General features: G+C 47.2%; 1 protein-coding gene across 1 annotated transcript; it reads right to left on the reverse strand.

The window, feature by feature from the left end:
• Positions 1-55,143: 55,143 nt before the first annotated feature.
• LOC138566882 (phospholipid scramblase 1-like) lies at positions 55,144-240,043 on the reverse strand. Its single transcript, XM_069644603.1, has 8 exons — positions 239,806-240,043; positions 111,894-111,964; positions 88,617-88,876; positions 88,209-88,236; positions 85,536-85,720; positions 65,448-65,612; positions 60,775-60,936; positions 55,144-57,878 (listed from the first exon to the last, which is right to left on the reverse strand). Exons 2-8 carry the CDS (start codon positions 111,904-111,906, stop codon positions 57,837-57,839), a joined length of 855 nt encoding a protein of 284 aa, XP_069500704.1. The 5' UTR covers positions 111,907-111,964; positions 239,806-240,043; the 3' UTR covers positions 55,144-57,836.
• Positions 240,044-288,358: the final 48,315 nt, after the last annotated feature.

Genomic DNA, 288,358 nt, shown 5'->3' on the forward strand with positions numbered 1-288,358 from the left:
TTGATGGAACAGCCTTGCGGTTCACCGTGCTTCCAAAGTGATTCTTTTTACGAAAATGAACACCCTGTGTACCATAAAGGAACAGCGCGTGACTCAGGATGAAACGGAACAGTTATTGCGGATACAGATAAAAGAAAATAAATGGCTTCCGGAGTTCATATGTCAATTGCTGAATATTCTCTAAACATTTAATGTCAAATAAATATACTTTACCAAATGTACCATGTTGCTGTTTCATTTTAAAGTACAGTTTCATATTCCCAATTGTGGCGCGCTGTGTTGTGAGTTGATCTGTGTTGGTTTCCGGGTTCTGAGTGGAGTCGCGCAGAAGACGACTGGGCGCGTTTGCCTACGCAGCACAGTAACGTCACGGGGAGAGGCGGGGAATATGAATGTTTTGATAATGTCAGGCTCAGGGGCGGGGGAATTGATTTAGTGCCGCAAAAGCAGGTCAGCCAGGGCGATCGGGGAAGATAGGATTATCAGAAAATGACGGCTCCCTGGTGCTTGTTTTCGCGTGCGTTTAATGGACGAAAACTCGGGTAAGGTCCATAGGAAAGTTTTCTAAAATCGAGCCACTTAGGCTTAAAAAAACATGGCCGACCCGTAGGGACAATACAAATTTTTACTAGACCATGCCTTTAAACAAGGCTGCATCCTAGCCTCCACATTATTTACCGTTTACATCAGAGATATGAATATTCATTTAGAATTGCCAAGATCTTTTCCACCTAAATTTGGTAAATCACTTGTCTCTTGGCTACTTTATGCCGATGACCTTGCATTAATTCACCAGACCCAAATAGGTCTACAAAGAAAATTAACCACACTAGAGAGCAATGCAGCAGCAAATGCCTTAACGATCAATAAACAAAAATCGAACATCCTCGTAATGCATTCTGGCAAGGCAAATCAAAATCGACTTTTAAGTGGACAATTGGCTCGCTTCCACTTGACATTATACATGAATTTAAATACCTGAGGCAAAATATTAATAACAACCCAGTAGACACACTGTATAAAAGGGAATGAAAGTTCAAAATGCAAACCTTGACCTCCAAAGGCAAAATAATACAAAGAAAGTATGGGATATTCTCTTATCTACCTGCCATCACCTTTTATAAACAAAAAGCAATACCTATTATTACATACGGGGCGCAAGCCAAACCTCCAGAGAACCACCCAAAATGGGATTTTTTTAAGGCATCTACTAGAAAAAGATTCTATCTCTGCAATAGAGCATACTCATTAAAATTATTCCCTACGAATTAGGCTTAACATCGCTCAGTGCTACTGTAGCATGGCAGTCCCTAACTCCATTTAGAAAATATTTAAAGAATCAAACAATTCTATCTAGCCTATTACCACTTCCTGCTTGCGCCATCGAGGGCAAACAAGACAAATCATTAGAATCCTAGAAAAGATATTTTATCACCCACATGTAGAACGTCGATATTGAACAACAACTGCTGGTAGACAACCCTAATCGTGCCAAAAAAACGATGGCTTGCTGATTGGATCTTAAATTGGGATAATTGCAAACAATATAAAACTTTCAACAATAGAAACTTCCAAATCAATTCGCTGTACCAGCAGCCAAAATATTTAATGAAATTCCCTTATCATAAATACTCCTCTGTCCTGTTGAGACTGCGGTTTAATTTATGGCCCACAAAAGCTCAACTAGCATTGCGATCAAAAGATGCGCGAAGTGACAAGTCATGTATATTCTGTAACCTTCCAAATAGTATCGAAACGTTGGAGCATTTGTTTGCTGAATGCAACAACTTATCACTACTAAGAAAAGAACACTTTTATAAATCCTTTAAGGAATATTCTCTACTTTCTCAACAGCAAATGTAAACCATATTTTTCTAAACCTTACAATGATAAATTACCTATTATGACTGACCATTCACATTAAAGTCAATGCCCACGAGGTAAATAAAGGTCGTAAGAGCAAAGCAGGCTTCACGTAAATCGCACACCGAGACCCCATCCCAGCGAGGAACTCTTGACAAGAAATAAGTTCATACACCATGTAAAGAACAAGTAGGAATTATGAGTCTTAGTAATGATGCTTAGAAATGATCCAAAAGAACTATCGAATACAATTATGATTACTATGAATTCTTGTTTTTCTGTTTTCTGAATTTGTGTTAGGTCCATTCTTGTTTGATATCTCAAATTAATTGTTAATATTGTGCGCTGTGCCACCTTAAGTACAAACAATCTATTTGATGCTTGCCGTTTCTTTTTTTAATACTCTACGATGAGGCTTTTCATCTAATGCAAAATGATAATGCTTTTAAATTGTATTTTCCTACTTGTATTTGACATTTTTTCTTTTAACTGTAATCACCGTTAGAAACAGCAGTTACTGTAATGCAAATAACCATGTATTTTATCTTGATTTTTATGTATGTATCGTGATTTTGTCTGATGTCATTTATATTTTGAATTTTACATTTGAAAGGTTGTTATCCACAACCAAAACAAATAAAGAATGTAGAACAGCACCACCTCACCTCAAATGAAGAAAGGGGACCACAAGTCCCAAGAGCCCCTGTGATTACTAGAGTAACTCTAATTCAGGGAGTATAATTAGTCCACAAGTCATCGGTAAACTCCAAACGCACATTAGTATTAAAACGTGAAATGTTCTGCAAATATAAACCACGAAGTCAGTGGAGTAACTTTGCTGAAAATGTTGGGGGGGACATGACATCTGAAGAAAAGGTGCCCCAGCCAAAGGAATGGGGACAAAATGGTGTGTCATGAAAGTTGGGGGGGGGGACAAACACCCCTGTCCCCCCCTAAAATTACGCCCATGCACGAAGTAGACGTGAACAGCAAGCGCCCTACAAACACACGTTGCAGAGAAGAAGGGAACCACAAGTCTTCAATAGACTCAGAAGGAAGGAATTAGACCGCCGACGTACGGGGAAAGCAGCTTACCTTCCGAGTTCGGGCCTCCCACAAGCCATATGGCCTGCGGAAACAGCTGCAGAACACGGTACAGCTGTGTCCACACTCACCGGTAGTTTCAAAATGTTGCTGACGGCCCAGTCCATGCTCAAAGCCGGATATTAAACAATTTATAGACAAACTACCAGAAGGGTACAAATAATGAGTCAAGCTTTCAATTAAATCATCACAGGAGGCCATGCCAATCAAAAGATCCAGGCAGCTCGATGAAAGGCGCAGCTCACAGAGGCACCCACTTGCTGAGGTGCATAAAAGGGACTGGGGAAACAAAATAAGGGCGATATTTGGGAGCCTGCTATGCACCGCTTCACGGGCATGGGGGAGACTGCTACCTGGAATGAGGTGGTTAACTGCTGGAGAGCAAACAATATCGAGCCTCCTTAAATCAAGGACCACCTTAAGGAGGAGATGGAAGGACAGGGCAAGAGGATTGAGGGAGGAAGAGGAGGGGCTACATGAGCCCACAGAGAATTGATTTAGAGGGAAATAAAGGAGGTTGCACTGGAAGCTGGCTCCTGAGGCTCGCAGGGGCCGGTAAGCCTGCTGACACTCTACCGGTCCAGATAAAGACCACAACATTAACCTGCTCTCAGCTGTGCAGTAGATGCTCTGGTAGATGCACTAATCCTGGTGACCATGCATGCCACCAGGATTAGTGGCGCACTGTGTGTGAAACTCAGCGCTGGTTCTATCACCCGGGACGGCATGTAGAGTGCACACTTCCTGGAGGAGCTGAAAGGAGAAGAAACCCTGGCAGAAGAGATACATATATTGTCTGTCTGAAAAGGACCTAGAGTGAGGGGGAGCGCCTACTTGTTACCATTAAGAGAATTGTGCTGAGCCACAGATGTTAAATATTAAAGGTATTTTTACTGCGCACCGTCACCAACGGAATTGGTCCCCAGGCACTCAGACGGATCTGCAAACAAGAAGGCGGGATGGGTTAATAAGGTGTAGAGGGAGTAGGATAGTGAGAGAAGTGGTGTCCTGTTGGCAGCTTCAATTCGGTATTCACTGTGCGCTGAGCTTTGGTGCGAGTTTTGGATCGATAGTAGTCCTCGTGTGCTGTTGGTGTGGCTTATGTGTTAGTTTGTTGTTGCAGTGTGGTGAAGTGCGTGCGGCTTGCTGTGCGAGAGGTGGTTGTGTGAGGTTTTGTGTGAGTTGAGTATGCAGAAATTTGAGCTTTTTGGTTAGTGGGTTATATGTCTCGTAGCTAACCATCGCAGTATGGCTAAATGCCTAGATTTGAGGATCCTCTATGGTGGGGAGACCCAGGTTCCCTGCATGTACAGGCATACAGGTACACTACGCTTCACCATACAAAAGAGACAGATGGTGTGCAGTTATAATGTCGAAAACATTTGGTCGAATTACAAAAATGTCCCAAAAAAATTTGAAAAAAAAATTTGAAATGCTTTTTTTTTTATTTACATGTTTGTTTGGGTTCGGCAAGTAAAAAAAAGGTTAAAACAGATTTTTTTTTTTTAAAGGGGGTTGGGGGAAACCCCCCCATTTCATACAAAAAACAAAGAAAAAAAGACATTCGAATTTTTTTCCACATTATGTTTGACATTTTGACTTTCGACAAAATGTTTTTCGAAATTATCACTATAAATATATATATAGTGGAGAGGCCTAGGTTTCATAATGTATTACGGTTCACCATATAGTAGGCAAAGATGGAGGCTATACCTAGATTTGAAAGTCCTGTATAGTGGGAGAGATGCTTCGGTACCACGATTCGTGGGTTTCAGCATGTATTAGACAGAGATGGAGACAGAGATGGAGGCTACACCTAGATGCGAGAGTCCTGTAGAATGGGTGCGATGCAGGTTAATGTTCACAATTGTAACTAAATGTGGCCCTTGCTATCATTCACAATTATGTCTAAGTGTGGCACTTGCTAAGATGTCATTGAGAGGTCTAAAAGGGTCTAAAAGGGTTGTGCCGATGACCAGGGGATTATAGAAAGACCCAAAGGCATTGATTGTAATGAACACTAGGTTATGGAAACGCCTGAGAACAGCAACATGTTAAAAGGCATTAGGGAGATGTTTATTTATAGCATAGATCTGGACTTTAAAGCAAAGGATTGCGAATACTCTTGTTTACCAACTTGGAGAGCATTTACATTGTATGCATAAGGTTAGCCCTGAGGCTAAAGGAAGGACCTGCAAAAAGCAGGTTTGAACCTTTATGTTGTCCAATAAGTTAAGACTTTGCTTAATAGAACAGAAGGTCCCTGGAGGGACGTAGGCTAGATGGAATAAGACTCGTATGCTTAGGGTTAAGAATCTTAAATTGAATAAAGTCCCCTTCCTCACAGTATCAGAGGCAGCTTCTGGTGCCAGGGATGGTGGATAATAGGACACCCGCCGGAGGCTTGGGGGTGCACGGGCACCAGGGAGGAATCAAGAATCATCCTGTGCCTTTCTTATCTTCTCTGACAGATACGTCCTTATTTATCTGAAGCCAATAGAGCATCAATTGCAGCTGCGATTGTAAATAAGAAACTTGACTACTGCAATAGTCTCTTTATTGGCACCACTAAATCGAATACAAAGAGTCTTCAAACAATTCAAAATGGAGCAGTCCGGGCGGTTTGTGGTCGCCAATCCCACATTAAAGAACACTGAAAAAGACTACACTGGCTATCTATTGAGCAGCGACTGACCTTTAAAGGGCTAGTCATAATCTTTAAATGTCTATTAGGCAGTGCTCCAGAATATCTTAAAGCAAGATTAAAAATAGCAAGACCTAAACGTAGTTTACGCTCAAACAATCAGATGCTGTTAATCCAACCACGCATGATCACAAAAAAACTAGGTGGAGCAGGTTTTGCAGTCTGGGGCCCAAGAAATTGGAATGTGACCCCAATCCACCTTAAACAGAGTACTACTCTGCAACAGTTCAGGAAACGGCTGAAGATGATTCTGTTGACACTGTCCGTCATTTGACTAAGAATGACCCTTGAATCCTCCAAATGCTTTATGTTTTCTGTTGTTTTTGTCCATGTGAGTGCCCTGAGACCTTTGGGTGAGAGTTGCGCTATACAGGAAAATATTTAGTTAGTTAGGGGGGTCACCCCCGCTGCGCCTCTGCTTGCTCAGTTACTGAACCGCACTTTGGGTCCCCATCCTTGACACTGCTTTTCAGATTCATGCCTTATTATTTTTAAATCATTTCCGAGTCTCTATCTGAGGTTAAAGTGGGCAGGGACTAAAGGGAACGACATTCCCTTACTTTCCAGGGCAATCCTTCATCGTTCCCTTACTTTATACGATCGAGAATACCGTTGCTGGACGGCAACTTTAACAAAACTACTTTTTGTTTTTAACACAGGGGCCTCGAACCGGAGCACTGCGGATACGAAGCCAGTGTAACATCACACAAAGCTATCTCACATATGCTGTGGCGTTATTTATTTCACTAGACTACGTGCAATATGAAACCCATAAAGCACCGCGTTACAGCGATCTGCGTATGAACGGCTGCAGGCTCATCCTTGTCTGCAGGCAATGAGAAGGGCATGTGTAGCTCGCCATGTTCTTTAAGAGCTGCGAATGGTGGATGGTGAAGGGGAGGCTGCATAAAGGTGCATGCTGAGGGTGACAAAGGCACAATAATGGGGGTCATTTAAATGCCTTTTGTTTCGTGTATTACTACAACTATTGTAAAACAAAATGATGCATGGGGGACCCAGGTATGGGGTTTGAATGGGGCTGTGGGGGCGTGATGGTGGGTATGGGGAGGAGAAAGTGGGGTGGGGCGGGGCAGAGGGAACATAATTCCACTACTTTTTTTGTTACTCCCGACAAAAAATGCACACAAGCATCTCTTAATGTAAAACTCTTAGAACTTCCACCACATTGACGACGGTCACTGAGGGCATTCCAACCACATTGAGGCCATACAAATGGGGAAAGATCGCTATATAAATAACAAAATACAATACAATACTTCCGACCTCTCGTCTCTTTAGGTATTTGTCCAACACACCATTCTAAATTAATTAAGCCACTTAAACTCCATCTTGATGGCACCAGTTGTGTCATTTCTCGACCTTCCAACTATGGACTGTCAAGATGTTGCACTTATCAATGTTCCACATGCCACCATTAAAAGTCAATTAAACCTTTGGTGTCCCATTTCTTGACACAACTACTATGGGTTGTATTGTTACTTGGATTGATATTTGTAAATCACACAACTGCCATTAGTGGCCTGCACATCTCTCCCAATGCGCTGGTGGGAGTTGCAACTTCAACCCCAGATATGTTGACAATGTCTGTGTGTGTGGGGAGCAGGAGTGAATGGGGCCAGCAGTGGTAAGCGAGCAGCTCTGCGACATGGCATTGACGTGTTAGGAAACATTTGGAACCTGCCACCTGTTTATTTACGAAGCACTGATCATACACCAAACAACTTAGGGTTCTACCTTACATGGGGAATTACCCAAACAATTAATAGAAATGTCTTCCCGCAGCCCCTGGACCTGGGTGCATTACAGACTGAAGTTATTCTAACCCTCCAGCCAAGGCTCACTTTCCTAGGCTTGAGCACTCATCAGTTATCAGTTATGGGCATCATTATGAGTTTGCCGGTCCACAAACAACGGTGCCTGTAAGCTTACCAGCACCGTTGTTTCCGGACCGGCAAACTAAAACTCTGCGGACGGGTGCAACCGCCCACAGAGTTTTCATGGAAGCACCGGCACCGTTGTTTACAGTGCCAGTGCTCCCGTGGTCCCCACGCCCATAGGAATGGGAATTATAATTTACCGGCGTCTGACTTTCCGGACCACCGGGGTCTGGCGCCAGCCAATCTCTCGGTTAGAACTCCCATCAGGCTTGCCCATCCCTTTTCTCTCCTTCAGAAGTATCATTGCCTTTGCAGGATCTGAGCCACAGCACCTACCAGGCTCTTGTTTCCCTTCCTGTCCTGACATGGAGGGAGAGAGAGATATAATGTATTATTTATTTATTTTATTTTTACATTCATGGCAGTGCGCTGAACCCTCGGATATCTAGACGCTAGTTACATTGAGAAAGGAAGCTGTTTAGGAATAAAAGGTCACAAAATGTCACACAATGGATGTGGCCATGTTAGGATGGTGCAGAGGAAGAGTAGAATTAACTGCGTGAATCCACACACTGCTCCTCTCAATCCCTCTTGCTCACTCACCTCCTTCCTCACTTCTCCAGAACGCCTTCCTAATTCTCACACTGATTGACTCCTACTCCTTTTTATTATATTTGTTAAGTTGGGCTCCTGGGAATGGTCAGGGTTCTCTGGTTCTACAACCACCGGCCCAAGCTGTGTTCTCTTATCTGCTTAATATTCTTAAGTGGCATGGCCTCTCTGATTGTCGTGATCTTTAATCACTTGGGGCTGCTGACTGAGGCTAAATAACCACTGCCGGTCCACCATCCGGCTCCCTGCCTGTAGGGAGCTTCAGCAGTGGCATTATTATCACATATTGTCAGTTTCAGCTTAACCCTCTAGGTGATCTGGCGATAAAGACAGTGCAGACGAGGCTTATCACAAGCTGTGCCCTCCCTATTCAGGCATAGGGAGGGAGTGGGAATGGGCATGAAAACCCCTTGCTCATTTTACAGTACGCAGCCTCTTCCCCTTCGTTCCTTACCATCAGGGCACTGTAAGAAACCTGGTGGTGTTCTCCCACCTACTCCCTCAGGATCCTCTAGTCAGATGGCCAGGGAAGGGCCATCGCTTTTGGATCCCAACCTTGGAGGTGGACAAGTGAGGGAGAATCACCTGAGTGGAGGGATTGGGAGAAGAACATCCAAGGGAAAGACATGGTATTTCCCCCTTTTCCCATTCCACCTTAAAACCCTTTCCCTCAGCTTTCATGGGGTATTTCCATACCTGTACCAGAACCCACTCCCCATTTCCAACCCAATACAGGGACGAGGAAGAGGCAACCAGGAGTAGTGAAGATTTCCCATAGGAAAAACTTGGGGAATATAAGGAAAACCGGCTATAGAACGAACTTAAGCTGTCCTATTGCTAGAGTCAGGCATTTACCGATTCTCGTTCACACCTGATTCCACTTCACTGCTTTTCCAACTATAAAAGGTGTGGTTCTAAACAGGGTGTTGAGCGAGTTGGGGGCGTTGTTTGGACCAGAGAACAGCTGAGGAGAACGACATGCCAAGACGCTGCTCCAGTGTTTCTGAGGGTTTGCTGCGTGGTTAGGGAGCCGTGTCTACAAAGTGCCGGAGTGAAGCATCCTGCAGCATGCTATTGGCGGTCTGAACATTGCTCGTTCCATTGGGAACTGTGCCGGCCCCAAGAGTGTCCCATTGCTAGAGTCAGGCAGTGTCAGTGTCAAGTACCTGGTCTCGGCGGGCCTGGGCGTGTTGTCGTGCTGTTTCCTTCTTGGCCATTCCGGTGTCCTCCAGTGTTCCTGCAGACTATGGTATGGTCTTGGGGTTATCAATTATCATTCACATCTGACTCCACTTGACTGCTTTTCCAACTATAAAAGGTGTAGTTCTACACAGGTTTTTGAGCGAGCTGGGGACGTTGTTTGGGCCACAAGAGCCACGGAGCAGAGAGCAGCAGGATCTACGGCCCAGAGGAGAATGGCGTGCCAAGATGCTGGCCCAGTGTTTGAGGGGCTGCAGCATGGCTAGGGAGCCAGAGCGAAGCATCCTTTAGGCTGCTATTGGCGGTCGGAACATCGCTCATTCCCCTAGGACCTGTACCGGCCTCAAAGGTGTTTGAGGGGCAGGTGGTGAGACCCTGAGCTCAGGCCCGCATAACCCAAAGGGACCCCTCGTCACCGCGATGCTGCCCGGGTGAGTCTCGTGAAAGTAAGAGAGAGAGAGAGAGACTCGGGAGCATGTGGCTGATTGAAACTGAGCGGGCGAAAGAAAATGCATAAAGCGGCACAGAGCGGAAAGAGGAAAGAAATGTAAAGAAACCAGGCGAGCTATATAGACTGAGTGAGGAATGAAGAGATAAAGAGAAAGTAAAAAAAAGCCAGAAAAGCAGAGCATTCAAGGGGCGCGAAGTGAAAGAACTTTAGCAAGAGACGCAAAGGGATAGAAGGGTGCAAGCGACCCAGTAGAGTGGAAAGAGAGTGCAAGAGTGCACGCGAAAGCTGGAGAAGGTGCTCAGAGAAAGTCAAAGAAGGTGCCAGGGGTCACGAGAAAGAAGTCAAGAAAACAGAGAGGGGTTAAAGCTCGGAGTGGTCACGCTTGAGAGGAGTAAAGAACCTGGCGTTTTCAAAAGTCTCAGATGCCACCCCTTTTAAAGAACTTGAAATAACTGTATATGAAAGAAAGGTACATCCTGGCAAATTGAACTTGTATTTGAAACTTGGAGGATGGCCTAAGCCTGGGGAAGGGAACCCTAAGGCCTATCAAAATGGAAGTTTTATTATTTGGTGTTACGAAAGAGCTGAAGCTTGGGGAAGGGAACCTCAAGACATTAAAGAACATTGACATTTGTTTTAACTATGAATGTCCTATGAACAGTCTTTTTTGAGTAAACTTTTGAAGCTAACCAACCTACAAACCGTTGAGAAGACCACCGGAAACCAACCCTGGTTTTCCTATTTTTGTTAAACTACTACTTTTTACTTTTATAACAGTTCCTAACACATTTTTGCTAAAGAGAGCGGGCAAGCATAGGTTTAGATCAGACAGAGTTTTATTTTGTATTTCAAGACTTCAACGGCCCTTAGAAACATCAGTTGAGCGAACCAACCCTTTAGTGTTAGGGCCAGTTAGGCATTACACCAACCCAAGAACTCTAGTAAAATAAAGGTTTTGTAACAATTATCTTTGAGTCTGTGGGGCTCATTCCGACCCTGGCGGTAGAGGGTTACAGCACCGGTAAGGATGCTGGTGCCGTTAACCCCCCTACTGCCCTATTACGAGGTCCCTTAGCGGGTCCCACCAAGACCGGCTGGTGTTACCAGCCTGTTTTAGCGGGACCCGTTAAGGGTCCATGGAGCTAATAACGGGCCCGCAACTTGCGGGCCCGTTATTAGCTCCTTCCCCATTCCCATTGAGCCCTATGGGGGCTCAAATGGGAATGGGGAATGGTTTTCGAAATGGGGACTTACCGGGTCCGCATAGGTCCCGGTAAGTCCCTATTCCGACACCAAGGACCCAGACCCGAGTTTGGAGGAAGCCATGGTGCTAACAGCACCATGGCTTCCTCCAAACTCGGAATGCGGCCCTGTGTCTCTCTTGATACCATGCCTGTCATACCGAACTGAATGAAATAAGCTAAACGGCATTTATTGAATACCAAAGTGAATGAAATAAACAAAACTGCACGTATTGAATACCGAAGCGAAAGGAAAGGCAAAACTACTCACTTTGAATATTGAATTGCATGAAACAACCCAACTGCCAACATTGAATTCCAAATTGAATGCAAATAACAAACCTACTAATATGGAACCATGAACTGAAAGAAAATAAGAAACTAAGTTGGAAGAAGGACTCTGGATGCAGAGTTGACGTCAAGGCTGAAAAAGTGCATAATGTAGAGCTGCATTTGAGAAATCACTTGTATAGCTGAATATTGAACTACTCAAAGAGAACTTGGAAGTTCCTGGTTGCGTTATCTATAATGGATGGATTGTGCGATCGAACAATGCTCCCAGACCAGAGAACTCATATATGTTGAATAATTAACTGCTGAAAGCGAATGCATGGTTCCTGGTTACGTGACCTGTAGTGGGTGGACCGTTTGGTCTAACAACTGCACCAAGACCAGAGAACCCCTATGTGCTAACAAGGAAGCTTGCGATTGTGCCAAAAGGGAAAACTACAATTGGTGCACATAAGACTTGGGGAAGGGAACCCCGAGCTGTAAAGAATTATTGAAACTCAGTTTAAAGACAAAGCTTCAAGATACTTCTTTTTGTGACATCTTTTGATTTTGAACTTGGGGAAGAGACCCTTAGACGTGCTGGCCAGGAACTATATTGAACTTGGGGAAGGGAACCCTGAGACGTGCTGCCCAGGAACTATATTGAACTTGGGGAAGGGAACCCTGAGATGTGCTACCCTGAAACTATGTTGAACTTGGGGAAGGGAACCTTGAGACGTGCTGTCCTGGAACTATATTGTACTTGGGGAAGGGAACTCTGAGACGTGCTGCCCTGAAACTATATTTAACTTGGGGAAGGGAACCCTGGGACGTGCTGCCCTGGAACTATATATAACCTGGAGAAGGACATCCTGATTTTCACAGAGTTGTGGAACTTTATTACTTCAAATCCAAAAGAAGGTAAATTGAACACTGTGGTGTACTTGTTGACATTTGGGGAAAAGAAGCTGATGATTAAGCCGAGGCTGGAAATAGCTCAGAACTTTACGTTTGGAACACTGTTTAGTTTATGGTTGACATCCATACACATTGTTTTGTCTTAGTTGTGAGGGTAAGCATAGGTTCTAGATACAGACAGACTTTTCAGTTGAACTTACTGACACAGACTATCCTTAGTTTCTTTCGGTAGGCAAATCCCACCTTAGCATAGGGCCAGTTAGGCCTTATGCCATCCTGACAGTTTCATTAAATAAAAAACATTGTTACACATTGCATCTGTTGTCTGTGTCTCCTTCTATGATGCCAACCTCACAAATGGTGTGGGATATGGCTCTACTGATACAAGTTGAGCAAAGGCTGCAAACAAGGCTGGAAAATTGAATAGCACTATAAGAAAAACCCAATGTAAGGAATTATTTTTTGAACTTTGAAAGGCTAGCCAGCCAATTCAACTGGAGGGAGGAATTACAAATGTGTTATCTAGGGCCAATTTTGAGAGGAGAGTTTCAAATTTCATACCAACTACTAAACTTCCCAAGAACCGCCACTTTCACTGAGATTAAAGAAGGACTTTTACAGCGGGTGGGTCAAAATAGTAATTTCTGACAAAAACTTTAAAATTGGGATCAGGAGAAACAGAATTTGGAGAACGGGTCAAAAACACTGTAATTATGGATGGGGAGAAAAACACTACCTGAAGTATTAGAGACTTTAAGTTTGGAACAGTTTATTAATTATCTTCAGTGAGCAGTTTTACAAGAAAATAGATCTACCCCCACACTAGCTATTAAGACTGCTCAACATATGTCTGACGCTAATAAGTACTTTCATTCTTTGCATAAATCAGAAGAAAGAAGAGAAATTAAGGGACCCGTAAACACCCTTTCATCCCCAAAGAGAAAGTCGAATTCCCCCATCATTTCAGAGATTTATATAGTGGGAAGGCATCAGAATAAAAAGGAGACCAGAATCCAAATCCAGAAAAGACATGAAGCAAGAGGATGTAAAAACAACAAAACCCCTAATACCAACCAGCTTTTTATGTAAAGAACTGGGACATTGCGTCTGAAACTGTCCTCAGAATAGAAAAGAGGTACCCATAGAGATTGGGAGTATGGTTGGGGAAGAATGGGACTTCCCCGAATATAATGAAGTAGAAGTTCAAAGTAATTTCTTCTGTGGAACCTCTTCTCAGTCCACCTAGGAATCTGCCGTAGTTAACGGACTCCCAGTACAAGCCCTAGTGGATTACGGTAGTAAACAAACCACGGTCAGGGCTGACCTAACATCACCTGAAAAATTCATGTGCATGCATGGAGATCAGGAAATTTACCCCAAATCAGTCATTCCCATTCAAGTAAAAGGGATGACTATCAACTTTCCTTCTGCCATTATTCACAGATTACTGGAAGAAACCATTATTGACACCAACTTCCCTAGTTTTCCATCATTATTACATGAATCCAGTCCCCCACAGACCTACTTTTTACCATCTAATACTTGGCAAGGAAATTTGTTTGAAACAAACAATGATGTATGGTATTGGATTAAGATCCATAAAATGTCAGTGCGAGTCACCCCCTCAAAATCCAACAAATGAAATCCCTTGTGTGGGAAGGTGTTCTTATAGGGGAAGGGTATGTGAAAAATCTGAGCGTGTTCTCACATCTACTCCCCTTGCAACCTCTGTACAGGTGCCAGGGAAAGGCCATCGCTTTTGGAGCCTCCCCCTGGGGGTGGACAAGCGAGGGAGGACCACCTGTATGGAGGGTCCTTAGGGATTGGAAGTGGGCTGTCCTTAGGTAAGATGCAGTATTCCCCACCCTCCTGTCAGGAGGGAACCTCTATCCCAGAAGTGGTTATGGGATATTGTTCACCATATTCCCTCGTCTCTGAGAAGGGGAGGAGATATTATCACCCCAGACATGTTAGAAACAAGAGGAGAAGGATTGGGGATGAGGTACCTTGGGACACAAACAGTATCCCCTTTATTCTAGTGACAACCAGCCTAACCCTCACCGGACCTTTATGGGTCACTGTAGAGGAGTTCTCCTTTATTCCCCTCAGTGGCGAGACAAGGAAGAAACAACTGAGAGTAATGAACTGTACATAATTTCCTCACTCTAGTACTGAGACGAGGAAGAATCAACTGAGAGTAATAAACACCACTTACTCTCATCACTTTGCTACTGGGACGAAGAAAATGCATGAAGGTCAGGCATGTACTTTTAATCAGAGTCAGGCAGCATTGATTGATGGAATACACTTGCATCCCATTGAAGGACCACAGGTGTATAAAAGGTGGAATGCAGAATAACCTAAGAGTAGCAGGGGAAGAAGAAGCAGCAGCAGGAGGAGAAGAAACATGGGGAACTTGGGCAGAGATCAATTTTATACCCAGGGCCATGCTGGAGAGCGAGCAGTCAAGACTCCAGAAAAGATCCCGGGAGTCCTGCCGGTGTGACTGTGCAGGACGGGGAACCCCCGTAAGAGAAGGGAGGCAGCAGGTGCTGCAGTGGAACGGAGGAGGAGCTGAGCACAGAGGCCGGCGAGTGCTGAATGAAGCACCCGGCTAACAGGTTTTTCTGCTTGGAGAAAAGCCACCAAGAGGAGATTCTGGGTTCTGGTAAGTGTCGGGGACACTGCAACCACCTGGGCGCTCCAAGGGACCGTGAAAATAGTAGCGGTCCACCAAAGTAAAAAAAGTTCACATTTATTGAATACCAAATTGAAGGAATAAAGCAAAACTATATTTATTGAAAATATACTGAATAGAATGAAATAAGCATAATGCATTTATTGAAAATACTGAAATGAATGAAATAAGCAAAGCTACATTTATTGAATACCGAACTGAATGAACCAAGCAAAGCTGCATTTATTAAATACCGAACTAAATGAAATAAGCTAAGCTAAATTTACTGAAAGGAGGTATTCAGAAGGAGTGCAGCATAACCGGCATTGTGTGCAGCAATCACAAGAGTGAAATAAACAGTAACACCAATGTGTTTTTTGTTTTCCCAGAAGAAATACTTAAATTGAAGTTGTGAAGCAAAAGACATTGCTAACTTGTTGGAAGCTAACCCTTACCACAGAAGTACTTGTAGTCATTTTTAGTTGGTCCTGGCAGGAGAGTGCACCACAGCCAAGAATTTTGTAGTAGTAGGCCTGGCAGGTGAGTGGACCAGGTGGTTAACAATCTTGAAAAGAAGTTGAAGAACCACTAAAGTGTTTTTGTGAATTCTTAAATAATCATCCTGACAGATTAAAATTGCTGAAGTGAGTGTGTATGAACTGCTGAAGGTGCTTCTAAAATGTTTAAAACTGGTGTGAACTGTTGCAGAATGTTTTCCCAGAAGAAATACTTAAATTGAAGTTGTGAAGCAAAAGACATTGCTAACTTGTTGGAAGCTAACCCTTACCACAGAAGTACTTGTAGTCATTTTTAGTTGGTCCTGGCAGGAGAGTGCACCACAGCCAAGAATTTTGTAGTAGTAGGCCTGGCAGGTGAGTGGACCAGGTGGTTAACAATCTTGAAAAGAAGTTGAAGAACCACTAAAGTGTGTTTGTGAATTCTTAAATAATCATCCTGACAGATTAAAATTGCTGAAGTGAGTGTGTATGAACTGCTGAAGGTGCTTCTAAAATGTTTAAAACTGGTGTGAACTGTTGCAGAATGATCCTCAAAAAGACATTTTTGTTGATCCTAATGAAATAAGGAAGTATTCGTGATTCATGGAAAGAAGTTGCTTTGAAGTGGAAAGAGGAAAAGCCTTGTTGAACAAATCTGAACTATTAGAACATTTGTTGTCGCGTTGGAATAAAAAGAACTGCATTGGAACTTTTGTTGCCGAGTTGGAATCAAAAGAACTGCTTTGGAACTTTGTTAGAAGACAGGATTTCCTTATCCTTTTGGAACTGTTGAACAAAATCCTACTTCAATCTTGGGAAGGGGAATTCACCCAAATTATAAGGAGAAACTGTTATCATGATGTGAGCTTAACTGTTATATGTGTTGCTTTTGAACTGCCATAAATTACCTTGATCAGTTGGTGTATGTACAAGTGTGTGGGACAGAAACCTTTTGTTAGAGTGTTTCCTTTAGTTTATTGAAGGCAGGGAAATCCTCATTGGGGTAGGGATAGTGGTACGTTTATCGAACCTTTTGAGTTCATAAAATGGCATTGTTTGAAAAATCTTCACAAAGTTGTCCGCCTCACATTTTTTACCCCTCACAGCAACGAGCCATTAGGAATTCAGGACCTATGAGGTCTTCTTCTCTGGAAAGGGAAGAACACCTCGTGTCTCCTCATGCGGTCATCACCTTTCCCCCGATAGCCATCTCCTCCCATGTGATCCACTCCCATGATACCAACCCCAGGGTCAGGAACAGGATCAGGTAGCGACTGCCGTCCTCTGGCCACATGAGAGTAGTTCTCCGGCTGGGGATCAGTGATGACTCTGCAGGATTCATCACACGCGCCAGTCAGCTGCTTTGCTGGTTTAAATTTCCAGGCCACAGGTATGCACTAACAACTAGAGCACAGCTTGTGCTCTTGGCCTCCATTGATCTGCATTACTTGGCTCACCTTCTTTATCACAATATTCTTGTATTTATGGGATTGGATGTACATTCTTGACGGTTTGCATGTAAAGTCTGGGTTAGTGATCTTTAAGGGCAAGTCAGTACTGGATGACTTTTAGGTATGATCTGATAAGGTGTTTTCATGAGTATTAAAAAGCAAGTCAGATTTTGATGGCTTGCATACCGATCTTGTAAAAAGGTCTTCACTACTGTTCCTAGGCGGATGAGGGGAGTTATGACACTATGCCATTAAGGCATTGGGCATGGATGGGGTATCCTCAAAAGAAAAAGGGGGATACCATTTCTCGTCCGAAGGTGCCACGATACTCTCCCAGTGTCACGGCTCGCTCCCTTCGCTCCCGTTCCCGCCACTTGGGGGCATGTTTTGGGGTTTCTTCCCTACTGGACATTTCCTCCGAACCTTATGCTACAGTGTCCTGATGAATTGGGAGCGCTAAAACCTTATTTCCCAAATTACTTCCCTTCCGGATCCATTTCAGGTTTTTGGCAGCCAGCATGCTACTGCTACTTTAATCAAATGACTATGCTTCCCAGAATGCCTGGCTCACTGCCTCACCTCCTCCCTTGCAGGACAAGGCTGGGTGGAGGATAGGCAACACCTGTGGCTGCAGGTGCAGCAGGCGACACGCCTGAGGGGTGTGCTCGTTAAGCAGCTTTAAAAGCCTCAGTTTGCTTCAGTCCAGCGCTGGTCATTGTTGCAGCGTTCCTGTCTTGACTGGTCCCTTGTTCCTGGTTCCTAGTTTTTGTGCCTAGTTTCTTGTTAGTGTTTCTTGTTCCTTGTCCTGGAATTCGTATTTGTATGCCTAATTGATTTCTGCCTTTTGGAAATCCCTTTCTCCCTTTCTCTGTCTGCAGGCAGCCTTTCTCTGAGCTTTCCTTTTGCTGTAGCCCAATTGCCTGTGTTCACTGTTTCCTAGAAATTGTCCTTTGCTACTGAAAGACTTGTTGCATTAATCTTTCCTTTACAGGTTTAGTTTCCTGCCTTTTCACCTTGGATGGGTGCGAAAGTTTCCCTTTTGATATTGTTTTCACTGCTCCTGATCCTTGCCTTCTATTGGGATCCATGCCATGTTTTCCTTTACACTTTTACATTTATTTCCTATTTTATTATTAGGTGTGGGAAGCTGTTGTAACTAGCTCCTGTGTGATTATCTTTTGTTTTCCACACTGTACTATTCCTTCATGCCTTTCTTCGACCCATGAGTCTCTTCCTCACCGAAAACCTGCCTATGGCTCTTATAGACTGCGGCCTGATTCTATTCATTCCAGTCCTTCTGCTTCTGCCCGTGGGTCATCGTTTCCGTCAGTGCCACTTCTGAAAACAAAGCGCTCCTGTCATGGAAAGAAGATGTTTTGTGCGAGTAACGGCCGCCTGGAGTCGGCCGTGGGAGGGGGTATAGTGTCACGGCTCGTTCCCTTCGCTCCCGTCCCGCCACTTGGGGGCATATTTTGGGGTTTCTTCCCTACTGGACATTTCCTCCGAACCTTATGCTACAGTGTCCTGATGAATTGGGAGCGCTAAAACCTTATTTCCCAAATTACTTCCCTTCCGGATCCATTTCAGGTTTTTGGCAGCCAGCATGCTACTGCTACTTTAATCAAATGACTATGCTTCCCAGAATGCCTGGCTCACTGCCTCACCTCCTCCCTTGCAGGACAAGGCTGGGTGGAGGATAGGCAACACCTGTGGCTGCAGGTGCAGCAGGCGACACGCCTGAGGGGTGTGCTCGTTAAGCAGCTTTAAAAGCCTCAGTTTGCTTCAGTCCAGCGCTGGTCATTGTTGCAGCGTTCCTGTCTTGACTGGTCCCTTGTTCCTGGTTCCTAGTTTTTGTGCCCAGTTTCTAGTTAGTGTTTCTTGTCCTGGAATTCGTATTTGTATGCCTAATTGATTTCTGCCTTTTGGAAATCCCTTTCTCCCTTTCTCTGTCTGCAGGCAGCCTTTCTCTGAGCTTTCCTTTTGCTGTAGCCCAATTGCCTGTGTTCACTGTTTCCTAGAAATTGTCCTTTGCTACTGAAAGACTTGTTGCATTAATCTTTCCTTTACAGGTTTAGTTTCCTGCCTTTTCACCTTGGATGGGTGGGAAAGTTTCCCTTTTGATATCGTTTTCACTGCTCCTGATCCTTGCCTTCTATTGGGATCCATGCCATGTTTTCCTTTACACTTTTACATTTATTTCCTATTTTATTATTAGGTGTGGGAAGCTGTTGTAACTAGCTCCTGTGTGATTATCTTTTGTTTTCCACACTGTACTATTCCTTCTTGCCTCTTGACCTGGGTTTAGGTATTTAGTCATCCTCACTCTTTGCCTTTACTGCCTTCTGGGTTCTTGTTTGATTTACAGGGTTGTGGGTTAGTACTGACTTTTGAGTGGTCTTTCCGGTCCTGGTGAATACGGACATCCAAGTGGTCTTTCCGGTCTTCGTGAGTACTGGCATTCATGTGGTCATTCCGGTCCTTGTGAGTACTGTTTCCAAATTCTTTATTCAGTACCGTCTAGAGTGTCAGCTTACAGATTCTGTCCCTGCTTGCCCTCTACGTGGGCTTAGCGCTGTCAGTATCTGTAATAGCATAGCGGGTAAGGAGTTTGCCGACTTTCCTTTCAGTCATAAGGAGGTTCTAAGTGCTTACCCTACATTCCTTTTCATATAGTTGTATACACGAGTCTTGGGTATTGAATGCACGTTGTTATATTCAAGGTTGTTTACTGTGTATTTTGTGCACATTTCCCCTGCCATATCCATCGCCTTCTTCCTTTCCTGACACCCCGGGGCTGTCTTCCCCATGCGATCCTCCCTCATATAGCCACCCCCATGGTCAGGATCAGGCTGCCATCCCCTGTCCACATGGGGAGAGGTCACCGCCGGGAAAGGAGTGATGACATGCATCAGATTCCTCACACTACCCTTATATATCATGTGTCTGATAAAGTCTAGCCCTGTCCATGACGTATATATAGAGCCGCATAGCTTCCCCCTGCCACAAATAAGCCAAGAACCAGGCCGGGGTACAGACAGAATATACATGTATTGAATAATATGTCCAATGAATATTTGCACCAAATCATTAAATACACAACCTTCCCTGTGGCACGAAACAAAGCTTCAATACCAAAACTCACTTTTTGGGATTTCACTTTTGTGTCTCATGTACTGTAACACAGGCCAAATAAACAGTTCAACCCTCCTGTCCCACAAAAACCTCTGAATGTCAAAATTAAACTATACTGTGAAACATTACAGAATCATGAACTTGGTAATCCTTTTCTGAAGCTGGATTTAATTCACAGCGCCATTGTTCATTTGTGTAAAACACTTTCTCACAAGCAGTGCACTTGACTTATAATCTCTGTGCGCACATGCAAACTAGCAATGTGAAAGCACATCAAACTTTGAAAAACAATCACACATGGAACCTTTCCCACCTTCGCCCTGAAGCAGTTCAAAATCTCACTTCTAATCAGGGTCACTTCATCACTCTCCGGAGAGAGCATATATTTCAATTAGGGACTTCACTTTATTTCATTTAGCAAGACAGTTTTCTGCCCCAGCACCAACATCCCTGACATGCAGTGTACATATATCGCCTCTCTGCTTTAAGGCCAAGTCTGAGAAATGGTGAACAACTTAGGAATTTCGTTTTTGGACAAGGACACCCCTACCCTTGGGGAGTTTTTGAGTTGGGTATGTTCAATTATTTTAAAAGACTATGGGCCTCATTACGAGTCCAGTGGTAGCTGTTCCAGAAAAACCAGCAGGCTGCCGCCGGACCCGTAATACCATTCAGCCTCCGTGATTGCTGGAATCACCGGGGCATTACAACCACGGTGACCCAGTAATTCTGGAGGCGGAATTCTGTAAATCCCCATTCCCATGGAGTGCCATAGGACTCCATGGGGATGGGGATCATGGAAACACTGGTTCCGTCTATGACAGAGCCGGTGTTTCCATGTCCGCCTGAAGGCGGGTGGTGTTGCACCTCCCGCCTGCAGGACTCAGAATCAGCCGGTCCAGAAACAACAGTGACGGCGGATTTACCGCCACCGTTGTTTCCAGACTGGCTGACTTGTAATGAGGCCCAATAACTTGAATTAGCACTAGGAAAGAGGATGTGGTTTCAAACTGCCCCAAGCCCTCCCCCACATTCAATGGCTATACGGGGAGTTCATTAAATTATTATTCAGTAAAATATGCTACAGGTCTACTCAGTTTGCCCCCCACCCACTAATTAAGGGGAAGATATTAACTCAAACAGATCCCCCTTCAGTCGGGTATAGCCACTAGCAGTCATTACTCTATTTAGCTCTCCCTACAGAGACCCCCCCATCTGTCTGTTTCCCTCGATTCCTTCAGCAATCTCATAAGCAGTTCCAACCCAGGTAGTGTCAGGCAGTCTCCCATACACTGCTAAATCTCCATTAATCTTTCCACACAGATGATTTTAGGCAGATCTCTTAATTTCCCAGACAGATCCTTGATTTCTATTGTGACACCTTATAACTACATAATCAAACCCATCATACGCCAGCTTATTGGCTATTCCTTTTCATTGGTCAACTATTCTCCATCCCCTTCTTGCAAGACTGCTTTTTCGAATTCAAGTCAATCTACCGGACTTAATAACATATTTCTGGCGTCTACCCGATGTTGCATGTGTGAACGACAGATTTTTGTGGATAACTCGTAAAATATAATAGTACTCAACATAGCATTTTCTAACAAGATATCTAATTGATTAAACTATCACCTCCTGTATATCTGCTTTTTTACACGTCATCTTCTGGGGAGTTACTATCACATTTTTGGTTATACTTTGTTCCCAAGGTTGAGTTTTTATAAGAGTTGAATCAATACAAAGGTTTGTTTGAGTGTGTTACAGGTGGGAATTCCCCTTTTCCCTCTCTTTTGAATATGACGGATACAAATTCAACCTCATAACAGAGGGCAATATAAAGAGGGTGACACAGGAAGTGTTGGGCAAAGCCGCTCCGGTCTACGCCCCGGAGCTCCGAGGGGGAGGACTCAGTGAATCCAAGAAGACCGATGAGTTTGTGAACAGACGCCGTGTTCGTGGCCACAAGAAATTCAAGTAACTGAATTCAGCGTCCCCACCGCTTAATGAATGGAGAGGCTGAGGAAGTTTAGGAAGTTAAATCCGGCGTCCTGCCACTTAACGACGGCTGAGGATGACTTCTTGGGAGCGCACAGATGGATTGTTCTTTGTGGGCCTCTTGTGAGCCTCAGAAGAACTTTTACTGGACCTGAGTCGGAGAAGCAAACAAATGTGATTGAGTGACTGACCGAGGGTCAGCCACTCTCTCCATTCCTATCTTTCCGGTTCTCACGACCTCGGCCAGTGTCCCTGAGGTAGGGCTCTGTCCCAAGGTGCTGTCTAGCTCTCCTAAGGGGGAGCACTATTGAGTTTCTTGTATCTGGGGGGTGGGGATGTACGTGTTTTTTTCTATCAGAGTTGGGCTAATTGGGGGGGCTTAGAGGTGGTATTTTGTTTCATTCAGGCCCAGGGGGGATTAGTGTTGGTGGCCTTGCCCAGTGGCAAGACCAAAGTCGCAGGCGACCCAGGCGCCCAGGGGGGTGAGCGGTGAGTTAGGGGGGGTGTGTTGTTACTTAACGCAAGATTCAACTTTTGCAAGCTACCAATGTCCAGTCCAGTCCACGGGGGAATTGTCATGCATTCAGAGAGAGGTAAGGGACCTAGCCCTGGAGGGATTGCACATCGTGATTCCATACCCGTGAGATATATGAGATTTGTGCAAGCCCCCAATGGATGACACAAGGCACACCCTGGCGTTGGGTTCACTAAATGTAAGAGGTTTGAATTCCCCTCACAAAAGGTCTCTAGTGGTAAGGGAATTCAATCGGTTAAAGCTGCACTTCATGTTCCCAAAAGAGACCCACTGGTTGAAGGGAAGGGAACCAGCTCTGAGAGCCATGTCAATAAAGGAGGTTTACCATGCCTCCGGCCCATCCAGGGTCGGGACCCCTTATTCACATATTACTCAAAGGTACATGATATGTTCTCGAGGATAGATTACATCCTGGTAGATTCCCCCCTGCTGGAGCGAGTGAGCGAATTTGTGGTCAGATCATGACCTGGTGAGGGTCCAAATTCGGGTGTCTCTTAAGCCCCCACACAATGGTAGGTGGTCATGCAACGACTTGCTGTTACAAGACAAAGAGTTAGCTCATGCACTCCTCATGGCGATGATAGAATTTTTTTAAATGAATGACAATGGGGAGGTGGGGAGAGCAGGGTTCTGGGAAGCATTCAAAGCCACGATAAGGGAAGTACTAATAGGAATGGGGTCAAGGAGAAAAAGGGAAATGGCTTGTGAGGAGAAGGTCCTTAAAGAGAAAATTGAGGCTATCCAGCCGGGGGGTAAACTGAAATCGCAAATGTTTCCAGGGAAATGGGCCGAACTGCAAGAATATAGAGCCAAACTAAATGGCTTCTTGGTTAGCCAAACGGAAAGAAAATTAGCCTTCTTGAAACAAAAATATATGGAAAAAGGGTAGAAGGCTGACAAGATACTGCCATGAAGGTTGAGGGAGCTGAGGAATAGCCGGAGGGTGGACGCGATTCGTTCGACTGAGGGTATGAGGCTCCTTAAGGATAGCAGAGGATTTCTGAGTATTCTACGAGACACTTTACACTTCAGAATATAATGGAGACAGGTCCGAGGTGGACTGCTTCCTTGACTCTCTCCCGATTCTGTGTCTCCCGCCAGAAAACGTAGAACCCCTGGAGGCGCCCATTACTGCCCAGGAAGTGATAGATACAATCAGTGGTATGAAAGGGGGGACCACTCCCAGGGAAAATGGTTTTACGGTGTCCTTCTATAAGAAATTCTGTTCCACCCTGGCACCGTTCATGGCCAAGCTGTTAAACTCTGCGCTGGAGATGGGCTTCCTCCCACAGTCCATGCTAGCTGCCCTAATTGTAGTTATACCCAAGGAGGGGAAGGATGTCATGATGCCTACCTCCAAGGAGCCAGGTCCGACCCAGCAACCCCAGAGGCAGGCATCATTTCCCCCAGGGAAGTGCCAGCGGGCCCAAGCTGGGGCCCTTTGAACACAGTCCTGGCGCCTTAGGCGCCAGGCTCATGTTGGACCCCTGCCTGGCGCCTTAGGCGCCAGGCTCATAAAGCTAGACATGTGTTCAAGTGTTTTAAGGTGCACTTACCTGATGCAGAACAGGCTGCTACATCCAGGCCCTCTTGAGGCCTGAATGGAACTACTTTACCTGTGGAACTACTTTCCCCTGGGTGTGGTCGGGGAAGGATACATACCTGATCGGTGGAAGGATACATACCTGGAACTTCTGCCAAAGCTATTTAAACCACGCCCGATCAGCAACTCACGCTTCGCGTTGTTCTGCTCCTCGCAGCTGGACGCTCACCGTGTCAGCTCCTGCATCTGGACTTCAGCCACGCCTGTCAGCATCCTGGGTCACCTGCTAAGAGAGAATCGGAGAGAAAGAAGACCTTACCTGCTAAAGCTGCATCACGGAGACTTCACACCGATGATCCTGAAAGGGAAGACATTATTTTAAAAGCATTTCGCTTCGATCGCTGCAGCGCTGCATTTCACTCACCTTTCCTGGGCACCTCCATCTTCAGCAGCGATCATCCGGACCCGCAGCCACTTCCCAGAGCCTAAGAGAAAAAGACAAGAACACAAGGTGAGAGAAGGAAGGGAATAGGAAAAGCTCAGTTTCCTTCTAAGACTTACCTGTTGGGTCATTCCCATTTCATTTCGGGTCCTGCCGCTTCCTGGCATTCCGGACCCCGGCCCCTATGGGGAAAAAAGACAAAGACATTGAATGAGCGAATGCAAAGACATAACCCAAACGCTCATCCAGAACTTACCTGTCATTTACTGGAACTGCACGTTTCACTTCGGGTCGGCGCCATCCGGCATTCCGAACCCCGGCCCCTAAGGGGAAAAAGACATAAGCGTTAGCGCTTGCTGCAATAAGACAATGAACATTATTATTAGGCTTGAACTTTTGAACTTACTACAGAATTCTTACAGCGCCTTACCTGAATAGTCAAGCTTATTTGAACTCCCATCCAACCTCAATCCAGTGAAGTAACTGGGTATCAACGCGCCCCTGCATCAGAAGCAGAATGGAGAACTCATCCTTCCAGACCCTAAGGTGAGACTTCACGGGGAATCGAGGAAGGGTATCGTGGAGGGTTGGAAGGGAGTGGAAGGCTTGAGCATTATTCCGTCAGTAGGTAATACTCCCTTTTCACGCACAGGGGAATATTCCTGCGAGCCAGTGAGTCCATCTTCAGAGTCCTGCGCTTCACCATTGAAGAAGCATCAGCACTCGAAGCCAGACCTGCGCCTCCGTGGGAATCAGGTGAGCGTGACAGAACGCGAAGCCTACCCACAATTTCCCACCCGGGCGCTATGGAGACTTCCGAGACAGATCAGCTTGCCCAGCTTTTGGGGGAATTACGGGCAGACGTGCACTCAGCCCGCCAGGAGACTAACGCTATCAAAAGAGAACTGATCCTATCCAAGGAAAGAACAGATGACCTGGCCAAAAGGTTATTGAAGGCCCAGGCAGGGCACACTCCTTTACCTAATTCCGGAGATACTTCCACATCAATGGGTTTGAATAACCCGGTACAAATCAATCTACCTGGACACATGCCTTTGGCCCCGCCTGAACGTTTTGCGGGGATCCCAAGATATATGCCGTCTTTATGAACCAATGTCGTTTACACTTTCTATGCAGACCCGGGGCCTTCCCTAACGACCAGACCAAGGTTGCCTTTATACTGTCTTACCACAGTGGCAGTGCTGCCGATTGGTCTATTCCATTGGTAAATCAGGATGATCCCATTCTCCAGAATTTTCAGGGTTTCCAGGCCAGCATGGAAAGATTGTTTGCTCGACACTCAAGGACAGGCCCTTGATAACGAACTGCTATCCTTACGACAAGGTAATCAGGATCTCCTGTCCTACGTTGCCACCTTTAATAGACTGGTTGTGGAAACTGGATGGCCAGAAAACAAAAGGATCACATTGTTTCATCGAGGCCTGCGTGGAGAGCTTAAGGATGTTCTAGCTCAGATAGTAGATCCACCCCAGGTCTGCGCAGACTACATAGACTTGGTGGTTCAACTTGATCACAGACTTAAATAGAAAAGCAGATCGGTTCAAGTACGAAACCCGAGTACCGATCAAAACCCACGCTAACTCCAAGAGTACCGACGTATCCGAACCTATGCAAATCGGCGGTGTTAAAGGACCATTAACACAGAAGGAACGAGAGAGAAGGCGGCAAATGCATCTTTGCCTGTATTGCGGGACTTCCGGTCACTTTCTTCGAAATTGTCCGGTTAAACCACCTAAGAAGGTGGTTGGAGCCACTGATAACGATTTATTCACACCTGATTCGGGAAACGACCTAGCCCGACAAGCGTAGGGGTCCGCTTGCCGAGCTTGAAAACAAACTCTTTGACCTCGCATTTTGTCATGCCAATGGTGCTCGTGGACCCAAAACAGCCTCAGCTGTTGCATGCTATAAAAGCATACATCGACAGTGGAGCTATTGGAAATTACATAGACCGTGAATTGGCTTCCAGGATTAAGCTCCCTCTCCGCCCGAAAGTAACCCAAGATGTCATTACTACAGTAGATGGAACCGAAATAGCCTCAGGGCCTGTAACGCATTCCACTGTTGAAATGACACTGGTGGGTCAGGATGGACATCGGAAGCAATTGTGTTTGATGTGATCAAGGCCCCACAATTTCAAGTAATTCTTGGAATTCCTTGGTTAGAAACACATAATCCCAGAATTGACTGGCGAGCAAAGAAGATAAGTTTTCCTGATTGTGAACCAACTTGTTACCCAAGAAATCCAGTGATGGGTCTAGCCTCAGCAACTTCCTCCCCTGTACAGCTACCGTCAGAATACCAAGAATTCCAAGACGTTTTTCAGAAGGAACAGGCTAACACGTTACCTCCCCATCGGTCTTATGATTGCCAAATCGATCTGGTACCCAATGCTCAACTACCTTGTAGTAGGATTTATGCTCTTACGGAACCTGAGAACCTACATTTGCGTCAGTATTTAGATCAGTACCTAGCCAATGGTTTTATTCGCCCGTCCAAGTCTCCTGTCTCCTCAGCTCTGTTCTTCGTGCCGAAAAAAGAGGGCGACCTTAGAACATGTATAGACTATCGCGCCCTAAATCAAATAACGATTAAGAATCGTTATCCTCTGCCCCTGATCCCTGAGCTTATCGACCAGGTGAAAGACGCTTGTGTGTACACCAAGTTATATCTTCAAGGAGCTTATCACCTGGTGCGTATAAAAGAAGGCGACGAATGGAAGACTGCATTCCGCACCAAATTTGGGCTCTTCGAATATCAGGTGATGCCCTTCGGTTTGTGCAATGCACCTGCCGCCTTTTAGTACTTTATGAATGATGTTCTTCGGGAACTTATCGACGTCTGTGTCATTGTTTATATTGACGACATCCTGGTGTACTCCTCTTCAGAATCCGATCACAGAAAACATGTTAGGGCAGTTCTTGAGAAATTGCGACAGCACAGACTATTTGCAAAGCTCGAAAAATGCGTTTTTCATACCACAGAAGTGGAGTTTCTCGGATTCATCCTGACACCTCAAGGAGTCCGAATGGACTCGCGAAAGGTGGACGCCATCCTCAAATGGCCATCTCCTAGCTCGGTGAAGGGAGTTCAGAGCATGCTTGGCTTCGCCAATTTCTATCGAAGATTCATCCCGGAATTTTCCCGATCAGTCCAACCCATCACAGCTCTCCTAAAGAAAAACAAATGCTTTGAATGGACTCTTGAGGCCGAACAAGCCTTTCAGGACCTGAAAACCAAATTCACCTCTGCACCTATATTGAAGCACCCGCACCCAGATCTCCCTTACATTGTGGAAACCGATGCATCCAGTTCGGCCATGGGAGCTGTCCTGTCGCAAAGAGACCCAGAAACTAACCAACTACACCCTGTGGCCTTTTGGTTCAGGAAATGTTCTCCTCCTGAAATCAACTACGCAATTACCGACAAAGAGTTACTGGCTATTAAATCTGCTTTCAAGGCTTGGCGTCACTACCTTCTCGGGGCAAGACACACCATCACCATAATTACGGACCACAGAAATTTACAGTATTTAAAGACGGCCAAGGCTCAATCTTCACAACAACTCCGATGGGCTCTATTCTTTGCGGAATTTGATTTTGTAATTACCTATCGCCCTGGCTGCAAGAATGGTAAAGCGGACGCCTTATCCCGGATTGGCATGGAAGAACCCAATTCGAGTTTAGAACCTGTGCCAATCATACCTGAACAAAGAATCTTAGGCCTAACTTCTTTGCAAACTATTGAGGACATCCAAACGCAAGTAAAACAACTTCTGGACTCTTCAGCCTTACTGGAATGGAGTGAAAAGGGTCCTCATTACACCGTTAAGGATGACTTACCCTACTTCCAGGAGCGGTTGTTTCTGCCTAGTAAAGAATTGCAAGAACTTGTTATTGCCCATCATCATGAATCATTAATGGAAGGACACCCTGGTATCGCTAAAACGGAGGAAAAAATCAAACGCTAGATGTGCGGCTATCCACCAGCCACCACCCCCAGACCGACGGACAAACCGAGAGAACCAATCAGACTCTCGAGCAATTTCTTCGGTGCATGTTACACCAATCCGAGTTAAATTGGAAAGAGATCCTTTGGATCGCAGAATATGCATACAACAATTCAGTGCATTCTGGAACCGGACAAACTCCTTTTTATACTTTGTATGGTCACCATCCTCGGACCTCTGATCTAGATCCACCTCTGACCCTGGAAATGCCCGCAGTAAATCATCTGCATTTCACAATAACCCGGGCCTTCAAAGAAGCTGCAACTCATTTACAGAAAGCCAAGAAAAAGTATAAAGAAAACGCTGATTTGCACCGAAGTAAAACTCCTCCTTACCAAGTAGGAGATCAGGTATGGCTAGCAACGAAACATTTACCCCTCAAGGGCCCGCGAACCTTCAATCCCAGATTCATAGGACCTTATCCCATCAAGGCTATAATCAATCCCGTGGCCTTTAAACTGGATTTACCATCTAACATGCGTATTCATCCAGTTTTTCATGCATCACTTCTAAAGCCAGTACAACCAGGGACCCGACTGTCCAAGCCTCCAGACCCAGTTCAAATTGAAGGGGAATCAGAATTCGAAGTTAAAGACATTTTAGACTCCAAGATGTTAAAGTCCAAACTCTTCTATCTTGTTGACTGGAAGGGATATGGACCTCAGAAGAGATCGTGGGAGCCTAGTAACCATGTTCACGCACCTCGATTAATACAAAGGTTCCACTGGAGATTTCCGAACAAGCCAAAACCCCCAGAGGGAACAACCTTGGGAGGGGCCTTGGGGGGTGGGGGGGGTACTGTCATGATGCCTACCTCCAAGGAGCCAGGTCCGACCCAGCAACCCCAGAGGCAGGCATCATTTCCCCCAGGGAAGTGCCAGCGGGCCCAAGCTGGTGCCCTTTGGACACAGTCCTGGCGCCCTAGGCGCCAGGCTCATGTTGGACCCTTGTCCTGGCGCCCTAGGCGCCAGGCTCATAAAGCTAGACATGTGTTCAAGTGTTTTAAGGTGCACTTACCTGATGCAGACCATGCTGCTACATCCAGGCCCTCTTGAGGCCTGAATGGAACTACTTTACCTGTGGAACTACTTTACCCTGGGTGTGGTCGGGGAAGGATACAGCTATTTAACCCACGCCCGATAAGCAACTCACGCTTCGCGTTGTTCTGCTCCTCGCAGCTGGACGCTCACTGTGTCAGCTCCTGCATCTGGACTTCAGCCACGCCCGTCAGCATCCTGGGTCACCTGCTAAGAGAGAATTGGAGAGAAAGAAGACCTTACCTGCTAAAGCTGCATCATGGAGACTTCACACCGATGATCCTGAAAGGGAAGACATTATTTTAAAAGCATTTCGCTTCGATCGCTGCAGCGCTGCATTTCACTCACCTTTCCTGGGCACCTCCATCTTCAGCAGCAATCATCCGGACCCGCAGCCACTTCCCAGAGCCTAGAGAGAAAAAGACAAGAACACAAGGTGAGAGAAGGAAGGGAATAGGAAAAGCTCAGTTTCCTTCTAACACTTACCTGTTGGGTCATTCCCATTTCATTTCGGGTCCTGCCGCTTCCTGGCATTCCGGACCCCGGCCCCTATGGGGAAAAAAGACAAAGACATTGAATGAGCGAATGCAAAGACATAACCCAAACGCTCATCCAGAACTTACCTGTCATTTACTGGAACTGCACGTTTCACTTCGGGTCGGCGCCATCCGGCATTCCGAACCCCGGCCCCTAAGGGGAAAAAGACATAAGCGTTAGCGCTTGCTGCAATAAGACAATGAACATTATTATTAGGCTTGAACTTTTGAACTTACTACAGAACTCTTACAGCGCCTTACCTGAATAGTCAAGCTTATTTGAACTCCCATCCAACCTCAATCCAGTGAAGTAACTGGGTATCAACGCGCCCCTGCATCAGAAGCAGGATGGAGAACTCATCCTTCCAGACCCTAAGGTGAGACTTCACGGGGAATCGAGGAAGGGTATCGTGGAGGGTTGGAAGGGAGTGGAAGGCTTGAGTATTATTCCGTCAGTAGGTAATACTCCCTTTTCACGCACAGGGGAATATTCCTGCGAGCCAGTGAGTCCATCTTCAGAGTCCTGCGCTTCACCATTGAAGAAGCATCAGCACTCGAAGCCAGACCTGCGCCTCCGTGGGAATCAGGTGAGCGTGACAAAGGATCCTGCCCTGTGTCAACCTTATAAACCCATCTCCCTGCTGAACACTTATATTAAAATACTGGCAAAGCTATTGAATGATAGACTGGGGCAAAGATGTCCTCGCTGGTTCATGGGGATCAGGTGGGATTTATGCCGGGTAGGCACGAAGCAGATAACATAAGAAAGACCATAAACTTAATGCATGAATCCAGACGTAGGGGGCTGGAGGCACACCTGATATCCATAGACTCAAAAAAGGCATTTGATCTAGTGGAGTGGCAGTACATCGGTACATTTTTACAAAGAATGGGGCTCTGAGAAAAATTTAGGGGATGAATAGCAACACTATATAACGGTCCAACTGCAAGAGTGGCTGTCAATGGCAGGGTCTCCTTCCCCCTCTAGCTCACTAGAGGGACGAGGCAGGGCTGTCCCAGCTCCCCCTTGCTGTACACTCTTAAAGAACCTCTAGCTTTTGCCATTAGACTGAACCAGGAGATTACGGGAATTCAATGCGGGGAATTAGACTTTCAGCTTTCCTTATTTGCCGATATTCTCTGCTACCTGACGAATCTATCAAAATCACTACCAGAACCCCGAAACCAGATACAATCTTTCGGCAGGTTCTCGGGCCTGAAAATAAATCTCTCCAAATCAAGCATTATGCCCATGGGGGGAAGACGACCGGGAGACCAGAGGTAGAAAGACAGTAGGTAGTATGAGGGTTGATAACTCGTCCTCCATGTATCTGGGCATTCACCTCTTTAGAGACTTGGAAAAATTAGTTGAGGTCAATTATACTCCTATCCTAGAGAGAATGAAATCAGATATTCCGCACTGGGGCCACTCACCCTCTCTTGGTTTGGCCGAATGGTATCTGTGAAAATTAATATTCTCCCCCGTCTCTTGTACTTATTCACAGCTCTCCCCACGCCCATCCCAGAGTCCTTCTTTGTGAAATTACAGGGTATGGTTCACCAGTTTATGTGGAATGGGAAGAGGCCTAGAATTAAGTATGCGACTCTGACTCGCCCCAGAGATTTAGGGGGCTTCGGCCTCCCAGACATCAGACTATATTTTAAGGCAGCACAGCTACAGGAAATGTTGGAGCACCTGAGGGATGACATAGGTACTTATTGGACATTCATTGAGGATACACATACTCCCCCAAAAAAAGTAAGAGACCTCCTATGGACATGTGCCAAAGAGATCCCGCCCCATATCAGAACTCACCCCACTTTGGCAGGGCTGTGGGGCCTGTGGAAATTTAATAAAGCAAACTCTCTCCTCGCCTCCTGGCCCCTGAGTTTTTTGTGGGACGCCCTGCTGGATCTCAGTAGCAAGGGCTTCCGTAACATGCAGCAGTGGTCAGACATGGGTTTGGTAAGAGCTGTAAAGTTGTTCATGCGGAATAGCTTCATCAAGTACGAGGCATTATCAGAGGCCATGGGAACGAATCCCTTGTCTGCCTTTGAGTATCTTCGCCTGAGGGGTATCTTGACAGACCCCAAGTGGTATGCTGATGTTTTCCGAGTCCTCACTCCCCTTTGAGAAAACTGTCTGCGAAGCCACCATAAGGAAGGGAGTGCTGTAAGGATTTATAGAGCATTAGTTACAGCTGACCTAGAGGGGAGGCAGAGTTTTAGACAATGCTGGGAGGCAAGGGTTGTGGCAGAAATATCGGACGAAACCTGGGGAAAAGTTTGCGTGTACAGGGAGCCCGCTAGCATTCATTTACAAACGATGAAACACAACTTTAAAATTCTCCACTCCTGGCACGTACCCCTGGTAATGCTATCCAAAATGTTTGCAGGACCTTCTCCACTTTGCCCAAAGGAGTGTGGTAAGCGAGGAACGTGGTACCCATTGTGGTGGGAGTGCCCGTCCATGTAAGTTTACTGGGCAGAAGTCTTGAGCTGAATCAAGGGTCTGGTTGGAGTTTCTTCTGCGTTACACCCCCTTGAGATTTTGCTAGATGTCCTGTCCCCCGATTACGAAACCTCCAGGTTCCCGAAAATTGTAGAATCTATGTTACGGGTCGGAAGGGTAGCACTGGCCCAGAAATGGAAAAGCAAAACTGCCCCAACCAACAAGGAATGGCTATCTAACCTGGGGGATATCTTTACATATGAGAAGTTGTCAGCGATTGCCAATAATAAAATGGAAAGTTTTTTTGTCTGAGTCGGGCACTGTGTTGGTAGAAGAAGGATGTGAGGGCATTAAGCTCTAACCTGAATGGTGGGCCAAGGTTTTTGCAGAGCCACTGTTCTCCTGGGTCAAAGGAGGCACTTGTAGTACTCGGGCACGATACATGGAACTTGCAACGCCAGATAAAGCTGAAGGTTTGGACTCAATTACTAGTCTGAAGGTCCCACCGGATGGTCGGTCATGGTAGCTCATGTGCAGGGGCAGGGTATCAGGAGGGAGGATGGGGATAAAAGGTTTTGTTTAAGGTGCTGTTTTTGCTTGGAATACAGTGTATTGCTTAATGTAAAATGTCCAATAAAAACTAAAGTGAAAAAAGGTCTGTTTATAACATTCCCATGATATCTGGGTTATCTTTCTATGACATACGGTTCCTTAGAAAATCAACCAAATCTGAACTTCAATGTAAACTAATGGCAAAATAATTACATATATGCATAAGCATATTCTGTTTTAATGGCATCTGTTTTCTTTGTTGACTCAGGCTGGTGTAAATGAATGTTCATATTTATATCCTCATATGTACATTAACTGGACTCTGGCCATGGAGATTTGTTTCCCCATGTGTATATTGTTCTTAACTGAAAAAAGTGCCAATGCTCCACTTCACATTATAATATACCTTTAAAAGGTTTAGGCTAGGAAGTTTCACCGTACATAGTTCCTATCCTTCTAAGCCGCAAATATCTTTATTTTTCCATGCTGTTCTGTGTTGCGAAAAGTGCCTTTAATTTTTTGTCTACCATATTAAAAAGGTAGGCGTCTGATTTTAGCTCTTTGTCATTAACCATGCACGGCCCATTTTGTCATCTTTACTTTCAATTTGAAACAGCATTTTTATAGGGGTTTTCAATCTGCAGAAGGCCCACATTTCCATGGCCTCTCTGCTTTGTAAAAGGACATAGGGTTTTCATGTTTCGAAAATGAACTAATGGGCTTTTTGTTTGTCACACCTTGTCACGTATCTTGCTGCACAGTGTGGTCCTAACTTGGCTTTCAGTTATTTTGATCCTTCTGCCATTAAACCCCACAACCCTGTATAACATAGTAGACCTCAAAGGCTCTTTTAAAGTCCTCCACGCGAAACAAGACCCGCCTCATCGATCTTTAGTACTTGGAATAATTTAGCAAAATTATTTGCATTATTGTGTCAGATTACTGACTCACAATACAAACAACAATATTACTGTGGTGCCAAAATAAATCAATGTCCAATCAAGGTTCTATAAAAATAGGATCTTTAATTAAAACTGGCAAAAAAGCACACAACTAATAAAAACACCTATCCCTGTAAGGAAAAGGTGCTCTGGCAATTGATTCCAGCATTTGAAGTCAATGTTACTGAAGATGTCTTAAAAAAGGTAGAGCAGGGGAGCTTACAAGTCACTAGGGTCGTTTGGACCAGGGATACAGGGCCACTTTAAACACATTTCTTTCTGGTCTTTCAGGGCTCAACAGCATTGAGTCCGGTGTGACAGAATGCCATCTGTTGAAGGCAGAATAGTCTGAGATTTTATCATATTTGGGTTAACACAAAATCGTGTAGGTAAGTCTGTTTCTGAAAAGAAGGTCTGCTAATCAGACCCTCCCTTTCATAAACTCTGCGCCAAAATTATAGTGCTCCCATATGCCTATGCTGTAACCAGTCTCCTGACATCTACAGCTCTACAGTGTCACAGAGCAAGTTCAAAGGCCACATGGGCTTTCCTACCTGCTGCTGGGATCTGGGGCCTAACTAACACTTGAATTTAAGTGAGACTATGGGGGCCGAGGTGGGTGTTCAATCTCCTGAACATCTGATCTAAATTATCAGAAGTGTATGCCATAGTCAAAATGGTGGCACGTAAATCTTTAAATAAAAGCCAGGCTTTCTTGTGGCAATGTGAGTGCTAAGAGCAGGCAATTGCACAGTCCCAGAAATTTGATATCACAACAGTGTTAACTTTTTAGGCAGGGCCATGCTATAACAGGACTGTTATTCATTAGTGCCTTTTCTAACTGTGTCCAGTACATACACATTGTACAATAGCCAGGATGCGGTCCTCCTGCAGTAGGGGGTAACATCAATCCTCAGGACATAGGAATCTCTCGTAGGAGGTCACCTAGGAACCAGTGCTTCAAAGGCAGCACTGCCATAACAAAGCCACTCTCACACCAGTGTGTTGACTACTGGAATCCCTTTGATGTCAGGAGCCTTGGGGAGGTGTGGGACTAGAGTAGTGTGGAGGCATCATGAAGATTCAACCGATTCAAAGTTCAAAACAAAAGGGTTATTAACTCAAATGTCAGGATGTTTAAAAGCCTAACTTGCCCTACGCTAAGGTGGGATGTCCCTACCTGAATGAAACTAATGAAAGTCTGAGCCCAAAAGTTCAAATTAAAGGTCTGCCTGCATCCAAAACCTATCCTTGCCCTCACAACTAAAGCTAATCAATGTGTAGGGATGTCAACAATAAAAGAAATGGTGATCAACACAAAGTTCTGAGCTTCTCCCAGGTCCTAACTTCCTTGTCAGCTTCCCTTCCCCAAGTTATCAAATGTTCCACAAAAGTCTTGAGATTACCTTTCTGAAGTTTAAAACTGTTCCGTAAATCCTTGGGGCACCCTACCCCAGGTTCAAGGCACCACAGTTCTACACATCCTTGGGATTGCCTTCCCCAAGTTCAAGGCCCACAGTTCTAAAGAAAAGGGTCTTTAGGCTTCTGCCCTCATGACAGCATTGCAGTTCATCAAGTCTCATGGCTCCCTTCGCCAAGACTTCAAATTGCCAACTTATACTTGGTTTTTAATGTTCAACACAACTCTAGATCAATCTGACCCTCCTTCTAGATTGAATTGCTAGTTCACTTAAATTCTCCTTCTTTGTTCAATTCAACAATGTCTTTGGTTTTCACAATTGAGGACTCACTGGTCTAGGTGCAGTTGTCAGACCACACGGTCCACCCATTACAGGTCGCGCAACCAGGAATCCTAGGCTCTTCAGCACACACAGGTTCTTCTTTATCTATCCCTGTGTACAGAGTCACACTCACTTAGCTTCTCCTGAATAGCCTCTTGGCTTTGCCACAATGTGTCACATCTCCTTTTGCCAGTCTTTGGCATTGCTATACTGCATTCATGCACAAGGTTCACTTCTTGGTGGGTTTATTTCTTCCCAACTTTCTGTTATGCTCTTTTACAAACTTTCACAATTGCTTTCTCATTTCATATGTTGCTTTCAAATGGGCAATTTCCCATTCATCTGTTATCGGCTCGTAGATTTGCCCATAAAATGTCCATTCAGTTTGGCATTCAATATAAATTATTATTTACTTCACCGCTCAATTTACCTTCAGCCTGTGGCTACGGGTTGGTTTCAATGTGTGCACGCTTTTCTGCTTGTTCTGCATTTGTTTCGGTGACACACAGCCCCCTCTGAGCGCCCCGATCTCGAGTGACGTTCCCCTTCACTCACCAGTCTCTGGCGGTCCTTTCTGGCTGCCCCGATGGCCCACTTCTGCTCTGTCTGCTGGCTTGACTTTGACTGCAAGCCCAGCTTGCACTGCTGGTGCTTCTGTGTTCACCGGCAGCTCCTCTTCTCTTCCGTAGACACTTATGGCGACTTTGTTGCTTTTCCTTTCCCCTGCAGCTCCAACTGCGTCTTTCCGACCACAGAGGCCCCCACACCTGTGGAATTCTAACTGCCCAACTTGCCCTGGGCTCCACATGTCTTTGTGATCGTCTGCTGGCATCCTGGCTTCCTTTCACGGCCCACCACGGCTGCTTCTTTTTGTACAGGATCCTCTGCTGGACTTTCCCACAAAGGCCCCCCTTTTGTCTTTCTGCTGCTCTTTTCCTCTCTTCTTATACACATGCAACCGCTTGACAGGTTGGCAGTGCGAGATCCCAATTCGATTTGCCTGACTGTAACTAGAGGGACATGCCTGACCTTCACAGTACTCTGCAGGCATCTTCCTCGTCCCAGTACTAGAGTGGTGAAATGAGTTGCTAGTGTTCACTACTCCTAGTCGCCTCTTCCTCGTCCCAGTTCTGTCATATGTTGAATGTGGGAAAATGGGGAGAGATGTTTTACAACAGGCCATAAAGGCCAGGAGAGGGTTAGGTTGATTCTCAATAGGGAAAGGGGGATACCATGTCTCTCCTGTTTCCCCCTTAAAACTTCTTTTCTTCACCCTCTTACTGGTAAGATCTCCTGGCCAGTGGGACAGGGATAGCAATACCCCATAACTGCATCTGGGATTGAGGGTTCTTCCTGAAATGGAAATGAGGGGTACCGCGTCTCACTTAAGGACGTGTCATCCCCAATTCCCAACAACCCTCCACCCAGGTGATCCTCCCTCGCTCCTCTCCCCCCGGGTCAGGATCCAAAAGCGAGGGCCTTCCTTGGCCACCTGAAAAGAGGATCCAAGGGGAGTAGATGTAAGGACGCCCTCAGGTTTCTCACAGTAGACAGAAGGGAGCGGTAGGTCAGGGGAATGGCTCCAGAATCTTGATTTCCTTCAGGGCTCTCTTCCTTATCCTGGCCCTCCCATTTCCTTTAGGCAAGGTACTCTAGGTGTGATATGATAAGGCAAAGTGTACTTGTTACAGAAACCTGGATTGGACCCCTTTCAGCAGGCTTACTTTGGCCCAATGCCCTGTAACATTTTGCCTTTAAAAGGTGAAGGTTACTGCCCATCATTCTGATTTATATTTGAACTATCAAGAGGAGGATACATTTTAGGACCCTAGGTGGAGTACAGTCAATGCTAAAGTCCTCTGCCATAGAGATGACAGGAGGCATCCAAGGCAGCGGAGTGCTCAGGCCCCTACACATCCACAGGGAAAAGTGGGCGACACTACGGTTTGACGAAGGCGTCTATACTGGCTGTACTAGAACCTGGATCCTGTTCACTGGAGGCGAAGGATGCCCTGTAATTGTAATTCAAGATCCCTGGAGTGAAAGTGCAGAAGGATTCAACTTGTCCAGGAATCCCAGTATTGGGACTCCCAGCAATCACAAAAGCAAGGAAGTGACCCCAGTCTCTACCTGCACCTCCGAACCACGTTGGTGCCAGTTAGGAGACCTTAAAAACACTGTCCAAACGGCTGCACAAGAACCACGAGAGTCATCTCCGACCTTAATGCTTAGCTGCCTCTGCATCTCAAGTTTATTTCAACACTGAAGCTCTGTGTCCCCGCATCCGAGACTGCAGTGTCTTCGAGCGTCCCTACTCGGCACTGCTACCTGATCACTGTCTTCTTCGAGTGCCAAGCTGAGTGCTACCCTGTTGCCGTATTGAGGAGCTGAGCCCACTTGTCCCGATGAGTCACCGCTTCTCCACACCCAAGGCTGCAGTCTTCCAGTGCCACCCACTGACATCTGCTGCCGTCCCCAGCATCTTCGACCCTAAAGTCATCACCACTGCTGAAGTGCACTGCATAAATGAACCTGGTACCACGGCTCCCGTTTCAATGCAGAGTGGGCGGGTAGCCCTAATCTACAAGGATTCCCTCCCTCTCTACGTATTCAACACAACCACCCTCCCAAATTGTGAGTTCATATCTGCCAATCTGAAATGCTCACCTAATGCAACCATCTCATCTACCGATCCCCTGGCCCCCTTGCTACTTACCAGCTCCCTGGGAGCACTCAATTGATCACTAGCCCAACACACACCAATGCTTGCATGCTTGACTGGATCCTAGATCAAAACAGTAATGTCACCATCTTATCTAACCTCTCGTGTCGATGGTCAGACCATAACCCCATCATCTTCTCCATCCCCCTACTTAACTCGACCTAGACCCACTGGTACCAACCCTGGCACCAAATCAGCAGCCATCATGGCCCGTAGGACACGCAACTTGTCCAGTGACCAAATGATCCCGCTCCTTGGGCTGCCGCCCCCCACAATCCCATGGCCCCATAGACCTGGTAAAACACCAACTCCCTGCTCAGCAATCCCCTTGACACCCTGGCTTCTCTTAAAGCCCGGAAACCAAACAATGCCAAACACCTCAATTCCTGGTTCACACATGAACTGAGAATCTCCCGCGCCAACAGAAAAGAGCAGCTGAAACAGCCTGGGGTAAAAACCCCTCTCAAAACAACAACTCATTTCAACTCCACCTCACGCCACTACAGAGAAACCATACACACTTCCAAAGCCAATGCTTATAATGACAGAATTACCAAGGCTTCCTCCTCCTCCACAGAATTATTCACAATGGAAGCCCCAATTCACCCGACCACCCGTGGCAGGGAGGCATGGTATCACAAGTATGACACTGACACAAACGGTACAATTTGTAAAACCTTTATTAAAGTTTCTGGGTTTGGAAAAACTCCTACTTTGCCCTATAACTAGGATGGGAATAGTCTACCATCCAATAATAAATGAAACAGTCCTAGTTGAGTCCGTCAACTCAAAATGGTCTATACTAACAACACCTAATGCCGGCCCTATATCTTGTAAAGAAAGTGTGTAAAGGAGAATATGTATGCAAAGGGAAATCAGTGTTCAAATGTAAACAATAAATGTGACCGAGTCAGCTCTCCTCCCCATTTTGGACAGCATGCAGTAAGGTGGTCCCCGTAGACAATATGACGCACTTTGGCTCAGGTTCTTAACACAAAGGCAGTTCAAAATGTGGATCGAGGCCTGCCTGGCCTTTCACGTTAATGTCTCTTTCCAGCTTTCAAAACACAGTTGAACAAAAAGTTCACGTTGGTCTCCCTCTGTCAGGCTCAGACCTCTCAAACCAAAAGTTCAACAAAAAGTACTTGCCGGTCTCCCTCATTCGGGCTCGGGCCTCTTAAAGCAAAAGTTCAAAAACACTTGCAGGGGCTCCCTTAACCAAGCTTAATTCAAATCCATTAGGGGTTCCCTTAACCTAACTTATTACACGTCCAGTCTCCCTCAGTCAGACTCGGACCGTTTCCTAATGTCAAAGACTTTCAAATATGCGTAGCTTTTAATACAGACCTCCGCAGGACCACTTCGACTTTCCCTCCGGCTCACACTCCTGTGTTATTTGCCCCAGTGCATCCTGGTCTGGGTAGTTCACTGTCATGAGCACCAAAGTTCACCTTTTCTCTGGGTTAATTTTGATCCCTTAGCTTGTACAGTTCATTCACTTTATCGCTGAAAACATTTAAACTTTCACAGAGACTTTCGAGTGGGCTATTTCCTTTCACCGGACCACTCCGGTATTCGGTATCGCACATTTCACAGCTAACCTTACTTCAAATTTCATTCACAGGTCTGCCTTTCGTCGCGTCTCATCCACATGCATGCTGCCTTCAATTGTGCGATATAATTTTGCAACTTCTATCTTTCTTGAACACACACCGGTCTTTCATGTTGCTTGTCAACTCACTGCTGTGTGCTTTTCTTTGTTGCCTTGACAGTTCTTCAGTTCATGAGTCAAGGTTAGTACCACAGGCTTGGCCTCACCTCCCCAACTCTGCCGTTCACTCAGGAGGGTTGCTGGCGTCCTTGAAACACAATGCAGCCTTCTTGTTTGGGATGCAGCCTTCTCCAGGTGTCTTCCGCTGCCTTTTGGAGACAACAACCTCCTGCAGAGAACTTCTGGGGTTTTCAACCCATTGCTCTCATCCCTCTCGAACCTCGCTCTTCTCCAGTAGGTTCCCCTCTGCCCCGGAATTTCCGCTTTTGCCCGTGTTGCACCTTGCTCAGAGTGTGTCTCTATGTTCCGTGTAACACCCGGTCTGCGGGATAAAAGGAAGGATACCAGGCACTTGAAGCCGCACCAGGGATCTCAAAATTAAAATAAATGAAAAATCGGGTCCTCGACGCAGGCCGCGCCGGGGATCACGAAAATGGAAAAAGAAAATGGAATCAAGCCGGGGATGAGGGGAGAAAAAAAATACTAGAGTAAGGGACCCTTGTGCGTGTCTACGCAAAGGTCCCTTTACTCAAAAAGAAAAAAGATACAGTTGCAGGCCCGAGCGAAGCACCGGGTGTTAATTGGTGAAAACCCTGCAATAGGGTTCTTGGTGCTCCGCTCAGTACCTATAGCCGTAACCACTGCTTGGGCCCTGTAAGCGCTCTCCTGAGAGGCAGGGGAGCACCCTAACCAAAGCTGCTGCCCCGCAGGTGGCTCTCATTCCGGGGTACATTCAATCACTGGCACTCCCCATAGTTGGGGAGAGCCTTGAATGTGGTTTAGCCCTCCTGGGGCTTAATTTAAAAATAAGGGCCACCTCCCTTACAGGTGGCATGCCAGACCTCGCTGGGCCCCACCTGGCAGACGTGGCCCAGGTGGAGTGAGCAGTGTGGGGCCCCCCCCACGCTACCTTCGAGTGCTGGGCTGCATCTGACAGACGCAGCCCAGCCTACATAAAGACTTGAAGACTTTGGGGCCTCCAAACAATGTTGCTGCTGCTGCTGCCTGCCACCCACTGCCCGGAGAGTCACCATCAAAGAGCGCAGGAAGAAGTAAGGAAGATCAAGCAAGCAGCAAGGACCTTGAGACAGCCCTGGCCAGGTGGTTTTACAAGTAAGGTATTTTCAAATAGTTTAATACATTTCACTGTAGAGACTTTGTATTTATTTTTAACAACATTTTATATTTTTAAAGGACTCTTTTCATATTTTTGTGGGTTTTATTTTAGTAACGCAACTGCTTAGGAGAATTTAAGTTGTTGTCTAGTGGTTAGCCCTTTTTGTTAAAAATTCACCAAACCCTGCTGGTGTACTGGAAAGGTATATACGAAAGCTTAAAACAACTAAACTAAAAAGACTGTACATCAGCAATCCTTTTGTCCGCCTCTCCTTGTGTGCTTCAGTTACTCTAACCTTGTGTTTCCTCCTTAGGGGTATTTGGAGAACCGACCTGCCCTACCCTCTTGAGCTTCCCTGCCCTTACCTTCTTTCTATCAAAGTACACCCGGGTGATCTCGAACCCTGGAGAGTGGGGTTTGGAGACAGTTAAGAGGCTTGTCAAGTTATAAGAGAAGTTTTATATTGCATGCCCGCCCTTCCCGTCTCCCTACAAGGTGCGCTGGAGGATCACCCCGCTACATCCACCTTTTATCCGTGTGAGGAGAGCTAATTCGTATCAGATGTATGCACTTAAAGTCAAGTGCCTGACTTTGCCTGACCCAATTAGCAGGACAAGTCCAATGTGATATATAAGGGCTAGCCTCTGTAGTCTCATTTGCCCTCTTCCTCTGCCCAGTGTTTGTGTAGGAAGGGGGCGGGGAGTTGGGAAATTGGTGAATCCTAAAAAATAGGATGGGTTAGGTGTACGGGAAAGGGGGTAATAACGCATCTCACTATCGGTTGCCTCACCCACACTCCCTGAAGACCCCTCACCCAGGTGATCCTCCCGTACTGGTCCACCCCAGGGTCTGGATCCAAAGGCGATGGCTGTGCCCTTGTCACTGAGAGAGATCCCGGGGATTAGTAGGTGAGACACCCTTTGCTTTCTTACACCACCATTATCAAGGACAACACTTGGTGTAACACGATCCAAGACACCCTCACCAACAAAATTGCTTCTCTCCAAACTAAGATCACTACTAAATGCGCAACCATTGGATCAGTCAATATTAGCTCCAAACCCTCACTGCAGCCCACCTATCTGTCTTGACAGATACCATCCAGGCCCCGCCCTTCGAGTTCAAGCCCACATGTTCCTTCACTCTTGCCAACATCATCAAGGGCCTGAAACCCAATCATTGCGCCGCCATAATCAACTCCTCCTTTGCGTTCTGCTCTGTTCCACCCATCCTCAAACAATCACGGGACTCCGCGCTCCTCAAAAAATCTTCCCTCAACCTTGCCATTCACACTAATTATCAACCTATCACCACGGTCCCATTCCTCTTGAAAATCCATCGATAGGGTCACCTATTTACAAATTCAGGAATTTCCTGAGGCACACCACATTCTGGGAACTCGTAAGTCAGGCTTCCGGCCCAAGCACGGAATGGAAACAGCCCTCTTGGACCTGAAAAACAAGCTAGATGCAGCCAATGAACGAGGTACCCTCTCCCTCTTCAACCTCCTAGACTTGTCAACGGCATCCAACCTTGTCACCATCAAACTCTATGCCATCACCTCTCATCCTCAGTCCACTTCTCACTTGCCGTGACAAAGTGGATTGCATCCTTCCTTGCGGATAGAACCTCTCGGTTCTTCGCAGGCTAAGCTGCCGCGTACCCCACTCCAACCCTCTGCGGTCTACCATGAGGCTCTTGTGTCTCCCCCACCCTATACAACATATATACCAAACCACTTTTTGATCATCTGAGCTTGCTAGGCATCTCATACATCAAATATGCCGACAAGACACAAATCCTCATCCACCTCTCTGGCAGCTTTGACCAAGACGCCACCAAGGTGAACATGATCTATGAAACAGTTAAATCCTGGATGGCCTCATATAGCCTCTGCCTTAATGACGAGAAGACTTAGATACTCCTCATCTGCCCCCCGGTTCACCTAGCCAAGCTGCACCCTGCCTACAAATCCTTTACGATCGATAGTCACAATATTCCAGTGGCCTCCTCTGTGAAAACCCTTAGAGTACACTTGGACTTCCCACTAAATATGTCCCGCCAGGTCAATCACATTGCTTCTACATCAGGCTACGCCACCAAACTCATCACAGCCAGCAAACCCTTCCTCATCTCAAAGAACCGGCTATAAGTAGCTTGTGCCCTCATTTGCTCGAAACTAGACTATTGTAACTCCCTGCTCAGCATCACATCCGGCATAAACTTGAGCAATCTTAAAATAGTACAGAACAATGCCCTGAGAGCAGCCCTAGACATCTGCAAGAGAGAACACATCTCAGTGGCCAGAAAAGCCACCCACTGGCTCCCAGTGAAAGACAGGGTAAATTTCAAGATCCTTTCCATCACTCTCCGCTGCCTCTCAAACTATGCTCTGCCCTACCTTGTAAGCAAACTCAAAAAACACTCCTGCACAAGACCTCAAAAACTGGCCTACACACACCGCCTTGTCACCCCGAGATTCAACCGGAAAAAGGGAGGCGGCTCCAGCTTCCCAGTCCAGGCTACCACTCTCTGGGATGAGCTGCACACACACTTGCGCAATGAATGAACCGTCCTATACCACCTTCAGGAAGAAACTTACATTTTCAACTGCCATTTGACCTCTCCCTCTCCCTGTTTTTGTTTTGTCTTTTGCCACTACTGTAACCAGCGCCTAGTTAACTACGGGCTTGGTGCGCTCTATAAATAAATACCCTGCCTTCATGCTGTTGAGCCCCAAAGACCAGGACATAAGATACTGTGAAGAGACCCTGTCCCCATAGTCCACTTAAGGGACCCTAGTGACTTTTAAGCCCCATTTCTCTATCTTGTTCTTAAAAAGACATATTGAACAGTGAAGTTGTCAATTTGATTGCCTGGCTACCCCTGCTCATCCACCCAGAGTGCCTGTTCAAACTCTCTTTCTTTTGCAGGGGTGGGCTATTCTAGTATTTTTCTAATTAGTTGATTGTATTGCTTGATTAGACTTTCTTTTATTTCAGACTGCTGTACTTGAGTTTTTTGGGTTGCTACTGTTATCAGCTCACCCTTCCAAAAGGTATAGCCTGTCCTCAGCTGGGACTACCACAAGGCAGAGGCGAAACACCTTTCTGGCTGTGCCGGTTTCACCTTTAGGATTGGGATCACTGCTGGTTTAGTAGTATTGTGAGGCCCAGCAGGTGGTTAAGCCACTAATCATTTCGGTACTCCTGCAGAGCAGTAGTCATTTCATCAAACCAGGCTTTTGTGAGCTTTGCTGCAGTTCGAGACAATATAGAGATGGTTTGAGTCAAGAGTCCCAATGTTGAGTAGGTGTAGAGACAGTTCGAGAGAAGGGCTCCCAGAGGATCGAGTTGATGGTCGAGATGGTTTGAGAAGACGTCCGTCAGCGGGTCAAGTCAGTGTTTCGATTGTCATCCGCAATCGCTACCGCGGGTGGCGGCTCCTTCCATGTTGGAGGCTAACCGGCAGGTAGAGCGGTATAGTCCCTTCTTTGTGTCTAGTATTGATTCGTGGCCAATCCCAGCACTGCCGGGAGTTTACCTGCCCTTCAAGCCCGGCAGTCGCTGCGTTTCAACCTATTGCTGGCCCTCGCTCCAGCGGCTCTGGTTCTTGCGCTCCCCCAGCGTCTTGCCCTCTGCTCGCCTCGGCGTGCGGCGGGTCTTCTCTGTCTGCTTGTCCCCGGCCCTGGGGATAAGGCTTCTTCTACGTACCTGTTGGCCGTTTTTTTGTTTTCAGCAGCGGCCTCTCTTTTCACAGCCTCTTCTTTGCCGATCCCTCGGCACTTTCACACTTCTCCTTCTAGTCTCGCCGCTCCGGCGGCGGGCGTTTTCTTTCTTCTCTCCTCTTTGCCGCTTTTTTACCCGCGGCTCTCCAGTTTTCCCTTTTTTTCCGTCTGTTGCTGGTTTTTCTCTTCTTTAGTTTCTCCACATGCCTTTAAGGTCCTTGGGCCGGTAGTTGTTTAGGCTCCCTTCACCTCTCATTGGTGTCGCATTGGGCTTCCCTCCCTTGTTCAACCCAGCGGACCTCGCATCTGCTTCCAGTCCTACAGATTTCAATCTTGGATCTCCACCTACCTCGTTACCAGAAGTATCCTAAGGGTTTTTTCCCACGTGTGGGTTTTTTTTCCCTTTGTCCGGCCTGATCCCGGAAAAGGGGCCCCAGGACGGCTGTATTATCAGCAGTCACTGTGGCTTCTCACCGAGACAGGCAAGTGCTACCTAAAAAAGAACGGGACTATCTGAGCCGGCGGAATCTACGGAACACAGGCCACTCTGAAGACTCAGGTGAGGAGAGTGTGGAGGGACGGGAAGACGAAAGGGTTCGACAGCTTATGCAGTCACAGATTGAAACGCCACCAAAGACCAAGATGTCAGCCGAAGAACAAGTTCAGGAGTTATGGAAGGCTTTTCAGGCCATGTCACTGGAATTACAGGGGGTAAAGACTGAGAATGCCCTTCTAAAACAGATGGTAGCGGTCCGGGAACCCTCACATCCCCCGGAATTGCCTCCCATGGCTCTATCTTCAGGAAGATTTGATGGCTCACCTAAGAGGGTAAAGGAATTCCTGGAGGCCTGCAATGTGTACTTCACCTTCAGACCACATACGTTCTCCACGGACCAAGCCAGAGTAGGGTTTATGATTTCAAATATGACAGGGAATGCTTTAGCCTGGGCTACTCCGCTAGTTACAAACAGTAATGCTATCTTACAAGATTTTTCGGGGTTCCGGAACCTACTGAAACAGACTTTCGAGCGACCTGAATTATCTTTTACTGCAGGTGAGGACCTGCTGGATGCACGACAGGGTGCTCTAGACATGCTGTCATACATCTCCACCTTTAAGACATTGGCAGCAGGAGCGGGATGGTCCGAACAAGCACAATATGCTGTATTCCGGAGAGGGTTGAGAGATGAGATCAAAGACGAGCTAGCCAGATCTCCACGCTCCCCCACATTTCCAGACTTACTTACTGCCGCTCTCCACATCGAGTACCGCCTCCAAGAGAGAAGGGCAGAACGCCGGAAGCAAAGAGGATCAGGAAATCCCATGAACCCTCGTTCACACTCTCCCTCTGGACATTTCTCCTCCACTCAGAGCGAAGAACCGATGCAAATCGGAGCTACCAGGGCACCTCTGTCATCAGCGGAGAGACGGCGAAGAAGAGAAAGAGGGTTGTGCGCCTATTGTGGTTCCGATCAACATGTACTGAAGGATTGCTCTGAGGTACCGGAGAGAAAGGCGGGAAACGACTACCCTCGGCGTCAATAGGGACGGGCAGCCGGGGGTACTCAGATCTTTTTCAGCGTCCCTATGTCACGCTTTCGGTGACGGCTTCAGAATCCCAAGAGGATTCCAGACTGATGGTACTATCTATTGCCTTGAATCTAAATGGAAGACCAGTGGAAACATTAGCCTTATTGGATTGTGGAGCGGCAGGGAATTTCGTGGACACTCTGTGGGCTGACAAGATGGGACTCACTCGGATAGTTCGCAAGGTGGGTCAAAAGGTGGAAGGAGTGGACGGTACACCCTTATCATCTGGACTAATCACTCATACCACTGAACAACTCTCCGTGGTCATCAACCAACACACAGAAGCCCTGCAGTTCGACATTATTAGAGCCGCACATTTCCCCATAATTCTAGGCATTCCTTGGCTGCGCAAGCATAACCCGTATATCAACTGGACGGAAAATCGACTAAGTTTTTGTTCCACGTACTGTTCAGTCAACTGTCTTCCTTCCGATTCTAGGGAGGATCAACAGTCGGTTAGGGTTCTCTCCAAGGATCATGTGGGTATTCACGCGCTTCCTAATTTGGGTGTTCCAAGAGAATCTCCATGCCCGGCTACCTCCTCATCGGCCAGAAGACTGCTCAATCGATCTCGAGCCTAATGCACTGGTTCCATTTGGGCGCATGTGCTCTCTCTCTCAGGCCGAAAAGAAGGTATTAAGAGTCTATCTGGATACCAACTTGGAGAATGGTCTTATTCGACCTTCAAGGTCACCAGCTGGCGCCTCTGTTCTTCATCAAGAAAAAAGACACGACTGACCTCAGACCCTGTATCGATTACCGGGGCCTCAATAAGGTTACAATCCGTGATCGGTATCCCATGCCACTCATAACCGACATTATTGAGGCAGTACAAGGGGCTCGAACCTTCACCAAATTGGATCTCAGGAACGCATATCATCTGCTTCGCATCACTGATGTGGACGAATGGAAAACGGCTTTTCGAACTCCATACGGTCTTTTTGAGTACAGAGTGATGCCATTCGGCTTAGTGAACGCACCGGCTGCATTCCAGAGATTCATGGATAGGCTATTTTCAGATCTGCGGTCAGTCTCGGTTATAATATACCTCGACGACATTCTGATTTTCTCCCCTAACATGGAGGAACATATCCAACATGTCACCCAGGTTCTGTCTCGCCTTCAGGAAAACCAGTTGCTGGTCAAGGGCGAGAAGTGCAAATTTGCGGTATCCTCGGTTCACTATCTCGGATTCATTCTTTCCAAAGAAGGGGTGGCCATGGACCAAACCAAGGTTGATGCTATTCTTGATTGGCCAGCTCCCACTTCAGTCCGAGAAGTCCAGAGATTTTTGGGATTAGCAAATTACTACCGCAGATTTATCTCAAACTTTTCGGAGGTAGTATACCCGATTACACGCCTACTCAAGAAGGAGGCAGTTCCGTTTTTTTGGTCTGACGAGGCAGAGAAGAGTTTCGAATTTCTCAAGAGATTGTTCTGTACTGCCCCCATTCTCCAGCATCCTGATCAATCACAGCCATTTATTTTGGAGACCGACGCTTCTGCGGTAGCAGTACGAGCGGTATTGCTCCAGACCATCCAAGGAGTGGAACACCCCGTAGCATACATGTCAAAAACCCTTTCTCTTAGCCAACTCAACTATTCAGTCCTGGAGAAAGAACTTCTGGCCATGAAACTTGCCTGTGAAGAGTGGCGCCATCTCCTACTAGGAGCCAGACATCCATTTCTGATTAGGACCGACCATAAGAACCTCAAGGGACTACAAGAATTGGAGTGTTCTAATTCCAGGCAGGCCAGGTGGGCCCATCATTTTGCACAGTTTGAATTCCAAGTCTCGTATATTCCGGGATCACAGAATAGTCTGGCGGATGCCTTATCGCGCAAAGACTCCACCAAGGAACACCTGGAGACCAAAAGGGAGTCCATGTTCAAACGCAACCAAATCCTGGCCTTTGTTGGTTCTTTTCTAAAAGAGGTGAAAACTGCTCTCCTTCAGGAAAAGCACCAACTACCCCTACGTATTACCTCTCCTTTTCAACAAAGAGGAAACTGGCTTTTCTACAAACAGAAACTGTACATTCCCAAAGGTTCTCTTCCTGCTAGAATCCTGAAGTGGAGTCACGACTCTCGCTCGGCAGGCCATAGAGGGGCCGAGAATACCCTTGAGCTTCTCTCTAGAACGTTTCTTTGGCCAAACGCTAGAAAAGAGACATACGAGTATGTCAGGGCTTGTCCAATTTGTGCCAGAGCCAAATATCGCCTGGGAAAACCTTTGGGTCTGCTCACTCAGGTCGAACTCCCAACACGCCCCTGGGGTCTTATATCTACCGATTTCATTGTCGATCTGCCGGTATCGGAATCCTGTACCTGCATCATGGTCATGGTAGACGCCTTTTCGAAGTTGGCACATTTTTCTCCCCTTCCAGGGCTGCCCACTGCGGCTAAGATGGCAGAGGTTTTCTCTCGAGACATTTTCAAGCTACACGGTCTCCCCGATAAAATAATCTCGGATCAGGGAAGTCAATATATCTCTAAATTTTGGACCGCCTTCTGCAACCGTTTGGGCATTGAAAGAGATCTCTCTTCAGGGTTTCACCCGGAGACCAACGGTCAGACGGAACGCCTGAATGCGACCCTGGAACAATACTTAAGGTGTAACATATCTCAACAACAAGAAAATTGGGTCTCGCTGCTTCCCACGGCAGAGTTCTCGTATAACACCACCAGGCATTCCGCCACGGGACTCTCTCCTTTCTTCTGCTCTTATGGGGTTGACCCTCGTGCCGTGTTTCTGGAGGTCCCCAGTTACACCAACTCCCCGACAGTAGAAGAGGTGTTAGGGAATATTAAGGAAGCCCAGACTTCAGCTATGCGGAGTTTGGAGGTCAGCAGAAGACGGACAAAATCATGTGCCGATCAACATCGGAGGGAATGTCCGGTATGGGGGCCAGGTGATCAGGTGTGGTTGTCCACCCGGTTTCTTCCCAGATGGACAAGGCCTTCTAAACTGTCTCCTCGTTTTTTGGGACCTTTCACTATTCTCTCTAAAGTCAATCCTGTCACTTTTCGCCTTAGGCTTCCTTCCTCTCTTCGCCGCATACACCCAGTCTTTCATTCCTCTCTTCTCAAACCTTACTATCCTGACCTTCACCATAGAACCATTCCCAGAGCTATCCTGGCACGGTCCTCGGAGCCTGATGAGTAGGAGGTATCTCAGGTCCGTGATTCCAGGTATTATCGCGGACGTCTTGAGTACCTCTTGTCCTGGAAGGGATACCCTGAGTCGGAGGATTCATGGGAACCGGCTTCTCAGGTTTATGCTCCAAGGTTGTTGGCGACTTTTCACCGCCGCTATCCAGGGAAGCCTGGGGCGGTTAGGTGGGGAGGGGGTCATACTGTCATCCGCAATCGCTACCCCAGCGTCTTGCCCTCTGCTCGCCTCGGCGTGCGGCGGGTCTTCTCTGTCTGCTTGTCCCCGGCCCTGGGGATAAGGCTTCTTCTACGTACCTGGTGGCCGTTTTTTTGTTTTCAGCAGTGGCCTCTCTTTTCACAGCCTCTTCTTTGCCGATCCCTCGGCACTTTCACACTTCTCCTTCTAGTCTCGCCGCTCCGGCGGCGGGCGTTTTCTTTCTTCTCTCCTCTTTGCCGCTTTTTTACCCGCGGCTCTCCAGTTTTCCCTTTTTTTCCGTCTGTTGCTGGTTTTTCTCTTCTTTAGTTTCTCCCCATGCCTTTAAGGTCCTTGGGCCGGTAGTTGTTTAGGCTCCCTTCTCCTCTCATTGGTGTCGCATTGGGCTTCCCTCCCTTGTTCAACCCTGCGGACCTCGCATCTGCTTCCAGTCCTACAGATTTCAATCTTGGATCTCCACCTACCTCGTTACCAGAAGTATCCTAAGGGTTTTTTTCCACGTGTGGGTTTTTTTTCCCTTTGTCCGGCCTGATCCCGGAAAAGGGGCCCCAGGACGGCTGTATTATCAGCAGTCACTGTGGCTTCTCACCGAGACAGGCAAGTGCTACCTAAAAAAGAACGGGACGATCTGAGCCGGCAGAATCTACGGAACACAGGCCACTCTGAAGACTCAGGTGAGGAGAGTGTGGAGGGACGGGAAGACGAAAGGGTTCGACAGCTTATGCAGTCACATTGAGTCAAGGCTCCAGCTGGATCGAGTCAGTGGTTAAGACACAGCAAATTCGTTGCTCCTAAGCGGTCTAGCCACTGATCGGGCCGAGGCAATCTGCTTCAATGGGTCGTCATTGAAACAGCTTGAAGAGTAGGTAAGCAGTAGAGTGTCAAAGGCAGCACTACAAGTCCTACAGCAGTTCGAGGTGAGTCGATCAAGGTCGAGCTAGCTCAAAAAGCTGGAACACAGGTCCTGCGCTGCATCAAACCCCACATTGCACTGCAGCTCCCAGAAGGTAACATTCTCAAAAATCTAAATTCTGGGCCGGAACCCCCATAAGTTACAGATGTTCTGAAAACCGCAGATAGTCTCCATTCACTACGGATCAACTGGTCACTATCACCCATAAAATGCATCATTTTGTAAGACCAAAACCCTGACTGGATTTCCGGAATGTTATTGGAAATAAGGAGCACGATGGCAAAAAATCGTCAGGGACCATGTGGAACTGGTAAGAACCTTAGCAAACACCTTCCTAGGGTTCTCAAACAGATTTTAGAAATCCCCAAGTCATACTCCAGCATAAGAGAGGACAGACTGCTGGTGACCGGCACAGAAATATTTGCAGTGTCTGTTCAGCCAACCCCACAACTATTAACAGACAACCCAGCAAGGAAGTCTCCAGACACGTTGCTTATGCAGAGATATGAGAAGTGACCCCTCTCTACTTTTCGCCATGAAAAAATGATTTTGTACACCAAGCCACAGTTATAACTAAGTTGTCTGGAGGCATGGAGATTTTGAGACTGCTAGGGGCCCTTAAATAAAAATCTCAGAAGCGACAGGCCAGGAATCCCAGTATCCCTCTAGTAACATCCTTAAAATGCCAGTGCTTCCCAGAAAAGCCACAAAAATCTCAAGGAGGAGGAGGCAAGTAACCTATATGAAAGCACTGACTTGGACTCCAAGTTGGTCGTGCCATGTCTTGAAACCTTTGGCTATTTGTACAGGCAAGGAAGGGTCAATCTAACAGAATGCCTCCACCTACCCACAAAAAGAGAGCAGGAGCTACCAGTGTTTGTCTCAGATCCTGAGGAAGCAGACATGCTTTTCACTGCTACCTTGCTACAAGGAGAGGATACAAGCTGGAGAAAGGTAGTGTTGCTGCTGTCCCCTATGCAGCAGATTCTTTGGCAGATACAGGGTGGAGACCACAACACAAAGAGAAGAACCCCTGGCAAGAGTGCCATAATATCAACTGCCTGTAAATGACCCTGAATAAACAGGAAGAAATACTTGTTCCTACCAGAACAATTCAGAGGTCTAGTAGGAGACCTGAACCACGAATCCTGAAAACCAGAAGTCTTGGTGAGAGCTCCGAAAGTAGTTCTGCTGAGAACTCGAGGTCATGGGGTAACCTCAGAGAGAAATCAAGCTTGTGGGGAGACCTCAAAAGACAAAACCCAGGAATCAGAGGTCATGGAGAGACTGCTGAGAAAATTGCGGTGAAAGCAGAGGTTTCTATGTTTATCCATCCCAAGTGTTTTTCTGCATCTTTTTTGCAGAAACCTTTTTTGCTTTAAAAAATGCAATTTTTATTTTTATTTGGGCCGTTCCCTCCAAACTCCCCTCCCTATTATTTATTCCCTATACTCTACCCCACCCTACCCCTTATATGCCCTAACTTGCCCCCCCTCCATATTTTAGAATGTTTTTTTCCCTGCAGAAATATTTGTCAAAAGGCGCCGTGGAAAATAAACGGGCAATGGGTGAACGTTGTACCAAGCAGAGGCTGTGAAGAAACCACAAATAAATTCCCAAGGGGGACCACACGCCGTTAAAGAGAGCAGAGGCTTGATAGACGATAGACTTGTGTGTACCTCAGGAGGGGACTGTACTAAAAAGTTGACGTATGCTTTTTTTGTTAAGTACGATAGGACTTGGAAAGACTAGGTTAATGAATGTTTCTGTTTGTGAAACTTGGATATTCTTCTTCTGTTTTAGCTTAGGGTTGGTTACACAGGAGGCTAAAGGACTTAATACAGATTGAGCATTCACGCTTGCCATCTCTTTGTATTTTGGTTACTAGAATAGGGGATCTCTAGAGGGACAGACTTACAAGACTAGGTTTAACACTCTGTTTGCAAGACCTCACCATCTTGTGTACAAAGCGCACCAGGTGAAACCCCACTTTGTTGTTCCCTCCATGACACTAATTTATATAGGGAATCCTTCAGGTTCCTAACAAATTTTCCCCTGTTCATCCAAACCCCTAACCCTTTTACAACCTTAAAATGTTATCTGCCAAAACATTACCATTGTCTCGGACTGAGTCTTACATCCACATGACACGCTGCCACAGAGATCATGCAATAGATAGAGGGGACATGCACATGACATGCATGTAGAACAGGAAGGTGGCCACTTGCTTGTAGCACAGCAGTTTTAGAGTGCCATGTTCATAAAATCACTGGTATTACTACATATTATCCCCACCAAAAATATCACTGTATATATGGTAGGCTGGAAGGGCCATAGGCGATATTTTGGGGTGGGATAATTTTGTGGTTTTTTTGGGAGCTTGGGTTGCGTTAGCGGCCCCCGCAGGTTTCATGCCTTAATATAGCCGCAAAAATATGTCGATATTTTTGTATGCCAATATTATTGCGGGGATATTAAACACATGGAACCAAATCATCTGACTACTTAAATTAAAAATCCTACACAGATCCTGATCCACCTTTAACCTCAGAGGAACACTAATCCACACACCCCGGATAAACCCCTCCACCCAATTACACAGCAAGGATTCACAAGGCCAGCACCCTGACCAAAACAAGCATTGGTAATGCCAACAGTCTGGGCTTTTGTGGGCATCTCATAGCAATGCCTGCAAAATGCTTAATATTTTATACACATGGTCAATCATTGGGAGGGCAAATAACCAAACACCTACAAGCTTTGTGTCAACTCCAACATACAGTACTCACACAACCCCAAGAGATGAAACAGAATGTACCAAAACGGAGGCGCCCGCAACTTCAAGTAATCACTTCTACGAGAAAAACATAGGTTTCAGCTCTACGCTACAAAAAAAATAAATAACACATTATCCCAATTCTGGTCAATCACAGATGGATGAAATCCTGATTCCATCTCAATGGGATACAAACATATGACCTATAGATTGCATTCTGTCCTCGGTCAGCAGCATTCACTCAACCCAGCCATCTAACCTAGCTAGCAAAGCTACCATTTTTCCGTCGCCTCTTACCTGCCTCTGTCCCTCACTTCCTCTGCCTCCACTCTAGCACTTCACCCATCATGGCCACATCCTAAGCGCACCTGGCCGTACTGCCTACCTGCACTTAAAACATTTCCAATGTTGGTTGTCCTTAATCTATGTATGTTCACCTATCGGAGTGCAGCCTAGGAGCAGCATCGAAGGTGCAGAGATAGTGTGGGGCATTTCTGTCCTGGTGTTAAGTGGGTTGGACATGAGCGTAAAATGCTGGCAAGCCTCCAGATTGGCCAGCGATGCCTGATGACTGGAGAAAAAGCAACCCTGGGTGTTCTCTTGCCAAGGAGAAAACAAGATGCATGTAGCACCTGCTGTAAGAGTGTCCCTTCCAGGAAAGCGCTACACTAGAGATCACTGCTACATAGCAAGCCAATTAGATTGGGGAGAGGGGCATTGAGAAACATGCAAGTCTCACTGCAGCTTATGAGTGCAGATATCTGCCATAAAGCCTAACTTCATCACAGAATGGCCAAGTAACCACCTTTGGTTGACCCGGAAATACTTTCAGGAGGCTGAGCCCACACACTTACTGGCATTCTGTTCTCTTGTCCCATGGAGGGTACTGGAGGAGAATTCAAGTATCCTGTGTCTTCAGGTGAAGACACAAGAGTTCAACCTCATGTCTTCGTTGGGTTCTCAGAGTCACCTGGGAGGTGGGTTCATCTTGCTCACTGGGTGGCGAGGGGAAGATGAACATTTAAGTTTTCATATGTTTCAATCATGGAGGCGGCTAATCAGTGATACACAGCATCAAGCGTAACTTGCAAACATGTCCCGGGGACTGCCCTGCCCTACCGGCAATACTCACCGGCGACACCTTGCATCTCTATTATGTGGTATTTGCGCTTCAGAACAGGTGAAATGCTGCACCAGCCGACAGACTCGCTTGCTGAGAAAAGGGTAGCCAGCCAGCAAGGTCAAAATTGCCTTAAACCAACGGAAATGCTTGCTTACCATTTCTCAATCAGGTGGAATGTTTAAATGAAAGTTTCCAAGCAGTAAGAAGACACTTCTACAAGCAGTTAATTTATTCTGGAAGCATTGACATTGATTTTCCCATTGAAAAACAAAACACATTTTCAAATCAGGCCCATAATGTATAGTAACAGATAGCATTGCCAAACATTTTTATTTTTGTGTGTCTTTATGACTTGACTGAAAAGCTGCAGAATACATAAAAGATTTCCTCTATGATGACATTTTTCATTCATATACGTGTATTCTTCCTTCCAAATAGGGAAAACAAAGTTACTGTCATACTATTTTTGGTTCACATACGTATTTATATGTTTGACATTTCAGTTTACAATGTGATTTGTGTACAAAATCCCGTGAACACACAGAGGACAGTGCTCAAAATCTGTAAGCACTGTCCTCTGTGTGTTTGCAGGAGTTGGCTTGCACTTTGGATTTCTAGCTCCCCCCTGCCAGCATGCACCACGTTGCCGGAACGGGGAGCTAGAAATCCTGAATGCACGCAAAATCCTGCAAACACACAGAGAACAGTGCTCATGTCGAAGAGGATCTCAGGTCTAAAAACCCTGAGATCCTGTATGACTTGAGCACTCTGGGGTGACATGTCTTTGTTGCAAGTTTCTTATTTGAACACTTTACAGGTGGTTTCAAAGCAGCAGGGAAGGAAAGCAAAGGAAAGGGAATGCATCAAAGGACAAAAATAGAGGTGGGGTGAGCCAGACAAGTATGTGTGAAGCCGAGCACAACCAGTTGGATTGCGGGGCCATGCGGGGCAAGCATCTGCATGACCCTTCTCAGCTAACAGAGGCAATCAGACATGTATCACAACATTGCTCATTGTAAGACATTGATACATATTAAAATTGATTTAAAAAGGACGAGCAACAGCCCTAGATATATTTAAAAAAAACTGACAGAAATAATTACTGCTGTCGAAAGTATTGTAAACTACTTTAGCTGTTTTAAAAAAGATTATTCTCACATGATTCAATGTATCATTTTATTTGAATGCAGGGTATCTTTCCTATTCAAAGATGACTGCTAGTTTTGGCTTGTTTCCCGAGAGCTTCCTTAGAGACAGTCATTCAACATGGCTATCTCCATGGAAGAGCTCAGAGTTCTGAGATGGGCAGGAATGGGTGGGATTATCTACAGGGATTAGCATGGCTAGGGGCAGGGAATGGGAGGGGTTCAATAACCTAACAACTGTCTGTCTATCCCTCCTCAAATGCCATCTCCATTGGAAAGAATTACAGACCCTCATTCAAATCCCATATTTGAAGCTCTTATGCTAAAGCTCTTAATTTAATGACAATAGTTTCAGCTTAAAGGTAGCGCTTTCAGCGCCACCTAATAGCCCATACTAAAAAGAACAGACAAGTGCAATGGCATTTTAAATCAACTAATAGGATCTCCAACTTTGATATGGGAGCCTCGTTCTCAGAGCGTTATTTTATGCAAGTGAAGCACTTGCTTCAAAAAGATGCGCAAGATTAACAAAGTTAGTGAGATTGCGAACATCATAACATCGACGTACACATGCTCACACCATTTGTGAACACTAATGCACAACTGTGAATTGCGGGGCACTGAGGGCATTTCCATTAATGGAAATCACAACCTATATTCACAAGGGTGAAATGCTTGCCCATCATGTTGAACTGTGCTCCAAGCATACGTATGGATGCTGGAAGCCAATCATACTTTAGTGTGTGCAGCACTCGAGCCCAACACTAATGCATGCAACGGGGCCAGTCAGTGCATCATATGCGCTGGACCATGGCACCCAGAAAATGCGCAGATCGCTTCCTTCATAAATACAACATGACTTACATGTTTCAAAGAAATGGGCATCAAATAAAAGGGCTTTCTTTGCAGTACTTTCAGATGCTCGATTCTTTGTGGATCGGGGGGGGTGGGTGTTAAGGCAAGGGAGTGGGCCAAACAGAATTGATGTCACTGTTTCAAACAAATGATGGTTTGAAAAGGCTAGAACATTCGTGTTGGTAGTTTTCTGTAGGTTTACTTCACATGTCAACACATGTTTCGCACCTGACTTGTGATTCCACGGGGCTCATCAATGAAAGCATTTCATGAAGTATCTGTGATACTGTCACATTATACTCAAATCAGAAGAAACGAAGTATATGCAAGTGGTGAACAATGTGATGCTTACATCTGGCCTTAAAGCAGTCTATGGCTCTAATGGCCATGTTTCAAGTAAAGAAAGTTTACAATGAGTACATATTTTTACATTTACATTACAGAATATATTTACTATTTACCAAAAGACATGGTACAAAGCAAAATACATAATTAAACATGCATATAAAAAAATAAAATCATAGGTACTAATATTTGCAAATGCAAACAAGGAGGCTAAACTGGAGTATGAAGTCCATCCAACACCTGAGTGCCCATCACCTTATTTATAAATAAGGCTAGTCTTATGTGAGGCCTCGAGATGAGGTCCCATCTTTGCTGCAAAGGATAGGCACTGGCCCTAGAGAGCATTAGACAGGTTTGCACCCTTTCCTGTATGCCAGTGTGAACCTGTTACAGCCTGGCCATCGACTTGCTTGCATCTGCAGGGGCACGTGCGCGCCAGCAAAAGCGACAGAAAGAACACAGGTGGTGAGAAAGAGTGGTGCCATCACAAGCTGCTTCCCTCTTTCCCATCTTGAGAGCGGAGCGTCCGTGGCCAGAGTCCTCAGGAGGCTGACAGTACTTAGCTATTATTCCGCCTTCTCTCATCATAATACAGGAAGTCCTATAGGAAAATGCAAACAAGTTGTGATTATCCATAAATCAGATACTTAACCACTCATCACTACATATGGGCCTCCACCACGACGATCCAATCAGTGGCCTTCCAGCCCACCATCTTTCGCAAGCTCTTGCTCACTGTGCATCCCATGGAAAACGTACTGCTAACATGCCCTCTGATTATTAAGACCCCTCGCAACTGAAATATACCAACGGGCTGTGATGGCATCCTGGCGGCAAGATGCCTCTGCACCCAACCATGGCACTGTGGAGGCTGCTGAAAGCATTTACTTTTGCTACGAGGGCTCCACCGACAATGCTTGACAGCGCATCTCTAGTAAGAGTAGGGTGTCTATACTCACAAGCCTAGCGTGTTGATTGTGCGCTCAGGCATTCAACAGCACAAAATCCCTGGTGAGGGTACTGAGTGGCACAGCTGTTTGCCCACTTCTGACATTACAGCATAGGCACCAGTGATTGACCCTTTAATATCTACAACCTCAACTGAAACGATATCCACCCATTAAGAGTCATATGGAACCGTCAGGGGATGGGTAACATTTCTAAGGAGGTTACTCGCTATGTGCTAAACGCCAATATCCAAGGCTGTTCTCCAGACATGCCGTCGTCCCAGGCCACATCCAATGCCTGAGCCTTTGCTCTAAAGAACGTGGGAATGGGATGCAGTGCTCTACTCTCAGCATATGGAAGTCTGCAGGTGGCCAGAGAGCTGGGTTGCTTTGCCAGGGAGAGGAGTCAATGGTTTACGTTGGACGATATTCTCTATTCAAAGCAATAAGATCAAGAAAACCATCAAAAAACACTGGGGGATCTTTAAAAACGATATCAGGGTACAAAATCTGTTCAGTGAATCACCGATGTTTGCCTATCAACAGAGTAGGAATCTCAGAGATGAATTGGTTCAAACAAGACCACCCCTTAAAGAACCAATGACTCAACGAACTGGAACATTTCCTTGTCTCCACTGCATCAATTGTAATTCAATCATTAAGGGCAATATCACTAATCATCCAAGAACATGTAAGAAGATTACCCTTAAAACGTTTGGAACCTGCAACAGTACCAACATTATCTATGGCATCAAATGCCCATGTGGAAAATTTTATGTAGGTCAATCCACAAGAACGGCCAAAACACGATGGAATGAACATCGGTCCTGCATTCGGAAGGCAAACACTAACTCGGCTGTAGCACGCCATTGGGCTGAAAATGGACATAATGCGACACAGATTAGATTTGTCATTTTAGAAGTACTAACGAAAAACAATCCACATGAAGATTTGGGCCAGCGGCTTAACCGCCGGGGGGACTTTCTGGATAGACAAACTGGGCTGCTTAGCGCCTAATGGACTCAATGAGGAAATCAATTACCACTGTCTATGATCTTGTGTTATTCCTACTGTCATGATTGGTATGTTCCTAGATAATACTTTATACAGTGTTATCAGTGCCCATATATTGTGAACTTTGGATAAACTCTACTATAATTCCTGGACTCTTAGTCTGGGACCAAAGGTGCCGTCACTCGATGATACCAATTACTGAAGGTATGCACACTGTTGTGCAATACAGATACTATTTCTTATTCTATTTACCTCCTTACTCCATTGCTGCACATCCTGGACCCTGTGTCTAGGACCCAAGGTGCCGCCGTAGGACGACACCAATGGCAGCGGAGTTTATTGTCATTAGCATTACTCTTTACCTGTTTTTTCATTTGTCATTTTACTCTGTCAGTACAGCCTTCTTGCACCAGTATTTCTTCTATTTCTACTATACTCTTTTTACATTATTTGATCACTCTACAATTCCTCATTCGTCCTTGTGAGGTCTGATAAATGTCTCAATTCATTTATTTCAAGCCTATCGGCCTGATTACAGCATCTGTTATCGCCCGTGCGCCCTTCAGGCCGCGATGCGGTCACGTGTCGTATTTATGAAGCGTTGCCTCGGCAACACTCCGATGCGACAATGGCAGTCTGCTTCATGCCGGCTATGGGAGAACAGCCCCGCTCCCACCCTCGGTACGGTAAAACTTCCATCACCTTTTAAATAATCTTGATTACGGATGAGAACCGCTTTCAACAATGGGTTTCTTCTTTTTCCAGCAATCGTAATTGCAGGCTACTTTACTGCGCTGATTCCTGTCAGGCAGTTTGATTTGGTCACCTCATGGCCGCTACACTTTAGTTTGCCACACTCAACATTCTACCTACCTGTCACAGGTAACTGCCTCTTTTTCTTTTTCATTTAACTGATAGTTACCTATATACAATAGTGACTCATTGGCTTTATTGTATGTTTTTAACTTTACCACGATGATGTATGACACCAATATGCAATTATGCACTGTTTTGAACCGTTTCCTTTGTTCATGAATATGTAGGTTTCATTTTTAGACTGGCCCTGATGAAGGAAATTTATTTCCGAAATGCATTGGCAAATTCGGTCTGATTGATTAATTAATTGTGGCAAACTCTTTCTCACTAAGAACATATTAGTGACCACTCATTTTTTTTAGATCATTTTTTTGATATAAACTATTTTGAAAAACAACAGATCTTCTCGTTTATCTTTTTGAAATTTCAAGTATATTTTTGACTTTAAAGCTGAACTGTTAGTAATTTTGAGTAACCTCAACCCAGGTTGGGTAACGTAGAGAGCGGCTGTGTGACTAGGTATTTTACTTGGTCTCTTGCTTCACATGGATTTTTGAGTTTGGGTGTCTCCAAAGTTGTCACAGCCAGCTCCTTTTCAAGTGTTTTGAGATATATTGCTTGAAAAGTTTTTTTCGTGCACTAAATTTGAATACAAGAGACACGCGGATTTACTACCAGTGGTGCCCATTCACTACACTTTTTACGTTGGATGATACTCACAATAAAGAGGCCAGTAGACAACAGCAGGGCCTTGACCTTGACATCCAGGTCCATGGGGAACTGCACAGAGTAGTGGTCGTTGGAACTGAACATCTCCTTGCGGAAACCCCTCCACACCTTGGTGATCCTTCCCACAGTGTGGGATTCGTTGCTGGTTTTCACCTGCCAAGAGATGGATACTGTATGTTAGCCCCTAATTTGCATCCATTCACATTTCAGTGATCGCGGTCAAACCCTGCCTCCACATGGGGATCATCTCTGGCAACTTTAATTTCATCCTGGCATATAATGTTACTTCAAGCCCACCCTAAGTATGGGGGTGGCCGACCTATCCCTCCCAGCCATAATACGTATTGACACCAGCAAAGAGTAATTACTCATCCAATTGTGGGTGACTGTCTGTGATTGCAGGTGGGCCGGCAGGTAGTGAAGTTAGGAAGCTTAGACCAGCTCAGCCCTCGATATTGTGGAGGTTGAGGAATTATTAGTTCTACTGCATCTGCTCCGGCCTGTAGAGCGCATTCAGGGAAGATCTGCATGTAATAAAGGATCAGTGACACACGTCCTTGGACATTCAGGAAAGGAAATGCCCCCCTGCTTGTGAAGCAAAAGGCAAGTGGGAGTAGATCTGCAAGCATGGATATATCGGTGTGGCCTGCCTGTGTTTAGAAGGGTTAACCAAGAGACCTTTTTGTATTTGAGATCCTGTGCAATGTTCTTGTGTTATTTGTGGTCATTAGAAGCCAGGCAAGGGATGTGGCTCTCGTATACATCATCCTACATGTGCAGTCTGCTTGTGTTTACAACTGTTAACCAAGGGACTGTTACATAGTGGGTGTAGTTGGGGCAGGTTATGGTGTTAGACCAGAATAAAGCAACCTTATAGTCGAAGGATATGTATACTATGTTGGCCAGAAGCCAATCGCATCATGTGACAAACATCGCAATCCTAGAATCGCCAATGTAACCAAAGGGCATCCATTTTGTGAAATGTCGGCCATCTGCTTTTTTCTTTTTTGTCAAAACGCTTTGCAGATGTATTCTATGTTTTAGACTGGCACACCGTGCGAGGCCACGGCTTGAACGCCGATATACTAACACAGACAGGAATGTCAAACTGTGCAGAAATGCATTGTTTTTCTCTCTCACTAAGTCCTTGAAGTCGAGCAGAAGCTGCATCTAATCAGTAGTCCAGGTGCCGGGTTGTCTTGTGATAATTGTCAATCACTGAACCCTAGCCTGTATGTCATGTATGTGGGGGGGTCGAGTTGCCTTAGCAAAGGTTATGTCTAATGTATATATATATTGCTGCTTGAGCGCTGTTCGCTCTCTCTCGCATCTCACAGTGTTTGTGAACACAAATCGTGAGGCGGTGAGACCCAGTCGGCCGACTGAGAATACTTTGAAATAAACCAGACTTGTTTGGAAAACAAACATTTTAGTATATGGTTATTGTGCCTTAGTTCCCATATGCAGTCTTTATGGCCTAGCAATGGAGCCACTTGGTGATCACTTGTGTTTAGAAGATGGGCTTTGAAAGTTATCTAATGTTTTGTGTATAGCTCATAGGAGTTGAAAAGATTTCTAGGGCATCCTAATGTGGGGTGGGAAAGACACCAATGATTGGAAATGTATCCATTTTCAAGAACTGTGGAGGGATTTCTTTATTTTCAGTGTGGGCCAATGGGGTTTTTATGTTTAGACTAGACTGTGATCTCTCCAGAGGAATTTGGTTCTGGAGATCTCTGGAGAAGGTCTGGTATAGTGTGCCCTAGCCGGAGAGTCAAGTGAGGTATCCGAGGACCCACAAACAGTCCATTTTAAGTCTTCAGTTAGAGGAGTCCAAAATCGAAGTGGGTGGTGGGCCACTCTAAAACTAGGTCAAGCTCATGCTTAATATTGTGCAGTTCAATCGTTTCCGAGAATCTGGAAGGAAATAGGTAGTTAGGATCTGGGGGACGACTGGGTATCACAGTGCAATAGAAAGACACCTTTTGTTGCGCAGTACTGATGCACAAAATAGTACATCACCATCACCGAAAGTAAGCTTGGGGATGAGTTAGCCTAGCAGTACAGTGCCCTTATAGATTAAAGCAATACCAACGGCAATACCCACCTTCTACCGTGGTGCAGTCATACCATCTTATATAATAGTTGGTAGGGGACTGGGTCACCAACAGTGAGATTTGCTTTAGGAGTAAGCCCGGTTTTAGTGAGGAAAATGAGGTCAGGCCTTTCAGATAAGATAAGGTTATACATTTCAGGTCAATTTATAAACTGGGATCTGGCATTGGTCATAAGGCAGCATTTCAATGTATTAGGGGTCCGAATCCTGTCGCAGTCTAGCGGGAAAGAGGGAGGAGCCAATGTCGTTTCTGTCCATAAGGGCAGGTTGATGTGTTTGTGGTTACTCGTGGTGGCAATGCTTTTACATGTTCTTGATCATAGTTGGGGTTTGACATTGTGTGGAAGGTAATGGCTTTATAGTACTGTGTTGATGAAGCGCTGAGACGTATACAAACAGAACTGTGAATGTGCATGGTTTGTGTGCACTAGAGGCATGAACGGGCACAAATTTGCTTTATACATTTGGTTGTATTTTTCGTACAATGACTGTTTGGCAGGTGCGCCCTCTCTACGTGTGGATCTTTCAATTTATATGGGATGGTATTGTGATGAAGTCATCAATGATCCCCACCCTAAAATCTCCTTCCATGTAGCATGGGGAAGGCAGCCGCTACCTGATCCTGACCCAGGGGGTGGCATTATTGAGGGAAGAGCACATGGGAGGAGAGGTTTATAGTCATAAAATCGAATGCAAAAATGTCAAAAGTCCAAAAATCGAAAAAATAATATGGAGAAAGAAAAAAAAAAAAAAAAAAAAAAACGAATCTTTTTTAATACGTTTTTTATTCAAAATGGGTGCTTCCCCCTCAGCCCACACCCTTTTTTTTTTACTTTTTTTAATTTTATTACATGCGGAACCCCCCAAAAATATATAAATAAAAATTAAGTTTTCGAATTTATTGTAATTCAACATTTTTTTGAGATATTATGACTGACCACCGGGAGGAGATCACCGTCGGGGAGAAGTGGCGACTCCCTAGTGAGAGATGCAGTATTCTTCTCTCTGTAAAGATGAAAAGCCTCTAATCCCCAAAAACCTGATTGCATGCTGTCATTTCGCAAGTCTCTTTATGAATAATCCCATAAACAGACTAAGGTTCACACTTTCGAAACACATGGGTTGCATTTAATATCCCTTGATTATAATGGTTCCGTCCTGGGTACACAATTCCACAAGCATTTGTAACATAGCCTTGGAAAGTTTAAGAACAATATGGACTTCAATTCCCAACACGTATGGTAGTGGAACGGAGAAGAGAGAAGTCAATGTGGAATAGGAACAACCTTAAGCTAAAGACGCAGACTAGTTGTTCTAAGGAACATCAGCTGCGCGGGAGATTTAAAAATGCCTCTTGCCATATACTGTGAAGAGGAGGTTGCAGTTCAAATTAAGGAGAAGGAGCGGAGAGCTACAGAGGACGCGGAGCAGGAGACTAACTCCAAGGCCAAGTCACAGAGGCGAACCGTGCTGAAGGAGGACGCCGCTCATAGGCACCTGCCTGAAGTAGTCACATACCGGAGGAGAAAGACTACGGTGAAAGTCAGCTGCAGCAGGACCTGATGAGATGTGGTCTTGCAGGACGGAAAAGGTTTCCTTGGCGGAGGTGCGAGAGACCGACACAGGAATCAATAGATACTTTGTGTAACCAGGGAAACCAGCCCGACAACGGTTCTTCCTTATCGATACACATTAAACTGATGAGTCAACCAAAATCAGTTGGGGCCCCGGGATGTGTTCTAAAGTTGAATGATACTTGGGGAGGCAATCTGAATACCGACCAAGTAGAAAAGAAGGGGAAAAAAAGTGTACAATTCCCCTCACATGAGATGTCAGTTTGGGGAAACTTGGAACCCGCATTGCTGCCAGCCAAGAGAATTTGAAGAAGAGACAGATATATGTGGACATCAGGTCAATTTTCTTTAGCTTTAGTTTGATAGGTATGAACATTCTTAGAATAGGGACAGATAGGCTTTTATCCCATCCCCCCTTTATTTTGAATAAACATGACAAATGTTGAGAAAATTTAAACATTGTGTCCGACTCTCATTTCTGACCCCTCACAGTATGTTCACTTCTGGTCCCAGTGGACACACATGCACTCCTCAGTGTGGCCATGGTACCCGTCAACAGCACATAACCAAAGAAAGGCGTCCATGCGAGAGTCTGGCAAATCCTTCATCCCAGAGGTATAATAATCCACAGGCAAGGTCTCCGGAGGCTTGATCCTTACAAACACAATTCCCAGCCTTAGTTCAGATGAAGGGCTCGTCATTGCACGTGCAAGGTTAATGTCTGTCTACCCATTGCCCTTACTGTAACGTTGCTGGATACATAAATATCGCAACATTGAACACAGGAGCGTTGAAGCAGCCTGTGAGCAGCATGCATCGTCATAAAAAATGCCATTTAAAATTGATAGAGTTGATGCACGCCACAATATTTCACACAACTATGTTGGGTGACTATACAGAGTATTTCTAATTACAATCCAAGGTTGGCGAAGGTCTTCACATTAGACCGTACACAATCATTCCCACAACCATACCTCAAAGTTGATATCACTGAAGGCAGGACTGCCGAAGCCGGGTCCCACAACCTTCAGCACCATCTCCTTGGCAACATTCAGGATGGAGAAGCTGATGGAAAAGGCCTGCCAGTTCTTGACGACGTAACCAATCAGAACGCCAGATGTGGGAGAGTAGACCTCCAGCTGAGTAAAGATTTCAAAGACCTCTTTTAGATTTAATTGTACACATTGATCTCATTAAAACATACTGACAAAGTGGATTCTACTAAGATATTAAACCAAGGACAAATAGACACACTTACTAGGACATTGTAGCAAGCATACGTGTGCACCGAAATGGAGAGGTGATATGAAATCAGGTGATGCATTGCAAACTGTAAGTCGATGCGCGCAAACAGGATAGCTTGATGAAAGGAAATTGGAAGTTAAACTACAGCTTCAGGGACAATTGTCTCTGGAATGTAAATTCTCCCATCTTCCTGAAAACTGGTGTAATAATCCTACTTATTTATGATGCGCACTGATATGGCTCATGGTTGGCAGGCACACTTAGATGGTGAACTTGCTTGCTATGGATAAGGATGTCCAAAGGGCCTGGGCAGTGCTACCACCTGCCTACAAGAAGAGTCCACCAAGCTCTTGCCCATTAAATATGTGGAGTGAACTTGTTAGAATGGAAAGGAGAGGTGGGATTTATAGGACTCTTAGCCACCATGCCTCAGGAATGGAAGTAAGCAGTACTTCTTTTCGAAAAGGATTGAACATCTGTTTATGTATGAAGCAGCAATAAATAAGTATTTCAGCAAGAACAAGCTAAATCTTCATCATGAGCAATGGATTACAGTTCACATGCCACGAAATGCAAGCATGCATGCATGAGTAGACCAAATATAATTCATTAAAGAGCAGCACTGTACCACCCACACTGGAGCAGGGAAGTTGAAAGTGCCTACAGGTTCAATAAGGAGAGCCTACAGTGCACCTATGTTAACATCAAAGCGAGACACATTGTACCAATTAAAGCCATTTCAACAAATGGAGCCACATAAAACACGGTCACAGAAATAAACCTGGGCATGGGGGGGATGTTGCATGTGCAGCAGTGCAAGTCCAAACTTCCTAAGTTTATAATCTTTCCTAACATAGCGTGAGAGCTGACGAGGGATACCAACCCAAGCATCGTAGTTTCTACAATACCAGTTCCCCATGTGATTACTTCCACCTAAACAGGAACTCTGATATGATGACGGCCTAGGACACTGTTCTGCCTACGCCCCAGACAAGAATGACAGAATATTCTTCCAGCAATTGACAGCTGATGTCTGCTAGTCCCAGTTTACAGTCTGCTCAACAAGATACATCACGCCAATAAGGTTTAAGAACATGGAGTCATTTTTATTACCACTCATCATTCGTCCTGAAGAAGGCTTCTTACAACAACACAAGAACTCACCACAGGAGGTGGTTCATTCTACACAAGACAGGCCGAAACACGTCGACACATAATCCTGACATACCACATTGACGAAATGCCATCACTTTTTTCTCAATAAGGAACTGGTTGCATAAACAGCAGTATATATTTTCCCTTTCTGCTGCAGAAATATCCCAATGGCTTACATTTTTTTTTAACCTAAAATATTGAAACATCTTTTGGCAGAAATCACCAAAGAGAAATGAAAAACTATTTGATGTATGTTTTATAAATATGTTTTGAAACTAACTGTGAAAGACAAATAAATGTTATATATTGTTTTCTAAATCGAGGGGGTTGTATGTCCACATAGTTTTTGAAAAATCAAACAAAGAAATGTAAATCAAAGCAAGGTTGCATTAAGATCAAAAATGGGAGATAGGGGTAGTTAGTGTTTCACTTTTTCTGCATAGTTCTCCTGCTCGGTTACAACACGTTTCCCCCGTTAACAAAAGTATTGAGCATGACCTACCCTTAATTTTGTTAGAATTGAAGACATTCGCACCCGGGGAAAAGTGTTCAGCCAATGAGGTGGCTGAGAAAGCAGGCAAGATCACCCTGTGTACCGCCTCCTTTTTCCTGCCACTCGAGGCCCTTCCCTGAGTGGCACCATCTTGATTGTGGGGAGGCAACCATATCAACACCCACCTCTCCGACCACCAAGGACATACTGCAACCTTTCCCAACCCACCTGCCTCCCTCACCCACTTACCTGCTGGACCAGAGCCTTGTTTTCAGTTCCCAGCGCTCCTCTCGCCCTCGGACACCATGGAAATAGAAAAAGCACTACACCCCTTGTCATATGAAGGTGGCAATCTTGTTTTTTTTTTACTGGTGATCAGGCTCGCGCAATACTCGTAGAGCCCCCTCGTAAAGAAACATCTAAAATCTTTCCACCCCAGATGAGCCCCGGGGTGCGAATAGAAATCCACTGCGTGCAGGGTAGGCGTACAGGGCTGAAAACTTGCAGAGCCCTGACCGAACCTGGTCATTACCAGCCCTTTACAGACTCCTGAGCTGGGGTGAATGCTACAGTCGCTATGTCAAATAAGTAAATGCTCAGGCAAAGCAATTTGAATATGCCCGGACTCTCTAGCTGTACATTGTCAGCGATTTCCTAACTTTCCCTCCACTATACAGTGGTTAGTGTCCAAAAGGGGTTCCTTTGATTTGCTGTAGAGACACTCTGCCTGATTTGGTCTCCTTCCTCATCATGCCCACTTATTCTTCTTCCTTTCTCTTTCCTTATAGACTTTATTCACTAATCTCCCCCACCCGACTCCTTTTGTATTCCTCTGCCGTCCCCATAACCTCTCACTAATTCTAAGCCTCGCCTCCACCTTTAGGTTTTTTTGCTCTTTTCTCCATACTACAACCTCTACACTACAACTCCCAGCTCTACACTACAATTCCCTCCTCCACACAGCAACTCCTCCAGCACACAACCACCATGGAAGAGATTGTGCCGGAATCCATCATTCATGGTGCAGAGCAGGCACTAGCCCAAAGATTGAAGGTGTGAGGGAAGTGTGGAGCGGGACGAGGGGGGAGTGACAGGGGATATCTGATGACCCACCCCTAAAAAGACATGAGATGTTAGCTGAGAATGGTTGTCAAGCGAAGTAGATTAAAGATCAAAATAAAATGAATCGGAGTTGGGTTTTGTTGTATGCGCACACCATGAACGGCATGAACGCTCAGTGTTTGCAAAAGTTAAGGGTGTGTGGTGCCGAAGAATGGTGCTAGCTTCCGATCACTTATGCCTAAAGTCCTCCGCAGTGAGAGCCTCTTACATGGTGCACCAGTGGACATTCCAAATGGTCGAGAAGAGCATATGAAGGAGGTCCCCTGCAGAGGCTATGGTGGTTTTGAGAGGAAGAGAAAGGAGTTAAGCAACAGTACAGGAGAAATAGAACGCAGCTGCCGGATGGAAGTGCAAGATAAATGAATGGGTAGTCCAAGTGAGGGACAGGCTTCTATCTCAGTGTCAAAATGGGTCAAACCTTTCACAAGCAAAAGGACTGGTCTACGACTCCAGAGCCACATTTCTTTTTCAAAAACTTCATTTAAACTTCTACAGGTATTATGCACATGTAGTTACAGATTAATTGTTCTCCATGCATGTCTTATACACATCGCACAAATCAACCACACGGTAAGATTACATTGTTGTATCGTCTTGTACCTCACTTTCTGCCAGGTATTGTGCATACCTGTCCCAGATGTTTTTACGTCGCATTGCGGGATGCATTAAGCGAACATACAGTTCTTAGTTATCATTACCCAAGATCATATCTTCATCCCAGTCAGCCGTGGTGGGTGGGATTTTGCTTTTCCATTTTAAAAGTATGGCCCTTTTCGCGAGTAACAGTCCTATGTTCAGTAGTTTGCGCCACAGCGGGTTCATCTTCCCTGTGGCTCCCAAGAGGCAGAGCGTTGGGGTCCATTCAATAGGTTGGTCTGCCATCGCATCCATCACCCCACATATCTCTGCCCAGTATCTCTGTAAGTGTGCACATGACCTGAACATATGGAAGGTGTCAGCCTCCTCACTCGCACAAAATTATAATTTTTATCAGAGCAATGCTGCCCATCACTGACATAGGGAGGGACTTCCAGCGCTCCATTTTAAGGCTTAGGGCGTCCACCAGGGCCGCATCATTCAGTGTGCTGGATAGCTGTGACATTCTTGCTACGCACACCCCCAGGTATTTAATATGTATGGGGCTGTCATGATGCATACCCCCGGGCATCCAGACCACGTCCATCAGCCCCGGGAGCAGGCATCATGTCGCCTTGAGAAAACCCAGCAATCCCTGCTAGGGGCTGTCTGGGTTCAGTCCTGGCGCCTATGGTGCCAGGCTCATATGGGACATCAGTCCTGGCGCCATAGGAGCCAGGCTCATAGGTGCAACCTTACCTGATGCAGACCATGCTGCAAGAAGATCCAAGCCCATGTGAGGCCTGGAAGGGAATACTTTACCTTAGGGACCATTTTGTTACTCGGGTGTGGTCGGGGAGGAATACCTACCTGGGACTACTTTGGAGGCTATTTAAGCCACGCCCGAAGAGCAGCACACGCTTCGCGTTATTCTGCATCCAGCAGTGTAACGCTCACCGTGCCAGCAGCAGCACCCAGCCTTCTGCCACGCCAGCCTCGATCCTGGAGCACCTAGAAAGAAGGAAAGAAGCAAAGGTTAGAACAAGAGTATTACCCGATTTCTTACCTGATTCCGGATTCATCGCATCTTCAAACCAGAGGAAAGACTTTGTTTTAAACGCGACGCATCGCGAGCAGCAGTGCTGCGCCATACTCACTGTTCCACGCAGCATCTCTTCGATCCGGCGGTGTCTCGATCTTCACATCGCCAAATCCCGGCACCTAAGGGGGACAAGAAACAACAAGATGAGCAGAGAGAACAGACAGAGACAATCTCTTTAGCCGCCATATGCTTACCTGATTTTACCGCCGGAGGTATAATTCATCAGCACGCCACATCTTCTTATGCCGCACCTGTAAGATAAGGAGAAAGCAGCAAGTTTAACCCTTGGCATTATTTACCGGACAGTGTTGCATAACACAGACTTTTACCGGAGCGCTTTCAGCTGTCAATCTTCTTATTGGGTCAAAGCTGCAAGATAAAAGAGAAATTGGACAGGAGTGAATTCCAGACATTTTGAACTCTTACGAACTATATACTTACGGATCTTCGCCAGGCCCTTTTGGTGTCAGGATTCATCTACAACTCTTCCAATATCTTCAGGCCAGTGAAGTAACTGGTCATCAACGCGCCCCTGCGTGCTTCGCAGGATGGAGGGTTCATCCTTCAAGAATATAAGGTGAGATTGCTGAGAGGGCCCTTCAGAGGTGATTAGTGGGGAGGACAGTGGGGGGTGCTATCACTTGAATCCACAAGTGGCTAAATCCACCTCTCCACTTGTAGGGGAATATTTCTACGGGCCAAGCAGACAAGATTAGGAGGCAGATCCAGTCAGTCATCGCTGCACTACGCATCACGTGGGTGGAGGCTGCAGCAGTCCGGATCCGACCGACGCCCCTGTGGGAACCAGGTGAGCGTAACAGAACGTGAAGACTATCTACAAATCCCCACCCGGGCGTTATGGAAACCTCAGAAACCGCCCAACTGGCCCAACTATTGGGGGAAACATAGGGCGGAAGTGCACTCCGCTCGCCAAGAGACTAATGCCCTCAGAAGAGAACTAATTGTATCGAAGGAGCGCAGACAACTGCTGCAAACTCAAGCTGGACAAGCACCCCTACCTGGTTCCAGGGGAAACCCAGCTCCTGTGTTATCGAGTAACCCTGTGCAAATAAACCTACCAGGAAATATTCCATTAGCTCCGCCCGAACGCTTTGCCGGAGATCCCAAAAGGTTTGCCGTGTTTATGAACCAATGCCGCTTGCACTTTTTATGCAGACCAGGAGCCTTCCCAAACGATCAAGCCAAGGTAGCCTTTGTATTATCATATCTCAGCGGCAGTGCAGCTGATTGGTCAATTCCACTAGTTACTCAGGATGACCCAATTCTTCGGTATTTTCAGGGCTTTCAAACGAGCTTGGAAAAACTATTTGCCCGGCACTCCCAAGGACAGGCCCTGGATAACGAACTTTTGTCCCTATGACAGGGTAACCAGGATCTGCTAACCTATATCGCAACCTTCAATAGATTGATAGTAGAAACCCGGATGGCCTGAGGAAAAACGAATTACACTGTTTCATCGTGGACTTCGGGGAGAACTTAAAGACGTTTTTGGCTCAAATTGTGAACCCACCTCAGGATTGCGCAGAGTTTATAGACTTAGTGGTCCAGCTGGATCATCGACTCCAGAATAGAAAGGCCGATCGAGTTAAGTGTGAAAATCGGGTAATGGTTAAATCCAACGTTGCCCCCAAAGGCACAGATGCATCAGAACCTATGCAAATCGGGGGGGGGGGGATCAAAGGACCTTTAACTCAAAAGGAAAGGGAAAGAAGAAGACAGATGCAATTGTGTCTGTACTGTGGAACATCAGGACATTTTCTACGGGATTGCCTATAAAACCACCCAAGAAGGTGGTAGGAGTTGCTGATAAAAGTCCAAAAGAGCCTGATTCGGAAAACGACCACGCCCGACAAGCGTAGAGGTCCGCTTGCCGAGCTTAAAGAAGGACACTCTGACCTCGCCTCTGATCATACCAATGGTCCTAATTGATCCTAGACAACCCTCACGTATGCACGCAGTAAGGGCATATATTGATAGCGGGGCCGTAGGGAACTATATGGACCACGAATTGGCTTCCACGATGAATCTACCTCTCTGCCAAAAAAAAAACCTCAGATGTCGTCACCACAGTCGATGGAACTGAAATAGACTCTGGGCCTGTAACTCATTCCACCGCAGAGATGACACTATTGGGTCAGGATGGGCATCGAGAGACTATTGTGTTTGATCTAATCAAAGCCCCACAGTTCCAAATAATACTGGGGATACCTTGGTTGGAAACACATAATCCTTGTATTGATTGGCGAGAGAAGAGAATAACCTTCCCGGATTGTGCACAAACCTGTTACCCAAAGAAAAATCAGAACGCAGGCCTGGCCACAGTAACCACAGCAGTCATGCAACTACCTCCAGAATAACAAGAATTCCAGGATGTCTTCCAAAAGGAACAGGCAAACACCTTACCTCCTCACAGATCGTACGACTGTCAAATCGATATCATACCCGGTGCACAACCCCCTTGTAGCAGGATCTATGCCCTTACAGAACCTGAGAACCTTCACCTACGACAATACTTAGACCAGTACCTTGCAAATGGCTTTATTCGCCCTTCCAAGTCTCCTGTATCCTCAGCTTTGTTCTTCGTGCCAAAAAAGGAAGGTGACCTTAGAACGTGCATAGACTACCGCGCACTAAATCAGATTACGGTAAAAAACCGGTACCCATGGCCTCTGATCCCCGAATTACTAGACCAAGTAAAGGATGCTTGTATCTACACTAAGTTAGATCTCCAAGGGGCATATCATCTAGTACGTGTAAAGAAACGCGACGAATGGAAGACGGCCTTTCGCTTCAAGTATCAGGTGATGCCCTTCGAGTTGTGCAATGCACCAGCAGCCTTCCAGTATTTTATGAACGAGGTCTGTCGTGAACTCATTGAAGTCTGTGTTGTCGTATACATAGACGATATCTCCTCCTCAGAATCAGACCATGTTAAGCACGTACGTGCAGTCCTTGAGAAAAAACGCCAGCACAAGTTATATGCAAAATTGGAAAAATGTGTTTTTCATGTTACGGCGGTTGAATTCCTTGGATTTATCTGGACTCCAAAAGGAGTCCGAATGGACTCACAAAAGATGGACGCAATTCTCAAGTGGCCATCACCTAGTTCAGTTAAAGGGGTGCAAAGCATGCTCGGATTTGCCAATTTCTACCGCAGATTCATTCCGGACTTCTCACATGTTGTACATCCCATCACAGCACTTTTGCGAAACAACAAACGGTTCTTGTGGACAGAAGAGGCTGAAAAGGCCTTCCAAGAGCTGAAAGCGAAATTCACGTATGCGCCTGTCTTAAAGCATCCATGCCCAGAGCTTCCATACATGGTGGAAACTGATGCATCCAGTTTAACCATGGGAGCTGTCCTGTCCCAGAAGGATCCTGAAACTGGTCAACTACACCCAGTGGCATTTTGGTCCAGAAAGTTCTCGGCACCCGAGTTAAACTATGCGGTTACCGATAAAGAGTTATTAGCCATCAAATCCGCCTCTAAGGCTTGGCAACACTATCTTCTCGGTGCCAGGCATACCATTACTGTAATCACCGATCACCGGAACTTGCAGTATCTAAAAACAGCCAAAGCCCAATCATCGCGCCAACTTCGATGGGCATTGTTCTTTGCCGTATTTGATTTTGTGATCACTTATCGACCAGGCTGTAAAAATGGCAAGGCAGATGCCTTATCCCGAATAGGAATGAAAGAAGCATATGCAAACCCGGAGCCTATAATTTCTGAACAAAGAATTCTTGGTATAACTACTTTACAGACACTAGAAGAAATTCATTTAAAAATCCAACAACTCTTCAATCCAGCAGCCCTGCAGGACTGGGTAAAGAAAGGCCCGGATTACTCAGTCATCAATGACCTAACCTATTATCAAGGACGACTATTTCTACCACACAAGGAATTACAGGAACTTGTCATCTCCAATTATCATGATACCCTAATAGAAGGTCACCCAGGTATCGCAAAAACCAAAGCCAAAATTAAGAGACAATTCTGGTGGCCCACCTGGCGAAAAGATATAAAGTCATTTGTGATGTCTTGCGGCATTCGCGCTCAAAACAAGAGTCAAAAGAAAAAACCAGCTGGCCTTTTACAACCTTTGGATAGTCCACCTACACCATGGCACACCTTATCTTTAGACTTTATTACTGATCTACCTCCATGTAATGGATTTAACACCATTCTAGTTATCGTGGATCTTTTTTCCAAGATGGCCCACTTTATTCCTTTGAAGGGATTACCTTCTGCTTCAGTCCTGGCCAAGGAGTTCCTCGAAAACATCGTCCGAATACACAGGTTTCCTTCTGTATTGGTCTCTGACTGAGGTAGTCAATTCATTTCACATTTTTGCAAGAAATGTTGCCAATTGGCACAAATCGACGTAAGGTTATGAACCAGTCACCATCCCCAGACCGATGGTCAGACGGAGAGGACCAACCAGACCCTTGAACAGTACCTTTGTTGCATGCTTCACCAGACCGAAAGTAATTGGAAAGCTATTTTATGGATTTCCGAATATGCATACAATAACTCTGTACATTCAGGAACCGGACAAAGCCCCTTTTATACCATATATGGACGCCACCCTCGAACCTCAGAACTCGATTTGCCTCAGCACTTAGAAATGCCTGCAGTTAGTCATTTACATTCTACTATTACACAAGCCTTCAAGGAAGCGACAGAACATTTGAAGCAAGCAAAAGAGAAATACAAGAAAAATGCTGATCTACATACAAGTGAAACTCCACAGTACCAAATTGGAGATCAGGTTTGGCTAGCTACAAAACACATACCTCTGAAAGGAACTCAGACTTTTAATCCTAGATATTTGGGACCTTACACCATTAAGGCCATTATCAACCCGGTGGCCGTCAAACTGGAATTACCCTCCAATATGCGAATTCATCCTGTCTTTCATGTTTCACTTTTAAAACCAGTTCAACCAGGAACAAGATTAACCAAACCATCAGATCCTATCTTGATCGATGGAGAACCTGAATTCGAGGTGAAAAATATCCTAGACTCCAAGGTGGTTAAATCAAAACTTTTTTACTTAATCGATTGGAAAGGTTACGGGCCACAGGAAAGGTCATGGGAGCCTAGTGACCACGTTCATGCACCACGATTAGTGAAGAGATTCCATCGGGACTTCCCAGACAAACCAGGACCAAAGGGAGGAACGACTTTAGGAGGGGCCTTGAGGGGGAGTGCTGTCATGATGCATACCCCCGGGCATCCAGACCACGTCCATCAGCCCCGGGAGCAGGCATCATGTTGCCTTGAGAAAACCCAGCAACCCCTGCTTGGGGCTGTCTGGGTTCAGTCCTGGCACCTATGGCGCCAGGCTCATATGGGACATCATAGGTGCACAATTACCTGATGCAGACCATGCTGCAAGAAGATCCAAGCCCATGTGAGGCCTGCAAGGGACTACTTTACCTTAGGGACTGTTACTCGGCTGTGGTCAGGGAGGAATACCTACCTGGGACTACTTTGGAGGCTATTTAAACCACGCCTGAAGAGCAGCACACGCTTCGCGTTATTCTGCATCCAGCAGCGTAACGCTCTCCGTGCAGCAGCAGCATCCAGCCTTCTGCCACGCCCGCCTCGAATCTGGAGCACCTGGAAAGAAGGAAAGCAGCAAAGGTTAGAACAAGAGTATTACCTGATTTCTTACCTGATTCTGGATTAATTGCATCTTCAAAGCAGAGGAAACACTTTGTTTTAAACGCATCGCATCGCCAGCAGCAGCGCCGCGCCATACTCGCCGCTCCATGCAGCATCTCTTCGATCCGGCGCTGTCTCCATCTTTACATCACCGAATCCCGGCACCTAAGGGGGACAAGAAACAACAAGGTGAGCAGAGAGAACAGACAGAGACAATCTCTTTAGCCGCCATATGCTTACCTGATTTTACCGCCGGAGGTGTAATTCATCAGCACGCCACATCTTCTTATGCCGTACCTGTAAGATAAGGAGAAAGCAGCAAGTTTAACCCTTGACATTATTTACCGGACAGTGTTGGGTAACACAGACTTTTACCGGAGGGCTTTCAGCTGTAAATCTTCTTATTGGGTCAAAGCTGCAAGATAAAAGAGGAATTGGACAGGAGTGAATTCCAGACATTTTGAACTCTTACGAACTATATACTTGCGGCTCTTCGCCAGGCCCTTTTGGAGTCAGGATTCGTCTACAACTCTTCCAATATCTTCAGGCCAGTGAAGTAACTGGTCATCAACGTGCCCCTGCGTGCTTCGCAGGATGGAGGGCTCATCCTTCAAGAATATAAGGTGAGATTGCTGAGAGGGCGCTTCAGAGGTGATTAGTGGGGAGGACAGTGGGGGTGCTATCACTTGAATCCACAAGTGGCTAAATCCATCTCTCCACTTGTAGGAGAATATTTCTACGGACCAAGCAGACAAGATTAGGAGGGCAGATCCAGTCAGTCATCGCTGCACTACGCATCACATGGGTGGAGGCCGCAGCAGTCCGGGTCCGACCGACGCCCCTGTGGGAACCCGGTGAGCGTAACGGGGGCTCCATTGGAGCCCATGGAGGTTCTCGTTCTGGGTCGTCGCTTCAGTCAGGGGGAAAATCTCTGACTTAGTCACATTTAGTTTCAGGCCCGAGTATTCCCCAAAGGTTGTGACCACCGTCAGTATTTTACCAAGGTTGCTTTCTGGGTTTCTTACATATAACAGTAGGTCATCAGCATAAAGTGTGATGATCTCCCTTCTTCCCTTTAGCATCAAACCAAGTCTCCCATATTTGGCCTGGAGCAGATCCGCTAATGGCTCTATCATGAGCGCAAAGAGAAGGGGGGACAAGGGGCAACCCTGATGTGTACCTCCCAGGAGTTCCAGCACCTCCGAGAGCGATCCATTAATACATATTCTCACTTAAGGACGCGTGTAAAGAATCCTGCTCCACCTTATGAAGTTCTCTCCGAATCCATAATTCTGGCGAACCCTAAACAAAAAAGGCCAGTAAACCGTATCAAAAGCTTTTTGCATATCGAGCGTGATTGCCACAACCTGTGGTTCTTTCGGCACAGTCGCCAATATATTATGGCAGCATCGTATATTCATCGCTGTGGATCTGCCTATCACAAAGCCTGCCTGGTCCTGATGTACCATGTATGGCATGAGCGGGGTCAAACCGGAGGCGAGTATCTTGGCGAAGATCTTGGCGTCAGTGTTCATCAATGAGAGGGGCCTACAAGAACCACACTCCTCCAGGGGTTTCTCTTGCTAAGTAGTAAGGTAATTATGGCTTCTCTCGTAGTGCTTGGAAGTTCCCCTACTGTCAGGGCTTCCGACCAGACTGCATGCAGTTTGGGAGTGAGGAGGGCAGAACATTCTTTATCGAACTCTGTGCCCAGGCCATCCGAGCCCAGAGCTTTGCCGTTGGGCAAACTTTTTATGGCCTCCACTATCTCAACCACGGTGATCGGGGCCTCGAGTGCCTCTCTGGCGGTTGTCGACAGGAGCGTCGCCGGTATACTGGCCAGATATCAGTCTATCTCTTGTTCGGTGGCCACGCCCTGGGCGGAGTATAAGTGTCTATAAAAACAAAAAGTGTCCTCCATCTCGGCCTGATCGGTGGTCACCACTCCATCCGTGCGCGTTATACATGGTATGGCTGTGTTCCCGTGCTCGTCTCTCACAATTCACGCCAGAAGTTTGCCGGGGCGTTCCTGCTCCCCGTTCCGCCTGGCATTTGCGGGTCTATCAAAGTACCGGATCTCCTGGTCTGCAGCTTTTGTAAATTCCTCTCTGTGTCTTAATTTCCAACCCCAATTGGGGAGACGGGTTATGCACATATCACTCCTGCAAGCTTGCAATGTCCTTTTCGCGCCGATTGGGTTCATTGCGAATATCCTTCAGATCCCCGAACTCCGCAGACATCGCAGTGCCCCTTATGCAAACTTTGAATGCATGCCAGAGTATAGCCTGGCTCGACACCGAGCCTTCATTATGGGCAAAGTACTCCTCTATATGTTGGGTTAAAGCGGATTTGTAAAGTGGTCTGTCAGGGCAGCTGCCTTGAACCTCCACAGAGGTCGGTGGATTTTCAAGTCTGGGACCCGTATCGATATCTGTATTGGGGAGTGGTCCGAGTATGTCCTTGGGTGTATACCGATGCTGGTGACCCAGTTGATGAAATTGTGGGACAATAGCCATACGTCCACCCTAGAATGCATGTTATGCACTGAAGAGTAGTATGTGTAGGCCTGTTCCAAGCCATGTAGTGTACGCCAAGGATATCTCAGGTTGAGTTCAGACATGTGGGCCAGTATCATGCGGGCTGCGCTCGTCATAGCCTTGGGTTGCTCTGATGTACGAGCCAACTGTGTGTCGAGGATGGTGTTGATTTCTCCACCACATATCATGTGTGCTGTGGGGTACCTGGACAGCTTCCCAAAATGTGCATTGTAAAAGGCGGGGTCGTCAATGTTTGGGCCATAAACAATTATAAGCAATACTTCTTTTTCCTTTAGGCGACTGTGTACTAGGACAAATCAACCTTCCTCATCGCTCTCTGTATTCAGGTGTGTGAATGGGACGGATCTATGTATCAATGTCATTATTCCCCTGGATCGGCTAGAATATGACGTGTAGTGCATCTGCGGCCCCCAGTCAGGAGCCACTTTACTGCCTGATGGTTCACTAAGTGCGTTTCCTGGAGGAATACAATCTTGGGGCCCAGTCTGTTAATATAAATCATAATTTTCCTTCTTTTTATAGGTGAGCCCAAGCCTCGAACATTCCAACTCAGTAAGGAAATGATATCCTTGTCCCCCTTAGCCATAGTCACTTGGGTGTATTATGTTGTGTGCAACGTATCCTCTTAAGTGTGTGTTCTTTGCTTCCTCGCATGTCATAACCTATGTTATTGTGCTTTTGATCCCCCCTACTCCTGCCCTCTCCCACCCTCATAGTTCCCCAAGCCTCAACTATGTCCCCTTCCCAACACCCCTCCCCTTCATTATTTCCCATCATGCGTCCGCAGCAGGGGGTATCTGCTGTGCCGTCGCAGCCAGGTAACGTGTTTTCCGGCTGTCTCAAGCTGCATATTCCTATAACACATTCAGAATTTCTTGAAACATCACAATTCTCTCAACACTGATTCCAAACTTCCACAACAATTATTAACAGCTAACATGAATGTATACAGAAGTTAAACAGTTCTACAACTTTTCTGACATCTCTCGCCTCTTAATAATGTCTGCGTCAATTGCGACGTCATAATTGTCGGCGTCTTCTCTCGCTCACTGTGCAGGAAGTGGTATGCTTGATTCGATGAAACTTGTTGCCGCCTGTGGGAACGTGAAAAAGTATGTTTTGTTGTTGTGTTGTAGCCTTAGCCTTGCGGGGTAAAGCAACGCGTAGGGCACTTCCCTTTCTCAAAGTAATTTCTTGACGTCACTAAAGTAGCGTCTTTCCTGCTGTACGGCCAGTGTGTAGTCCGGGAATATGCAAATAGTGTTGGCTTCCCAGCGCAGTTTTTGTTTGTCTCGGGCCGCCCTTAACACCAGATCCCCGTCCCTGTAGTTCATTATGCGAGTTATAATGGGTCTGAGGTAAGCCCCTGGTTTGGGACAGGTGCCATTGACCTGTACGCTCGCCCCACAACAAACATTGGAGACCAGCAAGGGTCCCCATGAGATCTCTCAGAAGTGCTTCCACAGCGACCTCCATGGGACCCTTGAGGGCCTCTTCTGGGACCCCGATAATGCGTATGTTATTACGCCGTGATCTGGCTTCCAAGTCTTCACATTTCAGCTTAACAGTCCCAAGATCCTTCGCCATGTCTATCACTGTTTTGGAGGGACTGCAGCGCATCTTCTGTGGTGCTAATGTGGGTTTCAGCCTCCGTTATGCGGCCCGTAGCCTTCTCCAGATGGGTTTTAATGGTCGCCACGTTCGCTGTGATTCCATCTAGTTTGTCGTTGAGGGCCGAGAAGCCCTGCTGCATCGCCGCAAATACCGCCTGCGGATCCATGGTCGTTGCTGTTGCAGTTGGTTCCACTAACGGCGTCTGTTCGTTAGCCATAGTCTCAGTGGGGGGTTTCTTCGCCTGCCTTAGGGCCCAGTCCTTTTGGCATCGGCCAATACCTCACAGGCATTAGTCACAGGTCACAGTTAAGGCAAATGTATTTTTCATATGGTACGTGCTGTTCACTACTAGTTCAAAATCTGCCAAATTGCAGAAGTGCAAGGGAGCAGTCCACTCTATGCTACAGGAGTGCGCCGCTGTGGGGGGGTCCTTGGTTATGATTGAGCAGTTGTCTCCTCTGTTAATCCAGACTATATTTGCGCACTATATCAGTTATGCTTTTCCTGCTGATGTAAGTGAATGTGTCATTCGTTGGCTTGTGGATCTAGCTTCGGAGTGCCACTCCACGTGTCTGTGGTAGTCACTGGTCATTAAATATACATTGCGCCATAGCTCTTTTATCTCCCAGTCTCAGAACACCTTTTGGCCACGTCTTCTCCTTTTGAAAGGTCACACAGTAAGGTTGCGTAGATGACCTGCCCCAAAAATGTAACTAAAAATAAAGGAGGAAACAGCCCAGCCGTTGCTGCTTGGGGGTCATCCGTCCCCACCAGCCCTCTGCACGCTAAAGTTCCCCCTTCAGTTGGTAGAAAGCAACATTGCTGCTTATCGGCACTTTCCTGCGTAGCATACTTTCAGGGGGGCTCCCCCTTGCTCAAAGTCAGGGGACGGGGACGGGGAGATAGTGGTCCATGTGCGTTCGCCCTGCCTGACCGTATATCGCCAGTGTCCAGAGGTTGCTTCACGTTTCCCGGGGTGCCTTGTATGGGAAACTGCGTGTGTCGTTACGCAATGCCCTCTACCTTATCCCGGCTGAGCCGTATCCGTTAGGCCTCGTGTTCCCCATTCTTTTTAAAGTTCGGATGTCAGGCCTCATGCGTGCAATCACTGTGGGGCATGTCGTGAACCCTCCCCTGAGGTCTTTGCTCAGTGGGGAAGTGGAAAGCAGTGCACCGTGTCGTAGCTTCTTCGGAGGTCCTCTACGGATCATCCGTCATGTCTCCTCAACGTGCACCTCTGAACCGCGGAGAGCAGTGCCTGCTAAACATTGTCTATTATGTGGGCAGCCCTGTTGCTTATCCTGTGCTGTTCTTTCGACCCCAGGTCGGTGACATATTGGGTTGGGCTCGCTATCCAGGCAATGTACTGCCTTAAGGCGGTCCGTGGTTTTGCAGTGGGGCCTACGCCTGCCCCAGCAGGCACAGAGTGTAGCAAAGCGGTGTGTCTTACCTGCTTGATGCTGTGGAGTGTCGGGCCATCCGCGAGGGCCGCAGCCACGGGCAGGCGCTCTACTGGCACCCGCAGCGCCCGCGACCCTCTTGCAGGTTGGGTCCAGATGGCAAAGTGTAGCAGTAGTAACGTCCGCCTACGCTCGTGGCGGCCCCCCTCCAGCACTGACCGTCGCACGAATCAGCCTGGAGCCGCCTTCGAAGCTTCTGCGTATCTCAGTGGGGCCGTCAAGGTCCCTCTGTGTTTCACAGCCGTTCTACCACCGAATTACACCAAACTTGGACTGCGTCTTCCGTGAGGTTTCCTGCTCATATGTCTGCAAGCTTGAGGAAAACCGGAGCTTTATTGCCGAGTTATGTTGTTCAAGGCCCACGCGGTCACAGGAGCTCACGCGAAGAGGTGCATTCCGTCATGTGCGCAACAGCACCCCCCCCTCCAGAAACGAATTTGAGGCATTTTGTTCAGGTATATTAAAAGGATTTTGTAAACAGTAAAAACGTAGTTAGCATTCCCGACTGATGCCTTTTTAGTCCCTTAAAAGTGTACTTAATTTTTTTAAATAGCTACTATTATGGCATTCCAAAAATTATTTGTAGCTAGTGACTCCCATAAATGAAAAGAAGAATTTCTATGATTTAGGCCCTCTTCTGCGCTATATAGCAGGGTGCCTCTTTGGGGAAAATGCTGCACACGCCACTGGTCTGAACACATCACCTTAGCAGAGCATATGGAATAACTGGTCAGACTTACACCTTGTTTTGCGTTGTTCAAAGTATTGGCTTGATTTGACAAAGAGGCAGGTTTGCTGCTTATCTGGAGCTCTGGACAGGTCTAAATTGCTGTTATGCAGCGTGAAGAGCATGCAACAGCATTCAAGATGGTGAACACAGCAGCATGGCAGCACTTTGCAAACCAGTGGGTAAAATCAGAAGAGACAGAAACATATGGAAGAAGGACAGACCCCCTCCAAGGACCCCTAATAAGGAGAATCCCACGGTGGATGCTTCCGAGCCTGGTCGATGCTCACTGTAGTCTTTACCGGGCATGACCATCGGCAGAATTGGTGAGGCTTAACAATGCGTTCCCTGTTTTACAGTGAAAGCAGAAGTACATCAACATTCAACATAAACAATGCCAATAAGCAAACAAAGCAATGCACAATTAAAAAGAAGAAATATGTAAACTGGGGAGGAGAACATGCCATCCCCTCTCTATAAGCATCAAACAATTACATATCTTCCAGGTTCCACCATATCTCCTCTAAAATTCAAATTACTCCAAATCTGAATCAAGAAATCCTCCCCATTTGTCGTCTAAATATTTGCCTTTCCTCTGCTGTCGCAAGGCAACCCTCTCAATATTGCCAATAGTGTACATTTCCTAGAGCCACATATCCTCTGTTGGGTAGCCGCAGATTTCCAGTTTCGTAAGATAATTCTCTTGGCAATCTCGACAGCTCTGTCAGACTTGTGTCCTCACCCAAAATTAAAGTTCCAAAGTAATTCTCTGTCCACACCAAGGATAGTGTTCATCACACTTTTCCAGAATGATTTTACTATATAGCAATCCCATAACATATGCTCCCGAGTTCCTACTGACCGGCCACATCCCCAGCAGGCGTCCAACAGGCTCAAAACCTGCTTGCACATCTTTTCAGGAGTCCAAAAAACCCTATTCAATAACTTCACCTGACAAGCCCTTTCTTGAACATTGATTTCCAAGAAATATTCCTACAAAGTGCCTCTCATCTTATTACCGTCATCCCATCTGGAAGGCACGCCAACCAGGATTCCAGGAGTTTTGTACTCCCCGCTGAATCACCACTCAGGGGTTTGTACATTGCTCAGGCCATGAGTTCATGACCTCACAAATGGCCAGTGGAATCCAACAGGTCAGACTTCAAGAGGACCATCATTGGCACAACAGATTTAAGGGACCTATTCTCACCTGAGTCTGATGAATCTGATTCCCTTCTAGAGCTTCTGTGGGATACCTTTTTAGTCTTTGTCTTGTCTCGAAGTTTGTCTTTTAAGAGATAGGGTCGGTCCTAACTGTATATATATTAACAAAAAAGGACAAAGCGGCAGACAAGAGGGACTTTTCCCAAATATAGAGAGAAAAGCCTGTAGGCATAACAACCCTCTGTTCCAATTATTGACTCTTTGCTGTAGTGAGAGGTACTACGTAGTAAATAGTTGGGTTCCAGTGATATGTTGGCAAAAGGAAAACCCGAAAGCAGTTGCTGAGTATATTGTAAGCTAAGTTAGAGCGAGTGTGTATATACTTGCAAGGCATTAAGATACAGCAGGAGTGAAAGAAAAGGAGTGCCCTGAGTAGCGAGGTCAGCAAAGTAAAAGAGCAACTTCCAAGAAGAAAATAACGCTATGAAGAGAGGCAGAGGAGGGGTAGCGCAGGAGTGTTAGCAAAGGAAGGTAAAAGACAAGACATGGGACCTGATAGCAGAAAAATAGAGTCGCACCCAAAAATCCAAGCAAAGGGGGTTGCAAGCTGCTCTCCGGATTATAAAAGAAACAAAGTGTTAGGGGGCACTATATTGGAAATAAACTAAACCGCTACTTTCGGTGGCAGTGAAAACGCAATGGAGTAGACGGCTTCTCTTCCTCCATCTGTGCCACAGTGACCATCCGGTTGCTGTGACACCTATACTCTCCATATGTGCAACCAACTAGGCTGTACTTAACCACCAAGTCACGCAAGAAGAGCCAGGAACCCCCTTCGAAAAGGTCAACTAATTTTCTCACTCCACCCAAATACGAACTGGGCCAGAACAGTACTTTACTGTTGAGTCTTATCGAAGGATTCATCCAGATCAATGCTGAACCTGTCTGATAAGGTGCACCATTATGGTTGGAGAGATCCAGGTGTACTTCTTGGAGCAAGGAGTAAGTAGGAGTTTAAGCTTTAAGGTCTATTATGACAGAAACATGTTGTGAAGAATGCGGATGGAAAGAGGATGGCAGAGTTAAAGTGAAACTACCAGGATTTGTTAAAATGGGCGTTTCCTTTTTGTCTATACCCTGGAGAGTTGTACAGAGCATGGAAAATGCCATTAGGCTGTTTGATGGGAGAACATTGAACAAAGGTCAACTTGTAGTGTGTAAATAGCACTTAATTATGCTTTATGAAAAAATGGGAGACGCCTTTAGAATTGAATGCATATCAGTTACATGACAACCACTACTGAACATAGTTGTGTGATCACAGTGATATTTGACACAAGAAATGATCAAGACTTCCCTCGTACCAGTACATGAGTGTGAGCTGCAGTTCATTTCGACTCCAAAATGTCATCATTTTAGGGTCCCTAAATGTTCCATAACCTTAATGTAGCTGAAGATGCCCACATTGAAATGATCAGATTAAGCCTTGCTCCCAGCCTGGTACATTTTCAATGTAAAACATAGTTGTCTTCGATGTCAGTTGTAAGGCTCTCAACCTTCTGAGTGTTGAACACTTCAGGGTCTCTGAATTTCTGCATGGCTGAAGTCACCTCACCCCTCATCCCTTGAAACCTACGCTTTCTGGCCAATTGCCCAATAACTAGCATTCTGTTATCGCCATTACAAATGAATTCAGCCCTCCTGATTTTTAAGACACCGGATTTACCCCCAAAATGTTTCATTTCCTTTTCCTGGCACTCTGCAGTTTCAATTCCTAGTTCTGCGTGTGGGCCATAGTTGATGGCAAGTAATGACCCCTTCCATTGCCTCTTACATTGACTTTCTTTTACCAAAATTGGATTCAATCTTACATGTTAGCAGCCCAGTCATAAATAAAGCCCCACCCTGATCCTATTATGTCTGCGAAATCCAAGGTATCCTCAGATATGATCTCTTTCAGACAGGCTATTTATTAGCTGTGCCATACACTTTATGCGGCATACACTTTACATCATCATCAGTAGCATTCGTTTGTTGACAGTACTAAAACCTACCCTGCACCACACACAAAATGCAGTAAAACAGTTGTTGGAATAAAAGGCAACCTAGAGTTTTTCCACAACCATGAAGAGGCACTTGGCCAGGTTTACTCACCTCTTGCACCCAGTTACAACACTGCGAAGGCAAGAGGAGGTGAAGCACATGGCTCTGGGAGTTGTCGAAGACCCGGATGTCTATCTGGGGGCCCCAGCACTCCTTCTCTTCCGTGGCGTGAAACATCTTCTGACTCAATGAATTTAAGATCTCGTACTCACTGAGGCATTGGAACATGCTTCGACCTGCAATGGCAAAAGAGTGGCAGATGAGGCGTGGCACTCGCGGACTAGCCCACCACCTACACCGACAGCTTCCGGTCAGGCATTACCCGACACTCCCACCATGCTGGGCATAAGGCTTCAAGAACTGCAGAGTGCTCTTCTCCTTCCGCCACACAGGGGCGGCACACTCCCACATCTGTTTCATCGTGATTTCAGTGCAAGTTCTGTCATGAGAAAATCGGTCAGGCCATATGATCACCTTGTGCATCAATCACAATTATGATTAATGCCAGCACAGTAGTGACACCTGGTGGAGGAGCAGAATAGGAAGAATAAGGGGGTGTCCCGAGTAGTTCGATGTGCTCCTTCGGTTATTGGACATGGGAGAAATTTCTCCACGCGGCTTTCAGATATCAACTTCCTCTCTACGGATGGGTACAATTCGTGCATTTGACTTATTCTTGGATTTTGGTCCTTTTTGCCCATCAAATGTCTTGGCAATCATTTTGAAAAAAGTGTCAGATAGGTGCAAACTCTAATCAAGAGCATAGCGAATGCTCATTAGAAATTGACGCATTGGCATATAAATATTCAGACACTCATTCGTGCACAGCTTTCTGCCACAAAAACAGAGTAAATATAAAGTTGAAATGTAGAGCAAAAGTTGGGTAAATTGGGTGAGAGCTTGTGAAGTCACATGGCTGTGCACATTTGCTTCATCCTTGACTTAAAAGCTGTCATATGGTCAGGACATCATGAACCTTTGCCAAATGGGCACACCGCTTTCAGTTAAGCTTACCTTAGGATGACTAAATAACCTGTTTTTTTCCAGGACGGCCCTGGTGTCTTTGGCAAAACAGTCAAATGCCAGCCTTTTTGGTTTTTGCTATTACTTGGTGCTTAAACGCCACTTATAAGCTGAAAGTATTGCATTGGAGTACAGTGAGGAGAGAGATGGCATGTGAGGAGGGGCAGACAGCTTGTGTGTGTTCTTTGATTATTTGCCGACTACCCATGGCCATACTAATCATTCTTGCCATCCCCACCCACTACCTGCTCCTTGCAGCCCAAACAACATCCTTCTGGGAACACTTTGAGTTAGTTCTATCAAGTACTATCATCTAACTTTGGCCTCCCAGTATTATTTCTAAACAGCAAGTGGCTAAATTGCAGCTGTAACTATGCTACTGGTGTCTCAAAGAAGTGTGCCTTCTGCCACTTGATTGATATCTACTCCTTGCACTGCAGTCCTGTTTAAAACAATATTCACAAAGCCAACATATATGGCTTGCGTATTGGTATTAGCTCGACATGAACTGATAGCCTATGCCCAGGGAATCCCACAGTTGTCCAAGTGTTGCCATTTTATGGGCAAGTACTAACAGTGTGGCAGTGCCTGGGAAATGCCTATTCCATGCCTTTACAAATGCGAACGATTGGCTTTGCCAATGCTTGATTAGGAAAAGATTTGAAGAGAGAGCCTCATAGCATTTCTCTGATAAAGGGCGAGTACAGGGCATGGTACAGCTGCAGGGAAAGCAGAGGAAATGAAAGAAAGAAAATACAATATGTGATATATTACATACTATTGAGCAGTCAATTCACTGGAACAAAAGGATTGGTGGGTGAAAAGGAGAGGAAGGTACAGAAGTAAAAAAATGCATGTAGACCTAGCCCACCAATAATGGTCCATGTGGGCAACCATCAAAATAGATCATTAGTGCACCCAAACACTCTGCAGAAAAAGACCCAACACGTCACTGTCAGTATTTCAACTATACAAATTGTGCCTGGAAATGTTGCAATAACCCTAAAAGAGCAGCAAAAGAGTTTGAAGAACTCTCAGATCTATCTGGAATTTAAACAACTCTGATGCCAGTCATTAGAGAGTTTTAAGAGATCCTACAATCTATCTGGCATTTAAAACAACTATGATGCCAGTCATTAGAGAGTTTAAAGAAATTCCAAATCTATCTGGAATTTAAAACAACTATGGTATCAGTCATTAGAGTTTTAAGAGATCTCAAAATCTGGAATTTAAAAAGACTAGGATGCCAGTCATTAGAGAGCTTAAAGAAATCCCAAATCTATCTGGAATGTAAAACTATGATACCAGTCATTATAGTCTGTGGGCTTAGCCGTTCTGTTCTGTCAAATGTAGATTTCAGTGCCCAGAATGTTCTCTCTTTTCTGGGTCTATTATATGTACTTTACAAAATTGCCCTGGTTTTTAAGATGGTCATCACAGTTCAGCTGTGCCAGTCTGCAAATGTTACTGTTAAAATTCAGCAGCTAGACAGTTTAGCGAGACTCGCCCATGCCTAGGGCTTCATGTTCTACTTCTTCACACACCCATATGTACCTGGCGCATCATTTGCTCTGGGTACGTCATGGTGGGCTCATGTACATATTTGTGCATGCGTCCATCTGAATATTTAGTCTGGATCAATACCTATGTTTTGTGTATGTCATGAAATCTGAGAGGAGTACAAGTAAACACTGCACTTACGTTTCTGATGGATTAAAACTTGGTTAAGCTGTAAGAGATAAAAAAAAGAATAAATTCACTATGCAGAACGATGCTCACCGGAAAACCATGACTTGCCAAAGGCGCTTAACACGACCTGGGGCCTCTAGGATCTATGAATAAATTGGACACCGCAGAGAGAGGAGTTTGGAGACCGACACAAGGAAGGCATGATGGAAATAGAGACTTTTGGTGTAGAGTGAAGAAATTAACAAATATAGGAGGGTTCAAAGATCACATGGGACCTGCACCCCAACCTGCAGAGGAAGGAGGGATGCAGAAGCTGGCACGGGCATACCATGCCAAAGCTGAAAGAGATAGAACAGTGTAAAGTTCAGAAACTTTAGATACTAACAATTGCATAGAGAAAAGGAAACAGAAAAATCTCACCTGAGTCAGATACTCCAGCCCAGGTGGTATGTTGGGCAGCGCCGGCACATATGGAGCAGGCAGAAAGCTCTGTGGGTCAGGTTGTGGGTGTCCCTGGGGATGTCCAGCACCAGTGTTCGGGTATCCTTGAGGCTGGTTTAGGGGTTGGTACTGCATGGCACTAGGAGCAGACTGTCCTTGTGGTTGGTACTGGGGTTGGTACTGCATGCCACTCGGATCCAGTGGACCTTGAGGCTGGTACTGGTATGGAAGGGCACCACCTAAAGTAAGGACAGGCCAATCAGTATTAACCATTGCCACATCTTTCCACCTCCTTAGCCTGAACAGCTGTGCTTCCCTCCAATATATTGACTCCACAGTGAGCCCGGCTCAGGCCCAGTTTTTTGGGCTTCCATCTTGAAGTACCATGTGGATTTACAAGTGTATATTTTATGACAGCAGGTCCACGCTTCTAATAATGCATACAGCAGTGGAGTTAAAAAGCAGCTTATGTCTAATATTTGTGGAAAGGGCAGCCATATTGTCCATGGGTGGTAGGTGGATTTGTGGTGAGGGATACATGTGAAAGAAGCGTGTGGTGATAATGTGAAGAAATGCCCCACATGATAATTTTCATGTAACAGTTGGACCAGAAGAAGGGGTGATACAAACTCTTCTCAGAAGGTCTTCGCGCGTGAGTTAAAAGGCTGGAGTTAGCTCAAGAATTTGAATGTTGCAACACTTCTAAACTAACAGAGAACTGAAAAAGGGATAGTCCAACAAAATTATGATCTAGGGAAGGGCGTGGGTGTTAAGCGCCAGTTACCTTCACAGGGTCCGGTGTCCTGCAGCAACAGATCTCATACAGGCCCCCACCCCTGCCCTCTTAAACCTCTGACTGAGCCTGCAGGGTAAAGCCCACGGCAACGGTGCAGGTGTTAAGCACCCGTTACCTTCACCGGGTCTGGGGTCCTACAGCAATAGATGCTCTCCAGGCCATGCCCCCCCCCCCAGCTTTCTTAAACCCTTGACTGAGCCCGCAGGGTGTTGCTGTGATCAAAACTTCTCTTACACCTAGGTTCTGCAGCTGTAGTACGAACTCCAAATGGCACTCTACGTTGGAGTTGGTGGAATGGTGGAAACAAGAGCTGCATCCTAAGTGTCTGAGTGGGAGTGTAAAGCTACACCAGTCTGGTCACTGTCAACTTCAATTTGTAAAGTGAAGTTTTCTTTCATTCATTCATCCTATTCAACAATTACCATGTTGAAACAAAAAGCTCTGACAAAGAAACAGTTCTTCCATCTTGAACTTGTGCCGTGCCCCTGATGATTTAATAACGCTTTCACAGCCCAGGAGCTTGCCCACTGCCCTAGGTGGAACCAACCCCAGTGCTGCTATAGGGGGCGGGGGGGGGCAATGACAGTAACAGGACTACCACACTCTCCAACACTCAGACTCTAAGCAAGGGTCTGCTGTATACTTTTGACATTTTTAAATCGACCACTCGGAGAGGAGAGAAGCATTGCAACACACCTGCCATTTCCCACACCTCGAGTTTGGGTGAAGGCGAATCGGTGCTCTCGTGGTTAGCACTGTCCAGCTCCTTTTCAATGATGTGCAATGGGGGAGTTTAGGGGGGAGTGCACGGTGCAGTGTTGCCGATTAATAGAGGCTATTGGGAAGCGTGTGTGATCGTCCCAGGCCTGCAAGAGGTTCCGAATGCAGCAGAGGCCTAACCGTGTGCTGAAGACACTTGGAGGGGGTATTAGGGTTGCGGGTGGTGCCGATGGAAACTGCATCTTAGATCGAATATTATGTGATTAAGTGTAGATTGCATTATAAAATGAAACACCATCTTAGAAAACAGCAGCCATCTTTAAATCAAGGCCTGGCGCTCCGCTACAGCCAGGCAAATAGGTCTGGGTGCAAAAAATACAAATACCTGGGGGAATGTAGAAGCTGGTTGTAACCTGGGCAGCAGTGGGAAGGGCCAAATCCACGGGATTCATAAAACTCCTATTGTCTCATATCAGCAACACGTGTAACCCTGAAAGAATGTGCCCGGCAAGGCCATGAGGGGGCCGAGAGCTCCCTGTGAGCAGTTAACCCACGTGAAGGAGGGCACGAGCCTCTGACCTCCCCCAGGCCACACCGTAAGTTATAGTGCCCAGATGCCCCTATTCCAACATTTCTGAGTACAGGTAAGTCTCAGACCACTGACCATAAAGATGTTAGATTGTGATATGATATATATGATATATTTTATTTGTATTGCGCTCGTACACAAGTGTTTCAGAGCGCGACAGATTGCCAATCTATCAGTAAGATCACAGCAGAACATCCCAGGCCCCTGCGATTTGTGCTGTGATGTGCCAGGGAGGGGAAGTAACACTTCTAAGCCTGGGGTGGGAACTACTGGAACAGCACTGGCGCGTCTGGAATCGAGCTGGGGTTTGTAAGATAGTGTGACCTGGAAAGTAGCATCTGCGCCCATGTCTGGAGTAACAGGTGCACATTAGGCCTTGGATAGGGCATGCTATGATTTGTAACGTCTAATTGCCAATTAAAGAGCTGTGCGCCCGATGATGCACTAAGAAGGACAGAAGGATAGGTCGAAAAAGCTTTCTATCCCTACCTAATCCCTAGCATAGGAGATTTCCTTAGGTAGCTCTGGTGCAACGCTTATAAAAAAAGGGGATAGGAAAAGATGGTAAAGAGAAATCATTTTTGAAAAATCGTAACAATTTGAGAATTGTTATATCCCTGTATATCCCAAGACACTGCCATTATCCTGAATGGATATGGGCGAAAAAGTGTTTAAAAAGAGTCAAACGCCTAGGGTTGAAGCATATAAGGACAAAAAAGGAACAAGTTACTTACCTGTAACTGTTGTTCTCCAGCATGGGTCTGGCATGGATTCACATGCTCATGAATATTCCCCGTCGTCAGGCTGGGAATCCTCGGTAAAGAAAAAACCAGTATCAGTTTCGTTTCTGATCTGTCTTTCGTAGTAATAACCAATCACTGGTCTCTGCATCATACTGACCACAGCCAATGACTGCCCTCTACCTAAGCACCGCCTCTGGCAGCCATCTTCAGATTTGGAAGCACGTGAAGTGGCAGTATGACCAAGTGAAGAGCCGCAGAGGGGTAGGCGGGAGGGTTCGCATGTGAATCCATGCCAGACCCATGCTGGAGAACAACAGTTACAGGTAAGTAACTTGTTCCTTCTCCAGCATGGGGTCTGGCATGGATTCACATGCTCATGAATAAAGAATACATAGCAGTACACACATGCACAACCACGGGAGGTGGCAAAGGCTCAACATTAAGCATCACATCAACTCAACATTAAGCATCTTACCTCCTCACCAGGCTCACCTCAGGCGAACAGGTTGCGCAGCACTGCTTGGCCGACCCTGGACTCCTCCCTGGAATCCCGGTCGACGCAGTAGAATTTCGTGAAGGTGTGCGTCGACCTCCACGTAGCAGCCCTGCATATGTCCAGCAGGGGCACACCAGATAGGAACGCCGTGGTAGCTGCGATCGCTCTGGTGGAATGGGCTCTCGGACGGCCAGGCAGCGGTCGGTTTGCCAACCGGTGACAGCACATGATACAGCCGGAGAGCCATCTGGAGATGGAAGCCTTCGAGAGAGCCTTCCCCTGATTGACAGGTCCAAAGTTCACAAAGAGTTGTGACGTCTTCCGAAAACCCTTCGTGCGGTCCACGTAGAACTTCAGCGCTCTAGCTACATCCAGCGAGTGCAAAGTCCTCTCAGCCGGCGACGAAGGCGACGGGAAGAACACAGGTAACACCAAGGGTTAGTTGAGGTGGAAGTCCGACGGTACCTTGGGCATGAAGGAGGGGTGCGTCCTGAGCACTACCCTCGTGTCGTGGAAAGTCAAGTACGGGGCCTTGCAGGAAAGGGCCTGGATCTCTCCCACTCGTCGTGCGGAGGTGATGGCCACAAGAAAAGCTGTTTTCCACGATAGAAACTTCAACGGGGCCGAGTGCAGAGGCTCGAACGGAGGTCCCATGAGCTTGGTCAGCACCACGTTGAGCTCCCACGCCGAGGCCGGAGCCTTCACCGGCGGGAACGATCTGAACAGTCCCTTCATGAACTCTTTCACCAGACGATGAGACCACAAGGACGTCCGGCCCGTGGTTCTGGTGTATCGGGAGATCGCAGCAAGATGAATCTTGATGGACGCATGTGCCAGACCAGCTTTGGCCAGCGTCAGCAGGTACGGCAGTACTTGGGGAGCCGTAATCCGTAGAGGGTTAATCTTCTGTGCGTGGCACCAGACAGAGAACCTCTTCCATTTGTGTCCGTAGCATTTAAGAGTCGAGGACGCCCTGGCCTTTGCAAGAACCTCTCTGCAATCGGCCGGTATGTCGTATCCTCCAAACTCTAGTGCTGCAGGAGCCAGGCCTGCAAGTTCAGCGACTTCGGGTCGTGGTGGAGGATGGCGCCTCCTTCCCTGGAGAGTAGATCCGCGTCCGCCGGCAGCTTGATCGGCGGGGACGCTGACAAGTCCAGAAGGTCCGGGAACCATATCTGCCTCGGCCACGCAGGTGCGACGAGGATCATCCTGCACCGTGACCTCTTGAGCTGGTTGACGAGCCGGATTAGCAGAGGCAAGGGAGGGAACGCGTAGAGGAACAGGCCCTCCCAGGGGAACGAGAAAGCATCGCCCATGCTCCTCGTCTGGGGAAACCTGCTGGCGAACCTCCGGCACTTGGTGTTCGTCGCCGTCGCGAACAGGTCGATCTGGGGTGTGCCCCACCGTCGGAAGAGGCGATCCACCAGATCCTGCCGTAGTTCCCACTCGTGGCACGAGCGCAGCTCCCTGCTGAGTGAGTCGGCGATGGTGTTTTTTATCCCTGCCAGATGAAACGGCACCAGAAAAATCCCTTGGGCGACGGCCCAATGCCACAGGTCCTGCGCCTCCTTGGACAGCGCTGGGGACCTGGTTCCGCCCTGTTTCCTGATGTAAAACATGGTGGTGGTGTTGTCGGTGAAGATCCTCACCACCTTGCCCTTGAGGGACGGAAGGAAGGACCTGAGGGCCCAAAACACTGCACGGAGCTCCAGGACGTTGATATGTAGGGACTTCTCCGTCGGGAGCCAGAGTCCCCTTGCGTGCAGATTTTCGGTGTGCGCTCCCCACCCTTCCAGGGAGGCATCTGTGGTCACAGTCTCCTGGTGGGCTGGGGTCTGGAAGTCCATGCCCGCCGTCAGATGCGCGCGGGTGCCCCACCACCGTATCGCTCGTCGGAAACTCTCGTCGAGCTTGATCCTTTCCTCGAAGCTGCCCGTCGTCTGGATCCAGCGCGCATCCAGGAATTCTTGCAACGGGCGCATCCGGAGCCTGCACATGGGAATGAGGTAGATGCAGGAAGACATCATCCCGAGGAGGGACTTGATGGACCTCACTTTGGCCGCGTCGGCCACCAACATCCGTTGCACCTTGCCCAAGATGGTCCTGGTCCTCTCCTCCGACGGGGAGGCCAGAAGGGACACTGTGTCGAGCCTCGCTCCCAGAAACAGTGCGACTTGCGCGGGCACCAGGTGGGATTTGGCGTAGTTCACGGAGAATCCCAGGTCCGTGAGGAGTTGGACGGTCCTTGCCGTGTGGACCACGGCGAGCTCCCTCGTCTTGGCGCGGATGAGCCAGTCGTCCAGGTAGGGGTAGACGTGGATCCCCTCGCGGCGCAGCTGCGCCGCCACCGGTGCAAGGCACTTGGTGAATACCCTGGGTGCCGACCGTAGTCCGAAGGGAAGGGCTTTGAACTGGTAATGACGCCCTTGGACCACGAATCTGAGGAATTTGCGGTGCCCCTTTAGGATGGGAATGTGGAAGTAGGCATCCTCCAAATCCAATGACGATAGGAAGTCTCCTTCCTCCAGCTGACCCAGGACGTGCTGGAGGGTGACCATCCGGAACTTCTGCGCCTTGATGAACTTGTTCAGACGTCGCAGGTCCAGGATGGGGCGCCATCCTCCCGTCTTCTTCTTCACGAGGAAGTATCTCGAGTAGACTCCGGAGCCCCGAAGCCTCTTTGGGACGAGTTCGATGGCGCCCTTTCTGAGCATCGCCTTTACCTCCAGGAGAAGTTGAGGGACGTGAAGTTCTTTCCTGGCCACGGGGGGGACGCGCGGGCACCTTCTTTGAAACTCGAGCGCGTGGCCCCGGGCCAGGGCGTCCAGCACCCAACGGTCGGTGGAGATGGACTCCCACACGCTGACGAAGCCCGCCAGCCGGCCTCCCACCGGGGTGCTTCGGTGGGGGCCCGACCCCAAGGCCGGTTCAATCCTGCTTGGACGCGGCCTTGCCGCCTTGACCTCCTTGGCGACGACGGCGGGGTCCGCTAGACTTGCCTCGTCCTCTGTAGGCCTCTTGCGACGACGAGCGGGCCGCTTGACGGTAGGAAGCGAAACCGCCGCCGGAACCTTTGGAGGCGCCCTTGCCTCCGCCGCTCCGAAAGGGCGTCCGTCGTTGCAGGACTCCAAGGGCCCGGGCCGTCTCAGTATCCGCCTTGATGGCCTGAAGGGAATCGTCCACTGTCTTCCCAAACAGGTTGTTCCCGTCGAAGGGCATGTCCAGGACTCTGGTCTGGACGTCCTGCCGGAAGTCCGTAGCTTTGAGCCATCCACGACGTCGAAGGCAAACACCGTTGCCCAGCTGGCGGAATCCAGTGTCGGCGATGTCCGTCGCCACGGTGATGGCGTGGTCCGAGGCCACCTCACCTTCCTGCAGGATCTCAAGGGCCTCCGCCCTCTTGTCGTCCGGCAGAAAATCAAGCAGGGGAGCCATCTTGTACCAGAGCTCCCTGTCGTAGCGGGCCACGATAGCCAAGGCGTTGGCCGCTTTAATCGTCGTCGCTGCCGACGAGATGACTCTACGCCCCATAGTACGGAGTCCGGGGTAGGCTGCGCCCGGAGGCATAGGGGGGCCGTGTCCGGGACCCGGTACTTTTTCTCGTACCGGTCTCTTCTAGCTGGCGTCGTGGAAGGGTTCTTGAGGAGGGAAAGGCCCTCATCCCAAATGTCGTCCAACAGAGGCACTGCGAGGACCGTCTTCCTCTTGGCCTCGCGCCGCTGATAAAGGAAGCCTTCCTTTTTCTTCTCCTCAGGGCAGAGTTGGAAAAGCTCGGAAGCCCTGGAGATCATGGAGTGGAAAGATCCGATCTCGTCGGGCGGAGAGGCCCTGGTGGGAGGCGACGACGGAAAATCCTCGTCGTATGCCTCGTCGTCCGTACCCGTCGCTGCCGTGTCAGTCCCCGTATCATCCCCTCGGGTGGACGGGGAGGAGGGCTGGAAGGGGCGCGACGGTTGAAAAGGAGGTGGTGGATGGATCCTTCTTTTCTTGGTAGGGGGAACACCAGAAGGTCCCGGTTCTGGATCCCCCGACGGGAGAGGTTCCTCCGTCGGTAACGGTAGCCTCGTCCTTATCTCGGAGCATAAGGACTGTATGGCCAACAAAATGGCCGCCGAGTTGTCTTGCGGCGCTGGCAGAGGGGAATCCGACGGGCGAGCAGGGGCCCCGTCGGTATCCTCGACGATGTCGTCGTCGTCACCTGCGTCGGGGTCCATTCCGACGGGCTGGCCTTCTTCCACGCCTAGGCCGTGGCTTAAGACCTCGATCAGTTCCTCTTCTGAGGTTGAGGCCGACTCTACGACGACGCCCTGCCCCCCCTTCTTCTTCCCCACGGAGGGTTTCACGGGGGTCCTATCGATGGGCACAAAGGAAGACTCCCTCCGAGGAGGCAGGGAGATTCTGGGCCCTGAGGTCGCCACCACTGGTGCAGCCACCACAGGCTGAGCCAGGGCCGCCGCGACCGTTTCGATAGAGGGCTTGGTCAGATGGATCAAGGCCTTCACCACCTTAGGTGCGCTCACCGCCTTATCCTTGAGGGAGGGGGCACTGCCACGCTCCTCCTCTGCCTTAGAGCTCGACCGGGGCCTCTCCAGGAGCTTCGCCGGGTGCTCGGCCTTCCTCTTACCCGACCCAGAGCGTTGGCTCGTGGTTGATGGTGCCGGGGAGGGTGCGCCCTGCCTGGCGCCCGCAGAGCCCGACCGTTCGGCGCTCCCGGTGCCAGCGGACTCGCGGTGCTTGGCCTTATGTTGGGCCCCCGTCGCCGGGGCGCCCTCAAAGGTCTTAGAAGACCGCTCGGATTTCTTCTTCTTCTCGCCAGACGGGCTCTTACCCTCCAGCCAGTTGGCGAGACGTTGATGGCGGTCCTTCATGGTCCGTTCCGACATGTTGCCGCAAAACGCACAGTCCTTCTCCACGTGCGTCTTGTCCTCATGAAGGCAGTAAAGGCAGAAAGAGTGTTCGTCCTCCTTGAAGACGTTCTGCAGCTGGCATCCAGGGCAGACCCTGAACAGCTTTCCGGGCGTCGAGCTTCCCTTCTCCTGGGCCATCTCCGAGACAGGGCCTGAGAAGCTTCTGGAGTCCTCCGAAGTGTAGCTCGACGAAATCTTCACCCTTGAGGGGCACAGATGAATCCGACACGGGTCCCCGTTGATCGGATGTAGGATCGGTGGAGCTTGAGGCTCTTTTGACCGAAAGAATCGAAGTTTTTTGTAAAAAGCGCGAAAAAATAGCACTAACGCTCGAGAGCAATAGCACGAGGATCCCAACACATGAACGTGCGGTAAAAATCTGAAGATGGCTGCCAGAGGCGGTGCTTAGGTAGAGGGCAGTCATTGGCTGTGGTCAGTATGACGCAGAGACCAGTGATTGGTTATTACTACGAAAGACAGATCAGAAACGAAACTGATACTGGTTTTTTCTTTACCGAGGATTCCCAGCCTGACGACGGGGAATATTCATGAGCATGTGAATCCATGCCAGACCCCATGCTGGAGAAGTCGACCTTCTACTTTGGGTCCAAATTTTTAATATCCTGTAGATAGATCGAACCGTCCTAGGGTGGCTCTGATTTAAAAGGTCTAAAAATCAAAAAACTCAAGTGAGGTCCTGCAGTTAGCCAATGTAGTGCTACAACAGGTGTTTCCTATTCCAAATGAATTTTTTCACAACGAAGACACAACAGCCCACAACATCCGTCCGAAAATTGCTATATGTTGAACTGGGTGTGGGACAGATAAAAACACATGTACACGGTTGTTCATGATCTATGTAGAGCTAATTTTGGCCTCCACCATGTCACAACCTCTGTCTACCGGTTTCAGTGGTGTGTATATATACAGTACAGCCCCTTTCATCAGGACAGTCTTCTTTAAAAAGCAAGCAACAAAGCAAATTGGTGGTAATCACTGTTCAGTCAGCAGTTTCAACCACAGGGTGAATACTTTACCGGGATATTGCTGCACAGGTTGCTTTTGTTTTTTGCCGAGTCACCGGCCGTGGAGATGCTGCGCGGTCCGGCGCTGCTAAGACAAGAGCCGCAGTGCCGGATCACGCAGCAACTCCACGGCCGGTGCCTCGGCAAAAAACAAAAGCAACCTGTACAGCGATATCCCGCTCTTTGACATTGTGTAGCTGGACATACACGGATATCAGCCTTTATTTTCAACGAAATGTATAAATCTTTGAAACACACCTGACCCAGGGCAGCTGGAAGGTTTTCTTCTCGACCTTCCCTGCGATGGTGATAAGAAGCAGGGTAAAGTATTCACCCTGTGGTTGAAACTGCTGACTGAACAGTGATAACCACCAATTTGTTTTTCATCTGTCCCACACCCGGTCCAACACATTGCAATTTTCGGACGGATGTTGTGGGCTGCTGTGTCTTCGTTGTGAAAAAACTCATTTGGAATATGAAACACCTGTTGTAGCACTACATTGGCTAACTGCAGGACCTCACTTGAGTTTTTTGATTTTTCGAACTTTTAAATCAGAGCCACCCTAGGACGGTTCGATCTATCTATGGGATATTAAAAATTTGGACCCAAAGTAGAAGGTCGACTTTTTTGTCCTTTTATGTTTCAACCCAAGGTGTTTGACTCTTTTTAAACACTTTTTCGCCCATATCCATTCAGGATGATAGCAGTGACTTGGGATATACAGGAGATATAACAATTCTCAAATTGTTACGATTTTTCAAAAATGATTTCTCTTTACCATCTTTTCCTATCCCCTTTTTTTGTAAGCGTTGCACCAGGTTTCCTAAGGAAAGCTCCTATGCTAGGGATTAGGTAGGGATAGAAAGCTTTTTCGACCTATCATTCTGTCTTTCAGACCTATCTTGTATTTCCACAGTCACTGTGCACCAATGTTCATCTTTGGTTAAGGGATCACTCACTGCCCTTTTGAAAAAACATACACAGTTGTGTGTTGCCCTGTATACTATCATACTTAGTGCCCTCTTTGTTATGATGCGCTAAGAAGAACCCCACGTAGACGAAGACGGACAGGAGAAGCTGGCACCAATGACCTGGCATCCCCTATAGAGCAGGCCCGCCTATGTATATGGTTGCGCCAACCAGCTACGCCGATTTGTAACCTATGTGATGTACGTCAGTTGTGACACTTTTTTCTTTATAAACTGTCGCCCATGTTGACTTCCTCAGAGCACTCTGTGGCACATTGCGTATTTGTTTTTTATGCAAATAAACCTTGTTCTCGTTGCAAGAGGTGTGCTGGGCCTTTCTCTCTATTGGGTTGTATTTTCTTTGGTGTGAGCATTGAGGGGTCTCTCTACAAGGCTTCAAGGGAGAGTGTGCAGACTAAGTGGCCATTGTTATGCAGGGAAGGCTATCTGAGTATGTAATTCCGATTTCCAATAGATTTGCTTAACTCAGGGAAGATGTGAGAGTTGACTGCAGTCTTTGTGCTGATACTAACCTCATCACAACATGTGCAGTCCAACACAAGGAAGGGCATCTCACACCTGCAAAGTCTGGCCCCATGTCATGTACTAGTCCCCCTTGCACAGCTACCACCTTCAGTCCATCTGCAATATATATCCCCCAAATTAGCTGGAAACTTGGCGAATGTGATCAGTAGGGATAAATACACCATTGTCCTGACTGAGTTGGCGGCACTAAACAAGTTATCTTATCTTTTTTTTAAGCTCATGGAAGAAGGGTCGCCACGGTGGAGCTACCAACTAGTGTGGAGGGTGTTCTAGAGGCACCCAAGACATCAGAGGTAGTATCTCCCCAAACCTCAGATGGCAGTACTAATACGGTCAGCACTTATATGGCCAGCTTTGCATCCACTTGTGACATAACAGAGAGTCAAGGGATTGAGAGTGTCAACTTTCATCTCTTCCCCGATAAAGGGCCTCAGGCTTCAAGCCATTTAGCCTTTCCCATCCATAACCTAAGTTCAATGCATCACACAGGTCTATTGCTCCGGTTTATCTCAACTCAGCAGTTAGATTGCACATTAAGTGCTAATACTATGGTGGACACGCTAGCTAGGAGGGTTGACAGTTCTACGTCAAACTGCGCCTTACACAGTGACTCCCCTGGAGTCTCCAGACCACAGTCTTGGAAGGGCAAGAAAACTAGGCTAGCGGCATAGGGACACACAGGGGAGAGGGGGGGGGGTCCTATTTCTGCACCAGGTTCCCAAATTGGCCCCAAATCAGCTAGAAACCAAGGAAGGCTTCATAAATAAATGTACCCACCAGTTCCGTGCTGTGCGTGGCTGCATGTCATGATATCTTTAGCTACACCAGGTTGCACTTGCAAGGGGAAGTGCATTTGATTTCATACGGATAGAATTCAAAGAGTTGAGAGTGCCTAACGGTGTATTGGGTATTGATATAAGATTGTTGCCCCGCCTAATTGCACTATAGACATAGTCCATTTCCCGCTTAATGCTAATTATTCCTTTGCAGTTAGATCGCAATGCCCCATGCTCACTGAAGCAAACAGTGCCACTGGGGCAAAGGAGATTGGGCAATTTCACCTTGTCAAAGTAATCATTGATGCTACCCGTTTATGACCTTGTAATTTTGCTATGATATGTGTGTCCCTGAGATGACAATGCATGATGGGCTTTTCATGCTCCTGGATCATAGGTCTCCACATGCACTTTTAGATGGCACCCAGCAAGTAATTTCACAAGGTGAACACAAATGATTATATTCTGACATTTTACATCAATTCCCGGCCCATTTAATAAAACTCTGTGCCCCCACATTGACACCAATCATCACCAACTTTATTAATGCTTCATTCCATACAAATACAGTCCCCGCCAGCATTAAAGAAGCTTGGGTCACCCCCCCTACTAAAAAAACCAACACTCGACCCATCCATCCCCAACAATTACCGTCCAATAACGACTGTCCCATTTCTCCTAAAAATAATAGATAAAATAGCATACATCCAAATCCAAAACCACCTAGAGCAACACCACCTCCTAGGTGCCAGACAATCAGGATTTCGCCCAAACCATAGCACAGAAACGGCACTCCTGGATTTGAAAATCCAGATTAACACCTCTAGAGAAGCAGGTAAACTTTGCTTACTTATGCTGTTAGACCTCTCTGCAGCTTTCGATTTAGTAGATCATTATAAACTGCAATTGCATTTCCAGCACTGGCTCATTTGCAGCCATGCACGTTTAACAGAAACATAAAACAAAGCAAAATGTAGAGAAACAAACAGTACAGGATGCACCACTGTCCCCTCAAATGTGGCATAGTTAGATCTATTGGATTATCAAACTGCTACACATGGCATCATTTTACCTGTGCTCTGCTCCATGACCTGCAAATGCCACATCCAAATCAAGCTGTTTGATGTCAAGTGTGGGCAGTCGTACAAGTCCAGATTACTTGGCATTCATGTCCCTCTAAAGTTGTACTTCTAGTGGAATGAGCATACAAACCAGGTACAAGAATGCAAAGAAACAAAAGCATGACAAACCGCTCATGCATGACATGCTGTGCAGGGAACAGATGAACCATCAATGCATGACATGCTGTGCGGGGAACAGATAAACCACTCCTGCATGACATGGTGTGGGGGGGGGGACAGATGAACCATCAATGCATGACATGGTGGGGCGGGGGGACAGATGAACTACTCCTGCATGACATGGTGTGGCGGGGGGAACAGATGAACCACTCCTGCATGGCATTATGTGGGTGGGGGGGGAACAGATGAACCACTCCTGCATGACATGGTGTGGGGGGGGAACAGATGAACCACTCCTGCATGCCATGATGTGGGGGGGAACAGATGAACCACTCCTGCATGACATGGTGTGGGGGGGGACAGATGAACCACTCCTGCATGACATGGTGTGGGGGGGAACAGATGAACCACACATGCAGGACATGCTGTGAGGGAATAGATGAACCACCCATACATGACATGCTGTGGGGGAATAGATGAACCACCCATACATGACATGCTGTGGGGGAATAGATGAACCACCATGCATGACATGCTGTGGGGGGTACAGATGAACCACTCATGCACGATGTGCTGTGGTGGGTACAGATGAGCCACTCCTGCATGACATGCTGTGGGGGGGGTAGAGATGAGCTACCCTTGCTTGACATTGTCTGGAGGGTGCAGATGAACCGGTGTGGGGGTAACAGATGTACCACTCCTGCATGACATGCTGTGGGGGTTACAGATAAGACACCCCTGGATGGCTTGCTGGGGGTGTGGGAGTGCAGATGACCACCATGAATGCCATGCTGTGGGTGGAACAGATATCTCCTTCCAAACCACCAGACACTAAGTAGGTACTGGTAGGAATGAGCCAATAGGTGTCCTGTCTTGGCTTTTTAGTCAAACGTACCACACATTTAATGTTTTGTAGTCCCAAACAGAACTACAAACCCCATACTGAAAACTGCAGTTGACAGGGGGTTGGATGAAAGTGTCAGACATGTCACAGGTATCACATAGCAATATTCAAAGCAATTAAATCATGAGTTGGAGTCGCATTAAGTACATGGAAAATAGTGTATGTGGTAATTAACTAAAGTGTACTGTAAGGGAGGCATGGTATCACAAGTATGACACTGACACAAGAAGTACACGTTTCAAAACCTTTATTCAATTCTTGAGGTTTGTAAAAACTCCTACTTTGCCCTATAGCTAGGATGGGAGTAGTCTCTACCATCAAAAAATAGTCCTAGTCAGTCTATGTCAAATCAAAATGGCCTATACTAACAAAACCTAATGCCTGCCCTATCTCTTATACATAAAATGTGTAAAGTGGAATGTGTATGCAAAGGAATGTCAGTGTTATAACACAAAGGATCAAGGTGGCCGAGTTATCTCTCCTCCCCACGTTGGACAGCACGGAGTAAGGCAGCCCCTGTAAACAGGATGTCGCACTCTGGCTCAGTTTATCAAAAAAAGGCAGCTCAAAACGTGGGTCGAGGCCCGCTTGGCCTTCAATGTTAAAGTCATTTATTCTGACTTTCCACAAGTTCTTTCACAGTTTAACAAAAGTTCACGTATATTTCCCTCAGCAGGGCTCGGACCTCGCAATCACAGCACTTGCATGGGTTCCTTTCCCAAAGCTTTATTCACATTTGTTAGGGGTTCTCTTCCCCTAACTTATTTCACATTCCAGGTCTCTCTCTTTTGGGCTCGGTCCTTTCACTGACGTCGAAGACTTTTGAATGTGCGAGGCTTTTTCTATAGACCTCAGCAGGACAACTTTGCCTTTCATTCATGCTCCAAGTCACTTTATGTTATTTTCCCCAGTGTCTCTTGGTCTTGGTAGTATGATAACACAATCAAAAAATGTCAAAGAAATCTTTCTCTTAAAGCATACACCTTTTCTCTTCCGTTTCGCCGGGCTTAATCTTGACCATTGCGCATTTCAGAGTTCGTTCACTTTGCCGCTTTATAACAAGACATCAAAACATTTTGCGAAGACTTGAGTGGGCTACACACTTTCGCTGGACCACTCTGCTTGTCTGTGTCACTGGCTTCACAGTTATTGACAACTTAAAAGTTCATCACTGGGTTACTTTTTTTAGCGTCCCATCAGCATGGGCGCAACCTTTAACTGTGAGGTACACTGTTGCGGCTTCAATCTTTCCTTGTGTGCATTCCTTTCTTGTCTCTGCGGCTTTGCTTGACGAGTCAAGGTTAATACCACAGGCTTGGTCTCGCCTCCCCAACTCTGTCGTTCACCCGGGAGGGTCGCTGACGTCCTTGAAACACAATGTAGGCGTCTTCTTGTCCGCGATTTGCCTTTCTCCCCGTCTCCTTCACGGTTTCCCGGAGGCAACAACTTCCTGTAGGGAACTTCAGGATTTGTCTACCCTTTGTTCTAGTCCCTCAATCGGTTGTCCTGCTCCAGTGGGTTCGCCTTCGCCCTGGAAGATCTGCTCCTTCTCGTGTTCCACCTTGCTCAGAGTGTGTTTCTATGTTCTGCATTTTATCCGTGTGGGGAGAGCTAATGGGTATCAGATGTAAGTGATTAAAGTCAAATGCCTGACCTGATTAGCGGGACATGTCCAATGAGATATGTACGTTTTAGCCTATTTACCCTCAGTCACCGTCTTCCTCCACCCAGTGTTTGTGTAGGATGAGGGGAGTTGGGATGTTGGGGAATCCTATAAAATAGGATGGGGTATGGGTTCGGGAAAGGGGGAATATCGAGTCTCACCATCGGTTGTCTCACCCCCACCCCATGAAGACCCCCCACACGAGTGATCCTCCCACACTGGTCCACCCCAGGGTCTGGATCCAAAGGTGATGGCTGTGCCCTGGCCACCCGAGAGAGAGATCCCCGGGGACTAGCAAGTGAGACACCCTTTGGTTTCTCACAGTACCCTATGCTGTACATTCCATTTAATTTGGTTGGCTTAGACCTTAACATCCCATCTCCTCACTTTCTGCTGATTTGATAAGGTTTTGAGTGTTGAGTTATTGTTACAACTGCTTAAGGCAAGAGTCTTTTGAGATACCTGTAGTGTGGTAGTTCCAAGTGCTGTGGCACAGGTGCTGATGTTCGCTCAGCTGTGTGATCCTCTGCTGCAACCTTTGTACCCAGACAATCAGTAGTTTTTCCCGGCCCCATGTTCATGGGGTTGTGGCTGGAGAGTTCAGGGTTGCAGGGCGAGGCATCAAGGTGGCGGGTAGATGTTCGGAAGAGGTCAATTCCCCCTTGACCTGTTCTTTCTGAGACCCTGTGGGACAGCATTTGTGCTGAAGATGACTTCTATGATAACACCTCTTAAAAGGGTGTTGAAGCTGTACTTTGGAGAAATAGATTAGAACAACTTCTAAATTGCTAACATACTTTTCATGTGGTATGATTGTAGTTCCTCAGTTTGGAACTGCAGGAAGTAAGGCATGGACAACCAAAGATAGAGGATTTGGTGGCACCTTTGTATTGCCTATGACTCTGCCAGTATAGGTGCAAGTGAGAACAGGAACGGGCCTGTCCACTCGAAATAATATAGGCATTTAATGGCAAGTTAAACTGAACAGAATCTGGGGGTTGCACTCTATTAGTGTGACTGCATGCCTTTGCAGGGTAGCCTTTACAGGGAGCTGCTGGCTTCTTGCTTCCCGGCCTGGACCACAAAATACCCTGTACACCGGGTCTTAAGGTTGCAGAACAGATTGAATAAATGCAGAGTACTCCTTACTCTCTTCTGCCCAATATGAAATCACACCTGATACCGGCAGAAGAAGGTTGTTTGTTGGTTTGTAATTAACTATATGTGGAAGCTGGAGGCAGGGCCTGTTGCACCCTTTATTCTGCGTCCAATGCATTTTGGTCACTCTTTACCTTCGATAGGGACTGTTAAAAAAATAGTATTGGACGTGCTGATAAAGAAAATTGGGGCCACCGTGTGAAAGATGGCATATATTTTGATACACAGGTTGCCTAAAGCATCAGACCAGAGACAAGTTACTTTATCATTGAGAAGAAAGGTATGCAACATTTTATTTGAAATAATGTATTTTTTTTGGGCTATAACAATGCCTGAAATATGATGGTAGTAAAATTGAAATGCCAACAAAGAGACACATGCTTTCATCATATTATCACACAGATACAGAGAGCACCAGATTGAATGTGGGATAGAAATTGGGGACTCTCCCCACCCCCAGACAGAGAAACAAGAAGCTTGGCATATTGCATTGGTAAACTACTGTTAAACATGTAATTATGTAAAGAAACCACTTTCTGGTAAAGATACCCAATATTGATATGGCTTGAAGATATGGTTTCTTTTTCTATAACAGTCCCTGAAGAAGGTCAAGTATGACCGAAATGCATTGGACGCAGAATAAAGGGTGCAACAGGCCTGCTTCATAAAAGTCTTTGGAATAAAGACAATCATTTTGTGAAAAACTATAAAACCTTTTTGGAGTAGGATTTAAAGATACACATGGAAAACTGAAATTGAATACAAATGGATCACCACATGGGTCCTTCCACTCGTCTGGGACACCTAACCCAGGCTTATTCTTGCTATATTTCTAACCACCCCATAGTGCAAAAGGGGTGGGACCTGGCGACCGGACCAAATAAGTAACGAACTTACTGTTCAACATTGTCTCTCTCAAAACAAGAAGAAAAAGCAGTGCCCACCTACCCCCATTAGAACATATTTCATTGATTCATTCACGTTTTCCGATTTATATATTTTGGATTAAAATAAAAACTACAACATATTTAGTTCCCTCGCTAGACCCTTCTAGCTGGTCTGGAAAAGTGCATCAGTAACAGCTACTGGGCCCACATCACTGTTACCTTTGGTCCTGCATTTATAAAGGGAAATTAAAACTTCAATTATATATAAAAAGTGCAGAGCCAGACATCTCAAATCTGAACTTTACCACACAGGTGCTCTGTTCCTGCAGATTATTTTAGCAAATAGTCGGAATGAAAAAGTTATATCACAAGTGATAAACAATCCAATGGATAGCACTACCCGGCACTGCTAGTTGGGATGCCTAGTCATGATTATGCACTGAAAGTTTCTGGCTAGGACATGCCTCTGGTGGTATCACACAGTAGAACAGGGTTTACCTTTGGTTCCCCGTGGGCATGGAGCATTGGATCTAATAGAAGGCAGTTTTAAAATACCAGCTAACTCTTGGCAATGTTCAATTATCATTCACATTTACAAAAGGGTACACCGTATGAGCCGGCTAAACTATCGCCCTGTCGCTCTTTTAGATGCTGAAAGCAAAATGTTTGCATCATTGATTTTGCGTGGGAAGTAGAGAGATGTATGAATAACACTGGACGTTTGGAAACATTCCAAACAGATTTAAGAGGAGGATTGGGTACCTCCCTAAATGAATTTGTTCTAAATACCTTTCAGCAAAAAGCTTGGCAAACCAATGTGCCGCCTATTTCGCATGCATAGATTGTGCACTTGCTTTCAACACAATAAATAGAGCAGTCCGTGGAAGAAATTGGATAATTAGTGTATACCAAAATCCTTGCTCTCTATTCTTGTATATATCCATTCAGATACTTATCTGCAATTTAAGTTGGATAAGCAAGGCTCTCTTTCCAAAAATATTCGTACCCATAGGGGTTTAAGACAAGACAGCATTTTGGCTCTCTGTCTTTTTAATCTAGGTTTCTGATATAGGCTCCTTTTCAGTTTCTTATTCTTTTCATTGCCCCCAAGATGAATTATTTAAAAATAAATTGCTGTTGTATGTTGACAATGTTATACTTTAGATCACACTCTTTTGGGTCTCCAGCATCTTTTAAATGCCATTAGCCAATTTGCAGATTGTAATGATCTTGTAATTAAAGCAAACAAGTCAAAAGGTTTAAAATGTAGTGCTAATTCGAAAAAGCCTCTTAAATTCTCCTAGATAATTGTAAGTACTCCATTAGAACCAGTAAATCAGACTAAATATTTAGGGTTTTAATTTGACCTATTAATGAAAAAGATTTTTATCAGGGACTATCAGTAAAAGTTATGACATTATTTCCCAAATGCGAGGGATTAAAAGAGTTTTTTGCAGGTTTTCCAGAATTCCTTTGATAAACGTTTTATATAGCCTAAATTATGCCTAAAATCCTTTATGGACTAGACATTAATTTCTGAACTAATTATCCTAAACTGGAAAGCAAAGTATGGAAAAAAGGTTTACCCTACTAAATTGTGTCCCAACGGCAAATATTTGCTATGAACTGGGATTGTCTTTAGGGGTTTTACCAAGATACTTGACTAAATTTCTGCATGCATTTTGGAGAGATCAATTTTTAAGCTTTAGATTTAATCTGTTCCCTACTGGCAAAATATGGACTGTGCAGAATTGAAATATGGACACTGGAGAGGTTTTATGTTTTTGTGGAAATACAATTGCTACTCAAACTCTAAAACACACATTGATTGAGTGCCTCAAGTTAGTTAATATACGCACATTAATTTGGGGAAAATTCATGAATCAGAATGACTGGCTGTATGAGGATGAGTTTTGGCTACGTTTATCGAGTGGAAATGAAACTCTCCTCAATCACCATTCTGAAATGTTTGCAACATATAAGGTTGATTCATGTCTAAGGTAGGGTAGGTTTAACTATCCTTGTTTTCTGTGAGTGCTTGTTGAGAAGGATTATATTGCTGGTTTATTCTTGATTTTAATGCCCCCCATGTAAGTGAGAGGGATATATTTTGTTAAGCACGTATCACTTTTCCTCTTGTACTTTGGAAATTATCATCGTGCTATAAAATGTTTTTAGTAATCAATTTTATTGATCCACTTGTTTTAATTATGTTAGCGATAATATATTTCTGATATATTGTTGGATTTCATGTTTTGTGTAAGGTTTGTTGTGGTTGTAAACCAATATCATCATAAAAAAAAAATTGAAGGCAGTTTAGGAAAAGTGCACCTTTTGCAGGACCCCAAGTCTACCCGTCATTAATAGACTTGATTAGTAGCCTACCTTATTCAAAGGGTGATTCATCATGCCAGCCCTACCAATATTCTAACGTGTTACCTAGATGTTAAATAATTCTCTCCAGCAGACCCTAAACTTAATGAGCTATGTTACCATCGCTGGAAGGTTTAAGTATATTCTGTTGTGGTTACTTGGACGCACAATACGGATATGTAGAAGTATGTTAATTTTCAGATATTCCCTTATGCTAAATCAGTCACGTTCCTGGATTTGAACATATAGACACAGCTGTTTGTCTACCTTTCATTAGATAATGTACTGTGCAAAAGGACAGAGGTGCATTTTGATTACAACTACTTTGCTGGATGGCCTTGCAATTGTATTACAGACAGGAATCGCTGCTTGTGCTCCTTAGCCAAATCAGAGTGCAGCAAGCCTATTTTGCTTAACACCCTTTTATGAAGGTTTTTATTTTTGTCAGGCTGCCTCACCATGTAGTTTGGTCTTTGCAAGTCAGCTTAATTAAAACACAGTGCTAGTTTAGCTTTCGAAAGCCACCTATGCAGAAAACACGTGTGTAAGATGGGATGGGACGGGTTGCAGCACGAAGTCAATATTATACACTGAATAACTAGAAAATAACCCTAGCTTCCTGACTTGACCAAACTAGGCCATCCTGGGAAATATCATTGTTGTCCATTATTTTCCTTAGAAGCAAAATTGAAAGCACCTAAAAGATTCTTTTAGGATTACCCTGCACAAAACAGTGCTACAAAATAGTATGCATCTTTCTTACAGTACATCTTATCGGCCTTATTAACAGTCTCCTTTTAAAATGACCTTCAACAGGTTAAGCATGTCACAGAGGGATCTGGCGATATTCCAGACGAGTACAAGGGTGTATTTAAGGGAGCCCTGCATGGACTAAAGTTGACAACTTCCTGGAGCAAAGGATTAAGATGTGAGCTAATTTGCATACCCACAATGCAAGGCTTTGAGCTGAAGGTAAACTTCCAGTGAGGGGTATTGGCTGGCGATGTATTGTGCGTGACTTGGCTCAAATGGCTTACACTACTTTCACCATTTGAAAAGTAAGAGATCCTGCCAGTACAACACATGTCAAGGCAGATGCCCACGACCATGACAGAGGATGCCATGACAGTAGTCAATATGTGACAATGGAGCAGGCGCTTTGGCGTTACCAGGTGGTGGGCTCCAAACTGAAGCAGCCAACAGGTCAGGTTGCGTGTAGACTTACTCAGCCTCTACAGAAACATACAGGTTGACTGCCAACCTCTTTCCAGGAATCAGGACATGGTGTTGTGCTGCGCATTTCCGCACTTTGGTATTTGAAGATGGTGTGCAACCAAATTAAGCTGCTTGATGAATCTATGCTACTAAGGGCCCTTTTGGCCGCCGCGCGGGGTGGGTACTAGTTCCTTGCAACACTGTTTGCCTGCATTCAGGATCCGCCATCTTCTAAATGATTATGCTCTAACTCTTTCATACTGTACCTGCGGCTCAGACTTTCCAGGCCAATAAAGGCATGAGTGCAGTTCTGAAAAAGAGCATAAGGTCAGAGTGGGCATGGTGTTGGATGCACAGAAATAAAATAGGCTTGACACTGACAAAATAAAAAAAAAGGGTACTTATGAGGTGTAAGGGCGAGTACATGCAGCATCATGTGATCAGAAAACCCAAGCCATTACCTCCTACAGCAATAGGGGATGCTCCTGCACCAGAAAACAACGCATAATTTCAATGTGTGATGACATCGTCAATAATATTGGAGCCTATTCAAGGGATAGCAATGTTAAAGGAACTGCTCACATGATTGCTTTAAACAGTTGCGCCATTAACCTGGAGCACGGACCAATGCAAGTGATTTGCTGAGATAAAGCAGAACATTAACAGTGTTGGTGGAAGTGCATACAAAAGCACTTGAAGGGAAAGAAAATGCAGAAATGTTTCACTTCCAGAATGCTGAACGACACAGAGAACAGCTATTCTATCATCAATTCTCCAGTTTCGCAAATCTCTCAAAACCTGGCTCTTTAAACAACACCTGACCAAGGACTAATTCCAATGAAACGCAATGGTTGTAGAACCGGGGCAGCCTTGGTGGAGCACTGCTTTTAAAATAAGAACCTACCCGCCAATATTTGTGTACAACCCATTTTCCGACCCCCGAAACTCTGTCACAGTGGGGTGGGTGCTTTATACATGGAGGGATATGTGAGCATCGCCACTGTGGATTTATTGTGGTCATAATAATGATTATCCGCCGACCCGGAGGCACTTTGTGGACTATGGATTTGTGATTATTGGCACCCCGAAGCAGATATTTGCTCCTATCAGGATATTAAACACCACTTCACAGTTCATCGCAGGACTCTCTGAAGAGGCAAGATTGCCACATCAGCACTATGGGCAAAAGTCCTGTGGTGTAAGATGATGGCTTGGATCCAGAGCCACACATTTTGCAAGTGCAACTATCTGAGCTGATTCTCAAGAATAGCTTCAACTTCCTAAATGTCTTTAGATAAAAGACAAAGAGCTTGTAGCCCTCACAGCCAGCAGGTACAAGTTTTTCATTCCTTGGGACTCAAATCTATTCCCAGGTGTCTAGGAACCATCCCATGCTAAAGAAGTGGAAGTTATTTAAATGTAAAATTGGTGCCTTCCATACGTTAATGAGTTGCTCTCCCAGGGTGCCCTCCTGAGATAAGTCCTTCGTATGGTTGCTCAGGGCACAATGAAACGAATATGCTTCCCGAGCACTGACAATTTTACAGCGTCAACACCAAAGGGTCCAGAAAAAAAGATGGCAGCCCTCTCTGTGCAAGTGCATCATTAGATTAAGGCAATAGTATGCGTTTCCATTCCATAAGAGCTTCAAGATACTACCACTGTCCGAGGCGACTATTGTTCAGGAATATAAGAAAGACACAGAAACACCAGTGGTACCAGTTGATAACTCATGATTCTACTGGCTAAAGTTGAGGACCTATGATGTTTTTCGATTACAACTCCTATCTGCCATAGTGCACAGTCAAATTCATGGGAGTCCTAATACAAAACATCTGCAGGTTGCAGACTCCTGGGGAAAAACCTCTTAAAAGCAAATATTTCAGGCCTGGTAATATTGTTCCAACTCGTGGCGGTAAACTCACAGTCCATCCAAAAATACTTGAAACATTCCAGACAAAATAACCTGACTTCCCTAGATTGCCCAACGGTGAGGGTAAGATTGTCAAATAACTCCATGCAGGAGGAACGATATGTCCCACTTCTAGGCTTTCCCTTCTCCATCAATTGACTGCTGGCAGTTGTAGTGTTGGGTCACTTCAATTGACTACAGTGTACTGAAGTAAAGACAAAGGTAAAATGAGACCAGGAGTGGAGTAAGGCGTCACTCATGATGTGGTGTCATCTGGCAGTCCTAGGTAAAGGGTCCTTACAGCAGACCCATGCTGGGGAAGGGGGGTGCACGTACCTTGATATGCCATCCTGTCAAGTCTTGCCTGAATCTTCAATGTCGGACTCTGGGCGCAAATCGCAGGTCTCCTAATCCAACACAAACAAAGGGACATTAGCAAGTTACAGAGTGCTAGAAAGACTGCAACTTAGTGCTATAAAGCCGGACTGCTAATTTGCAAAGTAACATGTGTGAGGGGTCAGCAATGCGGGGCAGACAACTTTGAGGCTTGTTCAAAATATGCCATTTTATTAAATAAAAAATGTTATCAAACGCCTCACTATCCCTACTCTGATGAGGATTTCCCTGCCTATCAAAATAAAATAACACGATGTCTGGCCCTCACACTTAAACAAATGCACAAAGAAAATATATGACAATTCAAATAACATCAACAAAGATATTCACAGTCTCTTTTGACAATCTTAGTAACCTGGATGAGCTCTCATTTGCCAGGATCCAAGGTAAACCAGCTCCAATTTTTAACAAAAAGAAAAAAGGAAATCCATCATCTCTTGATGTCTTCAATGTCAAAGTAAAGTTGTATTTAAAAAAGTTCCAATAACAGAAAAGCTTCTCCTCTTGGTGATAAGACTTTCCACTTCACCAAAACAGCATCAATGTCGTTCCTAGCCACAATGCTTTTAAACAACTTCCAGTTGCCCAAGAAGAATTACCACAGTTCAAAGGAAATACAATTTCTGTAAATGTTAATGAAACACAGTTCTTGGTTAACAGTTGTTAGGTCTCTCTTTACAAGATTAGGAGTCACAGTAGGTATCTTTGTCAGGATGACTTCACAGCACTTCTACTTCCACTTCAACAACTGCACCTTCTACAAGAATTTACCATGAGGGCCTACTTCTTTGCCTCATAGTAATTCCCCTTCATTTGTGCTACTGAAGTCTTGCACCTACCTACAACCGCATACATCACCACAATGTCAGTACTTTGTGACACCACTGCAGCTTCAGTACTTTGTGAATTTAAACTGCATTAGTAATGACAAGATTCACTTATGGGTACTTCAACACCTTCACGTAGACAAGGCACTCTTCCTCTTAACAGATGGCCAGCCTCTTTTCCTTTCTTGTCTACCTGCCACAATGCGCCACCACAACTTCAGTATTTTGTAATTTAAAACAGTTTTCAGATAGAACAATTTGTATTTTTTTTTTTTATTATACTTTGCATAGCGTCTTTGTCCAAAGCGCTTTTAGAAGAACAACGGTACAGAGTAATGGTCAGTAGTGGATGTCAGCATTCAGACACTTCTGGTAACAGGCAATTAAGGACAAGGAAGCAGGTGAGTTTTCAGGGAACAACGAACAGAGGGTAAGTAGTAATGGAGCAGAGAGACAGAGGGAGCAAGTTCCAATGAAGACGAGCAAGGAGCTGAAAAGAACGAAAACGTGATTGAGCACAAGGGTTGCAGGGACATTCAACCTGAAAAGACAGGAAGAGCAAAGAGAACGAGATGGAGTGTAAAAGAAAAGCAGAGAAGCAAGATAGCCAGCGGGCGAGCCCGTAGAGAGATTTAAAAATTAAACAAAGAAAGTGAAATTTAAGTTGAGAATGGAAGGGTAACCAACCAAGAGAAACAAGAGATGGAGAGACCGAGTCCCGATAGGAGAGAAGACAAAGTAAGCGAATAGAAGAATGATAGATTGATTTGAGAGTAGCAAGACGTGAACAAGGAAGACCAAAAAGCGTAACAGAACAATAGAATAAACGAGAAAAGATTACTGAAGAGATGAGAAGTTTCGTAGCATGAAAGGTGAGAATGGGACGAACTCTACGAATATTATAGAGATGAAAGTGACAGGAGTGAGATGTGAGAGGGATATGATAGGCAAAGAAAAGGATAGAATCAAAATAAAGACCAAGGTTATGCGCAGTGGGAGAGATAGACAGAATAGAGGGTGGAAAAGAAATAGACAGGAGGAGGTTTTGGGGGAAGAGTTTTAACAAGAAAGAATAAGACCTCTGTCTTTCCTGCATTTAAAGTGAGGAAATGGGAGGCCATCCAAGATTTGATGGCAGAAAGACATGTTGAAACAGTGAGAGGAATATCAGGAGTGAAGGATGAGAAAGAAAGAAAGAAAGAAAGAAAGAAAGAAAGAAAGAAAGAAAGAAAGAAAGAAAGAAAGAAAGAAAGAAAGAAAGAAAGAAAGAAAGAAAGAAAGAAAGAAAGAAAGAAAGAGCTGAGTATCATCAGGATAGAAGTGATGCGATAATCCAGATTATAGGAGCAAGTAATGAGGTATATAAGGAAAATAGAAAAGGACCCAAGACCAACCCGTGGGGACACCGTGATGAAGCGGAGAAGATGCAGAAGTGTTACCACCCCAAGAGACAGAGAAAGTTCAATTAGACGAGTAAGAAGAAAACCACAATAAAACAGAACCCAGAAGACCAAGAGAAGAGAGCGAGTCCAGAAGCAAAGAGTGATCCAGTGTCAAAAGCTGTAGATAAGTCAAGAAGGATAAGAACAGAAGAGAGTCTAGAATAGCGAGCTGTGAGGAGAGACTTAAGCACAGAAATTAAGGCTGTCTCAGTGGAGTGACGGAGGTGAAAGCCAGACTGAGTGGGTAGAAGGAGACACAGTCCAGAAACAAACGTAGAAATGTGTGAATAAACAAAGCACTCCAGAAGCTTGGATGAAAAAGGTAAGAAAGATATAGGACAAAAGTTTGAGACAAGAAGAGGATTGACCGTATATTTTTTTAAAATAGGAATAAAAACTGCATGTTTGAAAGCAGAAGGAAAAGTGGAGATATAAAGACAGATATTGAAAAAAGAAACAAGAAATGGTACAAAGAGGGGGTAGATTTTAGGAATAAGCAAAGAAGGAATGGAATCCGTAGGGGCAGCAGTATGGTGAGCTTTGGCCAACACAAGTGCCACATTGGAGTCAGAGACAGGAACAAAATTAGACAAGATTCACTTTCGGGTACTTCAACACCTTCAAATAGACAAGACTCTCTTCCTCTGAACCTTCCTTTTCAGAAGGGCAGCCTCTTTGCCTCTCATTTCTGTCTGCAACCAGCAACAACCTAGAATTGCCTTTAGGACACACTTCGTTCTTCTTCCTACTGTCTTTGGCAATGTAGGTTATAACAACTTCAAAATAATGTTTATAAGAAGAACGTTTACCTTCCCCAACCTTGCCTTTATCCTTCTGCCAACTGTTAGCCAGAATAATTACCCAGAAGCCCTGTTGCCATTCTCTTGGCTTCAAGTAATGCTTGCACACATTTTTCTTAGGTAATGCTGACGTTCTATTTGACTCTCACTGTGGTTTATCCTGTTCTCTGGCTTTGGAAAAGGGTGGTTTCAGTCTCAATTAAGGAATACCTAGTTCACTCTTGGCTTGGGCAATACTTGCTCTCTCCAACTTCAAATATAATGTTTAAGCTCTTGACTTCTTTTGGTAGCAACTGTTGACTGAGTTAATAAAGATTCAGAAGTCACTCTTCCTCCTAGAATCTTAATTAGGCCCATGCGACCACTTCTTCATGTGCTTTACAGAGTTTTAAGTTTAACAATTGCTTTTCATAGCCTTTGGTCTTCACACGAGTGAAAGAGGAGTGAAAGAGACAATATCCACTCACACGCGAGTGCTACAATTCAAGTGTCCCATTGTTAAGGAATCAACTAACAACTTCGCATCACTTCTGCTCTTACGTGAGTGATTATTAAGCTGGATACTGTTGCCGGCAGTGCTTGTACAAGGAATCAGAACGCCAGGTTTAACTCACTGGCTTCTGTGTTCCTTTCTCTGCCTGCTGCTCTATTTCAACTTCTGGCTTCACTTGGGACCCACGCCCTTCCTCGCTAAAGGCATCTCCGGTCTGGCCACTCAATTAAGGAGCCTCTATCGCTCCCGAGACCCATAGCTTCACGACAGCTGCTCAATGCGGTCTCTGACACTTCTTGCTGCACTATCTCTGCAATTAGGCTCATATGGGGAAAGGCAGCCTTCCTGCACGCCTTCCGCTACGCAGTCTCTGCACACCAGAGTTTGGGGGAACAAGACCCTCACAGGACAAGGAGGTGAAATCTGATGCATCAGAGTCCGGGCATCCCTTTGGTTCTCCCACTTCTGCCTGGATTGCTAACACTGTGCCTTCTTCCTTCTGCTTCTGCTACTACTGCATACACTCCAGCAACAGTTCCAGCTCCTCCTAATTGCCTGCACCTGAGGGGGTCTTTTAAGCCTTCAGGTTGTCTCATGTGTGGGTTATCAGGCTAAATTGCCCGGCTACTACTACAGCATGACTCTTGAGCCTTCTTCCTCGTCCCAGTACTTATGGCATTATGGGACCACAACAAAATCAGTACTTTTGAGTAACTTCTTGGTTTTAAGGGTAGATTTATTTTCCTTACAATTATGTAAGGATGAACCATGCAAATTTGTTACAGAGGAAGACAATTTATTTAAGGCAATATTTCAAAATTCCTTTCCATTATACTTATGGGAGTAAAGGGGATTTTTATCCTGAAGTACTTTGAAGGGTCTTTCTATTGTTAAGGCTTGTTCAGGTTTTATGGCATTTGTGTCCAGAACCACAGTTCTTATCTGTGTTTCAGATACATCATAATGACAGTACGCCATTACCTATTACCTGTTTTGGCAACTATAAAAGGTTGTTCCTTTTAAAGGCCAAATACTGTGTCTCATCCCACGGGAACTCCTCACCACTCTGGGCCTTGTCTCCTCCCAGGTGATATTCACGCAGTACACCACCCTCAAGGTCAGGATCAGAAAGTATCTGCCTTTCCATGGCCACCTGGGATGAGACTTTAGGCAGGGATCCATAGGATTCATCACACATGGAATGTGGTCATTTTTAGACAGAATCCCTGCAGCTTAGCCAACTTTTCCTACATTGTGCACCTCAGAATAAATCTGGAGTGAATGTTCCAATTGGTCTATATATGAAATAGATGCAGCATTCGGGGCATGCCCACAGAAGGTGTACACCTAGGTCTATATGATTATGAGGAATTGGAATAGGTGCACTGGCCTTTCCTGCACCCAGCCCTGGTCAGCCATCATAAACCGTGTCATCATATGAGGGTGGGGGAGGGTGCTGGGCTCCTCGACCTGCAGGGCACCAATCGCCAGTAGGATTTTCACAATGACCAATAAAATGCTAATAATCTCCATTGTGATGTCATACATAGGCTGGGCGGATACCCCAAAAACCTGGTTGGATTTTAATGGGCACAGCACTAATCTTGGGGCAGTTCGAAGTAACCAGCATCTTGTCCACGCTAGCTCCCAGCACTCCCTATGCCCAATATAAATGGAAAGGTTGACAAATTGGTTAGAGATACACACCACCTGGGGGTGTTCATTGGCAGAAGAGATTCAACTGATCAAAATGGTGCTTATATACATCTAACATTTATTAAAAGGCATGACGCTTTTTATAGCCTGTCAACATACATTGCTTGCTTGCCCCGTATATTTCACGTTTTCTGACAGTTTTGGATTTGTGATGAAATCAATGGAGTCATCACTGATCTCCCGGCGGTGACCTCCTCCCATGTGGCCAGGGAACCGCAGCCGCTACCTGATCCTGACACTGGGGGCGGCTATATGAGGGAGGATCACATGGGGGGACCTCAGAGGAGATGTCATGGTGTCACGCTCGGCCGCGGTTGGCGGCTGTGGAGACGCTGGCGATGGGGCGGCCATTGATTTGGACGTCACGCTGACGGCGTCCGCATCCAGCGGTCTAGTTTTTTCCGCGCTTCCCGGCGGAGCCTATGTAACGTCACCTAACCCGGAATCCAGCGCGTTGCTACCTTCGCGTCAGGCTTCGGGTTGGTACGCTACAGTTTTCCTTTCCGTGGCTTCGCCACCGCATTCCCCCGGCTGCTTCGCTCCTTCCTCTCTTGTTCCTCCTTCCGTTCCTCGTCCTCTCCCTTTGTCTCTCTCTCCCTCATTGACTACTGGGACCCCCTCTTAAGCACTCTCATTGGGACGCGTTCCCTACTGGCTCCTTTCTCTGCTTGCCGTTCTGCCTTCCTAGGTAGACACTCCTGTCTCTGCCCTATTTAGCGGGCGCCTCGAGCTCCATTTCGACATTATCCTGATATGTCCTGCAGTCTTGACCAGAACCACCACTGACCTGCAAAGAAGGGGTTTTTTGTGCCTTTCAGGCTTTTTCCCCTACACCGGTCTACCCCGGTTCGGGGGCCCCCTTTTTGCCCCGAGTTTGAGGGACAGGGTGGCTTCCTCTCGGGGTAGGTCCTCTCATCATACCAGAGAACAGGAAGTCTGGAAAAGGAGATTCGGAGCTGAACCGGAAGAGATACCCCAAGGTGAGCAAGAGGGTATTGAAGATAGAGGGGGATCAGGGGTGAAGTTAGAAGAAAGTGGGAGTACACTTGACAGATTGCAACGCCCGGAAGTAACAATGGCCACCCCTGAACAGGTACAGGAGTTAGTGGCCGCAGTTCAGGCCTTGAACGTTGAACTACAGAACGTTAAGGCTGATAATCTAACCTTGAGACAAATGATCACTTCACGAGAACCCAGGGATCATGATTTACCTCCCATGGCTTTATCTACCGGCAAGTTTGACGGAACCCCAAGGCGCCTCAAAGAATTCCTGGAAGCATGTTCTATGTATTTTACGTTCAGACCTGGTCTGTTCTCCACTGATCACACCAAGGTGGGATTTATGGTTTCCAACATGACAGGGAACGCCTTAGCTTGGGTCACTCCCCTGGTGTCAAACAATGATCCTGTGATAAGTAATTTTGGTGGATTTGTGACCTTATTGCGCCAGACCTTTGAACAGGACGAGATCGTCCATGTAGCAGCAGAAGAGCTATTGGATGTTCACCAGGGTTCCAGTGACCTGTTGACGTATATCTCCACTTTTAAGCGCTTGGCTTCCACCGCGGGATGGCCAGAACAGGCCCAGTATACTGTGTTCCGTCGTGGACTGAAGGAGGAGATTAAGGACGAATTGGCAAGAATAGCTCGTCCAACGACCCTGTCGGATTTGTTTTCCATAGTCACCCAGATTGAGTATCGTTTGAGTGAACGTAAGGCAGAGAGAAAGAAATATAAGTCCCCTGTCTCCCTCCCTCAAGGCACCCATTCGGTACCTTCTCTAGCTCACCCCAACAACAAGGAAGAACCTATGCAGATTGGGTCTACCAGAACTCCTTTGTCATCCGAAGAGAGAAGACGCCGTAGAGAATTGGGACTTTGTATGTATTGCGGCTCGGATTCCCACCTGCTTCGGAATTGCTCAGAAGTACCGCCAAGACGGTCGGGAAACGAACGACCTCGGAACTGAAGGGGACGAGTGAACGAGGTCGGACTTTTAGTCCCTATCTTACGGTGACAGTGACGTCACATTCAACTACGCTGGACTCACGTCTTATGGCAGTTCCCATCCAATTGACTACACCGAAGGAAGTTCTTACCACCATGGCCTTGGTGGATTGTGGCGCTGCAGGAGTGTTTATGGATACTATGTGGGCACACAAACACGGTCTAACACTTGTACAAAGGGAGGAAGTCCAGAAGGTGGAAGGAGTCGATGGGTCTCCGCTTTCATCAGGTCCTATCACCCACTCCACCGAAACCATGATGGTTCGCATCTTTCACCATTCGGAACAGTTACAGTTCGATTTAATTCGAGCCGCACATTTGCCAGTAATACTAGGAATCTCCTGGCTGAGGATGCATAACCCACTAATAGATTGGACACGGAACACTTTGGCCTTCACTTCCTCCTACTGTAGACACAATTGCGGTATCCATCCCGCAGAAGAGCCGGTACAGGTCCTTACTCCACTACAACAAGGGGTAAATGAGATTTGTAAAGTTCCCCAAGAATTGACCGAATTTTCTGACCTCTTCAAGGACAACTCAGTTTTGGAACTACCCCCACATCGGCCGGAAGACTGTGTCATCGAGCTACAACCTGATGCCCTGGTGCCATTCAGCCGCATGTTCTCCTTATCTCTTACGGAAAAGAGGGCCCTTCGTAAATATTTGGATTCCCATTTAGTTAATGGCCTTATTCGACCTTCCAAATCACCGGCAGGTGCATCTCTCTTCTTCATACCCAAGAAGGATACCTCAGAACTGAGGCCCTGTATTGATTACCGGGGCCTGAACAAGGTCACAATTCGGGACAGGTACCCAATGCCCCTGATAGCTGACATCTTGGAAGCAGTCCAGGGTTCCACAGTATTTTCTAAATTGGACCTTCGCAGTGCCTATCATCTCCTGCGAATTAGAAATGGGGATGAATGGAAGACTGCTTTTCGGACCCCGTTTGGCCTTTTTGAGTATCGGGTGATGCCATTCGGCCTGGTAAACGCACCCGCCATATTCCAACGCTTTATGGACCGCATGTTTTCCGATCTGCTATGTTGTAGTGTCATTGTTTATTTGGATGACATTTTGGTGTTTTCAAAAACCAATTCCGAACACGTGTGTCATCTTCGGACAGTATTCCAGCGACTACGCTCGCAACAGCTATTGGTCAAGCTTGAGAAATGTCTCTTCTACCAACCTTCTATTCCATACTTAGGGTACATCCTCTCTCAAAAAGGAATCAGTATGGATCCCAGGAAGGTATCAGCCATCCTGGATTGGCCAGTTCCAGCATCCCAAAAAGACGTCCAACGGTTTTTGGGGTTAGCTAATTTCTATAGAAAATTTATCAATCACTTCTCACAGATAGTGCTTTCAATCACCGCCCTCCTGAAAAAGGACACCAAACCTTTCTTTTGGTCGGAATCGGCCAACCAAGCCTTTTTAGATCTGAAAGGAAGATTCTGCTCCGCTCCAATTCTGTCTCAACCGGATCAGGACCAGCCCTTCATAGTCGAGGCAGACGCCTCGGCCCACGCATTGGGAGTTGTTCTCCTTCAACTTAAGGATGGCACAGAACATCCCGTAGCCTATCTCTCTAAAACCCTTTCAGCTAGCCAGAGGAATTACTCGGTAATAGAAAAAGAACTGTTGGCCCTCAAAGTTGCCTGTGAAGAATGGAGACACTTACTCCAAGGCGGCACCCATCCTTTCGTGTTACGCACGGACCACAAGAACCTAAAGGTACTCGGAAGCATGGAGTGTGTCAACTCCAGACAGGCCCGGTGGGCGCATTTCTTTAGTCAGTACGATTTTGATATAACCTACATACCAGGCACTCAGAACTGCTTGGCCGATGCCCTATCCAGAAGACAGTCTTTCGAGCACCTCACCCCCCCAATCGGGAACCCTCTGTTTCCTCGAAACAGGATTGTGGGATTAGTTTCTTCCTTTCTGCAAGAAGTCAAGACGGTAACCAGACCGGACTTAGTCACTTCAATACCTGGAAGTCTGCGCCCACAAATAGGTTGGTCGGAAGGACTTTTACTAGTGGGTCAGCGTTTGTATGTTCCCTCCGAAATCCTACAGCGGAGGGTACTGGATTGGGGCCATAACCATATGACAGCTGGACATAGAGGAGTAAAAGGAACCACTGAGTTGATCTCTCGCTCATTCTTTTGGCCGTCACTATCTCAGGATGTGAGAAGACACTGTAGAACGTGTACGGTGTGCGCACAGAATAAGAATCCCACCTGCAAACCCTATGGGTTATTGACTCAACCAGAACTACCCAACAAACCCTGGACTCAAATTTCTACAGACTTCATTGTAGACTTGCCAGTATCCCAGGGTTCGACTTGTCTCATGGTTACCATAGACACGTTTACTAAGATGGCACATTTTTCTGCATTACCAGGAATACCTTCTGCCCCCCAGATGGCGGAAGTCTTTCTTAGGGACGTATTCAGACTCCATGGTCTTCCCGATAAGATAATCTCTGATAGAGGCACTCAATATACATCTCGTTTCTGGGGAGCCCTATGCCACCGACTAGGGATAGAAAGGGCCTTATCATCTGGCTTTCACCCCCAGACCAATGGCCAGACGGAGCGAATTAACGCCTCCCTCGAGCAGTACCTTAGGTGTTACATTAACAAAAATCAGGACAATTGGGTTAGCCTTCTACCCACGGCAGAATTTGCCTACAACAACACAGTACATTCGGCTACGGGTCTTAGCCCTTTTTTCTGCTCCTATGGGGTTCACCCTCGTAGTATACTTCCTGTGTTTCCCTCACCTTCTAATATACCTACTATTGAATCTACCTTGGATCGCTTAACTACCGCACATTCTACCGCTCAACGGAGTTTGGCTTCCACTAGGCATAGGTATAAGGTTTTTGCTGATCGGTCTCGCTCGCCTTGCCCTGATTGGAAGGAGGGTGATCGAGTTTGGTTATCAACCCGATTCCTGCCTAGGTGGGTGCATTCGACCAAATTGACCCCCCGATTTGTAGGGCCCTATAAGATCAACAAGAAGATCAATCCTGTGGCCTATAGATTACAGCTTCCCAAATCCATGCACCGGGTACACCCGGTCTTTCACTCGTCCCTCCTTCGGCCGGTTGATCCCCATATCTCAGTCAAGAAGGCTTTTGGATTGTCCGGTAATACCAAAGACCTGTCCGAAGAATATGAGGTATCGGCCATTCGTGATTCCAGATATCGCAAGGGCAGGTTGGAATACCTGGTTTCCTGGAGGAACTACCCTAGTTCAGAGGACTCCTGGGAGCCTAAATCCTATGTTCGTGCACCCAGAATGGTCAGGAGTTTTCACCGTGCTCATCCGGGTAAGCCCGGGGGAACCAGCCTTGGAGGGGGGCATACTGTCACGCTCGGCCGCGGTTGGCGGCTGTGGAGACGCTGGCGATGGGGCGGCCATTGATTTGGACGTCACGCTGACGGCGTCCGCATCCAGCGGTCTAGTTTTTTCCGCGCTTCCCGGCGGAGCCTATGTAACGTCACCTAACCCGGAAGCCCGCGCGTTGCAACCTTCGCGTCAGGCTTCGGGTTGGTACGCTACAGTTTTCCTTTCCGTGGCTTCGCCACCGCATTCCCCCGGCTGCTTCGCTCCTTCCTCTCTTGTTCCTCCTTCCGTTCCTCGTCCTCTCCCTTTGTCTCTCTCTCCCTCATTGACTACTGGGACCCCCTCTTAAGCACTCTCATTGGGACGCGTTCCCTACTGGCTCCTTTCTCTGCTTGCCGTTCTGCCTTCCTAGGTAGACACTCCTGTCTCTGCCCTATTTAGCGGGCGCCTCGAGCTCCATTTCGACATTATCCTGATATGTCCTGCAGTCTTGACCAGAACCACCACTGACCTGCAAAGAAGGGGTTTTTTGTGCCTTTCAGGCTTTTTCCCCTACACCGGTCTACCCCGGTTCGGGGGCCCCCTTTTTGCCCAGAGTTTGAGGGGCAGGGTGGCTTCCTCTCGGGGTAGGTCCTCTCATCATACCAGAGAACAGGAAGTCTGGAAAAGGAGATTCGGAGCTGAACCGGAAGAGATACCCCAAGGTGAGCAAGAGGGTATTGAAGATAGAGGGGGATCAGGGGTGAAGTTAGAAGAAAGTGGGAGTACACTTGACACATGGCTTCATTGGATGAGACATGGTATCCCCATTTGCCCTTGAAGACAATCCTCTCATACTCAATACCCTCATGGCCTATTGCCATATGTCTACACCTCCCTCTAGGGAGGATAAGAAAAACCTTTCCCAAAATCAGATAGATCAAACTTCCAACTCTGCACTACTTTAAGGAAATTACAAGACTACCTTCTTCAGTTCTAATTGTACATTATCTAGAACTGATTAGCCATTTTGAACTATTGAAACTGATTATCCAATCCTTTTTGACCAACCATCAACAATGGACTTCTTTTCCCAGAATCAACCGAATACTGGGATGAGGAAGAAGGAAAAAGCAGTGCAGAGCAGAAGAAGCCACAGGCTCAATGTTTTCTGAAAATTCCCTGTTTCCAGGAAATGTAAAGAACAGAGGCAAAGTGATAGAGGCTGCTGCTGCTGTCGAGAGAACGGTTCACCTCTTTGGGAGGTTCGAGATTCAGATAAGCAAAGACCGGTATGGTGGAGCCGTGCGGCTCACCATTCAGAAAGAAGGGAGAAGCTGCAAGGTCAGGACACGCTGCAGAAATGCCAGGGACTGGGGGAGTAATCCTGGGTGTTCACCAACTACAGAAAGCAGCACGTTACCTACCGGAGCTTGAAGCGAAGTGGGAGTGCTGAAGGGAAGCCGCAAGAGACACCGGAACAAAGAGAAAGCAGACACGAGAGGAAAGCAGGCAGTGCAACTTTGCCGGGTTGACCGCAAACAAGCCGGGAAACGCCAACAAGAGCCGGTACATCAACCCAAGGATAGTGGGAATCAACGAGCATTCCAAACAAGAATAATAGTACACAGAACGGAAGAAAGAAAGCAAAGAGACTCATTGTAAAGCGAGAAAGGGAATTGAAAACAAGACCCCTATCAGTATGTGAATGTATGGAATGCAAATACATGGGGAACCTGCATCAGATAATACATATCAGGAGGATATATTAAAAAACAAAGGGAAAGTGGAACTGTGGAAGTGGAGAGAAACATTGTGACAATATAGGAAGGTCTGGTAGGAGAGTGCACCAGGCCATTACAAGCATGTGAATACAAGAGGCGCTGGCAGGAGAGTATACCAGGCGATTATACATGCGTGAAAATAAGAAGCCCCGCAGGAGGGTACACGAGGCAATTACAAGTGCATGAATACAAGAAGTCCTGCAGGAGAGTATACCAGGCAATTACAAGTGCATGAATACAAGAAGCCGTGGTAGCTGAATAGACCAGGCAATTACCAGTTCATGAAAACAAGATAGACCAGGAAATTATCAGTTCATGAAAATAAGATGTCCTGGCAGGAATGTATACCAGCCAATTACAAGTGGATGAGTACATGAAATCCTGGCAGGAGAGCAAACTAGGCAATTGTATGAGTGTTGGTATCAGAAGTCCTTAGAAGAAATATCAGAACTGTGTAAGAAGGACAAGGAGTAAAATCCTGGTAGGAAGCGATATCAGGAATACTGAAGACAGACTTATTTGTTTTAATTAAAATGTTTTATTGGTTTTGCAATCAAGAACAAACATATTGTAACAAGACACAGTTAAACCTTTAACATTTACAAGATCCTCATCTTGACATTAAAATCATACAACACCACAATTCAACAATCTCCCATCCCAATCACACATTTAGGAGATCATAAACAGTTTGTTCTTTCATTTCCAAAATCCTTAATCTCAATCTTTCATTGCTGCGATTACCAAGCCTCTTTGCTCACCCATCAACATCGATTTCCACCTGTCAAGTGATCATAAGGTCGCCCCCACATTCTTATATCCTTCCAGAAAGAAATTTCAAATGCATGGGAGATTCCACTGAATTGGCCACATTATATAATCTGCACTGAGGGCTTTGGACCCCTGGCATCTTCCGCCTCCACTGTACCTCCCTTGTGGCCAAAATATTTAAAAAACATCTGAGTAACGTATTGCAAATTTTTGGCGAGGGGAACTTTTGCAAGTAACATGGAAGTAACATGGAAGCACATTAAGGCCTTGCCCATCTTCAATTTTCGTGCGCCCCAATTTATCCAGAGGAAGGGAGTCAACATTTGGAAAAAGGACTCTTTTTCTTTGGAGAACTTTTGAGTTGGAACCATGTAGTCTTCATTTACAAACTCTTTTTCAAGCACCTACGGTTAAAGACATTTCCCTTTTCACCTTATAGTTTAATTTATAGTGTGAGGGTCAGAATAGAACTTTTGGACACAAGGGCAGTTTTCATTTTGACATCCTGACACAGATCCTTAGGCTTGGTTTTAGGCAGGGAAATTCCTCTTAGAGCAGGGTGAGAGGAACTTTTCCAACCCTTTTATTTTCAATAAAAGTGTTTAACCAGAAACATGTCTAACTTGTGTCCGAGTTTCATTCCTGACTCCTCATACTTTGTCTATGCAGGCGATAGGCATTTGCCATGCACTACCATACTAGTAATACTTGGCCCTAAAATGGCAACATCTGGAAAAATGCGGGTTCTTTCAAACTTTGCTTGATCAGTGTGGACCTGGTTAACTTTACTCAGGGCTTCTGTCCCCAAATATTTTTCAGGATCTCTCTGGCATCTCTACTGTCCCAAGGTGTCGGCTGCTAGAACCTGGCAAAATAGCCTAGTGGGTTGAGTGCTGGCTGCAGAATGGATCTCAGTGGGGCCGCATCAGTCTTTCTCTTGTGGAGTAGATACAATAAGTACCACCAAGTTGAGGAAATAGTACCACTTCTTAATTAGCATGTTGTGAAGCTGCAAGATTGTAGCTTCAAGTGCTATAGATTGTGGCTTCAAGTGCTATAAAAAAAGTAGATTGTTATGTAGCACGGCGGCTCATAGTGAAACCCAGACTTGCTTCCCAATTGGTTGCTTGTGTTACTGTGCAGGGAGGACCTTCTCTACCAGATCAGTCTAGACGGCTTCCTTTTAGGGTGGGGCCAACATATATTTCCATATGGTTTTTCTTCTTCTGTAATGGCACATGGAACTGATTATACTGCGTGTAGACACGCTGTTGCTTTGTTTTAGTAATTTTACCTAGCTTTTTCTTTTAACGCTTTTGTGCCTGAAATAGGCGTTAGCCCTTGTATTTACCAGGTAGGCGCTGTTAAACTTAGCAAGAACCGTGGGGTAATTGGCATTCATTTGTTTGACTTGTTTTTATTCTGAACGCTACTGGGACTACACTATCCAAAGTACCTAGCGTACTTAAACTTCATTAGCAGGTGTGTGAGCACCGGCGCGCCTGGCCAGTTTGCACCGGTTCACATAAGGTACGCATTAGGAAGCGTTGTGAAGCACTGTGCTGCTAGCTGTGTATTTACTGGCTGTGCAGGGAGATTAATTTTTTTGATGACTTACTGGTGTCCAATTATATGCCTATATGGTGTCCTGGCAAACTATCTCCTTGACTATTCATAATATGAATCAGCTGGAGGCTCCGGTAGACATTTTATTTTTCTCAAAAGGAATCATTGCAAACATGTAGATATTGTAGCACGTTATCTATGGACTTTAGTGTGAATTTGACTCCCTGCTCAAATTTGGGAGGAAATATTGTCGGGCAATCCTAACAAGTGGCTATGGATGCTGTCGCTAGCCTATGATATTGGATCATGCGCTTTATCAGCATGATAACGATCAGTATGCTACAGAATCCCTAGTGGAACAGTTAGTTGTTGCAGGTAATGCATTTTTTCCAGAACATCCAGTTAGATTCCTTCTAGCATTATGGAACAGATGACAATTCTCTATTCCATCGCTCCCGTTTTCGGCAACCTTTACTACTGTGAATTTTGGTGGGGGGGGTTCGACTCTGATGACATTAGAGCCCTCTATAGAGCAGGGAAATATACAGTCTGTGATCCCTTCTTCCAGTCTGAAACTTGGGAGTCAGTTGTTGTCTCCTTTGTCCCGGTCTCAAGGAGTTTTTGACGTAGTCTGTTGAAAAGGTTGAGTCAAAGCTATGGCTGGCCTCCGGCTTGATGCCTGAGACTAACCTTCCATTTTTGAAAGTTGTTGTCCTGAATACCCGGTCATTGGTTTGACATGCAATGGAACTAGCTGATTATTTGTTGAAAATGCAAGTGGACTTGCTTGCTATTACGGAAACCTGGCTCCAGTATTCTTGTAGCCCAGCCGCCCTTATCGCTACCTGAGAGGGGTATAATTTTTTAAAAGCTGACCGCATTGGATCCAGTGGAGGCTGGTTTGCACTTATTTCTAAAGAAGATCTTAAAATCTGCAGTACTGTCATGTTAGATCTGGACCACTGAGTCTTTAATGGTAAAAGTTTGTATTAATGCAACCACCTCTCTAAGCATTTTTCTATTGTACAGGCTCCATGTTAAAATTCAGAACTTCGAGGAACAATTGATTGCAGCATTACGTGTTTCACTGAAGTCCTTCTCTCAACTACTTTTGCTTAGGGACTTTAATTTGTGGGCAGATAACAGTCTGGATGCTGATGCTATCTCTCTTATGACATCTCTTGAAGCCATTGGCTTCCTGCAACACGTCAAGCTAGCCACCCATATGGAAGGTAACATCCTTGATTGGGTGCTAACCAGGAACATTATAATTTCTTGCATAACTATGGAAGATTGTCCCTGGTCAGATCACTACTGCATCTCTTTTAACATTTCTTTATCCTTCAATTATGTCACCTTCTAGCTCCATTCCCAGGAAACCAAGAGAGATCAGCAATCTAAAAAAAAAAAAATCTATGCCTATTGCTTTTGATTCCCTGGTTCTACCATAGTAGCTGTACTCCCATCTGACATCTCTCTTGAAAATCTCACTAATCAATTTAAATTGATCACAGTGCGGCCTTTGATGTATTAGCTCCTTTAAGCACTATAATTCCCAAAGGGGTTGTGAAACAGAATATTTGCTTTAACGATGAGGTGATACAAGCTAGGAAAGAGATACATGCTTTTGCGCGTATATGTATGAAAATTCCTTGTGCTACTACATTGTCGGCCTATAAGACTGCTGTAAAGAATATACACATATTATTTTCAATGCCAAGCAAGTTAATTTTAATGAGAGAATCGCTGCAGCGAAATTGAACACCAGGGAACATTTTTCCATCCTCTGTGAATTAGAAGGGAAATCTAATAATAAATAGAAATGGATAATTGGTGTCAAAGCACCCGGGAGGAATTTGCCAGAAAATTCTCTTGTCATCAAGATGCACTAAAAAATAGTTATTGCTTGAGAAATCCCCTTTGGCACTTGAATCACTGTCTGATCCAGTAGTACTTTCTGACATAGTCTTTATTCTCCTTCACGTAAATAAGCGAGAAGGAAGTTCATAATATAATTCAAAACATGATCCCTACTACTTGTCAAGGAGATGCCCTTCATGCTCCTTTTTTAAAGCTTCTCTTGAACCCTTACTTCCGTGGGTTAGTAAAAGGATCAAGCTTTCCTTTGTCAAAGCCTGGGTTCCTGAATGCCTGAACGAGACGTGGATTACACCACTTTTAAAAAATAGAATTTGGACTGCGCTGGTCCAGCGAATTATAGGCCCATAACCAGTGAGCCATTTCTTTAAAAAATTGACGAGTCGCTTATTATCAATATAATGGTTTTACTGAATATCACAAGGTGCTTGGAGCGAGACAATATGGGTTTTGCACAAAACATGGAACTGAGACTGCCTTATTGGATTTAAAGTCAAATATAGCTAAAATTGTCGATAAAGGTCATATGGCACTGCTCATGATTTATCTGCCGCATTCGAAATGGTTGATCACGTTCAAATGGTTGAAAGGTTGATTAAGGTAGGAAGATGTTCCAATGAGGCTGCATGTTGGTTAAATCCTTCCTGGCACCACAATGTGCCTGAGTGGCCAAGGTAGACTGCCAAGCTACACCTATGGCTCTTACGTGTGATGTCCCTCAGGGATCATGTATATCCCCTTTATTATTTAACATTCATACTAAGTCATTGTGTGATGGTTTGGGTGTATCGCACGCAAACTATGCAGACGACCCAAAGATCTTATTTGAGCTTTCAGGGGACTACACACAGGATTCCAGTACCATCAATAAAATCTACGCAACCATGCAGTCCTGGAGGGCCCTACATTTTTTAGTGCTTGGTACTTATTGTCAGAACGGGCTTCAGATTGAAGAAATTGGATTTTCAATATAATCAATTTGTAATTGCTGGTCGCATTATTCCAGTTGCCCAGCATGTGATACAGGGAGTTCATCTGGACTCGCAACTCACGTTTAATAAGAGCCACACCTTACATCCTCCTGCGCCTTAAATAATAAAACTGTTATGGTAGATCTGTCCCTACTTTACAGAAAAGAATAAGGCTTTAATGGCCTCTGCTACTATCAACATGAAGTTAGAATATTGCAATATGCTCTTGATGGGAACATCTTTGATTAATATTAAGAAGTTACAAGTAATTCAAAATGGGCCAGTTCGTGCAGTTTGTGGTCATGGGAAACAAGAGCATGTTATTGAGGTTCAGTGAAAATTACTCTGGCAGTATAGGGTGCAGAACAAGGCTCTTACTCTTGTCTATAAATGACTGTCAGGTAACACCCCATGGTTTCTCTCAGCGTGTACCTTTTAGAAGAGTCCTTTGCTAAAATAAGGACAATTTCCTTGCTCAACCTTAATTTGCCCTGAAGAAATATGGTGGCTCCATCATTATGGAATGGAATGTACTACCCTCTCACTTGAAGAGGAGTTATTGTCGCCCTAAGTTCAAGCAGTGTCTGAAGACCTTCCTATTTGATAGAGGTATAGATTAATCAGTCATCTGGGCCTTGCTTCCAACCCTCTTTTTTCTTTTTTTGTGTTGTGTCTGTGAGTCTCTTGTGAGCGATCTGAGGCCTTTGGGTATGCGGCACAATACAAATAATTAAGGGGTAGTTCACTCAAAAATGTTATGGTTTGAAAAGATGGGCCTTAATGAAAAATATATATAAAAAATATTTGTTTTTAAAGTTCCTATGTAAAATTAATGGGAAATAAGCTTCAAGGTTTTCACATGGGAGCATCCTTTTGTGAAATGAAGCAGCCTCCACTCTTCATGTTAAGCTCTGCTCTTGCGGCACTAATCAAGCAAAAGCCCCCTACTGGGAGCTTTTGCTTACTGATGCCAGAGAGCAGAGCTTAACATGAACAGAGGAGGCTGCCACAATATTCATAATTACCTTGACTTTCTTTTTATGTTTCCACTGTTCCCCCGGTCCAGGGGAGCTCAGAAACCGTACAATGAAAGTAACAGCAATTATGAATACTCTGCCCGTGGCCAGCGAAGTATTCATAATTACTGTGACTTCCTTTTTATATGTTTCCACTGCTCGCGTGTGAGTTCATGAATATAGGATTGCGGCAGGCGAGGTAAAATGGTATAATAATGTAAAGGCAGCACTCACCAGAAGCATGTCCTCCAGCTGCAGCCTGGCAGCATTCTCTGCGCTCTGGTAGCAATAAGCAAAAGCTCCCAGTAGGGGGCTTTTGCTTGATTAGTGCTGCAATAGCAGAGCTTAGCATGAACAGAATAGGCTGCTTCATTTCACGAAAATGGATGCCCCCAGGTGCTAAAAAATCCAGACATTGAGGCTCATTTCTCTCAAATTTTACATAGGCACTCTTTAAAAATATTATTCATATATATATATTTTTCATTATGGCCCATCTTTTTAGACCATAACATTTTTGAGTGAACTACCACTTTCATAAAATAGAGTAGAATAGGAACTAAGAAATGCCGGAATACACTGCTATCAAGGGGGAAATCCTAATGGTTAACTAAGGTTGCCACAAATATTTTTTAGTTTTTCATTTTTACTGCTTCCCTTTTAATCCTTCTCTGTGATTCCTTTTGTAAACTGGAAGCAGCATGCTCACGTAGGAGGCACCCAGGGGGCGCTAAATGGCCCCACAACAGCAAATCTGTCCACATTACAAAGAAAGGGGGTGTCACAGAAGCATTTCGCCGGAGGTGGCCACCAGCCATGTGCCAGTCCTGAACAGAGGATAATCTGCATCTTCAAATGGTCCCCCTCCCTAACCTCTCTCCAAGACCATGCACTGCCCAGTCCACCACCTTCTCTGGGCCCCCATCACAACTTGTCCCACCATGCCAAAAGTCTACTAAATATGGTCTCCAGTATCCCACAGACACCTGTTGGCATTTCACAATTTGTCTAGATATGAAAGGCTAGCCATTTGCAACGTGGGACAGCAGTAGCCAGTCCTGGATGTTCAGCCAACAGCAAAACATAAAATCCCAGCATGCAGTGTTCCGCTTTGCTGAGCCTGTTCTCCCCCTCTAGAGGCCTGCCTGTGTTCTTATGCCCAAGATCCAGCTCTCAGGAGCCTTGGCCACTGATAGATGAGACATGAGCTCTCACCTTTTTCCCCCACATCGAATGCGAGTGGTTTATGCAGGCATTTTTTCTAAGGTTTTGCCTCATGGGTGCCACTTTAGACACTCATACTGGAGCAGCAACTATTAATATGAATAATGGTAGATGCCAAATATGCACTAATGCACATCTGCCTTTGTGATGTGTCATAAGCCCCAGTTCATTTCCAAACTGCAAGAACATGAAAACGCTGTTTCCTTGGATAAAACAGAGAGGCCAGGGAAATGGGGGCCTTCTGCAGGAACATGCAATATGACATTACACTGCAAAAGAGAATACAAAGGCACACTGTTGGCTGATGACAAAAGGGCAGTATTTCACTTGCAAATGCCAAATATCAGAATGCTGTTTTCAGAGCAAGAGAAATACAAACACTAAATGGGCCTTGCATTTTAGTGACTAGGCCAAAGGCTTGAAACTACTTTCCATTATATGTGACTGATGTCTAATGTGCAGCCTTGCCGACACAGAGAGCAAAGAATAAAGGGTAACTATGAAAAAAACTAAACAGTTACCTTGGAAAGTTGTGCATTTGCAGCTTACAAAAATGAAGACATGGGAAAATGAATCTCCATTGCCAGATTCATAAGAATATATGTTATGTTGTAAAGATGAACATTGAAGGCATGATGCAAGTTATTAAAAGGCCTCATGTGTAAAAGAAATTAAACATTTAAAATCACCAGTTTCTGTTCAAACAAATTGGCTTGAGTTTCTGTGCAGAACACTCAAACAGTGACCTCCCCCCTATGTTCTATCTGTCTAAAACATCTTTTTGAAGCCACAGCGGTGGCCAAGAAGGAATCTATGGTGGGTTGGGGCCAGCAACTGGGTAAATAAAGGTAGCCCTTAATGGGCTGACCTTTCTAAAATACTTGAATTTAAAACTCAAATTCATGGTCCATCTCCCTGAGCTAATGACATTTGACAGACACCAGAAAGTGCTTTACGAGTCAGAGGTTGTCAAGTTGTCTTCATCTGCATCAGAAGATAAGCAGACCCAGGGTCCAGCCAATTGACTTGCAAGAATGTTAATGGATTTACAACAGGCCAAAACCAACAAAGGAAGCAGATGACCAGATCACATGTTCAGTTTGAAGAAGAGAACCGTTATGTGAAATGGAAGGAAAAATACATAAATCCTTATTTGGCCATAAGTTTAGATGGATGATCATTTTTTGCTCATTTTCTCAGGAACCAGAAGGCGTACAGAAATCATTAAAATATCTTTAAAAAGCTTAGGAACAGACCTAGCTGTTGATGCAACTCTCATAATAATTTGACCTTGAGAACTAAAGTTATACGCTGAAATGTTCCAGATTTGCTTTTGGTACCTTTCTAATGCGCCAGCTGTATGTGGACCAATTCTTACCAATCCTGGTTTTACCTTTTTCTGTTGTGATTCTATCATGTTTTGGAAGTTATCTAAATAGCACCAGAATACCACAAAGTTCCTTTTTTAAATGTCTTTAATTTCATTAAATATCCCTGTATTTCTTTATCTCACGCAGAATATATCTTATCTCTCAACACATGTTTCCCCACTGTTCTATTGTGGATCATCAGGGGAGAATCCTGTTACTTCATAGTTGTGCCATCAGTGTACATGATTTTAAGTTTGGTATACACAGTGGGGAACCAATACCTAAGTGCTAAGAAGCAATCGTATTTCCTGAGTGGGATCCGCTTGTCCCTTAATCCGTACCGCCGATCCGCGATAAAGTAACAGGATATCAAGCATATCTGCCTTTTTCTTTTATGTTCGGAGGAAGTGATCTCCACTCTGCTCTTGAGATCCAAATCCCCAGGTATTTGAAGGATGAGATAAATATATATTCTTTCTATATACCGGCTTGGTTCTTGGCTTACCTGTTGCTAAAGGGTGAGGGATGTACGTGGTACTAAATGAATCACAGAAAGGACTAGATTGTACTTAAAAGGAATATTGGTGTGGCACTTTTGTTTGGGAGAGAGAGAATTTCCTGCATTGATTGTCGCAGCATAAATATCTTGAACACAACACTTCGAGGCTGTAGCAATGGCAGTAAAGCACTTTACAAATGCCATATAATATAACTTCTCTCCCTCTACTGTGGAAGGGAACTCTTCAAGTTGGGGCAAATTAATCACAGATTCTAATTTAATTCTGCTTTGAGTTGTAAAGGATTTGTGAAGGTTTTCCAAAGACATCTACTGGCCAGATCACCATTTGTGTTGTCCGAATTACTCTCATTTTCTCTACTTTGGGCTAAAAGACTGTCTGCTGTTTGCCCATTCCCTGTCCACTTGGAATTTCTAATAAACAGAGAGCATTCACTTCCCTGCGATCCAGTTGCACTTCTGCTTACTTTGTCGGCCTGCAGCCTCAAAGACTCTCTCTACACGGCCTCACCCATAGAGCTGTGAAGTGGCCTTACTGTTATATAAAGCGCTATACAAGCATGATATAACCTCATGTGGTGAATGTAATGTGAACCCCCTGTACTGCACTGGACCGGGCTGCTCTGGCAATCTAATTTGATACTGGCTGCACACTCACACAATATACTGCAACCATTCCTTCACCCGATTACAACAACCCCCTCGCCCCCAGCCCTCATGTTTCCGTCCACTTTCAACTACAACACAGACTATCCTGGACTGCTCTTGCCCTCTGGCTTGGCAGTTCCAGTATTACTATGCCAGTGTTTGTCTTGTCAGAGATATTGAATAGCACCTCAGACAACATGAGTTTCTGTGTTTCCAAAGGTAGTTTGAGCACGTCTTAAATCCACCAAGCAGCCGTAGGTTATAATATCAGCTGTCTGAAAATCCCTGGCGGTGGCACAGATGCGCCATCTTTTGGAACAAGCCTTGGGGTTCTGAGACTAGTTTGCTGGTGATTCGGTGCAGTATGGAAACATCCTGTCATAGAATATCAGAGCCAAAGCTGCTTGGATTTGCCAATCCTGGTTTCCTTTGCATTCTGATATTTGTTACAGGAAAACAATGGAGAGCTCTGTGACTCGACTGGCTTGAGGAAGTTTGTGCATGTTGTGCAAACAGCGCCTTTTGCCAAATTCCACAACATCGGGTTGTGCAAGAGCTAAAGGTGTTCAAATAGCAAGCCATAAAAACTGGACGAAATTGCAGGCGGATAGCAGTCGAGAATGTTTCGAAACCTTTCAGGCCAGTTGGATTGGCAAAGTCACTATGTATGTCTGGTTTTAACAGCACATGTTTTTGAGTTTGATTGGTGCAATGGATTAGAGTGGGTATAGGTCAGGAGTGTTTCATAATGGGATGTTGCAGTGTAGGAAAGACATCGCATGGGCAAGCACTGGCCTCATATGCTAGATATATAGAGAATATTACTTGGTTCTCCAAGTACTCATAATATGGAATGCACTGACATCATAAGGGTGGGTACACCCACTAAATGTTAATTATTGTTATCATATTCCCAAACAGTGTCCACATATGCCCCCATACCTCTGTCGTAAGATGGGTACTGCCAGTATATGGCTGTGTGCACCCTCCACCTATATGGTATTTCTTCCACATAGCTGAGGCCCGAGTCCAAGCATAATAAGGCAGATATTTCCATGAAATGCCCATGTACTTACATCTTATGCCAAGTACTGGAGTAATATGATCACGGCAGGTACTTACGTCAAAGGCTGGGTATTCCCACCATATGTCTGTATGCCACCATATACCCTAGAACATGGTTTTGCATTATATGTTCTGGTTTTCACACCCTAGGTCCAAGTTACTCAAATTATGTGGCAGCTATTACCATAATATACATAGGACCAAGAATCATATGCCAGGTAATGCCAAGACGGGCCACATCAGGAGTTTGGCAAAGCAGTAAAAATGCAGGGGTAAGGCTAATTGCTCTGGCAGTATCCCGGCGGATTTACCGCCGGGATACCGCCCAAATTTTAATGACCCCTACTCACACCATATGCTTGATAGTGCTATCATATGGCTAGGTACTCCTAGTCATTTGCCGTTTGTTCCACCCTATGCTTGATATTACTTTCCTAGGACAGGTGCTCCCAATCATATTCCATTGCTCCACCACAAATGCCGGATATTGCTTTCATAGGGCCAGGTACTCCTATCATATTCCACTGTCCCACCATATGCCCGATATTGCTTTCATATGGCCAGATACTCCCTACCATAGCCCACTGTTTCATCGCATGCATCATATTCCATTCCTAGAGCCAGGTACTCACAATCATAATACATTGCTCCACCACAAATGCTGGATATTGCTTTCATAGGGCCAGGTACTCCCACCGTATGCCATTGTTCCACTATATGCTTGATATTGCTCTCCTGTGGCCAGGTACTCTCGATCATATTCAATTGTTCCTCCACATGCCTGATATTGCTTTCATATGGACTGGCACTCCCGCCATATACCTGTAATTGCTTTATAGGGCCAGGTACTCCCCATCATATGCCTTTGTTCCACCAATTGCCTGATATTGCTTTCCTTTCGCAAGCAAATCCCTATCATAGTCCACTGTTCCAAACATGCCCAATATTGCTTTCCTATGTTCAGGTACACCCATTCATATTCCATTTTTCCACTATACGCTTGATATCACTTCCCCATGGCCAGGTGCTCCCCATCAAAGTCCACTGTCCTACCACTTTCCGGATATGGCTTTCACAGGACAAGTACTCCCATCATATGCCATTGTTCCACCACATGCTTTGTAAGTATGTAAAGCATTGATTATTTCAGAAATTATCCAGGGAGCACCTAGATGGTACTGTAGGAACAAATTAACCCAAGTCTCAACTAACCACATCAATTGATTAATTTGTATACATTTTAGCAACAGGTAAAACACTCCCAGATGGGATGCATTACTCACCGTAATCATATTTCTGGTGCTTGTATCTGCTTAGATTCACATGCTCTGCATAGTCAGACATCTAGTGGAAGTCGTGGAGTATTGCAAGAATTGTTTTTTTCGAAACTCGAAAAACAGAAGTCGATAGAGCGTGATTAGTAATACTGTCCCTAGTGTGATGTGTACTGTACCCATGGTCCTTCATGCATCGAGGTCCCTCAGATTGTTTGTTTCTGACATCAGGCTGCACGAAGTATAGCGTGAGTACAGATGTTGTAAAGCAGAAACAGAGAACCCAGAAAACATCTATGCGCCTTCTACTCCAGTAGGGGAGGAAGGGTGGGCGTATGGATCTGCTTAGATCACATGCTTTGCAAAGATTAGTGAGCAGTATCTGGAGAAGGAGGTGGGAAGTTAGAAGGTAGAGCGGCAGAGATGTTTGAGGATCGTCCCCAGAAATTGTTTTGTTTGGCTGGGGATTAGACTTGATTTCTTCTTGTTGATGCAGAAACCCAGATTGAAAAGGTGGTCTATAGTTTTTTGCGTATTTAGTCTGCAAATTTGAAGAGATTCCCCGGTGACCAGCCAGTCGTCCGGATAAGGGTGTGCCGGGATGGTCTTTCTGCACAGGTGTGCTGCCACTACTCCGAGCACCTTGGTGAACACTCTTGGTGCTAAGGCGATGCCGAATGGGAGCACTTTGAACTGGTAGTGCACTCCCGCCATCTTGAAAACACATGTATTTTCTGTGCACAGCATGAATTTAAAAAGGAAAGTATGCATCTTTCATGTCCAATGTTGCCATGTAGTCCCCCTGTTTCAGGAGTGGAATCACCTCCTGAAGCGTGGTCATGAAAAACTTCTGTAGTTTGACATATTTGTTTGCGGGCGCAGATTTAGTACTGGGCACATGGTAAGGTCTTTCTTTGGCACAACGAAGTACTTTGAATAGATACCCTTGTTTTCCTGGTTCGCTGGGAAGATTTCTATTGCTTCCTTTATGAGCAGCGCCTTTATTTCCTCCAGCAGTATGGCTGTTTCTTCTGCTGTTATTTTCTTCTGTCATGGTGGGCGGGAAGGTGGTTTCTGAATCAACTCGATGCAGTACCCGCCTGCCACGGTGGACACCACCCGTTTGTCCGATGTTATCCCCTCCCATGCGTGGGTGAATTGAGAGATTCAGCCTCCAACTGGAGTTGCATGGAACCAGACCTGAAACGACGTGTCATTGTTTGGGAGGGGCTGAGCCTCCCCAGGGTGAGGTTCTGCCTTTACCTCTGCCTCTTTTATTCCCTCTTTGAAAGCTGGATGGGGAACCTTGGTCTTGAGACTGGTTCAAAAACAAGGACTGTCCTCCCTGAGAATAGCCCGAGGAACGTTGACCGCTCTGTCCCTGAAATCTTTTCGAATTTGGGGAACCCCGTTGGGAATGAGGTCTGTTAGTCAGCTGCCCAAGGGACTGAAGAGTATCATACTCATCCTTGGCATTCTTTAGGGCTTCCTCTACGGCCTTACCAAATATGACGTTTGGTTCTACTGGCATGTTCAGGAGCGCTACTTGGTTCTCTAGCTTAAACCTTGACTGCCTAAGCCAGGTATGCCGCTTAATGTGCATCCCTTCGGCTATGAGGCGTCCTGCATTGTCCGCCGCATGAAGGTTGTTTTTCAGGATGCAGCATGAGACTTGTTTGCCTTCTGAAACTGTTTTAAGCAGTTGGGCATTTAGTGGTTCTGGGACAGCCTGTGGTTGCTGTTCAAGTTCGTCCCATTTGTGGCAGCCGTAACTAGCTAACAAGGTTGAATTGTTAGCAATTCTTGTCTGGTACGCTGCAGAGGAAGCTACCTTTCTCCCAAATGTATGAATCATTTTAGACTCCTTGTCTGGCGGGGCTTCTGACGACGCCAGGGGAGTGCCTGCCCTCTTTCTGGTGGTAATAACTACCAGAAAATCCGGTTTGAGTTCGCCCCTAATGGACACCGGGTCAGTGGGTGCGGGCCTGAACAACCTTTCTATTCTTGGGTGGTCCGGCCTTGTAAGACTAGGTGTTATGAGGGATGGTTGAATACGTCTCTGTATTAATTGCAAGAGAGGTATGAATTGTGTGGACGCCTTCTTGTCCCGCAGGATGTTTTCCACAAAGTCCTTATCAACTTGTGTCTCCTCAGTGTCAATGTTGAAATGTTGAGCCACCTTCAGTAACAACTCGTTATACTGTAGTTGGTTGTCAACTGGCGAGTCTGCAACCGGCTGATCCTGTTGGTCGGGTCACTGTACTACATAAATGTCGTCATCGTAGTATTGGTCTTCATCCTGGCTAGTCCCCCCCCCCCCCCCCCCGAGACACTGCTTGGTCATAATAATATGGGTCTTGTGATGGGTCTTGATATTGAGAGCTGTCTTGGAGTGTTGAGGCCAGAGTGCCTAGAGTTGAGGTGCTGGGCTGTGACTCATGGTGGGATTTTTTGGCATGGGGCGACTCTGCTGATGCCCCTGGCTGCGAGGCATCTCTGAGTACTGTTAATTGATCTGGGTGTCTGTCCATAAAGTCTACGAAACAGGACATTCACCCTAAGATCTTGTTAAATGGTTCTGGCGTAAAACGACATTCTGGTGGGAAGCCCGAGATGACAGGGCTCTGGGAAGGGGTCACATATTTAGTAGGGGTGGTTTTTGTGGGATGGCTGTCTTTATGGTGCATAGCCCCAGATAGGGTGTCTAAAGGAGTGGAAGAATCTGTCTTGGTGGCCTCAGGAGCTAATGGTGTCGAAATGTTTTTTTGGGGACCTTGCCTTTAGAAGAGAGGCACTAACATGTTTTTGAATTAGCGCTTGTATTTTCATCGCTTTTTTAGGAGACGCCGTGATGCCTTTCGACACCTGTTTTTTGGGGCGCGTAAGGAGGGACTTTTTATATGTGGTGTCCGAACCAACCTTTTCTTTTGGTTTCTCAGAGCTGTCAATAGGGGAAAGCGAGTGCGATGGCCCAGCCCAGAGGACAGTGAGAAACCTGAGGCTTTATCCCCGGTCACTGCATTGGGCCTCGATGCACGACGGTGTATTCAAGAGTCAGCCGTGGGGTATGTCTTTAGCGTGTTTATGCTTATTTGTTCCATGGCCGCCGGGTGTCTTCTCCATCACAGGACGGCCGGCCTGCTTCTGAGAGTTGGGGGCCTGCACTTGGCGTCTGGACGCATCCTGATCGCCCTCGGCATCACTCATGATTCAGTAACGGCCCTTGCTGGAGTCTTCCGTCACGTCTATGGATGACTCGGCCGGCATTGCGTGAGTGGGCCAGCGTTTCGTCCGCCGAACTTTTGTTTCGGCCGGAAAAGCTAACAAAATTTACATTGCTTTTCGGTGTGATCTCTCAGGAGACAGTGGTTGCACAGTGTCTTTCCACGGAAATCTACGAGGGCAGGAGGGACATTTTAATGGGGTTTTGTCCATTTTATATAAACAGGGCAGTAGGATAAACATTCTCTAAAAGGAGTCAGTATAGAGAACCTCCCCCCTCTCTCCATACTGTACTGGGCTCAAGTCCAAAGAAGCCCGTAAGGCCACGTCTGGGCGTTGATCGATCAGTCATCAACGATGTGGGTATTCATCAGGAGCCATCGAGTATATCAGTCGTGCGGCGAGGCGAACAATAAAGGAAAGGAAGAAATTCTACCAATATAACTTTAGTAAATGAAAGGCATCAGCGCCTAGAAGAGAACTCTGTATTTGCGACCGACTTCGATGGCGGAGGTATGTCAACGCGTGAAGGACCATGGGTATAGTAAACGTCACACTAAGTAAAGTATTACAAATCATGCCCTGTCGACGTCCGTTTGAGTTTTGAAAACAAATCTTGTAATACTCTGCGACTTCCACTAGTTGTCGTACTATGCAAAGCATGTGATCTAAGCAGATCCACAAGCTCCAGAAATTGTATTACCACCCAGCCCTCAAACTTACTACTTTCTCCAAGTCCTGTCTTGTGACCTTTCTTCTAATCTATCATCTTCCTGGCCCTCTTTCCACTCTGTGACAACATTGATACTTTACTTAGTGTTGTTCTAATCTCTTCTTGTTATTATGTGACTTCAATCTACATCTTTCTTCTAGTCATGCTTCTTCATTTCGGGCCATTATCGACTCCTATTGTCTCTCTCTGCTTCCTACTCCTCCTTCTCATATTTTGGAATCCTCCCTGGATCTTACCTCATCAATGTCTACCTCAGAGTTCTCGATCTGCCCTGTTTACTCCTCTGATCATCACTTACTAAGTTTGTGACACTTACTTAAACCCCCGTGTCTTACCCCTTCTTTTTTCCGTCGCAATCTTCGTACCTTCAATACCCCTCTCTTTGTATCTTCTTGCATCTCTACTCCCCCATCTCACTCAGCTTTTGCAGCTTTCTCAATGGATGACGCTGCCTGTTTTATTCTGCTTCACCATACACTTCTCTTAACACTTTCTATCCTCTTTCAAAATGTTCTCCTTCTCGTAAGCCTTCTCAGCCTTGGCGTTCTCCGTATCTTCACTCCATGCATAGAGCTTCCCGTCACCTGGAGCGTCGCTGGCAAAAATCTCAAACTATGTCTGACTCATCCTACAATATTTTATATGATGAGGCACTTCTTTCTTCTAAATGTCTTTACTCTAATCTCTTGCACTCTCAATCCTCCCACCCTCACCGTCTTTTCCAATACATGTCTCACCTATTATCTCCCCCCCTTACCTGATCACTCCCTTCGTTCCACACTTACTGCATCTTACTTTGCTAATTTTTTCACTTCTAAAGTGAATTACCCCCACATTCTGCCATTTCCCTTGTTGCCCGGTCTTCATTCTGTTCTGGTTCTCCCCCCCACCTGCTGCTGAGGTTCTTTCCTCTTTCTCACACATCTCTAATTCTGACACTTCCTTACTCATCTCTTGGGCACATCCCACTGCTTCTCTTAAAGATCCTGTTCCATCTGCTCTTATTTCTAAAATCTATCCTTCTCTCAATTCTTACATTACTAGTCTTCTTAACATTTCTCTCACTACTTGTACTTTTCCTCTTCTATTTATACATGCCATCATTCTTCCTGTTCTGAAAAAACCTTCTTTGGATCCTACCATTCCTTCAAATTTCCATCCTATTTCTCTTCTTTCCTATCTTTTTAAATTACTGGAACGTCTCGTCTACTCTCAGGTTTCTTCCTTTGATTCTCTTAATTTTATTTTACCTCACTCTCAATCTGGTTTTCAAGCTCTTCATTCTACCGAAACTGCTCTTTTATCTGTTTGCGACTCTCTCCTTTCTGCCCGCTATGCAAAACACTCTTCTGTTCTTATACGTTTGGACTTGTCTGCTGCTTTTGACACAGTGGATCACCCATTACTTCTTTCTCTCTCCTCCTTTGGCTTTCTGGCTCTGTAATTTCATGGTTTCAATCCTATCTTGCTAATTGCACCTACTCAGTATCCTGGGCTGGTGTTAACAAGGATTCCTTTCCTCTTCTACATGGTTTCCCATAAGGGTATGTCCTTTGTCCATTTCTCTTCTCTTTGTATACTTCTCCTTTAGCTAAGATTATCTCTTCTTTTGGGCGGTCTCATTACTTTTATGCCGATGACAACCAACTTTTTCTATCCTTTTCTTCTTTCACGTCTGATATACATTCAAATCTTTCTGATTGTTTGTCCACAATCAGAACTTGGATGTCAGACCATTTTCTCATCCTTAATCCATCTAAGATCGAAGTTCTCTTTTTTCCCGCCAATACTATCCCCCCTCCTGTTTCCCCTCCATGTGTTCTTTTTTTCCCCTGCGCATCAGCCCTTTTCTCCGACTGCCAGCAACCTTGGTCTTCATCTTGATACTAATCTATCCTTTGCTCATCATAGCCCATTGCGTTCCTGCCGCTTTCATCTTTTTAACATCCGGAAAGTTAGACCTCTTCTTACCTTCAGTGCTACGAAGTTTCTCATTTCTTCCTTGATTTTCTCTCGATTATTCTACTGTTCTTTTCTTCTTTTTGGTCTTCCTGCCTCCCGTCTAGCTCCCCTTGAATCTATTTTCAATTCCTCTATCCATTTCTTGTATTCCCTACCTATTTGTGATTCCATTTACCCTTCCTTGGACTCTCTCGATGGCGTCCTTTTCACTCTAAGCTTAAATTCAATTTTCTCTGCAACGTATTTAAATCTATATATGGACTTGCTCGTATCTATCTTGCCTCTCAAATTCCCTTCTATGTCCCTTCCCGTACTCTTTGTTCCCAAACCCACTGTAACTGTTCCTCGTCGCCCTTGTGATTCCTCTCGTTTACGTTCTTTTTCTCTTCTGGCTCCTCTTTACTGGAATGCTCTTCCTCTCTCTGTCCGGTCTATTTATTCTTTCTCCACCTTCCGTTCTGCCCTAAAGACCTTCTTACTTCTGCCTTAATTGTACTGTGAGTTCTACTGTAATGTATACTATTTTATTGTATCCACCTGCTCATTTTTATTGTACTGTAAAATTGATTTTGTACAGCGCCTTGGCGTAAGGCGCTATATAAATAACAAATAAATACAAAAAGTACAAATATAAACATGATTGGCCAAAACATTTACCAAGAAATTCCACCTTTTGTCAATTAATTCTTTCTCATTGGTTTAGTAATACAAGGAAGGGTGCACAGACTCTCTTTGATCTACCGATTGAGATCCCTTCCGCCCCAACTTCCTAGCTCTTCTGAAGACAATCTAATGTATGCAACCACCACACCAGCACATACAGCCTCTAATTTAACCCTGCGAAAACAATTGACAACCAGACAGCCTGGCTCGGGCCCCATCTTTATTGCCGGCCCAATGATCAAACACCTCTGCACGACTTCAATGCAATGGGAAAGATTGCATCTATTCCTTGAGGGAACTGTTAAACCATAAACCAGCATCCTGCTTGATGGCTGACCTTCTACTGTATTACTCCTTCCTACGTCAAAACCCAAGCCCGCAAAAACAGAATCTCCCAAAAATTCATTGTGCATCTGCTAACTGCAAAGTCCGTACAGATTCACAAATCCCTGCAACGTGCATACATACACACACACTCCTTTTATATGTTCCTCTATGTTTATGTCTTATGAATACTATTCCTTCTTTACCGCAGGATTTCAGGACAGGCCACCTTCCTAGTGCACATTGAAACCTTCTCCGTCCCCCAGTTTTCATGTACTTCAGAGCACCTAGTGCGTAGATTGTGTTCATGTTGCGTTTGTGGTTCTAAAATTGTATCTTTCTACGCACGTGCAAATCTAATATGCATCAGTTCTAAACAAACAGTAACCTTAAATGTAACATATCCCATCCATAATTAACTACACTCGATACATATGAAATTACAACATCAAGCCCAGTTCACCACCATCCCCAGTCATCAATACGGTGCACGCAACATGAACCCCTCGTAATCACAGGGACCCTTCCTGACCACCCAACATAGTCTACTGTTCTAACACAAGCTGGATATTGCTTTAATGGGGCAAGTACTCCCATCATATGCCATTGTTCAACCATATCCCTGTTATTGCTTTCATATGGCCAGGTATTCCCCCTCCCCATCACATTCCACTGTTCCACCAGTTCCCGGTTATTGATTTATATGACCAGATACTACCCATCACATTCAATTATTCCACCATATCCCTGTTACTGCTTTATATGGCCAGGTACTTTCACCTTATTCTACTGTTCCACAGTATCCCTGCTATTGCTTCATATGGATAGGCACTCCCCAATCATATTCCATTGTTCCCCACATTCCCGATATTGCTATCATATGGACAGTTACTCCCACCACATGCCATTGTTCCACTATATGCTTGATATTATCTTCCTGTGGCCAGGCAATCCCCAGCATAGTCCACTGTTCCACCACATGCCAGATATTACTTTCCTATAGCCAGGTATTACCTATCTTAGTCGATTATTCCACCACATGTGTGATATAACATTCCTATGGCCAGGTACTTCCATCATATGCCATTGTTCCAGCATATGCCTGTAATGCTTTCCTATGGCCAGGTACTCCCAATTAGATTACATTGAACCACCATATGCTTGACGTTACTTTTCTATGGTCAGGTACTCCCTATCATATTCCATTGTTCCACCACACACCAGATATTGCTTTCCCATTGCTAGGTGCTCCCCATCATAAGACATTGTTCCACAGTGTCATGCCACTTGCCTGTGGAGGTCGCCATGGGCATCCCGTCGTGGAGGCTCTAGCACTCCTGGTGTCCCTCCCGTGTACATCAGCATATCATAACTAGCTCCTCTGGTGTATGCCCTTCATTAGGTTACGCGCATGTGCAGGCGCTCGAACACCTCACTCCACGCATGTACGGTTCCTTGAATTCCCGGAAAGACGAGTGCTTGTGTTTCAGGCCTCACTTTCAGCACAGGGCTATTTCCGTACACCACAGATGCCGCATAATGCGTCTCAACACGGTTCCGCTCGGATTGTGCTACGCTCCCCTCCATGTGTTCCAGCCCTTTGCTCCTTGCCTGCTTGTTCATCCTTCCTGGGGTCCCTGTGGTTCTCAGTCAGTTCCAGGGTTCTGGTGCCTTTTCCCCCTTCCCCCGAATCTCCTAGGATCTCCTGTCTTCTACTATCCTTGGGTCTGCACTTGGGGTACTTACATTCACTTGTTCAGTCCTTGATGGGTCCCTGTGGGTCTTCTGGTTTCCCTTCCATGCATGTCCCGCTCTTCCCTGACAGTTTCTGACCCTCTATCTTCCTGGGACCATTCCTCTGACCCTCCTCAAGTATGTCTGGACACGTTGTTCTGCTGGCGTGTCAGCCCCTTAATCCTTTGATCTGCTCTTCAGTCATCCGTTTTTAGGACTTTCAGATTACTCATCAACTTCAAATGGCCTTCCCTATCAGTACTTGCACTGTCCGAACATCACGCAAATTGGGAAAGTGCCGCTCTGTGACGTTGGGCGCTGATCCAGTACCTACCTGTTTATCAGGGAGGTGTTAGATTGGTACCTCGTGTTCCTTGGTCTTCAAAGTATTTCTACCCGATAGTCTGGCTTCGACTACTTCATCTTCAGCAAGAAGAACAGGTACGTCTCATCCCTGTGACGTAATCCTTGACACACCATATGCCCGATATTGGTTTCATACAGCCAGGTACCCCACCACATGCCTGATGTTGCTTTCCCATTGCCAGGTGCTCCCCATCCATCATATTCCGTTGTTCCACCATATGCCTGATGTTGCTTTCCCATGCCAGATATGGCTTTCATAGGGCACATACTCCCATAATTTTTCATTCTTCCACCATATTCCAGATATTGCTTTCCTATGGCCAGGTATTCCCAATCATATTCCATTGTTCCACTAAATGCCCAATATTGCTGTCATAGGGCTGGATACTCCCGCCATATGCCATTGTTCCACAATATGCTTAATATTACTTTCCTATGGCCCGGTATTCCCAATCATGTGCCATTGTTCCAGCATGTAGTTGATATTACTTTCCTATGGGCAGGTACTCCCTTTCTTAGTCCACTGCTGTTCCACATGCCGGATATTGCTTTCATAGGGCAAGGTACCCCCATTATAAGCCATTGTTCCACTATCACCTCCAGTTGTCCCTTCATACTCCCATTTATTTTTCCAGATATACAGAGGTACTCCCATCCTACACGCTAATGCACTCACAACTGCATGCTTTCACTCACTCATACTCACAAGCAGACACTCGGAAACCCATGAATACAGGAACACAGACGAGAACACCTGCACAGTCACACACACATGCACAGAGGGGGGCATCCATGCATTGGATATGCAGACACATTCCTGAACACAACCGTAGCAATGGGGGTGAGCAAGGTGGCCCCAGAGGTAAAGTGCCCAAGCAAATCATTAATGAAACGAGAACAGGTGTAAACAGCCCACGCCCATCCACCGGCAAACAGCGACGCTTGCAGACATGCTGTGTGATATGGTTACATTTGAAGACAGCAGTTAAAGAGATAAGCTGACACCTTATGAACCGAAAGAAGCCATTGACCAGAATGTCTCCATCCCCTGCACCACTACATAGAAACAATCAGTGTCCATAAACACTGTCAGATATTGTGAAAATGTTGTCTATGTGACCCCAATTCCATGACCAGATGGTGTGAACATCAGTGTCTTTCTGTTCTTTTAGTATTTATCTATGCAACAGTAAACTGTAGATATGTACCTGTATCTCACTCTGACCTGCTTGCAGATGTTCAATCAGTAGCACACGGATCTCTGCCAAAAGCACCTAAAATCTCCCAATTGTTTTTTTCAATATGTGACTGTTGTTGACAGATGTGATAACTGCTTAACGGAAAACTCCCTAAAAAGGTAGGCGGGTGCGAGTAATACCAGATGTCAAAAATCGAACCACGCCGCTCATTGTGGTATGGACATTTGAGAAAATGTAGGTCACACAAACACGTATGCTGAATTGTATATAAAACCGATCATAACAAGAGAGTAGAGTTTGGGAAGAAGCCTTTGCCGTCATCCCCTATCCGCTGCAGTGCTTTCTTAATAAACGTGTGTGTGTGTAAGACTTTTTCTAGTTGTCCGACTCCCTTAACTGATTAGTGTATTATGTTTTGTTGTATGGTTCCATGGCGGGGTAAGAACTATTATTGACATTATCAAGAGAAAATGAGTTAAGGAAAGCGCTTGGTGTCTTTCAAAATGAAGAGCTCAGACACAGGCTTTGATTCACTAATGATGTTTAATTGGAAACATGCGTGCGATGGGGAATGAGGGAAATATTTGATTGAATGAGGTTGTGTCTGGACACAACCTTATTAAATTAAGGGGGCAAAGCATGGAGTGAAAGCCTAAATGGTGGAGGTTGCAATAAGAGACACTGGCCCTCATTACGACCCTTGCGGAAAGTGACTGACCGGACCGCCACAGCGTAAATAGCGTTTCCGCCATTGCACGATGGAGCAAAGTGCGGCCCATTCCGACCCATCGGGCACGAGCACCACGCCATGGCGGAAGTGCAAAGTCCGTGATGGCGGAAATGACCCCAAAACGGCCCACACCGCCGCCGTACGGCGCCCTAGGTGCAATACCGCCACCCATCATAGCGGACACCGCAGTGAGCGCCAACCGGAAAGTACGGCGACCGTAAATATACGGAAACGGAAGTAAAAACATGGGCCCGGAACGGGAAACAACACCCCGTACACCTATAAAACCACAAAATACACACAACCACTAAAAACACCACCCTGAGACACATCCCAACCCGTCATCCACCCTAGTGAAACCAAGAAAAATGGGAAAAGCAGCGAAGAAAGCGTGCGACCGCAAGCGGCAGGTCCACTTCTCCCGTGAGGAACTCACCGTACTCACAGAGACCCTCCAGGAGAATGCCGCCGCCGTCTTCTCCACGCAAATGACCAGGACGGCACTTGGGAACAAGAAGGCCATATGGGCCCTGGTGGCACAGCGGGTAAGTGCGGTGGGGACCGCACCCCGCAACCCACAGCAATGCAGGAAGCGGTGGGACGACCTGCGGATACGCGTCCGTAGCATACTTTCTGCCAACCGCAACATTGCCACAGCCACCGGGGGAGGATCGGAATCACCCATCAAGTTGACCCCCTGGGAAGAAATCTGTGCCTCCACCATTGGAATGGAGAGCATAGAGGGAGTCGGAGGGATGGAGAAAGGAGTGCAGACATCCGGAGAATCAGGTAGGTGGCCCAAATAAAACAATGCCAAAACCACAATGTACAATCATGTGAAGTACCACGTGCCCACATAGTGCAACAGAAACACATGGCCAGGAGAACGTCCACACACATTGGCCTGATAGCGCACTTTAAAACCACAATAAATACATAAATAATTAAAAACCCCAAAAACACCCACTACACGTGCAGCAGGCACACCCTAACTGCAGGCTGCCAAACAACTGCACCCTCACTCCACACACAAATGAAAGCACCTCCAAGGCCCCGACCCAAATCACCCTCAGGTACCACCCCAATGCATGTGATACATTGCCATTCCAATTCCCACAGACCCATTAATAACGCTCGCCCTCCTTTACTCCACCACAGGGTCCGATCCAAACGACGAGCTCCAGGACACCCCTACCAGCACACCTGCAAAGAGGGCCAAGACCGACGGCCAAAGACCCTCCACCTCAGCTGCACGCATCAAGACACGGCAGCAGCACATATCAAGTGGCAGCACACAGGAGGGAACATCAACAGGCACCCCAGCAGCCAGCATGCCCACAACAGCACCACCACAGGTCCCCCCAATGGATGCCACAGAAGGTACTGCCTCTGGTGGCAGCAGCACCATAGGTGACACCCCATTAATGGCAGCATGCTCCGACACAGAAGACGGGGATGTCGAAGTCAGATCCATCCATGACCTGTCCCAATCCCCCTGTCTGTTCCATCCCGTACACCATGAGGATACCACGCAGGGGCACCCACAAGACGACGACTGGCCATCCCCCACAAGCCCTGTGGCAGGGCAACATGAGGCGAACAGCCCCTCTGTGACACCACCGCAAATGGCCATGGCCCAGCAGAGGCAACAGTCCCTCAACCAGTTAATCGTGCAACAGCAGCAACTGGCCACGCTCCTCAAGGACCATGCCGATGGATGTGGGGGCACTAAGGCAGACATAGAAACATCAACTGAGACACTTAGGGCACAAATGGAGAGTAGCACCGAGAGCCTGAGAGTCCAAATGGAGAGTAGCACCGAGAGCCTGAGAGTCCAAATGGAGAGTAGCACCGAGAGCCTGAGAGTCCAAATGGAGAGAAGCACCGAGAGCCTGAGGGGTGAACTGCATGCGACGTCCAAAGACGTATGTGCCGAACTTGCCGCAGTGCGCCGTGTGCTCACTGAGCTCTCACAAACCCTTAGGGACATGCATGGACGTGAGCAGGCAGAGACATCATCCGTTGCAAGTTCCGTCCAGGGCAGCCCCCAACGTAGATCTGGGAGGAACCTGCGCTCCACAGGCAGGGGTGCCCCTGATACCCGGAGAGGGGGCTTGCAATAGCGACTGCCCACTGACAATGAGCATCTTTGGACACTGGTGTTCGGGGGGGAGGTAGGAGGGTGGAGGGGGTGTGTTGGGCTCACTTGGGTGGCGGGTCGATAGGGTGTTCAACATGATATCACATATGCCATAAACAATGCACGATCAAACAATGAGATGTGTGGACAATGATCTTTGTGTACTAGGCCATCATAGGCGTACAGTCCATATTGTGCATGTACCAGACACACACAGTGCCACGAGTCCCGTGTCCATGTATCAGCCACCAGGCGTGAGTGCTAGAAGCATGCATCTATGAGATGCTGACGAATTTCACGGCCCTCCTGTGCCTCGCAGACTCCTTGAGGTGCTGCCACATCCCCACCCTCATCATGACCATCTTCAGGTGCTTGCAGTTCTGCGTCAGGGGGCATGGCCACATTTCTACGTACGCACATGTTGTGGAGCATGACACATGCCATCACCATCTTTGCAACCTTCTCATGGCGGTACAGGAGTGCCCCGCCAGACCTGCTGAGGCACCGGAAACGAGTCTTCAGTAGGCCGAATGCCTGTTCAATGACTACACGGGTACGTGAGTGGGCATGGTTGTAGTCCTCCTCATGCTGGTCCCGTGGGTTCCGGACTGGTGTGAGGAGCCATCTCTTCAGTGGATATCCGGCATCACCTGTATGTGGACGATAAACGAATTATGTGGAATTCCATTGCTACGTACGCACCCTCCCCCTTCCTGCCAGGTCATTGCCGCATCACATACCCCACATCATCATGCATGAAATGAGACTCACCGAGTAGCCAGGATCTGTTCCCTGCGTGTCGCTCCATGTAGCGTGGTATTGTAGAGTTCCTCAAGACCATAGAATCATGGGTTGATCCAGGGAATCGGGCACAACAATGTGTAATGATCCTGTTGGAGTCACACACCATTTGTACATTCAGTGAATGAAATTGTTTTCGGTTGCGGTACTGGGCCTCCATGGCATGTGGGACGACCAATTCCACATGGGTGCAGTCGATGGCACCAATGCAACCCGGTATGCCGCCAAGTGCATGGAATCCCACTTTTGTGTTGGTAATTTCCTGCTCCGAGCGTGGTAGAGAGATGTAGTCGTCTGCGTGCTGCAGGAGGGCATCGAGCACTTGCAATAGTGTCCGTGAGAACAGTGGCTGAGAAATGCCATGCAACTGTCCGACTGTGTGCTGGTAGGTGCCTGTGGCCAGGAAGTGGAGTACAGACACCACCTTCAGTAGGGGTGGGATGGCGGTTGGGCTATCTATCATGCTGACAAGGTCAGCCTGTGTCATGTCCACAATGGCGGCTATGGTGTCCCGGTCCAAACGGTAGAGGGTGTGGATCTGCTCATCTGTGAGGTTGAACGGATGTGCTCGGAGGCGTGGGATTGCGGGCTGCCTGCGTGGTGGTAGTGGCTGTGCTGGCAGCCCTTGCTGGCCCTGCCTTGCCCTCCTCCTCCTCCTGCGTCTCCTCCGTGCGGCCGGTTGTAGTTGGTGTTCGTCTTCTTCTTGGAGTTGGAGTACTTGCAGTGCTATCAGGTCCCCCAGGGCCAACATCGCGAGTCCTGCCGGTAGCATTTCGGAGTGGTTGTGGGAGGAGACTGGGCGTGCAATTTATGTGTTTTCAGGCTGTATGGCCTCCACCTGTGGTGATTCATTCCACCTGTGCAAGCTGCTCTCCCCTTTGGGCGAGCACGTCCCGCACACAACGCTGCAATTCGAGGAATGGCATCTTGCTATTACAATCATGTATTAGTACCCGATGGCCGTGTAACATTGGTTGATATGTTCATTCGGCTATGGTCCCATTGTTTCACATGCATTCTTTGTAGTCGCGAACAGACTTGTGAAGGGTCAGTGGAACGTAGTACTCGAGTAACGGTGGACCCTCATGCATCACTGTACCGAGGTTCACCGACGGGCGGGGCCTCCCATTTGTGAGTGAAGGCAGTTGCCATTTTCACACACAGCCGCACTAGATGGATTAATTTGTGATTTCAAGCGGCCACAGATGCCTTTTCGACGTGATGTTGCAAATGAGGAATTCGAAGGGCGGCGCTTTCGGTCTTCAGCTAGCGGCGAGGAGATGCCCACAGGTCTGACTGCAAATATAACGTTCTATTGTTCAGTGTCCTTGGGACAGGGGCCATGGCGAGGATGCAATGTTTGATATGAATAGTTTGGGATGCGCAATAGCGAAGTGGATGATGATTACTTCACAACACTGGAATTACGGGCTGGGGCACAGTGGATTTTGCAGGCTGCATAACGCACAGACTCAATGGAATTCTCACATGTTATGTGAGTATGGAAACAGGCGTTGTCATTACGGGATGAGGGAATGATGAATGGATGCATGGGCAGATGATTTGATACGGTGTTTGCCATGTACAGGGCTTCTTGGAATCTGTCCGCCTCCCCTGCGCTATGTGATGCAGGGCTGCCATAGTGGGACCATCGTCTATCTGGCCTTGTTGAGCCCTCCCTGTCTCGACGCGCCTTCAGACACTTGTGTCCATGCACGTTACCAATCCCATCTGATGGATTCTGTTTTCACAGACGCATGCACAGGTACACTCGTTTGTGATGGTGTTTTCACCTCGATATGGATAGTTATGAGTCGCAAGTGGTTTTGGGGTGGTGATGATCCTTTGGAGTGGGCTAGCATGCATATGGCTGTGGATCTAGTGTGATCATTGAAGTGAGTTGTTCGAATGTAGTTCTGATGGCCCTTCTTTTCTTTTTCTTTTCTTTTGGTTGACAGGTATCTCCTCCCCTTTTGCCACTGCCATCTGTATGCCACTCCTGCAGATGGGTTTTACTCCCGACACCTGCTGCTTCATGTTAATCAGTGGAGCAGCATTACGATCTTATGGGACGATCGCCAATGGGCCACATGCCCTTACGCAGTACTAGTGGCTCGGAGCAACATTTCGGCCTTTCAGCTGGACTAGTGCCTCCCTATTGGGACGGCCCTGCGGTTCTAGGCGCTTCCATGTTGCCTTTTCGTACGAGAATGTAGCCCCTGTGTACCATGAAGGAACAGGGCGTCACACAAGAAGTAGCTGGTCATTTCTTGCGGATGCAGCCCACAATGGTGAAATGTGTTTTGGAGTTCATGGCCTAATGGCTGTATGGGCTTGGTGAATTTGTTGTGCATTAAATTTCTATTCTGATATGGGCCGTGTAGCGTTCTTCTTTGCAAGTGATGTGGCATATTCCTATTTGGGGAGCGATGTATTGTGAGGAGATCTGCATTGGGTTCCAGCTTCGGAGTATAGTTGCGTGGTACTGTGCTGGGCGCGTTTGCCTACGAAGCCCAGTGAGGTCAGGGGTGAGGGCTGCCAATATGACTGTTTGGATGATGTCATGCTCAGGGGCGGGGGATTAGGTTTTGTGTAACAGATGCCGGTCAGCCAGGTGGATTTGTGGAATGATGTGATTATCGGAATATTGCTGGTCACAGGTGCCTGTGTTTGCGTGCGTTTCTTGGTGGGAGACTGGGGTCATGTCCATTGGTATAGCTTCTGTATTCGTGCCATCTGTGCCCTGCAGCTCCCATTGGCCCCTCTTGTGATTCTTTTGTTCGTTGGCATGCATGGGTGACTTGTACATTTCACTGGTTGCATTGTGACTTCGTTGCACCTACGGGGAGTTGTACTATGTGGCCAGGGAGCGGTGTACAGGCACTCAGTGGGGCCGTTTACGGTTGATTCGCGATGCCGTACTTCTCACCATGGCGGTATGGTACTTTCCGCCGTGCTTGATGGCGTTAAGTACATGTCCGCTAGGGTCGGAATTCGCGTACCCTTGCGCCATGGTGCTAATTACGGTTTGGCATGGCGCGCGCGCGCGCGTACTTGGTGCAGTTAGCGTTGGCGTTCACTACGGTGTCGCTAATGGCATCGTACTTTACGGTGACGGGTCATAGTCACACCGAGCGCTATTCGATGGCGGTATTGCATTTCCGCCATCGTTTTTCGATTTCCGCCAGGGTCGTAATGAGGGCCACTGTAATCCTTCTCTAGTGAGTACATGACAATTCTCTCAGGACTCCATTACACAAGACGGGGTTCCCGGTTGGGAAAAGCGATGATCCTATGAGATGTGGATTAAATCAGCTAACGAGAGAAGTCTTAGGAACTAGACCAGTCATTGAGTGTCCTAAACTCAGAAAAGGAGGAAGACGCCCTGCATCATTTGAGGCTGCGCTGTCCCAGCTTAAAAAGGCCATAGAGGCGCTCATTTCGACAAATGTAAAATGCTGGATGGGGGATTATATAAAGTGGTTGACTGCGAATAATTTGTGCTCATTTTAACCATTCTTAAATGTGTTTTGTCCAATATATGCATTGGACATATTTTGATATGCACTTGATTTATTAAAGTATGCAAAAAAGAATTATTATAAAACGTATGAATAAGTTTACAAAAAGGCTTTCAACTGTATTGTCATTAAATGGCCATAGACCTGGCATTTTGGCCAACCGCTTTTACAGACCCATACCAATTGGGTGAATCGGTCACAGTTGACACTTGAAAAATAGATATTTTCACAAAACTCAATGGCACTTGCATGTAAACCAAACCCAGAGTTTATGATCCTCAGCCCTCTTCCTTCAGAGAATTTTTAAGGGAAAAAACCTGACTGCCCATTTGCAATCTGCGCCCATTCTTATGCATCTATGCCATCGGATATCTCCTGTTGGCATATAAAACAAAACGGCGGCCATGATAGATTGGGGCACTTTTCTTAGAGAACAAATCACCCCGAAGGTGTTGGCCTTGTTAGATTTGGGAGGTCCTTGAATTGGGGCTGATGGCTGTGCATAAAGTACAGAAGTGGAGAGGTATTTCTCTTGGAAAAGATGTCTTTCGTCTTGCTGATAATACTGTTGTGGAACTTTAAGAAATCCTATAATACTCCTGGGGCGGCACGGAGCGACTGGCCAGTCAGCCAACTGTAGCGGAGTAGACGGAAGACTCGATGGAGCTCGACTTCAACTGAAAGACTGCAAGAAAACCTTCCAAGCAGGACGGCGGCGAAGGAAGAGAGGCGTCGGAGCGATCGCAGAGTCTCCATTGTGCCCGTTCACAGAAGGAGGCCTGTGTTCCAATAACAGAGTCAGAGCTGGTAGAGGTCGAGTCCGTGATGAGCGTAGCGGGTAAGACCTTGGGGGTGTTGGTAGACACTGTACCATGAGTGCTCCCTCCCTCTCCCCCAATTTTACTCTTGCCAGTGGCGGTTTTGGGAGGCTTGGTGGAGTCAAATAGTCCATCTGAAAAAGCCCCTAACTTCACCCAGTTAACGGTGGTGATGAGCCTAAACAGGGAAAGCGAGCCAGGTGAGTCGACAGACTGTAATGTTATCAACGTCTCTCTAATTACACCTACTTTGCGTAAAGAACCATGTGATGGCTACTTGCTCGCCTCAGTGGACCAGGAATGTTGATCCTGGTGTGGCACTCCCTGCTGTTTCAGAAAAGTCTATCGGGAAGCTCCCGGCGGTAGAGCAGCCCCAGAAGACCACTCGGGAAGGGAAGGAGGGAAAGGGCCACCTAGTTTTGTCTTGAAACTAACACCAACCGACATTCTCGAATACCTTGTTACTTGTCCTGGGAAATGCTTTTGGGCCTTTGCTGTTGGGGGCGTAGAAAGAGGCCAGCGGCCCCTCTGGACCTGAAAAAAACCCTTTTGGGCACACCGATCTCGGACCCAGAGGTCCTGCACAGCAACTTTTTCAACCAGAGATAAGCCCCTTACCAGGCTACCGGGGCGATAGAAGGGGGGCCAGTACCTCCCCATGGAGCCAGTGTCTTTTACATACCACAAAAGAGCCAAGGCTTCCGACGGCTTGGCGTACGCTAAAAGTGAATATACATCCAGTGGTGAAATGGAGGTAGAACGGAGGGTCGCAACATAAGCCTGGGCAAAACTCAAGTTCTCCATTAACTGATGGAAGGGCCAATTCACCCATGTCCACCAACATGGGTATTGATGGGTTTAACCATACAGCAACCGATTAGTTGAACAACGTCCGCCCTAGATGTATGTCCCCTACGAGGATGGATAGGGCTCCAAATGTATTTTTGTCAACAGGGGTGAACCCCCATAGGGTGGGTGTTACCCCTTCGGTTGGAACTCCATGTAGAAAGTCTGCCAGTCCATCGGCAGCAAACATGAGTACATCGAACCAGGAGCAAGGAATTCCAAGAAATCAAAAAACAGGAGAGTAAGCGTCCAGTGCAATCTGGTCATAATGATCCTTTTAACCAGATGTCAGTAGTAACTATTGCGATGGCTCAGTTTATGAATCTATGTGAAGCCATGAACGACACCATAAAAGACCAAACAACCCTGTTGGCATGTTGCATACGAAGATCATCTACATCGAGGGTGTTATCGCAGTCGGGAACTTGTTGGGAGGAGGTGGTGTTATGCCTGTCCCGGGAAGTCTGGGAAGTGCTATAAGAACGATGAGTTTAAGAACCCTCAAAATCACATACTCGAGTCTGTTGACCTAGGTTTGACTGACGAAAGCGATTGAGGAAGAGGTAAACATTAACCCTGGATTGGCAGTCTTGAACAATACGCCATCACATGAAGAGCCAGAAGACGTGGCCCCCCCCAGAAGAGTGTTGCCATATCGGCACAGGAGAAAGCCAGGGTTCCCAAAAAGACTACAAAAACGACATCCTTAAAGAATTTCCCGCTTTTTTCAGAAAATAAGAACCTCTATCTGATGAAGACACAGACTCCTTACTAAATATCTCCACCTACTCAATGGAGGTGGAAAAGGATCTGTAACAAAGGGAAAAATAGCATCACTGCTCCAGGCTTAATCCTTGCTCAATCACATCTACCAGAGTCATATATTGGGTTGACATCTGTAAAAGCGTTTTTGACACTAGCAGAAAAAAGAGGGGTAGCGGAAGCCAAATAAAGAACGAGAAAAGTTGGATAATGAGGATAATTACATCCAAACTGTTGGATGGCAAACTCTAACTGATCGGTTAACCCCAACGGACAAGCTGCAGAGGAGTCTTCTTTTTAAAAAGGGAAATGACAGTGGATTTGATAAAGCTCCTCCGAGACCACTAAATACTATTAAAACGATGAAGCAACTGAAATGTTAGGGAAACCCCCCTCGATAATAAAAATGACGTCCTCCTGGCCTCAGCCGCAATACATAAGAAAATCATAGAGAGAATTAACTTTGACCGGAAAACCCCAGTCGGAGACTATGCACGAAGGCTAGAAAGACTGGTGGACAGAGGGGATCATTGCATCCTGAATAGATACAATGTCCTAAGGATCTGTCATTCTGTACCTCCTCTTCGACAAATTAACACGGGCAACCTCTCCATAATTGAGTTTACGCGAGAAGATCATATGAACTTGTGTACCTTCACTTAAGCACATTTGTGGCAAAGAAACTGATGCTATCCTCGGAGACAAGCTTTCTCCTGTAGGGTTTCGACTTGACGGATATGAGCGATGGGGTGGTGGAAGACTGGGACGTCCTTGCCCTAAACAAACCCTCACAGATAAACTCTGTGGATAGGGAGCTGGCAAAGTATACATTCACAAGAGCTTTAAGGGAAACAAGGCACTCAGGAGATGGGGCTCTAAACCGCCACTGGGCTTCGAGAGTTGGTAAGTGAAGGAGATCTTCATCCATAATTAAGGTCGAACTAATGCTGACAATAACCCACCAAGCTGGAAAGCGGAAGGAGAGAAAGATTAAATTCAAAGCTCCAAAACCCTCAGAGCTCCCGGATGATTAATCATGGTTGTGGCTAACAGCAGCACTAACAAGCGGGAAAAGGGACTCGCTGAGCCCCCAAGTCAAAAAAGACTGATATGACCTTAGCTACCTGGAATGCGCCAGGCTTCTCCCACCTGCTTTCAGGAGGGTGGGGGGAGGGAGGGGTTACGTTGGGATGATATATAGACCTCATATGTTTCCAAGATGTTTGGTTAAGAACAAAACCTGTAGTGGATGGCTTTATGACGTCCCTGAACCCCGGCGATGTTGGGCAGCTCAAGTCCACCTACTGTGGGCCCGTTGACCCTAATAAAAAAGCATCCAGCAAACGATACTCATTAATAGGGTTCATCTAAGGAATTCACAGGAGCATTCCACTGAGCACCTGACAATCGTCAATGTCTACTGGAACTGAGACAAAGGTGATGACAGACAAAATTGCTGAGGTGATTCACGAGGCCTATAGTTTAGAGGACCCATCAATAATTCTATGTGGAGATCTAAACTCGAACTGTAGGAGGGATAACAGAATTGATTAGCTCTATCTCTAGTGTGTGGAACCCTCAGAAGCACAGAGGTCTAATTTGGAATAAACTAATGGAATCACAAGACATTCACATTTTGACTGGCCATTTTGAAAAGGACAAGTGTAGTCATCCTACCTGTTATTGACTTTGTATTTGTATCAAGAGATTTGATAGAGGTCATTGACGCTTTGGAAATAGTACCAACTAAAGCAAGTGACCATAACTTGCTAGAAATGTCGTGGATAGTGGCTTGCGATAGACAGCCTTATGAAATGCTGAAGCCTGCGGAAGCCCCAAATAATGACTGTAGGCTTAAAATGTCTAAGCGTAATGTGGACTAATTGGGAGCGGTGTACTCGGCAAGGGCCCTGGCAAGAAATCTACAATCTTCGGAGCACATGTTCAACTATGTTCCGCTGCTATCTTTGTTTCTGATACAAAACTTCAAGGACAAAAGACCTACGTCGAGACACCAACATGTTTATGACAACCAGGTTGCTATGAAAAGGTGGGCCTTGAGGAAGGCCATTGGTCGTCTAAAAGGCTCCATAGCCCTGTCTAAAGTGGCAGAGATTAAGAGGCTAAGAAATAACTATAAAAACTGGCTCATCGGCCGTAAGAGAGAAATGGTCCAGAAGGACGCAGAGAAAAGCCATTGACAAAAAAACATTTCAGAAATATGGTCCATTATTAAATCTACAGGAAACGGTGGGAAAAGACCTCAAATTTACAGAGTGGCAGAGGCATCCTGGGTAAGGTTTTTTAGTGTCCTGTGTGCTAAACCACTCTCAACGTAGTAAAAAGTGATTAAAACACTAACTCTGAGTCTAGCTTACGATCATGAAGACCGTGTAAACCTAATAAAGAACTCAAAGGCTTCCCGCACTCCTGCGCCGGACTGCCTATCTAATGTGGTACTTAAACAGAATCCTGGGTATGGTTTTGGAGAACGTGCTGGCAGCCCAAATGTACCTTCAACGTAGAAATCTGCAAACGTAATCCCAATTTTTAACAGTGGAGATAGGAATGATCAAGTAAATACCACTCTATTGCCCTCTTGGGTGTGTCGGGCAAAGTATATGCACCAATTCTGCTAGAAAGGGTGGTAGCGTGGTCTCTGTGAGAAGGGCATCAAGGCATCTTTCGGGCTGGGTTTGTCAAGCGGCTATGGACAATCCTCCCAATTGTTTATTACGTGAAATCATCCCGACTGGCCCGGGAGTCAAACAATGTTGCCCTTTAGCCCCAGCCCTACAACTCTGACCTGACCAATCTCATTGAGGATATCAGGTGTATCATGGAGGATATCAGGTGTTTCCCGCCAAACATTGGAGGTGTAAAAGAGGGCCGCCTTCTCTATGAGGATTACTTGGTTCTGTTCGACATGTAAGGAAAGCATGGTATCAAAGCAAGACAGACAAGTGATCACAGTTCAAGGGTGTTTATTAAACTGTAAAATGGGTGAGATAAACGCCTAATCTAAACCAAAATCTAAAATAGGAGCAAGCTACAACCATCAATTAATACTGTCCAAGTGGAGTTTAGTCAAATAAAAAAGGGCCTATACTAAGAAACCTATTGCCAATCCATACAGCTATGCTACAAAATAGTGTGGGGTAATGTTCACAAGAAAAGAAAGAAGTGTTCACAAAATGGTAAGTCAGGATGTTAAGGCTGGGGTCTCCCTTCTCATGTTTTTACCACAGGATAAGGCAGGACTCTTGAGCGCTGCACACTCCTGGGCTTTTCCAGCATGAGGTTACAGTTCCTTTTTCTTAATATCAGGATCTTCTGTGTCCAAGTCTCTTTCGTACAAAGTCTCTTGCTTTAGAGGGCCTTGTATGCCATAAACAACAAAACTATAGTTCCTTCTACTTATTTTCACATCGGGTGACTTCTCTTCACCCGTGGATCCCCCTCAGCTGGGCTCTGATCGTTCTCTCAACGTTAGCCTCCCACAGTCGGGTTCATACTTGTCACAATGTTCACTGGTGTATTACTGCTCACCCTTATTCGCAGGCATCCCTCAGCCAGGTTCACATTTGCAAAACAACAGTTCATTTGGGTTTTATCACAATGTGGAATTCACTTCCCTTAGCTTCATCACAGTACGGGATTCACCTCCCTTAGCTTTCTTCTTGGCATCCCTTAGTCGGGTTCACATTGCCATTTTAACATTTTCAAAAGAAAGTCATTCCACAACCCTTAGGTTCTTCCCTTACCCAAGTCTGGGTCTCATCCCCCAGTCAGGCTTTCCCTTAAGCCACCAGTCAGGCTTCACACAGTTCTAATATCACATAAGACTCCCCTCCGTCAGGCTCAAACCTTTCTCAGTGGCTCTTACACCATGGTTTCCCTCTGTCGGGCTCGAGCCACTTGGCCTTCCACCATTCGTTGGGTCAGAGGCTTTCGAGTGGGCAAGGACTTTTACGGGAACCCCAGCCTGACCACTCTGATCATTATTCCGCTCTCATCATTCCTTTTGTACGCTTCCCTCAGCCGGGCTCGAGCTGTACTGGTTTTCACATTCACCCCAATGCCTTTTGGGACTTGTAGTTACTTTATATTTACTCTGGGTTTCCTATTCTCGCACTCGAATACCCCTTCTGCTTCGCTCCCCTGCTCCAGTCACCCACACGCTTACTGGGTTCCTCTCTTCATTCGTCGGGAGACTTACACGGCTTGCGTGGCTTGGGTGGGTAGCTCCATGGGAGTGTGGGGAGGGGAAGAGTTCTGGTAGGAGATCAGGGTCTCACCACCTGCTGCTCCTGCACCTGGACCTTTCACATGGCCAGGGAATGCACGCTTTGCAGTAAACACGACCAGCAGGTTGCAGTCTGCCTTCCTTAGCTCTAGGGAGGTAAAGCTGAGCTGTAGCCCCACATAGGTACTGGCTCAGCATTTCACCCTCCCTCCTCCTCTGGGCACTCTCCACAGCTTCCTCTGCTCCCTCCTGCTTCTTGGTGTGCTTGGGTCTCTGGTACGGATCCTCTGCCAGACTCAGCTATGCAGCCTCCCTCCTCTGCTCCCAAAAGCAACTGCCTTCTTTCTCTTTGCAGACCCCTTTGATATTATCAGGCTGCAGGTGTGTGGGTAAGGTTGGGCCTGCCTGACTCTGCCTGGCCTCGTTAGTGTGACAAAATCGCGGTCATCCATAGGAGTCAATGGCCAAGGAATTCCCATGGGTAATCCTCATTCCTCCTTGTGGATTCTTCTTCCCAATATTTGGAGGACAGATTGAATGAAGGGGCTTTTGGGAAATGGAGTGAGCTGTAGATCGTGAGAAAGCCGGTTGGATAATGAAAAAAAAGGTGTGTTAACAAAAAAAACAGGGATTATGGGGCTTGTAGTGTTTCACTGAAGAGGAGGGTAGGTTATTGTCAGAAAGGGGAGAACAGGTATCATGGCGGATGAATGTATTTTCTCCAGCCTTTTCTTAAAGGAAAGTACTGGTAGGATGGAACTGTTGAGGCAATATCCAATAAAGAGTGAAATGTTGTTGGGTAGCGGTGTATCGGAAAAAAGGGGATACCACGCCTCATCCAAGGTTGTTCCTTCCACGGGCCCCAAGGGCTCCTTGCCCAGGTGATCCTCCCTCGCTTGTCCCTCCTCCCCCAGGGTTGAGATACAAGCACGATGTCCCTCCTCTGGCCACCTGAATAAAGGATCCCCTAGTGAGAACACCCTCAGGTTTCCCACAGACACTACCTCTATGGGTCTCCTAAGAAAATTGAAGCGATTGGAGGAATATACTTTGCAAAACGACTGAGATGTTTATTTGGCGCTTGGGCCCAATCGAGATTAAAACTATTGACTCTTAAGTATCTTGGCGTTAAGATCTGTAAAAGGTGTGTGGAGACACACAACTTTCGATCCTTTAAAACGCAAACAGCCTTGGTTAACCAAGCATTTAGTTTTAACAAAGGTTTTGTTGGTTTTCATTACAACAGTTATTAGACTTTTACAGATCCAAAGTAGTCCCGACTGTGATATACGGTGTGAACAATTTGTTAGGGCTTCAAAAAAAAAAAAAAAAACATTGGGCCAGCCTAGAGGGGGTATTCTGGAGAAGAGTTCTGGGCCTCCTTAAGGCTGTCCTGATTCAGATTATCAGAAGAACATGTGGATTAATTGCCTTGAATGCTTTTGTTGATTGGAAAGCCCTGTCCTTTGGTGGGAAATATTCAATAGAATGCACTGTTCCAATTTTGGCTCTTATAAAAGCAGAGATGAAGTCTGCAGCTTTTATGGTGGAGCAGCTCTGGGACTGAGTGTAAATCTTTGTTGGAGGATGTGGGGTCCACACTCAAAGAACTGCTGGCCAATCTGTGTAAGGTGAAAAAGAAGTTGTGGGAAAAAGACTGGATCTCAACTTGTGAAGAGGCCAACAAATACAAAATGTTTTGCAGCTTAGCAAACGAGATAAGAGCTTACGGTCACGTTACTGCACACCTAAAGAAATTCCCAGATCCTCACTACAGAACTCAATTTATGAGGATTAGATAGAAACTCCATTGTATTACAGAGATTCAATCAGTTAGGGCTGGCCTGAGTGCCTAAAGGGCGCTTTGTAGATTCTGCAAGTGTGATGACGTTCTGCAAGACTTGCCCCACTTAACTACTCGCTGTCTGAGAAATATCTTGTTCTCAGCAAGGTTAATCCCAAACTTTCCGGAGTGATTTACAACTTTGTCTGCAGACGAATGGTGGTTTCAACTATTGAGAGGGGAAAAGAACCTCACTGACTATCGCAGCAGTAACATTTCTAATGGTGTGTCCAGGCCTTGCTATCCCAAGAGGGAATTTTCCCAACTAAGACTGATGTTGTGTTTTCTAAATGTTTGGATGATATACTTTGACATTTCTATCGTTGTTTTGTCATGTTTTGCAAAAAAGTTATTTCATTAGGTTTGCAGATAAAAGAAAAAAAAATATATATATATATATATATATATATATATAAGTGGAGAGGTCACTGAAGAAGGCATGAGTGTGTAGCACTCACAGATTAAGTTCTGCAATTCCACACGTGTCCAGAATAAGTGTAGGTAATAACGTTTAGCAGGCAAATCAGATGCACGTTCTGCATCAGGTCTAGGCGGCTAGGTCATGGGCAAGTGCTTGAATCGGACATGGGACAAGTTTGAATCCCAGCAGGGAAAATCAGCCCTTCATCCTTCTAATCTTGATTAATTGGGTAACATTTAATCTGTTAATAATCACACCTACTATTATAGTGTTAAGAACTGCCAGAAGTACCAGGCCTTGTTGTCAGTTCACTCACTTTATTCTTACTGCCATTTTCTCTACCCAAACTCCTTCTCTTCCTTACCAGTGGATTTCACCCTTAAAGACGCACCAGAGTATGTCACTCCCTTACAACACCTCCCCCACACATATCTCCTTACGTCCATCTCAGATTTCTTCAGTGAGTCTGCTGGGCCATTTGAGGTTTTTCCTCGGTCAATCACTTCCTTCAGCTTGGGTTCTTGGAGACATCAACTCCCTTTGCGTTACATCCTCTTGACCGTCTTCCGTCTCTTCCTGCTCTTTTCAAACTCAGTTGTGTTTTTGGTGACTGGTACAAGGTGCTTGTAAAATGACGCCTTTCTTATTATTTCCTTCTTGCCATTTGTAGCAGTGACCATCGCCCCTTTCATGTCCATCATCCACAGTGGTGTGCTCTCATATCTCAAATCCGTCTTCCTTTTCAACCGTTGCTTCACTAGGACATCATCACCTTCATTGAAAACTTTCATTTTCGCCTTTCTCGTCCAGTCTGCTCACTCCTTGGCTAGTTGCTTGCCCCGGGCCTCATTCTCTCGTATCTCCGCTTCAAGGAACTCCGCTCTCTTATACGGGGCCTTGTCCCCTCCTTCCACTTGTGGTAATCTCGTCTTTACACAGTAAGCCCTCATCAGATCACCAGGTGGTACTCCTGTTGCAGGGTGAGATGTGTTTCGGTAGTCTTGCAGCATTCGGCACAGCATTTGCTGAATCGACATTTCTTCTATCCTTGCTTTCTGTATCATTCTCTTTATGGACGCCGTTATCTTCTGGTGTGTGAACCCTAGAAGTCGTGCAAAGTTGTGGAATTCATGGCCATTATAAGGCGGTCCATTGTACCCACATGGCACGTAAGAACATACTACTGCTGGCTTTGCCACTAAAAATACCATGCCATGATAATACAACATGTCAAGACTGGCTAAACCAATACAGAGCAGTCTAGCAATGTAGTAATACTCATAATACTTGCTTTCTTTTGATTCTAGTATAAGAAAGCAATGCCTCATGAGAGACTATACCCAGACTAGTGGCACCAATGTAGGTCAGTCTAGCCGTGTAATGACACTCCCCCGTGTTTGCTTTACTAATGAAGCCCAGTAAATCTTGCCATGCGGCAGCAGGACAAAATATCCAGACTGGCCCAACAACGTAGGCCAGTCTTGCCACATACCATGTTTCATGTTATCATGTTTGTTAACATTCTCCCCTACACTCCCCCCATCACTAGCCCCATGCGCAACTGCCTTCCCTGTTGACCACATTCAGTGATTCTAGAAATAAATCTTTTCCCACTTTTACTTGCTAAAGAGAAATTAGAAAGAGACGCATTCAGGACTTGTTGTATAATCACAAACACAAAACAGGTGGAATGATACGATAGGTTATTTATAACGCGCTTAATACCCAGAGGTTTCTAAGCGCAGACTCAGGGATCAAACCTGCATTGTTCCGTGTCGTCTTGCTTCAAAGGCGAGCACGTTGCCCCTGATCTATCCTCCCGAGACTAAAAACTGCAAGCTTTCGGCTTAAAAATGGAACACTAGAAAACAGAGAATACCATCAAACCAATGGCACACTGGTTCTGATATCAAATGAGCTGAGGCATATTTCAATAATAATGAATTCACCAGACAATACATGAGTACAGTAAGGAAGAGGAGAAAAGGAAATAGCGGCACTGTAGCTGCATCCATAATCACGGAGTGGGGCAGTGGTGGGGATGGAGGAAGAGCTGGGGCGGGACAAGGCTTGACCTTTACTCAGCAATCTCCATTGGTTCTTGTTGCATTGGTGCTTCACTAGACAATGCCTGGAGTAATATAAAATAGTACTATATTTATCCTGGGCAGAAATATCCAAACATAGAAATCTTTTATCCAACTGTGCACGTAAATTAAACAATATTCATAGTGCAGGAAGTACATCCAGCTATGACAGGCAATGCTTTAATGCTAATTTTACATTTTTACTGTATACTTTTATATAAATAAATAACTTTATTTATAAAAAACAGCAATTGAGCAAAAGAGGAATGCAATACTTTGGGCAAGCCCACACCCATCCTTAAACACAATACACTTTGTAGTTGCCAGAAATGATCCGACTGCAGCCACTTCATTTGAATAAAATGGACTTAAAGAAAACTACAGTAAATGTAAAGCACAGGAGTAGAGTAGCGTGTCGCTCATGAAATGGGGTCATCTGGCAACCCTAATCCCTTATGAGATGCGGCTCTGGTTTGTCGCCCATTTGATCCTTAGCTTCTAAGGTCCATCACCCATCTGATCCTCAGCTGCTCTGGTTTGTAACCCATCGAATTCTTAGATTCTCTGGTCCATCACTCATCTGATGCTTAGCTGCTCTGGTCCATCACCCATCTGATCCTTGGCTGCTCTGATCCGTCGCCCATCTGATCCTTGGCTGCTCTGGTACATTTTCCATCTGATCCTTGGCTGCTCTGGTCCATCACTCATCTGATGCTTAGCTGCTCTGGTCCATCACCCATCTGATCCTTGGCTGCTCTGATCCGTCGCCCATCTGATCCTTGGCTGCTCTGGTACATTTTCCATCTGATCCTTGGCTGCTCTGAACAGTTGCTGGTCCATCACCCATCTGATCCTTGGCAGCTCAGGTCCATTTCCCATCTGATCCTTACCTGCTCTGGTCTTTCACCCATTTGATCCTTGGCTGCTCTGGTCCATAGCAGCTCTGGCCTGTTGCCCATCTGATCCTTGGCTGCTCTGGTCCATTTCTGATCCGAACCTGGACTGCTCCGGTCAGTTGCCTCTCTCGTCTGAGCCTTGATGCTCTGGTCCCTTGCCATTCTGATCTTTGGCTCCTCTGGTCCGTCACCCATCTTATCCTTGGCTGCTCTGGTACATTTCTCATCTGATCCTTGGCTGCTCTGGTCCGTCGCACATCTGATCCTTAGCTGCTCAGGTCCGTCACCCAACTGATCCATGGCTGCTCTGGTCCACTTCCCATCTGATCCTTGGTTACTCTGGTCTGTGGTGCTCCTTGCTACCCTTGTGAACTGCTCTTTTTGTTCACCGCTCCTCCGTGAGTTGCTATCCTCTGGTATTTGCCACCCTGATGAGTCGCTGGAAAAATAAACAAAGCAATGTGCTCCCTTTTTCTGTGTGCTTTTAATGCATAATGTGTACATTGAAAGCCACAAATGTCTATGCTTGCATAGTGTGACCGGTGAATGATATGGTAACAATATCCACTTCAAAATCATTGTACTTCCCACTCTAACCGACAACATATCTCTACACACAAGTACACCACCCAAAGGCATGAGTTTGCTCTACATTTCCCTAAATGCCAACAGTATCCCACCACAGATACATCAACCCAACCCTCCACACTCCTTAAGCACTGTTCTAATAGACAGCATAAACAGCCAGACACATTGTTAACCTGAAGCGCACTAACCACTGCTCCAGACAGCTCACAAAATAGTTAAAAGCTGCATACCACCGAGTGCCCTATCTTTTCAGATTTGCTCCCATTGACATTGTAATATCTTGCCCTGCTGCCACTGCATTGCAGATCATGAAGCTCCTAGACACTGTGAAAATGACAGAAAGAGTGCTTTACACAACTAACATTTTATTTTATTTATTTTACTGGTCATGTACAAGGCGCTTATACAACAAGCCAGTGTTTCAAAGCGCCACAAGGCAGAAGTATGCAGGCCTGTGACAAACCACTCAGGCAGGTGGGGCCCAGAGGCCAGTGCAGGGGGGCAGATGCTGGTGGAGATTGGGCAGACGCAGGGACTCTATAGGACTCTTATGGTTAGCACAGGAGGGGCAGAGGGAAGGAAGAGGAGAAGAGAAAAGCTGCTTGCGGATGCGGAGGAGATTTGTTTCAAGGCAGAGAGAGAGAGAGGGAGACTGTTCCAGAGGAGGCAGCCAGCCGAGGAGAGAGATATGCCCCCAGCTCTCTGCTTGGAAGAGCATTTAACCAGCAGAGAGTTTTAGCAAGAAGATCGGAGGGAGCTAGGAGAGTATTTAGTAAGGGAGAGCTGCAGGTAGCGTGGTCCCAAGCCCCACACAGCCTTATGGATAATGCAAAGGGTCTTGAATTTGACCCTTGCAGCAACTGAGCCAGTGGAGAGATTTTGGGGCTGGAGAGATATGGACCCTGGACTTGAGGCCAAGACTAAGTCGCGTAGCCCTGTTCTGGATTAGTTGAAGAGGGCGGAGGGAAGAAAAGGGGCAGGTTAAGGAAGAGGCTGTTGCAGTAATCCAGCGTGGAGAAGGCCAGAGTTCTAGAGACATGGACCTTCTGGGGGAAAGTGAGGAAAGGAAAAATGCCTCTAAGGAGGTTAAATTGAAAGTAGGCATTCTTGGCAAAGTCCTGGATATGAGGGGTGAAGGAGAGAGGATACGAAGATGACCCCAAGGTTTTTTGGCTCCAGTAGAGCCCATAAAAGGAGGCCAGAGTGCAGGAGGGAAGTGGGGAACAGGTGTCCCGATAGGAAAAATCTCAGTCTTACTGGTATTAAGAGATCAATGGAGGTGCACCAGGAATGGATAGCAGACAGGCAGTCCAGCATGATAAGAAAAGGAGGAAGAAGGAACCTTCAAGAAGAGATGTGTTTAACTGCGTAACACTGGAAGTGAGGAGAGAAGGCGGAAATCAGGTGAGCAAGAGGATCAAGGTAGATATTGAGAGGATAGATCCCTGGGGAACACCACATGTAGAGAGAGCGAGGTGGTGGAGAAGAAAGAGCCCAGGATCACCTGGGAGGGGCAGTCAATGAGGAAGGAGGACAACCAGTCTAGTGCCCGGTCCGAGATACCAAGGATATCTTGGAGCCGCTTTATGAGGATAGAGTGCTTGACTGTGTCGAAGAAGGAAGAGATGCCAAGGAGAATGGGAACAGCAGATCTGATCCGCGAGCAATTATTCACGGGTGTTCAGGAGAGTAGTTTCCGTGCCTCTGGATGCTCGGAATCCAGATTGATGGTCATTTAAACAACCAACGAGCTCAGTGTGTTGGGTTAGTTGGGGGGGGGGGGAGACCAACTTCTCCAGTAGTTTCCCAAAGAAGGGTGTAGTAGAGATAGAGCGGTAGTTGGCCAGACAAAAGATGTTGGCAGAGGGCTGTTTTAGTAGGGGGTGAACAAGGGAGTGCTTGATAGAGGATGGAAAAAAGCCAGAGGCTAGGGAGTGTTTGCAGAGGTCAGCCGGAGCGAGGGAGGAGAGATTGTCGTTAATGGTTCTGAAGAACAGGGAGACACCCGTTTGGATGAGACCTTCATAGAGCGAACTACTTTAGTGACCTCATCGTTTGTGATTGGTGAGAATAAGGAAAGAGTGGTGGTGAGCGCAGGTGCCAAGGGGGGTAGGAGGACAGGGAGATGAGTGGAGAAGGGGGAAGAAGAGAGTTAGGTCAGAATATTCTGAGTTTTAGAAGTACAGCGAGTGGCCAGTGCAGTGCAGAGGCCCTGAGAAGGAAGAGGTGAAGTAGAGACTGCAGATGGATTGGCTAGATCCTTGCAGATTTTGAAGAGTTCAGCCGTGTTGTTAGTGGCTCCAGGTATACGTGCCTAGATGTGGGCCCTCTTTTTGGAGCGGATGGAGGTGGTATTGCCTTTGGAGCAGGCGACAGCCCAGTTTGTCAGTGGGTGAGCCTGAAGACTTCCACTTCCGTTCGGCAAGTGGGTGAGCCTGAAGTCTTCCACTTCCGTTCAGCAACTCTAAACTTGCGTTTTAGAATGGCTAGATTGGAGTCATACCAACTGTTACTCTTTCAGTCAGGTTTCAGGCAGATCCTCACGACAGAGGCAAGAATGTCAAGGGTATTAGTGATGGCAAGATGAAGGTTGTCAAGGACAGAGTTTGTGGGAGAGTTAACACGGAGATGAAGGTAAAGGCGAACGTTGCAACTGACACTCGTTTCATTGGTCGGATGACCACGAAGGAGGCTGGCAGCGCTGGAGGAGGCTGGAGGAGGGCGCTGAGAGGTCCCAAGTGTGAAGAGAGGAGGAAGTGGTCAGACCAGGAAAGAGGGGTAGAGAGGGTTTGAGAACTGAAAACCAGCGTGGATAAAGGCATCAACAGTGTGTCTGGCAGAGTGGGTAGGGCCGGAGGCGAGAAGAGTGTGGAGGCAGAGACAGTGGAGTCAAGATGGAAGTTGAAGTCTCCAAGGAGGAGAAGTTTAGAGGTAGAAGTGAGAAGAGAGGAGGAAAAGTCAGACAATTCAGATAGGAAGAGAGAGACGGGGCCAGGAGGCCTGTAAACAGTGGCATGGGTGAGAGAGAGAAAGAGATAAAGCTTCCAGACATGGCTTTGAAAGGAGGAGTAAGGCTGGGTGGGTATGAAAGAGGCATGGACCCACTAAGGGAAGATCAGGGCTACTAGACCACTAGCTCAGTTGGGCCGAAGCGTGGAGATGATCTTGTATCAGGGAGGAGGGAGTCAAAATCAGTGACAGAGTTGGCATTGAACCGCGACTCGGTGAGAGCGAGAACGCGATAAGAAGTATGCTAAAAGTACTTCCCATCTAGTGCCACCATTAACACGGAGATGAAGGTAAAGGCGAACGTTGCAACTGACACTCGTTTCATTGGTCGGATGACCACGAAGGAGGCTGGCAGCGCTGGAGGAGGCTGGAGGAGGGCGCTGAGAGGTCCCAAGTGTGAAGAGAGGAGGAAGTGGTCAGACCAGGAAAGAGGGGTAGAGAGGGTTTGAGAACTGAAAACCAGCGTGGATAAAGGCATCAACAGTGTGTCTGGCAGAGTGGGTAGGGCCGGAGGCGAGAAGAGTGTGGAGGCAGAGACAGTGGAGTCAAGATGGAAGTTGAAGTCTCCAAGGAGGAGAAGTTTAGAGGTAGAAGTGAGAAGAGAGGAGGAAAAGTCAGACAATTCAGATAGGAAGAGAGAGACGGGGCCAGGAGGCCTGTAAACAGTGGCATGGGTGAGAGAGAGAAAGAGATAAAGCTTCCAGACAAGGCTTGGAAAGGAGGAGTAAGGCTGGGTGGGTATGAAAGAGGCAGGGACCCACTAAGGGAAGATCAGGGCTACTAGACCACTAGCTCAGTTGGGCCGAAGCGTGGAGATGATCTTGTATCAGGGAGGAGGGAGTCAAAATCAGTGACAGAGTTGGCATTGAACCGCGACTCGGTGAGAGCGAGAACGTCGAGATCAAAGTCTTAAAGAAGGAGGCAGATGTCAGAAGAATGTTTGACAGCAGATCGAGCAGCAAAGTGGCTAAGTGCAGCCGGTCAACACCTTTGAAAGTTTTGAGGGGGAATACTAGGGAGTGATACACCTGTTGGAGGAGAAGAAGGAGGTGCAGAGAGACAGAAAGAACGAGTAGCAGAAGATGGAAGGAAGTTAATGAGGGCCAGCAGGCACTGGTCGAAAAGGGAAAGATTGGGTTGAGAAACCTGAGCCATGGCAGTGCCTTTGTGATAGATGATACACCTAGAGGATAAGAAGTATGCTAAACGTACTTCCCATCTAGTGCCACCATTAAATGGGTGGGAAGGGAAAAGGGGAGAGAGTAGAGATCAGATGAGGAGTCCATAGTTCTGGAGAGGGGACAGAAAAGAGGATATTGTTGATAGTCTGTCTGGAAGTAGCGCTGACATAGATGTCTGAGAAAGGTGGGCCAGGATTCGAGGCCAAGGGATCTTTTTGAACTTTTTTCTTCCAGACTTCGTGAGAGAGGAAGTATAGGTGATAGAATACCAATTAGAGTTAATGGGGGAGATCTCAAGTGCCATGGAGGAGGAAAGAGGTATTGAAGATGCTGCAGAAGCACGACACAAACTCATCAGGCAGCCTATAGGCAGAGATGCAGCACAAAACTAAAGATGCTGAGTTATAAAAGCACACCTAGTTGCGATCATCACCAAATAGTACAGATTGAGCAGAAAATGGAGAATGCACAGTTATAAAAGTACACCTAGTTGCAATGATTTTCACCAAAAAGTACAGATGCAGCACAAAATGGAAGATGCACAGAGTAAGGTGAGCTTAAAGAGGAGTATTGAGGAGGCACTGACAAGCAGTGGAAAACAGGCAGCGAGTTCAGGGCAGATGCACATCGTCGGTGATAGACAGTTTGTAGTTAGGCTGGAAGGAGAGGGAGTCAAGAGGCAGCGGCAACCAGAAAGTTCAGATCTGGGGTGCCTACCCGTGAACAGTCGAGCCAGATGGCTCATGGTCACCAAGTACCAAAGAACTGCAAGTTTGAACATTGGGCTGCGGGTATGTAGCTGGAGCGGTGGCAGGGAGAGGGGCTCTCTCTAGCTCCGAACAGGTCCAGACAGGGGCCTTGTTGGTGGGTCTTTGTTGGGGGTCGGCTCAGCCTGCCGGCACCCTGATTGGGCTTAAGGCTGATTGCTCTGATTGGCCAGCCCAAAGGCAAGGCGGGCTCGGGAGGCAATGCATGATGAGAAATGGCAACTGCCATATTGGAGTAGTCTTGTGGCCTCAGGAGTAAACAGCCCCACTGGGCTGCTCAGAAGAATGTTGTGGGAAATATGTGAAAAGCGGCAAAAAGCAGAGGCGCTACTCTAGTAGGCACCGACATGGCAATTCTGGGTGAAACAGATGCAAAATTCATTGTTGCACAAGGATTGATGGAATTCCCAGATAAGCCCTGCTGGGCTTACCTGAGGGTCTTTTACTGCAAAATAAGATAGTTGTGGCCTCTGTAAGGAAGGCATGGTATCAAAGCAAGACAGACAAGTATCACAGTTTGAGGGTGTTTATTAAACTGTAAAAATGGGTGATATAAACGCCTAATCTAAACCTAATTCTAAGATGGGAGCAAGCTACAACCATCAAATAATAATAATACAGTCCTAGTGGAGTCTAGTTAAATAAAAAGGGCCTATACTAAGAAAAACCTATTGTCAAACATTGCTACAAAATAGTGTGGGATGATGTTCATAAAGAAAGAAAGAAGTGTTCTCAAATTATAAGTCAGGATGTTATGGTCGGGGTCTCCCTTCCCCACATATGTAGAACGGGACAAGGCGGGGACTCGAGCACAGCACACTTCTGGATTTCTCGTGCCCGAGTTTATAGTTCCTTTTTACAATATCAGGGTTTCTGTGCCCAAGTCTCTTTTATGGAAAGTCTCTTGCTTCAGGGGGCCGGATGTATCACAAACAACAAACAAAGGTTTGTTCTATTAATCTTCATATTGGGTGATTACTCTTCACCCGAGGATCCCCCTCAGACGGGCTCCGATCCCCTTCACAACGTCAGCCTCCCCGAGTCGGGCTCAGACCAACAACTCACTGTGAACATCCCTCAGTCGGGTTCACATTTGTCACCACAATTCAGTTCACTTAGCTTTTCAATTCACAACGTGTCAAAGACTTTCAACTGTACAAGGGGTTTTAACTTGACCCTTGTGTGACCACTTTGACATCTCTCGCTGGCCTCCCCTAGGGCCTCTTGGTTCTTGTAGTTTTCTCAATTCAGCATATCCTCCTTGTTCAGGAGCGGGGTATTCGTTAGAGTGTTTCGTATGAACGCCCACGCAGCGCCGGACCACTCCAACCTTAATACCTCCTTTGTTCACAAAAGACCTTTGTCTATTATCTTCTTTTCTTTTACGCAAATGTTGCCACTTTGAGCTTAACACAATTTTCTCCGACTGACCAGCTGTGCTGAAGTCGCTGACTTTTCTTCCGCTGGAGTCAAGGACGGTACCAAGGTGGCAAGCTCTTTTCCCCGTCCTAGCTATCAGTGCGGGAGGGCCCTGTGTACCGCTGACATCTGGCACACATATAGACAGCTGCAATTCCTGGTCTTACTGTTCTTTTAACTGAGGATTTGCGGCTCAGAGTTGAAAAGGGCAAGGGCAATTCCCTCTGTGTCGTCCTTTCGGTTTCCACCACCTTTCTCCTTCATTTGAACTGCCGTCCCTGAATAGCTGCTTCCTTGTGGGTTCGGCCTTGCTGAAAGTGTGCTCACAGGCTCTGCCTTTTATCCCTGTGGGGAAGGGAAAGGGCCATCAGGTGTGTGTAGTTATCGTTAATTGCTTGACTCTGCCGGAACCTTGTTTTGGGACATGTCAGGTAAACGGCTCTGGTGTTAATCTGTTGTCTTTCACAGTGTGAGGAAGCGTTTCTGTAGGAAATGGGGGTGGTAGAGTTTCTAAATATCCTATGGGGTAGGATGGGGAAAAGGTGTCCTAAGGAAGGGGGAAACCATGGCTCACCTTTCGGTGTCCCACTTCCACTCCCAGAATACCCTCCTTCCAGGGTATCCCCCCGAACTGGTCCACCCCGAGAAACTGGATCCAATAGCGATGGCCGTGTCAAAGGCCACCTGAATGGTAGATCCCTGGGGGCTAGCCGGTGAGACACCTTCAAGTTTCTCACATATCCTTCCTCCATGTGATGTAGCCGCATCTGATTCACAGGGGAACTAAGAATGGAAATCTACATTTCCCTGGTCTTTTCCTTTCCAGTGTTCCACGGTGAAACCGTAGGGTTGCAGGTCAAGAAACCATTGCATGACAGGAGAGTTGGAGTCTTTGCGTTGGCTTATCTAAACTAGGGGAGAATGGTCTGTGACTAATGTGAATTACCTTCCTAAGTGGTAGTATCTAAGGTGGATTATGGCCCACTTGATGGCCGGGGCCTCTAATTCCAGCATGGAGTAATTTTTTTCAAAGGGAAAAAGCCTGCGACTCATAAACAAGATAGGATGTTCTAACCCGCTGCAAACTTGCGATAGGACTGCTCCTAACCCTGTAAGGGAGACATCTGTTTGCAATATGAAATCTTTAGAGAAATCTACTAACTTTGGGATCGGGTTCTGGCACAGGGTTTGTTTCAAGGTGTTCTACCATATAACATCCTCGTCGGTCCACTGAAGTTTCTGGGGGTCAGCATTCTAAGTTTGTCAGCCTAGCTGTTTTGTCCAAAACATTTGGGGTAAACCTACGATGATATTCTATTAACCATAGAAAGGCTCTAAGATCCCTTTTGGTTTTGGGTATTGGTGTATCTAAGAAGGCTTTCACTTTCTAATGTTGAGGTTGTACGGTCCCATTTACTACAAAGAAGCCGAGGTTTTTTATAGCCGATTTGGCAAGTCTGCATTAGCAGTCAGGCGGCCTCTCTGAGGACTTTCATAAGAGTATACAAATGGAAGAGATGGTCCTCCTAGGTTTTACTTTAAATGACGATATCGACAATATAAGCTCCACAGAAATCGGAATAAGGCTGCAAGATGTATCCAGGAGACGTTGAAAAGTGGCTGGAGGGCCGTATAAGCCGAAAGGGAGGACTTTGAATGGAAACAGTCCTAGGGGCGTTATAAACGCTGTCTTTTCCTTATAAGGCCAATATACGGGGATGTACCAGTACCCTTTTGTAAAGTCTAGGTTGGATAGAAAGGTGGCAGATCCAAGTTTATCAATTAGGTCATCGATATGTGGCATGGGATAGGCATCGAAGTCGGAGATTGCATTGACTTGACTGAAATCTATGCAAAACCTCGAGGAGTGGTCTGGAAGAAGGCTCGATAATATTGGCCTTCAACATTTTGCTTACTTCCTCCACCACTATCTGTGCACAGGCTTCCGGGAGTCTACACGGCTTCAAATGTACCACTTTTCCCTTAGGTGTTCTAATATAGTGGTAGGTGCCTTTTATTTTTCCTGGTTTTTCAGAAAATACATCGGGAAATGAGGCAACAGTCTTAGATATTGTTGTTGATTGGATAGCTCTGGAGGAATTAATTCAAAGCCGTCTATTTCTTTTGGAACCAAACAGGATACTACTTTGGCATGGGTGGCTGACGGGTTCTCGTTCCACTCCTTTAGGAGATTTACGTGATTTAAATGGACTTTGTCTCCTCTCCGGTCGGGCTGCTTTATAAGTACAGGTTCCTGTTTGTTCTAATATCTCGTAGAGCCCATGCGACTTCGAGACAAGCTCGTTTTCTGAGGTGGGTAAGAGGACCAGTACTTTCTGTCCTATGGAAAACGATCTTTGGCTCGCTTAAGTGGATTTTTGTTGGCTCTTGGCCTTTTCCATATGAGTACAGAGTAGATCTCCAACAAGTCTCATATGCTCTTGCATTCTAGTAGGGGTTTGCGAGATGGGAATGGGAACCACCTCTCGCTCTTCCCAGGTTCGTCGAAGCATGTCCAGGAAATCTCTGAGTTCTCTACCATAAAGCAGTTCAAAAGGAGAAAATCCTATTGAGGCCTGAGGGGTTTACTCTACTGCAAATAGTGCCCAAGGGATCATTTGGTCCCAGTATTTCCTATCCTTATCAACAAATTTCCATAGGATTAATTTCAGAGTTTTATTGAATCTTTCTACCAAGCCATTGGTTTGAGGATGGTACACAGAAGTTTGTAAGGTGGTAATATGGCGTAGCTCTTTGACTTCTACCACAAGCTTGCTCATAAAATTCGAAACTTGATTGGTTAGTATTTCCTTATGGAAACCAACCCTGGTGAAATATAGTAGGTGTTTAAGGATTTGCTGTGTGCTATTTCGCATTTGTAATGTTTCGGGGTATCTGGTTGCATAGTCAACAATCACAAGGGCATACTTGTTGCCTAATCTGGATGTTTCTAGAGGGCCAATGATGTCCTTCCCGTTTCTTGAGTAAGGGATTTCTATGATTGGTAAAGGATTCAAGGGGGCAGGTAATGGGATGTGTGTGCTGGTTTTCTGGCAGATCTCGCAGGTTTGGATAAAGGTCTTTATAATCGGAGTGAATACCAGGCTAGTAAAATTTCCCACTGATGTGTGTCTGGGTTTTGGATTGTCCTAAGTGCCCCACCGTAAGATGGGAATGTGCAATTTCCAGTACAACCTTTCGGTAGGTCTTGGGGATTACGAACAGCATCTTTATTAAGCCTTCTGTAGATGTTTCTCTTCAATATAGCATCCCCTGCTTTAAGAAAAAGCGGCTTCGCTTATTCTTACCTTATCCTTCATGCATAGCTTGTAGAAATGCTTCAGCAAGAGCTGGATCATTTTGCTGGGTGAAGGCTAGGTTGGGATCGTAGGCTCTTCTCCCTTCCTGTCTTCGATGTTAACATGTTTATCAGCTTCTCCAAAGCCTAGTATACCTCATCCGTTTAGTCTGGTTCACTTTCCTTAAACTGAGGAAATAGAGCATTTTCAAGAATTCCTTGAGCAATTTGATCCCCATGATGTACTTCAAATGGGATTTCACCATGATTCTGTGAGAGAACCGTTACGTCTCCCTGGAAGTCGGGAACGATGACGCCTGCTAAAATGTCTATACCAAACTTACATGCTAGGCCGGATGTTGGGATCAACCTTATGTAACACCCTGGAGGGGGTATCAAAATCAAATCGGTAGAAATCATTCCTCTTTTTCCAGGGAGAATAACAGCTTCCCTACTACTGGAGATATCAAAACCTATCGACTCTTTGGTGGCAACAGAGGGGCTAGAAGCCCTATGACTAAGCTTTTGAATTCGTACGGTTCCCCATTGAAGATAATGGACAAAGGTCTTTTGTGACCAACCAAGGTATTTAGGTTAGAGTGGCCCGGCGCCACGATGGGCACTCATTCGAAAGACTCTAATGAATACCCTGCTCCTGAACAAGGAGCATATGCTTAATTGAGAAAACTACAAGAACCAAGAGGATCTACAGTAGGCCAGCAAGAGATGTAAAAGTAGTCATACAATGGTCAAGTCAAAACCCCTTGAACAGTCGAAAGTGTTTGACATATTGTGAATTGAAAAGCTAAGTGAACTGCATTGTTGTGACAAACGTTAACCCAAATGAGGGACAGCCACAGTGAGTTGTTGATCTGAGTCCGAGTGAGGGAGGCTGACGTTTTATTTTCCACATCCTAAATGTACAGGTGAAAGTCCAAGAATGCAAAATAATGCAAACCGGGGTCATGGCTTAGCTGCAAACTGTGCATGAAGTGCTCTGGGTTGTTTCCGTGAAGGCAGACCAGGCAGGTGCCCCGCTGCGACCCAGGAGATCCCATTCCCTGCTAATTCTACCTGCACTGGCTCTTGGTCACCGGGGGAAACGCAGGGGCTCAGTGCCTACCAAATTGGCTGCTTGCCAGCACCTGGCTGCCAGAGGTCCGGGCCTGGCTCAAGAAGGCGACCGCATCCTCGTGTCTTATTGCACTGCGCACTTTGGAGCGAGTGTCTCCCAAGGCAACTACAGCGGTCCTGGCAGATTCCCCCTGCGTCTCTGTGGAATTTCTGTGCTGTGCTGATGGAGAGGACAGGAGGAGAGGTGGCAGCAGCAGAGGTTTGGAGCCCTGATCAGCCATATATAGAGATTACAGCATAGCATAGCCCTGAGAATCTGGAAATAGGACTGGTGCCTGGCCCCTCTCTCCCCTCCTCCCATGTTGAGGCTAGCCATCTTGAGGTGGGTGCTTGTGGAGTGAGGCCTCCTGGTGAGTGGTCAGCTCGCGTTGGGGTCTAGCCCCTGTACCTCCTGGGACCCCTGCCATCCTGGCCCTGCTCAGGGTTGTTGATCTAGCTACCAGCAGTGTACCAGAGGGGCCGCAGAGAGTGTCCTCAGATCAGCAAGTTGCTTTCTCGTCCATTTGGCCGCTTTCTCATCTATTTGGACCCCCCCCCCCCAACAACACTTACAGGTCGGGTTGGCTTACATCCTTCCATGGCCTGATCCTGTTCTTTGTAACTTGTCTGGGATTCCCATCATGGTGCTTTCCTTGTGAGCCAGCAAACCTGTGAAGACAGATCCTCCTCTGTCCGGTAGTGTGAAGAGTGACCATTCACAGGTAACCGCATCTCCTGTAAACAACATCTTGTGGTATCTCTGTTGTGGCACTTGGCCTCATACATCCCCTGTCACCTGTTGCAGAGTTGTACTGGCATCTGCCTACAAGAATTGCGTCTTAGGCGGCACACTCCAGGAACTTGGGCGATGTGTTGGCCATGGTGCATACCAAAGAAAGACTTTGAAAGCCAGAATCTTCTACAGAAATACCAGTGACAGTGGGAATCAGTGGATGGGTCGGAATCAAATGCCCCGGAAGGACCTTGCGCAGATGCCGGCCGAAATTAAAAGGAGTTTCAAAGCTCAGTTGCAGAATTCAACCAGAAAGTTGTAGAAATAGACAAGAGGATGAAAGTGGCTGAGACCCAGATTGACGACATCGAAAACCCTACTTGCGAGTTGTTCTACCATCTTTTGCTCTTTAATAACAGGATCTCCGAGAGGCTCCTATAGGAATGCCAGGATGATGCTGAGAATAAGTCTCTGAGAAATGACATCTAGACTTAAGGTATTCTATTTCATGTCAAGGACTCCAAGTTACAGCCTTACGTTAAGGACTTGCTCCGAGTCCTCCTCTCAGGCTAAAAAAGTCAGGTTTCAGGGGTGTTCTCTACTACATTCAGTACAGAATAATCTCATCCCAGATGTTCTGACGAGGGTCCAATTGCGCAATGTAAAAAACTAGATAATGCAGGAGGACCAAGGAGATTTCTCGTACGATGGGGTAAAGCTAATGTTCCTTCAACATTTGGCTCCAGTGACATGGCAAAGAGAAGGGAGTTCTGTGCTTTCATTACACGGCTGCGAGAGAGAGATTAAGTACAGGTCCTATCTTCCGTGATCTATGTTGTTGCGGGAAAAAGCAGGGTGATCAGGTCAATGCAGGAGGCGATGCAGAGGACGAATCCCAATTCGAGAAACTCCTCTCTACCCCAGAACTATCACACCAGAACTCTCTGGCCCCTGTCGACCACAAAGGGGTCCCTGGTCCAGAGTCGGCTGACCTAAAGGTCAGAAGGGGACTGGTGGTGTCAAAGGATCTTCACAGCAGGTGCCAGCCCATGGTATGGCCAATGTATAGAACGCTGATTCCCCTTACTTCGTGATCCCGTTTGGACTGGCTGCAAATAGAGGAGTCTGCTGGCAATGGAGCTGGTCAGCTGCGATTGGGTTGCACGTCCAGTGACAGCAACTAGATGGGCTGGGATCGCCGGGGAGATGGGTGGATTCTTGGTTGCTGCAGGGTGGTCTGGCCATGCGACCCCCAATCCGCAACTGGGGACAGGTTGTTTAGTTTGGCCTTTGTGTTTAGTTTTCACCTAGGTGAGTGTTCAGTAGTTTGATTTTGGAAAAATTCCACTTGAGATTTGTAGGTCTGTTGGTGGAAGGGCAGTGTTCTCTGGTTTCGGGTGGTTTCTGGTCCGGGGTCTTTTGCTTTGTTAGCTTCTGGTATGGTTTGCTTGAGGGGAGACGTTCAGGATAGTTATTCTCAATGCCCATGGCATGGACTCTCCAAACAAGAGGAAAGTTATTGGACAGGTTTCAGTTCCTGGGGGTGGATATAGTATTCCTTCAGGAGACCCATCTGCTTCCAACTGATAAAAGGAGGCACTGTAGGCGGTACTTTCCGAATCAATTGTTTGCTTATTCTTCCAGAAAGAGGGGCATAACAATCCTGTTCTCTAACGTTAACCCCATTTAATATGTCAGAAGTGTTGAGGGATCCCCACGGTAGATACCTAGCACTGAAGGGCAGTGAAGGGGTTCTTGTTTGGACATTTGCTGACCCTGATATCGGTTTACCTTCCTGATGATGGACAGGGTGATTATCTATCCTCCGTGCTCCCAACACCAACTTCTTTTTTGGAAGTAGAGATTCTTATTGGAGGAGACTTCAACCTCCTACCCAACCCTACTGTAGACAAGTAACATCCCCCCTCTCAGTCAGATTTTTAAAATGCCACTGCTTTGGCAATACTAGTGCGGGGGCGGTGTATGATCGAGATCTGGATATTCTCATGGTACGGAGAGAGACAATACACATTTTTCTCACGTGCATAGGTGTCACTCACGGACTGAACATTTACTGTTTTCTTCTTCGGTGGTTCCTTACGTAGAGGAAGTTACTATTGGGTAGGCCCCAATTATTCTCTGATCACGATTCAGTCACAGACTTCATTAAAATTCAAAGGTCTACTCATTCGCCTGCCAGAGAACGGCGGCTATGCGATCCTCTTCTTCAGGATCATGTTTTTTGTGGGGATATTACTTTTATCGAGGGCAAAGATTGTTGCCATGCCACGGAAATTGACCAGTCTTGATTTCTGCAGCTGCAGCATTGGGCTGCTCATCCTTCTACCCACTAGGCCGGCACACGGCAGCCCGCGCTAGGGAAACTAAGATATGGGAAGGGTTCATGGGGTTGAAAATGTCCATGCTAAATACGCTTTTAGATAGCAGTGACTCGCCATTGAATCTTCCCTATATGAATCAATGTGAGAGGGATTTCCAGGGCCTGATTTCAGAGGAATCTTGCGGGAGGATTTGGCAAAGAGTGGACACTTGTTTTAGATGTGTTACGAAAAAGGAATGTGGTTATACAATTTATCAATGGTATATGACCCCAGATCGGCTCTATAAATTGGATCCAGAAATCCCCCCCACCCCTCTTATGCCGGTGGATCTCTGAGGAATGTGGAGATTTGTTACACCTTAGGTGGATCTGTGGGAAGGTGGTTCTGGCACGTATTCATGAAATAACAAGGGCTTTGTTGCCCATGGCCCGGTTGAATGTCCTTCTGGAAGATGTCCAAGAGGGAGCAGATCCTATTTCTGGGGTCAACTATCACTCATGTACTCAATGCTGCTACAGTGTCCTTAGTCTAATGCTGGAGGAAGGTAGAAGGCACACTAATGAATATGGGTGGTATTAACGATGGGACATAGCCTCAGTGGATAAGATTCTGCCCATAACACAGGGTTGACTCTCCAGACATATTCAAGGGTTCTGGCTTCATGACTATTGCAACAGGTTTCTAAGCTTGGTGATAAGGCCTCCATTATTGACACACTTCACTTTGCTTTAACATCTGTGCTGTTCAATTCTAGATGGGGCTGGAGAGTTGGGGCCTGGTTTCCTGTATCAGATGTATTGTTGTTTGATCGTTGGTCTTGTTCTGTTCATTGCCCTTGGATTGGGTTGGTGAGTCGTAAACGTGTTTATTATGTAGGGCAAAAGCTAGCCACGTGGTTTTCTATTGACCGGTATGTGCACCCTTCCCACGACTGCATGACTTCATTTATGTGATATTTCTGTGTGACCGGAAAAATAAAGATCTTTTTTTTAAAAAAAAAGAAAAATGCAAGCCTGAAAAATCTCCTATTTAACACCATATGGAGCTTTTAGACACAAAGTGAAGGAAGTTGTATAATAAACTCATTTAAGTACTGAACAAGCTTAGCAGCTTTGACACAATGAGTGCTAGTTAACAGAGATCCTTATATGGGCAGGTAACCTGTTGAACGAGCCACAGAGTAGCGCAACATTGATTTTTAACAGCTTGCAATTGGATAGTCCCACTCCTAAGAAGCATAATATTTAACTGGAAAAAAGAAGGATACAGTTAGCGATCAACAAAAGAACTCTCAAACAATTCACAAAAATGCAGATAAAACAGGAGAGGTGGCGCCAAGGCGATCTCCAGAGAAGGAGCAGAGTAATTTAAGAGAACCGCAGTGGACCTCACCAAATGCTGTCAATATTGTGAGCATCGATTTCTTATACCTGGAAAGGAGTCGGAAGTTCCTACCATCGGTGAGTCCGAGAAAATCCCATTTCCAAAAATGTGCCATGCGAGGAAAGATAGAAGCAGAAAGCAGACGGCGTTCTTCCTCCATTGGAGCTTGTGATGAGTCATAGCAAGGGAAAGTAATCATCACCGGGGACCCAAGGGTGACATAGAAACTAAACAGGCAAGATATCGAAATGTCAGCTTGACTTCTGAACAAAGTGGAGTTTTGCTAACAAGATAAATAAAAACACAAATTGTCAATTGGAACAATGAACACCTCGCATGTAACCTCCTACCGGAGATCATGCAGTCACCAAGTAGGACGAAGCTCTTACCCTTGATGACCTGGGACCCAACAAAACATGAAAGAACACACATCAGTGTCCCAGAATCTAGTTCAACAAGAGGGCCAGGACAGTATCAACGAGAACTCAAGAGGCTGGGAGCATGGCCAACAATGAAGCCAGCCCCCAACACATAGATGGAAATATGTGGTGAATGCCAGTAAAATTCTGAACATCCTACTGTTTACAAGGGTACCCAGTATGCCACGGAGGATCTAAAATGCATATACCAGTGATAGCCCCAAGAAAGTGGACTCAGGCCAGAAGCATGGACAACCACTATGCGGCGCCCATCCCTAGTGTCAGCCAAGAAACGACTAATGCTACAGAAATAAGGGATAAAAAGAACACTCTTGAACACGTTGCCATTAAGACACCCAGAACCCCGGATGATCGGTTCCCAATCTCCACCAGATACAATTCCATGGAGAGATCCGATAACACGCAAGTGAGAGCTCATTAATCATTGCTTTGAAGCACCCCCTACCCCCAGTGGAAATGGAAACCATGTAGGTTCTAGTAAAAGGCAAAGAGGGGCTGGGGGGCTGGCCCAAAAACACAGGACTGCTGCATGTGTCGAGATGGCCCTATATGAGTCATGTGACAGAGGGCTAGACAAAGAGGGGCAACACATGGTGTGCCTGTTGTGGAATGCAAAACACAAGAGGTGATGGCTGGAAGGTTTAGAATTAGTCTTAACCTCTGGCATTGCCCTGGGCAACCCTCCAGCCCATCGGTCTTCACTGGCCAAGCCATTACAGAAGGGGAAAGACCATATGCAAATCAGGCTTGGTCCCACCCTAAAGGAGTGGTCCAGCAGGCATTCTCAAATGAGTAACTCATTTGACGAGGAAGATGGGGTAATCAAGTATGTATATAATTTATAATATCAGTGAATGCCACTGGCATTTCCAACAGAAACTGCAGTGATGCATACCTGCTCTTGAAAAGCATGCCAGGGCAGCTTTCATCTTTTAAGAGCGCGCCCTGGGGGGAGGGAGGGGTCGCAGTTATTTCTCCAATTCCCACCATGCACTAGCAGCTTGGCACATCTGCAGAACACATGCTCACTTGGTTGTACACCCCCTGACCAGTTGCTTTATCGAGTGCAACGCTCGCACAAGGCACTTTAAGCCGCTCCGCCCCCATCTTCAGAAACGTTTACATGCAGGCCCACTTCACATAAGTGGGGCCTGCGGCTTAAGGCGCATCCATCTTGCATCCTCCAGCAGCCTGCCAAGAATGCACCCGCGAATGATCCGCCGCATAATGACATGTTCCGATTTCTCATTGGCGTTAATGAGCGGGCCCTGGCGGTTCTGCGTAGGCGCGGTACAGGCATTTGCCCGGAAGCTACACCAGGATTACTTTTCTCAGCATTCCTTCCATTGACTTCAACACAACCCTCAGACATGTGTGAGGACTTAAACCCTGTCCTGACTTTGAGGGAATACATTCTTTTGGATATCCTTCCGTTGCTCGACTCAGTTTGGGTGCACTGGTTGGCCTTTAAGGTTCAAGGGCAGGGGGCCTCTGTCCCTTGGGCTGGACTCCTGAATTGTTTTACTGTCACGCGCAACATCTTACAGTGAGGTGCTGAAGGCTGAAGCGAGCATGAGCTTTCAGGTTCCCATTGTGATTACAGAACAACAAGTGAAAGGATGCTTAATTGGGAGGCGCTGAACCAACCCGAGGTCTGCTATTTAGGGTAAGCATACAGCTCAATGGCCCCCCACAAAATATGAAACCAATCCTGGCATTTGTCAAAGGATAGCCTAGGACTGGAAACATGATGTATATAAATAAAGGCACAGACACCAGGCTGTAGGAAATAAAAGACTTCAGTGTAGTTGTGTAGTGTTTGTGCTTGCTGGAATGACCTACTTGGACTGAACAATCCAGCCCACCGTGGGTCTGAACGTTTGGGCTGAACCATCCAGCCCACCGTGGGTCTGAACGTTTGGGCTGAACCATCTAGCTCACCACAGGTCTGAGGGTTTGGTCTGATTGGAACCTGGGATGGAAAAGAGCAAGAGATCAAAGAATAGAACTCCACTGCCCAAGAGCGGGCTGTGCTGGGGAGAATGAACAGTTCAGAAAATAACTGCTAAACGAGGAAAATAAAATGTTCATGAGGGGGGGAAGTGAAAGGCGGCAGAAATTAGTTTTATGATTTCTGAAAACGAGGCTGTGTGTGAGGGGTGGCCGGCATCATTGACGTGGGCCCAGGCCACGTGCCTGGAGCAGCCTGGGTCAATGATGGGCCCATGGCTAAAGGCCTGGACTGCATGTGCAGGATGGTCCAGGTGAACGAAAGAAGAGCCACCCAGTCTGGGTAGACCCGAACAGCTCCCTGTTGGCCTATCCCGAGGCTAGACTTCACAGGCCCTACAGATAAGACCTTCTGTGCCACGTCTTCCAGGGCAGCCATGTGGGTGAAGAGGGAGCAGGTGGAAGTATGTCCCACCCTTAGCAGGCGGGTTAGTGAAGAGGAGGCCAGGGCCATCACCTAAGGCCTGTTGGGTGGGGCGGTGAAGCCAAGTCCAAGGCCTGCCGCCTTTATCACGCTGGTGCAACAAAGGCAAAAGGCTACAAGACCACTCCCTGCACCATGGGCATGACAGCAGCGACCACCTGACAAAGGGGATGCCGCCTGGAGAGTTAAATGCGCCAGAGTTTTGGTGGCGATTGTGGGCTGCCCTGCAGTGTAGGGGGGAGGCTGCTTAAGAAGGCGGAACAGGGCCATAGGTGGCGGTAGTGACGTGGATGGTTCCCATGGGCATGGGGCTGCCCACATAGAACTGACGAGTGTGGCAGCCCCCCAGGCCATGGTGCTGTGGTGCGGAGGATCCACAATAAACCAGAGCACAGCAGTGGCCTCTTCATGGTCATGGGGCTGCCCGGGAAATTATGTTTCACAGGCCACACGTGGTGAGATCGGGTGGCCCCACGTGGTGGAAGAGGGCATCCCAGAAGAGCAGCTTCAGGGGGAAAAGTCACATTTCATCAGGGACAGCTCCCAACCCCCATGGGGAGCACCCAAGCACAAGAGATCCTGAGATGTGGTGGCTGACACGCAACAGTCACCCCTAGGTATGTTTGTATATGTTGTTTGCTGTGTTTATATAAAGAGTCCACCCACACTAGGGCCATCTACTGGCCCCCTCTACAGTGGGCAGTGCCAGGTATGAATGAGGGGTCTATTCAATCAAGCTCCCTGTAAGGTGCGCGGCTGCACGCCAGCACACTTACAATTATAAGGCTGTGCATGTTTTTTAATCACCATGCCTTCCTCACTTGCTGCCCACAGCCAGTGGCCATGTACAACGCTCTGCGTTGCTACAGCCAATTAACGCTTCTAACAAGGGTTGGCAGCGGGCCTGGCGTCAGGGCCGGCAATTCCTGTCAGATATTCCTACCGATAGGATGTTCTGATAAGGTGACGTTACACCGGCCGTCCAGCTACGGCGGATGTATTTTTGGCAACGGTGTACTGGTGTCTGCTTGTCGTGACGGGTGGTCCCTGGTGTACAAGGAAGCGATCCAAGCCCTGCCATCTTACAAATAACAGAGGGGCTCTGTTACGGGTTAGTGTAGCTGGCCATAGGCTAGGCCTCGGTCAGAACCCGGAAGTGTGTATACAATTCACAAGAATTCCAAAAATACAACCCCGGTTTTCCTCACACAGCACGTGCGTTTCTTGTTATTGGTTAAACACGGATTTGTACAGCTATAATAATCCTTCTGAAGGGATTCTACACGTTGCCTGAACTGTCACTATAGTCCCTAATCTCTCTGGGAATCGAAACATTGGCAGGCTTTTCCGAACTTGGTGGAACCCTGTAAATATTTCTCAATGATACATGGTTTGCATTTTATCTTTAGTTGCAAGCATTATGGCAGTAACTTAACTCCTCCAGTCGGCATTTCAGATCAGCGCACTGTGCATCATTTACATATTATTGAAAGTAAAGATGTTTAACAGTGCAGTCACAATGTCTCTCAAGGGGGTGGTGGCAGGTAGGCACTAAGGGAGAAGTGACGGAGTGAGGCATCGGGATGGGGGCATGCCGATGTGGGGCGTGGATGCTCTTTACCAGGCATTGGTCCATCTTCAACTGTGGAAGTGGGAGGCAAGCCAACATGGGTGAGGCCGTAAGGGAGACTGCAGACAGGGCCACAGTTTTGGACCAGGGAGTCAACCGACCCGGTAGGGGTGCGCTGTGTACGTAGACGGACTGGGTGCCCGCTCTGGTAACAGGCAGGCTGCACTGAAGAGTGGGAACAAAAGGCACCAAAGTCGAAACCAGGAACAGATTTATTACAGGAAGAGGAGTAAACTCATTGCCAGAAGGACCAATCATACACACCAGACACAGGTGATGGCCTACACTGGGATGCGGGCACAAGGCGGGGCATTGATGACAGGCACACTAGCTAGGCTCCCGGAACCTGTGGGCCTGGGGAGTACCCTTGGATGCACAGGGGAGCAGGGACCTACAGGGAAGGGTTGGAGAAGAATTGGGAAAAGAGGGTTGGTAGAGACAGAGGGCTGAGAGAGGGAGGACAAAAGAGTAAGGAAATGAGAGAGAGAGGAGCGTCCAATAAGAAAGGTGGTGCCCAGTGAGAGAGCGCACACAGGGGCACACAAGGGAGAAAGAGGAGAAAGAGAAAAAGAAACACACATGGAGACACAGAGACACCGAGAGAGAGAGACACCGAGAGAGAGAGAGAGAGAGAGAGAGAAGGGGATGCATAGGAAGACCAGCATACCTGTGGAAGGGGCCTCCTGGGCTCTGCTGCCTCCCATCAGCACACCACCACCAGCAACCAAAGAGAGAAGAGTGAGTCCCCAGTCCTTTCTCCACAGGCTCATATAAAGGCTGTTGCTCCACCCACTGCAGGGCCAGCCCTCCACCCAGGAAAGTGTTTGTTTGGGCAAGCGTTGCCATAGTCGTTTCCTGGGCAAGCCCCCCTCACCAAGGCAAGTGTTTGGGCAAGTGTTGCCAGGGTCGTTTTCAGGGGAGATGGGATGCAGAGTGGACACACACTTTCAGGTATTGTCTCTTCCACCGAGTGTGGGCAGATTTCCAAAAGTAAACCTACCTGCATCAAGAGTCCGAAGGAGCTCTTCCCGCTGTTCCTGCGCTCCTCTGCTGCAGGCTAGTTGCATAGAAAGTGCTGTGCAGCTGGGAGTCTATTCATACCCCTGGCAGAATTTCCACTCCGTGGCTTTTCTTTTGCAAAACACTGGTATCCGCTGCCAACAGAAGGCAAGAGACTACAACTCACAGAATGCATTTGTTTGTCAAAGGAATGGTCAGGACTGGGACAATAGTGTCCCTTTGTCTTGGATTCACGTGGTTACCCTACCAGGGATATCATTTGCTGGCTCTCCAGACAGTACTAGATGGCCTCCTTGGCATCTCCCTTGGTACACCTGGTGCTGCAATTGCAACCACTGGCTTAGAATGTGGAGGAAGAGAAGCACACACAGAACACAAATATGTTTGATGATTCCGTGTATACCTTCTCACGCTGCTAACCCTTTACCACCCTCTCATTGGCAGCTGAAGCACTAGACGAGGCACTACAGGGAGGATCTTCCCAACCGACTCGAACCAGAAAGCTGATGACAAGGTTTAAGAGGGAGGGGGGAAGGGTGGGGGGAGAAACAGGACATTGGCACCAACCCAACAAAGCTCAGCCTGCACTGCATGCCACCAGAGTCCATGCCACATGCTGCTCCTCAGGCCTGGCCTCCACAGCCAACTAGTTGGAAGCCAGGCAGAGAAGTGCCTGCTCTCGCTCACTGGCCAAATGAACCTGTATGCGCGTGCCTGCAGCTCACTTACAACTTGCCTTCCTCGATGTGGAGGAACTTTATGGTACGAACATCTTGGGGAAGAGTATTCATTCATGGAACATGCTGGCCGTACCTCGCTCTGAGAAGCTGTACCCTATAATATCTATACCTGGCTCCAACATAGCCGGGAAGTATTTGGACATTTCTGGCACAAAAAGCAATTACTGGGGCAGAATATGACAACACCTGAACATGAACGGCTGTCCCTTACACATAATGACTATATCAGCTGTAGTGATTGTATTTAATGTAATGAGATGCCAGTTTGGGGGCGTGGCTAACAGCCATGTAAGGAAGACGAGCTGCAAGGAAGCTCCCACTGATCCGACATTGAAAATGCTCTGTTCGCCCACCAAACTCCAACTTTGATGCTGAGATCGAGGAGTAAAGGCACATGAACTATCAGAGCAGCACCCTGCGAGGCCAGAAGTGAGGAGGTGCCCTGCTTGCTGCGAGATATGGAACAAAGAATACCTGCAACTGCGGCAAATAGAACAATGAATCGGGTGACTGTGCTCCATGTAACTAAGTCATTCTGCTTGTAACAGCACCACAATGCCTCCGGGCTGATGCACGCTTTATAAATGTGAATAAATAAATAGGGGAACATAGCATGTTTCCACTACCCCCCACGGAAGGCATCCTTTAGGGGCTGTAGAATTGAGCCCGCTGTGATGCTGGAAATGCATCTGAGGGACAGGGCCTCTGAATCCTTGTCCTTTACTGCTTTTTATCGTGTGTTCTGTCATGTTTTCTGCCCAGGAGTCCATGTGGGACTCCTGGCAGTGCAGCTCTCTCTTTTGGTTTGGTGAACAGACCCATGGGATACCCTTATGGCACCCATGGGTAGGGGTACAACCCTGTGCCCCTAGTGTATGTTTTTGGGCACCTGTGGGGGGCCCACAGAGCAGGGTATGGGCTGGTGGCAGCTCCATGCTGAATTTGACAGGTGCTCTGGGTGTCCTCCATTTTGGGATACCCAGGCCCTGCCATTGGGATCAGTTGATTCCTGATAGGAAACAAGATGGCCCCTGTGGCCTCTTGCTTTCTATTGCCTGTTACCTTGTTTTCCCAAAGTCCTGGGAAGCCCTGACTCTGTCCCTTCCCCCCGACTGGCTGTTGGGTGGAAGTTCCATATATGGTGTTGTTGTGAAGGCCCAGCTAGACTGACTGGAGCCTTCCCAGTGACTGTATGTTGTGGGTACCTCCTGTGGGTGGGACCTGGGTGAATGGAAAGTGTGACCAATATACACTCCTTGTTGTGGTTGTCTGGTTTCTGGCATGAGAGACAAAGACTGAGACAGCCCTGCCCGAAACTGGCCTGAATGCAGTGTGTAGTGTTGAATGGCTGGGTACTTGTCCCAATCCACATTCCTTGTTGTGAGTGTCTGAAAGGGAGGAGTGTGGCCTGAATGCACTGTGTGCCTGATTGGCTGACTGACTGCATGAATGCCCTTCTGTATGATTGGCTGCTGAGTGTGTGCCAGCAGTGTGGATGAGAGACAGAATAGTATATCTGGGGACCTCTCACCACTGTTCAGAGGTTCAGGGAACGTCCAGAAGCGTTCAGAAGCGTTCTGGAGCTGAGTCTCCACTCTAAGAGTAACTGGAACTGCTGATCCTCGACGTCCAGCTGGAAGAAGACTTGCTGTGGCATTTTCTTCGACCGATCCGAAGGCTGCCGAAATCGTCGAAGACTGACCCGAGAGAGGACCTGGTAAGGCGCCCTCTTCCCGTGCTCCGAGGGACCATCGAGCACCGCTCCATCTTCGCCGAAGCGCCCTGGAAGACAGACCCTCGAAAGGCTGCCGACCCGAGACGGGACCGCCGAGGAGATCGAAGTGAAGCACCCGGACATCGACGCCGTCGAAGTCCATTGCCGTCGACAAGGGTTCGCAGGTTTGTGTAACCGCTGGAGGCCCGTCGAAGTTGTGTTGCCCAGCCGTGGGAACCACTTGACGCCGTGCCGCCGACGACCGGAGCCGTCCGCTCCTTTGCCTAAGAACATTCGAATCGAAGGACTCTCTCGACCGCATCATCGACCGCTTTATCCTGCCGAAGAAAGTCAAGGACGACCAACGCGCCGAGGAGAAACCTGCCGCTGGGTTTCCCGCCACCCAAAGACCACGAAGACTCGAACGACTCGACGCCCTTGCTGGGCCTCCGTCTCCACAATCTTTGCGGTCCAGAACTATTGTCACCGAGGTGCCCCGCACGCCTCTGCCTTGCAGGACGCCGACGCTCCGACGCCGACGAGCACCGCTCGGACGAAGCTGCCGCCTCATCGACGCCGTTCTACCCCGTTTGTCGACTGACGTTCGACGCCCCGTGTCTCCCGCTTGAAAGGGAAGGCATTCAAGAAGGGCCGTCGATTCCCCGTCGCCGAACACCGAGTTCCTCGACGCTTCGACGCCTCTCGACGATCCGTGACTCCCGCTTGAAAGGGGGTCGCTCAAGAAGGATCTGTCGACGCCTCTTCGAAGAACTCGACTCCACCAGGTACATTGGGGGGGTAAAAACATTATAGGAGGGAATAAGACTGGCAGAACAATATATGGACTGGGCTTGTGCTATATCTTTATTTTACAGGTTGCCCAGGTGGGGGGGATCTCCACACAGAACTGTGTCTAGTGGTAGGGGCCAGTATTCTGCCTATTGCTCAACCATCTTATTTTCTCTCCTCTCTCTATTGCTGGTTTCACTCTATTGATCTGTGTGACATTGTTACAGTATTGATGATGCACTTTAATGAGGTCTAATACAAAGGGTGGTACCACTTTAGAATTGTATATATTTGCCATTTTTGATTTTCCTGAGTACAAAGTGAGTTATTATGATAAGTGTACATAACCTTGAATATTGATTATATAAAGACTGTGTTCTAACCAATACAGTGTGTGGACATTCCTTTGTGGGGGTTTGGGGAATACACTGTACTTAAGAACCAGCCTGCATCACCTCCTGAGAAGCTAGGCCTTGATTGTTCGTCCATTGCTACCGTATTAGAGAATCTTGGCTGGGGTCCTCTGTGCCTCTCCTCTACCATATAGAGAGCAGAAGTACAGACACCCCCAACCGGTCGTTCTTTTTTCTCTTACACTGGTGGCAGCGGTGGGATGCTTATGGTTTTAAGAATCAGTGTATAACCGTGCCACTTACAAAGGATATCTGCACTTTATTAAATTAAGGTTTAGTTGTGTACAAGATAACTGCATTACAAACAATGGAGTCTATTGCAAATGGCAAATTGACTCGGATGAGCTTGGAGGCTCTCCAGAGTGCTTGTGAAGCCAGGGAGTTAGACTTTGTGGATAAGTCTAGGGCTCAGCTGATAGCTGCCCTGGTGGACTACCAGACTGATGGTGAAACTCTTGATGAGGGGGGGAATGCAACCAATGAGGACTCTGCCCCTGGGGTTTCTGCTGAATCTGTTTCTGGGAATGCCGCCATTCCTGCTGCCTCGGTTCCAAACCCCAGCAATTCCTTGGAGCTTGAGTTATTAAGGATGAAATTGGCCTTTGAATACCGCAAGATGGAAATAGATGCTGAGCTTAAGAAAGAGGAGTTGGCTCAACAAGTGGAGCTCAAGAATAGGGATCTTGAACTCAGAATTAAGGACCTTGAACTCAAGAGCCAGGACACTGAATGTCAGAGAATCCAGCTAGAGAAAGCTAGAGTGGAGACTTCAGCTAAAACCAGTGAGAGTGTCAGGTCCCCAGCCACCAAGTTTATGAAAGATTTGGTTGGTGTATTTGTGGAGGGTTCAGATATCCTCCAATGGATTGAAGCGTTTGAAATGGCTTGTGCGATTCATGATGTTGATAAAAGAGATTGGGCTAAGTGTTTGTTAAGCAGAGTGCCTCAAACTGGATATGACTGTATTCTGAAGCTGAGTGTGGAAGAAAGGGGTCAGTATGAGTGTATGAAGTCTGCTTTGATTGCCAAGTTTGGCAAGACACCTACCCAATATCTTAGAAGGTTCAGGGATTTTAAGAAAAGAGAGAATGTGTCTTGGGTTGACTGGGCGAGTGCTGCGCACATGAACATGATGGGGTGGATCGATGGATACAAGGTTAAGACTTTTGTTGAATTGTCCCACCTCTTGGTTTTTGAGCATTTTTCTGAAGCCTGTTCACCAGAGCTGCGTCAGTATGTGGCTGACCAGAACATTTTGGACCCCTTTAAGCTGGCTAGGTTGGCTGACAAGTGGGTCTCTCACCGGGTGTCCCCTAAGGACTCCAGTGGGAAGGACAAGGACAAAGAAAAGGGGGCCTCTCAGAAAGCTGAGGAGTCCCACAAGCAGTCACAGTCGGGTAAACCTAAACCTTCCTCTCCCAAGACCCAAAAATATAGTGGGGATAAGTCATCTGTGGGTGGGAATAAGAGTAGTGGTCCACCTGCTGCAGAGCAGGCTCCCAGTGGTTCCAGTACCGTACCCTGCACTCCTGGCGCTTGTTGGGACTGTGGGGCTCTGGATCACAAAAGGGGTGACTCCAAGTGTAAAGGTAAGGCACTTGGAGTACAGGCTGTCAGCCTGACCTACCCTTACCCAGTGTCTGAGGTGGAGGCCACTGTCCTCCCCTCCTCTACCGGGATCACATTTGGTGCTCCGGTAGAGATTTCCTTAGTGTCCCTTGGGGCCTGGGACCAGTATGCAGAAGTACTGGCGACTATCCCACAGAACACCCGTAGGTTTTTGAGAAGTGTCCTCTTGAATGGCCAGCCTTCTACTGGTTTGAGAGACACTGGGGCAAGCATGACAGTGGTGGACAGGACCCTGCTCAAGCCAGAGGACTATGAAGGTGCTCCTCTGCAAACCACCAGGTTAGCTGGTGGGCCTCCCAAATTATCACCTGTAGCCTTAGTCACACTCATGATTGGAGACAAGACAGCAAAGCTTCCTGTCCTGGTTCAGGACAATGTCCCTGCTAAATTCTGTTAGGAAATGATCTAGTAGAGTTGGGGTTGATCTCGGATGGTCTTCCCATGACTGCTGCTGCAGTCACTAGGTCACAGGTGACACCGGGTCTGGCTGTGGGTCAGGTACTCGAGCCTAAGGCAAGAAGAAGGAAGACCAAGAAGGCCACCTCTGTGGAGGGAACACCTTCTCTTCCTGCTGTTCCGACAGCACCCATTGGGATCCATGCTCCGGACGGGCTGGGTCCAGTGGAAAACCCAAACTCAACTCCTGTGGGAGAAGAGACAGAAGACTCTCCTGTGGGAGAGGTTCTCAACCCGGAGGATCATCCCGACCTTCAATGCTGGTTAGCTGAAGGGGGACCCTCCCGGGCAGACTTCTGTAAGGGACAGAGAGAGTGCCACTCTCTCTCGAGGGACTGAGGAAACAGGCCTTGTCCCAGGCACAAGGAGAAGTGCCTAGGACATTCCGGATTTATTGGGAGGGTGAGCTCCTTGTTAGTGAGCCCACTAAGCCTGAACCTGGTGCCCTCTAGAGGTTGGTGGTACCCCAGGTTTACAGGCCCTTCCTACTGCAGTTGGCGCATGAGGTGCCCTTGGCTAGTCATCTTGGGACCAAGAAGACTAAGCAGAGGCTCTCTGCCCATTTCTACTGGCCACGGATGGGAGTAGAGGTGGAGTCCCACTGCAGGACCTGCCCAACTTGTCAGTTGTCTGGCAAGACTGGAGGTAGTGTCATTGCCCCACTGCAGCCATTGCCAGTGGTTGGCACACCATTTGAGAGGGTGGGCATCGACATTGTCGGTCCCCTTGACCCTCCCACTTCAGGTGGACATCGGTTCATCCTGGTCTTGGTAGATCATGCCACCAGGTACCCTGAGGCAATACCCCTTCGGACTGTTACTGCCAAGGTGGTTGCCAGGGCTCTCCTGGGCATTTTCACCCGTGTTGGATGCCCCAAGGAGGTTGTCTCTGACAGAGGATCCAACTTCATGTCTAGTTACATGAAAACCATGTGGAAAGAGTGCGGGGTAACCTACAAGTTCTCCACCTCTTACCACCCCCAGACCAATGGTCTGGTTCAGAGATTTAATAAAACTCTCGGGCATGCTAGGGACTTTGGAAGAACCCCTAAGGAGGAAATGGGATCTCCTCCTGCCATGCCTGCTGTTTGCTTACAGAGAGGTACCTCAAGGGGGTGTTGGTTTCAGCCCCTTTGAGTTACTATTTGGACATCGCCTTGATCAGAGAAGGCTTGGAAGCCACCCCTCCAGGTCCCGCCAAGCAAGTGGGGGACTATGTGTTAGGCCTCAGACGGAGGATGACACAGATGATGGGTCAGGCAACAGCAAATCTCAAGGCCAGCCAGGAATTGAATAAGTACTGGCATGACCTTAAAGCCTCGCAAGTGGATTGGACTCCGGGACAGGAAATCCTTGTGATGGAGCCTACCAAGCCTAGAGCTTTGGCAGACAAGTGGACTGGACCCTTCAGGATCATCTCCAAGATGGGCAAAGTCAATTATCTGGTTGACATGAGAGCCTCTGGGGTAGCCCCTCAGATATTCCATGTCAACAGGCTCAAGCCTTTCCACCGGCGAGCAGAAGTCTCATGTCTCTTGCTAGCTTCAGGGCAAGAAGAGGATGAGAGTGAGCCCCTTCCTGATTTGCTGCATAGCATAGCAACCCTCATCCATAAAAACCATCTTATTCACATAAGATTCCTCGCACCAGCTGAATACATCTCCTATGTTCCATTGCATAAACTGTTTGTAATGACCAACTGTACCAACCAAAACAGCAGATCTATGCCTGTTGAATACATAATGTACTGATGAATGCTTCTTTGCCTGTAACTAAGCTCTTGCAAGTAACAGCGCCTCAATGCCCATGGGTTACTTGCGCGCTATATAAATTTAAATAAATAAATAAATAAATGGCTCAGTGGAGGGAGTACATCTCTCTCCGGATTTGACAACAGAGCAACAGAGGGCCTGCAGGGCTTTACTCCAACAGTATGCCTCTCTGTTTTCACTGACGCCAGGCCTTACACCGTGGTGTAGGTATGAAATTGACACTGGTGACAGTGTGCCTGTCAAAAGCAGGTGCTACCGTATGTCAGATACCGTCAAGAACCACATCCAGGCTGAGGTTGCCAAGATGTTGGATCTGGGTGTTATTGAACCCTCAACCAGTCCCTGGTCCAGTCCAGTGGTCCTTGTCCCCAAGGCAAGTTCCCAGGCGGGTACCAAGGATTGGAGGTTCTGTGTGGACTACCGAGGAGTCAATGCCGTCACCAAAACTGACGCGCACCCATTGCCCAGGGCTGATGAGCTCGTGGACACCATAGGTGCTGCCAAATTTGTGAGCACCTTTGACCTTACCTCAGGCTATTGGCAAATACCTCTGACGGACCATGCCAAGGAAAAGACGGCCTTCTCAACACCTGAGGGACTCTACCAGTTTAGGGTCATGCCTTTTGGGTTGAAGAATGCCACTGCCACCTTCCAGAGATTGGTCAACCATGCGCTCAGTGGGCTGGAAGCCTTCTGTGTGGCTTACTTAGACGACATTGCCGTCTACAGTTCCACCTGGGAAGAGCATTTGACACATCTGGATAAGGTGTTGCAGGCCTTGAAAAGGGCTAACCTCACTATCAAGGCCACCAAGTGCCAGATAGCTCAGGGGAAAGTTACCTATCTTGGTCATGAGGTAGGAGGGGGTCAAATCCAACCTCTCTCCAGTAAAGTACAGGATGTACAGAACTGGGAGACTCCCACTACTCAAACCCAGGTGAGAGCCTTTTTGGGCCTCACTGGGTACTATCGCAATTTCATGGCAGACTATGGGACCATAGCTGCACCCCTGACAGCTCTAACTTCACCCAAACAGCCTAGGAAGGTTAATTGGACCGAAGACTGTCAGAGGGCCTTTGATGGCTTGAAAGAAAGTCTGTGTAGGGCACCTGTGTTGTGTGCGCCTGACTACAGCCGACCCTTTATCGTCCAGACGGATGCCTGCGACACCGGAATTGGAGCTGTCTTGTCCCAGTTAGATGACAAAGGGAGAGAACATCCCATCATATTCATCAGTAGACAACTCAAGGTTAGAAAACCTAGGTGGGCTACTGTTGAAAAGGAGTGTTTTAGCATAGTTTGGAGCCTTAGGTGTTTTAGGCCCTACCTTACGGGGTCTACCTTCAAGGTCCAAACAGATCATAAGCCCCTGAAGTGGCTTATGCAAATGAAGGGTGAGAATCCGAAATTGCTCAGGTGGTCCATTAGCCTGCAAGGGCTAGACTTCACCATAGAGCACAGACCAGGGAAGAGTCACGATAATGCAGATGGCCTTTCCAGAAGGTATGTTGACCGTCTGGATGAGGGTGTCTATCCCGTGGGAGATTAGACACCCTCCACCTCAGTCTGGGGGGGGCGACTGTGATGCTGGAAATGCATCTGAGGGACAGGGCCTCTGAATCCTTGTCCTTTACTGCTTTTTATCGTGTGTTCTGTCATGTTTTCTGCCCAGGAGTCCATGTGGGACTCCTGGCAGTGCAGCTCTCTCTTTTGGTTTGGTGAACAGACCCATGGGATACCCTTATGGCACCCATGGGTAGGGGTACAACCCTGTGCCCCTAGTGTATGTTTTTGGGCACCTGTGGGGGGCCCACAGAGCAGGGTATGGGCTGGTGGCAGCTCCATGCTGAATTTGACAGGTGCTCTGGGTGTCCTCCATTTTGGGATACCCAGGCCCTGCCATTGGGATCAGTTGATTCCTGATAGGAAACAAGATGGCCCCTGTGGCCTCTTGCTTTCTATTGCCTGTTACCTTGTTTTCCCAAAGTCCTGGGAAGCCCTGACTCTGTCCCTTCCCCCTGACTTGCTGTTGGGTGGAAGTTCCATATATGGTGTTGTTGTGAAGGCCCAGCTAGACTGACTGGAGCCTTCCCAGTGACTGTATGTTGTGGGTACCTCCCGTGGGTGGGACCTGGGTGAATGGAGTGTGTGACCAATATACACTCCTTGTTGTGGTTGTCTGGTTTCTGGCATGAGAGACAAAGACTGAGAGCCCTGCCCGAAACTGGCCTGAATGCAGTGTGTAGTGTTGAATGGCTGGGTACTTGTCCCAATCCACATTCCTTGTTGTGAGTGTCTGAAAGGGAGGAGTGTGGCCTGAATGCACTGTGTGCCTGATTGGCTGACTGACTGCATGAATGCCCTTCTGTATGATTGGCTGCTGAGTGTGTGCCAGCAGTGTGGATGAGAGACAGAATAGTATATCTGGGGACCTCTCACCACTGTTCAGAGGTTCAGGGAACGTTCAGAAGCGTTCTGGAGCTGAGTCTCCACTCTAAGAGTAACTGGAACTGCTGATCCTCGACGTTCAGCTGGAAGAAGAAGACTTGCTGTGGCATTTGCTTTGACCGATCCGAAGGCTGCCGAAATCGTCGAAGACTGAACCGAGAGAGGACCTGGTAAGGCGCCCTCTTCCCGTGCTCCGAGGGACCATCGAGCACCGCTCCATCTTCACCGAAGCGCCCTGGAAGACAGACCCTCGAAAGGCTGCCGACCCGAGACGGGACCGCCGAGGAGATCGAAGTGAAGCACCCGGACATCAACGCCATCGAAGTCCATTGCCGTCGACCAGGGTTCGCAGGTTTGTGTAACCGCTGGAGGCCCGTCGAAGTTGTGTTGCCCAGCAGTGGGAACCACTTGACGCCATCCCGCCGACGACCGGAGCCGTCCGCTCCTTTGCCTAAGAACATTCGAATCGAAGGACTCTCTCGACCGCACCGTCGACCGCTTTATCCTGCCGGAGAAAGTCGAGGACGACCAACACACCGAGGAGAAACCTGCCGGTGGGTTTCCCGCCACCCGAAGACCACGAAGACTCGAACGACTCGACGCCCTTGCTGGGCCTCCGTCTCCACAATCTTTGCGGTCCAGAACTATTGTCACCGAGGTGCCCCGCACGCCTCTGCCTTGCAGGACGCCGACGCTCCGACGCCGACGAGCACCGCTCGGACAAAGCTGCCGCCTCATCGACGCCGTTCTACCCTGTTTGTCGACGGACGTTCGACGCCCCGTGTCTCCCGCTTGAAAGGGAAGGCATTCAAGAAGGGCCGTCAATTCCCCGTCGCCGAACACCGAGTTCCTCGACGCTTCTCGACGCCTCTCGACGATCCGTGACTCCCGCTTGAAAGGGGGTCGCTCAAGAAGGATCTGTCGACGCCTCTTCGAAGAACTCGACTCCACCAGGTACATTGGGGGGTAAAAACATTATAGGAGGGAATAAGACTGGCAGAACAATATATGGACTGGGCTTGTGCTATATCTTTATTTTACAGGTTGCCCAGGTGGGGGGATCTCCACACAGAACTGTGTCTAGTGGTAGGGGCCAGTATTCTGCCTATTGCTCAACCATCTTATTTTCTCTCCTCTCTCTATTGCTGGTTTCACTCTATTGATCTGTGTGACATTGTTACAGTATTGATGATGCACTTTAATGAGGTCTAATACAAAGGGTGGTACCACTTTAGAATTGTATATATTTGCCATTGTTGATTTTCCTGAGTACAAAGTGAGTTATTATGATAAGTGTACATAACCTTGAATATTGATTATATAAAGACTGTGTTCTAACCAATACAGTGTGTGGACATTCCTTTGTGGGGGCTTGGGGAATACACTGTACTTAAGAACCAGCCTGCATCACCTCCTGAGAAGCTAGGCCTTGATTGCTCGTCCATTGCTACCGTATTAGAGAATCTTGGCTGGGGTCCTCTGTGCCTCTCCTCTACCATATAGAGAGCAGAAGTACAGACACCCCCCACCGGTCGTTCTTTTTTCTCTTACACCCGCCCATAGGGCACCTACCGACTGGGTGGAAGACCGGGTCATAGGGAGCGAAAACGGGGAAGTCCTAGCATGCGTTGCAGAGCTGGACATGTTATAGTTGAATTGGGTTTTCAGTGGGGTTGGGTAGGAATAATAAGCCCAGTCCATAGAGATAAAAGCTGCTTTGAACTCCTATTGAGAATCGCAGAGGGCTGGAGACCTCATTAATTCCCTGGTAGTAGTGACTAATGGCTGATAGAGTAATAATCATGACATGGAATGTCAGGGGGTTGAATAATTACATAAAACGTAAGAGGGTGGCCACATATCTTAAGAGGAACAGAGTCGGGATAGCATTATTGCAAGAAACACACCTGGATGCTCACAAACAAGACGCTCTAGCAAAGGCGTGGGGAGGGGTGTTAGTTGGTTCTACGTACTCTACCTATGCAAGAGGGGTCCTCATTTGTGTAGCACCGACTATACCGTTCAAGGTGCTCTCCACTAAGGCTGATAAAGAGGGGAGAATGATCATGTTGAATGGTATGTTGGATAATCAAGAAATATGTCCCGTGAATACTTATGCACCAAATCATGAAGCCACTGTTTTTTAAGACGTTGTATACTAGATTGGCACCTTATAGAGATGGGCAACTAATATGGGGTGGAGACTTTATTTGCACTCTATATCCGGTTGTATACAGGTCAGATGACAAGCATATAAGACCTTCCCCGGCTGCTAAGGTGTTGACTGCTTTATTGCAGTGCTTTCAATTGTTAGATCTGTGAAGAGAGACTCAAGGGAAGTAGGGACTACTCTCATTATTCATCCCCGTACAAGGGAATCGATTGCTTGTTAGCGGAGAGCATGTACACAGATATGCAGATAGCGAAATACCTAGAAAGAGTTTTGTCGGACCACTCCCCACATAGTGCACTGGCAAGTATCTGCTCCGAAGCAACCAATTCCTACATGGAGACTCCATAGTGAATCGCTACTAGACAAAGCATTCGTTGAACAGGAATAAGACGATAAACGAGGGAAGTGTTCAAAAAGTGGGCACTGTATGGGAAGTCCAGATCCTCCTCCCCATCTCCGGCAACCATAATTCTGATTCCACCGAAATGAACAAAATATACCAAATCATCCAAGCCTGGCTAGGCCAACACGGCCTTTGCTTAAATGATAAAATAAAAACGTAGATACTTCTTGTGGGAACTCAAACACGACTAAATAAGGTAAAGGGCAGCTACAAATCCTTTGTCATAGACGGGAACACCAGCCTAGTTGCTACAGAAGTACAGACTTTTGGGCTCTATTTAGACTCCTCGCTTTCTCTAACAAGACAAGTGAATGCGATTGCATGTGCAGCGGCATACACAACCAAACTCATTAACGCCTGCGGACCATTCCTTACCTCCGAGAGCTGTAACATGATAGCCAGAGCATTGATCCTGTGCAGTATAAACTACTGAAATGCCCTCTTTGTAGGCACAACCGCTCACAACATCCAAAAATGCCAGGTAATCCAAAACAATGCATTAAGAGCAGCCTTAAACATCCCCCAAAAAAGCACATCTTGGGCGCTAGAAGAAACAGCCACGGACTGCCAGTTCGCGAGCGCATCATGTTCAAGTCTCTCTCACTAACGCATAAATGCCTGGCTAACACTGCCCCTCCTTACTTATCTAGCTAATTCACAGAGTCACAATCTATCAGACCTACGTGAGCCGCCTACTCACATCACCCCTCTGACCCTAGCTTCCCAGTGGTAGCAGCTACACAATGGAACACACTCCCGCTCCCCTTAAGATCTGATCCTTCCCTCTGGTCCTTCCGCAGAAGTCTCAAAACATGGCTGTTTACGCTGGATCCTTGAATCACGTGCTTCCAAAATCAGCTACCTCAGTTTATAAATGATAGCACTCACGGTCGGGGTCTTGCAACCCGACTATATGGCCATGGGTGGTAATTTTAGTGGAGGGTGACAGGGGCGTTTGTCCCCCCCCCACAACTTTCATGGCACACCATTTTGTCCCCATTAATTTGGCTTGGGCACCTTTACTTCAGATGTCATGTCCCCCCAAACATTTTCAGCAAAGTTACTCCACTGTGTAGGGCCTACCAACATCTCTGCTTGTTCTTTGTCCTGTCTTCTATGTAACCAGCACCCAGATACCCACGGGTTCGGAGCGCTCTACAAATGTCAAATAAGTAGATAAATAAATATTTCTAGGCAAGGGACAGACAGTTTAATCAAAACTCAAGTGTATTTAAATAAATTAAAGGTGGTCCACAAGCTGTATGTAGCGGAAGTCGCCACGATATTACACTATCACAGGCAGCTTGCCCACAAAAAATTAATATGACCTGCCTGCTTGAACCTATTTCTGCCACACAAACAACCTTTTACATAACCAAATGGGGAAAGATCGACTTCAGGGAGTAAGGGAATGTTAAAACAGAATGAACCCATAAAGGTGATTTTGAATAACACTCATGTTCCCTTATAACTTGCCTGCATGGCTTACTGTGACGTAGGTGAAGAATTCCCAAGTTTGTATAATCAGTGCATGACCGAGTGATTGAAACCAGTGGCGAAGCAGATAAGAACAAAATGAGAAAGGGGCTGTGACCCGCTGTCTGGGGAAAAAGGCTAAAACATTTACAGACAATGTCACAAAAGGATTAATGATCCATTAATGGTTAAGAGAAGCTGTTACTAACCGAACAGTGTGGGAAAAGGGACAGGAAACCAATACTTGAAAAAGGCGATTAATATAATTGCGAACTTTGATAAGAAGGGGTTGGTGACCCCAGCATTGGAAGAACATTTTTTGTGGAGGAGAGGGAAAGAGATTGAAGATTGGAAAAGTCCTGGCAGGTTAGTGACCAGGCAAATAGTGAGACTGGCACTGACACGGAGGACAAGACTGAATCATCCTGGCAGGAGAGTTAACCAGGAGTGCAGAAAGAAAGCAAAACTATATTTGGGAATCAAGAGTGTGACATCATGGTAAAAGGGAAACCAGGAAGAAGAACAATATTGTGAAAACTGTAGTAACGAATTGGAAACAGGAAGAAGCATACCCTGTTTGGAATCTGGTGAACAAGTGACAAGAACACTGGCAGGAGGGTACACCAGGGTAAAGGGGAGGAGCCGTTAAACGAGGGGAAAAGTCATACCCCTTTTTAAGTTTGATTAAATACAACAAAGAGACTGTGGATACGTAGGAGACTCAAGTGAAGAATTCTTCTTGAACTGTGATAAAGCAACATTTAGCACAGCAGAAGAAATCTAGGTCAAGGGAAGACCCCTTTACCTGCTGGAACTTTATTTCTTCTGTTTTGAACACTTTAGAAAGTTTTGCGTTAAACCTTTGAGAGAAAGCCATATCCATATAGCTTGCAGATATCCCTTGTGCACATTATTCTGAGATTAGCGTGTAAGGGACAGTCTAGGCTTATGGCACAGGATAGAGGACACTCTTTGATTCAACATCCAGACACAGACGTTCCTTAGTTTTTTTGAGGCAGGGAAACCCTCAGTCATAGGGACAGGTAAGGTTGTCCTCAACCTTCCTATTATTTTCACAATAAAGGTTCTGCTGGACATTAAAACTTATTTTTGTTATTGTTATATGGTAAAATAACCTTTAACAAACATAACAATAAAACATTTAATTATATACATAAAACAAAACTTAAAACTAGAAATCCCTGATCCATATCATTCATAAATACATGAATCTCAGTGTCTTGATTCTACCACCCATCATTTCTTGAGTGGGTAATAGATTCAACCTCAACTATATCACCTGGCAATGCCAGAAATTACTCCGGGGCTTGGTCAAATAAGCTGGACAAACTCCTACAGGCCTCACATCAATAGCACACCTACGTATAAATGGTAGGTTCTCACTTTATCAATAGTATAAACCCAATCCATTTATCTCAATTTTCTTTTCGCCTTTACTGGGTGCTGCAAAACTAACTCTCTAGAGATAAAATAGTAATTGCAAATGATATCACATTGGTTTTACCATTCATTTAAGGAGGACCAGCATTTGTTTTCCATCAAGATCTTCAGTTTCCACCAAATCGAGCCCTCCTCAGCACAACATCTCGCACTCAATAGAGAGATTTATCCACAGTATGTAAAATTCTATGGATAGGCCGAATTCGTAACAAATGACTTGCTGGTACACCGTTAGGTAACTTCAAAACATTGCGCCAGAAGGACCCCTCCAGCGCATCACAGTCCAATTGCATCAAAAGCCCCAAATATTCTCCCCATATGTTATTTTTGGCAGCACCTTCATTTTATAAAAATCAAAAACTGGTACCAAAGAGTAATGAACAAAGCTACTGTTCAATACGGAATCTTGTACGGCCTGCATTAGCATTTTAGGATGATAGTGGCTCTGTAACTCAGTTTTGTTTTGGAGCTCAAATAAATGAATTCCCAAATACAAAATGGTGGGTACTTTCTCCAAAACAACCGCTTCCAGAAACCAACGAAAATGTGTGTACTTTTGCTTCATCCCCGGCCTCAGAAGGAGGAACTCTGATTTTGGTATGTTGGTGATTAGATTATTCCGACCAGCATACACTTCCAGTGCCTCCAAATTTGTGCTGTAGCCCGATCGTAATGTAATCGAACAAGGCTAAATCATCTGCATAAAGCAGATAATACAGCCGGGAAGTGACAAGACACGGGGAGAAACTATGCACCTTCTCGAATAGTTCAGCAACATTGGAAATGAACAGGTTAAAAAGTAAAGGAACCAGAGTGCAGTCTGGCTTAAAGCCGCAACTGGTATCAATGACACTAGATAACCTACCCTGGCCATTCAGTCTCACCATCACAGATGTATTTGAGTGCAGAGCCACGATCATCCCCAGCAGGTTCTCCAGGTAGCCCCACAACAATGTACGCCACAAAAGGTGCATGTCCATGCTGTAAAAGGCCATGGAGAAGTCAATAAATGCTGCTAACACTATCTTGACCACACCATGTCCTTTTTCAGCAGTCCCATGAGAAAGGCACTGGCGTACGTACCAGTACCCCTTCGGAAAACAAAACGGGTCCAACCTACCGTCACTCTTCGCCCAGATCTCTCAAGATTAGGGAGGTAAGAATCTTATCAGGGATGTCTAAAAGAGCAATTGGTTTGTAGTTCGGAATCGGCTTTGGTCCGTTTTTATGACTAGGGATTAATATGGACTTTGACCAAGATTTTGGCAATTGTTGAGAAGATATAATATCAGCAAAAAACAATTCCCAAAACATGAGCCCACAGGTTTGGCTCCATCTACAAAACCATATTAGATAGACCGTCGGGACCTGGTGCTTGTAAGTTCTTACTGCGATTAATTACTACAACTATATGCTCCTCGGAGAAAACAAAGTGCCAAGGTCCCGATAGCAGTTTTAGGTGCTGCTGGTCCTCACTTGCCATCAGTTTGTAAACAGTACCAAAATGATCAATCCATCCTTTTTCACCAATCAGATGAATTTTGGCATAAGAAAACGGGGTAATTAAATTATTAACCAACCGCCAGAAGCAACCCACATACCGAGATTCAACCAGGGACAACATTTTACGGGCATCTTTCAGTAACATTGCATATCTATGGACCCTCAACCATTGCCTATACACAAGTTTTGTATTCTTTCGCTCTTGCCCATTAAGCCCCTTGTTCTTACGTAGCTGACTCCTCATCTCCCCTTTTTTTGTTGAATCTCAGGGTCATAGGCATGCTTCCTAATAGGCGATTTACCAGTTGTTGGCGAGGCATAGATGCGTAAACACGGTCCAGAATAACCCGGTACGGTACCACAGCCAGATTATCTTAAAATTTACCAAGCTTGAAGAGTTCATTTAAGGTGTAATAAAACTTCTGCATACAGGCACCATTACAGTCTACCCTGTTTTTCACACTATTAACCTCCAATTGTCAACCTCTGGAACCTCGGTAGCTTTATCAATGATGTTAACCACCTCCTTGGCTTCCTCCTCACCTGAGTCTTCTGGCGAAGTGTCGTGGCGGAATACCTTTTTTCCAGTCTTCTTCTTTTTAGAGAAGAGGTATGGTCGTCCGCGGTGGGAAGCCACCCTGATTCCCTGCCAAGCAGGGAAGCAAGAGGCTTCCTTCCCGCAGGGACCGGGTAACGAGGGAAAAAAGCGGATGCTTAAAAAAACCCTCGGAGAACAAAGTCACGATCCTGTAGAATTTAGTGAGCGAAGTGCAGCAATTCAAGAATGGCAGGATCGAGGGTCTTGAGCAGGCGATGGAAAGCGAAGCAGGTCCTTGGAAGAATCCAGTAGTGAAAAATGATGGAGAAAAGGAGGACAAGGGGCACAGAGAAAACCAGAAAGAGGCGAGGCGCCAGGGAAGGGAAAGAAACCAAGAAGGCGAACGGCGAGGTGACGCCGACTGGAGATCAAAGGGTAGCAAAGCAGGAACGAGGAAAAACACAACGGAGCAAGCAACTCGGAAAGAAACAAAGTTGCAACGCACCGAACCCGGAAGTGGGCGGTGCTTAAATAGTGAAGCCGGGAAAATGAAAAGGAGAGACTAGAGCGGCAACCTGGGAAAGGAACAGGGAAAACAATGGATGACCTAATGGCGCCGCCAACGCCAGGCGTTCCATAGCTTCCACCGGCGACTAGACGCCGGCGGCATGACAGTATGCCCCCTTCCAATGGGATGTCTCCCCGGCTTGCCTGGGAAGAGACGGTGAAACCTCTGAACCAAAGACGGGGCATGGACATGGGAGACAGGTTCCCAGGAATCCTCAGAATGGGGGTAACCTTTCCAATGGATGAGGTATTCCAGGCGCCCTCCCCGAAAGCGGGAGTCCAATATGGAGGCCACCTCGTACTCTTCCGGGGGTAGAGTAACCGGAGACGGAACAGCCGGAATGGAGCGGTGATAGGGATCTGGCTTAAACTCCCTCAAGAGAGAGGAATGAAAAACAGGATGTAAGCGGTTCATGTGTTTGGGCAAAGAAAGCCGATAGGCAACTGGGTTGATCCTACGTAGGATGGGAAACGGGCCCAGGAATCTGGGAGACAACTTAGAGGGGTGAAGCCAACGTGGGAGGTATTTAGTGGATAACCACACCTTGGTTCCCTTCTGCCAAGTGGGGGAAGGCAAGCGCTTGGGGTTAGTCTGGTTACAATAGCGCTGACTACTTGCCCGAAGACTATTGATGGCAGTCATATGGGCTTCTTGCAAAGAAAGGAGAAGGGAGTCTACAGAAGGGACCGTAGAAGGGACAAGAGAAAAGGAAGGAGTGAAACTGGGATGATACCCATAAGAACAGTAGAAAGGGCTAAGACCAGTGGCACTGTGAACAGCGTTATTGTAGGCAAACTCTGCAGTCGAGAGTAAACTAACCCAATTGTCCTGCTGGTTGTTGGTGAAGCAACGTAGATATTGCTCAAGAGTAGCGTTTGTCCTTTCTGTTTGTCCATTGGTCTGGGGATGGAAACCAGACGATAGTGCACGCTCAGTCCCCAGTCTCTTACAAAGTTCTCTCCAGAAGTGTGACGTGTATTGGGATCCTCTGTCCGAGATGATCTTACTGGGGATTCCATGTAAACGGAAGATCTCTCTTGCAAACACGGTTGCCATCTCTGCTGCCGTGGGTAACCCAGCCAAGGGTGTAAAGTGGGCCATTTTAGAGAAACAATCGACCGTGACCATGATACAGGAACATCCTTCTGAAGCGGGCAGTTCTACAATAAAATCTGTGGAGATAATACTCCAGGGTCTCTTCGGTACCTCACTCTGCTGTAGGTAACCAATGGGTCGTTGGGTAGAATGCTTGGATCTACAGCATACAGGGCAAGAGCGGACATACAAGTCCACCTCTTTCAACATGCCTGGCCACCAAAAACTCCGCCGAAGGAGTTCCAGAGTGTTCTTCGCCCCTCGGTGACCAGCTACAAGATCATCGTGACACCATCTTAGTGCGGTGCGTCGTGTCTGGGAATCAGGTAGGTAGAGACAATGTTTCTTGAATCCCAGGCCATCCTGTATGGAGATGTCATCTGAGTGAAGAACGGTATGAGAAATTCCCTCTGATTGTGTGCCTTTACGTACCTTCTCCAAAAAGGCATCTACGGTATATACAAATCTTACGTCAGGTAGCAGTAGACTGGGAAGTTCCCTGTTCGTTACACCGGAACCTGGCCTCCGAGAGAGTGCATCTGCTAGAATATTCTTAGATCCCGGGAGATAGGTCAATAGAAAGTCGTACTGGGAGAAGAAATGGGCACAACGGGCCTGACGTGAATTGACGCACTCCATACTTTGTAGGACTTTGAGGTTCTTGTGATCCGTCCTTATTTCAAAAGGGTGTGTTCCTCCCTGTAGTAGATGACGCCATTCTTCGCAAGCCGTCTTCATGGCCAAAAGTTCCTTCTCAATAACAGAGTAATGTGATTGACTTTCATTCAAAGTTTTGGAAAGATAGGCTATTGGGTATTCAAGACCAGCATGTTCCTGTAAGAGGACTGCACCCAAGGCAGCTGACGAGGCATCAGTCTCAACAATGAATCTTAATCCTTGGTCGGGTTGCCGAAGGATGGGTGCAGAACAGAATTTGTCCTTTAACAATAAGAAGGCTTGATCAGCGTCTTGAGTCCAGGAAAAGGGTTTGGACGTTTTCTTGAGTAGACTAGTAATAGGGAGAACCGTCTCCGAGAATCCCTGTATGAATTTACGATAGAAATTCGCAAGCCCAAGGAATCTTTGGATGTCCTTAACAGATTCCGGAGTAGGCCAATGCAAAATAGCTTCGGTCTTAGTTGGATCCATGCGGATGCCTTCCGCAGAAAGAATAAACCCAAGGTAGATCACCTGAGAAACTCCAAAGACACACTTCTCTATATTGGCCTTGAGATGGTGGTCCTGTAGCCTTTTAAGAACCTGAATGAGATGAGTGTTATGGATCTGTGCGGTCTTTGAGAATATCAAGATGTCATCAAGGTAGATTATGACACTGTGAAAAAGAAGATCAGAGAATGTTCTGTCCATAAAACGCTGAAAGATAGACGGAGCATTAACCAAACCGAACGGCATTACTCGATACTCGTAATGACCGAACGGAGTCCGGAACGCTGTCTTCCATTCGTCCCCAGGATGGATGCGTAAAAGATGGTAGGCTCTTCGAAGGTCGATTTTAGTGAAGATCCGTGCTCCCTGCACCGCCTCTAGGATATCCTTCATGAGAGGCATGGGATAACAGTCTCTTACTGTAACTTGATTTAGGCCCCGGTAATCAATACATGGTCTTAATTCATCTGTACCTTTTTTCGGAACAAAAAACAAAGATGCCCCCGCAGGCGAATGGGAATGTTGAATGAGACCGTGTTGTAAATTTGAGTCCAGATAGTCCTTGAGAACTCTCTTCTCCTTGAGTGAAAGAGAAAACATGCGGCCAAACGGAACCACTGCATTGGGGACCAAGGTGATATGGCAATCTTCGGGTCGATGTGGGGGTAGTTCTTGGGGACCTTCTCCCTCAAAGACCTCCGGATAATGAAGACACTCCTTAGGAATATTGTTCACGGATCGAATATCAGTCAGGGTAAGAGAGTCTGGAAGAGCATGGATAGTAGCAGCCACGGATTGTATTGAGCAAGACTTCTTGCAAAAGTTAGAAGAAAAAGACAGTTGGTTCTTGGTCCAATCAATCGTAGGGTTATGTTTCCGGAGCCAGGAAACTCCCAGGATGACAGGGAAGTGAGCAGCTCGAATCAAGTCGAATTGGATGGTCTCAGTATGATGGAGAATCTTCATGTTCATAGGTGTGGTGGCATGAGTGATAAGACCGGAGCTTAGCGGTGTACCATCAACGCCCTCAACCTTTTGATCTTCCTCCTTCTCCAGACGACTGATACCGGTCTTGTCGGCCCAGACGACATCCATGAAACATCCAGCTGCTCCGCAGTCTAATAGAGCCAGGACCTCGAATGTCTGATGTAGGTGGTTCAACTGGACTGCAATGACCATGAGCCGATGGTCTTCGGAGGAGTTGATGGTAGGTGTTATGGACAAAGAGACATAGGGACCAGGATAGCCCCCTCGGTAACTGGTCCCTACTAGTTCTGAGGTATGGCGTTTCCCGACCTGCGGGGGGGGGCTACGTCCGAACAGTCCCTCAGAACGTGGGTGTTGGAACCGCAGTACATGCATAGATTGAGGTCTCTGCGCCGCTTCCGTTCTTCGGGGGCAAGCGGTCCCCTGGTAGTTCCGATCTGCATGGGTTCGTCTCTTACCGGACCCGAGGGAACGGAAAAGGACGTAGCCGGGTTGGAGGTAACGGAAGAACCACGTTGTCTCCGCCGCTCAGACCGTCTTTCCGATAACCGAAAGTCCAGCTGGAGTACCGTGGCCCAAAGCTCCGTGAGCGTAGAAGGGCGGCTAACCCTAGCAAGTTCATCTTTAAGGTCTTCTCTGAGGCCTCGACGAAAGATTGTGTATTGGGTGTTCTCTTGCCAACCCGCATCAGCCGCCACCCTTTTAAATCGGGAAATATAAGACAAAAGGTCCATGTTTCCCTGACGGATATCCAGTAGCTGTTCACTGGCTAATATGGTAGTCTCTTGTTGTTCAAACGCAAGTTTGAACTGGGCGGTAAATCCAGCATAATCCTGAAGAAGAGGACTGGCACTGGTTACTATAGGGGCTGCCCAAGCCAGGGCATTCCCGGTCAAATTAGAAATGAGGAACCCTATGCGGGCTTGGTCTGAGGCGTAAGACTGAGGTCTAAATGTGAAATAGATCACGCAAGCCTCCATGAATTCTTTAAATTTGTTAGGTGTTCCGTCGTATTTGCCACAGGATAGTGGCATAGGAGGGAGATCACTGCGTGACTGCTCAAAGCAGTCTAACCTCTGTCTAAGGGTAGTGTTCTCCGTCTTTACTGCCTGTAACTCTTGAGTGAGATTATGTACAGCAGTTAGCAGCTCTTGCACCTGCTCAGGTGAGGCCATGGTTCTTAACTGTGGGCGTTGCAAACTGTCAACCTCTGGAACCTCGGTAGCTTTATCAATGATGTTAACCACCTCCTTGGCTTCCTCCTCACCTGAGTCTTCTGGCGAAGTGTTGTGGCGGAATACCTTTTTTCCAGTCTTCTTCTTTTTAGAGAAGAGGTATGGTCGTCCGCGGTGGGAAGCCACCCTGATTCCCTGCCAAGCAGGGAAGCAAGAGGCTTCCTTCCCGCAGGGACCGGGTAACGAGGGAAAAAAGTGGATGCTTAAAAAAACCCTCGGAGAACAAAGTCACGATCCTGTAGAATTTAGTGAGCGAAGTGCAGCAATTCAAGAATGGCAGGATCGAGGGTCTTGAGCAGGCGATGGAAAGCGAAGCAGGTCCTTGGAAGAATCCAGTAGTGAAAAATGATGGAGAAAAGGAGGACAAGGGGCACAGAGAAAACCAGAAAGAGGCGAGGCGCCAGGGAAGGGAAAGAAACCAAGAAGGCGAACGGCGAGGTGACGCCGACTGGAGATCAAAGGGTAGCAAAGCTGGAACGAGGAAAAACACAACGGAGCAAGCAACTCGGAAAGAAACAAAGTTGCAACGCACCGAACCCGGAAGTGGGCGGTGCTTAAATAGTGAAGCCGGGAAAATGAAAAGGAGAGACTAGAGCGGCAACCTGGGAAAGGAACAGGGAAAAGCAATGGATGACCTAATGGCGCCGCCAACGCCAGGCGTTCCATAGCTTCCACCGGCGACTAGACGCCGGCGGCATGACACCAATGCCAATGGATAAACTGGACAATCACCCCCAGATTTCTCTACACTCCACTTCGGTAATAGTAAATGGTGCCGCTCTGAATTGTCCCTACTACCAACATATTAAATATGTTCTGGAAAATCTCTCCAGGAACAAAATATTAGTCATTGATACTCCTTGACTCTCCTCTATGCCAAGTAAAATTTGCAGGGGTGTCAATCGGAACCATGCCATTCAGAATTCTCATTACCCAAGCATCCATCAATTCCCTCCATTCATTACCATGCACCTTAAGATCTAAATTGTGTGCTCAATCGCTCAGCTTGTTGGAGACATGTCTAATTTAAATCTCCACGTATTAAAATTGAAATACAATTTCTCTTGGTTTGCCAAGAATACATTGTTTTCTCAATCACATCGAAGAATACACTTCGGTTGATTACTTTCTGGTTCCAATTGAGGTTCAAAATCGGAGTGAAGCTATTCTCTGGGTACACTTTGTTGTCCCATATCATCTCCACAGCCTGCACAAAAGAATTGGGCAGCTGTAAATTTGAAGCAGAGACAGGGATGTCATTACACATACCAAAAAGCAACGCAGAGGCGGATCTCCCTCTTTCGCCTTTGTGGCCGGGTTGAGCAGACATTCATACCCATCCACAATAGAGGAATCCAACAACCATGAATCCGGAATGCAAAACATATCAGCCCTGAAAATTACAGAATCCGAGGCAGACAACAAATGAGCAGAGCCCATAGAATTCCAGGAAATGAAGAATTTTAGAAAACGATTCAATAGAGAAGACTGCCAGGTAGTGTTTGCGAGCGTTCTGTAGCGGTTTTATAACACGGCACACTCCAGCCAGGCACTTCTTCCACTGATACTGAAGGTGGCGCACAATCAAACATCTTTTTATTTTTATTTGACTCCTGGATTCTTGGTTTGAGTAGGCCCCAACCCGTCTCACACCCACCTTGACAAATGCTCCATGTTGCAATGGACCATGAACCAGGCCGGTGTGTAACAATGAAATATTTATTTGTTTTTAGAATTCAATGCTAAATCAGAGCAAAACAAAATTAGGGCCACAGCCACCACAGTGTGGCAATACAAACGCAAAATATTATAACACAGTTAATTCAACTTCTAACATAAGATACCTACACCTTTAATAGCAATGGAAACAAATTCACTTTTCTCCACAATCACCAATGGCACATAGGTTAAGCACTCCCCCTGCAACACTTCCCCCAAACACCTGCTGACTAAATTCTTTGTGAATGGAAAGCAGTGGCAAGGAGTCAGAAGAGGGAAAATCAGATTTAAGATTCAGCCCACCACCCGAGAATGGGAGGTCAGAAACAAAAGTAAAAACCCTCAAAAGGAGCAAAATGGCATACCTCGGATTTGACTTGTTACTTATATGTCCTGTTTAAATTTGCCACCCGCAGTCGTTGATATTAATGGAGCGCTTTAAATATAAACGCTACCGACATGTTGTTGATATAGTACTGTAATCCACAGAGGAGTCACATGAGTTTTGCATAGGGAGAGCACTTGTCATTTCTTTCTAGATGGTGTTATACAGTGAATGAAATGACATGTGTTTTGGAGAATTAATTTAGAGATACATAATTATATTTTTACCTTTAGATTTATGGAATAAAGACTGCTTTGATAAATAAGTGATCTCAGGCCACATGAGAAATAGAAACCTGTTGTGATATATCAATGGTAGGTCATGTATATATGAGGGTTTGTTGAAGTTCCGGGTATACCCATCATGGTCTTTTCACCCCGCCCTCCTCTTTTTATGATGGGGGATTTGCAATCAAAGCATCTCCCAAAGTAGGTCTTGCATCGATTACCTGTTCGGGTTTTCGTCCTTGGATTGCCCCTGACCTTATCTTGCCACCGGCTTTGCTGCCCCTGGACAGCCACCTGACCTGTTGGATTTGACTTGTCCCTGTATTCCTGGTCTCCTAATTTTCGGAAGGACTGAGTAAAGGGGCTCCCACTCTTGTATAAATGTGTTACCCTAAGTAACCAAAGGTAATCCAGACGTGGACTTCTTGCTCACTGTGCTTAGAGAGGCACAGCTTCACCTCACCGCCAAAAAACAGGTATCTAGGGTTGCTGACGATCTTGTTCAGAGAATTGCCTAGCCTTTCACCGCTGGACTGACCTTGTGGGTGGGACCAGACTGATATGCAAATGGATATTTTCCCTCTGTGAAGGGTGCAGTGTGCTAAAACATGGTTGCAGGCGCTCCTGAGTGGAAAACATTATATAGAACATGTTATTGGAACCATAACAGTCTGATATAGGTTTGCCCTAGCTCAAAAGCATTTAGATAATAAGCATTCTGTGTTTGAGCCATTTTATATTATGCAAGCATTTGCTAACGTTTTTGCAAGGATGCATATGTTAGATTATCTAGCCCGAAGGGCGCACGTATGCAGGTTAAGAGGCTGATGGTGATGCTACCTGCGCAGTCATTCAGTATTCTGGCGTGCTGTGAGATTTCTTTACTTGATTTGCGCGTGCGCCACATACAAACTTTGTCGCTCCATCCAGGCCCTAATGGACTTCGAACGAGGATTAGAGAGAAAAGAAGAGACTATTAATTTATTTGCATTTGTAAAGCGCCTAAACCCAGGGGCATCAAGGCACTGTTCTGAACCAGTTACTCAGTACATATACTTGAAGAAGTGAGCAATTAACAGTCGGGTAAAAGTGGAATGGACAAGTAGAAGGCCTCGTCACTTCCAATGTCTATGGTCTGTCTGGGAAAGTTTTAGGCAAAGATACAGGTTTTTTTAGAGATTTCCTGAATGGCCAGTGAGAATGTTCAGCTCTTAGCGAGGGAGGAAGAGCATTCCAATGAGATGCTGCTATGGAAGGGAAGCTAGCCCCTCCTCCTCTGGCCCATTTGAATTTCGGTGATGCAATTTGGTGGGCGTGGGATGCTGTGACCGGTCTGGTGGAGTTAGCTTTAACCATTTTTGGGGATAAGTACTCAGGTGCTATATCTAAAAGGCGTTTGTGAGTAATGGTGAGGTTTTTGAAGTTAATCCTTTCCTGGATAGGCAACCAATTTCTTGCTGCTGAGATATGGTATCTTTTGGAGATGTTGAGTGCTGAGCATAGCGCATTATTTTGGATTACCTGCATTTTGCAGATGTTCTTCTTGGACGTGCCTGCAAAAAGGGCATTGCAATAGTCAAGTCTTGCTCCCGTTATCGATTTTGCAATGGACAAATAGCTAGTCAGTGGGAGAAAGTGCCTAGCTGCGTTGAGAAGTTTGGCCGTCTAAGATGCTGACGAGGCGATTGAATAAACATGTTTTGATAGTGAGAGGGTGGCATCTAGGTGCACTCCCAATGTTTTCACGGACACTGAAACCGGGATTTTAATGCCATCGATCAGGAAAGATGAGTAAGAGGGGGAGCGTTTCTTCAGCATTGCTTGTGACCCCACTGCCAGGATTTCTGTCTTATAGTTTAGGCACAGGTTGTTCATGGCCATCCAAGTCTGGATAGTGAGGTAGATTTTGTTGATCATCGTGGTGTCTTCTTCATGTGACCGAGACAGGGGGAGGAGAATTTGTTTATCATCGGCATAGTTTGTGTAGACTACGCCGAGGTCGTCCAGGAGGTCAAAGAGGGGTTTGGTAAATATGTTGTAGATGGTAGGGGAAACACAGTAATGTTGCGGAACACCACAAGGGATGGGTTAGCGAAATTTGAGAAGAGTCTCATGGATCATCCTTCTAGGAACGATGCCACCCAATTCATTTCAATTTCAATTTCTTGGGAGAGGTTGTGGCACAGAGTTTTGTGGTCAACCAGGTCAAAGGCAGCCGATAGATCAAAGAGAAGGAGGAGGGCTGTCTTTCCTTCAACTCTGAAATTATTCAATTGATTTTTCGAGTCTAAAAGTGCCGATTCTGTTCCACGTCTTGGTCAGAATCCAGATTGGCGCTTTCCTAGGATGTGGTTGGATTCTAGGAAGGGTTGAATTTGGTTTTAGGCTGCCCTGTCCAACATCTTTAGCAGGAATGGCACTGTGGTGAGTGGGCAGTAGTTATTCGGGGAAGAAGGGTCTACGTTGGGTTTTTTGAGCAGCCGGAGGACCCAGGATTCTTTGAAGCTGGTAGGCACACGGTTAGCTGAAAAGGAGGAATTGATGAACCTGGTAAAGGGGGCTAGGGTGTCCGAGCAGTCTTTAATAATAGATGCTGGGCAGATATCGGCTTTGCATCTCGAAGGCTTCAACTTTATTAAGAGAAGGGTCCATTTTACAGATTGCTCAGTGGCTACATGTCTCCCTAGGAAATTGATTTTGGTGACTGCACGTGGATTGGTTCTGGTGCAGAGTTTGTCAGACTTTTGTAGGTAACTTACAGGTCATTAGGATGACTTTCTTTTCAGCTGTCTGAATATATGCAGGTTTCTCTGCTCTCAAAGGGGAAGTCATTCCACAGTATGGAACTTTGGACTGCTAGCATTTTATGACCAATTTTGGTTATACCAACCAAGCCCTATTTCACTCTTCTGGCTGAAGCTGATCGGGCGGCCAGGGGAGGGGTGGATTCAGTACTTCAACACTTTGTTCCCATTGAGCTTACATGTGATGGATAGTGGAGGTTGGTTGCTGGTGAATAAACAAACAGGTGCAAAGCAATAGTGAGTGTGATCGAAGCTTCCCATAATGCTCTTAGTTAAACTGACAAGTGTATGTAGTGCCCTTGTACTAATGCATTAAGCTCCGTATTCTGGGGCTTTCACATCGGGTAAATGACAGCCAGCCCGAACCTGGCAGGCTCAAAATAAGTGACATGCTGAGGAAGGGGTCAGGGCTGTTGCAAGTTATTTCCCCCAACGCAAGACCGAATCATTAACACCCCAGGCAACAATCATGTTGGTCGGAGAGTCCATGTTTCCAGACAAAAAAAAAATGTTTTTTTGGTTTAAGGAAATCGTCTCTGCACATGACCAATTTCCCTAACCAATAAACCTCAAACAAAGCACAGGTGCAGATGGAAAATATTTGATACTCAAGGGGATCATGCGAAGTTATATTAAAAGATGTTTCCAAGAGTAAACCAAGAGACCAATACCTTTCTGATGCACAATATATGATCTATCCCTGTGATTATTATATATGGAACTATACTTACAAAGCATGATTAGGGTTTATCTTGAATGCCGGACACGTTCAGCTCGATAAGGTAGAGTGAGATAACAATGATTTGCACAGGATCACACCCGTTGATTATATGCTTATGTAATATTACTAGGCTTTTTCACAGCACTGCTTCACCACCGTCGTAATTTGAAATTGCCAAAACCTAGTCCCTGGTGTATTGTGCCCCTGTCTGGAGAAACCAGACTGTTGGGAAGGAGAACAAGGGCAAGGATGACATAAGATGGCGGGAAAGCAGGGAAAGTGTTTGCAGGTACACAGAGGGAGTTTGCATAGGGTATTGCATTGTATTAGTGTGGATGTGTGTTAATCCACTGCATTATGACTATATTTTATAGAGCAGTGACAGAGAAAAATATGTGTTGAAATAATGTACGGATTGTGATTCCACTGCAGTTTTGTGGTATTATAAGAAAGAGATCCAGTAGTGTTGGGTGCGGGAGGGCCTCACAAATATTATGCCAGGGTTTATTGGGCCCTTGTCCACACAATTACCCTGAGTCCCGGAGGTAGAAGTCCCAGGAAAATAAGCAGGGAGGTGGCCATGTGTGTTATGAATTGCCTCCACTCCCCTCCCACGCACCAATAAAGGGGAGGAAGGAGGATATGCAGGAAGCCAAACAGGCCTCTCCCTTCACACCAGGGTGTGCAGGGAAATGGCCAAAGAAGTCACCAGACTCCCGAGCGCCCGGGCCGGGTGCAGGGCAGGTGCCAAGTACCTGCAAGGTGTTTCCCTTACTGTTCGGGTGGCAAGACCAAAGGACTGCCAACCCCAGGGTCCAGCGTGTGGGCCGGGGCGCGCCAGTAGGAAGGCAGTGAGATGCTGATTTGCCCCCGGGCAAGTTTTGGCCCATAACAGGAGAGGGAACAGTGAGCCCCCTCACATTCCCTCCTCTGCAGTATGGGCACAAGCCGCGCACCCGCCTTCCCATCCAAAAACTTAAACTAAAAAGGGACAAACCGCACGGGCAGGATACACAATCATAGGAAGGAGGGAGGGGAGAATTGTAGATCATGGCTATACACCGGGTGCATTTAAGGTCAAAAGCAGTAGTAGAGCAGTGCAGGAAGGCTGGGCATGGCAAAAAAGAAGAGCACAGCAGGGACGCTGGGCGCAGAAAATAAGAAGAGCACAGCAGGAACGCTGGGCATGGTATGTCGTAAGCTGCTAAAAGGCGGAAGGGATCAGCCTTGAGTTGGCCCTACAATGGAGCAGGGCCCCCGCTCACCTGATCCCCCAAAACATTTCTTTCTGTTTTTGTTATGTATCATGGTTTATGGTTGGTGTAATAAAGCTTACGGCCTAATCTTTTCCACCTTACCTGGTTTCCTGTGGCGATTATTACAATGCATGTTAGGGCAGAGGTGGAATGGATGTGCCTCCAGCTACATCTACCTGTTCATTAGGTCCTTTCCCCACACTATGTCACTTCTAGGCTTATTGCTTTGCTCTGGTTGATACATATATGTGTTAATGTGTTAATCATTGGCTTTAAAGAGGTACATAAATATTTTACAGTGATGACTTGAAAAGAACACAAATAAAATCATGAGTCAACCCCACATAAATTGCAGTCCTTACAACAGAGAGAGCTGCACTTGCCTCCCCTAAAAGCAGTTCACCAAACTACGGCACGTCTTATTACGGGTGCACAGAAATTTGACCAAATCGCAGCCGTCCTGCACGAACTACATGGTCTTCCTTTCCAGGGCAGATTCTGTTCAAGACTGCATGTATCAACTACAAAGCAGTCACGAGTAGCAGACCAGCGTACCTGCCAGCACAGTTCCAAATATGTGGTGTCAGATGCTCCTTGTGCAACAAATCGACCAACCGGCTCAAATCACAACTAGTCCGCAAAGAGGAGAACCACAAACAATCCTTCTCTGTTCACACACCCACCATCTGGAACTTGATCACAGTATTGACTCGAAATGACCCCACAATTCTGCAATTTCACAAATCTCACAAAACATGGCTTTTTCAACAGCACCTGATCGTGGACTAATCCCAATGGATGCACAGAATACAACTCACAGTATTGCGCTACTGTTAAAAGATGCCAGCCTAAACACTGGCTATCCAAACATGGTACAGTGCTCTGTTGCTCTCAAGCTAGGTCTTTAAACCTTAACCCCCACCCCACCCCATCCCAGTGTTCGCAACTAGACACGCAACAAAGCAAGCTGTATGATAAGGTCACCTGCTAATAGTGTTTGACACAGACATGCAGCTTGTTGTTATGCATGACGTTAAGTTTATGTTTAGGGGGGCGTGGCTACGAGAGCCATGTAGGAGGACGCGTTCCAGCGGAGCTCCCGAGATCCTGAACAGATCCGGGCAAATCAGTGCAATACGACTGCTTATTGAAAACTGACGACATGCATGCCAGCGTGTGAAGGTGCTGCCGAAGTATTGTGAACTTTTGGAGGTCATAGTAGCTACGACGACCGAGATCGGAGAAGAAAAGTCGAGAGACGCTGAGAACAAAGGGCGATTCAAAATGGCCGACATAGACTTGAGACGGGATTGAAAAGAGTCGCGGGAAGACCTAACCAGGTCAGCGCGTAATGCGCCCACTCATCATTCGGTAGACCTGCACATCCTCAGAACCATGTCCAGTAAGGCAGTGCGACCTAAGGCGAAACAACCCACGCTGGATGACTTCACCAAAACGTCCCCGGGCTCGGACGCCACCAAGAACAAGGATGCACCAGCCGTAGGTAGCGCGACGACTTCGAGCTCTAACAAAGAAATCCTAGCAGCGATTGCGGACCTGAGAGCGGCCTGGGAATCGAAATTAGAACAGGCTGTCTCTGAATTAAAAACGGCATTGGACCTCAAAGTTGGGGAGGTCCAGGAAGACGTCAATCTACTGAGACAAGACGTTAGGGTTCTGGCAGAGCGCACAGAGTCCCTAGAAAAAGAAGTCGGCCCGAATACGGCGGACTGTGCCACCCACAAGACAAAACTGCACGCCCTAATCCAAAGGGTGGGCAACCTGGAAAGTAGAGCGGAGGAGGCGGAAGGACGGGCCCGTCGCAACAATATCCGCATTGTGGGCCTACCGGAGGGGACGGAGGGCCGTGACCCTACTGACTTCGTTGAGACCATGTTGCTGCAGGAGATATCCGGAGGGGCCTTATCCCAAGGCTTCGCAGTGGAGAGAGCACATAGAGCCCTAACGAGGAGGCCGCCTCCTGGAAACCCGCCCAGACCCATCATTGCCAAAATTCTTAACTACCGTGATCGGGAAAGAATATTAGAACATTTTCGTAAAGGAGGCACGATCAAGAGAGGAGAAGCAAACATCACGGCGTATCCGGATTACACCCTAGCTGTGCAGCGGAGCCGCATGAACTTTGGAACTGTGAAACGGAGGCTGAGGGAGGCAGGTTACAAATATATGTTGCTTTACCCTGCAAAACTGAAGGTCATACAGGCGCATAAGACTTTATTTTTCGAGACCCCAGAGGACGCCATGGAGTGGCTCGACGCACAAGGGTGCCCTCAAGAATCGGCGGACCGGCCCCAGAAGGACTCGGAGGAGCTACGGAAGACGTAAAATGGCGTCGCAAGATGGCGCGACACATGGACCCTAAGACTTGATTATAGTCGGTTCGGTATGGAAGGTCAGTTGGTTGTACTGTTTGCCACAAACATTGAGATTATTATTGAACGGGAGCCCCATGGAGCGATACTCTCTCCCCACAATAGCTTAGGTTAGGTGGCCATTAGGGCGACCTCACCCTACTGGGCTCCGTGTACGGACTGGTGTTTGCGGAGCCAGATGTGGGGGTGCCTGAGCTCTTTTGTTGAAGCTGGGCAACAGTTGGGGTGTGTGGTGTTGGGGGGAGGGTGGGTGAGGGAGGGGAAAGGGGGTTGGAGTTTAGTTGTGTGTGCGGTTAGTTTGGGAATGAGCTTATTTGCGGAGTGGCCGCAGTGGGACGCTTTCTGTGTTATGAGAACTGTTGGAGGTTCCCGTAAGGGGGGTGGGAAGACACATAGCTGCCATGGGTGACCTCAAGATTGCCACCTGGAACGTCCGAGGCCTCAATAATTACTTGAAAAGAAATAAAGTCATGTTGTATCTTAAACGACAGAAGATCGACATTGCCCTGCTACAAGAAACGCACCTGGCCCAACATAAACTAGACCTTGTAAAGAAAAAATGGGGGGGTACAGTGGTGGGCTCCCCGTACTCGGCCTATGCCAGAGGTGTGCTGATCTGGGTGGCCCCGCGTGTCCCACTCAGAATTGTACGAGAGGAGATAGACACGGAGGGTAGGCTGGTAATACTGAGGGTACTGATTGAGAACAGAGGATTGAGTATTATTAATACATATGCCCCCAATCAGAATACTGCTGTATATTTCAGGACTCTATGTACACGCCTGGGCTCGTGCGCAGGAGAACCGATCATCTGGGGGGGGGATTTTAACTGTGTTCTTGACCCCAAGATAGATAGGTCCGACAGGAAAGTAGACAGGCCCACCCCAGCGGCCAGGGCTCTACGGGTACTATTAGACGACTATGGACTAGAGGATGTCTGGAGATTGAAACACCCCACGGCCTTGCAGTACTCTCATTATTCGGCCCCTCAACAGCTGCACACGAGACTAGATTATTTCTTTGCTACGCCAGAAGTGACGATAACAACTATACAGGTTGAATACAGAGCAAGGGTCCTGTCGGACCATTCGCCCTTGGTGATGGCCTGGCAATATGGCCGCCCTAGAGGGCGGATTCCAACATGGCGCCTCCGGGCGGAGGCGCTCAGAGACCCGGCCTTCAGAGAAGATATTAGAGAGACGATTACAAGGTATTTTGAGGAGAACACAGGCAGTGTGGAGTCGGCTGGTACACTTTGGGAGGCCTTCAAGGTGGTAGTGAGGGGCGATGCTATTTCTAAATCAAAGGGCCTTCAGGGGGGGGTTTTAGCTGAGCTGGGAAAAGTGGAGAAAGAATTGGAGCGTGAATGTACCAGAGGGGGAGGGGACACAGACCTAGTACTCGAATTACAACAACGATGCTCAGAGCTTTGGGAGCGGCTTTGTGACCTCAATTACAGGAAATACGTAGAGAGGCAACATGCAGGAGGTGACAAAACGGGTCGCCTACTGGCATGGCTTTACAAGAGGGAAACCCCCAGGGCCCCGGTCATGATGATAGAAAGGGAAGACGGAGAGGAGGCTCACACTCAGGAAGAGGTTAACGCTGCTTTCTTAGATTATTATAAAGCGCTGTATGAGGACAAAGGGGAAGACAATCTGGATAAAATCAGGGACGCACTGGAAGATATAGAACTGCCCAGGATTAGTGTAGAGGAAAGGGAGGAGTTAGATGGCCCCATTACGCTAGATGAACTGGAAGAGGTGGTGAAACGGCTGCCTACTTGCAAGACCCCGGGCACTGATGGACTCCCGAGTGAGTTCTACAAAACGTATAGCGCAGAGATACTCCCCCCTATGCTTGAGATGTACAACGAATCATTCGAGGGAGGCCGATTGCCAGACACGCTCAGAGAAGCGCTGATCGTACCACTGCCCAAGCCTAACAAGCCGAGACAACACTGTGGATCGTACAGACCGCTGTCGATGTTAAACCAAGACAGTAAGATTCTGACAGCGGTCTTGGCGGATAGGCTGCGCAAGGTCATCGGCAGGCTGATACACTCGGATCAGACAGGTTATGTCCCGGGCAGGAACATAACTCATAATCACAGGCGGCTCCACCGAGTGATAGAAGAAGGGAACAGAAGAGATGAGGAAATGGCAGTGATCTCCCTAGACGCAGTTAAGGCGTTTGATTCGGTGAGGTGGCCATGGCTGTTTGCGGTCCTGAGGGAATATGGGTTTGGGCCAGGCTATATCAGATGGGCGAGACTACTGTATAGCCAGCCTACGGCTAGGGTGCGTACAGGATCAGTGATATCCGACAAGTGGCACCTAAGTAGGGGTACTAGGCAGGGATGTCCTTGGTCCCCGATGTTATACATATTGGCCTTGGAACCCTTAGCGGTATATCTTAGACAGCAATATGACCTGGTGGGCATCGAGGTGGGAGGAAAGAGCCATTTGATATCCTTATATGCCGATGACCTGCTGCTGTACCTAAAGTATCCTGAAGAGAACCTCCAGTATGTTTTGGAGGTCATGCAGAAGTATGCCGAATTGACCGGCATAGCGGTTAATCCTGACAAGTCGAGCATGTTCCCTCTAGGGTACTATTCGAGGGTCCCCACGGAACGCTTACCGGTATTGCCCGTGCCTTGGGCAGCCGAGTCCTTCCGATACCTCGGAATAGACATATATCACACTGTGAGAAACGAACATCTGCACAACACCGAGGTTGCTGTGGATAAAATCCGTGCGTCTATGCGATTTTGGGAAAAACTGCCGCTAGCGATGATAGGGCGAGGGGCGTTGCTTAAAATGGTTGTCTTGCCTAGACTGCTGCATTTCTTCAACAACATACCATACTTAATAGCTAGGAAGTTCTTTACCAAACTCGACAGTATGTGCAGGGACTTCCTATGGCACGGCACTCGCAACCGAGTGGTGCTGTGGAAGCTACAAAACTTCTACGATAAAGGAGGAATTAAATTACCACATTTTGAGGCCTATTATGTAGCGAGCCAATTGCAATATGTTACACAGTGGCTCTCTGATGAGGAATCTCCCGAGTCCAGATTGGTTGGGACAGATTGCACCTCGTTTTATTTGAAGGAGATCATCTGGGTCCCTAGACAAGACTTAAACCTTTGCCCTGGTATGCTGTTACTTGGGTGGAAAATGTGGCGTAGAGCATGCCGGTTACTGGAAAGCCCGGATCCGTGTTCGCCGCAGGTGCCACTGGTTGCCTTGACTGCGGGGGATGGTCAACTTAGAAAATTGATCAGAATGTACTGGGAACCGGTTGGGTTGGCCACGTTAGGAGATATATGGCAAGATGGGGCCATCAAGGATTTTGCAGACTTAGAAGAAGAAGCTGGGTTACATGGGGGCCAATATGTTACATACTTCAGGTTGGTACAGATTATCCGAAAATCTTGGCCTGAGACGGTGTTAGCGGAGGATCCGGATGCCCTGATTGACACAATATATGACATATCAGAGGGCGGACACGAGATCTCCAGATTGTACGAGGTGGTGATGTCCCGAGTGGGAAAGGACTTGACAGACTTGAGAATAGAATGGGAAATGGAGGTGGGGGTTCAGATGACGGATGGGATGTGGGAACGGGCTCTGGGATATCATAAAAAAGTGTCCAGGAATGCTAGATTACAGCAAATCCAACTATATATCACACACAGAGCGTATTTGACCCCCAAGAGAATAGCTAAGTTTGCTAACTCGGGCAGGCAAGCATGCCCGAAGTGTAACGAGGAGAACGCGGACATGACGCATATGTTCTGGTCCTGCCCAGTAATTGAAGTCTTCTGGGGAGAAGTGTCACAGAAGTTGGCTGACAAAGGGGTCTCGATAAGCATTGACACGACCTGGGCTTGCCTTCTAGGGGGGTTCTCCAGACCAAAGAACACCAGACATCTGGGGAAACTGAGAGACCTAGCGTATATACTCGCTAAGAGGAGGATAGCTATGAACTGGAAGCAATGCTACAAACCTAGGATAGAGATGTGGTGGAGGGATCTCCAAAAATGGGCGGAGGCTGAAACCATGGTCTGGCAAGAGGCATGCAGTAAATGCGGGGAGGAGGATGTGGGCAACCTAGTAGCCTGGAGGTCATTAATCACTGGTCTGTTTGGGGTACGAGGAGAACCTACTGCCTCGGAGGAGGAAGTCACCCGGCCACACCAGGTCGATACGGAACTACCCTGTGGATGAGCTCTTGGGGGGGAGGGGGGGGAGTGTAGTGTTGTGCTTTGTTAAGTGTTTTATTGGTTTATTGTGTATAATGTCACAAGTTTGTTTATACTGTTTTCACTTAAAATAAAAATAAAAATATTTAAAAAAAAAAAAAAAAGTTTATGTTTAGATCTACCAACAAAAAAAAGCCCTTTCTATATCTGTTTACAAGTGGATATCCTGGAAATTAACTGGACAGTTTATACATGAGGTTTATTTTGCACCTGGGTTATCCTGGGGAGGACATATTTGGGTAGCTAACAGGAGCGACAGTGCTTGGGGGCTTTCAGGTGCAAATGAGCTAATTGGAGGTTCTAAACGAACATTCCCACTCATGGTCTCTTCACGAGGTGGGCGGTAGCCATTTAATGCAGTGGTAATGCTGTGACCACCATATTGGCCTCTGTGACCACCATCCTCTCTCCTCCCCCTCTGACCTAAATGGTAACAAATACTACTGAAGGGCAATGAGGTCACCAGATCACTCCCCCTCCACTTCCCTTCCCGATCCGCTCTCCTTCCCCTGACCTTAAATTGGTAACAAATACTACTTAAGAGCAATAAGGACACCAGATCACTCCCCCTTCCCTCCCACTACCTCAAATTCTACACCGTAACTCCCTTCACCTACCCCCTCCTCTACCCTTCTCCCACCCCCACCCCCCTTGTAAATAGTTCTACTTATTGTTCCAATTACCTGTTCATGTTTGTAAATATGCTTCTCTCACTTTTGTACCTGTTATATTGTAAAGCGCTTTGGCTTAGAGCGCTATATAAATTCAATAAACATAAAATATTGAAGGGACCGCCCAATCTCGAGTCTGGCGGGTTTACTCCCAGCTGCAAGCTGGGAGTAAACATACCAGAAAAATTCCCATTTTCGGTGCAATTATCGCAGGCGGTATTATTGCAAGGTAATTGCTGCAAAAATTCTCCATTGGGCAGTTAGCACCCAACCCGTGGTACAGCAGTAATACCACCGAATTGTGTGCGCTAACGCAAATAAAGTTGGGTGGTATCCCAAACAGGATACCACCCAACTCGTGATGAGGCCCTTAGTAAGGTATAACAACTTGTCACATAAAATGTGTATTTTTCACCACTACTAAAGGAACTTCCCATTTAAATGATGTTCTGATAACAAGGGGCCTCATTACGACCCAGGCGGTAAGTTACCGCCTGGGCCGTGACTTTACCACCATGGCGTAAACTATGTTTACGCCATGATGGTTGGCGGACTTACCGCCCCATTCCGACCTAGGCGGGGCGGTAAGTCCCCAATCCCCATTTACCCTTCCCCATTCCCATTTTTGCCCCATAGGGCATAATGGGAGTGGGGAAGGCGTTAATTACGCCACCGTAAATTACGGTGGCGTAATTAACTCCATGGTCCCTTAGCGCCATGGATTTTAACACCTGCTAAAAGCAGGTGTTAAAAGCACCATGGCGCTAGGGGACCTCGTAATTGGCGGTAAGGGGTCGGCGCAGCTAACGCTGGCGTTAACCCCTTACCGCCAGGGTCGTAATGAGGCCCAAGGAGACATGTTAAACCCAATTCCAGAGAAGGCTGGAGTCCCCAGAACATACTATCACAGTATCTTGTTAGTGGGGGCTGAGAAGTCCCCTGCCTGCCACATGCCCGATTTCCCACTCCCATGCCTTCTCTCTACCCCAATCTTTTTTCTCCACTTTTAAGTTGGAGTACTCCCTGTACCTTCTCCCCCGCCCTTCCTCTCGTTCTCCCTTCTCTTTCAGGACACTGGGGGAGGCGGGGTTCTCAACAGGGGTTTTTGGGACACATTCCTTCAGGATAGGGGCCGCCACAACTGCGGCTGGGATGGGCCTGGGAGCAGAGACAATCAAACATATTGGGGGCTGGAGGTCCAGTTGTTTTAAGCGGTATGTCAGGCCGGAGAAAATGTAAGACTAACAATTCCTTCCTCCTGTTTCCTCGCAGTAGCACCAAGGCGGGGAAGGCGGCGGTCTGCCTGGGTGGTGGGCCATTCGTTTGTGTCGAGGGCCAAGGGAAGCTGGTCAGCCGAGCAGGAGGTGCTGACCGCCGGGGAATATCGGGTGCAGTGGCACGGAGTGCCGGGCATGAAATGGGCACAGTTACAAGGGCACATACGCAGTCTCCTGAGGGGCCACCGGAGGCCTGATGTATTGGTGGTTCATCTCGGCGGCAATGATTTGGCCGAGTTGGGGAGGGGGATCTTATTCAGGGAAATGATGTCTTCATTGCAGGAGCTAGCGGCCGAATTGGGGGACACGGAAATCGTGTGGTCGGAAATCATCTCGAGGTGCGAATGGAGGGGCGCCGAGAGTCAGGCAGCCGTTGAAAACTCAAGGAGGAAGTTGAACTGGGCCATGGCTAAGTTTTGTAAAGGGAGAGGCTTTCAGCATATCAGACATGGTTTGATCAATCAGAAAAACAAGGAGTATTACTTGAAGGACGGGGTGCATTTGTCGGAGCAGGGAATGGATCTGTTTTTCTGGAACATCTGCACAAAACTACTGGAGTTATAAGCGGGAAAGGGGGGAGCCACGGTGGGCGGTAACCCACCTTTGGCGTGGCGGGTTGTGGCAACCTAATATAAGACAAAGACTCCGAATGAGCCATTGCTAAACCGGAAGGGGCTTCGCCCATTCTAGACAGCGCCTCCTGGGAGCCTAAACGGCGGGGGTGTCTGGCGGTAGCAATTGGGGCTCAACTTCCCTCCAACAAACGGCGCTCCCCCAGTCCGCAAAGACCTGCATGGGCAGGCGGTTTCTCAGACTCGAGGGCCTCGGGGGAGTTGTGCCTGCAATCAATATGGAGGAAAAAGGGGGAAGCAGGACGAGGAGCAGTCGCCACACCTGTTGGAACTCAAAATTTTACCTGTTTGCAGTGGTCATGTATGTGTAAAAAATAAATCTGCGGCCTTGTTATGCCAAACCAAAGGAAATGTCTCATGCAGCACCTTACTGGAGGGGAAACGAAGGGGCTGACAGAATGTGTGAGGTTGGATACAAACGGCATAGCTATAGGACAAATGCCCAGGTTATGAAGGTGACGAGGGGAGAGCACGGCGAGTGGAGGAGGCACCCCGATAACCGGGGCAGGGGCCTTCCTCCTTTACGCTCTCTTCCCCCTCCCCCACAGGGGCAGGGGAGAGGGCGGAAAAGGAGCCAGAGAAAGGGCGCCAAGAGCCCAGGAAAGCCCGCGAAGGGCAACAAAGGAAGGGGGCGGGGCGTGGGGCATAAAGACGGCGGGCGCCCGGCACAGGAGCACTTGCAGCTCTTCCAGCAGCCGGGCGCCCGCCAAGAGTGGAGGACTTCTTTTTCCCACCCTCCCACCCTACAGCTATGGCGGAGCCTGGACGTCGTTGTCGCAGGATGGACAGGCGGGTTGTGGCAACCTAATATAAGACAAAGACTCCGAATGAGCCATTGCTAAACCGGAAGGGGCTTCGCCCATTCTAGACAGCGCCTCCTGGGAGCCTAAACGGCGGGGGTGTCTGGCGGTAGCAATTGGGGCTCAACTTCCCTCCAACAAACGGCGCTCCCCCAGTCCGCAAAGACCTGCATGGGCAGGCGGTTTCTCAGACTCGAGGGCCTCGGGGGAGTTGTGCCTGCAATCAATATGGAGGAAAAAGGGGGAAGCAGGACGAGGAGCAGTCGCCACACCTGTTGGAACTCAAAATTTTACCTGTTTGCAGTGGTCATGTATGTGTAAAAAATAAATCTGCGGCCTTGTTATGCCAAACCAAAGGAAATGTCTCATGCAGCACCTTACTGGAGGGGAAACGAAGGGGCTGACAGAATGTGTGAGGTTGGATACAAACGGCATAGCTATAGGACAAATGCCCAGGTTATGAAGGTGACGAGGGGAGAGCACGGCGAGTGGAGGAGGCACCCCGATAACCGGGGCAGGGGCCTTCCTCCTTTACGCTCTCTTCCCCCTCCCCCACAAGGGCAGGGGAGAGGGCGGAAAAGGAGCCAGAGAAAGGGCGCCAAGAGCCCAGGAAAGCCCGCGAAGGGCAACAAAGGAAGGGGGCGGGGCTTGGGGCATAAAGACGGCGGGCGCCCGGCACAGGAGCACTTGCAGCTCTTCCAGCAGCCGGGCGCCCGCCAAGAGTGGAGGACTTCTTTTTCGGCATCGTGGAAGGAGAAGCCAGTAAGCGGAGAGGGTTACACTGAAGAAAATCCCCAATCGGCGAGGCAACAAGGAGCTGCAGACCCACGGACGGCAAGGGCTGAGGCACGGCTTCCCTCGGAGGAAAAGCAAATCCCGGCTTCCCTCGGAGGAAAGGCAGCGGCAGATCGGCGCGCGACGAGAAAGGTCGAATCGTCGGCAGAGGAGCGTCCCGTGGATGCATACGGGGAGCCAAGGCATCAGCTGAGCACCGCGGGAAGAGGCGGCCGAAATAGCGCAGTTGGGAGAGCGTTAGACCGGAGAGCGAAAGGTCGGTAGTTCGATCCCGGGGACCGGCTGGGATATTTACCGAGGTTGCTGTGGATAAAATCCGTGCGTCTATGCGATTTTGGGAAAAACTGCCGCTAGCGATGATAGGGCGAGGGGCGTTGCTTAAAATGGTTGTCTTGCCTAGACTGCTGCATTTCTTCAACAACATACCATACTTAATAGCTAGGAAGTTCTTTACCAAACTCGACAGTATGTGCAGGGACTTCCTATGGCACGGCACTCGCAACCGAGTGGCGCTGTGGAAGCTACAAAACTTCTACGATAAAGGAGGAATTAAATTACCACATTTTGAGGCCTATTATGTAGCGAGCCAATTGCAATATGTTACACAGTGGCTCTCTGATGAGGAATCTCCCGAGTCCAGATTGGTTGGGACAGATTGCACCTCGTTTTATTTGAAGGAGATCATCTGGGTCCCTAGACAAGACTTAAACCTTTGCCCTGGTATGCTGTTACTTGGGTGGAAAATGTGGCGTAGAGCATGCCGGTTACTGGAAAGCCCGGATCCGTGTTCGCCGCAGGTGCCACTGGTTGCCTTGACTGCGGGGGATGGTCAACTTAGAAAATTGATCAGAATGTACTGGGAACCGGTTGGGTTGGCCACATTAGGAGATATATGGCAAGATGGGGCCATCAAGGATTTTGCAGACTTAGAAGAAGAAGCTGGGTTACATGGGGGCCAATATGTTACATACTTCAGGTTGGTACAGATTATCCGAAAATCTTGGCCTGAGACGGTGTTAGCGGAGGATCCGGATGCCCTGATTGACACAATATATGACATATCAGAGGGCGGACACGAGATCTCCAGATTGTACGAGGTGGTGATGTCCCGAGTGGGAAAGGACTTGACAGACTTGAGAATAGAATGGGAAATGGAGGTGGGGGTTCAGATGACGGATGGGATGTGGGAACGGGCTCTGGGATATCATAAAAAAGTGTCCAGGAATGCTAGATTACAGCAAATCCAACTATATATCACACACAGAGCGTATTTGACCCCCAAGAGAATAGCTAAGTTTGCTAACTCGGGCAGGCAAGCATGCCCGAAGTGTAACGAGGAGAACGCGGACATGACGCATATGTTCTGGTCCTGCCCAGTAATTGAAGTCTTCTGGGGAGAAGTGTCACAGAAGTTGGCTGACAAAGGGGTCTCGATAAGCATTGACACGACCTGGGCTTGCCTTCTAGGGGGGTTCTCCAGACCAAAGAACACCAGACATCTGGGGAAACTGAGAGACCTAGCGTATATACTCGCTAAGAGGAGGATAGCTATGAACTGGAAGCAATGCTACAAACCTAGGATAGAGATGTGGTGGAGGGATCTCCAAAAATGGGCGGAGGCTGAAACCATGGTCTGGCAAGAGGCATGCAGTAAATGCGGGGAGGAGGATGTGGGCAACCTAGTAGCCTGGAGGTCATTAATCACTGGTCTGTTTGGGGTACGAGGAGAACCTACTGCCTCGGAGGAGGAAGTCACCTGGCCACACCAGGTCGATACGGAACTACCCTGTGGATGAGCTCTTGGGGGGAAGGGGGGGAGTGTAGTGTTGTGCTTTGTTAAGTGTTTTATTGGTTTATTGTGTATAATGTCACAAGTTTGTTTATACTGTTTTCACTTAAAATAAAAATAAAAATATTTAAAAAAAAAAAAAAAAGTTTATGTTTAGATCTACCAACAAAAAAAAGCCCTTTCTATATCTGTTTACAAGTGGATATCCTGGAAATTAACTGGACAGTTTATACATGAGGTTTATTTTGCACCTGGGTTATCCTGGGGAGGACATATTTGGGTAGCTAACAGGAGCGACAGTGCTTGGGGGCTTTCAGGTGCAAATGAGCTAATTGGAGGTTCTAAACGAACATTCCCACTCATGGTCTCTTCACGAGGTGGGCGGTAGCCATTTAATGCAGTGGTAATGCTGTGACCACCATATTGGCCTCTGTGACCACCATCCTCTCTCCTCCCCCTCTGACCTAAATGGTAACAAATACTACTGAAGGGCAATGAGGTCACCAGATCACTCCCCCTCCACTTCCCTTCCCGATCCGCTCTCCTTCCCCTGACCTTAAATTGGTAACAAATACTACTTAAGAGCAATAAGGACACCAGATCACTCCCCCTTCCCTCCCACTACCTCAAATTCTACACCGTAACTCCCTTCACCTACCCCCTCCTCTACCCTTCTCCCACCCCCACCCCCCTTGTAAATAGTTCTACTTATTGTTCCAATTACCTGTTCATGTTTGTAAATATGCTTCTCTCACTTTTGTACCTGTTATATTGTAAAGCGCTTTGGCTTAGAGCGCTATATAAATTCAATAAACATAAAATATTGAAGGGACCGCCCAATCTCGAGTCTGGCGGGTTTACTCCCAGCTGCAAGCTGGGAGTAAACATACCAGAAAAATTCCCATTTTCGGTGCAATTATCGCAGGCGGTATTATTGCAAGGTAATTGCTGCAAAAATTCTCCATTGGGCAGTTAGCACCCAACCCGTGGTACAGCAGTAATACCACCGAATTGTGTGCGCTAACGCAAATAAAGTTGGGTGGTATCCCAAACAGGATACCACCCAACTCGTGATGAGGCCCTTAGTAAGGTATAACAACTTGTCACATAAAATGTGTATTTTTCACCACTACTAAAGGAACTTCCCATTTAAATGATGTTCTGATAACAAGGGGCCTCATTACGACCCAGGCGGTAAGTTACCGCCTGGGCCGTGACTTTACCACCATGGCGTAAACTATGTTTACGCCATGGTGGTTGGCGGACTTACCGCCCCATTCCTACCTAGGCGGGGCGGTAAGTCCCCAATCCCCATTTACCCTTCCCCATTCCCATTTTTGCCCCATAGGGCATAATGGGAGTGGGGAAGGCGTTAATTACGCCACCGTAAATTACGGTGGCGTAATTAACTCCATGGTCCCTTAGCGCCATGGATTTTAACACCTGCTAAAAGCAGGTGTTAAAAGCACCATGGCGCTAGGGGACCTCGTAATTGGCGGTAAGGGGTCGGCGCAGCTAACGCTGGCGTTAACCCCTTACCGCCAGGGTCGTAATGAGGCCCAAGGAGACATGTTAAACCCAATTCCAGAGAAGGCTGGAGTCCCCAGAACATACTATCACAGTATCTTGTTAGTGGGGGCTGAGAAGTCCCCTGCCTGCCACATGCCCGATTTCCCACTCCCATGCCTTCTCTCTACCCCAATCTTTTTTCTCCACTTTTAAGTTGGAGTACTCCCTGTACCTTCTCCCCCGCCCTTCCTCTCGTTCTCCCTTCTTTTTCAGGACACTGGGGGAGGCGGGGTTCTCAACAGGGGTTTTTGGGACACATTCCTTCAGGATAGGGGCCGCCACAACTGCGGCTGGGATGGGCCTGGGAGCAGAGACAATCAAACATATTGGGGGCTGGAGGTCCAGTTGTTTTAAGCGGTATGTCAGGCCGGAGAAAATGTAAGACTAACAATTCCTTCCTCCTGTTTCCTCGCAGTAGCACCAAGGCGGGGAAGGCGGCGGTCTGCCTGGGTGGTGGGCCATTCGTTTGTGTCGAGGGCCAAGGGAAGCTGGTCAGCCGAGCAGGAGGTGCTGACCGCCGGGGAATATCGGGTGCAGTGGCACGGAGTGCCGGGCATGAAATGGGCACAGTTACAAGGGCACATACGCAGTCTCCTGAGGGGCCACCGGAGGCCTGATGTATTGGTGGTTCATCTCGGCGGCAATGATTTGGCCGAGTTGGGGAGGGGGATCTTATTCAGGGAAATGATGTCTTCATTGCAGGAGCTAGCGGCCGAATTGGGGGACACGGAAATCGTGTGGTCGGAAATCATCTCGAGGTGCGAATGGAGGGGCGCCGAGAGTCAGGCAGCCGTTGAAAACTCAAGGAGGAAGTTGAACTGGGCCATGGCTAAGTTTTGTAAAGGGAGAGGCTTTCAGCATATCAGACATGGTTTGATCAATCAGAAAAACAAGGAGTATTACTTGAAGGACGGGGTGCATTTGTCGGAGCAGGGAATGGATCTGTTTTTCTGGAACATCTGCACAAAACTACTGGAGTTATAAGCGGGAAAGGGGGGAGCCACGGTGGGCGGTAACCCACCTTTGGCGTGGCGGGTTGTGGCAACCTAATATAAGACAAAGACTCCGAATGAGCCATTGCTAAACCGGAAGGGGCTTCGCCCATTCTAGACAGCGCCTCCTGGGAGCCTAAACGGCGGGGGTGTCTGGCGGTAGCAATTGGGGCTCAACTTCCCTCCAACAAACGGCGCTCCCCCAGTCCGCAAAGACCTGCATGGGCAGGCGGTTTCTCAGACTCGAGGGCCTCGGGGGAGTTGTGCCTGCAATCAATATGGAGGAAAAAGGGGGAAGCAGGACGAGGAGCAGTCGCCACACCTGTTGGAACTCAAAATGTTACCTGTTTGCAGTGGTCATGTATGTGTAAAAAATAAATCTGCGGCCTTGTTATGCCAAACCAAAGGAAATGTCTCATGCAGCACCTTACTGGAGGGGAAACGAAGGGGCTGACAGAATGTGTGAGGTTGGATACAAACGGCATAGCTATAGGACAAATGCCCAGGTTATGAAGGTGACGAGGGGAGAGCACGGCGAGTGGAGGAGGCACCCCGATAACCGGGGCAGGGGCCTTCCTCCTTTACGCTCTCTTCCCCCTCCCCCACAGGGGCAGGGGAGAGGGCGGAAAAGGAGCCAGAGAAAGGGCGCCAAGAGCCCAGGAAAGCCCGCGAAGGGCAACAAAGGAAGGGGGCGGGGCGTGGGGCATAAAGACGGCGGGCGCCCGGCACAGGAGCACTTGCAGCTCTTCCAGCAGCCGGGCGCCCGCCAAGAGTGGAGGACTTCTTTTTCCCACCCTCCCACCCTACAGCTATGGCGGAGCCTGGACGTCGTTGTCGCAGGATGGACAGGCGGGTTGTGGCAACCTAATATAAGACAAAGACTCCGAATGAGCCATTGCTAAACCGGAAGGGGCTTCGCCCATTCTAGACAGCGCCTCCTGGGAGCCTAAACGACGGGGGTGTCTGGCGGTAGCAATTGGGGCTCAACTTCCCTCCAACAAACGGCGCTCCCCCAGTCCGCAAAGACCTGCATGGGCAGGCGGTTTCTCAGACTCGAGGGCCTCGGGGGAGTTGTGCCTGCAATCAATATGGAGGAAAAAGGGGGAAGCAGGACGAGGAGCAGTCGCCACACCTGTTGGAACTCAATATTTTACCTGTTTGCAGTGGTCATGTATGTGTAAAAAATAAATCTGCGGCCTTGTTATGCCAAACCAAAGGAAATGTCTCATGCAGCACCTTACTGGAGGGGAAACGAAGGGGCTGACAGAATGTGTGAGGTTGGATACAAACGGCATAGCTATAGGACAAATGCCCAGGTTATGAAGGTGACGAGGGGAGAGCACGGCGAGTGGAGGAGGCACCCCGATAACCGGGGCAGGGGCCTTCCTCCTTTACGCTCTCTTCCCCCTCCCCCACAAGGGCAGGGGAGAGGGCGGAAAAGGAGCCAGAGAAAGGGCGCCAAGAGCCCAGGAAAGCCCGCGAAGGGCAACAAAGGAAGGGGGCGGGGCTTGGGGCATAAAGACGGCGGGCGCCCGGCACAGGAGCACTTGCAGCTCTTCCAGCAGCCGGGCGCCCGCCAAGAGTGGAGGACTTCTTTTTCGGCATCGTGGAAGGAGAAGCCAGTAAGCGGAGAGGGTTACACTGAAGAAAATCCCCAATCGGCGAGGCAACAAGGAGCTGCAGACCCACGGACGGCAAGGGCTGAGGCACGGCTTCCCTCGGAGGAAAAGCAAATCCCGGCTTCCCTCGGAGGAAAGGCAGCGGCAGATCGGCGCGCGACGAGAAAGGTCGAATCGTCGGCAGAGGAGCGTCCCGTGGATGCATACGGGGAGCCAAGGCATCAGCTGAGCACCGCGGGAAGAGGCGGCCGAAATAGCGCAGTTGGGAGAGCGTTAGACCGGAGAGCGAAAGGTCGGTAGTTCGATCCCGGGGACCGGCTGGGATATTTAAAAAAAAAAAAAAAAAAACACCGACAGCATCGGAAAGAAGGAACGTGGGGTGCACACTCCACAACCAGCCCTAAGAGCGTTTACAGAGCAGCGCTAAGGCAGAAGCCTGAGGAACGGCACGAGTAGAGCAACGGTAGTGTTCGTTTCGACAAACTTTTTTTTTTTTTTTTGCTAAAACTTTAACAAAGAAGGACAACAATTGTGAACACTGCCATTTCGCCACACCTGTTTGAACTAATCAGCTGTGGGGCGGCATTTGAGCGCAGTGAAGCAAGTAAGACATTGATTGAGAAGACATTGGTTAAGGGGAATCATGCAGATGCAAGGGAAAAGCCAGGAGGACCAACAGAAGGAGGACTTGGAGGCATTTTTGATGATGGCAAAGAGGGCTGGGGACAAATATGGCACCAGCTGGGTGCAGTTGATGGCAGCACAGGTGGGAGCTGAGGTTGCAGGGCGCAACCAGAGGTCGGAGTCACCGCTCTTGTTTCCATCTACACCCATCGAGGAGGCATGGGTGGAGGTGCACGCACAGGAAGGGGAACAGCTGGACATCGCGGAGCTCGAGGAAGAAGAGGAACCAGTCGTTAAAAGGAAAAGAGTGATGACCAAGAAAGCGAGGGACAGCCAGCAGCAAGCGGCGGCAGCACAGAAGCGGAGAGCCAACCCCAAGGGAAGGGGGAGGGCGCAGGAGGTTGAAGCCATTCCGGCACCTGTCCCTGCTGAGGCTCCAAGGCCAGTGGGAGGTCCTCGCAGCACACCTGTAGCCACACCGGCGGTAACAGCTGAGGTGCCAACCACCTTGGAGATGGTGAAAGGTATGTTCAGGGAATGTATGGAAGCTTGGGCAAAGGGGACAAATTGTCAGTTGCCTGTTAATAATGCTTTGAACATGGTGGGTAATGGAACGCAAGGGGGTACTGGGGCCACAGAGCAACTTGGCTCGGGGGCGAGTCAGCCCGTGGTAGGTGTAGGTCAGTCAGTGACGGGAGTGAACCCGGGGCAGATGGCGACGCAAGGGGCGAATACCACCTACACGCCACAAATTGGGGGGACTCCTTGGTGGGGGGCACAGGCTCCTTCACAGGTGCACGGGCAGGAGCAGGCCAGCATTAACACGATATACGGGAGGCCAATGCCAGGGTTTGCACCGGCCAGAGTGGCGATTAATGCATTGGCATGGCATATCCCGCTGGCTTACAAAGAACGGGTATGGAGGAAGGAGTTCATGGATATTATGGAGTTGTTGTGGATGGTCCCCTCGGGTCAAGGCTTCAGCGAGCCTACTGAGAGGGAAAGGGAGAAGAAAGAGAGGGAGAGGCCAAAAATAGAGCTCAATATACATACCTGGTTAAGGGCATTCAGGGTTTATGCCACTATTATGTTAGAAAAATTCCCACAAGATGGCGTGGCATTGATGGCGTATGAACAGTATATTCACGAGCAATACCTGAAACATGGGGGGGATACATGGAGCAACTACGATAAAGGTTTTAGACTCAAAATGCAGGTATGGCCAGCAATGACCTGGGATGAAGTGGATGTGGGGGGGCGCATAGACACGAAAACGGTCCCAGACAGGCCGGTAGATGAGAGGGTGGCAAGCGAAAGACCAGCCCAGGGCAGGGGCAGGGGGTCCTACTCAAAGGGGAGGGGGTCCTTTCGTGGGAACTCCTCTTGGAACAGCCGGCCCAATTACCAAGGGGAGTTGCCAGAATGTTGGTTGTTTGCAGAAGGGAGGTGCTCCTATGGTAATGCGTGCAGGTTTAAACACTCAAAGGCTGCAAGCACAGGGAGGCACAGCTCTACCAGCCGAGAGGGTAAGGCAAGGGGCAACGCAAGAGGCAGGGAGAAAAGCAAGCAGGATTAAAACACAGCTGCCAAAGCCAATACGTTTACAGGCCATGATGCCTTTCCTGAATACATATAGTGACAAGTGTGATGCAAAACTGTTATGGGAGGGTTTCAGGTGGGGTTTTAAGATTCCTTTCCAGGGACAGATAGGACTTAAGGAGGCACGTAATTTGAAATCGGCGCTAGCAAGGCCTGAGGTCTTGGCGCAGAAGGTGGGGAAAGAGGTACAGTTGGGGAGGGTGGCTGGCCCCTTTCGCACACCTCCACTAGAGAACCTGGTAGTGTCCCCGTTGGGCTTGGTACCCAAAAAAGAGAAGGGGCAGTACAGACTTATACAGCACTTGTCCTTCCCCGAGGGGGAGTCAGTGAACGATGGCATCTCGGGGGAGGAATGCAAGGTTCATTACGCAGCATTCGAAGATGCATTGGATTTGGTGAAGGCGGCGGGGGTGGGGGCCCTCATGGGGAAGGCGGACATTGAGTCAGCTTTTCGGTTGCTACCAATTCACAAGGACAGCCACCATTTGCTGGGTTTCAAGATGTTACAGGATTACTTCTACGACAAATGTTTGCCGATGGGGTGTGCAATTTCATGTGCGTATTTTGAGAGGTTTAGCAGATTCCTCGAGTTTGCAGTAAGGCAAAGAAGCAAGGTCGGGGGGATGGTGCATTACCTCGATGATTTCATGTTATTGGGAGCAAAGGGACGCATGATTGCAAGAACCTTATGACGGTATTTCATGAGTTGATGGAAGAGTTTGGGGTACCTCTGGCTAAAGAAAAAACTATGGGACCGGTCATGTCACTGGTGTTTTTGGGGATTGAAATTGACTCTGTGGCAGGGGTGTGCAGGCTTCCGGGAGACAAAGTGCTAAGGTTGAAGGAGGTAATCGCAGGATTGTTAGGCAAAGAGAAAGCCACTTTGAGAGAGCTGCAGTCCCTAGCGGGCAGCCTGAATTTTGCAGGCAAAGTGATCCCTTCAGGTAAAGCATTTGCTAGAAGCATAGAGTTGAAAATGGTGGGCTTGGGGCACGCGGGTCAGCACGTGCGCCTAGGAAAGGAGGTTAAGAAGGACCTGGAAATGTGGAATACCTTTTTAGATCATTTTAACGGGGTATTGGTGTGGAAGGAACCTCTGGGGAAGGGAGATGGACCCAAGCTGGTTACCGACTCGTCAGGGGCCCTAGGTTTTGGGGCTATCCTGGGCAGGAGGTGGTGCGGGCAGGCCTGGCCGGCTGAATGGCAGTCCAAGGGTATCTCCAGGGACATTACAGTGCTGGAGTTGTTCCCGATAGTGGTGGCATTCAAGCTCTGGCCGGAACAGATGCAGGACAAAAAAGTACTAGTTTGGTCGGACAACCTAGCGGTGGTGCAGATTATCAATCAAGGAACTAGCAAGAATGGTAGGGCATTGGGGCTGCTCAGGGAACTGACAAAGTGCTTGCTGCAACTAAATGCAGAGGTCAGGGTACGTCATATACCTGGGGTTAAGAATGTGGCCGCTGATTCTCTTTCTCGTTTGCAGTGGGGAAGGTTCCGGAAAAACCACCCAGAGGCGAGCGCAAGGATGACACCCTTCCAGACACAGTGGTGGGGATTGGTTGGGGAGATCTGAGTGCATTGATCGACACGGCCCTCGCACCAGGCACTATGCGAAGATACAAGGCATGCTGGGAACGGTTCGTCGCCTTCCAAAACAATATCCTGCCCGAGAGCGAAAAGGGCAGGCCTGTGCGTGCCTTTGTGGGATGGTCTTGGAGCCAAGGAAGGTCCAGGGCCTGGGTGGCTTACCATCTGGCGGCGATTGCCCAATTCTACAAATTAAGGGGCATGCCTGATCCCACCAGGGAGCATTATATTGTCATGGCCATGAGGGGTTGGGCCAAGCAGGTGATGGCGAAACCCGACGAGAGACGGCCCATGGATGTGGGGAAGTTGCACAAATTGATCAGGAGTTTGGGGGTGGTGTGCAGGGACGAGTATGAAAAAGGATTGTTCGCAGCAGCCTTTTCTCTGGCGTTTTTTGGAGCTTTAAGGGTAAGCGAGCTGGTGCCAGCCAACAAGAAGGGTAAAGGTTTGAGTTTCCTGAGGAGCTGTGACATAAGGGTACAAGGGGAACGGGTATGCATATTTCTGAGGAGGTCTAAGACCGATCAGACGGGGAAAGGCAGAATGATCACGTTAGGGAGTATCCGGGACAGTCCGGTCTGTCCAGTAGGATGCGTGAGCAGGTATGTGAGTCATAGGTGCCACACAGGAGACGAGGCCCCGTTTCTGGTGCACAACGACGGGTCAGCATTAAGCCTGTTTCAGTTTAAAAAGGTGTTAGACAGGACACTGGGGGAGGCGGGGTTCTCAACAGGGGTTTTTGGGACACATTCCTTCAGGATAGGGGCCGCCACAACTGCGGCTGGGATGGGCCTGGGAGCAGAGACAATCAAACATATTGGGGGCTGGAGGTCCAGTTATTTTAAGCGGTATGTCAGGCCGGAGAAAATGTAAGACTAACAATTCCTTCCTCCCGTTTCCTCGCAGTAGCACCAAGGCGGGGAAGGCGGCGGTCTGCCTGGGTGGTGGGCCATTCGTTTGTGTCGAGGGCCAAGGGAAGCTGGTCAGCCGAGCAGGAGGTGCTGACCGCCGGGGAATATCGGGTGCAGTGGCACGGAGTGCCGGGCATGAAATGGGCACAGTTACAAGGGCACATACGCAGTCTCCTGAGGGGCCACCGGAGGCCTGATGTATTGGTGGTTCATCTCGGCGGCAATGATTTGGCCGAGTTGGGGAGGGGGATCTTATTCAGGGAAATGATGTCTTCATTGCAGGAGCTAGCGGCCGAATTGGGGGACACGGAAATCGTGTGGTCGGAAATCATCTCGAGGTGCGAATGGAGGGGCGCCGAGAGTCAGGCAGCCGTTGAAAACTCAAGGAGGAAGTTGATCTGGGCCATGGCTAAGTTTTGTAAAGGGAGAGGCTTTCAGCATATCAGACATGGTTTGATCAATCAGAAAAACAAGGAGTATTACTTGAAGGACGGGGTGCATTTGTCGGAGCAGGGAATGGATCTGTTTTTCTGGAACATCTGCACAAAACTACTGGAGTTATAAGCGGGAAAGGGGGGAGCCACGGTGGGCGGTAACCCACCTTTGGCGTGGCGGGTTGTGGCAACCTAATATAAGACAAAGACTCCGAATGAGCCATTGCTAAACCGGAAGGGGCTTCGCCCATTCTAGACAGCGCCTCCTGGGAGCCTAAACGGCGGGGGTGTCTGGCGGTAGCAATTGGGGCTCAACTTCCCTCCAACAAACGGCGCTCCCCCAGTCCGCAAAGACCTGCATGGGCAGGCGGTTTCTCAGACTCGAGGGCCTCGGGGGAGTTGTGCCTGCAATCAATATGGAGGAAAAAGGGGGAAGCAGGACGAGGAGCAGTCGCCACACCTGTTGGAACTCAAAATTTTACCTGTTTGCAGTGGTCATGTATGTGTAAAAATAAATCTGCGGCCTTGTTATGCCAAACCAAAGGAAATGTCTCATGCAGCACCTTACTGGAGGGGAAACGAAGGGGCTGACAGAATGTGTGAGGTTGGATACAAACGGCATAGCTATAGGACAAATGCCCAGGTTATGACACTAGCCTCTGACTTAAGGCTACAGGTATCAATGCCCTCCCGTCCTGTTTCCTTTCCACCCCTCTCCTCCGCCGTGCCAGCCTTCCCTCCTTCTTTTCTCGCCCCTCGCTCTGATGTTGCCCCCTTCTTTGTAACTCTTGTGCTGGGGGGGGGGACTAGAGAGGCGCGCGCGCCTTTACCGTCACTCCCGCTTCCTTCCGGTGGATGAGTGTAGTGTGCCGGTTCAATCCGCCCCGGCGGTCCCGGCGCCGTGTCTTTCCGCTCTCCCTGCCCGCGTGCAGCGCCCCGGGAGCCGTATGCTCTCTCCGCGCCTCTTAAGAACACAGTCTGAACAACAGTTCCGGGAAGGAAGACCGTTAAATGATCAGGGCACGCAGGAAGCGAGCGCAGCCGCTGGCGGGAAGCCAAGGACAGAGTGAAGCCAGGCACGCCGTCTTACGTCATACTGGAAAACACAGGCCCGCCCCACACCACCGCTTCACGAATGCCCGGGGACGCGGTAGGGCGCGACCAGGGAGGCGGATGTGCGGGCAAATAACCTGCCTACGGGCTTCACGCCCGCCTTCCCTGGTGCCCCCGTCCCTATCACCCAGCGAGGCGCAGAGGGGCCACCGAAAGTTGGAGACGAGCGAAAGGTGTGAAGCCGACACATGAAATATTCATTACCTCACACGGTTCTGAAATGGATAAAATGCCTACTGCACGATTCAATAGCAACGAGGCACGTTTATAAACAAAAAGAGCCAATTCAGTTTGTAATGTAGGCTATATGCATAGCCATTTTTATATGGGTGGGGAAGTGCTGGAAATAGGAATAGTTCACTGTGGGGACTCTGTGACAGAATGCTTTAAGTAGACACTTGCACATGCACACTTTAGAATGGTTATAAGACATGAGCGAAGTGACCAATATCTTGCGGGCTCTTGTCCATTACTTGCAACTGTGTATCATCTGTGCACTGGTGTATTGTTGGGGGTTGTGTAGGAATGAGTTTAAAGATGACATGGAAAAGACTGCAACCACAAGTGGGCGTTTGAACCTGAGGGAGACCATCTGGACAGCCTGGTGCCTCAGAGATAGGTACTAGGATGTGAACCATTTAAGGACTTCGCCAGAGAAGCCGAGCCTGTGTGCAAGGAGGCTGAGTAGTGCCTGATGTTTGACCGTGACAAACACAGCCATGCGGATGACCAACAGATATGAGTCCCGTTTGTGGATTTCCAACAACCACCTGGATGGTAATCCGTGAGCAGACCGAGTTACAACTATCATCTCAATGTCTTCGTTTGTAAACAGGAGGCCTGTAATCAGCCAGTTGTTTGGTAGGTCTTCCGGATCGAGGATGGATTTTTTGGAGGGGGCATATAAGCCCTGTTTGTAGGGCATCTAGGAACGTACCCTTACTGAGGGAATCGTTGAATATCCTATCGAAGGGAGAGCATAAGCCTGGAAGTGGCATAGTAAGGTTGAAGGCATTGTAAAGTGGTAAAATGTTCCCATCCCAAATAGTTACCACTATTCCTTATAATAAAAGACTGAGAGGCAAGGTAAGGTGGAAAAATAAGGCCATACATTTTATTACCTGCTTAACAGTCATAATCATAAAAACACAATAATAGCTGATATGCTTTTGGGTATCAGGTGAGCGGGGGCCCTGCTCCATCATTATAAATGCCATATCATATCGTATGGCCAACTCGAGGCTGTTCCATGCTGGCATTCCTTCCACTTAGGACTGCTGCATAGCGTTAAGCTGTGTATATCTTCTTTGTTAGGAAAGATTTCTTAATTGTGGGTAATTTTCCTTCCATGTGGCAACCCCTAAACGTGTTGCTGTTGTTTTCACCATGATCTAGACTTTGCCAGAGAAGTGCAGCCTTCTGCCGCACTCCTCTGGGCTTTCGCTCCATTCTTACGGGGAAACTGAGATGCCCTTAAGACAGTCAGTACCGGGAAACGCTGTTTTCCGTAGTTTCTTTATCATGTTGCGGCTTTCGTGCAACATGACACAAGAGGGCACTGTAAGCTAAGTTACTTCTCTCTTGGGTCTCTAGTCTTCTACAGGCCCTAGATACTCTTTTTGGATTGTAACTGATCGGTGCAAGTGAACCACGGACGGGAATGGTGGCAGCGATCGTTTCTTGTGTTTTGAGCTCCTTTTGGCGTTTTAAGCGCGTTTCTCGCGCTTAGCCCAAAATGGTGGCCTGGCTCCCAAAATGGCAGACCACGAGGCTCCTTTGTCCTGTCCGCTGACCGTCTTGCCCCCTTCACCTTCCCCAGGTCGAGCCGACCCGGGGCCTTCCGTATTTGGGCATGTACTTTCCCGTGAAACACGGATGCTTTCGCGGGCTTCTACAGGCCTTGTGTGTGCCTCCAGGATGTGGGCTGGGATGTCTGGTCCCAATACACATCCTGGGTGCCAGAGAGTCTAGGGTGGAGTGAATGCCTGGGACCACCGTGGTCCGTGATAGGTCCACGTATGGTGTGAGTGTTTCATGAGCGGATCTCCCATTGGGTCCCCTCCGTTTTGGCGCGAAGGGAACCGTGGATAAGAGGGGGCTGGAAACGCCACTACCATGTCGATCTCCTGAGTTCTCACGAACAAAGGAATACAGGAGCCAAGTATCCGGCAACCACGAGGCTGAACCGAGGAATCGCTGGTGACCCGCTGAAGGACTGCTCCTCTGCACTGCTGTCGCCTTGTGAAACCCTTTCTACCTCTGATCGAACCAGAAGGCCTGTACTGGTACTTTGACCCTTGGAATAGCGGGGACAGCTATTCTCGGCATCTTCACCATCTCCTGCACGTAAGCCTTCGGAAGTGTCTCTGGCCATCCAGCAGAATGACCAGCCTACCCAGGAGTCTTGCTCTGTAACCGCCGCCAGGTTGTGTTGTATTTCGAGTCCTTGTCACTCTCACACGATTCGTACACTTGGCATTCCCAGGTCTGAAGTGAGTAGTGTACATTAGGCTGAGATACACATGGCCGCTCCGTTGCCCTGCTGTGGTAACAAACTGTGCGGGTTCACTTCGTTTGGGACATCTTTAACTCAACTCTGCTGCTGCAGAATCTACACGACGACAAGACGTCCCCTGCTCGCCTGAACCTGCCAGCACTGAAACTGACGTGGAGAAGCCTGGGTGTGCTTGCATCGGGGACCGGTGAGTAGCATAGCTAGGAACTGGTCGCCCTCCTGCAGGAGCCCTTAGCTTTTCCCCGCTGTGTCAAAACAGCACGCCTTTCCGTACTCGCGCTCTGCTTCTGCCCACAGCGGAGGCTGCGCTTGAGTCGCGGAACTCTGTTCTTCTTCATTTGTGCACCAAACTGAACTGCCTGATTCCCTCGAAGAGACTCCCCTTTTTGCCCGTTGGCACCAGCGTGTGCAGGTACTTTTGAGCACAAGGCTCCACTCTTCGTAGGGCTTGGACTTCCTTTTAGTTAGGTGCCTCTGAAGGCGGACTGGGTCTAATCATTATTTCGCACTGCCTGTTTTCCTTCCCTTCTAGGTGGACTACACATTTCGTGCATCTAACGCTTTAGACTCGTTTGTATTTGTATATATATTGTATTGGTTTGGTATGTGTTGTTTTACTAGAGTTTTATTGTGATTTCTCGCTACGGTCATTATTGCAAAGGCCTTGGAATAAATGTGTATATATTTTTAATATAACACCTGTTTGGAGTAGTTTGTAAGTGTCCTTGCTTTGTGTGCTCATTGCGGGCTTTTAGTCACCCTCACCCCACTTGAGACCTAGTCTTGACCGCCGCGATCGCTACCCTGATTGGTCTGGCTTGTCCAGAGGTTACCCTGTTCCAAGTAATTAGGTTGGCCTTCTGAACTTCTGCGCCGCCAGGACAGAGTTCAGAAATCCGTCTTAACAAGCACCAGCTTGCATGAAGTGTACCCCCTGTTTCAGGACATGCTCTTCATATGGGAGGCACCGAGTACCATTTGCTGACCACAGAAATCGTATTCTTTTTCTTCACACATTGGCGTCTGCCTATTTGTATTGCCATTACAACCAAATTTTAAAGCCTTTATTCTTGTTTCTCCTTCATTCAATTTAAAAAAAAAACAAATATCTTGCTTGCTTCACTGTCCGGTGTGCTTACCCGAGCACTATCCTATGCTCACTTATTCATATTTATCCTTTCTTTACTTCATTGAAAACAAAGCCCATCCCGGTACACCGTTTGGTGTGCTTAAAACAGCTACTTCTTCGGCTCCTTTATCCATTTCTTTCAAACTGACCTCTAACATAAAGCCAATTCCTGTGTTGTACTTTAAATCATTCCTTAATCCAAAACTACCCCCTAATGGGTGCGTTCAACCAATCAATAGCGTGGTTTAGTTTTTACCTACCTAAAATGCTCGCCTGTAACAGTGCCATTGAATACCCGCTGTGGGAACATGCTATTACAACTGGCGTCTCCTATATGCCCCCTAGTATAAGAGTTTGAGATCGAGGGGAGCTTTTCAGCTCCTGCTTGAAACTTATTGGAGCCTAGTTTGCTTGAGACCAACCTCTATGGTACTTTCATTCTGTGCCTTGAGACAGTCTACAAATCGAAATTATGACCCCTGTAAATGACCACCAACACATAGGGGTCGTGAATATTTGTCAAAATGATATGCTTGCATCTTATGAAGTTGCATTAATATGCACATAAATCAAGCGTAACATGAACTAACTAATTTTAACTAATTTCGTATGTTGATACCGTATTAGTTGACCTGTCGAGCCAAACTTGTCACTTAAGTAACCACATTCATTTTGACCTTTCGGTTAACAAGGATTGAAAAATTATAATTATCATTGGACAAAAGTAAGACCTGTGCACTGTTCTGCCAACGGTAGCTATGCCAAGTTAACCTTGCATAACCTTGCAGTTGCCTCCATGACCCCACTAGACCCGTGGGAAATTGTTCCATCAGCAGCCCGGCGTAGTCAGTGGGATGCGGTGTACGTGTCTGCAGGGTCCACCAAGGGGTCAAAGTCCGTCTACTATGCCACCTCATGCGATGTTTGTTTGTAATGGAATGCTGAAATGTGTGTGCGGGGGCCCTAAATACTGTTTATAAAAAGAGCAGGGTGGGGGGCTCATCCCGGACAAAGAAAAGCACCATATTCCACTCTTACGATCAGACATTTTCCCCCGACAATGGGAGGGGAGAAGATAGACCGTCTACTGTACGCGGACGATATCATCCTGATGGATTTAACCCCTATAGGTCTTCAACGACAATTGGACAACATGGTAGCATATATGTCGAAAAACAACTTACGCCTTAACACCGCAAAGACTAAAGTGCTTACCCTGGGGAGATCCTCAAAGTGGAACTCTAAGTTTACCTGGCACTGTGATGGAAGGAAGCTGGAAAGAGTGGAAGCCTTTAAATACCTTGGGATTATAATCAGTAACGATAAAGAGGAAAAAACCATGCTTGAAACACTCTGGACAAAGTTAAAAAATCTCACAGCCCAAGCTAAGGCCGCGGACAAGAAACACGGCCGTTTTTCGATTGTACCCATCGTGAGATTTTACAAAGCCAAGGTTGTTCCTACCCTAGTATATGGGATGGACGCAATGCTGCTAGCTCCGAATACCATCTGGGAGAAACTGGAAGCTTTTTTTTTGGCGAAAGGTCCTCGGTTTAGCCCAATCCACTCCAATTGCACTAATAAGACGAGAGCTATGCATTTCCTCACTGTTGGCAATAAAACTGAGAGCCACCTTGATGTTATACCGCAAGGTAATAAACAATCCAGAAGTCAAAGTATTGGACCTCATACGGAAAGAACTTAATGAGGGAAATAATCGGGCGCTTGCAAGCTGGGATCAATCCAACCGGAAAATGTTGGAAGAACTGGATCTTTCTGTTGAGACACTCATACACAATCCAAATCGAGTGTCGCAAAAATTTTTAGAAGCAGATTAGATCCATACTCAAGAAGTGGCCTGGTCGTATTCCATCACAGCAAAATTACCAACTGCTCCAATGAAGCTAAACGACACGCGTGGCTACCTACTGAGGTTTCCAGATAAGAACTTAAGTCGTCTGTTCCTAAGATTCAAGCTGAACCAAATAAAAACCAACGAAATTTTGGCACTACGCAAGCAAGTACCATCGAGTTCCTGCCGCTTCTGTCAATCGATAAATGCCATAGAAAGCACAAAACATCTGCTAATGGAATGTACTGGGCTCAAAACGAAAAGAGATAAATACCTTGCAGTCCCATTGAAAAATTACCTCACCCTCGACGAAGAAAACCTCTGGATACTCCTGACGAACGGGAACAACATTAGATGCGTTATAGGAGTAACACTCTTCCTTAAATCCTTGACGCTCGAGTAGGAGGAATTCCCTTAAGCCTAAGCCTACTAAATAAAGACACTTCTAAAAAGAATCCGGACATTTGACATATGAAGACTACTCATCCTATATTTTTGTAAAAATTGTGATACAATTAAAAAAAAAAAAAAAAAAAAAAAGCACCATAATGCCATGTCATTAAAATATGCTGCAGATTTTGGCTGGTCAATGCACATTGTTTGGCAACACAGCCCACAATATCACTTATTTTATAAGATGAGCAATTTCCTCACTGAGCACTCGTAGATTTTATAGATCAGCTAAATAAAAAGCAAACATGGTGATAAGGCTCTCCTCTTTCTTTGTGCGTGGAAGTATGCACATACTAAACCAGGCTCGGCCCCTGAACAGGGCTTCCTCCGTTTTCCAAACTCTGCCTCCCTTTAATCAATAAAAAAAATCTCTGTGGCACGTCGGGGTTAATTGTCTACCTACTTGTTTGTCATTCATTTCATATTTAAATTCCTCATTTAGAAATAGCAAATGAAAATACCTTAATCCAAAGGGTACCCGAAATTCAATCAACTTATTTAAAGCAACAATTCATTTTTCGGAAGCAATTACACAGAGGGGGATGAATAGCCGTTGTGTCATGCACTGCGGACTGCAACCTTTCTTTCTGCATTAGCGTTGAATTTCCACATTATTTCACTTCCCCTGTGTTGGCCACGAGTGGAACACTTTATAGAGGTGCTGAGCCAGATCTTCTCTGTACTAAGCGACACAGCTGATCAAAAAGCACTGTGCTCCAACAAATCTGTGTGAACGCTCTTTTTCTTGCAGCTACCCGTATTGCGTTAATGTGACCTACGTCTCTGGATGACAGCAAAGTACTCCTTCATTTATTTATTTATCATCTTCCTAATGCAATTTGAAACCTTAGCGTACTGGTAACACCGTTGTCACACCCCGCCGAGCTATCTTGTATGCTGTATGTACACCCTCCTCCTTGTTTTCATACTCTCAAAAAAGCACTGAATTTAGTGTGCCAATATAACCTATATTATGGCCCAGAAATATCCTCTCCGGTGTACTCCTACATCTCTAATAAGCCTGTAAGTGTTTTAGTGCGGGGAAGGTGTGAAGGTGAGCGACAGGGTAGGGGAGTACGCAAATAACTACTATATACCCCATACCATAATCACGAGACCAGACAACCATGTAAGGTGGAAAACCTTTGGCCACAAGCTTTATTGTGTACAGAGCTATGTGTAAAGAAAACTAACCAAACTAAAAACATAATGATAAAACAAAAAAATTTTGGGGGTGTGGCCTAGAGCGCCGACGATGCGGCCGCTCTCTTGATGGCCTCCGTGGGGTGCCCGCTGCCTTCGGTATTTTAACATGGTTCCAGCGTATCATCGCATAAATGGATCGCCTGGGGCGATACATGAAGACTAGAGGCTTCTGCTGATCCATTTCTGGGAACCTATGTCCTGGGGAAGACGAGATACAAGCAAAATGTATCCCACGGCCCCTCCGCCGTACGTGGCGTATCTTCCAAGATGGCGGGCGGGACCGCGAGACTCGAGGCCATCTGGGGGAAAGATGAAAGAAGGTAAGACTCGGCCTCTTCAAACTACCCCATAGCGATTCACCATCAGGGGGCCCCCCGAACATCGCCCCGCTTCGAAGAACCCACTTGCTACACATCTGAGGAAGAGAGCCACAGGATTTCTTGGCTGCATCCTCCCGCTCCCACCAGCGTCTACGCTCCATCAAGGATTCCTGCAACCCCGAGACAGGGTGCTCGATCAAGTTCTCTGAGGGCGCTCCCGCGGCAAGGCATTAAAAGTGGTCGACCGGGAGGGCTCTCCTATCCCATCAGAGCTTAACAGATGATCCCAGTCGGCGACCCTACCAGAAGCTGACTCTCCGGTCTCCCCCCCAGAGGTAACCAACGTCCCAGCGAAATCCGCCCACCAACTCCAGTTGGGATCTCGCAGCATCTATAACCTCTGCTCCGCCAGGAAGGGGTGCCCACCTCTTGACGGTGGGGCGGCCCTGACCTCGCGGACCTCCCTGGAGGAGAGCTGAAAAGCTCCCATAAACCCCTGAGGGAGACAATAGGATCGGGGTGCTCCGGCTTCCCCCCTCCCGGTTCTTGGCCACCTTCTTGTGCCGCCTGCAGGCTGCTTCTCTCGTCCCTGGGACTCCCTGGCCATTTCAAGGCACCATTGACAGGGTAGCCCACCCACGCTCCTGATCCGGGACTCCGCACCGTGGGACACAAGTAGGCCAAACGCTGGGGATTAAAACTGCTAGAGTCCCGCTCTAGGGACCCAACTAACCCAACTTATTATGGAGCTCTGCCTCAAAATCATTTAGTGTGTTTCATTCCCATCGGAATACTTTACTAAGTAAAACAAGACCAGTGCACACAATTGAACAGCGGAAAGCTCTACCTGGCAACAATACTTCTCTCTGCCTCGCCTACACAGCAACCTCCCCCTCTTTCAATCATTTCCTGGGGCGCCCGGCCCATAAAGCAGCCTCCTCTCCATCCGCCTAAGAGAGGCTCCTTGTCATCACCTACAACCCAAAGAAGCGAGGAACCTCTCCACCAGCAACCCCATTACCTACGCCAAGGAAATACCGCTTGCTTAAATTGGTGGACCTGTACAGGAGCCAAGCACCCCCACTCATAACTGGGACAACACCCTTATCGCCCTATCCTCTCCGGAAGCTGCTGTGCCTCCCCCTCTACACTTAATGGACACTATGGCTAAACATCTAAAGTTCAATAAGAACCCGGACATTGCTACAATGTTACCATCTCCTGACAAAAGTAGGAATCAGGACCCCCCCCATCTCTACCCCGCAGAAAGCTTCTGAAGACAAGGGGACCCTCGCAACCAGATCCGACTTCATGGTTGACATTAAATCTGAATTTAGGTCTTGTATGACCGAACTTACCACTAAAATAGAAAACACTGACCAAAGGGTGACGGAAGCCGAACAGAGATTGGGAGAGGTCGCAGACCGTGTTCAGGACCACACAGCCACCCTGGATGAAATTCAATGCCCAATTAGGATCCTACAAGATAAATGCGAAATCCTAGAATTCAAACAGGAAGACCTGGAAAACAGAGCTTGACGTAATAACCTCAGAATTCGAGGAATTCCAACCTCAGTCCCAGACAAAAACCTGGCGGAATACGTGGGTGACCTCTTTCAGTCATTGCTTCCACAACTAGACAAATCCCAGCTTCCCTAGACCGCACCCACAGGTTGCACCCGCGCCGCAGGGTAGAAACAGACTCCCCCCCACCGATGTTATAACCAGGGTGCACGTCTACACCACAAAAGAAGCTATTTCATCGATCACTTGCACTAAGGATGAATTAACTTTTCAGGGTTCTCCCCTTCAGATTTACCAAGATTTTTCCCTTCTCTCCAAAAAAGGAGGTCCCTCTGGCCCCTTACTCCTTTCCTTCAGGACTAACAAATTCAATATAGATGGCTTTTCCCGACAGCCCTGCAGTTCACCTACAAGGACACCCTAAGGAAAATCAGTCACCTGGAGGATGCAGAGAAGATCATGCACCCAACATCGCCCGCGAGTCCCTCGCCCTCAGCCTCGGAAAGCGCCATTGATAAAGATCCCACGTCCTCATCAAAAATGAAGTTAAACTCCTGGTCGAGGGTCCCAAGATACAGGAAAAAGAAATGATCCACCACAGAAATGAAACCTAATGGCTGAACATTAAACCCCAAATATTCTGAAGCCTGGGACAGATGTTCTGTGGCTCTTCTGCCACTTATAGCCTTATCTGGCGCAACTCGCTCTTCCTTCGGGCCCAGAACATCTCTTTCACCCAATGAAGCCTTGCTACCTACGAAAATGCAAACAAACCTTCACAGCTACTGCGGCGGGCCCTTCCCCCCGGCTCATGCCTATGCCCATTTCCAAGGCACAATCCACCCATGAGTCCTTGGAATGATCCACTAAGTTTGCTCTTAGTTCTAGCCATGTTGGCTGAAAACAGTTATTTGGCCCTGTTGGTCAGGCGCAGTGCCAGATCCACAAAATTGTCCTCCCTCCCCTCAGTTACTCAATTACATCTTGGTCCTCCCGTTGGAGGTCTAAGCAAAAACATTGAGTGCAGGATGGTTAGCGGCTACAGACCCTGACTGATTCACACTCATCTCACCCCCCCCCCCCATCCGAACCCGCCAGCGGCCTCACCTCCCATTCAGGAACACCACATCCTAAGGTTTGTTTCCCTGAACGTCAAAGGATTAAACTCCCCTGCCAAATGTATCAATCTTGCAAAAACTCCAAGATGAAAATGCAGTGGTTGCCATGCTTCAGGAAACTTACCTCCTGCCAGCAGACTTTGGGTGTCTATGCTCCAAGCACTTCCCGAAGCAATTCTTCACCTCTGGAAAAACAGAAAAAGGGGGCACTGCGATTCTCTTCAGGAAAGGGCTAATCCCCCAGATATTGGATACGAAACTTTACAAGGACGGCCGATTTACAGCAGTGAAATGCTTACTGTTGGGACAGCTATATTCGTTTGTCTCAGTGTATGCCCCAAATACGGGTGAAGCCGCCTTCTATGAGACACTGAGCCCCACCCTTTCCCCCTTTCTAGAGGGCCAGATAGTAACCGGTGGCGACTTCAATGGAGTCCCAGATCCCGTGAAGGATAAATCACACCTGCCTTCCCCTGGAAACTTTACTTCTGCACTGGCACTCCTACACCTATTTAGATCCCTAGAGGTGGTGGACTCATGGAGGGTACTTCATCCCTCGGAAAGAGACTTCTCCTTTTATTAGGACATTCTCCAAAATAGACCTGCTCCTGGTATCCCCGCAAATGCTTGCATACGCCAATGACGTAACCATAGGTTCAAGGATCCTGCCCGACCAGGCCCTGGTGACCCTTGAGATCCAAGTACATGACCCATCCCCCACTGCTCAACGCAGATGGACGCTGTACGACCCAATACTCAATGAGATGCCGCTAAGAGACTCGATAGCAACGTCAATCAAGAATTTTTTTAAAGAGAACCCTAACGAAGATACCTCCCCCACTAACACCTGGGACGCTATGAAAGCGGTAATACGCGGGGAGCTGATAGCCCAGTGGGTAGCCGTCCACAAGAAAAGGTGACAAACCCGCCTGATCTTCGAGGATGAACTCCAGTAAGCAGGGAAGACTCACAAGGAGAAAGGTTGGTCCTCAAAGACACAACAAGCTATTCACACTGCGCAGAAAAAGATTGAGGCCCACTACGCCGAACACACAGCACACCTATTAGCGAAAGCCAAGCAGTTTTACTATGCAAAGAGCAATAAAGCGAACAAATTATTGGTGGCCAAACTTGCCAAAAGCGAAAAGGAACAATACAATCATCGGACTGCAGGACCCACAGGGCAGAATACAATATGCCAAACAGGAAAAGCAACGACTGGCAGCAGACCACCTGGCGCAGGTGATGACCACTCCAGCACGTGACCTGGAGGAGCAAACAGAATATTTACAGAAAGCAGCACTCCCCCGACTGCAAGACTCAGCCCGAGACATCTTGGACGCTCCAATCTCGGATGAGGAGGTAGAAGAAGCTATAAAGTCCCTCAAATCCGGAGCCCCCGGCCCCGATGGCTACTCGCTCCATTAGTAAAGCTCTTCAATTCCTTCAGGGACACGGGGGCATAACCCCGTCCATGCAAGAATCAATTACCGTCCTCCTGCCCAAGCCTGGAGGGCACCCAAGGAATCTTGCCTCCTACAGACCAATTGCCCTGCTGAACATTGATGCCAACATCTATTCCAAGATCCTAGCAACACGCCTATCCCATATCCTGCCTGATATAATCCATCTCGATCAAACCGGGTTTATCAAGAATAGATCTACAGAAGATAACATTCGTAGAGCTTTGAACTTGGTGGACCTGGCCTCCCACGACTCCCAGGGACTAATACTTATGGCCCTCGACGCAACCAAAGCATTCGAAAGGGTGGACTGGACCTTCATGAGGCTTACCTCGGAGGCCTTCAGGTTTGGGTCAGAATTCCGAACCATGGTCCTGGCTAACTATAAGTCACTCAAAACCCTCCCTAGGATCAATGGCACTCTCTCCACTCCAATCCCCTTATCCTGTGGAACTAGACAAGGATGCCCATTATCCCCACTCCTATTTGCACTAATCAGGGAACCGTTTGCCCAAAGAATCAGGCTGAATAACTCTATCAAGGGCCCCCGTGTCGGCACCTCACACCATAAACTGGCCCTATACGCAGACGACGTCCTGCTCACCATCTCAGAACCCTGTTCTCATTGACGCACGTTCTAGCCGAAATAAACAGCTAAGGAAGGGTTACTGGATTCTCCATCAACTTCAACAAGTCAGCGGCCTTAGGGATAGGTATAGCCTCAAGGGAACGGGAAGTCTTGATCCCAATTTACCCTATCCAATGGAAGACGAAGGCTATCACCTATCTGGGGATTCAGGTTCCAGCCGATCCAAAGGACGTTTACCACATGAATTTCCCCCCACTTTTTAAAGAACTGGAAATTTACCTGAAGCGCTGGCCGTCCCAAGAAATATCATTAATGGGCCGGATTACTGCCTGCTAAATGAACCTGCTCCCCAGATTCTTCTATGCATGCTCATCCCTCCTGGTCATGATCTCGACAACAGCCCTATGAAGCTTGCAGAGGAAAATTCTACAATTTATTTGGAGGAGGAAAAAGCCAGGATTCCCAAAGGAACAATGCTGGTAACGCAAGACTTGACAGCCTAGGGGTCCCAGACTTACAGGGATATCAGATGGCAGCACAGTTGGCGTGCATCCAGGCATGGCAGACATTCACTAATCGCCCCAGGTGGGTGGAGCTAGAACAATCGCGCCTACCTCTCCCTCTGTGCTTTCTCCCACACGTTCCACCCCTGATGGGGCGGCAATGGCAGGGATTACTGTCATCCACCAAACACACCATAAACATCTGGGACAGAGCCCTAAAACAGAAGGGGATTCCAAGAGGACTCTGCCCCTCATCCCCGGTTTTCCTGAACCCAGCTTTTTCACCTTGGGTAAACCCCAAAAGCTTTAAAACCTGGATTGCAGGGGACCTAGAGACTTTGGGGCAGCTTTTCGAAGGAGAATTGCCTCGTACCTTCAAAATATGCAAAGAAACTTTCCGGCTTCAGGAAATGGATAGATTCACATACATCCAGCTACGTCACTGGTGCTCCCACCCTCAAACCCGGCAAGCAGCAACTCGCCCGCCAACAGCCCTAGAGCTGACTCTCAAAGATCTCCCGACCCAGGGCAAGATCTCTACCTTATACAAACGCCTCCAGAAGGATTTTCTTACCTCAGAAACTCGACCCATGGCACAATGGGAGGCAGACCTAGGCCACCCGATGGAGGACCAATCTTGGGTGGATATTTGGACCTGCCCCCGTTCATCATCCACCTGCATCACCAACAGAGAATGCACCTACAAAATCCTGCTGCGCTGGTAATATCCCCCATCCCCTGAGACTCCACCATATGAACCATGCACTCAACCCGGCTTGCTGGAGACAATGTGGTCAGATAGTGTCTTTTTTTCATATGTGGTGGACCTGCCCAAAGGCCCAAAGTTTTTTGGAAGCAATGCTTAGGTATCATTGCAGAAATCACCCTCACAACGCTTCCTCTAGAACCCGAACCCATTCTCCTAGGCGTCCCTGTCCCAGGGATTTATCCAAGGTCCGGAACCAAAGCTAAGTTACTGTCCCAATGCCTCCTGGCAGGAAGAATAGTGGTCGCTCATTCATGGAAATCTATGCATGGTCAGCTCCTGTCCCTTTGGTGGGTGAAAATATGGGATGAACTAATCGTGGAAAAAGTGACTGTGGCCAGGGCAGGTCTCCTTCATTGCTTTCAAAACATTTGGAGCCCAATTCTTGACTTCAACCGAGACTTCCCGGCCTTGACCTACAAACCCCAACTGGCCCGGAGGGTCCTGGATGATGGGAGTACACTCCAGGAGCAGGAGTGAAGACCTTGGGCACAGCCGGGTCCGACAATCGCAAGGGAGAGCGGAAGGGTGGGAAGAGATAAGATTTACCATGATGTTATAACATGCTTTGATAAAAACATGTACTGCTGCCACCATGCCTTGTTCCAAAAATAAACATATTAAAAAAAAAGATTTTGGGGAACAAGGGATCAGGTGAGCGGGGACTCCACTCCACTGTAGGGCCAACTCGAGGCTGATCCGTGCGCCACCCTGAGGGGGTTTACTGCCCATCAGGTCCCCCCAACACTTTGGATAGAGCCATCCGCGCGGTACTGTTAGAGTCTGATCCTAAAACATCAGTGGAACCTCCCATTGCGTATTATTCACGCAAATGACCTCCTAGCGAAGTGAACTGTTTGGTTATCGAAAAAGAATTGTTGGCAATCAGTATAATTTTGTCCTTACCCACATCTCTGGTTTCGCCAATATACGTGCAGATGCATTGTCCAGATCCTTGGATTCAGCTACCATCCCAGAATGGTATCCTGCTACGGTCTTGCATCACAAGCATTTCATAGGAGTTGTTCAGTCTTTCCTTGATCATGTCCATTCTGCTACATCAAGAGACCTCTTTGTGCTTGAAATATTTACCCGGTAGGAGGTGCACGCAAAGGACGGACTGGTGTTTTTCTCTGAACGATAGTACACACCCACTCCCGCACTACGCCACTAGATCCTTTTTGGTTGTCATGATGCCCCCCAGGCTGGACACAGAGGTGTAAAATCCACTTTAGAATTGGTTTCTCGTACGTTTTGGTGGCCTTGGCTGAACAAGCAGATAGTGTCCTATGTGCAATCCTGTCCAGTATGTGCTCAGTTAAAGACTTCTTGACAAAGAGCTGTTGGTTTATTACAACCCATTGAAATAGCATCCATACCTTGGCATACCATCGCCGTTGACTTCATTGTGGATCTCCCTAAATCAAATGGGAACAACTGCATAATGGTGGTAGATGATTGTTTTTCTAAATTGGCAAACTTTGTAACCACAACAGGCTTACCTACAGCCACGCAAATGGACAGGGTTTTTCTCCACGAGGTCTATCGACTACACGGTTTACCCTCTAAGATCATCTCAGATTGTGGTTCACAATGTATTGTTCATTGCTGGGTTCGGCTATGCAAACACTTGGAGCTTCAAAGGGGACTTCGTTCTGGTTATCAGCCCCAGACTAATGGCCAAACCAAAAGAACTAATCAAACCCTTGAGCAACACCTACATTGCTAAACCTGTTAAGACTGAACGATTATTTTCTGTGAGGTCAAAGTTTTCACTCAGTGTTTCCCAGAACAATAAGACAAAAAGGAATCCTACCTTGTCTTCTTTACCGGAATGGAGATAAGATATTTCATCTGCCTCGCCCTCTCCCTGCCTCCAGAGGATGGACAGAGGATGCGGCAGGGAAACCCTCGAAAGGGAAAATCCCTGTGTCGCAGAAGAGCGTAGGTGAGAAGGAAGCGACCGGGTTCCGGTTGTTTTTTTGTCCCAGGGTGTGTTCCTTCTAGGTGCGGAAGTGTATCCCTTCGATGTCCGAAAATGGGAACAGGTCTGCTTCAGCAGCTAACCGGAGCTTTAGGATGAGAAGGGAAAACAGGTGAATATTTGTGTGAACGGAGGTGGATAGATCGGAGAGAAGAGAGTGGTCAAGGTGCTAACCGACCTGGTTAGCATGCGGGTTGGAAGGAGTGAGGGATTCCGGAAGTGCACTCTGGGGGTTGTACTCCGGAAATCTGCTGATCCCTGGATTAGACGGTAAGTAAAGTGTAAGTAGGAGAAAACATTTGTTGGAATAGTGAAAAGGTGAGATGGAAGAGGGAATGAATATGACCTACAGTTCGGAAGGGACTCGAGTGTCCAATTCTGTTGTTGACACGTTCGTTAGCTCGGAGGAACGGTGTTTGAAAGGATGGAAATGTCTAGGAGGAAAGTAAGATTCGGAAAGGAAGGCTTTAGTATAAGGAAACCTCGGTAATGAGCAATAAGCTTTAGGGAATGAGAATAGGAGTTTCCTATGCGGGAACTTACGAAGCGTGACCACCATAATCAGTAGCAATGCACTGCAGCTTCTCTTCCGGTTCCTTACATACCGTGACCTGGCCAGTGGGAGGAGACTCCCCAGGTAACGGCACGAACACTGGAACGTCTGATTGCACACACAGTGCCATCTTGGGAGTAATGTTGTGGAGAGACGGCCAAAAGTGCCAGCGGCGCAGCACGGACCACCTCCGTGCAGCGTTTGTAACCGTATGCCCCCTCCCAAAGGAGGTGCAACCTGGTTTCCCCGGGTGGCAGCGGTAAGAAGCACAAACCAGCCAAGGGGCATGAACTGCAGATGCAGGCTCCCAAGAGATTCGGCCGAAGAATAACCCTTCCAGTCGACCAAAAACTGGAGCACCCCTCTATGAAAGCGTGCATCACATATGCCAGATACCTCATATTGCGGACCATCATCCCCGAGTACCGGAGGTAACGCTTTAGTAGAGACCCGATGAAAGTGGTTCCGAACATCCGGTTTCAACTGCAAAACATGGAACGTGGGATGGATAAGATTCCATGATCGCGGGAGTTCCAATTTGAAGGCAACACAGCCTCTTTGATCCAACACCTTTAAAGGACCATAATATTTGGGAGACAGTTTAGATGGAATGAGGTGTCTAGGGAGAAATTTACTAGCCAACCACACATAATCTCCAATGTGAATGAGAGGGGCTGAAGATCAGCGTTTATCTGCCTGTTTTTTTACTTCGGTCCTGTGCTACCCTTAGGGCTTCCAATGCTTTTAGATGGCCTTGCTGGATCCAGTCTACTTAAGTCCCTAGACTAGGGAAAACTGAAGATGAGGGCATCGTGGAGGGAAAAATAGAGGGGTGGAATCCGTAGGTGCAGTAGAATGGACTGGATTGGGTAGCAGAATGAGTACCATTGTTGTAAGCGAACTCTGCAAGCGGCAGTAGGCTCTTCCAGTTCTCCTGGGCTGCTGAAATGTAGCATCTGAGATACCCTTCTAGGGTTTGATTAAGACGCTCCGTCTGCCCAGGCTCGAGAGATACCTAACGTTTTGCACAATTGTTTCCAAAACAGTGAGGTGAATTGAGGTCCACGGTCTGAAATAATCGTATCTGGAAGACCATGTAATATGAAGATACGATCCAGAAAAACTCGAGCCATCTGTATTGCGGAAGGTACCGTGGGAAGAGGGAGGAAATGTGCCATCTTGGTTAGGGAGTCTATAGTGACCATTATAGTGGTGCAATGGTCTGAAGGAGGAAGATCTACAATAAAATCGGTGGAAATGATTTGCCAAGGTCTTTCTGGTAGTGGCATTTGTACCAATTTAACCAAAGGAGACCTTCAAGGTGATTTGGTTTGTAGACAGATTGCACAATAGGCAATATAGTCCTGCACGTCCTTTCGCACCGTGGACCACCAAAAGTGACGGAGAACTAAATCCACAGTTTTGGTGAATCCTCTATGTCCAGCGGCTAAGGAATCATGACATAATCTCAACACTTCTTTGCGAAGAGCATCGGTCGGTATGAAGAGCCTGTCTCCCTTGAAAAGGAGCCCTCCACTGTGTGTCAATCCTTGCTGAACTGGGAGGTTCGGTTCAAAGGCCAGTAGTACTTTAACCTAGTCTTCTATCTTTGATAAGAAATGATGGATGACCGGGACTAATACCGCCTTGGGGAACATAGGTTCGGGTTTGAAGGATTTATGTTCTCGACGTTCCCTGCGAGACAGAGCATCAGCCTTTAAGTTCACTCTCCCTGGGATGAATGTGAAAACGATCCGAAAAGGCAAGAAAAAGTGAGCCCATCTACGTTGACGACTGTTGCTCGTTTGAGCATTCTGAATGGTTCGTAAGTTTTGATGATCAGTCCTAACCTCAATGGGGTGTTGGGCTCCCAATAAGAGGTGACGCCACTCCTCGAATGCGCGTTTTATGGCAAGAAGTTCTTTTTCCAGGACCGTATAGTTGATCTTGGCCGGAGTTAAAGTTTTTGACATGTAGGCTACCGGTCTCTCTGTGTTCTGTGCGTCCGATTGTAACAGGATGGCGCCGATAGCAAATTGAGAGGCATCCGATTCGACTATGAAAGACAGATTTTGATCTGGAACTGCTAGAACCTGCGCTTCCATGAATACAGTTTTCAATGCTTCGAAGGAGTCTTGAGTTTTAGCGTTCCATGTGAGGAACCCCTTTTTTCAGAAGGTGAGTAAGAGGTTGCGTCAAGAAAGAAAAACGGGGAATGAAGCGCCTGTAAAAATTGGAAATCCCAGAAATCTTTGTATATCCTTGACTGATTTGGGTGATGGCCAGTCACTAATGGCGGATATCTTTGTGGGATCCATAGAGATACCATGTGGGGATAGGACGTAACCTAGATAAGTGACTGATGTTTTATGGAATTCACACTTTTCAATCTTACATAACAAATGGTTTTCTTGGAGACGTGCAAGGACATTCCGGACATGCTGGATATGTGTGGATAAGTTGGGAGAAAAAACCAAGATGTCATCTAAGTAAATGACAACGTAATGTAAAGAAATGTCTGCGAATAAATGATCCATGAATCTCTGGAAAACAGCTGGAGCATTGGTAAGACCAAAGGGCATGACCCGGTATTGATAATGACCAAAAGGAGTACGGAATGCTGTTTTCCATTCATCTCCAGACCTTATGCAAATCAAATGGTAGGCCCCGCGTAGGTCTAGTTTGGTGTATACCTGAGCTCCTCTGACCGCCTCTAAAATGTCCGGTATCAGGGGCACAGGGTATCTGTCTGGGACTGTAATTTTGTTCAGGCACGAACACTGGAATGTCTGATTGCACACACAGTGCCATCTTGGGAGTAATGTTGTGGAGAGAAGGCCAAAAGCGCCAGCGGCGCAGCACGGACCACCTCTGTGCAGCGTTCAGAACAAAACCGCCGCCACACAGGATAAACGGCCTTCTTGTTTGGATATGGCAGAATTTGCCTATAATAACTCCTGGCATTCCTCTATTCAGAGACCACATTTCTTGTCACCTACAGTCAGCTTCCCAGACTATCACCCATGGACCGCGTCTTGGACAGCGCTGTATCTTCAACAGATGCAATGGTACATCCCATACAGTAGATACACCTGCGCACTGATTCCATTATTCAGGACACCAAGGCACGTGTTAATAAACGATGAGCAGACAAGCGCCGTCGCCTGGAACCTACCTACCAGAATGGTGAACGAGTGTGGTTGTCATTTAAGAACCTTACCTTGCGTAACCTGCCTGTCAAGTTGGCTCCTAGGTATCTGGGTCCTTTTACTATCCTGAAGATCTCGCTTGTAGCCTACAAACTCTTACTGCCTGCTGCCTGGTGAATACATCCTGTGTTCCATGTTTTGTTGTTGAAGCCTTTTGTACCAGATCCCTATGGTCGCATTGTATGAAAATGAGGGGTATGGAACCTTGTTTGTGTTGGCGCTGGACTTCAATTGTTCGTACGTTAAGGTAGCGCATGTAGCATAGTCAAGAAAAAATATATAGGTTGTGCTGCTTGATAATAGTTTGCAGTGTTAGTTTTATTTGCATGAGGTTGCTAGAGTTTTGACAGAGAACCAATGGTGATGCACACCTAGCAAAAGCCGACAAGTGTTTCGACCATCAGGTCTTTATCAAGCATTGTGTAGTGGCGCCATGGTGACGTTATCATATTGGTGATGTGGTGGGTGGCAGGGTGCCGTGAGTGAGTCATGATCCCAGCCAATGAGCACAGTTTACATTCAGGCATCCCAGATAAGCCAGGAACATTACCTTAGTCAGTGGGTCAAAAGTGGGTGTTAGCCTGGCATACATGGCATTTGCACCACTCCCAGCATCTGTTTCCATAGACTTTCATAGTGTTAACATTGGCCTTATACTCCAAACATGGCTGCCTCAAGATCCATTCATAACATACAGCGCGTTCCATTGATATTGCAGAGAGAGCTACTTAAACCCCGCCTCCGCTGAAGCGCTTGCTTCGCATCTTCTCCGCTGACAGCGGGTAACTCTACCAACGCTTTCTCCTCACAGAACCTGTCAAAGGAGAGAAATATAAGACATTAGCTTTACAGAAAAAAGACAACAGAACCTCATAGCTTATATAAACTACTTACCAAACCGTTTTCTTTGAAGCAGTATCTTACTGAAGCAGCTCCTGTCAGATGTTTCTCTCACAGCCGCAGCATCATGCGACAGCAATTTTCGGCGAAAGTCGCAGCATCTTCAGTTAGAAGTTTCTTCCGCAGCCTCTGCACCATCCGAAAGGATTTTCCTCAGCTTTCTGAAAACCTGCAGATAAAACAGAGGTATTTAATTTACTAACGAACTGAATAGAAAAATACAAAAGAAAGTTAAATAAGCTTACATACCTGAAGTACTACAAGTTTCTCACAGCACAGTGCTTTTCCTGAAGACTGCAGTTATTCCGTATAGATGAACTTATGTTGTTTAACGTTTCCATAGCCTAAGTAACTTCGTAGTCATCCGCAGCCATAAACCTTTCCAAATCCTGAGAACATGCAAAAGAAAAGTTAATAATTAGAAAGAGAGATCTCTCCAACGTAGGAATAATTACAAGATATATATAAGAATACAGTGTTTTTTTCCAAGATACTTTACCCAAAGACATTTTCTGGAAAAGTAAGGGCATTTTTCAAGGCAAACAACTATTGAGCCCTCAGCATTCCAAGATTCCATTGTATTCCATTTCAACGCACCCCTGTAGAAACCAGGATGGAGAGCTTCACACATAATAAACACAGGTGAGAGGGGAGAATTACAAAAGTATACATTTTAAGGCAGCACCTTCTCAGTAATTAGATGCTATAGCCATTCTATTATTGTTTTTATCGTTTTTACAGAAAAGGAATCCAAAAAGTGCCCAAGTACAGGTTCACAGGCTGAGAAGGCATTACGCTCCCGAGGAGTCCAGGTAAGCGTTAGAGTGATGATGTGAGATGTGACATGGACATTAGTTAGGTTACATATTTACATACATGTTCCATTTGTGTAGTTGGTGACACAGTGGGTATGATGTGAAATACATATACATATACATGTCAGGTTAAACACGACATAATGAAATGGCCCAGTTATTGATAGGCAGGAGGTGCACCAAGGGGTGAAATAGGGGGGAAAAGAATGTACTGGTTAGGTATAGTAAGGCTCAGTATGGAATCAAATTAAGGTTGGTAGGAGGGGTTTCTTACCGTTGAGAAAAATAGACGAGTCTTGTTCCTTGTTTAAGGGCGCTGGATAGCAACTGTGAAAGTAGAATGACATAATTATGGTGTGGTAAATGCCTGGATAGGTTGGAAGGTATGTTGGTTGGGGTGAGTGGTTGGGGTGGCCACTGTGAGTGCAAGCAATTGGACGTGTCCAAGGGCCCCAAGAGGGGGGTGCTATCAGGGCTGGACATGGGCCAGACGGTGAGCATATGGGCCCTGGGGCCAGTGAGGATAATGTATGATATGTGGAGCCTGCGCATTTCGTAATGTAGCTGGACGGGTGTTCGTTGTGCAGTGTGTACAGTGGCGGCCGCTTTCATAGGACGGGGGGGGACACCGCCCCCCTCCCCCAGTCCCCCACAGAGGTATAAGTAATTTACAGTTGAACTGGACTTCTCAGATTCAGAAGTTCTTCTGAATCTTGATGTGTATCATTGTATTTGCCATTGCCAGACATCAGCAGCAGCGTTGCAGCAAAAAAACAATAAAAATGAAATATTACCGTGAGCTCAGTCAGCTGTGAGCTGCGACCGTCTTATCAGGACTGGCTGCAACAGCAGGGCGCGTCCCGTATTACGCAGCTTTTCCTATAGTAAAGTGCGTGGAGCACGTAGCTCCACGCACTTTACGTAAACCCATTTAAACTAGGAGGCTGGCGGGGCGTTTGAGTTGTGGCCCCGCCAGTAATAATATTTACGCAAACAGCGCACTGAACAAGATTCCACTAATCTGTGTCCCCTGATGACGCTTGGTGCATAGATACAGAAATGTCATTGGCTGTTTCCCAGCCAATGACATTTGAGTGTGGGTGTGGGGGGTGGCACCACCTTCACTTTGGATCATCGTCACTGACTGCTGGGATGTGGCGGCAACCTCCTAACTAGACACAGAGGCACGCAGTCCGTGGCGCTTCGAGGCCTTGGGTTTCGGAGGCGGCAGCCGGAGTGCGAGCCCCCGGGGGATTGGGGACTGAACGTTGAAGTGCGGCCGGCATGTTTCGGGTCGGTGGTTGAGCTGTTGGAGGTGTTGCGCGGTTGGCGGATGCGATTGGTAGTGGCGGGAGTAGCGGAGCTGGGGTCGGGTGTGAGTTGGTGGGGGGCGTTTGTGGTAGGGTACCTGTTGGTGTGGATTGGTTGGGTGTGGTTTGTGGTAGGGTGGCTGGTGGTGTTGGATTGGGGGTGGTGGTTGTTTGTGGTTTGGTGGCTAGAGGTTCGTGTGGGAGTGTGGGTGTCGCTCGGGTTGGTCGCGGTGGGTGAGCGGCAGCGCGCGGTGCCTCGCCTGAAGCGCATGTGTAGGCGTACGGGCTGGGGTCTCGCGGGTCTGCTCGCCGGTCTCCGGGCTCGCTGGGTGGTGTGAGTTTGGGGTGTTGTGTCTGTTGGTGTGGATTGGTGGGGTGTGGTTGTTTGCGGTGGGATTGCGGGTGGCTGGTGTTGGATTGGTGGGGTGTGGTTGTTTGCGGTGGGGTTGCAGGTGGTTTGTGTGGAAGTGTGGCCTGTGTGTTGATTGGTGGGGATGGTGCACATCATCCTTTAGGATGGGGAAGCGCCTGCGTGGGTCCGCCCACGCGTTCGATAATTAAGAAGAAGAAGAAGGATCATCGTCACTCAGCCGCACAGATTCGTGTTCGACTTCCCGCCTCGAATGAGCCGTTTACTACTAGAACTTAGCCGGTAAATGTAATTGTGTACACTGTTGGCAGTGTTCGACACGGCATCCTGGCCTTCATTCCCCCAGCCAGGAGCCCAGACCAGGACAGTACTCCAGGTAGGAGGACCGTCCTAGCTCTGCCCTGGGGAATGCAGGGCCTAGTTGGACCGTCCATTCCGCACGGCTACTATGCCCTGCTGCATCGGCGCTCGGCTGTGGCTCTCTCTCTTCTAAGTGCTAGTCTAGCACGAGAGCCCAGCCGAGCGTCGGTCGATAGCCTGGGCTGGCTGGTCACCCACTGCCAGTGAGTGACCACCACAGACTGCGCCGGCATGACGTTTGGGTTGCAAATAGATTTGTATTCAGTTAAGTAACTTAATTTAAAGGCTGCAGCCTTTACATTAAGTTACTTAACTGAATACAAATCATCTATTTCATGATGAACAGTGCGCGCAGAGCAGCAACCTGCACAACATGTCTCGGATTGCCTCTGGTGGCTCTTATTTAAACGCACTCTCCTTTATTTTCAAGTTCATTTGGGCCTCCGAACTATGGAGAGATCCGTGTATGCCAGGCTGTTATGATATTGTTAGTGCGTTGCATTCATATCAACATTACATTGTGGACACACAGATTGATATTAAAGTGTGTCCTTCTCTAGTCGCATGCTAGGGTAAAATTGTGTCAAGTAGTTGCAAACCGGTTTCGTGGTGTGCTGGGCTGCTTGTAGCTGTTAGGCTGGTGATTGAGTCCTCGTGGACCATCAAGGTCGTGGACCGGGTTGCGGCGGGTGCCAGAGTAAGGGGGAGCTCTGACAGAGTAGGAAGGTTGTAAGCAGGGGTTGTTTGCTTACCTGTTCAGGCCTGCGAGACCTCAGGATACACGATGAGCGGTCTCGGAGATCTTTCGATCCTGTCCGCCATCTTGTTTCTCAAGATAAATGTAATTAGGCTGCCCATTGGCCAATCAGCCCCATGTATGGCAACTTGTGATAGGACAACAAGTTTTCATAGGGATGTGATCGTGGTTGGGTGACAGGGTCACGTGAGTGTGAGACTTGGGGGTGGAGTGGTGTAATAGCGACTATCTGAGGAGGTTGAGAAATTTAAAATAGGCATCCTAACGGACATGTAATAGCGACTGTCTGAGGTTGGAGAAGATATTCAAAGTTAGCATCTTATCAGTGCTGGAGTCACATAATGCAGGCAGATACCAGGAACACGGTGTGTTGTGAGTCCTGTGGTATTAATGCTCAGTCAGTGTAATGAGCTAGAGGCGCATAATAAACTGGTACCTTATTCAGTGGTTAATACTGACTGTGTGAGGTGGGAGAAGATCTAATGGGTAGAGATCCCACAGGTCGCATGCCCGCCCGACCTGCTCCACTGGATGTCAACGGCTGTCCTGAGTACGTGGTTTGTTCCATTTATGACTCTCTGTTTCGCAGATGGTGTTTATGCTACCTGATTGACTGAAACGGAAATGCTTCTGCGGATCGCACTTGGGAACCGGCCTCTCAAGTGGGAGGGAAGAGGAGAAGAACCTGGGGGAGGGAAAGCGGAAGTACGAACAGGACTGACAAGTAAGTGCAGCCAGGTCAGCAGGCTCTGGGTAAGTACAAGGAGGCAGGGGACAGATACAACCCTTAAGTGTGCGGTAGGCCTGGAGGCAGTGCAGGGGCTACTGGTTGTTGGAGAGCCTGGTGCCCGTGAGGTTTAGAGGGTAGCCAGGCAACCAGTCAGTGCAGCAGACAGATAGGTCAGCAAGGGAGAGACAGCAGAAGCAAAAAGGAAGGTCTTGAGCTGCTTCTGGAACCTGAGGTTGTCCTGCTCGAGTTTGAGAGGGGCAGTAAGGCCATTCCAGAGGGAGGCACCTGCAGAGGAGAGAGATCTGCCCCCCACTCTCTGTCTGGAGAAGCGTCTGACCCTATGAGAATTGGAGGTAGCTGAGCGAAGGGCTTGAGAAGGAAGGTGTTTAGGAAGAGAGAGTTGAATGTAGTGCAAGGCCCAGCCCCAGAAAGCCTTGTGGACAATGGAAAGGGTCTTGAACTTGATCCTTGCAGCCGCCGGGAGCCGGTGGAGAGATTTCAGGGCTGGAGAGATACGATCCCTGGGCTTGAGGCCAAGGACAAGTCTTGCAATCCTGTTCTAGATTGGTTGCAGAGGATAGAGAGTAGAGGAAGGTACATTAAGACAGAGGCTGTTACAGTAGTCCAGCCTAGAGAGAACCAGGGCTCTGGAAACAATGAGCTTCTGGGGGAAAGTGAAAAAAGGAGCAATACCTCTGAGGAGGTGCAGCTGGTAGTGGGATTTCTTAGTGAGATCCTTGATGTGAGGAGAGAAGGAGAGAGTGGAGTCGAAGATGACACTAAGGTTTTTTGCTTCACCGGAAGGTGCAGGGAATGTACCCAAGGAGGGTGGCCAGAGTGAGAGAGGGAAAGCGGGGCAGAGGTCCAAATGAGAAGGATCTCTGTCTTACTGGCATTGAGGCAGAGATCGTTGGAGGCGCACCACCCCTGAACCATGGATAGATAGTCACGAATGAGCGAGAGAAGAGAGAAGGCTGAAGGGAGCCTGAAGGAGAGCTGAGTGTCATCCTCATAACACTGAAATTTAGAGGAGAAGGTAGAGATGAGGTGGGCCAAAGGGACCAAGTAGACGTTAAAAAGCCAGGGTTAGAGGTTGGATCCCAGGGGAAAGCCACATGTGAAGAGAGAGGTGTTGGAGGGAAAGGACCCAAGTATGACCTGGGAGGGATGGTCCAGAAGGAAGGAGATCAACCGAGCCAGGGCCAGATCCTTGATGCCCAGGTTCCCACAGAGATGATTGATCAGGATGGTGTGATTGACCGTGTAGAAAGCAGAAGAAAGATCAAGGAGGATGAGGACAGAAGGAAGGCTAGAGTCGAGATTAGTGAGCAGATCTTCATGGGTGTTCAGGTGAGCAGTTTCTGTGCTTCTGGCTGCTCTGACGCCAGACTGACGGTTGTGGAGACCACCAACAGATTCAGTGTGGAGTGTAAGCTGGGAGATGGCCAGCTTTTCCAGGAGTTTGCCCAGGAAAGGCATGATAGAGATTGGGCGGTAGTTTGCCAGACAGGAAGGATCAGAAGAAGGTTTCTTCAGGGGAGGGGGGTGGGGCACAAAGGAGTGCTGTAGGGAGGAGGGGTAAGTCCCAGTGGCAAAAGAGTGATTTCAGAAATTGGCCAAGGCTGGAGCGAGGGTGTCTATGTGGTCATTGATGGTTCTGGGGGAGCAGGAGAGCACCTGCTTGGACAACAATTTCATAGATCAGACTTGTCTAGAAACATCATCAGGGGTGATTGCAGAGAAGGAGAGGGAGAGGCAGCCAGAAGGGGAAGAGAAAAGAGAGCTGGAGAGAGAGGACATGATGTCCTGAGTTTTAGTGGTGAAATGAGAAGTCAGAGCCGTGCAAAGGGCCTTGGGGGAAGCAGGAGAGGTGGAGACTACAGCAGGATTGGCCAGCTCTTTCCAGATCTTGAAGAGTTTCGCTGTATTGTTAGAGGTTGCAGAGACACATGCTTGGATGTAGGTTTTCTTCTCGGACAGGACAGAGAGTCTGTATTGCCTTTGGAGCAGGCAGCGGGCCAGTTTGTTGGAGGATGTGTCCGATGCCCTACACTTCCTCTCAGCTACCCTGTACTTGCGTTTTAGAGTGGCGAGGTCGGAGTCATACCAAGAGTTCCACTTGGAGGTAGGCTTCCGACGGATTCTCATGACCGGGGCAAGGACATGCAAAGTGTTAGTGATAGAGAGATGCAGGCTAGAGAGGGATGTGTCAGAGTGTGAGTCAGCCGCAGGGGTGCTAGGAGGAGAGAAAGTAGCAGCAAAGGCCTCCACTGACATGCGCTTCGGATGACCGAGAAGGTAGGTGGTAGTGCAGGGGTCGGCTTCAACTGGGGGACAGAAGAGAGCTTCAGGTGGGAGGAGAGCAGAAAGTGCTCCACCAAGAGAAAGGAGTGGTGAGAGAGTTAGAGAGGGGGATGTCAGAAGAGATGAGAACATCCAAGGTGTGCACAGCAAAGTGTGTCGGGCCAGAGGCTAGAATAGAGAGAGAGAGAGTTGCAGAGATTGTAGAAGAGCCCTGAAGAGGGATTAGAAGTATCCAGATGGATGTAGGTCTCCGAGTAGGAGAGGTTGAGAGGTAGAGGCAAGGAGAGAAGATGAGAGGTCAGTTCACTCTGAGAGAAAGAGGGCGACCTGACCAGGTGGCCTGTAGATGGTGGCCACAGTCAGAGAGGCCAGGAGAGATAGAGAGCCTGGAGACCAGGCATTCAAAGGAGGATTAGACCTGCGTAGGAATGACAGAAGCAGGGATCCACTCCGGAAAGATCAGACCTACTCCACCTCCGGGTCTGTTGGTTCCGGATTCAGAGAGGATCTTGTATCCATCGGGGAGGAGACTATCAAAACCTGTGACAGAGCTGGCCGTGAACCATGTCTCGGTGAGAGTGAGGACATCCAGGACCAATTCTTCGAGGAGGTGGCAGATGTCATTAGAATGTTTGACAGCAGAGCAGGAGTTGAGAGTGGCAACATGGAGCAGGTTGCCACATTTGAAAGAATTCCGGGGTGGGGTACAGGCTTGAGGAACAGCCAGTGGAGCGGGTAAAGGGGCACAGGAGTAGGGAGAGGTGGTAGCAGGATGTGGCATAGGAGCCAGGGAGGAGGAGGCAGGTGCCCGAGAAGTGCTGGTAAGAGTAGCAGGAGAAGGAAGGAAGTTGATAAGACATAGGAGATACCGATCAAAAAGGAGGAGATTGGGCTGAGGCCACTGAACCAAGACATTCATATCGACATTACTGATGGTCTTGGAGGAGTAGAAGAAGGCCAAAAGGACTTCCCACCGCATGCCACCATTAATGGGAGATGAGGAAATAGGAGAGAGAGCCCAGACATGTGAAGGGTCCATAGGTCTGGTGAGCGAACGACAAAGAGGATGTCGGTGAGAGTCTGTCTGGAGGAAGCCCTGGTGTAGGTTTCAGTGATAGGGAAGCCTGGGTTGGAGACCAGGATGTCCCTCTTGAACTTCTTCCTTCCGGACTTAGTGAGAGGGATAGGATAGGAGATAGAGTAGCAGTTTGAGAAAATGAGGGAAACGAAAAGCATGATAGAGATGTATTGTTTACTTTGTACATAATTGCCAATTAGCCACCACCTCATGATCAATGATGAGTGCAGCATCACCCACGTGGAAGAAGATGGATAGAAGGGTCTGGGACCAATGACGTGGCATTCCCATGGAGCTGGCGGGCGATGTATAGGGTCTCACGAACAAGCCATGCAGGTTTCTACTCTATGTGATGATGTCACTGATGATATGTACCTCCTTAATGTGCTGCTCATGCAGATTTTGGCAGAACGTTCGGCGACAGCATAGCTCTTTGCTGGTGCACTCCTATTATTTAGGAATAAAATACTGGTTATCCTTGCAAGAGGTGTGTTGGGCCTATTTCCCTAGCGGGTTGTATTTATTGTGGTGTAGGCATTCAGGGGCATTCCTGACTACCTAGCCACCTCTTATGAGTAATTCATTATGGTATTCATGGGCGTGGAGGAATATATTGCCCTACTGAAGCCAGCTAGCCAGATTTTCACAACTTTTGTTTTGAGTGGCTGAGCTCAGGCCTGCATCATACTGATGTTATGTTAGTTTAATGCCTAGGGCTTTCTGGTGAAAGTAAATTGTTTTGTAGGGCTTTTTGGTGAAGGTAAGTTGCTTTGTAGCACATGAAAGCGGTACTATCATCAAGCTTTATATGCATAGGTTTATCCACCTTGGAAAGAAGGGAGGGTTGTGTTAAGAACAACGTGCTGATACGTCAGCACGTCCAGTAAATAAATGGGATGTCACAGGCAGTGCACAAGCAGACCCCGTAACCAGTCGTCTCAGTTTTTGTCAAGGGCATGTGACCCTACATGACATGCCCTGTGGCATACAATAGAACAATGGTGATGAAGGGGGAGTCAGCACCGAGCTGCAGTGCCTGACAAAATTGTTCTCATGCAGCGACAACATCTGCTGCCTACTGATCACTATGGGGCTCAGCCTTCTCTGTATCCACACCTGGCGTCATCGCAGTGTGCGACACCTGCCCGGATCTGCCCCGGCAACAAGAGCGTGGGAGCTCTCTGGTGAATTACAATACGGCGTGGGTGAGTGGATCGCCGTCCAAAGACGGTTCAACATTGGCAGGCACTTCAGGTGTCTGTGTGAAGCAAATCTGAGGGTGAGACAACTGGGAGAGGTTGTGGCTCCCTGCTGGGAGTGCTCATGCACCTCCAACATCAGGCTACAGCTTGAAATATATGACTGTGTCCTGTAGTAGTTTCTGCTGCTTCACGAAGGGAGTGACTGTACTCTACATCAGATTTAAAAAGGCTGCAGAGCCAAATTCGTTGAATCAACCAGTGCAGCCAGAATGGCTGATGATGCGGAAGGAGCACAAGCAGCTGGGAGGCTCCCCAGGCAGCAGGGGTCATTGGCAACCCTAGTAGAATTTGACAACACAGGGACATTGGTCAATGTCATGGCAGTTTCACATTACAACTCACTGCACCTGCCTCAACCACTGACTCGCACGCAAGTGTGAATTTTGTACATTTGGGGCACCAAACCATTGCCCCTGGAAGGCATGTTCATCACATTGGTTCGGCATGAGGACCAACAAATAAAAGCACATTTCTATGTGACTCTTGTAAGTGAAGAGACCCTACTCAGGTGTGTGGCTACATCTTTTATCTTTAGGGTTGGAGCTACATGACAAAAAATGCATCTTCTTGAGGAAAAGGCTGGAATTCGTTGACTATATCTTCCAGGAATAGGGGATTTCAGCTGATCCAGAGAAAGTGAAAGATACCCAGAATGCCAGACCTCCATTCAATGTGTCGGAAGTCAGGACCTTCTTGGGCATGGTCACCTACTGTGGGTGCTTCATCAGCAACCTGGCTATGCTGTTGGAACCGTTCAGTAACCTGACAAAAAAGGATACCCCGTGGCAGTGGACTCTGCTTGAGCAAGAAGTGTTTGACTTGATGGCAAACAGCACCACAGCATACATTGATCCCAGCAGGTGATCTGAGCTAGTCGTAGATGCCAGTCCTTTTGGACTTGGGCCGGTATTGCTACAGCTGGACATGAAGTGAAAACCAGTAGTGTACACCAGCAGAGCTATCTCGGCAACAGAGCAAAGATACTCCCAGATCGAGCATGAGGCATTGGCGGTATTGTGGGGCTGCCGCCACTATCACCATTTCATTATCTGATCACAAACCGCTTATACCGATCATGTCAGGATCCTCAGCAAGACCCCCAGCAAGGATTGAAAAATGGCTGTTGGCACTTCAATAATACGATATATCACTTAAGAATCAGCCTGGGAAGAAAACGCACCAGATTACTTATCCAGACACCCGTCCCACCGTTGTGATCAGTCAGTGGAGGAGGAATGTGACACCGAAATGATGTATGTTTGGTGACTGAAGCGGCAGTCCCAAACTCGATGTTGGTGGAAGAAAGAAGAAAAGCGTTAGGTAAAGATGAGTGCTACAACATAATGCAGCAAGCATTAACAAGAGGAGAGTGGAAGCAAGTACTGATAAATCTGTAAAACATACCAAAAAGGTGAAAGTGGCACTGGAGCAACTGTGGCGAGTTGAACATGAACTAACACTCACGGCCGAAGGATCAAGGATGGTCATACCCTTCAAGTTTATATCGAATGTAATAAATCTGGAGCATTATGGCCACCAATGGAAAGCCAAGACCAAAGCCAGAATAAGGTAGAAAGTGTGGTTTCCTGGCCTTGATGAACAGGTGGATGCCTTTGTGAGGTTGTGTGTGTGGTGTCAGGGGGAACTAGAGATCCAATCCATGGAAAGAAGCTGCACACCATGGGACAAAGTACACACGGTAAATCCCTACAAAGTTAAATCAGTTCCTATTTGACTAACGTCTCACCCCTCACAGTTCGACTGGTGTGTAACCTGCATGGGCTCTGTTCCAGCAGTGTCGAAGGGGGCTGATTCTGGCGCATGAGTCACGAGTAACAGAGAAGATTAATAACCGGTCAGGGCTGTTAGAGAGAAGGAGGGTGAATGAGAAAGAGAGCATGAGAATGAAGATGCAGCATAAGCTGAGGCTGGGTGACTTGGCGCTGGTGCGCACAAGGCACCCCACGGAAAAACTATCCCTGACGTATGAACCACGCTCATTTCATGTGGTGCCAAAAGGGATCGATGATCACTGCGTCAAATGGGAAGGACAAGGTGACAAGAAATGTGTCCTTTTCCAAGAACTTGAGAGTGTGGAGGAAGAAGGAGAAGTAACCAGGAGAGGAGAAGGTCTATGCTCAAGGGACAACTCAGGGGTGTCCACAAGCGAGGGAGACGGCGAAGATGGTGATCATCAGGAGCAGGAGGACAAAGATGAAGAAGAGTCCAACCTAAACATGCAAACAACAGAGGAGAACAGGAGATATGCATTGCGTACGTCAAGAAGTCAACCGGCGTATTTGCAGGACTACTTCGTAGATGCATGACTACCCATCAGAGACAGTAGTAGTTGTTTTTGGTAGTTATCATGTTGATTGTTGTTATGAAAAAGGAGGAGTCTTGTGTCCCCTTTAAGAAGAACGCGCTGATATGTCAGCATGCCCAGTAGATAAATGGGACGTCACACTACGGCACGGGCAGTGCATGAACAGACCCCGTAACCAGCAACACAGTGTCTTGTCTTGAGTTATTGTCGAGTGCCTGTGACCCTACATTACATGCCCTGGAGAATACAATAGAACAGGAGGCTAAGTCAGCCTTTCTGAGATGTTGTGCTGTGATCTAGCATATGAACACAGATCTCTGAAACTATCATCTTAACCATTGTGGCACTCAAATGTACCAATCAATATGTCATTCAACGTTTATTGCATGTGAAAAGGAAAGTGGAAACTGATACACTAGTTTTGCTATAGTAGTATGTTTGGGCTAGTTTGCATATCTACAATGCATTGCTTAGTTGCTCTGACCAGTATGGAACTTCCAGGAATGCCTACTGGCTGGCGCTGTGTGCCGTACATGATAGTGTTTTAAAGCATTCTTCTTCTAGTTGTGATTCCTCCAATATTCTGGAACTGGTGATTTCCATCTGTATAGATGATGCTCACCTTAAAACACACCAATCAGCTGAGCACAGCCTCTAAATATCTGCCCACTTCCAAGTCTCCCGAACATACTGAAGGAGGAATCTGCACTGCTTATCCTCAAACCCTCTTTTCATACGATACAAATCGGACACCCCCCGCACTTCCACCCCAATGCCACTCATCCTGGCTTTAAGCGACTCCTCTGCACACTATACCCTTGCAATGACTTGGAATTCAAGCCAAGTCAATCACCATCCCTTCAGCAACACATTGCTCCAACCGCTGTCTTGTATGCATGACTATTATCCTTCATATCACCATTCCCATCCTTGATACCTAGCAACGCACTCACCACCACCCTAGCCAACTGTTTCTCCATTGCCCAGATCACTGACATATTGACAGCCATTAACTCTGCTATACAAATGGAAACAACATCCGAAAGCCTTGATACCCTAAACTCCTCTTCCTCCTGAAAATAGCAGGTTACGCCAACTCTGACTCCCTGTTTTCCTTGGAGCCGCCCATATACACTTGGGCACCGACTCCCCCAACCCACATACCGCAACGCCAGCCTCTTTATCTTCACCAATCTTTTTTTCCACCACCATTTCCAATTCCAAACAGATCTTCGAGTCATGCAACGTCCATAAAGCCAACATCACCCTGTCCACATTCTCCACAAGACGCAGCGCCTCCACCCCCAGCCGTTTTACTATCCTGCCAGCATGGAATCCATATGTCCCTCCTTTTCTCTCCCAACTCCCGCCTATATAGGCATGCAGCCAATTAGCAACCAGGCACTTCTTCACAGGGTGCCATACACTGAGTGATTTATATTTCAACTTCTATTTAGCACTCAGTTCCTCCCTTCTCAAGACCAAAGGCAACCTGCCTGCCAGCACCTGTACAACTTCAGTAGAGAACGAGCTAACTGTTCCCGTCACAATCCTCAATTGATACCATCCACCAAACTAAGCTGAGTTTGACTGTAACTAATCTGCAGTTGAACCCCTTACTCCAACACACTCTTGACCATTCCTATATACAGCATTCTCATACTCCTTTGGCCACCCTCAACTCCTGACCCGACACTGCCCTCAACAAAGATAGCCGGCCTTTACACTTCACTTCCGTCCTCTCCACTTGCAGCTTCCAAAACAGCCTCTCATCCAGACAAACTCTTAGGTACCTAAATTCCGACACTTGTGGCAACACATTCCCTCTCAACTTGAGATCCAATCTGACACCGAATCTTCTACTGTTAAACAACATATAGACCATTTTGGAGGACACTGTAAAACCCCATTTTCGACACCAAACTTCCATACCATCGAAAGTCTTCTAAAATGTCCCTTGAATCAATCTGCCCTGCTTGCTTATCACCCTTATCATCCCATCATCTGCATAGAACCCAACCTTACATGCACCCTCTCGAATCCTCTGTGAGACCATCCACAGCAACATTAAACATACTCCTGGAATAACGCATCCCTAACTCGCACACAAAACACCCTATTCTCCAGAAAATCTTTAACCCAAGAAAATAATTTCCTGTTAACACCATAAGCATATAGAGCAACCCCCTCTTCAAACCATATCGTAAGCCTTCTCCATGTCTACAACAAATGCAAGGCCTCCTCAACGTCTGTCGCTAAAGCAACTATGGCATTCACAACCGACCTATGTTCACAAAACCCATGCTGAAACATACTCGGCCGATGCTCAGACTCCAAAAGGTGTACCAACCGAACACACTCCATTTTTTCCATAACCTTACACAAAACTCACGTCAAAGTTATCGGCCGATAGGACCCACAGGAGCCGGTCAACTTCCCTGGTTTTAATACCGGGAGGATGATGGCTCTCTTCCACCAACTGGGCAGTGTACTATTATCCCATACCATATTGAACAGACGCAATCACCACCTCCAAACAGTTGACCTGCAAATGTTGTCAAAATACATACGCACCCTATCCTCCTCCGGACTGGAGTCCCTGCACCCCTCAACGCTCTCTGCAGCTCACAGATAGTAAAGGGCATGTCCATACAGGTCATGTAATCATCCACATTGTCCAACATGCACCGATTCGTAAACATAACATTTGACATCTCCTGCCTAGCACCCAGGGAATAATTACTTGTACTATGTACATCCCCAAAATGTGCACCTAACAGATCTGCTTACTATCGTCATCTACCAAGTCACTCCCCAGTACCGTAATAATCGGAATCTGAAATCCACCACTAGCCTGTCCCGTCATGCAACAAAACCTTGCCCACACCTCTACCCAGAAAGGGTACCGCAATAAGTCCTCCCATAGTCTCTCTTATGAGACCGGATCACCCTTTGCACAAGCGCCTTGGCCTTTTTATACGCTACAGCCTTAGATCGCGCAGCCTTCTGCTGTTTCCTCTTCCTATCCCGAACAGTCACTGAGCAGTCCAAAGACCACCACGGAACCTCTGGTTTCCTAAAGACTTAAACCAAACCGGAGCCAGTTCCTCCACAACACTCTGAAAGATGCCAACCAGCGCTAAATACAATTCATCCATAGTTGCTGGCAACGGAAACCGCTGCCCACCACATTCCGTAAATCCACCCATCAACCTACTGCATCCCTCCCCAAACTACACCCAATCCATGTTTTATAATGTTACAACCCTGGGCGCAGAACTCATCGGTTCCACCATACAGACAGATATAGACCCAGGATCACTCTCCATCCGGCCTCAACATCAACACACACTTAGCTTTTTAGTGACACTGTATGGAAGTCGTTCTGCGAAAGATTAACTGTTTATCAGACAAACTACAGGAAGAAGGTCCTTGGTGGCCTTTATACTCTGACCTAGTTAAAGTAACAAGACGGGCACTCGTGGATCTTCTCCAGGATGGCCGCTGGACCGAATTGCTGTATGAGGCGAAACGTTTAGCGGAGCAGTGCGGTATTGAAGTGGGAGAAGAATCCAGTCAAGTGCGCTTACCGGTAACATCGCAACAATTGAGCAGGAAATTAACAGACTATTTTGATAGCGCAATTGAAGGGGAAAGACAATGCCCTTATGAAGACCCTGAAAGTAGAAGGCCATACTGTGAACACTTAAAGCAGACCGTCTATGTTTCTACTATAGATCGCTTTGTAAGGGAGTTAGACAATCGATTTACGGATAGCTTGCATATTCTCACTGCATTTAATATGTTCCATCCAAAAGCTCAAAATTACATGGAACTGTCGTCGGCACACGTTATTGCTGACCAGTACCCGGAGACTTCAATTAACCCATTTATTTTGTAGTCCCAGATGGAATCAGCCAAGAGTTACTTTTTATTACAAGAATGTGCCAGATATTCACTCGCTGAGGAAGCACCTTCTGTGTTTGCCTGGCGCCTTTTCTGAAGTCTTGGGTCTTTTGCATCTGGCTCTTGCATTGCCGATCACTAGAGTATCCAATGAGCGGTTCTTCTCCTGTTCGAAAAGGGTAAAATGATACCTGCAAAACATACATGGCGACCACAGACTTAGTAGTGATTTGATGGTAATGGCGTGTGACCCTACAGAGGTTGAGCTGCTAAACTTGGATGATGCCATTGAAAGACTGGCTGGAATGCCCCAGAAGATGCATCCACTTAACAAATTAGCCAATCACATCTTTTGTACTGAAAATAGAGCAGCTGTCTTAACGGGCTTTCGCTTCCCTGCAAGTGATCCTAGTACAAGCCACACCAGTGTCAGTGATTGCAGCCAGTTTTCCCTGACATCTGCCACAGGTCGAGCACTCTCAAATCTTCTTGCAAGCCAAGCAACATGTCTTGTCGTGAATTCTGCAAGGCCTCACCAGAACCACATGCATACACCCCTGCTGTTGCAATACCCTCAGCCCAGTCATGTTATCTAGCCAGTCACTTCAGGTCCAGTCAGCCAGGTACTAGTAAAATAGCCAGTCCAGCAGTCTCTACCAGTCCAAATCACCAGACACTTCCATGCAATCTGGTAAGATCCTTCATTTAAAATTCATATAAATATGCTATTATCAGACTGCCCTTGTCCGGGAAAGATTTACCCTGCCAGTGATGTTGTTTTGATCTATAAAAAAAAACCTAAATTGAGGAGAGGGTGCGGGGGTTTAAAATTAAGATTTGATGATTACGAGCCAAAAGTAGCTCCAGGGTATCAGGCATCACTTAGTAGGCAAAAGCTATCTGGTGAACCAAGAGCTAGTAAATGGCATGCAGAAAATTGAACTTCCACATGAGATGGAAACTAACTTTTGGTCCATTAAATATGCTGCATTTGCGATCAATGCCCCCCCCAGAGCCGAGCTTTTGTATGACACCAGTTTGCACAGGGAGTCAAAAGTAACTCCTGGATCTGTTCGTGTCAGGCTAACCAGGGTCTCCTGGGATACTGGCAGGCACAAACTAGCTCCCAGCAGTTTCCAAGCCTGCAACTGCTAAGGAGTGTAATATCTGTAATGCCAGTGGTATTGGAGGACAGGGGGTGTTTATTGAGGAGAGGGCTGCCTGGCGTCTAAATTACTACAGTATGCATGTCTATTAAAAGATCCACATTTCTTTGTCGTACGACCCTGCCAACCTGCTCATTAGGACTCCTAATTCAGGACTCTCGGTTTTCCCACGGCCATGAGGTCATCCAGTCTGGTTTTGCTTGGAATTCTGGGTCTTGTCAGGAATTTCTTTCCCCGTTTGAAATTTAGGAAAACTACAATTCCCTGAGTCCCAAGCGAAAGAAAAGCAGGCTTGAATGGCCTTCCTGCGCATGGCCATGGGAAACCTGCGAGCTCTTTCCATGTCATGGCACTAGTTAGTACTGTCCCCCAATAAATATTCTGCCTAGGGTGAACGCATCAACTATTTGCCATCTTTTTTACTTCGATCTTGGGATGCATAATTATCTTGACTATATATATGGGGGTGGCACAGATTCTGTCTCTTGCTACAAGAATGGCAACATTACCAGTGGAAATTCTGCCATATTCAGTTACTGTTGCTGCCACTTCTATTGGTGGTAAACTACCAAACTGCAAGTAGTCATAAGGCGGTGTTGGCCCCATTCATGGAGACCCATAGGACTCCATTGCGGTCTTGGAGGAATGCTTGCTGATAGTAAATCTGCCCATGGTAATTTATTTATATTGTTGGCGGTAAAGTGAAAGAACAGAATCTGGCTCACTGAGAATTCTGAATGGCAGCGTGTCTTTAAGTGGAGCGGATGTCCAGTATGCTTTGTTATCCAGAATCTCTACTTTCCTTTAATAAATCACACATTCTGTTAGCCATAATATTATGGCTATCTGGCACCCTCGACATTGCCACCCCACCTCTCAGTTGTGCCAGATAGCAAACCTTTTACTGTAGTTAATTATTTCTATGATGTTAGTCGGGAGGGGGTCAAGATCAATGTGGCATCTCGTCCTATGATTTATCTGCAAAGGGTGGTAAGCGGGCATGCAATACCACTTGTGTTAGCTGTCATGGAAGATCTCTGTGTCATCCCTATTTCAAATCCTTGATGTCGGTGCTGATGTTGCTGTGGATTGGCATGATTGAGATCTGCGTGTCATCCCTATTTCGAATCCTTGATGTCGGTGCTGATGTTGCTGTGGATTGGCATGATTGAGATCTGCGTGTCATCCCTATTTCGAATCCTTGATGTCGGTGCTGATGTTGCTGTGGATTGGCATGATTGAGATCTGCGTGTCATCCCTATTTCAAATCCTTGATGTCGGTGCTGATGTTGCTGTGGATTGGCATGATTGAGATCTGCGTGTCATCCCTATTTCAAATCCTTGATGTCGGTGCTGATGTTGCTGTGGATTGGCATGATTGAGATCTGCGTGTCATCCCTATTTCAAATCCTTGATGTCGGTGCTGATGTTGCTGTGGATTGGCATGATTGAGATCTGCGTGTCATCCCTATTTCAAATCCTTGATGTCGGTGCTGATGTTGCTGTGGATTGGCATGATTGAGATCTGCGTGTCATCCCTATTTCAAATCCTTGATGTCGGTGCTGATGTTGCTGTGGATTGGAATGATTTTTTGAGGTACATCGTTCTGTTGCAAGTCCTGCCTTGAGTGTGCAGTTCTGTCCGAAACCAACTGGGTCCAACTCTGTCAAACAAACTGAGGCCTGTTGTGAAGTGGTTGGAGCCGGTTCTGGGATATGACTGCCTGTTCCCTTTCCTGCCCCAGTGAGGAGCGCCAACAGTTCTTCGTGCCTCCCATCCAAAATCCAAATATTAACCATTCTCTTCACTTTCCCACACCTGTAATGCTTCCTTGGGACAGATATTGTGACACAGACAGGATTATAGCTTCAGCACAGCGGTATCCTAATTGCTATATTGAGCATGTCCATATTGGTATATGAACTGCATGCAAAATATGGCAATGCAGTGTTACTACTTTGTCAGTTGTATATTTCTGTTTGCAAACACAACACATGACCTATTTTTAGGCGTGCTCTGCTTTGAGGCCTTATTTGTGGTCTGCCAGTGCAGTTCTGTTTTCATAATGTGACAGTCGCTCAATCAAAAGCTGTAAAATGTAATGTGTTTTAAACAAGCAAAAACATTCTATATTCCTACTGCAATTCATTTCTAAAGTGTACGCCTTTACCATCAGTATTAATATAATGTATATAAATATGCTTCATGGCAGTGGTCTAATAAAACCTGCCAAATTACATTACATTATGAAAGTTATTCATGAAACCTATTCGTGTTTCTTACAGAAGATCCTTGACTAAAATATAAACCTTGCATTTCATGTCTGCTGTATTTGTTTACGTTGCACTATTATATCGAATGGAATGACTTAAAAGTCTGTGCTGTTTTAATATGACACCATTGGAGTTAGTAAGCATGACCTAACACACTTTGTAACCTTCTCTCATAGAATTTTAAAAAAACAATTATAGAAGGAAATGGGGTGGAATTTATTTCCTGGGTGGTGGAAACTTTGGAGGACTGGCATAGGTTGCTTGTCGTGTTGCCAGGTCAGATTCAACCCTATATATTGCACTCTGAGAGGGGCAGAGCCATACAGAAGTTCCAGAGGACCTGGTGAAGAAGGTTGAGGTCCATTGGTGGCATAGGTGACCGGAATAGACTGGGATAGATTGTGCCAGCAGTTTTTCTGATAGATTTCCAGGGCAATGTAACTGTACCCTGTAGTTTTAAATTATTTGCATTCTAATTGTATTCTTGCTCCTAGATTTTAAGGAGCTTGAATGGGATATTTATTTCACTCATCTAGACTTGTATAGGCTGACCGTATCATCTTTGTGAGGTTAGCTCTTGACTATCCAGTGGTGGTTTGGACAGGGTCAGGCGGTGATAATAGTTTAAGCATCGTGGATTCCAAAACCTGTGCTCCCCCTGGTAAATTTTCTATCTGGCATCTGCCTTGCTCACCATAACTTGCATCCTTGCCTGTAACCCACTTGTGTCCCCTCTCTTCATGTCCTTCCAAGTGTACCCTATTACTGTATACCCTTGTTTTCGGCACTCTGTTGGCTTCACTATAAGGATTTTGCTATATGAAACCCAGCACAATCGAACGTACACCTCATCAATCCCTGCACATGACAACTCTCTACCTCCCTCTATCTCCATCCATCTATCCTGCCGGATTCAATCTCGCAGGAAACAAAGGACCGCAGATGCAATTGGACCACCAAGGAGAGGCATTGGAACCAGGTGAGGTCAGGAACCGTGGCAAGGGAAGAGGGGTACATTGGCCTGTGGCTGTATTTGATGTGTGAGACTGGATTGAGACCCTGGTGGTAAGTCGTCGCGTAGAAACAATGGACACTCTGGCCCCTACCTTGATCTGCTGATTAAACCTTGTAGAACACAGTTATGAGCCGTGCAGGAAAAATCCCAGCAGGCCCTTCTTAGCAGAGCAGCTGAGCATGTCAGAATGGGAGTGTCAGGGGGGGATTAGAGGGGATCTGTGGGGGTGTAGGGATTGGGGGGTGCAAAACAACCTGCCAGCCGACATATTCAAGAAGGTGAAACGCGTGCAGTCCCATTTCATGCAGATATTTCTTTGAATTAAGATGTTCACGCCTTACAGAATCTTTAGCACTTCACTTAGGAGACCTCACTCTGCCACTCCCCAATCTTGTTGCACATGGTGTATAATGCTGGAGAGTGACACATGCATGGTTTGACAGTGAAGACTTAGGAAAGTGAAAGGAGTTGTCTGTAGTGGCCAGTGGTAGGAGTTTGGGCTTCAGGCTGTGTTGTGCCTTGCTATGCCCTGCTCTGCTTTGTTATGCCTTGCTATGTCCATGGTGAGCTGGTTGAGTGGTACAATCTTTATCTTTACAACCTTATAATATGCACGTTGTCTAGCAACCAGACCATTGGAGCGTGAACTGACCATATCTGTGTAGGGAAACAATGAGTGCATTTGTTTGAGTACAAACTCGAGATACGCCTTAACATAATGCTCCATTCATTTGTTACCACCTTAGGAGTACTTAACTCTTAATCCTAGGCTAAATACTTTTAATAATTGGAGACATTTAGAGGTTATCTGTATGCATGGCAAATGGAGGAAAGTAAATGACGCGGAATCTGATCGGAAGACATGTGCATGAGCGGAATTCAAGGACTTACATCTTTCATCTTGCCCTGGTTAGTCATGGAGCAACATTTAACCTAAGGTTGGTCAACTAAAGCCACTCAATAGGAGGATGTTGAACCACCACAAGGGGAGCCAACTGCGAAGCGTGCGAGCCTACTAAAATGACATGGACGGGGATTAATGAGTAAAGCTCAACCTGAACGCCCCTGAGGGATTTATAGTCCTGTCGTTGCCCAATTGTGAAACAAAGTAACAGCACCCCAGATGTGACACATTCTACTTGCGACCTTATTAGAAACACTTCATAGTGAAGGACGTACTTGAATGTTCAAGGCAATTGAGCTATTTCATACGACAGTTCATCATATCTGGAGAAAAATAGGAGACCTTACACCAATGCTATACACACCATTCTGCACAAGTGCTCTTGAAAAACAATGGCTTAACTTGCAGAGAGCTAAACCCTCAAAAGAAAACGTTGACACCCATTGGTGGGTGCATCTCAGTTGAAGAGACCATAGCCCAGATAATATCAAGTGAAAGGTTCTGCATAGTCTCTTATTGTAAACCTCACTTGTATTCTTAACCCACTTGCTTAGTTTTAAACACAGGTTTTGGGGGTCATTACAACCTGGGCGCAAAGGGATACCAGGCACCGGTAATGACACCGGTGCCGGTAATCCCTTTGTGCCCTATTCCGAGGTCACTTTGCGGGTCCCTCCCTTAACGCCTGTTTTTCCAGGCATTTGCGGTACCGTTATTGACGCCTTCCCCCTTCCCATTGAGCCCTATGGGGTCTCAAATAGGAATGGGCAATGGCTTTTCAAATGGGGACTTACCGGTCCCGCAAAGGTCGCAATAGACCGGTAAATCCCCATACCACCAAGTCGGTGGCAGTACCGGTATTGGTGCTAGTCATGGCACTAATAGCGCCATGACTAGCACCAACCTCGGAATGAGGGCCTTTATTGTTACAAGTGATCCGCAATCAAAAACTGTCTGTGTACAGATTGGCTACCCATAACATGAATAATAACTAATAAAGCCATACAGTGTTGCAAATGTACCTACAAGGTGAAAGCCTTTGGAAACAGGTTGGGGATTAGGGAGAAAAACTGAACACGTGGGGGACAAGAAAGTATTTCCAAGTAAAATATATATATGATATGATAGTTTATTTATATAGCGCCTATACATAATGTGTTTCAAAGCGCTTCAAGGCAAGGGAGGGAACAAGGGAAAATAAAATGACATTCCTTTAGGCCATGAACAGTAAGGATGTGAAGTTAACTATTGTACTCGGCCTGATGACATTTCAGATACTGCAAGAGCTAAGACATAGATAAGGAAGGGAGGGGGAGAATGGGAAGGAAATGGAAACGGACAAGCAACTACCGTACTAGGCCTGACGACATTTCTGGTAGAGCCGGAGAAAAACAAAAGGTGAGGGAGAGGGGTACAGAAAGGGAGGGGAGGAACAAAACAAACGACTATCATACTAGGCCTGACGACATTTCAGATAGTGCTGGAGGTGGGGTGGGGAGGAAAACAACAGTAATGGGAGGGTGGAGGAAACAGACGAGGTTGCTATCATATTAGGTCCAGGGACAATTCTGATAGAGTAAGTGCATAGAAGAAAGTAAGGGGAGGAGATAGGAAAAGGGAGAAGGGAAAGGAGGAGAGAACAGAGTGTAAGCAGTCAAAAAGAGTGGAGAAGCAATAGTGGAGAGCGAATATAATTGCAGAAGTCAGTAGTAACACATAATGTTGCAAGCCAGGATACAAGATGAAGATGGGAACAGCATGATTCAGGGCCACCATGAGTACAAGATGTAAAGGAAGTCCAGCATGAGAGTTGAGAAAGAGTGATGCACCGTGAATGAATGAAGTCCATAAAAGTCAAATCCAGCATTGGCCACAAGACGGTGATGGTGAAAACAGAATGTATCAGCACAGACTCCTGCAGAAGTAGGCTGGAGGAGGTTGAGGGGGAGCAGAGTAGAAGAATCAAGCAAAACAGGCAACACCTGTGTGCGAGAAGGGGGGCACAAGGGAACATCACAGGGGTCCAGAGGGGGTGGGGATGGCCTGTGGGGACAGAGGGGGTAACACATGTTGGTGCATGCTTACCTGCTGTCTGAGCAGGGGGTCAGGTCCTGGGTCCTCCAGGTCCAAACAGGAAATGCCCTTTTCTTCGTCTGCCCTTCACTTCGGACGCCCGGGCGAGAGACGCCCTTGATCTAATAGTTAAGAGCAGGAAGGAAGAGGCAGGACTAAGAAGGTGGGTGGTGCTTAGACCAGGTGACCTAGATCCACTTGTACCTGATCCCCATCTGCCATAACCATAACCAATGTTAACATTTCTAAAGATATACATTGGACCTCATCCCGAGGTTGGCGGTAAGGGTTAAAGATGCCGTTAAGGGTGCCGGAGCAGTCAACCCCTTACCGCTGCATTACGAGGTCCTTTAGCGGGTTCCGCTAAGGGCGGCTGGTTTTACCAGGCGCCCTTAGTGGGAGCCGCTAAAGGACCAGCATGCTGACAACAGGCCCATTATTAACGGGCCTGTTGTTAGCATGGTCCCCATTCCTATTGAGCCCTATGGGGGCTCGATTGGGAATGGGGATTGGTTCCCTGAATGGGAAAATACTGGGTCCTCCAAGGTTGGAATGGCCCAGTAATTCCCCATTCAGGGAACCCGGACCCGGTATGTGGTAAGGGGGTAGCCATGGCGCTAATAGCGCCATGGCTACCTCCAACTTTGGAATGAGGCCCATTGTCTTGAATGTAAAAGTCCAGGTTTTCAAAAGAGCGAGGAGAACATGCCACATCAGAATCCAATTTGGCTATCTCCAACTTGACAAATGTAGCATGGAGAAGCAGGAATAAGAGTCTTCTCTAACATGTGTTTCCGAAAAGCACCCCTTATAACTTTCTCCTCCTTCATTTCTGAACACCAACCCCTGGATTGTGTGAAGACCAGTGTTAAACAATACCACGCCTGAGAGGGATAATGCTCTCTTCTGTGCCTTTAATAGAATCGAACCCCCACCCCCTTTCACTATAGGGGGTGGGGGTGATTTAGCCATTCTATGTCAAGACAGATAGCTTCCTATTATTCAAGTTTAAAACATTAGCAAATTATTAGAACACCATGTTGGTTGTATGTACTATGGACCACTACCAGGCATGTTTGGGACTCCGCTGTCCCCAGCCCAAATATATAACATCTACATATGCAGAAGACTGAGAAGGCATGCACGTATCCAGAAGGGTTTGCATTAGCAAGAAAGCACAACTTTAAGTTCAGAACAGTTCAAGATGTCCAAGTCCTAGATGCTGACAGGAAACCTAGTGATGGAATGAAAATCGAACAATTAAACAACCATCAATATTGTTGATATTGGCAGAAATTTGGGAAACACAATATGAAACCATCCATAGTGGAGAGCGGTAATGGCTCCTGGCCATTAATGCTGAAATAACACCCACACAATCAAAGGTAGTCAAAAACCTGGGAGTCCTAATGGATAACGCACTAACCTTAGAACCACAAGTAAACGCGATAATTAAGAAATGCTTCTTCCTCCTTCACTCAACAAAAAGAATCCTACCATTCCTGTCCTTCACCCACAAAACACTGACAAACGCCACCCTCATGTCAAGAATCGACTACGCAAACAGCCTCTACCTCGGGATGTCGGAACACCACCTGAAGAAATGACAATGCATCCAAAAGGCAGCAGCTATACTCCTCCTCAAACTATCTAGATGAGCTCACATCACTCCAGCACTAGAAATGCTACATTGGCTTTCAATCAAACAACGTATCACGTTCAAAGCAATGTGCATAACACAATCAGCAGACAGGGAGCAGAATTCCTGCAAAAGAAAATAACCATCTACAAGCCAACGAGACTCCTCAGATCAAGCAATGAAATCCGCCTAGAACTAAAGCCATACACCTGGAAAAAACTAGGGGGCTCCTCTTTCTCCCACCTGGCAGCAAAAACCTGGAACAACCTCCCGAAAGGAATAAGAAACATCAAAGACCACCTGAAGTTCAGACAACTACTAAAAACCCGGCTCTTCAACACCTTGGAACCAGACAGAAACAACTGAACCACTAAAACAGGAAATGCAAAAGAACAGGCTGACAGAACCCATGACGGTATAACAACACCTCGAACCGACAAAGGGGAAACTCCCACAAGAACAAGAGAGACATTGCTTGGTGGAACTGACCATGAGCGACAACCCAATCCTGACAGAACAATAACACGAGGCTGATACAAACAAGCACAACTACCAACCTTTCCCACTCAGACAGAGCAATGGGTATGGGTGCAGGTCGCAAGTAGATAGATCTGCGGGGACCAGTTTGCATCAACCACAGACTGGGATGCAGGGGCTGGCTTGAGTAAGAACAAAGATAGAAATGTAGAGATTAACCTACGCAACATAATGACAGAGATGAGAGACAGCCATATCATGCTGAAACTAGTTCACCGTATGAAAGACAATTTTGTCTAAATCTCGAAAGACACACAATAGGAGTTTGCGTTTTTTCCAGACAACAATTCTAATAACCAAAACTACTAAAAACCGCATCCCTCTTCACACACCTCTCAAACCCTAACAAAATACAACCATACCTCTTAAGCCACAACAACCCGCACGCACTTCACTACACTGCAACAACTAACACCACACAGACCCTCACACAAAAGCACACGACAGACTCCGACCGGATACCACACCAAAAAGCTCAGCGAACGGTGTTAAATTAACAAGCTGCCAACAGCACATATGAGCTCTCTTGCTCCTCTCCAAACTTTGTCCTACTAATCGCCCTAACCTAACCCCCTTTCAGATCCGCCAGAGCTCCAGGGGACCACTCCTGTGGTGATAGTGCACAGTACAACTATCCTTTAACATTAACATGAAGGCCTAAGTGGTTGCCAGGCATATGCCAGTACAGGGAACTGGAGAAGCCAGAATAGACCTTTTTATATACATATATAATGCATATTCCATACAGATTTCTTCTTTCCAAGGCCCCTTGTGTGCATATTCTAAATGCCCTTGCCTAGGGGCTTGTAGATGTAATGGCCCACAACACGGCAAGTCTGGGATCCAACATGCTCCACCTCCCTGTGCGTGAGCTGGGCCTACTAGTGCATGCCACTGTGCATGGCCTAAACATGCACACACCTGGCCTATGTTCATAACTTCAGCTACCAGCCTCCATCTCCCTTCGTGAAGTAGTAAAAAGAAAGGGCTGGAAAACAACCCCCCCCCCAACCATATTGAGTTGGAATCTCTTCCCTGTAAAACAGATCTAGGATCTCCAAACCATTATCCATGGAGATTTGTATTTGTTTATTATTTATATCGCGCACCGAACCCTGAGATGATAGAGTAACAGAAAGGAAGTTGGAAGAACGAGATACTCCTAATGATTTATAATGAAATTCTTTTAAAAATAAGCAAATCCATTCCTGAATGGAAGAGAAAAGGGCGAGTCTTCCTCCCAGGTTCCACCAAGGAGGGTATCTACTTGTGAGCTGTTTGGGTTGAGATATAATTTTTCTTTTATAGTGCCAAAGGACAAATTCAAGTTGCAAGCTACTAGCAAGCCATGCAGCACACCATTTCTTACTCTCTAAGAGTAAAATGTCACTAGTGGCGAGTGCAAATGTTGCACCCTGTCTCCACCGAAGAAAATGATATGGGCAAACTGGAGCCTGGGGACGCATACAGAAGGGCTGGTCACTAAAGGGTGCTGTGTGGAAACCTAAGGGCAAATATCCCATTAGAAGGTTGGGTCCCATTTATGGACAGCAGTAGGACCTTATGATGGGTGTGAGGGGTATCAGAGACTGTATAAATGGAGGGTGGGGGGAAGGCTGCATTGTTAATCGTATGACACCGGGTGGTCTTGCCACAGCAAGAAATTCCGAACAGTTAATGCGTCGGGGAATTCAACCTCATAGTGTGGGAATTCCTAAAGACTGGGTAGTTCACAACTACAGCACACATTACAGTAAATATTAGTAACAACCCTTGGAGGTGGCGAAATCCCAAGTTCGTGCACACAGGTTGCTCCGTATTTTATGAAATAAAGGGGTATATATGAAACCAACAATGTTAATAGTTCTCTGCACCTGGGTCTATCCAAAACTGCTATTCAATATCTTGAGAGAAGAAAAAGCCTGAGCCATTTATTTTGTTAAATTGGGTCCAAATGAAATGAACTAGAAGGAAGAGGCTGTAACTAGCAGATCGTTTTGGCCCAATGCTCTGACAAACTCCTCCACTGACATTTGTGGAGTGCTGTCACAAATTATAAATCTGCACACATATGCTTGCAGCAAAACACCTCAGCAAAGGTCATGTCTTAAAAGCCAGGCATGACAGCCAGAACGCTTCTTAGACATGAACGGACAGATTTACCAGACTCCCAACACTTGCTAGCAGCAAGTGGAAAGAACTTTTAAAATAATAGCAGGGTGCATAAATAAAGTAATTTCCCAATCCGCCAAGCAGGGATATGCTTTTTAGCTTGTCACCTATAAGTCAAAACGAATGCATTAGAGTACAGATGGGGGGAAATGGCATATGAGCAGGGACACACAGCTTGTAGGCTTTGTTTGGTTATTTGCTCACCCATTGACTGCCCATGGCCATACTAATCCCTATGGCCTTTCCCACCAAGTTCCTGCCCAAAACACCTCTTCATTTGAACTCTGAGCTCTGTTTAGTGAAGCGTTACCATCAAACTTTGTACTCTGAGGGCCTGCCAGTGTTTTTTCAAAGCAGTCTTCTAACAGATACCTCATTACGACCCAGGCGGTAAGTTACCTCCTGGGTCGTACCTTTACCACCATGGCGTAAACTATGTTTACGCCATGGTGGTTGGCGGACTTACCGCCCCATTCCGAGGTTGGCGGGGCGGTAAGTCCCCAATCCCCATTTACCCTTCCCCATTCCCATTTTTGCCCCATAGGGCATAATGGGAGTGGGGAAGGCGTTAATTACGCCACCGTAAATTACGGTGGCGTAATTAACATCAAGCTTTTAGCAGGTGTTAAAATCCATGGCGCTAACGGACCTCGGAATCAGGCGGTAAGGGTCGGCGCTGTTTACGCCGCCGTAAACCCCTTACCGCCTGAGTCGTAATGAGGCCCAATGGCTTAATTAGAGCTGTAAACCTGCTTAACTGGAGCTGTGAACCTGCTAATGGTGTAATAGAAATGTCTTAACCAGGTCTGCCTTCAAGCCACTTGATTTCTAAGCACTATGTGTGTCCTCCACCGAAGTCCTGTTAAAACAAGCATTGGCAAAACCAACAGTTTTGGCTTGTGTAGAAGTATTATGCATTTGCCAGCAACTGCTAATGGTTGCCCAGGCACTCACACCATTTTGCACTTGCTACCATCAATGGCCAGTTGATACAACTACAGAAGTGCCTGGCAAGTGCATTTCCCACGCTTAAACAAAAGCCCAAACTGTTGCCATTGCCAATGGTTGTTTGTCTAAGGGAGCTATGTAGAAGCGGGCAGGTGGGGGTGGCCTTCAGACACTATTTTGGTGGCGAGTCGGCCTTGCGAGCAACACAGCAGTTTGTCTGCGAATGAAGCTGGGGCGCAA

The sequence above is a fragment of the Ambystoma mexicanum genome, chromosome 1p (assembly GCF_040938575.1).
Source record: "Ambystoma mexicanum isolate Mex_15411 chromosome 1p, UKY_AmexF1_1, whole genome shotgun sequence".
Classification (NCBI taxonomy): Eukaryota; Metazoa; Chordata; class Amphibia; order Caudata; family Ambystomatidae; genus Ambystoma; species Ambystoma mexicanum.

Excerpts from the sequence above, each read along its gene's own strand:
- LOC138566882 (XM_069644603.1), bottom strand. Across the intron at positions 88,237-88,616 it reads GGCTGGAGTATCTGACTCAG|CTTAACCAAGTTTTAATCCA; the intron begins GTGAGATTTTTC and ends TATCTCTTACAG. Across the intron at positions 60,937-65,447 it reads TCAGTGATATCAACTTTGAG|GTGAAAACCAGCAACGAATC; the intron begins GTATGGTTGTGG and ends ATCTCTTGGCAG.